The sequence below is a fragment of the Arctopsyche grandis genome, chromosome 11, assembly GCF_051622035.1.
Source record: "Arctopsyche grandis isolate Sample6627 chromosome 11, ASM5162203v2, whole genome shotgun sequence".
Lineage (NCBI taxonomy): Eukaryota > Metazoa > Arthropoda > Insecta > Trichoptera > Hydropsychidae > Arctopsyche > Arctopsyche grandis.
The window spans coordinates 18,147,292-18,435,649 of NC_135365.1; the positions used below are offsets into that span (position 1 = coordinate 18,147,292).

At 33.9% G+C, this 288,358-nt stretch overlaps 18 protein-coding genes across 40 annotated transcripts in view; 9 read left to right on the forward strand and 9 right to left on the reverse strand.

Annotated features, from left to right (window-relative positions):
- Nucleotides 1–20,837: 20,837 nt before the first annotated feature.
- LOC143918730 (transient receptor potential-gamma protein-like) lies at nt 20,838–82,733 on the forward strand. Of its 6 annotated transcripts, XM_077440750.1 has the most exons (24): nt 20,838–21,147; nt 31,191–31,345; nt 51,270–51,400; nt 69,073–69,310; nt 71,778–71,920; nt 73,411–73,600; nt 73,754–73,936; nt 74,004–74,238; nt 75,412–75,558; nt 75,630–75,885; nt 75,957–76,090; nt 76,172–76,319; nt 76,400–76,595; nt 76,681–76,872; nt 77,078–77,113; nt 77,193–77,376; nt 78,566–78,687; nt 79,601–79,776; nt 79,897–79,995; nt 80,207–80,391; nt 80,455–80,570; nt 80,661–80,766; nt 82,212–82,354; nt 82,423–82,733. In XM_077440750.1, the coding sequence occupies exons 2-24, from the start codon at nt 31,286–31,288 to the stop codon at nt 82,510–82,512; spliced, it is 3,510 nt and encodes a 1,169-aa protein (XP_077296876.1). In that variant the 5' UTR covers nt 20,838–21,147; nt 31,191–31,285; the 3' UTR covers nt 82,513–82,733. The 6 variants fall into 6 exon arrangements, with proteins under 6 accessions (XP_077296876.1, XP_077296877.1, XP_077296880.1 ...); XM_077440751.1 differs by lacking the exon at nt 79,897–79,995 and having other exon boundaries at nt 80,467–80,570; XM_077440754.1 differs by lacking the exons at nt 20,838–21,147; nt 31,191–31,345; nt 51,270–51,400 and adding an exon at nt 61,665–61,792 and having other exon boundaries at nt 77,072–77,113; nt 80,467–80,570.
- A 1,216-nt stretch (nt 82,734–83,949) lies between these two features.
- ATPsynC (ATP synthase, subunit C) lies at nt 83,950–89,258 on the reverse strand. 2 transcript variants are annotated; one of them, XM_077440778.1, is made up of 4 exons: nt 88,955–89,258; nt 88,456–88,544; nt 86,349–86,550; nt 83,950–86,181 (listed from the first exon to the last, which is right to left on the reverse strand). In XM_077440778.1, the coding sequence occupies exons 2-4, from the start codon at nt 88,498–88,500 to the stop codon at nt 86,018–86,020; spliced, it is 411 nt and encodes a 136-aa protein (XP_077296904.1). In that variant the 5' UTR covers nt 88,501–88,544; nt 88,955–89,258; the 3' UTR covers nt 83,950–86,017. The 2 variants fall into 2 exon arrangements, with proteins under 2 accessions (XP_077296904.1, XP_077296905.1); XM_077440779.1 differs by lacking the exons at nt 88,456–88,544; nt 88,955–89,258 and adding an exon at nt 87,447–87,903 and having other exon boundaries at nt 85,348–86,181; nt 86,349–87,247.
- A 4,831-nt stretch (nt 89,259–94,089) lies between these two features.
- Nucleotides 94,090–98,502, forward strand: LOC143918739 (uncharacterized). Its single transcript, XM_077440769.1, has 5 exons — nt 94,090–94,434; nt 94,543–94,725; nt 96,373–96,484; nt 96,567–96,710; nt 96,796–98,502. Exons 1-5 carry the CDS (start codon nt 94,335–94,337, stop codon nt 97,520–97,522), a joined length of 1,266 nt encoding a protein of 421 aa, XP_077296895.1. The 5' UTR covers nt 94,090–94,334; the 3' UTR covers nt 97,523–98,502.
- Nucleotides 98,503–105,666: 7,164 nt separating this feature from the next.
- RpL15 (ribosomal protein L15) lies at nt 105,667–109,431 on the forward strand. Of its 3 annotated transcripts, XM_077440776.1 has the most exons (10): nt 105,667–105,774; nt 105,954–106,140; nt 106,993–107,129; nt 107,208–107,318; nt 107,399–107,985; nt 108,172–108,225; nt 108,405–108,452; nt 108,642–108,688; nt 108,882–108,945; nt 109,187–109,431. In XM_077440776.1, exons 2-5 carry the CDS (start codon nt 105,969–105,971, stop codon nt 107,591–107,593), a joined length of 615 nt encoding a protein of 204 aa, XP_077296902.1. In that variant the 5' UTR covers nt 105,667–105,774; nt 105,954–105,968; the 3' UTR covers nt 107,594–107,985; nt 108,172–108,225; nt 108,405–108,452; nt 108,642–108,688; nt 108,882–108,945; nt 109,187–109,431. The 3 variants fall into 3 exon arrangements, with proteins under 3 accessions (XP_077296902.1, XP_077296901.1, XP_077296903.1); XM_077440775.1 differs by having other exon boundaries at nt 107,399–108,225; XM_077440777.1 differs by lacking the exon at nt 105,667–105,774 and having other exon boundaries at nt 105,951–106,140; nt 107,399–108,225.
- A 1,064-nt stretch (nt 109,432–110,495) lies between these two features.
- Nucleotides 110,496–138,699, reverse strand: Men (NADP-dependent malic enzyme). The gene is made up of 11 exons (XM_077440761.1): nt 138,533–138,699; nt 128,928–129,132; nt 113,200–113,358; nt 112,947–113,128; nt 112,704–112,864; nt 112,321–112,469; nt 112,063–112,245; nt 111,759–111,984; nt 111,375–111,688; nt 111,171–111,294; nt 110,496–111,093 (listed from the first exon to the last, which is right to left on the reverse strand). The coding sequence occupies exons 1-11, from the start codon at nt 138,574–138,576 to the stop codon at nt 110,978–110,980; spliced, it is 1,863 nt and encodes a 620-aa protein (XP_077296887.1). The 5' UTR covers nt 138,577–138,699; the 3' UTR covers nt 110,496–110,977.
- A 2,431-nt stretch (nt 138,700–141,130) lies between these two features.
- eIF2Balpha (eukaryotic translation initiation factor 2B subunit alpha) lies at nt 141,131–142,955 on the forward strand. The gene is made up of 7 exons (XM_077440771.1): nt 141,131–141,275; nt 141,366–141,467; nt 141,549–141,691; nt 141,773–141,889; nt 141,962–142,071; nt 142,139–142,283; nt 142,368–142,955. The coding sequence occupies exons 1-7, from the start codon at nt 141,263–141,265 to the stop codon at nt 142,641–142,643; spliced, it is 906 nt and encodes a 301-aa protein (XP_077296897.1). The 5' UTR covers nt 141,131–141,262; the 3' UTR covers nt 142,644–142,955.
- Nucleotides 142,684–207,519, reverse strand: FER (tyrosine-protein kinase Fer). Of its 2 annotated transcripts, XM_077440756.1 has the most exons (17): nt 207,326–207,519; nt 206,768–207,080; nt 204,444–204,634; nt 150,403–150,499; nt 150,126–150,324; nt 149,877–150,014; nt 148,725–149,015; nt 148,472–148,588; nt 147,656–147,869; nt 147,328–147,528; nt 144,891–145,085; nt 144,625–144,801; nt 144,338–144,551; nt 144,102–144,254; nt 143,903–144,025; nt 143,663–143,785; nt 142,684–143,580 (listed from the first exon to the last, which is right to left on the reverse strand). In XM_077440756.1, the coding sequence occupies exons 2-17, from the start codon at nt 206,961–206,963 to the stop codon at nt 143,438–143,440; spliced, it is 2,772 nt and encodes a 923-aa protein (XP_077296882.1). In that variant the 5' UTR covers nt 206,964–207,080; nt 207,326–207,519; the 3' UTR covers nt 142,684–143,437. The 2 variants fall into 2 exon arrangements, with proteins under 2 accessions (XP_077296882.1, XP_077296884.1); XM_077440758.1 differs by lacking the exons at nt 147,328–147,528; nt 148,472–148,588 and having other exon boundaries at nt 207,461–207,518.
- Nucleotides 207,520–210,612: 3,093 nt separating this feature from the next.
- Nucleotides 210,613–212,964, reverse strand: LOC143918593 (tyrosine-protein kinase Fer-like). The gene is made up of 7 exons (XM_077440532.1): nt 212,788–212,964; nt 212,022–212,198; nt 211,726–211,939; nt 211,482–211,634; nt 211,277–211,399; nt 210,763–210,863; nt 210,613–210,663 (listed from the first exon to the last, which is right to left on the reverse strand). The coding sequence occupies exons 2-7, from the start codon at nt 212,091–212,093 to the stop codon at nt 210,613–210,615; spliced, it is 714 nt and encodes a 237-aa protein (XP_077296658.1). The 5' UTR covers nt 212,094–212,198; nt 212,788–212,964.
- A 6,157-nt stretch (nt 212,965–219,121) lies between these two features.
- LOC143919259 (uncharacterized) lies at nt 219,122–227,436 on the forward strand. Of its 2 annotated transcripts, none has more exons than XM_077441472.1 (13): nt 219,122–219,316; nt 219,613–219,729; nt 222,950–223,131; nt 223,208–223,318; nt 223,400–223,479; nt 223,558–223,766; nt 223,843–224,293; nt 224,370–224,443; nt 224,761–225,076; nt 225,352–225,460; nt 225,534–225,576; nt 225,655–226,046; nt 226,134–227,436. In XM_077441472.1, the coding sequence occupies exons 1-13, from the start codon at nt 219,304–219,306 to the stop codon at nt 226,197–226,199; spliced, it is 2,163 nt and encodes a 720-aa protein (XP_077297598.1). In that variant the 5' UTR covers nt 219,122–219,303; the 3' UTR covers nt 226,200–227,436. The 2 variants fall into 2 exon arrangements, with proteins under 2 accessions (XP_077297598.1, XP_077297599.1); XM_077441473.1 differs by having other exon boundaries at nt 224,776–225,076.
- An 87-nt stretch (nt 227,437–227,523) lies between these two features.
- The window catches only part of LOC143919269 (uncharacterized), a 494,191-nt gene continuing 433,356 nt past the window's right edge, over nt 227,524–288,358 (reverse strand). The window contains exon 5 of the mRNA XM_077441494.1: nt 227,524–228,096. Within this exon, the coding sequence (XP_077297620.1) occupies nt 227,663–228,096 (434 nt within the window). The 3' untranslated portion in view covers nt 227,524–227,662. The remainder of the gene's footprint in view (nt 228,097–288,358) is intronic.
- Nucleotides 228,178–233,290, reverse strand: LOC143919273 (uncharacterized). 5 transcript variants are annotated; one of them, XM_077441503.1, is made up of 6 exons: nt 233,065–233,290; nt 231,033–231,189; nt 230,744–230,944; nt 230,476–230,662; nt 229,945–230,250; nt 228,178–228,582 (listed from the first exon to the last, which is right to left on the reverse strand). In XM_077441503.1, the coding sequence occupies exons 2-6, from the start codon at nt 231,126–231,128 to the stop codon at nt 228,521–228,523; spliced, it is 852 nt and encodes a 283-aa protein (XP_077297629.1). In that variant the 5' UTR covers nt 231,129–231,189; nt 233,065–233,290; the 3' UTR covers nt 228,178–228,520. The 5 variants fall into 5 exon arrangements, with proteins under 5 accessions (XP_077297629.1, XP_077297632.1, XP_077297633.1 ...); XM_077441506.1 differs by having other exon boundaries at nt 231,033–231,135; nt 233,179–233,289; XM_077441507.1 differs by having other exon boundaries at nt 231,033–231,135; nt 233,136–233,287.
- Nucleotides 231,052–240,506, reverse strand: LOC143919266 (juvenile hormone esterase-like). Of its 3 annotated transcripts, XM_077441482.1 has the most exons (6): nt 240,411–240,506; nt 240,248–240,327; nt 236,173–236,312; nt 234,820–236,093; nt 234,588–234,745; nt 231,052–231,146 (listed from the first exon to the last, which is right to left on the reverse strand). In XM_077441482.1, exons 2-5 carry the CDS (start codon nt 240,270–240,272, stop codon nt 234,601–234,603), a joined length of 1,584 nt encoding a protein of 527 aa, XP_077297608.1. In that variant the 5' UTR covers nt 240,273–240,327; nt 240,411–240,506; the 3' UTR covers nt 231,052–231,146; nt 234,588–234,600. The 3 variants fall into 3 exon arrangements, with proteins under 3 accessions (XP_077297608.1, XP_077297607.1, XP_077297609.1); XM_077441481.1 differs by having other exon boundaries at nt 231,053–231,146; nt 240,248–240,485; XM_077441483.1 differs by lacking the exons at nt 231,052–231,146; nt 240,248–240,327; nt 240,411–240,506 and adding an exon at nt 236,411–236,558.
- LOC143919267 (uncharacterized) lies at nt 242,085–249,569 on the reverse strand. 5 transcript variants are annotated; one of them, XM_077441484.1, is made up of 9 exons: nt 249,300–249,562; nt 248,992–249,223; nt 248,674–248,741; nt 247,699–248,104; nt 245,624–245,712; nt 244,809–245,126; nt 244,552–244,702; nt 243,641–244,470; nt 242,085–243,552 (listed from the first exon to the last, which is right to left on the reverse strand). In XM_077441484.1, exons 7-9 carry the CDS (start codon nt 244,694–244,696, stop codon nt 243,049–243,051), a joined length of 1,479 nt encoding a protein of 492 aa, XP_077297610.1. In that variant the 5' UTR covers nt 244,697–244,702; nt 244,809–245,126; nt 245,624–245,712; nt 247,699–248,104; nt 248,674–248,741; nt 248,992–249,223; nt 249,300–249,562; the 3' UTR covers nt 242,085–243,048. The 5 variants fall into 5 exon arrangements, with proteins under 5 accessions (XP_077297610.1, XP_077297611.1, XP_077297612.1 ...); XM_077441485.1 differs by lacking the exon at nt 248,674–248,741; XM_077441486.1 differs by lacking the exons at nt 247,699–248,104; nt 248,674–248,741 and having other exon boundaries at nt 249,300–249,569.
- Nucleotides 253,365–258,605, forward strand: LOC143919263 (nonsense-mediated mRNA decay factor SMG8). Its single transcript, XM_077441478.1, has 15 exons — nt 253,365–253,765; nt 254,363–254,679; nt 254,750–254,974; nt 255,088–255,349; nt 255,470–255,685; nt 255,764–255,924; nt 255,995–256,201; nt 256,634–256,839; nt 256,945–257,022; nt 257,107–257,251; nt 257,335–257,463; nt 257,537–257,647; nt 257,738–257,822; nt 257,902–258,117; nt 258,197–258,605. The coding sequence occupies exons 1-14, from the start codon at nt 253,628–253,630 to the stop codon at nt 258,097–258,099; spliced, it is 2,478 nt and encodes an 825-aa protein (XP_077297604.1). The 5' UTR covers nt 253,365–253,627; the 3' UTR covers nt 258,100–258,117; nt 258,197–258,605.
- On the forward strand, nt 272,185–274,193 carry orb (polyadenylation element binding protein orb). The gene is made up of 10 exons (XM_077441429.1): nt 272,185–272,271; nt 272,356–272,464; nt 272,544–272,594; nt 272,672–272,726; nt 272,838–272,994; nt 273,073–273,238; nt 273,312–273,477; nt 273,568–273,695; nt 273,766–273,857; nt 273,941–274,193. The coding sequence occupies exons 1-10, from the start codon at nt 272,219–272,221 to the stop codon at nt 274,191–274,193; spliced, it is 1,230 nt and encodes a 409-aa protein (XP_077297555.1). The 5' UTR covers nt 272,185–272,218.
- Cdc16 (cell division cycle protein 16) lies at nt 276,269–279,249 on the reverse strand. The gene is made up of 8 exons (XM_077441480.1): nt 278,977–279,249; nt 278,337–278,627; nt 278,100–278,262; nt 277,596–277,871; nt 277,378–277,530; nt 276,936–277,298; nt 276,571–276,867; nt 276,269–276,491 (listed from the first exon to the last, which is right to left on the reverse strand). The coding sequence occupies exons 1-8, from the start codon at nt 279,064–279,066 to the stop codon at nt 276,346–276,348; spliced, it is 1,779 nt and encodes a 592-aa protein (XP_077297606.1). The 5' UTR covers nt 279,067–279,249; the 3' UTR covers nt 276,269–276,345.
- On the forward strand, nt 280,865–287,307 carry Moca-cyp (nuclear cyclophilin protein Moca-cyp). Of its 2 annotated transcripts, none has more exons than XM_077441476.1 (20): nt 280,865–281,140; nt 281,704–281,901; nt 281,979–282,084; nt 282,158–282,245; nt 282,644–282,755; nt 282,841–282,980; nt 283,051–283,177; nt 283,307–283,552; nt 283,714–283,816; nt 283,910–284,005; nt 284,092–284,230; nt 284,383–284,505; nt 284,617–284,688; nt 284,767–285,010; nt 285,095–285,295; nt 285,867–286,085; nt 286,159–286,215; nt 286,291–286,555; nt 286,650–286,740; nt 286,818–287,307. In XM_077441476.1, exons 3-20 carry the CDS (start codon nt 282,067–282,069, stop codon nt 286,985–286,987), a joined length of 2,511 nt encoding a protein of 836 aa, XP_077297602.1. In that variant the 5' UTR covers nt 280,865–281,140; nt 281,704–281,901; nt 281,979–282,066; the 3' UTR covers nt 286,988–287,307. The 2 variants fall into 2 exon arrangements, with proteins under 2 accessions (XP_077297602.1, XP_077297601.1); XM_077441475.1 differs by having other exon boundaries at nt 282,726–282,755.
- LOC143919261 (uncharacterized) overlaps nt 287,930–288,358 on the forward strand; it is a 69,705-nt gene continuing 69,276 nt past the window's right edge. For both annotated transcript variants that reach the window (XR_013261205.1, XM_077441474.1), the window contains exon 1: nt 287,930–288,358. This exon is cut by the window's right edge and continues 2,575 nt beyond it. The gene's annotated coding sequence lies outside the window, so the exon portion shown is untranslated.

The following is a 288,358-nucleotide window of genomic DNA, read 5'->3' on the forward strand; positions in this document are numbered from 1 at the left end:
TCCTAATGATACACTGCATGATGCATAAGTATGCACGTGCCTTTCGTGAAAGTTCAACGTGCAATATTCATTTCAATAACAGTCCATATATGTATGTAGACATATAATAGATCACAAATCTGGAGAATGTGATATCGCAGGCGAGTTCGAAATTGGTATTCAACGGCAACGATGAGATGACAGTTTTCAAATACTTCAATGAGGAAATAATACAATGCGACTTTCAACTATGGCGAACAACTATTATATATACACACTTCTAACTGTATAACAGCTCAAAGTATTTCTGAGGAAACTTCCTCCAAGTTCGTCTACCTTTTTCAAGCTTCAAATAGAAACAAGTATGAATGGGGTACCATTTATCGGCTCGGAAAAATACCCCAAAATAGCCCTATTTCTCGATAAATTAGGTATTTATCATAACATAATATGCAAATGAAACATTTCTAAAACATTTCGCCCTGCAACTAAAATGAGTGCCTCTCTCTAAAATAGCTCGCACGACCCAATCGGGGTCCTCCCGGCAAATCAAACTGTTACTGGCGACAACCCTGTTACATCAAAGGTTATTTACATTTGATACATTTGACAGCTAATAAATGTATTATTATTTTAGCCTTCTAAAAAGACCACGCCTATATTTTTATAATAACGAAAGTATTAGCTCTAGTTACGAAGATGACAGATGATCCAAACTACATATGTAGTGTTTCAGCCTGGATAAATAAAAAGTGCAGATGATTCCAAAAATATAATTAATGGAGAAATTAAACTTTTCTAGATATAATCAATATCCTCCTTCTTTAATAAAAAGTATCAATAACCACAAAAGACAAAAAATTAAGTCATATAATATGTATGTAAATATTTACATATAATAGTATAACGTGGGAACATGAGAGAGAGAGAGAGTATCCACTGTCTAAGTGCATTCGTGGGTGAACAATAGAAACCCCGGATTAGGCTAATGGGACTTAGAAGTTAATACCCGAACAAAGGATATGCTGGAGTTCTCACAGAACCTGTACGTGGCTAGAAAATAAATACATAAATAGATTGGGGAAGCTGTGGTATGCAACTTGTCCTTTATGAGGAGGTACACATGCTAGATCAAATTATTCTGGAGTGAGCGATGGTTCCGTGTGGACCTCTGGGATCGTTGAATAAATACTAGGAAGCGATTTTGGCCTTTCATTTGGATCCTGAACCGACCCCTAGGCAACAATAAAAAAAAATTTGGGTGTGACCAACCCATGACTTTATCTATGTATTTGAAGAATATTAGAAGGTTACAAAACAAAATTCGATATTGAACTGATGACTATGATAGCGATACAAATTGAGCGCAAATGTATGGAAACTTGCACAAAACAAAAGTTCTACTTCCGGTTGTCAGATTTTGTTCAATTTTTTTTTATTACTAAAAATCACTACCAGTATTATACTCATTAAATATCAAGAAAATAAAAATAATTTTAAAGGTCAAAATAAAATAATGAAATATTGTTTTAAAAAAAAAATACTACTTTCGGTTTACAAATTCTGACCAAAACCCTACCAGCTCTAAGTTAGTACATAAAGGATAGAAATATAAATTTTCAGCTTAATACGTTCAGGGGTGTGGACAGAGTAGTGGGCACAACATTTTTGACCTTTCTAAGTGAAAAAAATCCCACTTCCGGTTTATAAAATTTAATATTTTTTTTTATTTCCATCACATTGCTACAAGAATTATACTTGAATTTTTTTGTGACGAACACACATGTTTAAGGGGTCGAAAAAAATAGTACAAGAGTAAACTGCCACTTCCAGTTGACAGATACTTACTAAATTTTATTTATAACTTGGTATTAAGCTTAAACTTCTAGATATGAAATTTCAGTTCAATAAACCAAAAAGTTTTTGAGAAAAACATAAAAAACCTCCATTCTCTAAAGTAAAAGTACTACTTCCGGTTCAGATAGAAATATTTAAAAAATATAAGGCTATAATAATTATTATTTCTATCATATTTAAAAAAAATCAGTCTGATTCAGTTAGTGGTTTGGGAGATAATTGAATTCAAAAACTTAAAAAAAAAGAGGACACCTATAAGGGGAGGTACCATTTCCCGTCAACTTAAAAATTTGAAAAAAAATTACGACGTGTCGATAAGAATTTCATTAACCGATACTAAGTTTCGGTTCGATAAGATGTTATTAAAAATATCTCCAAAATACACACACACACACACATTTTTTTCTAGATCATGAAAACGTGATCAGTGATCGATTCTGAGTTCGAATCAGTCAAAATCTCGAGTTCGAATTTTCGTATGATCACAAAACTTCATCTATTGTTACTACGTACATAGATAAAGTAAAAATCGGCATACAAAATCGGATGAAATTAATGAGTCAATCAAATAAATTACATCCGAAAGTATACCACGAGCAATTATCAATTGAAATATACATATAGATACTTTTAACATATTATTTGAAACGAATTGTGATTGTAAATGAATAAAATTTGAATATTGAGACAAATTCAATTCAATCCATTATATGCAAAGTTAGCCAGCTCTATCCTACGAAGTTACTTTAGTGTTGCACGATGTGACAACTGCACCCAACGGCGCATAATGAAATTGTCTGCACCTGTCCACGTGCACATGCAGGTTAATATAATACGTCGAACGTTTCGGACCGGCTTATTTGCGCAAACCGACCTCGACCATAAATTTACCAACATTAAAGCGTACACCATTAAAAGTTGTTAATGGATATATTTCAAATTACACGATCGTTAATCCCGCACACTCTACGTATCCCTAATTACGCCAAATTAAAATGCGTATTTGTCGAATGAAAAATAATTTCATATAAAATAATATACATACATACATACATATGTACATATACGATTCAATATAATTTTTTGTCGAACCATTTAACTTGAAAGTGCCTAATGGGCATATTGAAAACTTACAGCGGTTGTGCGTCAATGTTGAGCAAACTTTCGAATTGATTTATTTGACATGGAATCGGATTAAATTTGGCCAAACGCGTACAACTGCCGGCCTACAATCTGGCGACAAAGTTCTGGCAATCCCTTAACACTTTTGTCAAATTTCGCCATGTTGCGTTGGTGAGTCTAACACGACTTTCTTATGACAATATACATATGTACATACGTATATGTATGTATGTATGCATAAACTTAATATTAAACTTAACAAAGAAAACCTTTTTTTTCATATAGCATCTACACACATACATAGTTTGTATCTAAAAATACGATTAAAGACTCGTTTATACCAATACAGCTCACGGAAACAGCAGTTCAAAAAACATTCTATACGAACACGGCGCAAGCAATTTTGAGCCGTATCGTCGCGCTCTTTAATGTATATGAAAGCCGGTTTTGCCTTGCACTCTTCCAAAACAAGTATGTGTACAAAACAAGTACGTGCCAAAAACGGCCGGTGCTGTATAGTATGAATAGAAGTGGTCTTTTTCGTACGGTGCTATGCTGAGCCGTTGGCGTGCCTCGTTGGCTAAATACTATTAAATCAAAGGTGTAGAGTCGGTCCAAAATTACCGACTCCGACTTTATTTTATGATTCGACTCCGACTTCAACTTGAACCATTTTAGTAAAATCGACTTTTATTGCCAACGTTTAAAATTGTTAGTAATAAAAATACATAAAAAACGAAAGGAATTTAATAAAATCACTAAAAATCGATTTATTGAATTATTGGTAATAAAATAGGTATAAGTAAATTCATAGGGAATGTGTATGTATTTCATACACAAACAATTCAATTTACTAAAAAAAATGAGAAAAAATGTATAAGACGGAGAAAACAAACGGTTATTTGCCGTAACACATCAATATGGTTATTTGCCGTAACAATAGTGCAATTCAACGATTTTATTTATAATATCATTCAAATTCATGACATTTACGAAGAAATTGATAAATTTCAATTTGTTTTTGAATTTACTTCATTTAAATCACTTATGTTTTTATCTGAGACACAGTGTCTTTTTCTCATTTTTAACTAGCTAACAAGATCCGAAATACTAATAAAAGTGTTGGAAAATACATTCGAATGAGTCGAATCGAAGTTGTAAATTGCGGCAATTTTCTTTTTGCAAATTAATGTAAAACTTTATCCCAATACGTATTTAAGATTTCATGAAAATGGAAAACATGAAAAATCACAAAATTTCAAAATAAAAATAGTTTAATTAAAATTTTATCATTAACTTACTACCTACACATGTATATGTACATATATATACATGACTTATGTATGTTTATATACATATGGGTCACTCTGTACCTATTAGTAAGCCAGAAATATTTGAAAATTGGCCAAATTGGAAAAATTACGGCTGCTTTGATGTATCTGGAAATCGGAAAAAAATTTACACAAATAGAAACAAAAATGGGGAAAAAACCAATTTGACGTTTTTAAAAACTGAATCCAAGTAGAATTCGTTTTATTTACAGTATAAATGCGTAAAAATTTTAAAGGATTTTATTTTCAAAAATTGCAAATTTAGTTCCCTCTCGAATTACGCATTAAATTTCCACCCTCGCCACTTAATATACATACCTGCACCGTTGTCGTATATATTAATTTTAGTACGTTAAAAGGCAATTCAGAAGTAATTTAACCTTAAAGATGAGTTCATAATGGAGATAACGAAATTTTACCATTATAATATCAGTAAAAAGAAACTGTATTATTCATCGGGAATTAATACATTTTTGACATTACAAAAAGAAAACAAAACATTTTTATACGCAACATTTTCTCATCATATTAACAAGTATGCAATATAATTTTATAGCTGCACTTAATATATTACATAAGATTAAATCGAGGGAGCACGCGATATTATACGACACAGTATTATAATCTATGTAGATAAAATCCCGCCTTAATAAAGAATAATGAAAATATTAAATTTTGCATAAAAAATCCCATCACGTAAAAAATAATTTAAAAACGTCAGTCACGTGAAAATCTGTCGCGTATGCGAAATAAAATTAGCAAACGGCAGAACCGCGGCCGCAGTGTGTTAACGTCACGACCACGTTCTGATAAATAATTATGAAAAATTACACCGTGGGTGTACGCACTGGCCAAAATCTAATCGCGCCATTTGTCGCACGCTCTGATTAAGACAATCTTTAATGAAGACATATCTGCACCAGCGACGACGGCAATTACCATCCCCCGGGACTTCAGGGGGAGGATGTTCGCTAAGAGCCGACAGTCATTTGTTCGCAGCCTGTGAAAAATGATCCTGGAAGACGGGACCTCATCACGGACGTCGTCGGTCAAACCTCAAATTTCCTACGACTTTGCGCGTTTCCGACAAAATTGAACGCACAAAACAAACAATTTCGCGCGAAATATTCCACAAACGACAAATAAAATTGAAAATAACCTTAAAATTCGCTCTGCTACCATTTTTGCTGGGTTGTTTGTTTGTTTTTTTTTTTGCTTTTTTGGGTGTTTTGCGTGATAAACGAATTGTTCATGTTTAGCATTTATATTTCGCCAATTTGAAATATGAGACGCGCGTGCTTAGAATGAAAATTTGTATACAGCGGGAACGCGTCGAATCAAATGTTCGGACGCCATTTTACGACATGTCACAAAATGGCGACACATCGCTCAACGATACATATACAACATAAACAATTTACAATTTACTTTTTCACGATATTTAAATAAAGTATGACGTTCAGCATTGAGCAAACGAGGAATAGTAATAAGAAATAAAATGAAATATTCTAAAATTGTAAATTTCAGCATTTCAAATAATTACAACAATCAATCATCATAAGTTCCTCGTATAACATATAACCAGCAGCATGTGTAGTTCATCAGTTAGGGTGAAATGCTTTCAGCTTAGTGGTCACGAGCTCATTCCTTGGACCGGTACTGCTAGCCAGACCTTGGGTATTATTATTATTTTTTTTTTTTTAAATATATACCAGGAAAGCCTTACAGGTAACCCCAATGCGCCTTCCTCTTCAATTACAAACATTGCAGCATTTTTTCTTTTTATTATACAAATCGCTGAATTACGAGACACGGAAAAACTCGCAAATTAACGAGACATCTATGAATTGTACATAAATTTTATTGTACATTAATCAATCTCAAATAGTGGTGACATAGTAGGTAGAAAGGATATTTAGCCAATTTTACCGGGAACCGTTTCAACAATGAAATCAGAGAAAATTAGAAAACTGATAGGAAACGATCGACTTGGAGTCACAAATATCCAGGTCTGACCAGCAGCACTACAGATATACTGAAAAAAATTCTTTTCAATCGAGGTCAGCTCATGGGATCGAACCCGGCGCCTCTCGACTCTAAGCAGAAGCTTAACGACCGAGCTATGCTGCTGGCGGATATATAACTCCAAGTCGATCGCTTACTGTCAAAGTTTGCCAATTTATCTGATATTATTGTTCCAATAAATTGGCAATCTGTCCTATCTCCCACAAAAATTCGAGTTTATAGTATCTGGAATTCTAAAACAATAAGTGACTTACTATAATAGTAACTTAAGTCACTTTTTTTTCTTTCAATCATAGGCCATTGTGGCGCATTAGGTTCTTCCTGTAATGCCACAATGGTCCAAAACTATTAATAAATAATAAATAAATCATTAACAGCCATTCACCATCGACTGCTGGACAAAGGCCTCTCCAACACGTCTCAACTCGTTTCTGTTTTGCACAACTCTCATCCATCTCACCCCACACATTTTCTTAATTTCGTCTACCTATCTTCCCTGCGGTCTTCCTTTTTGCCTTTTGGAGTCTATCGAGTACCATTCTAGCACTTCTTTTTACACCTTTCCTCCATTATTTTATCCACTTGACCCGCCCGTTGTCAATTCAATCTCTTCATTCTATCTATTACATCCACTACCCTTGTCAGACTTCTCACCCACGTATTCTGCTTTCTGTCTTTCCTCGGTATGTCAAGTATTCAGTGTTCCATTGGACTTTGTGTAGCATCTTGGCGTTCAATGTCCAAGTTTCACATCCATATATCATCACTGGCAAAAAACAATAATTGGAGATCTTTTTATTCAGGCAAAATGGCATTTTTGATATAAAAACGGCATTCGTTTGGCCAAATAAACACCATCTTACTTGCATACGTCTACTACGTCTCTTATTTTTTCTAACAAACAATATATGTATATAAATTGGTTATTCCATCACAATGATTTTTATTTACATACAGACATTACACCAACAATGCTAATTTTAATTTAAGGGGGGGATAAAATTTCCAATAGCTATTTCGTGCAACTTGAGCGCATGCGCTTAGAGAGTTAGAGAGAAAACGCACGCACTCCTGTCCATTTGTGAATTCTCAAATCGGAGGAAATAATAAATTGTATACATTATTGAAATTTTCTATGGGAATAAAATTTTAAAAAAGGATAAATATTACGTATATAAAAAATGACGCTTTTAAAGTTTTTTAAAGAAATAAATTGTCTTGGGTCATATTATTGCAAAGAGAAAACAAACATTAAATAGATTTTCAGTCAACGATGTTGAACAAATGTGGATGGTTGATTGCATTCATTACGCAAACATGCATCATGTTGAATATTGAAATTAAAATTGAAAGCGAACATTGAAGACGAAAACGACGAAGTGGAGACATAGCTATATACATAATACCTGATACCTACTTAGATACAAATAAGCGAACTTTTTCCTCACTTATTTTGATTTATCATTATGGAATAATATTCCACTTCGAAATAGTTTTCTCTTCTAAAAAAATAATATTTACATATAAATACATAGGTGTAAGCGAATTTCACACAAAAGCTGTCATATATTGTATTTAAATTCATATATTTAAAAAAAAGTTGAATTGTTGAAATTCTATGCATTCAACAGGTATTTACGCATTTGCGTGAAAAGAGAGTTGCATACTACTGCAAAAAAATACAAATAAAAAATCCTCAATGAAATGAGTATTACATATAGGTAGATACATACATATATATGTTTAAAGTTGATTTTGAAAAATTAATGCATACCCCTCATCTGGGTCTACAAGATCGAAAATCGAAAGATCGAAAACCGTTTACTATGCACCCTTTTTTTTGATCTTTCGATTTAAGATCTTTGCCTTCCAATATTTGCGTTTTCGGTAATTTCACATTCCGGCCCGTCACGGAGACCGCCCTCATCTACATATTACATACATACATATGTACATGGGTACAGGTAGTACAAGCCATCTCGAATACAGTGCGAGAACGATGCTTATCCGCGCACGTGCTCGTCAAGCATTTTATTAGTATGTACGCGAGGTCCCTCTCGTCGGATTGGTCTCAATAGGACAAAGGCCAAAAATGCGCAAGGGAGAGAAAGTCTCGATGGTCGTCTGTGCCGAATTGCTTCGCAAGCACCCACCCCAACTGGCTCCGGTCAATTCGTATCGATAAATCTTCCGGGTGTAAGCGAAAGGTCAAATTGAAAGACAGTACGTGGGGGGGAGTGTTCCAAAGGACCCCCTCCCGATCCTCGACATATTTCGCCAAACCGAGACAAGAACAAGACCTCAAGATTGCCGGTCATCTTTGGTATTCGTGTGGCGGTCGGCAATAAACAGCGATCGTTAGACCTTTTCTCTGCCCTTACGATCGAACAAAACGCTTCGTCGTTTTATCCGATTCAAATAACATTGACTTGCACGACCCTATCCTCCCCTTCGAATCCAGCCCCGAACCATTTCTCTCGAATCGGAGCTCGTTCGTGCCGGGGAGAGATTTAAATATTCGGCGTAAATTTAAAAAAAATCCCCGTTAAGTTCGGGACACGGATTCGTCCTTGTTTAATTTCTTTTTCGCAAAGAGTGAACGTAAATAAGGAATCGAATTAACTTTGGGATGAGATGAAGAAGTCACTTTCACGGCACGAAAAAAACTGAGGTTTACGATTGAGTAATTTTTAATCTGGGATACTGCGAATTTTACAATCTTTGCATGGATCATTTTTTGAACAGAATTCAATGCATACAAAATCCAATTAAAAAACTTAACAAACTTATTTTAATTCATCATCACCTTTCGTCCACTCACTGTTGGATTAAAGCTTCTTCAATCCAACAGTGAATGAAACGACTTCAAAGAAAATATAATGAATGTCCTCAAAAGAGACTCTATTGAAGTCAGATTCTCACTTTCCACTATCCCTTTACACTTTTATCTGATCCCTAATCACGTTTCCGTGGTTTTTACAAAAATATATGTGTGTGTGTGTATGTATTTCGAAAATAATTCGAACACCATTAATCCTATCATACTGAAACTTTTTATTGGTTATTCAAATTTCAATCATTTCGTTGTAAATTTTTAAGTCAATCAGAAGTGATACCTCCCCTTATAACCTACGTAAAAAAAAATAATTGACCCATTAATAATTAGTAATAAGTCTTTTCTTTTTGTCTTTTAATCAATATCATTAACAGCTATTCACCATTGCTGGATAACGACTTCTCCAACACGCTGTATTGCAATTTCCTAATTTCTTCTACTCATATTTCTTGCGGCCTTCCTTTAACCCTTTTACATTCTCTGGGGTACGATTCTAGCACTTTTTTGTCCATCTTTCATCCATTCTTCGAGCTGCGTGACCCACATATTGCCATTTCAATCTCTTCGCTCTCTATACTACATACATATGTAGATCCACTACTCTTGCTACACTTCTCAACAACGTATTCCGCTTCCTATCTCTCCTTGCTATGCCGAGCATACATCGTGTCATACTTATTTGAGTCCATTGGACATTGTGTAACATTTTAGTGTTCAATATCCAAGTTTCACACCCATACGTCACCACCGGCAAAACATTTCTTTTCTCCAAGCAAAGTAGCCTTTTTTTACTTAAAAGCGGCGTTCATTCGCCCAAATGCATCTATCCTAATTCGATTAATCTTTTTACTACCAGATATTTCTATTAAATATTGTTTTTAAAGAATCACTGGATTTTAAGAACACGGTGTGAGACATACTTTTTTGTTTTTGGAGATAGGCGTTCAAGAGGATAATTACGGAGATATGAATTTTTTCGACACGTATTAAAAAATTCAAATAAAAAAGTGAATCAAGATTTTCAGATGACCTTTGACCCATGATGGGACCATCTCAGCCAAGTGTGTTTACCTTTAATGGAAATAATAATGTTGCGAAGGGGTGGATTCAGGATCCAAATGAAAGGCCAAAGACGCTTCACAGCATTTATTCAACGATTCCGGAGGTCCACATGAAACCACCGCTCACTCCAGAACAATGTGATCTACCGTGTGTACCTTCTTATAAAGAAAAAGTTGCATACCACAGCTTACCCAATCCATTTATGTATTTATTGTCTAGGCACGTACAGGTCTACCGTGGTGAGTCTATTGTTCAGTGAGAACTCCAGCGTAACCTTTGTTCGGGCACTAACTTATAAGTCCCATTAGCCTAATCCGGGGTTTCTACGAATGCACTCTCACATGTTCCCACATTACAATAATTTATCAAATTGATAAAACTGAAATGAAACGTGATTATCTGAATTTATGATAAATTTAAGAGAACAGGAGAAAAAAATGGGTCCACTTGAAAAAAAAATTGAGAAACACAGGTACGAATGATTCAATCGATGATTTTTATTTTATCGTGCTATGGAGGATATATGTTTTAATGTCTTATAATTATTTTTTGTGAAAAGGTGTGTAAAATATTTTATTTTCGAAATTTATTTTTAATTTTTGGAAAACAAATTCTGAGCTGACAAAACTCAAACTTGAAATAAATTGCGAGCGGAAAGGGTTAAATATGAAATGAAACAATCCTTAAATTCACTTATTATAGCGACCATTCGTCGAAACGGTTTCAACTCGGCCGGCACGTACCGTTCGCTCCATTATATTGTAACGTGAATCTCGCAAACGTTCTCTCGTATATAATTTTTCACAACGGCGGGGAAAAAATTTAACAGTCTTAAATTACTTTTATTTTATTCGCGTCGCGCGGCACGAATGCGAATACACACCACACCGCTACGCCAGCGAAAAGTTGAAATTCGCCTTTGCCGAAAGTAATGCCCGCCCAAAAAGAATTTTCCACCCGCCCGCTAATCTTCGAGAATTTCCATGCTACATTTAATGCTCGACAAATGATATTTCTCGCTAAAACGTGGAAAATTACGATAACAGTTTCCCCCGCGAGAGCGCTCGCACACCCGAACCGTTGAATATGGCCAACGGTGGAAAAAAATAAAAGGAGACATTATCTTTAGGAAGTAAAGTACGACTGCTAAAGGGAATTTAAATCACTCGGAAGATGTAATAGGGGGATGCATATAAAGTTACTCAATAGCTAACATAGTACCTATAAGAGTTTTCTTTCATAGAAAAATTCACAAACGATCCAACAGACAAAGAAGAATTCGTTTATCCGATCTGTGGATTTGAAACCAAACAAAAGAAAAAAGAAAAAGCTCAATGTGGATCACCCAATTCAACATATTTTTAGTTCCCTCGTATCGAACGAGCAATATCATGTCAATTTGTGATTTGTATGTTTGAACAACTACATATCATCAAAAGTAGATTCATCCACAGCGTCTGAAAATTCCTTGCAAATATTTATTTATTTAAAGCTTGAACCATTGTGGCATTACAGGAATATCTATTGCGCTACAATGGTCGAAAATATAATATAACAGAAAAAAAAACAAATTTATTTATAAATTGTACGGAAATAATATATGTATGTACATATTTATACAAATACATAAAAATCATTATCAGCAAAAGTTCAAACAATAATGGAAGCAGTCACAAAACATATAATAATAATAAGGCAATTAATTGGGCACGTCCTGCATTAACAGTTGATATATACAATATATGTAAGTATCAGCCATGAATACAAAACATTCCCGCGAGCGCCAAATTGAAGAAATAAGATCAAAATTCACTCACAGATCATACGCAATTATAAAAATAATGATGAGTGCAGGCTACCAGACAAATATGTAGGTTCAAATAATCTCTGATAACTTAATCACTCGGGTGGAAAATATCGCATTCAGGCACATCAGGAATGCTTTCATTGAAAAGGCGGATAGATCTTAGAATAAGAGCCATCCGATGAAGGACTATGCGGGCAGGACGTATAATACAACTATCAAATGATGATGTTTACCACGCACATTATTATTAGGAACATAGAGTACCAACTGATCCAGCAAGATGAGCAAGACGTATTACCACGAAGAAGCTGGAGAACAAAACGAATTAATGAGAAGTTTCTCCCAAATTCAAAATAACTATAGTAAAAGCGTGCCCGAAAGGAAAATATTAAATTAGAGTTGCGATTTTATATATGTATGTCTTGTACATATATTTGCATCGTCTTATACATATGTATATTTGCTTTGTGAACATCATCGCAATTAACAGCTTCATGTATTACACGTTATTTACAGTTCTTCATATATTTTAAGCATAACTTTGACGCAATATTGTAAACTGACGATATATCATCAAACCAACTAATTTTCACTGTAAGAAAGCATTTTTGTTCTATTTAATTATATTATATAAGTTATATTGATAGTGCGAAAAGCGATTGATAACTTGAAAAAAGACGTGTTTTCCTGTAGCAAATACCATTAATACTAATACGAACATTTCATAGTGTGACCCCAGAACCTTTCAATGGTATTTCGAATTCCTTTAATCCAAATCTTGAAGCCACGAGAGTTAAACCTATGTAGAATATCTACTATAACAAATATTTATACTAAGAATATCCAACAGCTTACAACCCAACACTGCAAACGAATCTACATATGTACATAAGTCATAAAAATCTTCAAATCCTCTACGAATTTTTTAATCTCGCTAAAGTCGCGACAAATTTGCACAGCTCTCCAAAGTTCAATTCGAGAAAGGCACGAGGGGAAAAATCCGTTCGTTCGTTGCACCGAAATGCATTCAGGTCAATGCGACGGCAGCGAAGACGACGACAACATGTCAAACATTTTCGAACGCGAAGGAAAATATCGCGACATTTTCCCGCGAAAAACGTGGATGCAGCCAGTATTTCCACGGCGACGGTCATGTTTTATTCATGTCTCTTGTTGCGAAATTTATACCGACAAACCTTGATTTACGTTCCGGCCGATAAGTTTAGATAAATCTCGCGCCGTGCAGTAGATATTTATTTCCCTTAATATTTACGGCCCGTTTTAACCCATTATTCAAATTATAAATCTTCGTTACTTCGACGGGTGTAATTTTATTTTTTTAATCAACACCTATTTAATACACACACACACACACACACACATTATATCCGCTACTTTTGATAATCCAAATGTATTATTCTAACGTTTTTATACACATAAAGATACATACTTACATACATATAAAACGGATGAATGGATCGGTTTCACCGTCCTTTACATTTGACTATAATAAATGAATTCAGAATGTAATCAGTAAAAAGAATCAAGGCAGGAATGAAATGGTGAATTTCATTAATCTATCTAGAATGATTAATTTGAAAAAGTCTTACTCGTCCGGGTCGTGATTGCTTCACCCTTCTCAACCAAAAGACCTTGCCTTGTACCGTCTCTGCAATATCAACTCATAATACCCTTAGCTTTTACTCGCTAAGTATTTCTAAGCCGTCCTAATGCAATGTCCTTTCCCTTTTGTTTTCATCGGAACATTATTTCACTCATCCACAGAACGCGTCACAACCAACTTAACCGATACATCTTAATGAAATGAATAAATAGCCATAGCAGCGATTATTATCATCCGTAATTATCTTTACATCTTGAAACTTTTCCACCTTCACATCCCCATTCGTGTAGACAATGCACGAAAAAGAAATGAATAAAGCGAACAGCGAACAAGCTCCTTCGCCATACAATTCAAATTCCAAAATTTCAATACAGACTCTGTCCCGCACATTCAACAAAAGAAATAAATAATGCATCAGCGGAGAAATGAAATGGGATTAGTGGTATTGAAGAGGGCCACTTTTTCCCGAGACAAAAAAGCCCCAGCGCTTAGAGCTTATGGTGTTGTTGGCATTCGAAGCACGAAGCGTCAGACGATCAACATAACATTTCGACAAGATTTATACGAAATTGGCCGCAGAGCCACTCGTCCCTCTCGTGCTCCGACGATGGATCCGGGAAGGCCATTTGTAGTACATAATTTACGACCTGATTCTGAAATCACCACCTACTATTCCCCTACGCTTCGTTCTCATGATTTATCTCCAGCCTAGGACGCATGTGAGCGATTAAATCGCTGTTTCGCGAAAAGAGGCTACTGCAATCAAATCGCCTGCATAGTTGATTTATTAATATTAAAATTTTCGGCTCACGATTCAATTCAAATGCATAGTAACTTGTAATTAGTCAGAACCACTATAATAGAATTACAGCGAAATAACTCACATCGTGCATCCTTAAAAATTTATACATGCATCCATTATATCTACATACATACATACATCATATGTTTTATTTAACAGTGGTGTCACCCTAATGGTTTCCATGGGTTTCCGGAAACCCGTTATTAAAAATCAAAAGTTTCCGGAAAACGGTTAGAAATCTAAAAATTCATATAATTTTATATACATATATATATATATATATATAAATTGAAAAAAATTGGAAACACGTTGTTCCAAAATTGGGGTAACACCACTGCATATGTACCATGACAGGAATATATGTACCAAGGCGACACATATGATTAGATTAATGTATTTACATAAGTACTAACAACTAGTAATAAACTTATTATTTACATAAGTACTAACAACTAATTTATTTACAGAAGTACTAAAATAAGTGAATTAGTTAGCTTAATATGAAATAATATGGTCCATCCCCAGGTTGGGATAGAGATAAACAGCATTTGACCAATCACCACTGCATCCACACACACGTGAAAAAAGCACGAATGAATACTATTAGCACATACATATGTATATATTAAATTTATTATAAAGAATAAATTGTAGATTTATTTTATAAAAAGGCAGTAATTTGATAATACCAATCGTATGCGATTATATAAAATCTAAAATTACATCATAAAAATGAAAACTCAGTTCAGCGTCACAATGTGACATCACGAATTTCAATACCCAAGTTCGAAGGCCACTGAAGGATCTATCGAATGTTTGTTTAATATAGTTTCGGATTGTTGCCTCTCCTCCACTTTCCCCGAGCAGAAAGAAAGCGATAATCCCATCGAATGGGGTTTGCAACCCACCGTCGAAAGTTTTCCCCCAATTTTCTACAAGATAGTTATTTTTCTCGCCGTCGAAAAAACACGTGTAATCTTACCGTGCGTAAAGAGCTCTCTCTCTCTCTTCGTAAAATCGATAACCTTCATGCGAGTGTCAGGTGATGTGAAAAATTGAAAAACATTTTTCGCGCACACCGTGACAAGTGTGCAAAAATAGTATTACATCAATATGTACATACGTACCATAGAGACGCTGCTTGTTTATTGTGTTTTAGTATCGGTATACAAAGCGGGGTATTAATGAAAGTGTAGATGGAAATGTTTGAAAACGTCTGTCAATGAAGATGAGCAAACAAAATCGCATTGTTTGAATTCTATGTAGTACATATTTGACCACAAGCCATGTATGCATGCATACATATACATACATACATGTGCAAAATATTTACAAGCAGCATCTCAATATTAAAACACAAAACTTATATTTACAGTTCAAATGCGTATTATTCTCTTTTATTATACAATACACTTATGGTAGTTTCAGACCACAAAGAAAATATACAGAGCTTAAGTTAAATACCTTACAGAATATCCTTCTACATACATACATATGTACGTATGTTTGTTGAGTATGTTGACCCAGGACCCTTTACAAGCATAAAATACAATATATAATACTTCTTATATTCTTATCTTAAACGTATATTTCAGTAGTTTTCAAAGCATATAACAAAAGTAGAAGACTTGTAGTTATAAAGCTTCAACGAGCTCACAACACATAACGTACATACATATACATATGTACATATGTATGTATGATCTTGAATTCGGTATTAAGTACACATAAAATATTTACATATTATATATAACATCGGCATTTTCGATAAGCTCTATACCTCTTGCTTACATAAAAATATAATATATACATTAAATATAATTTTTGAATCTACTTATATAAATATTTTACAAATCACAGTCGTAATTCGCATTTGAAACGAAATAAAACATACCACAATTTGACGTCGATTCAAATTTTATTAAACCTACATACATGCACACCCGTGAATAATATCTGTGCGAAATTAAGAAAGGTAAGGTATTCCGCCAACTCACATCTGGTAACAAATCATATATTGGTGAATCGTAATAGAAATATTTACAAAAAGATCCAAAAATATCGACCGCTCACGGTCGACGCTCGAACTTCAGTGCGATCGTATCCATACTACAGTGGCGTCCGGATAATTTCGAATAATATTATATATATCTCGGAAAAGATAAGAAAATGCCTATTTAGATTGCTAAATACGAAAATGCCTATTTAGCTTACTAAATATGAAAATGACGGTACGTTACACTAAAAACAAAATATTATTTATATTGTTTTTTACAAATATAAATTAGCGTATCCCACGGGCTACGTTAACACATTCTGTACCATTATTTTTAATATACATATTATATTACACATAAAGATCTACTCATACTATCCAACACTGCAAAGCAACAGCCCGGCACAGCAGTGTACGGAAAATACTACTTCTATTCATACTATACAGCAGCGCGCGTCCAGACAAGTTTTGTCCAAATGCAAGGCAAAATTGGCTTACATATTCATACAAATGTACATACATACATTACAGAGCGCGATGGTACGGTGCAATATAGCTTGCGTCATATCGTCGAGTCAATATTGTAATCAGCAGCGTGGACTAGTGGTTAGCATATTATGCTGTGAGCGGAGTGGTCACGGTTCGATTCCCACGAGTAGCTGTTGGCCAAACTTTGGTTTGTGACTCCAGGTCGATCGTTTCCTTTCAGAGTTTGCCAATTTTTCTGATTTTCTTTGAAACGGTTCCTGTAAATTGGCATCTCCTTTCCAATCTCTCTTGCAAGTCTCACGATATTCAACGTTTTGAGTTTCGTCAATTTCTATAATAAAATACTGCAAAAATTTCTCCATAGATGTCACTGTGGATGATGTTGTTATGAATTTGCATTGTATAAAATGCTTGTATTACTCTATCAGTACACTAATAGCTTTGGAGTGATTTGTAATGACATGTGTACATATAAAAATTAAATAAAATAAATATGACGTTTCCGAAAATATTCATATGCGAATGCGCGCTTTCGTTAGTACGCGTGTACTCGCTACTATGGAATGTGCGTGAGTATTTCCACAGTGACCAAAGAAAACCGGTTTTGCTTGATACGTTATGGTGACGGTGACCGGAAAATGCACTCAAAATAGTTGCACTCTCGAGAAATCGAAACTTTCAAAGATGTTCAAGGAGAACTAACGCAACAGAATTCCACAAAAAAGCGTCAAGGGGTATTTGTATGTTATCCGAGGTTGATAACCTTTTTTTGTGGAAGTCTATTGCGTAAGCTATTTTTGAGCGCCTTTGAAAATTAGGACTTCTCGAAACTGCACCACTATTCAGTGCAATTTAGTGCATTTTTCCGGGAACTTGTGGTGACATGTGCTCCTGTATAATATGAATAGATTTGTCGGTTACTGCTGTTACATTACGAATGTACCAAAGACTTTTCGTGCTGCTGTCTACTTGTAACCGGTGCGCGCTCCTTTGTATTTAAAGCTATGACTCGAATTTAATTTTGATTTCTTCACAGTGACATCTAAAAATATCCTGTGATACTAATGAAATTGAAAAAAGTCGATATTTTTCGTTGGTTTGTGATATATTCAAGAGATAGTGTCAAGGGTTGGCACTGAACACATATAATAAAATAATCGAACCAGTTTCTACAAACGCGAGGTGATTAAGTGGTTAAAAGTGTATAAAAATTAAAAAAAAAGTCAAAATTTCTGAAAAGCAACATGTCATCGTACTATTTTTAGTTGAACACATGACATTCCAGCTTTATTCAAATGTACACCGCTTAGCACAACCTTAACACGTGTGTTTGTTCAGTGTGCGGCTCGCCTGAGGCGATGAAAAAGGTGCCGTTTTAACCCTATACAAACACACCCCCAAGTCACTCCAGTTTTCGAGTTTAGTTTCCAAAAGTTTTCATAAAAAAAAATTAAAAAAAAATAACACCCCGCCCGGGGCACGGTCTGGATTATGTAAATATTCGCACAACGCCCCTTGGAACTGTCTCATTATTTCGGGGGAAAACAATTTGCGCTCTAAGAAGCCTCGCACCCCACTAGATGTGTACCCTTCGTTCGGCATTATTGATGATGGTGTTCCTCCTAGTCGAATTTCGGGTCCGAAACCCGTTAAATTTCAGATTTGCGATATAAACTATAGTTATCCGACGTTACATACATACATTATAAATTTACCACATATAAAATCTATACTTACGTACGTACGTACATAGGTGAGACTCGTATTACGTCGGTAATAAATATATCGCTAATCTAAAATGTATCATTCGATTTTCTCGTTACGGCAAATGTATTTAGATGGGTAATTCGATTGCATGCGATCGTAAAGTGAGCCATGGGCGTGTCGGCTAATAAAATTTTCGAGCACAAAGCGAATCCCATTCCACTACCCATTGATGTATGTAATTTTTGATACAAAATGCTCAAAGTAGCGTACAAATCAATAGAACGCAATCTGACACTCCTATATAATATTAAACATCAACTTCATTACCAAAAAGTCACTTTTCTTAAACAGAGCTCGCTTAGCCACTAGAAGATTTTTATGAATTTTCCATACAGCCAGCTAGAAAATTGTGATTCTTAGAAAATGTTTATTCTATTTTTTAATCCGTCATTATAGCTCACCATCTAATCGTATTATATGATATTGAATATAGATATAATATATGATATTGAACAAATCAAAGTTTCTAAAAAAAATGTCTATCGACTAAGTGATTACTATAATAGTTACACTGGGCAACAAAAAATCACGTTTTTCATCAAGTGTTATATAAATATTTTTTTTTAAAAAGTGAGTTTGGAAATATCTTTAACTCAAAGTGAAATATAAAACTGGCCCCTAATATCTCAAGAAAATAATGTGTAAAAAATATATATATTTTCGAATTTTAAAATTCGTTAGATAATTAATTACACGTAATTTAAAGCAATAAAAATTACAATATATATATATATATATATATATATATATATATATATATATATATATATATATATATATATATATATATATATATATATATACATATGTATATGTATGAACCGCATTCTAAATGCTCTCAAACTACAAAACAAAGCAGTGTGGCTCGGTGGTTGCGTTGATACTAAGAACCGAGAGGTTGCCGTGTTCAATCCCGTGAGCTGACCGCAATTGAAAGGAATTTATTCTCAGTATAATACTAAATGCTGCTGGTCAGACTTGGTATTATTTTCGAGTCTGTCAAATTCGAGTCTGTCTTTATATTGCTGGACAACCGTCTCGTTCTCCAACGAAAGGGTCTCCCAGGCTGTATTCGTTGTGGGAGGGTGGGTGGTGGCCTCATGTTGAGGGATTTGGGGGTCAAATTGTTTGACCTTTAAAGTGGCCTTTGAACTCCAGGTCTATCGTTTCCAATCAGACTTTCCCAATTTATCTGATTTCATTGTTGAAGCAGTTCCTGTATCAAATTGGCAAAAACTATAGGTAATATAGGAGGCGGCAAAGCCGATAGACCCAAGGAGTTTGATTTATACATACGTATATGTAAATTAAGTGATAAAAAAGTAAAATACAATCAAAATGACAATATTCAAATAAAAAATAGAGAGAAAAAAAGTAAATAAGAAGCAGAAACAAGATATTGGGAAAGAAGATATATGTCATCGCTATTTAAATATGATTTCAAAAAAACAATTTATTATCTATAATATAGACCTCTCGCTAATTCCTATACATATATAGTATTTTTGTATTATACTTATACAAACGTCAAACGAGTTGCCAGTAACAAGAATAAAATTTGACGTTTCAGTGAAATCATAACCAGTTACATTTTCCTATTAATTTAAGATTGGGTTGTTACGGTCGCTATTTATTTTTGATACTGGCAACCAATTTGACGTTTGATTTGCCGGGCGAAAACTGAATCTGTCGTGCGAGCTACATATTTTGGAGAGGAGCATTTCTTTAATTTACCAGACCGATAAATGGTACCCATTCTACATATAATGTCAGTGTGGCAAACGTGTAAATAAAATAAGTGCGTACAAATACGACAATAGCTATCGGTTTCTTTCAACCGATTCGATGAATTCTATATACATAACTAATCTGATATTGAATCGAATCAATTCACACTAGATGAGTCCACACGTTGAAACTAACCAGAGATCGGACACACCTCAAAGTGAATCATCCGACGATCCACGGTCAAACTGCAACATCGAACCGTCCAAAGCTACAATCATCACAGATTTCGCGTATAATATATGAGTATATATGTATATGTATATATATATTATATATATTATTGTAACACGTGTGCGCGCACGTCCATGACTCGTTTTAAATGGCGTCATGTGTTTTCCCGCTCCGACGCGGTCCAGTCGTACCGGATATTCGTCGAGTTGGCCGCGCTTGCCACACACCGTTTCCAGACAACATCCCAGTCTCTGGGCGAGATAACCACAAAACCATCCCCTGGCCCGTGCCATCGCCACCATCGTTCGTGGAAATGTGACTCTCCGTAATACGAACGTGACCTAAAGTAATGTCGTACGCGACGCCGATGCAATCGTAGAGTGACACGTGCAATTATAGACGAAGTGATCGAGGGAGAGAGAGGAGTGGTACTCGGTGGCTGACCACGTGGTGGAAAGCTCGAAGGAGCTCGTTCATTATAGCAAAGAATGGTTTGAGACTTTATTTTGTATTATTAAAACATTTCATATTTCATTTCATGACTCGTGCGATACTTAAATGTTGTTGTATATTTGCCTTTCTATTGTATGTAATCTCTATGTACATATGTATGTATATATATATATATATATATATATATATATATATATATATATATATATATATATATATATATCTAATCTATCGTTGGAGCTGAATGTTTAAATCAATTCCTAATGAATATATTGCATTTTCAGAGCGTTATGATGTTTATAATTGTTATTTGCGATTTAAAGTTTGCAATCAATCGGGAAAACTTACTATACATATGTAAAAAAAAACCTTTTATTTTCTACTATAATTTTCCCCCATTAACATTTCAACGTGTGATTTTGGAACGGAATTGATACTTGATTTAATATTATAGTTAAAACTTATTGCTTTTGCACATTATATCAGTGTTTCCCAACCTTTTCTGTAGCACGCCCACTTTGTGCAATGCCTTAAAAATTCCATGCTTTCATTTCAATTTCACCAGATTCTACACATAAATGAAAGCTGCTTTGAATAAAAATGCACAAAGTAGAAACTATATTTAATTTATTTTATTAATTATACTGTCTGTTATACATACATATGTGGTTGATTCATCCATTTGTATTGAGAAGTCGTGTTTCTACATATTTAGCCGTCTCATCTATTCTACTACTAGCAGTATTATTACTCATTGGCATTTCATATTTCCAGCCTTTTTTGAGAAAAACTGATATTAGTGATTCAAAGTAAATCCTTACTTTTAGTATGATTTTTAATCATTTTATTAACTGAATCAAATTGGTTCACAAACAAATAGTATAATATAACAGAAAAATCGAAGGAAAATAGCATGAATTTAACAAAACAATAAAAAACATATATTAAGGATTTTATCATTGCCTCAAAAAAACATCCAAATTGCCGAAAAGTTCTCCCAAATTGGGAAAAACTGCACTATATAATATACTAAATAGGAATGAAATTGCATTGAAATTATCACCATTGCGCTATACTAATAAAAATATCTATACATTCCAAAATATTATAAAATTAACTAGTTTCACTGAATCGCATATTAAATTTATTGATTTTACAATTAAAAGAATCAGTTCAAATTATTATGTAATTTAAAAGTTGATTAATTGCTCTTTCATATTGGTTAGTGATCTTTTAAATTGTATGTATATTAAATTGAAGTGTATTTGCCTATTTAATAACATATGTTTTCCTTATTTGAATATCATCCTAACTATTCAAATATATTACCGATAAATATATTAATATCAAAATTAATGTTCCACGCAAAACATCCATGTTTCTAATCAAAATTTAAACCCAACATAAATTAAAAGTGATTAAACATCTAAATTAAATTTTCAAATGAAATAAATTCAAATCTCTCACGGGATAGTAAAATTTTACTGCATAAAACCATCTCAAAACTTCAACTTGATTTGCAATCTGTAAACAATCAAAACTATAATCAAAACGTCTTGCTCTAATCATTCATTGCATATACAAATTTATTTATGTATGTACTATAGATATAATTTCATTACACAGTACATCATATTAACGGCGAAAACGATAATCGCGTCTGCCAACACAGAATCAATTGATCACATTACGAGCTTTTATAGCTGACATCAATTTAATAAGCTTCTCAACGTGCCAAATACCACTTAGCGTACGTACGTATGACTCAATCCGTATACGATATAAAGATTCATAATTCGACCATAGCGAATCGATTCGCTAAAAAATTAACGCGATGCAATCAGGAAAACTCGCAAAAGTTGCCGTCTCGCTGCGTTTCGGTTTTATTACCGATGAAAAAAGAGAACAAGCCGATTTTCCGGTGCGCTCGTGTTAATAATACTTTTGTATATACAGTTCAAATATGTCCGATACTAAAACAAACATTTTCAACAGCATTAGCACTCTACAAAATTTTGCAGATTCCAATCTGCAACAAACAATAAACGCTTAGCGTTTCCGTTACTTTAAGAATGAGTAATTTCACCACATTTTCATTGAATCAATATACATATAAATAACAGTACACTTTTAATATAAATGTGTCGATAAATTTACGTATTATAGGGTTAAAGCAAAAAAAAACCACGGTGAAACTTTTCCAATATATCTCCCTCAAACGAGGCATCCTCTTCGAATTTCAGAATATTGTCTGGAAACCCTCGGAAGAGGTATCGCTCCCTGAGGCTGTCTTCAGATACACGAAATTATTTCGCAGTCGGTTTTTCTCTCGACAATAAATCGTTCTGACAATAAAATAACACGTTTTACTGCGCTTTTCAATTTGCGCGAATCGCCAACGCGAATTTCAAAACATCTTCATGCCCTCCAAAAACGACCTCAAATCATACGAAGAGTATTTTGACCTTCTATGTATGTATGTATGTACATATATCCTAATACGTCCTATTTAAATTCATTCAATGTCAGGTATATAATACACGAACGATGAACTCATGCCGCATGTACCTAAAATGGCACACAGAAATCTTCTAAACTAAATATTTTTACGAATATGAAAAATAAATCAATAAAAGAACGAGTCTCATACGACGATATTTTCACTCGCTATTTAAAATCCTTCGGCTTTAAGTAAAGCTTTTTTTTTGTCAATACAGCATTTTATATGTTTATTCTGCAATGTAATAGAACACAAGCTTAAAAGACTAGCATTTTTTATATTTAATTATTTGAACATCATATACATATGTACATTCATAATGTACAATATAATTAATATAATTATATTTTACATTATGAATGATTTGAACATCATATACATATGTACATTCATAATGTACAATATAATTAATATAATTGCAATAGGTGCAATATTAATCAAATATATACAAGTGAATACATAATACAGAAATATTTACATACTTAAAATATAAATGGAAAACAATTCAATTTGAAAAACAAAATCACTTGCGGCGCAATTGATACATATGCTAAATACTTTCACGTCACAACGTTTTGCATAAATTAGTGCAGTAATTCGAACGATGACATTTGCATTTAATATAAAAGGACAGTTGCTGATATGGAATTAGTTACCGAGTACGCGTAAAATAAAAAAGTCAAATATAAAGCCGAGTGCTGATATACAGGGGGTGGATAAGTACGGGTCGTCTTTTAATCTAATCTGATGTTGGAGTACGTATTTAGCCGTCAATCTTCCCACTACCTTTTTAATATTTTTTATAGAACTGGAAAAGATTCGCTATTAATTGTATACATGCATGTATGTATGTAAATAGTAATATATACAAATACTAGAGATTTCAAAAACACCGAAATTTGTTACCGCTGTCTATCGACATATTCCACTATAACCGTGATAATATTAATATTAATTATAAGTATATTATATTAATATTAATACCGGTATCAATTACAATTATAATTTATTTCCAATAAAATAAAAATGTATTAATTGCAGGGTGATTTTCGGTTAAACATTGAATATTTTAATATTAATTACAAAATAATGTGTCCTACTACTCCGCGCGAATTTCCGATTAAAAGTATATACATTTTTATCTGCCCCTCGCTTTTGTGTGGAAGGGATGGTTTTAGCTATTAAATATTATATATGTATGTATTCAAATAATTTTCAATTGAAAAAATAGCTTTCCAAAAAAAATCGGAAGGTAACGATGTTGATTTTTGAGTCATTCTTTGACTTATCTATACAAACTAGAAACGTTTTCTTTTAAATTGAAAACAATTCAACTAACATAAAAGTGAAATTATTATATTACGGTACTAAGGGGAGTATATTTTATACTACCGGTATTATTGAAGATCGAATTTTGTCCAAAAACCGTAATCCATAATACTGGTAGTACCAGTATTCCGATGCCCAATTTATACATATGTACATACATATATGCATATGTACATATGTATATTGGATGCAAAAAAAATAGAATGAAATGCGAAAAAAATGCATCACACATTCTGCACCTAAAAATTTTAACATACATATGTACATATATATGTATGTACATATACATAATAAACATACATTTGTAGTACATATGTATACATGGCTCGTTTATTCACGAGTATTGCATGTAAATATTTAGCATTTGTTATTTTTAAAATTTACTCTCAATTTCAATTTTAAATAAACTGCAAACCACCGCTCTCCAGGAAAAACGCTTTTATTTTCCCAGTAGCGAACTCTAGTTTGCGCTAAAACGGCCTTTTCACTCGTTGCACTGCAGCAGCCGTCGTTTAAAACTTTATACAACTGAAAGAAACTCCACAGAAACTTCGCTGTTAACAGAACTGAAAACTTCGCAATATCTTTTTATAACCAAAAAAAAAATTTATTAACCCATTATACGATTTAAAAAATTGACTGAATAAAAATCCACCACGAGAACTGAACTTCCTGAAAATTGTTTACTTGACCGATTTCCGCATCTTCGATATCAAAGTATTAATTAAAAATCGTTATGATATATCGCGCATCGATGACGAAATGTTTTAACGAGCTGTATCCGCCGTAACGTGCACTTTCCCAGCATCCTGCTAAACACACCGACACTATAAATTTCCTCGGAAAATTTCAAAACGCTACCGACATTATATATTATATATATTATTCCTTCGCAAAATGGCACTCGATGAGCGATCGTCTCAAGTGTTCATCAATCAAATCATCTTGACGCAACACCCGAGATAAAATTAGCATGCACTTTTGCAAATCACGTTGCTTAGTGATACTTAAGAAAAAGACGACCCTCCCCGAAACACGAAAAAAAGTGACTCTTGTATTATAATAAATTGACCGTATAAATTCCATACGCCATTAAAAAACGTGATCGTGCATAAAAATAAACGTTGATCTTACTAGATGAAGACATTTTTAATTTTTCTTTTCTTCGAATTTAACCCTTTGCGGCGCTACATTGATATATTATTCCCATTGCAAATTATTTAATTCGACATGTCGTGCAAAACTTTATCACATTTCAACTTTCGGTTCACATATATTTTATTTAGAATAAATTTGAAGCTTATCAGCCACACCTCCAAACCGGATAATCCGATAGCTTTTCCCGACGCAGTTTTCATCGCGGCCTTTAATTGAAAACGTTACGTTTCCGGTCCGTATTTATCGTCGGTGCGTCCGTCCATCCGTGGATGAGCCATTTTACAAACCGCAAAACAAAAACTCGCATATCGCTTTTCAGACGTGTGCCAACCACTTGTGCAAAAGAGGCTTTGGCGCTTAGAATGAAAGGGTGCTTTAAACCCTTTTTTTATTTCTCATTTTCCGCGCCCCGATCCCTGAGATGGAATCTTTTTATGGGACGCCATAAAGGCATTGTTACTTTAATTATTTCACTTTAGCACACAAACACAAACGCAAACTCAAACCCAGATAGGTGTTCTATTGTCGAAATCTGTACACTGTACACTATTGTCGAAAGCTGTACACAGAAAAACTGTACACTATACACAAATAAATTTAACGTCCTTGATTATAATAATAATACTCATACATATTTGTTATCTTGGATTTACATAATTATATGTAACTAGTGTTTTTACCCGGCTTCGCTCGGTATTTGTAATATAAACAGCTTAAACATGGCAAAACAATCTACATAATAGTGAACATTCATTCGTTTTTTATTAAATTTATTATTTAATATTTAACGATTTTGATATCGTCGTCATATAAACTTTGAATTTTATTCGATGTTCGCAACAAACCTTACACACGTAGTTATATAGTAACGAAGTCTCTTTCGAAATTGTATATTAGATATATGAAATATACATTAAAAAAAGTAATGGAATTGAAGGGACTTTTAGATGAACTAGCATACATATGCACATATGTATGTATGTACATATGTATATGTATACATACCAAACATATAAATTATCGAAACGTTAGTTGAATATTACGCAACATTAAGAGAAAAAATCAAACATGGCTAATATGACGAATAGTTGAAGTAAAATGTGCTATTTAACCACCAACATTTTAAGCTCAGTGGTTAGCGTGTAATGCTTTCAACTAAGGGACTACGGGTTCAATCTCTGGCCCGGTGTTGCAGGCCAGACCTTGTATATATTTGACTCCAGGCAGATCGTTTCGTATCACAGTTTGTCAATTTATCTAATTTCATTGTTGAAATGATTCCACCAAAATTAGCAACTTATTCCCGTTCCTCACAAAATTTGAGTTTATAGAATCTCAGATCTGTTGATTTATTATACATATGTAAATATGCAACCCACCTACATACTCTATGTAGAAATGTATATATTTCCCGCAAAAAATGTATTTGTATTTGTAAAATATTTGGAATTGTATAAAAAAATGAATTTCCTGTAATAAAATAAAAGTAACTAGAAAAATGAATGGAAAATTGTCATTTGTAGATGTGCTATTTATATATCCAAAGAAATGAAACTAAAATTACATATTCAAACATATGTAAATATGTAAAAGGATGCAGAGGAAAAGACAAATATACACTATCAAAACTGGTCAGTTACCGTATACAAGAAAGAGACTAAGGAAACATTGGCTGGAGTAGCCATATTTAAAAAAATCGAAAACTTGAATAGAACATTTGAAATAAAAAAAATAAACATAAACATATTTTAAATTATATAAAAATATCGTTATTAAGTTAGCTTTCAAACAAGCTCTGCTGTAATTTTTTTTCTTTGATGATCTTAACAAGATCCTACACTTTTCTCATTTAAAGGTCTATTCGTTTTAACACAACAGCAAGTAGACAAAGTCTTCTTTGTTACATCCTATTAACAAGATTTGACGCTTAAACTGTAAAACATACATATGTATATCTACGTTTATTCAAAGATACATACATATGCACATACAAAGTATTTATTTTATTCGATTCGAATCGTTAGTTGGTCATGGGATATTATTCCATACATACATATTTGATCGTTATTCGCAAAATATTTTTATTCGGCCCGCAGAAATGGTTTTTGTATACATATTAAACGCTTTGTTTGCAAAATAACGTACAAACGGTCAACATGTGGCCTCAATCGTTACTTTTTTTGTTTACGTAAAGACTGTGGGAGATGAAAAGAAACAAAGAAAAGAAGAGTAAAAACGGGGAATAATACACGAATGAAGAAATTACTGAATTGATAGGTCATTGAATGAAAGATAATTAACCCAAAAAATTGTTCATTTCCGACGGCTACATATATTGTATAAAGATGTAAACAGTTTGAAAACAAGATTAAATTTTCCATTTGACATTATAATACAATCGTATAATTTTCTCGGTGTTTTTCTATTAATATTTACCATTATTTGACCGTACATACAAACATTTAATAAATGGAATCCATGTATTTGTTCGGATTCATTTTTCATTTATCTGTTTATAACATCTCAGTTACCTGGCTTCCGAATGAAGCCTTTATCATCTTCCTTCCTAAATATAAACTCCAATGTATATACATACATACATACATATATAGCTTACACATACATACTTTGCAAGTGGTTTGTGTGCATACGTACATACATACATACATACATATGTACTTTGTAATTTAGCTACGATTACGTCACGAAAACAACGTACGTCAAATCAAAACAATCCTTACACGTGAATAATAAATACACATTATAGAAACAAATGTTATGTTATCCGATCTCAGCGATACAAAAATAACACGAGTAATTCAAATCCAGATTAGTTTGAGCCCGTGTTGGTAAATGTGTAATAACTAGAGTACGGATAGCCAAGGTGCCGCTCATTGTTCAATTGTTGTAAATGCTTTATAAAAAAGGTTCGGCAAACCTTTAACAATGCATTTACAAATTTGAACAATGAACGGCACCTTGGTTATCCGGGCTTTAGTAATAACACAACACGTTTCACTGGCGCAAATGCTCGTCTTACTCTAACATTGTTTTGGGTGACCATATTTCTTTAATGTACTCAAAACGGGACGCTCCGCAAAAAAATTGTCCTCCTCTGTATAAAAAAAGTGTTGCAAGTCCAAAAAAATTATAATTTTTCCCCCAATTAATATTCTTAATTAATGTACAATTCTTGTGCACAAGGAAAATATGTAGAAACGAGATAAAAAAATTTAAATAATAAATGCTTCATGTTCATGCTTCGTATACTGGGTTTTTTTCTAAACGTGTAAAATTAACAAATAAAATAACTATAAATTTTCCAAAAAGATATTCTCGGTTCTTTTAATTGCAAAAATTATGTGAATTAAGAACTGAAATTTTTTTTTTTTAATTTTCACTTCTTATTTTGTTAAGTAATACAATTTTTACCAGAACGTACATTTATATAAAAGCAGAAAATGAAAAAAGATAAAAATTTAAATTAAATCTACGTAATATTGTATTTTCAAGTATAATAATAGCAAAAAGCGATATTTTTTTTCAGAAACGTGTAAAATGAATCAGGTCACATAATATTTAAACGCTACTTTAAAATGAATATATTGGGTGTAAATATATATTTATATAACAATATTTGTGTTTGGGAAGCAAATTAATTTGGAAAAATATGGAAATAAAAACAATATCGAAAAAAAATTTCAATTCTTCTGTACATCAGTGGACGGATAAAACGGGACAAATCGAACAATTTTACGAAAATGACGGGTTGAATACAAAGTGCGTAAAAATGGTACTGTTTCAGCCAAACAGAACGCACGGTCACCCTATATAGCGCCCATTGCCTTTGATGGAAGACTGATTTATCGTTTGAATTTCAATTAAAATTTTTATTGCGTAATAATTTATCTATGCTATAACTACATATATGTACATATAAGTGTATCTTAATATGTAATTATAGATATGTACATATGTACCCAATTTTCTGTGGCGATTTATTAATTTTCACATTATTAACGGAAATAAGACTGGATTAAATTGGATTAAATTTCGAACAAAACTAAAAATTCATCCGATTTTAACAAGCTTTTTTTCGATTACGATTATGTATAGTAGGTGTATGTTTGTATATCGATGGTTGAAAATAATGGAATAATCTACTGCAGGTATCGGCAACCTATGAGCCGCGGGTCACTAGTGACTCATTTGACAATTTCATGTGACCCACTTGGGTTAACTGGTATGACTAGAATTTCTTTTCGTATAATTAGTACCAATAATAATAAGAAAATTTATTTGCAGACATCTACGCAACAGCTTGAGGATGTAATGAAAAAAATAATTAAGATTGTAAACAAAATAGTGCTAAACAATAAAACAAGCGCTTCAAAGATATTTTGGAAGAAATTTAATTTAAATATGGCGATTTTCTGTTTCATTAATTAAAGTAAAAGTTGTTAATAGATTTGTAGAGTGCTTTAATGACAAATATTTCTTAACGATCTTGAACTCAATGATAAACTGATTGTTCTTAACAGACATAATGAACCATTATAATGATTTTAACGAATGACTCCAAGTAAATAACAACACAATTTTAAAATGTATTAGGAATTGAAGAGTTATTGTCTCCATAAAATTTGTCTTATTCACTAAAGACGTTTTTAAAATGAAAATTCCCACTGACTAGAAATATCATCTTAATTGTCAGAATTTAGTTGATTTTTACGCCTTATCTACCGTCTCCTAATTCTTGGTTTTATCTGAGAATATTTATCCCTTACAATATTTGGCAACACCAAATATATTACCCGACCATCACAATTACGTATGTATGTATGTACATATAATCCATTCCCAATACGTTCTGATATATTTTCGCTCCAGAAGCCATTGGTGATAAAAACCATTGCTAATACAACATGTCATAGAGTTAATACAAATACATATTGAAATCGAGCATTCCAACCATTTGAAATATAATAACTCGATTCTAGTACATACATACATACCTATAAATGAAACTGTTATTTGTGTGATATTTTTCTATGTACTTTTTATGTGACTAAAATTTGACGTTTGCGGTTTCAGAGAGCGCGGGGGAGGATGAAGAAGAAGCGACGTCGCTAGCTGGGGGCGACGGGGGCGCAGCCGGGGGGCGACGCCCCTCCACCTGTCGTCTCGACATGCCTCAACTCCTCAGCCACCACCCCAACGAGCACAGGCCCGACGACAAGAAGGTCAAGGTACGAATCTCGACCCCACTCATCGCCACTCATCACACACACACACACACACACACACACACACACACACACACACATCACTGATACGAAAAAACCTTAAATATTTGGTTCCAGGCAACTCGGTTTTATCGAGGAATACAAATATTTTCCCGCGATTCGATTTAACCGATACACAATTTCAAACCGAATATCGGTTTTTCTTTTAAACCCGTTCAAATTTTCAAAGCCATGCCGACTTTTATTCGACCAAAAAAGTCATATGTTTATACATACATATGAAGCGGTGAACTATCCCTAAATATCCATATGAGAATAGTGACATGCTATTCGGTACACCACTACAAAATATAAGCATTCTAAATGTGGATCTACAGGCGAATGCTACGTATAAATTGGACAGACAAAGTCGCAAATGAGTGTGTTTTATCTTGAATGAATAGCCAGCAATAAAACTCAGTGGTTAGCGAAACTGCCATCAACTGAGGGGTCATGGGTTCAATCCCTAGCCCGGTGCTTTTCGTCAGACCTTGGATATATGAGGCTTAAGGTCGATCGCTTCCAATTAGAGTTTGCAGATTTATCTGATTTCATTATTTAAACGGTTCAAATTGGCAACCTATCCTCATTTATCACCATTATTTTAATATAATTTGAAATTTATAATAAATTGTTATATATAGCTCGGACGTTAAGCTTCTGCTTACCGTCAAGAAGGTGCCGGGTTCTATCCCTGAATGAAAATGAATTTTTCAGAGTATGCTGTTGGTCAGACCTGGATTTGTGACTCCAGGTTGATCGTTTCCTATCAGAGTTTGCCAATTTTCTCTGATTTCATTGTTGAAACGGTTCCCGGAAAAAAAAATTGGCTAAAAATCCTTCCTACCTACTATGTCACCACTATTTGAAAAATTTGTACAATTCATAGATGTCTCGTTAATTTGCGAGTTTTTTCAGTGTCTCGCAATTCAACGACTTATAATAAAAATGCTGTATTTGTATTTGTAATTGGCCAGGAAGGCGCATTGGGATTTACCTGTAAGGCCTTCCTGGTATATATGTAAAATAAAATAAATACATTCAGACCGTAGGTGTCGCCTCGGGCCGAAGCCCATAAAGGCACCATGGTAAATATAATTTTTTTAAAAACCAAAAAAATTCCATCAAGATACGAGGAATCAAATAATTTGATACCGTAATGCGACACCCTGAAACATATCAACTCTTGCATCTCATTATCCAGGGGGAAATCTGAGAAAGAAAAAGCCCCGGAAGAACGTCCTGAACGAACACTTGCGTTGAAATGAATGACGTCAACGTCAGATGCGCTGCGCGGGAGAGTACACACGTACACACATCCACGAAGACACACATTCAGTTCAAGATCAATATGAGGACATACTTTCAGTTTAATACATCATAAACGATCATAATTTTGCCAATTCACATTCACTTGTGAAACCATTGTACTTTCAAATGTACAACTATAGGTTTCCTGTATTTTCAAATCTTTAGAATCTCATACTTAATGAATTGAATAAGGTCAATTTAACTTTAGAATAAAGAACAGGATATTTATAGATCATCGTTATTAATTCAGGGGCTCATTAATGATTTTAGTAATTTTCGAGAAAATAGTTTGGATGAAATTTTTGTAAAGGTTACACTGAACTTTGCACTAAATTGAATATAAACCCAAATCAAAATAAAAAAAAATCTTATTATAAAACGAGGTGAATTGGCCGAAAACGAATCACTAACTTAAAATTTAGTAAAAAACTCATTGTTAAAATATCATTGATACTATTAATATAATAAAGCAATTAAAAGAAAGATTTCAATGTATTCAACAAGTGGCAAAAGAATTTTAATTTTGCCAAGGGCGCCAAAAACATCGCTACAGCTTTTACTACATATATGTATTCACGGCTTATACTACATTTATATATAACATATAACTCTATTTTAATCCGTGTATCAACTCTTTTCCGAAGCCACCCGTTGAAATCAACAAGCACAACATTAGTAAAGAAATAAAAACAACAACATTAAAAAAATTGAGTCGAGTGTGGAAAAATGCACAAACTGTGCCCATAACTTTACCCCCATCCTGCATTTGTACATTTGCGACATTTCAACTAAGCATTCTATTATATGTGGATTAAACCCAATTCTCGTTTCACCACAACATGTTCCTCGGCAAATAGACATACATACACGTCTACATACACATGTACGTACATACATACTTTCATAAGTTCGAATTCTTGGATGATGTGCGCGACGTTTCACGTGTCACAACGACATGTCACACAAGTGAAGCATTATCGATAAGCTTCACTCCCGTGACAGCTCCACTTCGCATCGCCTAGTGATTAAAACTAAATCCTCGGAAACGCGTGTCACTACATACATACATACATCATTTGGCATACATTTTAATACACTCGTACGTATTTACATAATATTTATGACATTTTTACAGTCTATCCGAGTATTATATTCCTCGCCGATCTTTCTTTCTTCTTTTTTTTTCCTTGTGCTTTTTCGAGTGAGGTTAATCGAATCAAGCCCCATTTCGGCTTGGATATATTTGGAAAAATACGACGCGTATGGATAAAGCGGCGATTCTCAGATTGAACCACATTCTTCCAATTTTCCGAGGCCGCTTTACAACCCCTCGAGAGAAAATTAGATTTTTCCACCCCTTTCTTGCGACAAAGCCTCAGATTGTCTTCGCAAAACAGACGTCGGGTAAAGAGGTGTTCCAATATATTTTTGTTTTTCGCATGTTACTATCGGTGACTTACAACTCCCAAAGCTAACATATCCGATTCTTGGAAAAATAATTATATCTTTATAAAATTACTGTGACTTATGTGATGTCAATATCTAATACAATTTAATCATATTTTAAATCCATGTTGTGACGCTACATATGTTGACTCTTACCATAGACATTTACTATACTAAGATATCGTAACGTGCGGATTAGATGATCGGTACTTGCTGACCAATAGATGACCAGCACTAATCATCCAATCGGCGATCGGAACTCAACGGCCAATGAGCGAACTGCGCCCAACAACCAATGAGGTCTCGTGACTAATTGACCAATAGATCCCACTGTACATTTAGTATAAAAAATCGATTTATTAGAAGTTGTCAGTTTGAGATGTGAACAAAAAATTATTATGTATTAACTGTGTATTTCACTCGGATCTGGAAACATAACACACACAACAATAATATACATAATATGCAACAGTTTACAAAACAAACATTACCAACCAATTTATATACACACATACATATATATTTCAAATCTGCAAATCTTCTACCAATTTTTATAAGCATCATTCTTGCTCTATTCAACGATATATAATAGATAATCTCGGATTTCTACCGAGTTTAAGGCGACATATTTTCGTGTCGCTGCCACTAGAGATTGCAATCGCCAAAATTTCAGCATCGGTAAATACCTATAAATTTTTAATTTTACCGGTAATTACCGGAAACTATTGTATCACGAATTAATTGCACATATATAAAGGTATATAATTACATAATATGACAACAAAAATCGATGCAAATGGCTTAGGTTCCCTGGAATTTGTCTATTTTCAGTATTTATAAAGGTAGCTATTTCAAATTTATACATTCACTGGCAACACAGACCAACCAAATCGTATTAAATGTGATCAGACGGTTGTTTCAATTATGATCGCACTTTCAAATGGTTCAAACTTCAAATAAATATATATGATCGGTTACAAATAATAAAAAAAATGTATTTATAACACTAATTTACTTAAATGCAAATGTATGACATATTCACCTGAGATTCATTTTTTATTATTTGTGATTCAATCTAGAATAACATTTTTAGGACAAATAGCCACATAGAGATGTACACCTTATCCACGAAAAACTATTTTTTTTTATTTTTTTTTTTACTTACGGTATACCGGTATTAGGAAAAAGCATTTACCGTTTACCGGTTTATAAAATTTGATGGTAAAATGCGATCCCTAGCTGCTACCGCTATTATATTTGTATGTAAAATATGTAATATACGAATAGACGTAATTTTTATTTATTTTATTTTACATAGATACCGGGAAGGCCTACCAGATATATGTATGTATATATATACCAGAAAAGCCTAACAAGTAGACCGCCATTGGGCCTTCCTAGACAATCAATTACAAACATTACATAAATCGCTGTATTACGAGAGACTGAAGAACACGAAATTAATAATTAATTAATCTATAGAGACATCTGTAGATTAAGACTTGTACATACTTTTTTACATATTGAACATAAATCAAATTCAGATATTTGTGACAGCAGGTAGGACGATAGGATGATAGCCAATTTGTAGAGGAACCGTTTTTAGAATTAAATCAGATAAATAGGCAAACTCTGATAAGAAACGATCGATGGAGTCACAAATATTCAAGTATGACGAGCTGTATTAGAGATTAGCACAGAATCGAACCCGGTAGCATCTCGGCGCTAAACACAAACGCAATCCCCGAACCATACTGCTGTAATAATTCTATAAAAAAATTCTATTCGGTATGACAAATCGTTTCACCATCCAAGTCGACTCAAAAATCGGTGGGTATATTAACTGAAATAAACATAAAATTTAGCAATACTAATGAAAAACAAGTGGCATTGTGACACCATGTTCGCGCCACGTAGTCGCGATAACGCTCCAAAGCCTACAAAATAGCTCTATCCCGTTACACTCCAGCGGATCCATAACTGTCTTAACACTCTCAGTGCCGGGCTCACATTGTACGTCCCCTCTCTAATCTATTACCACCCCTAATTTCCCCCCGTTTATCTTCCGCAACGAAGCCACTTCGGGTCGACCAAATAAATTGGCCGGCGAAAGACACGCTTTCTGCAACATTATGCTACGTAACGTCTCAACTGGGTGTAATTAAATAGCCAAATTTCGATGCGCGTCGCTAATTTTCGGCCACATTAAGTCAACGCTAAAATTTTATACATTCGAAATTTAAACGTATCTTTCGGACAGAACGGCTTACTCCAAAAAAAAAAAATACGCTCACAACCGCAAAAAAAATAACTTTACCAACCAACACATCGCTTTTAAACCCATCAAAAAGTTTAATTATTCTCTAAAAAGTTGAATGTTTTAATTTAAAAGCACCCGGGCGTAATCTTCTTATTTAAATGTTTATTTTTCGAAGGAGAAAGACATTTTTCGAAAAGCTTTAACATTTACTTTAAAGCCTTTTTTAATCTATTTCAGTGGAGTTATTAATAGATTTTGTTTCGTAGACAAAAGCTTTTAATTTCTCTCATTTATGAAATGTTGTATTGTCTATTACGTACACACATGTAAATTCATATATTTTACATACATACTATATCCTCAAAATGGTTCACATCCGTTTAAAAAATCAAACATAATAAATATTTATAAATACATATAACAATTACGTGATACGGCAATAATTGCCTTTTATTTATTTATTTTATATTAACCATAGATCGATTTCATCAATGCTAAGCAACCAGAGGTCCCGAGTTGAAGCCTTGGTTTGATCTCGATTAAAAATAATATATTCAGAGTACTCTGTAATGCTGTTGATCAGACTTGATTATTTGTGTCTCCAAGTCTTGCGAATTTCTCTGATTTCAGTGTTGAAACGGTTCCCTCAACAAATTGGCAATGAACCTATTCACTATTTGTCACCACTATTTTAATATAATTTCAAATGTATAGATGTATGTATGTCCAATTTAAAAATCATAGGTGCCGCTTTGGGTAAAATACAAATTTAATATACATATGTTGCTTAAAATCATTGTGAAACTAGATTTTATTCATATATTTATTTAAATTATTTATTTTACAAAGACTTGTTGAAAAGAGTTAACAAATAGTGGCCTACATGGAGACGAGTTTTCAATTTTCGTTTTATTTATTTTCAAACAATTAATTCCCGAGTATGACCGCTTGTTTATGATGTAAGATTTATTTCATCAATTTTTATGTCAAATGAAACGGAACCGCCATAATTAAGCTTTTCTCGCAATGAGAGAGCTTTTGTCGCGTCGCAGACACCGAGATGAAGATTTTCATTTGAAACAAAAAATAAAGAAATGAAAATGTGAATTCGAATGCAAAAATCGTCTCGTTAAGCGTTAATTAAAAATGCTCTCTAATCAGCGGACAAAATACTAAGTTGAAATATTTCATTATGATTCTTTGGCGCGCGAGTAAAACTCAAGGAAAATTCATAATCAGTACCTAATAAATTATGAAGTCGTATTCTTTTCAAATAATAAAACAATTCCAATTCATTTAAAATATTCTTTTGAATGAAAAAAATGTCGCTCGTTTGCTTTGTTTTGACATTTATAATTTTATTTATTCATATACAAATTCTTCAAGGCGCGCTCGCAGCAGTTGGTCACGAAGAGCGTCTATTGTCTACTCAACGTCATGTTCGTATTTAATTACTCTAAATTAAATTCTATCATGAAAAATTACTACGGTACAAAATTTTCATATTAGGTATATACATATATACATATACTAAATGAAAACGAGTTTACATATGTACATACGTACGTGAATATTTAATCTATAATAATACATATGTAATTATGTACATATGTACATACATACATACTTACATACATTCCTACTGATTGATTGCTCCGTGTGACCAACCAATCACGAGCCCCACTGGCCATCCCTTATCCTCAATATATTTAGTTTTGAAACATCTGTAAATCACAAAGTTGTATTAGCAAAAGCAAACTAAAACTGGGTATATTATCCCATATATACATACATTCATACAATTATATACATATGTATTCAACATACATATACATATGTATTCATAAAAAAAAGGTTTTAAACACAACGTCCCTGCAAGACGCAAACAAACAAGACGGATGAAGGGGAACGACTTACACAATCGTATAAATTCTTATGCGTATGAAATTTAAATATTACACAACCCCATTATTACAAAAAAATACGAAATGAATTCGCCAGCCATTTTAAATGTTAAATGTAGGTAGAACAACGTTTAGAATTTTCCACGGAAATGAAAACATCAGTGTTGCTGTATCATCTTTTCAATAGTTTTGTTTAATTACGTAAACGGTAATTCTTCCAAAATTTCATACATTTATCTACATATATATATATATATATATATATATATATATATATATATATATATATATATATATATATATATATATGAGTTCGGTCTTTCGTGTCATGCGGGGAAGACGTGCTTCTTCCCGCTATTACTCGCTTAAACCCGGCTATTGCACGAAATTTAATCTAAAAACTTAACCATCTAATCACTTATTTTACTAATTGCATCCTAGTATAATTTAAGTGTAAAAATAAACAGCAAATCGGTCGTAAAAAGCGGTTTTATATCAGTTATTTCGAAAAATTTTGTGCTAATTTTTGTGTCAAATCTGAGCAAAAGAATATACGAACGAGATACATCTCCTTACCTGAATACAAAAAAAGGGTCCTTCAGTCCCACAGAAGCAATAAATCTTCCACATAATTGCTTCCAGCCAAAAATCTTTAACGAACTTTACTTAATAGAATAATAGCAAACAGAAACGGTGTTTCCCAACTGTCTATCAGTTCTTTTTCATATTTAAATTATATTAAAGTAATTCGTGTAATTTTATATTCTTTACTAAAGTTATTATTAAAATATTAAATTGCAAACCGCACTCACATATATAAATCCGTTGTCTCCAAAGAGGCGTCTCACGATAAAGATCTATAAAAAAGTAGTATAACAATTGCTAATCTATTATTATCATAACTAACTACTTTCACTTACAAAGTAACCCTGTTAAATGGCATGTAATAACTCATAAGTGATCCAAGTGATACCTAGGATGACTATCTGTCAAAGCTGACCACAGAGAAGAGTCTATGGCGGTAAGAACTCACTCCTTGAATGGAAATCTCTCTCAAGTACCGCCTTTTTCTCAACACATCTTGGATAAATGCGAGAAAAATAATATCCAAACCTCCAACAAGGTAAGAGTGACGATGGATGATAGCTTAGCTAATAGAAACCTGTATTTAGCCACGTACAATGTAAGAACGTTATCGAGTGAAGGAAGTGTGCTTGCATTAGAGAATGAATTAGAAAATATCAAATGGGATATAGTAGGACTTAGTGAAGTAAGACGAAAACAGCAAAACCAAATAATCCTAAAAAGTGGTAACTGTCTCTACTGGAGAGGGCTACCAAATGGTAGAATAGGAGGAGTAGGGTTTCTTATCAATAAGAGAATAGAAAGAAATATTATAGAAATAAGCGACATATCGGAACGTATATGCTATATAGTATTAAGAATCTCGAGCAGGTACACTTGTCAAATCTTCCAAGTGTACGCCCCCACATCTAGCCACCCAGACGAGGAAATAGAAGACTTCTACGAAAAAATACAGGACGCATACGATAATAGCCGTCACCACTTTAAAATAATCATGGGCGACTTTAACGCAAAAATAGGACAAAAGGCAAATACAGAATGAGCAGTAGGCAATTTTGGTACCGGCCAAAGAAACGACAGAGGCGATCGCCTCATAGAATTCGCAGAACACAACAGGCTCTTTATCACTAATTCATTTTTCAGGAAAAACACCAACAATAAGTGGACTTGGGAGAGTCCTAAAGGAGACAGAAACGAGATCGATTTCATCCTAACAAATGCCCTGCACTCCGTTAAAGACGTTAGTGTTTTAAGTAAAGTAGATATAGGTAGCGATCACAGATTAGTCCGTGCCAAGATGGCCATTAATATAAATTGCGAACGTAGGAAATTAATAAAAGGATGCAGTAACTCTCCAGATTTCGCTCAACTAAGGTCTAGGAAAAAGGAATTCGAACTCGAACTTGGAAATCGATACGGGAAATTAAACCCAGAAGCAGACATCGAGGAATTGAACACTGTAATTAGTTCGGTTCTAACCTCAACAGGTAAGAAATTAGGTGGATTCAGGAAACAGATTAAATTAAGCAAAATTTCAGCGGAAACAAAAAACCTAATTAAGCATAAAAGGAATTTAGATAGGGATAATAATAAGCAAGAATACAATCTAGTAAATAAGGAAATTAAAAAGAGAATAGTCAGGGATGTCAGGGATTTTAACAGCAAGCTAATAGAAAATACCATTAAGAATAACCGTAGCCTGAAAAAGTGCAAACAGGATCTTTTCTTAGGCAAAAACCAAATGATCGCAATCAGATCAGAGAGCGGAGTAATAATTAGGAATAGAGAAGAAATCATAGACAGAGTTTACACGTTCTATGCAAAACTATACGAGAACGACAACGGCCAATTCCCCGCTCTGGAATCGACACACGGCCAAAGGGTTCCTGCAGTATTGCCTAGCGAAGTAGAGGCCGCGCTAAAAACTGCAAAGAACGGTAAAACCCCAGGGGAAGATAATATTCCCATTGACTTACTAAAATGTGGCGGCCCCCCCCTAATTAATATCTTAGCTAGGCTTTTCAGCAAATGCATCCAGAACCAAGCTATACCAGAAGGATGGAATAACGCAACTATCATTTTAATACACAAAAAAGGCGACAAAAGCGATATCAAGAACTACCGACCCATTAGTCTACTTTCAGCGGTCTACAAGCTCTTCACGAAGGTTATTACAGAAAGGCTGAAAAATATCCTCGACGAGAACCAACCTATAGAGCAGGCAGGGTTTAGGGCAAATTTCAGCACAATGGACCACCTCCAAGTAGTTGGCGAACTAATCGAGCGCGCCAACGAATATCAACGGCCATTGTGCCTAGGTTTCGTCGATTATGAGAAAGCCTTCGATACAGTTAGTCATAATGCAGTACTTAACGCTCTAAAAACACAGGGAGTGCCGGAACCCTATGTGGGACTGTTAGCTGCAATATATAAGAATGCCACAGCTTCGGTTAAAATTTTTTCAGGTACAGATAGATTTAGCATAGGAAAAGGAGTAAGACAAGGAGATACAATCTCGCCCAAGTTATTCAATGCGGTGCTTGAGGGAGTTTTCAGGAAATTGGATTGGGATACAGCCGGAGTAAGCATCAATGGTCGCTTTTTGAGTCACCTTCGGTTCGCAGACGATATAGTTTTAGTAGCTCGTGATTCAGCTGACCTACTTATCAGACTAACACAGCTGGACAGGGAAAGTAGAAAAGTAGGATTAAAAATTAACGTAGACTAAACTAATGTTCAATAGTTATTGCATGCCTGATAGCATCCCCTTAGATGATAAACCAGTAGAAGTAGTAAATAATTATTTATATTTAGGTCAAATAATTGACATGTCTGGTAGTAAAAATGAAGAGATAAAGAGACGTATGAAATTAGGGTGGAGTGCATTTGGACGGATGAATGCTGTTTTTAAATCAAAAATGCCACTCTGCCTGAAGAAAAGGATCTTTGATCAATGCGTTTTGCCAGTGATGACGTATGGATGTGAAACTTGGACACTGAACGCCAAGATGCAAAATAAAATCCAATGCACTCAAAGAAGTATGGAACGCTGTATGCTTGGCATAACGAGGAAAGACAGGAAGCGGAACACGTGGGTGAGAAATATGACAAGAGTAGTGGACATAGTGGATAGAGTGAAGAGATTGAAATGGCAATGGGCGGGTCACGTAGCTAGGAGGATGGACGAAAGGTGGACAAAAGAAGTGTTTGAATGGTACCCGAGAGAAGGCAAAAGAGTAAAAGGAAGACCGCAAGGAAGATGGGTGAACGAAATTAGGAAAATGTGCGGAATGAGATGGATGAGTGTTGCGCAAAACAGAGACGAGTGGAAGCGTGTTGGAGAGGCCTTCATCCAGCAGTGGATGGCGAATGGCTGTAAATGATGATGATGATGATGATATATATATATATATATATATATATATATATATATATATATATATATATATATATATATAAATGAATGTCTGTGCGTGTGTCCTGAAAAGGCTCCTAAACCACTGAACCGATTACGATGGAACTTTCAGAATTTATTGTATGAATGTCCGGGAAGATAACTGTTAAAAAAAATCGCCCAAAAACGGGAACGGAAACTGGAAAAACGGGAATGAGTGTCATTGCAACGCAATAATTTCAAATGTCGCTGTCTGCGTTTTTCCGACAAATGGGAACGGGAACGTAATTTTCCGACAAACGGGAATTGCATGCGTTATTGTGGCATTACAACGCATGCTGAGTTCAGCTAGTTTTATATAAAAATTATTTTATTTTATCCATGTATAAATTTTGATTTATCCATATATAATAATTATAACCAATCACTGTAAATTTCCTATAATTAACCATTTAGCATTCAGTGAAAACATTAATTAAAAAGGTCACACCTTCAAACTCCAAAAAAGATAAATCTTAACAGATAATTTGATACTTCTGAGGATAGTAAGCCGGATCAATTAGTAACATCTATTAAACCAGTGGCGAAGCTAGAAATTTAAACTCGATGAATTCAATGGAACTTTGAAATTCTTTTTTTTATTTATTATAATTATTATTAATTCAGTTAGGTGATTCTTCCGGACACTGATTTTCCGAATACTGATTATATTTCCGAAAGAGAAATCATTATTAGGATTTTTTTAAATAAACATTTGAATTGTACATTTGATTCCCACGTTCGGAATATTTTATATGCAGAATAATCTGTTCTAATAAAAATCGGTGTACAAAGTCATTGTATCCGGAAAAATCAGTCCACAACATTCGTACGTGTACAAAATAGTTCCGTTCCACAAAAATCCGTTTACCAAGCCAAGTACATATCTACATACATACATATGTATGAACATGTATAAAATAAATAAATAAATTATACGCATAACTTTGACACAAAACTGCGATCTGTATTGCACATATACATATGTACATAATATGTGCCATGACAGGAATTCCCCTACACTATTTTTATACATACATAAGAACTAATAATTTTTCAAACATAACACAGTACAAAGAATACAGTAAAGACATCTATGGACAATCAAAAAAATTTTTGATACACAGCAAATTTGCGAGAAATAATTTATGTAAGTAGCATATTTATTCAACAAATTCGATATGCTAATAACTAGAATTTGCGAGAAACTGCCGGCAGGATACCGGTTTATTGGATCCGTCTCAACAATTAAGCTAGAAAATTCTAACAGGAAACAGTTGACTTGTGTTTTAATAACCATAAGATCTCACCAACAGCGTATTTGGCCGGGACTTGAACCCACGACCTCTCTACTGGTGTGCAATAGCTCTAACAGTGCACTACTCCGTTTTACACATATGTATGTAGGTAACTTTTGCTCTATTCACCGACATTGGTAATATAACCTAGATTTAGAACGACTGTTTTTTAATCCAATAAAAAATACCCTCACTGATAGATTCCACGTCAAAATCTACCCTTCAATGCGAAACACCCCACCCAACAGTACATACATCAACGTCGACAAAAAAATGAATACATCCAATTGAAAATTCTCAATCTCGAGACACTTCAAAGATTTGATCAACGACCGCAAACCACCCTGCCCGCAACTACCCCACCGATCTCCAAATTTTTTGCCACCGCACAGTGGGCCTCCACCGCTCCGGCAATAATCCGTTTAACAGGGAACGCCATAAGTTATGTAAACACACTTTAGCTAGGGGGCGTTATCATACCCCAGTACGGAATCGCCTTACAACCCCCAAGGGAGTTGTCGCCGTAAGCTCAACACACAGAGACCCGAACCCGATTTTTTTCCCCCGAACGACATATACATACATACATACACATATGTAGTTGTAGTAGCAGTAGTATACATAAGTACATACATACGTATACAAATATATATAGTACAAGCACTTTGTTCCCTACAAATCCGAAACGTTGAATATTCATAGAGACGCATTATTTTAATTGCACACATACAGACACGCTCACATTTGCCGTATTCATCCACATATATTTATTTCATACTTCGTAAATTAAATTTTAAGACGCGTAAAAGTCGTCCGATGGAGCTTTTGAATTTAATTAATTCTAAATCAATGGTTCGAATCACACAATGATTCAAAGTTTGCGGCGACTTTGTAACTTTATATATTGCATTATATTACATTTCGAATATTTTCACGTTGACATCGAGTGATATTACTTCGCACAAGTTAAACATTCGATTGTGTAATTAGCTCGTTTGCATTCGTCAAAGTGTGGAAATTATTGCGCAAACATGTCCCGATAACAAATCGGCGTTCACTTGACAAACAAGAAAATCTTGTGGAAAATTTTTAAATCCCCCGTTATAAAGGCGAACTTCAAGGAGAAGGACGAATCATATTTTTTATGTTTGCAATAACGATATGAGATCAAAAGAGGAAATTGCGAGTGAAAAGATACATATGTATGTATAGAAAGTGAACAAACAAGCGGTCGAGGATAAGACCAGTGCTCTTAAGACCAAAACCCACTCTTTATATAGATTATAAATTTGTAATCATATTCAAATCGTGGTAAGATAATGGGTAGCATCGTTTGATAAGGAAACGTTTAAACAATGAAATCAAATAAATTGGCAAATTTCGATAATAAAATATTGACTTGGAGTCACAAATATTCAAGTCAGACTAGCAATAATACAGATTTTTTTTTTTAATCGAGGTCGACCCAGGGCTTGAACCTGGGAGCCACTCGGTGGTTAGCATTATCGCTATCACAGACAAACATTTAATCAACATACATATATTATATCTGTTATTTATTTCTTTTTTTAATTTAGATTTTCCCATAATGCCATTACAGCATTACATGTTTCCCCAAAGTGACATTTATGGTATTAAACTTGTAAATATAAAAATTTATAGATTATAAATTTGAAATCATATTCAAATAGTGGTGACATAGTGAGTAGGATGGTTGTTGCCAATTTGATATAGGAACTGCTTCAACAGTGAAATCAGATATATTGAAAAACTCTGATAAAAACGATCGACTCGGAGTCACAAGAATCCTAGTCTGACCAGCAGTACTACAGAAATACGACAGAACAAATTCTTTTCAATGGAGGTCAACCCAGGGTTTGAGCCGGGAAAACTCTCAGTGGTTAGTATTAACGCAACCACCGAGCTATGTACATATACTGCTGGATTCAGTTGCTATACGTGAAGTTTGAAAAATATGTAGTAACATGGAGAAAAGTTCATGTTCAAGCACTTACATACATATATGTATATAAAATAGCTGAACTGAAATGTGCTATATTTACTGTATATCTCATATTGATACCACAATCCAAACTTACAATTACAAATCTCCGAATTGATCCGATTTTTTCCAACCCATAAAATGCCTAATATATTACGACGGTGCGTCGAGCGAAAATAATAAAAAAAAATATCGATGTAAACATGCAAATGTTCCCTGGAATGTCGGAAATTCAACGATTCGCGTCCCGGTCGAATTCGACATCCGGTCGACCGGTCATCGATTCCGGATTTTCATCGACTCGGCAGCCTCTCGAACCACAATACATAAATATTGAAGCCGAATGTGTGTGGATTCGAATGAAACGGCTCGCACCGAAGAACATGTATGTACATATGTATGTACATTTGCACATATGTAGGTGTGTATTCCGTCTATAATATCTCAAATACGTACATATTTACTATTGCCGCTACTGGTCGTCTATAAAAAGGCACAGATGGCGATAAAATACGGTCGAATCCGTCTGTCTGTCCGTCGTTAAACCTCAACTTGCATTAAACACCACGGCACGTTTACGACCGAAAGTCGCACATTTATTGTGATGGTTCGCGTAATGAGATATTCCTTTATATTTTCTGGTATTTTCAACGCCCTTTGTGTGCACCCGGCTCTGCCAGGGTTCATTCAGGAGTGGATAATAACTAGAGTACGGATAGCCAATGTGCCGCTTATTGTTCAATTGTTGTAAATGCTTTGTAAAAAAGGTTCGGCAAACCTTTAACAATGCATTTACAACATTTGAACAATAAACGGCACCTTGGTTATCCGGGCTCTAATAATAACACCCCCGACCGAATCATATTTTTGGTTAATTTTGAAGTGAACATAATTTCACTTTATCTTAACATACATACATCTATGTATGTATGAATCGAAATATTCATTAACAATTTGCATTGTGGGATATAGTTTTCCCAACTGCATCTATGAATGATTAGGTTGGCATGCGTGAGTTGAAGAATGGTTAAGTTGTCATCTTGTACATGTAACGTGGCGAACATTGTTTGCGTCCCTCCGTGAAATAAACAATGTTTAAACCGCCCAACTAGTCTCATATTACTCTATAGACTATATCTAACAATATAAATCAGTAATCATTTTCATGCCTTTTAAAAAATACCCCCCCTCTCTCTCAGGTCCTCCTTTACTTCACTTACATATATCTCATTTCCATGGTTTTCGCGATTAAAAGACTAATGGTAAGAACAGAAGTGCGGCACAGCACGCCTAGGTTGAACTTCCGCTGTGACAGGTGGGTCTTCATGTCACTATTAATTCATTCGACTCATAAATCATAGATACAAGTTTTTCATATATTTCCCCAAATATGGTAATCACCATTATCGATCTTGATTCCCATTGGTCGAAACATTTTCGCTGACCAATGAGAATCGAGTTCTTTTCTCCCTACTGCAAACAGCCATGAAATGAAATATTATCAAAAATTTTCTTTTTCCACTGTTTTCTACTATAAAATTGATGATTGGTGATCGCTGCTGAATTTATCTAACCAGAACCATGATGCATCATATGCACCTTGCGACCTGAACAACAACCGTTTAATATAATACAATTCTTTGTACAAACATATGTACATATGTCCTATACTCTTAATTCCATTACATGTTTTTACATGAAAAATCTTCCCCGATTGAAAAACCAAGCTATCGGCTTACGTCATGCTTAACTGCTTCCCGAGAATTTATTGCTTCTAACGAGAAAAACCCAAAAAAAAAACTATACGTACGTACATACGTTCGTAAGCACATCCATACACCAAGAAAACTTTACGGGGGAAAAACGAGAAAAAGTAGAGGCTTTCTCATTGTTCTCGCCGATAATTCGTAAGTTCTCTTACGGACTATGGGTGCGGTACGTCCCGACCAATAAAGATAACCGGCGAATTTTTGCGGTTAAACTTTTCGGCTCTGTTAACCGTTCACAAGCAAAACTCGCTCATACTATATATGTACATACGTATGTTTTTATGTTTATATACCGGAAAGTGCCGTATTCGCTATGAGCCTATAAAATTGTAATAGTTCCGTCTGAAACTTTCGGCAACAACACTTTAAAACCTTTTGCTGGAGTTCAACATGTAAATATAATATTAGAAGTTGCAATATCTAATACAGCCAATCCTTATTTTATTCATGATTTCGTCCTTTTATATTCATAAAAAAAATATTTACAGGTACATAGATTGTTGTATCAAAGAGTATTTTTAGAGCAGAAAATATTCCTATTGAGAAAAATTCTTCTGTGAAAAATCCCCGCCAAAACAAAAGACGATGCTTATAAAAATTTAACAAAGAGAAGTCTCATTTTACTTGCAGTCACAATGAAAAAATCGTCTTAATATAATATTTTCCTTGGAATTTTTAACAATTTTACATAAACAACTATATATTCTAATGAAACTTTTTTATCATGAAAATAAATACTCACAGCAACATCAAGCATCATATACATACATACATATGTATATAATATGCATATACATACATTCTTTCCTCAAATCTCAATCCCCTCCAATAGACAACCACAGAATACTATAATTATTTTACACGCACACCGATGCCTCAGTCGATATAGCAATTTGCCAGTGAACTGAACATCCGGGATTTATTTGAGATTTTCTCAATGATTACACCAGTATAAATTTTACACCAGTAAAAATATTTCAATGCAGCCAGGCATCTTCCGCTGAAATATTCGTCCTACCCGTCAAATCATCGTCTACGGTCCACTTGAATCAGCAGATTAGGAGTAAGTCACTTATAGAATATCCGATCTAAAATAGTTCATTGCAATACAAATGCTTTACTATTTTTCTATTTTTTTTTTATCTACTCATACAAAGCTCGCTAATTTTAATTATTAATTTGTACATTTTCTTAATTTAATACAAAGCTCTTGTACCCAACCCCACTTCTCTAAATATTAGCTATAATATATACATACATATACACATATGTATATATAAAAATCAATGTTTATCTGTCCGTTTGTCTCCCTATCTGTCTGTCACGTATGCGTTTCTATACCATTCAACCGATTGCGATAAAACTTACATGAGTTATTGTATGTATGCCCGCGATGGTTTCCGAAAAATTTCCCAAAACTGGGAACGGGAACGGGAAAACAGGAAGGAGTGGCATTGCAAAGCAATAATTTCAAATATTTCCGCGTCGCCACCTGCGTTTTTAGGGTAAAATAAACAAACAATTGCAAATGTGTTCGCCGCCTGCGTTTTGCCAAAAAATTATCATTACTGTAATTTTATTTGATTATTAAGTATTAATTTGAAACTGAAACATTCACTTATCGAAACACATCGAGAAAAGGGAACGGGAATTGCATGCGTTATTGTGGCATTGCAATGCATGCCGGGTTCAGCTAGTTATATAATAATGTAAATACTTAATAATAAAAAATAATCGTTTTGTCGAAACGACAACACGACAAAATCAAATTTATCCAAGACCTAAAGAACTTTTACCTTTTGATATTGACACCTACATATGTACATATATAGATAAAAGATTTCACAACAGAATTTATTAAAGTAGCTTTCCTTTCATTTTTTTATTTCAGACACTTTTATTACCTACGTATGTACATACGTATATACATACATAGGTACATTACCATGCATACTACATACTTATATTCGAAAACGAACACTTGTCCAAACTTTCAAACGCGTCGAATATATGGTTCACCTTCGGAAAGCAATTTTGAACATTTTTTTCCCCCGAGTTTCTTTTCAATTAGAATACGTAATCTAGCAAAGTGGCTTTCGACGTGTACCCACACACATTCCAGGTACATGTGAACGTGCGCGCGCGAACCCTGAAGAACACGGCAGCAATGAAGGGCTTTCGCATTCGCGGAAAATCCCGAAAAGTACACAACATCAATGGTTTCGTAAACAAGTTGAGCTCGTCTCGCGGGAGCGAAAGTACGTAACGATACGCGACAAAAACGCAAAAAAAATTACGTATTCACCGTTAGGAGCCGGTTCTTTTTACGACTCTTCCCTTATTTGTTTTCCCCCTCGATGATTGGTATGTTTTATATACCTCTATTTGTTCTACATAACCTCATATGTACATATGTACGTATGTACACGTAAACTCGAATCTGTAGTTCACTGTGAGCTTCGTGTTTGGACAAGGTGTGATGAAAAAAATCCGAGAATACACCAATCGATTAGATACTCTTCCCACTATCCATGTTTGGGTAAATAAAAGTAATATTAGTATATATGTACATATGTTACAGTCGAAGCGTATTTTCAGTTGTAATATATTTCAGCTAGCGTTTTAGGCCATTCATATTTGAATGCAATTCAACTAGTAAATTATATCTCTACAAGCGCAAATACACTATCAACAATGTGCGCCAGTTGTAATGTTGAGATTTGACAGCAAAAACAGTTGAGTTTTGACAGCTGAGATGTTTTTACGAATGCTTTAGAATTCAATAATGCGTTAATTAATGCTAGGTGTTACGAATAAAGGTAATGAGTACCGTATTACGATAACTCTAAGAATATGTTCAAAACAAAAATGTCACTTTACAGCTCAATTTACTAGTCGAGTAACGTTTTCACGAAAACCTTACCATCCAACTAACCTGGTGCCAGCTTATAGTTGAACTGTATTTTGAGTTTTAATATATTTTGACAAGTTGGAATAAAAAAGTTGTACTGACCAACAGTAACCCATCTAACACAAATTAAGTTCCTGTAATGATAAATTGGTCATATTTAAAAAAAAAAATTACAAACCATTTTTTCACAATGATCACTATCTACATATGTACATTTTTTCACATTTTTTCACTATCTACATATGTACATATACGTATACGTGGCAATAATAATGAATGGGGTAGGCCGATTTTTTATGAATGGCCTACCAAAGATAATCAACTTTAAATGACATCTTATATTTGCATCAATATCTGTCCAAAGAAGACAGTAATAAAGAATGTAAATAAAAATATCGGATCTAAATAAATAGGTATTAAGTTATCCTCGAATTTGCGAAACGAATATTGCGTTTCAAAAGATATTACCCACAGTTTTTGTTGTTGTTGTTTTTTTTTCCTTCGCTTTTGCGTAACGATATCTTCTTATACTTGGCGGGATTTATTCAAATGAAAACTCTTCGGCGCTCGAAGAATTTTCATCAAACGAAATTGAAAAGTAATTTCAGCCAGTTTTCGCGAAAAGCAAACCGACTGTAATCGCCAGATGATCCCGGAGATATTTACTTATTTTTCAACTTGATACTCCGCACGGGCCGACCTCGATCTAATTGACTTTCGAGGACTTCGCGTAAACCTCATCCGCAAACGGCTAACTTATTTAACAACTGAAAGTAACTCAAAGGCTGCCATAGTTGAAAGATGTATTGACCGTGCGCAGACGACTTCGATTATGTCCGCATTCGTCTAAGGACCACTACAGACGGTCAACAAGTACGAGCCCAACTATCATGTTTCTTCGATATCACTTCCTCGATATGAAATGCTTTATTAATACTAATGCTAATCTTACTATTAATTTCATTGCAGAGACATAGCATCCACGGCATGATGGAGGAGGAGAACGTTGTGAGACCGCATCAGGAGATGGCTCAACTCTCTTTGGATGAAAAGAAGTTCTTACTGGCCGTGGAAAGGGGAGACGTCGCCTCCACCAGACGGTCAGTTCTGAAATCATTTATTAATGTTTCCATAAAATTACATAAGATTTATTTAAAGTTTGGCGCCTAGTGAATTGTCGTTCACTGGCGACGAATGGCTAACGGCGTCTGCCTAAGAATAAAAGGCGTCTCCGTCGGTCATAAAATGCATAAAATAAAAAATAATTACTAGAATTTGCTCTCCAATCTATTGAGATTCATCTGAGAGCAGTTGACACTAACTCAAATCACCCTACATAAAAGTTATAAGTCCTTGACGCCAATAAATTCAACGATAAATTAAAAATTTCAAATGAATATCCAAATATACATATATACTCTTATATTTATTTAACGTTTTGGACCATTGTAGCATTACAGGAAGAACCTAATGCGCTACAATGGCCTACATAGTAAAATAAGAGAGGGAGAAAACCAAATTTAAAAAAATTAATAGATAGAACAAAAAGCAAAAGCAAAAAATTAAGATACAAAAAAAAAATTGAAAATAATACAGCATTTAACACAATCATAAAAAACTTTATAGTAATAATTAAAATTAAAATAAATGAAAATACAAATAAGGGAATGTCTTGCACCTGCAGCCTGTTCCGACAAATAAGAACAAGCTACAAATACAAAACATCCCTGCGAGGCCCAAATGGAAGAGAGTGGATTAAAATATATGTAGGTACTATGTTTTTCTATATGTCTGGACCTTAATATAAGAAGCCCCTATGACAAAATTTGACAATTCAAACTAAATTTTGGAAAGGGGCCCCTTGTGAAACATCAATTCTCGTTAAATGAACTCTTCGTTTCTATACTCGACTCTTTAGATTGGTACTAGGAGTAGGTATATGAAAGATGTTTAACTGATTGAAATGAATTAAATTCATGCAAACAAATACATGCAGCTGTAATAAACATAAAATTATTAATCTCATTCAAAATTGATGACTAATTATATTCACGTATAGAAACGAAGACTTGCATTCAACGATAATTGGTGAAACCAGGCCCACCGATTGGAAAGTACTTAAATTATATTTTTAGTGCCAGAAATTCCTTCAAAGTATAGGTATGTAAAACAAATTAGATATATGATCCAGGTCAATATAATAATGCGACATATTTTTCACCAATACAAGTGACAATATAACATGAGCACTTCTAGCATTAGGTCTAGATTAACATGTACGAGTACATACGTATATAATAATAAATATATTAAACTGGAAACCAACTTTGAATGTTTTTTTAATACATCATTTAGTTCGTTATTGACTCATTGTGGACCACCTGAATTTTCCGAATACTCTATGTGAGTCTGTTTATTTTTCGCGATAAAATAAGTAGATTTTTTAAATTAAACTAAATACCTTTCTATCAATTTAATTAAAAAAATTGTATTACAGATTCTTTACAAGTGTCTTCGACTGTATGAATTATCAGATCTCAAACTGCGGTTATTGCTGCATTCAATTTTGTATAAAATGAATATACATTTTAATGTAATTTCACACAATAAACGATATCTATCTTATACATAGATCATTTTTTTATGCATTTGAATGAAAGATTCAATTTAAGAAATATTTATACTTCGAAATTTCAAATTCAATGGGGATTCGAAATCTTTTCTGAATATTATTATTTTGAAATATTATCTATCGACTCCTTGGAAATAAAAGTCGGCTTTAAGCTATAGAAATATATATTTTTTAATTTGCTGATTTTGATATCCATGAACGGAAGTTTGAAGCTAAATCTTTTAAATTATGCTTTTTTTGTATGAAGCCTTTGAATGAATTAAAAAAAACAACGTATATATTTAAGGCCCATAGAGAGTTAAGATCATTACTAAAAGATTTCGTCTCATATGAAAAAAATCTTGAAGAAAAAATGGAGATATAATTGGACCAATGTGACCCAATTAACCGAATTCAGTGCGAAAACGTTTCCAATCCATAAATATTATAATTTTATACATAATTAAAATTATAATATAGATTATAATATAATTCGAATTATATTCTATCAAATTTATTTTTCAATTCCCTTAAAAGCAAACTTATTATTGTATATGTAATTAAATAAAAATGACAATTTTATATAAGTGCTATTTATCAGTGTTCTGAGAAAATTCAAACACACTATAAAATTACAAGCAACAAATAACTCCTTAATACATCATATAAATATGTAGGAATATTTTTATACTTTAAATAAATAACTCTAAATGAATAAACATATACATATATATGTATGTATATATGCAAACCTCTGTTTGGAGTAATATACGCTCTATCCAGATGTACTTTTATTGAGCTCATCGTTTACACAATCTCTGTCAAATTCGAAATTCTGAAATCAAGTGCACCTCGGCGTGAAGATTTCAGTATTTCGCCTAGAGAAAATCGTACAAATCAAAGATCGCTGAAGTGGCAAGATTTCTCGATATCTCTACCGATGCCTTCTTTCTCCCACTCCTTTTTTCCCATTTTTCTCGGTCGTCTGACGAAAATCGACATATTTCAAGGCAAACACATGCGCTAGTTTTCTTTGTCGGGTGCAAAAGCGAGGCGCAGCATCCTTAGAGTGAACGAACACTTGAATATTGTCTCGACTGCATTCAGATCACATTTTACTGCTTTATATAATGCACTTAGAGCGCACTCCATATACCGTCTTCGAACATAAAATTTATCGTTTGAAACAAGTGAAGAATTAATCATACTTTTATTTAAATTTTAATTGAATTTTGAATTGAATTCAGTCAATAAAAAATTTCGATAGCTAATACGTACATAAGTAACCATACAAAAGTTATTCGATTTAAGTATAAAAAAGTATAAAAAATTTAAGTATAAAAAAGGAAAGATCCTGCATTAGTTAGAGATGAAGCAAAAGGCTTGCAATGGCTTGTGGATGAAAATATTCTATTATTTCGATACTTTCATACTCATGTACATACATATATGTACATAGTTAGATACATATGAGCCGTTATAATATATGTAAGTCCACTTTTCTTCATCTCGAGAAATATCTCGCAAAACATTAAATATAATGTTTTGCGCTTTGCAATATTTAAAAATACTGGTGACCTGTTATACGTTTATTTTGCTTTCCGAGATTCTGGACATAAGTGATAACAATTTGTGAATTAAATCAAACAGAAATATGTAGTGTTTTTGCAACTCAAAATTGGACTTCCGCCACTTTCAAATACATCGGCTCATATGTTTAATCATAGACTATTGAACCAATACTTAACTATGTGGAAATGCTGCCATTCTCTTAAAGTTATATGCATATATGTACATATGTACATATATACATAAAAATCATATGACTGTCAATTTGATGTCTAAACTTTGGCATAATACTCATATTAACCAGCAGCATAGCTCGGTGGTAGTGTTAATGTTGACCACCGAGAGGTTTCAGGGTTCGAGCCCTGGGTTGACAGCGATTGAATAGAATTTATTCTGTATTTATATGCTTGTATGTATGTAAGTATGGTCAGACTTGGATATTTGCGACTCTAAGACGAACGTTTCCAATCAGAGTTTGCTAATTTATCTGATTTCATTGTTGTAACGGTTTCTCATCAAATGTATATATGTTCATATTCTTGATTTATAAATTGAAATACCTTAAAAATTAAATAAAATAAAATCGGCTGATATTAGTTTCCACAACATCCCAATTTGGCAGATTCTACTATCATCACTGATAACACAATGAAATGCATAATTCCAATTCCAATCCAAATATTAAAAGAAGTCGCCTTCTCATTATAAAGAATTTACGTACAAATCGTTAATTGAATTAAAACCCGTATCCTTCAGATTTGATTTTTAAAGCTTTTTACTATTCATATAAATATTCAAAATACATCTTAAATCAATTTTATCTATTTTATACATTTTTTTAATGTTAATGTTATACATATTTATAATATTTATAACACTAACATTAAAAAAAATTTAATGTAAGCGTTTAAGACATCATAAGAAAAAAATCTCAATACCCTAAAATTCTAATAAAAAAATTAAAATAAACGTAGTGTTTTTATCCGGCTTCGCTCGGTATTTGTAATAAAAACCGCTTAAACATGGCCAATCTAATAGTAAACATTTTATTAAATTTATTTGAATAGTTTTATTTTATTTAAATTTATTTGAATATTCATTTGTTTTTTTATTAAATTGAACGTCACGGATTCTACGAACCAAACAAACAAAGAAATATACGTACACAGTCTCTTTCGAAATTATACCTATATATTAGATGTTCACAATTCTATACATATTATATGTGTATGTATACTAAATTTTTAGCTAAAGATCGACAATCTAAATTAAATTATGCTTTATTAATGTGTGTAGATTTGTTAACCTGAAAGGTAGAGACATCAGACTCTTCACAAGTTTATTAGTGTGGTCACAAGTCTCCTGGTTAGTTTATTAGTAACTAACGGATAAATCCGTAAAATAAATTAGTTGAAGAGTATTGATTACCGCATCTCACCAAAAATAACCGTTTAATTGATACGAAAACGAAAGCGCAAAGTTTTCCAGTTGAATTTTCACCGTCGGAGAGTATTCATACTCAATGTTATATACTTGGATCATTTTTATAACAACCCACCATAATATTTAATGCGCGCATCCTCCGCGTGCTCTTGAATGGAGTATCGTATCATTACTTCAAATATTCACGGCTACATAAAAGTGCTTACATTGACTAGTTTTCGAAGTTGAAATTGCCTCTAAAACGTTTCAAACCACCTATCTTATCCGCGAGTGGAGTTACAGTAGTGCTCGACGCGTCTGTAACCCATCTAATTTTATTCAAAGCATTTAAAAAATATACAGAATGGGTATGATAGTGCTCACGTGTTAAATATTTAACCTTGTATATTATATGCATCTGGAAAAAATAATAACCGTGTCGGCTTTTCCACGCGGCTGTCGCCTTTAAGAGAAACTCGAGAGGAAGAAGCATTAATGATGTTGACGCAATTAAGCAAAATGTGACGAAGACGAAAGTGGCCTACCTTTTAGCGAAACAAACGCGCTGAATTCTGTAGAAAACGTTATTAAATTTTCAATTTAAGAAAAATGTTTATCCTCATAAGTGAATAAGTTGATTATTTGTGTTGACTTTATTTTAATTTTGCTTAATGCTGACATCATCAATGTGTATTAACCTAATATGTAACCATATACATATACATATGTACATATATTTCAACTCTGTATATGTCAGCCACAGCGTAATGCACTGGTAAAGCTGTTGCATACCATTACAGAGGTCGTGGGTTCAAGTCCCAGCCAAATACGATGCTGGAGAGATATTGTGGTTATTAAAATACAGATCGACAGTCTCCTGTTAGAAAATTCGGTATTTTCCCCTTCAGTTTCTCGCGAATTAGAGATATCGGCATCTCAAATTTTTTGAATCTTATAAAAATATGCTCCCTATATAATGTATTTCTTGCAAATTTTCTATGTATAAAAATGTTGGTGATTGTCCATATATGTCTCTATTGTATTTTATGTACTGTTATGTTTGAAAAATTGTTAATACTTATGTATGTATATTCAAAAATAGTCTTATCATGTGTCGTCTTGGAGTAATTCCTGTCATGGCACATATGAAGTAATACGAAATGATACAAAAAAGTAGATTGAAATCAGGTCATACAAATCAATAGAAGCTTCCAAATATACATACCCAAAGTAAATAGTGATTAGATAAAGTTTGATCAATAACAATGAGCAACAACAAATAAATTACAGAAGCGAAGACTGGTCAATATTAAATTTGACAATGATTTTTGTTGACTTGCTCTCTAAAAAAATTGGCAATTTATACAAATTTTTGGCTTTTGCAACCTTTAATTCAAAATCTAGCATTTCTGAGATACATATGTGTGTAACATGTGCGAAGAGTAAGTATTGGAATCAATAGTCAGAGATTTTTTGCTATTGATTGCGATTTTTTTATTGCTTTGTCTCTTATAAACGTAGTAAAGTGAAAAATTATAGAAAATTAATAAAGGAAAAAATGTGAAAACAATTTTTTTTACTTCGTTAGATGATTAATTATACGTATTTTAAATCAATGAAACCTAAAACTATAAAAAATAATGTAAAATAATAATAAACAATTTAAAAAATATTTTAATATTAATTCCAATACTCATTTTTGGTACAGCAATAATAGAATTTGAATTAAAGACTGCAAAAATCAAAAATCTGTAAAAATTGCACATACATATGTATATTTTTACTTACCTCTTATTAAACGCTCATATGTATCTCTTAAACAAAAGCAAGCCAACAAAAATTATTGAAATTTGAATTCAGTCGGTCAAATTTAGTAAAGACTAATTAGTCTCGCTCCTGTAAGTAAAAAACGTGATTTTTTGTTGCTCAGTGTAATTGAAGAACACTAACTGAATTTCCCCGTATCGTTCGTGCAGATGAAAATTGATAAAATAAATAAAAAAAAACTTTTAAAAAATGTTATAGTATTCGATCGTCATACATGAGTATTTTGAGACAGTATTCCAAATTGAAAACTGTAGATTTTCATAACGGACAAAAAATGTTTTTCTTACCTACCTACAAAAAGTGTATATATCTACATATATTTTATTTTGCTCAATTTAACATATTTATATATTATAAACTTTCATAAAATCCCACCGAACTTTCATATGTAGCAATTTATATTGGAATTCTCCACTGAAATATATCTTTTTACACACTTTTCTTCAGTAACAAAACTGTAAATTATCTCGCGTAAGTGTCTACAAAAGCGCGTAACTTTCCCCTGAAACAATGCGCCAGGACTAGCTTTTTCTGCCTTCCGGGCATGAAAACGATTTATCTTATTCGTCTCGTTTTTTTTCATTTCAATATCCGTCACAGACGGTTAAGGTTTTTCAACACCGCTGAAACTGACTATCATTTGTCATCTAATATTGATAATGGGCGGCAGCTCGAAACGGAAACATCCCAAAAATGTAACGTGACTCTAATCAATCATATCGGCGTTCTTATCTATATGTATGTATGTATGTGTAGGTATTTAATGTACATAAACACATCCATCAAATTACCTAATTCATTTCGCGTAAAAATTATATCGTTTCCGATAAATTTTATTTTCACTTCAACAGATAAAACGCGTTGACAATGTATCGGGAAAATGTACAGAAGACAGATCGAAAAGTTGGTGTTGCAAATTGAAAGAATAACCCAAGGCGAAATCTTATATTATAGGTGGCTTTGATGGATGGATATTGAAATTAAGCAGGTATTCAGCTTTCTCTACTGAATAAGCAATTGATTTTTTTTCCATATTATTGAATAATGATAAGACTCCATTAGGTTCATAAAGATGTATTGAATACATTTTCGCTACTTTACCTTGGAGGACGCCACTGAAGTTCTATCTATTACATCTAGTAAATGTATCTATTGAAAATATTATAAGAAAAAAAATTGTTAGAATCTAATGATGCCTTCTGAAGATTTGCTACCTTCTAAATGACCGGTTATTTTCCTAATATCACCTTGTTTAAACTATATTATTCAAAATCAATTACGCTTATTAGATCGTATACACAAAGGTTTATTTATATTAGCTTAGCACAGACCAATAACTTTACTTTAGTATATTCTATATGGACACATTCATATATTCCGTGATATGTACGTGGCGTGTCCGTAACCGACACAATCTATTCATATTATACAGCAGTTCATGTCACCGAAACGTATCAAGCAGAACCAGTTTTATTTAGCCAGTGGGGAAATATGCACGCATGGCGTGACGTCATAATGACTAGTGCAACCATTCTAACTAAAGTGCTATCATGCACTTTCGTTAGAATATTTTGGGAATTTTTCGGAAACCACGTATTCTGACAATGTTGACTCGACGACACGACGCAAGCAATATTGCACCATATTATCACGCTCTGTAATGTATAGTAATCCGATTTTGTCTTGCACTCGTTCAAAACAGTATGAACGTGTCAAAAACAGGCAGTGCTGTATAGTATAAATAGTAATGTTTTCCGTGCAGTGCTGTGCCAACCCGTTGACGTGCAGTGCTGGATAATATAAAATAGACCTTAAGGCGTATTTTATATCACGATTTGATCATATATTATATTTACATCTAATTACTAATACTATTCTATTGTACACGTAAAATCTGCTCAATAGAAATTTTAAAATACGACTTCTTGAAGTGAAACGACGTCATAAACGATCCCGCCGACTCAAAGATAAGAATAGTATTTGCTGTCACCAGATCGTGAATTTTGAAGGCGACCGAATATAACACAATGCTTCTTCTTCTTTCCCCTTTATTTAAAATTAAGCCAGGTTCTCAATAACTTAATGCCCCAATGTTATATACGGAATCCACTGAACCTCACTTAAGTACAATAATAAACTTAAAATCAGCACAGAAATCAAACGTAGCAACAGCATTGATCTCGCGAAGATTGTCATTCGATTGAAAGCAGATGTCCAGATATTGTAATCATATCTAGTAAACGGAGAATATTTCGAATCAGTAAACGAATCAGACACGACCTTGTTCCATGAGCATAAGAAGTAGATATTGAAGATATATTGCAAGTGGGAGTGAAAAAAAATAAAGCTGAATATACTAGTAAAGAGATATACCAAAATGTATTGCTAGCCAAAAATTATACAGACATTGAACTCACTTTTCACATCATCCATGGCTTAAAATTCAGTAGAAATGGTACCAAACCCCATGTTTTGAATGGCCGCCTGGTTTCATTATCCGTGGTTTCATCAACAAAACAATAAATTATTTTATCAACAAAACAATAAATTATATATTTTGTTTATTTTTTTATAGCCGTATAGTAAAATTAAAAAAAAATAATTGCATGCAATCTGTCGGCGAGTTTTCCCCACAATGAATGAAATGAAATATCCTAGAATCCTTTTACCTATAAATACTAAAGATACCTATGCAACAACCTTTTCTTCGGGCATTCCGAGTACATACCCCAGTGTATTCAATATATAAGATTAATGGGTCAATTTATAGGGAAATCCCTACATGTTCTGTATTTGGTAACAACTCATAACAATTATTTCAACCAGTATACATACATACATACATACATACATATGTACATATTCAATAAAAATATGTTCGATTAATTTGTTTTGCCAGTGATGGATGCAAAACTTGGGTATGAACGCCAGAATGCTTCATAAAGTCCAATTCACTGAAAGAAGTTTGAAACGCTGTATGCTTGACATAACGAGAAGAGATAGAAAACGGAAGGGTTATTGATATAGCGAAGATAGGGAATCCTAACCTAGCTAGAAGACTGGACAATAGATGGACGAAAAAAATTCTCAAACGGTACCTGAGAGAATATTAAAGTGTGCAAAGAAGGCTATTTATTTATTTATTTATACAGGTATACTCCCATTTTTATCAACACGACATACATATATGGTCAGCATTGTACCTTATAGGAGTACTATTCATGGCCAATTTCAAACATCGATCATGAAACATTGCTTCATAGAAACATCTATGGACAAATTTTTGCAGCATTTTTAAATATCAAAAAAAAATGAGGTGCTGTAAACTCAAATTTTATGAAAATTAGTACAGGATTGCCAATTTGTTGGAACCGTTTCTAAAATATAGATAACTTAGCAAACTCTAAAAGGAAACGATCGAACTTGGAGTCACATATTCAAAGTCTGGCCAGCAACAAATCCAGGGATAGAACCCGTGACCATACAATCAAAAGCATTATATGCTAACCACTTATCTACATATGTTGCTGTAGATGGTCGTATGGAATAGGAAAAATTTGTAGGATGAGATGGATGAGAGTTGATCAAAACAGAGACAAATGGAAGCGTTAGAGCGGTGTTCATCCATGAAAGGATAGCGAATGGCTGTAAATGATGCTGATGATACATATTCATATGCATGGCCGTAAAAAGTGCACACTTAAGTTCATTTCTTTTGATGTTGCACTACAAAAGCGAGAGAGCTGCACAGCTCATACCGCAGTCGTTTCCGTTTCCGTTCCAACGGGCTCTCCCCTTCTATTATTATTTACGCAATAGGCAAGATTTTTATTTGTGTGCAGAGTGCGTTGGCAAACGTACACTAGTACTAGGACCGGCCCCATTGACCAATCGGTCGCTGGTGTAATTCGAACATCTCCCACTCTCCCAGTCCATGCAATTTCGTTGATAAATTCGGACGTTCCAAACGATCCCACTCACGTGTCGCCATTTTGCCACCCCAGCCAGTGTTGCCAATGCGAAAGCGACGCGCGAAAAATGTCACGCACAAAACGCTACGGCTGTAAGTGCAATTTTACCCCTTTTTCATTTATTCATTTTTAACACACCCGCAACACAGTTTACTATTCATGACAATTTTTCTATTTACTCTTTTTTGCGGCGGCGGCGACCTATAAAAATATTCAAATTTTATCTCCCACTTTGCATGTTGACATGCAGCGAAAATTTCACGTGACGTTTAATTCTTTTCATTCCCCCCCTCCTTCCCAATTCCCATCTCGTTTCGATATAATCGAAAAATTTCGTACGCAATACTAATTTTGGTTGCGCTCTTGAATGGCATGTCATAACATTGTAATTTGTTGCCCGGCGCGTGTGACTTTATGACCAAAACGATCTCGGCGAAGTACAAACGCGTTTGTTTACGCGTTGCGGTCACTGCCAGATAAATATACACATAAAACGGTTTTAATTTTGAGAATTGGGCCTATTTCCATTGTTCACGATATTATTGTATATCCATTTCCTGTGATCACAGCTCATATAATATTATACTTCTCAATGCCTTAACTTAGATAAGTCCACTCAGCTGTATGTGTTTCCTACTATTTTTTTTATCTATTATAGCGGGCGCTCTACATATTAGTTTATTATATGTACTTATACAATCAACCCTCCTATAACACGCTGGATTGGTACAGCAAAAATATTTATTAATTTATTTATACTTGGGAAAGGCGCCATGACCGTTGGACTCAATTTTATATTTTCCCAAGATAGCGCTATCGGATTGCCCCTAAGTGCCATATATAGTACATATGTACATACACACATACATTCATATATACATTTTTATTTGTATTTTTTATATATGTACATATACACATACCAGGAATGCCTAGCAGATAAACCCCAATGCGCCTTCCTGGCCAATTACAAAAAATACAGCATTTTTTTATTACACAAGTCGCTGAATTACGAGACACTGAAAACTCGAAATTAACGAGACATCTATGAATTTTAACTTGTTCATAAATCTTATTGTACATTAATAATACTCAAATAGTAGGTTCGATGGTTTTTAGCCAATTTAATCGAGGAACCGTTTCAACAATGAAATATTGAGATAGGAAACGATCAACCTGGAGTCACAAATATTCAAGTCTGACCATTTAATTAATTTATTAATTTATTAATTTTTTATTGGTGTTTTACATTGTTTATATGTATGTAGGTAGGTAGGTAGTTTTTACCATGTTTAAACGATTAAATATAAATATTAAACTAAATATATTTAAAAGGTATTTGAAAAAAATACGACCGCGTGCGGATCATTTTATTTTTTTTTTTTTAATTAATAGCTTAATATGCCATAACCCATGCGATGATATTTCATCTGGCATAACAGTTCGCTTCAATTTGCCTCAATAACGAAAAGAATTGCAGAAGACAACATAAAATACAATTGAAATACATAAACAAATTAATGAATCATAGATAAACCTCAATATAAGATATTTTCATATTGATTAGAAATGGTCTACAATAATACAACAAATTCTTTTACTTAGATTGCTTGTCGAATTGCTTTTCGTAATTGGTTCAATTTTTTGGTAGCAACACTTTCAATCAATTCAATCATCTGTCCGTTTGAATATTTGTACCAATGGCGTGTCACGTACCTTACCCCATACTCTTTTCTTTAAAAAATTATACGTATATAAATAAATACCGCAAGCCATTCTAATTAAAATTTGAGCTTCTTATTTGAAATTGGAACACTTTAAATTACCAAAAACACACTTTCAAATTGAAAAATTAACATTCTCGTGGAATTTCAGATTACAACAGTACAGGGTAAGTATGTCGCCTTGATGCGCAAACTTTCCGAAACGTATTATATTTAATATAAGGAGTGAATATTAATTTTAATTCACATTCGCACTTGGAGCACTGAAGGGCTCACTCTCGAGATCCTTGCCTATCACTGGTACAGAAAAGTTAATTAATCAACGTCAAAATAATGAAATATACGTTTTGACGTCATTCTGAAAGTGAGCAAGCTTTGAATATACATACCTATACGTGTATATTTCTTTTTAATTTTTAATACAAAACCCGTCAAAAAATTCATGAAAATCAGCATCGCGTTTCTGTCCATAAATTCATTCGCATCTAATTCCACTGAGAGTCCGTTTACAATTTATGAATCCGAACTTAAGACACACTCGACTGTTAAAATTGAAAATGCTCCACTACATATAATATGTATTGTTGTTTTTGACAATCTCAACGATCATTCAGTTGTAAAATTAGTTTATAAATTCTGACTGCATAAGTATAATATATGCACAAAGTTGAGATGCGGTAAAGCAATGTCAAACTTTAGCTCGCGCCGAGTTCAAGATGAACTTTTGTTTGCACGCAAAGCTCTCTGACACGACCACCTTCAAAATTAAACGAAATTTTCATACCCAAGTTTGGAGATGTTTGACGTGTGTTAAACACCCATATATACGTACATACAAGCACACACTGATCTGGAACGAACGGGTTAATTATTATCGGCAATCGGTCCAAATCGCACTAATCGCCCCGATCCTCCAGCTTTTAATTAAGCCTTGACCACAATAAAGTGACAATTAACAACACGCATATGTATGTGTGGTGAGGGCGTGTGAGACCTCACGCAGTTGAGCCCTCCCGTAGGGCTTTAATGATTTATTAAGAGGACTCTTGGTCTCATCGGCGTTACGTGTGCCTGAAACCTTCCAGACCCGTAAGTAATTGCCGGACAAAACGTAGTACACATACTTCAAAGGGTCGGAAAATCGTTTAGGAAGCTCGCTCCAGAATTTACATAGATATAAAAGCAACTTCGACTAATACGCACATCATTAAGACAATCTACAATAAAACTTAATTAGAACCAATTTCATTATTATTGAACAATTATACATATACATACATATGTTACAGTTGAAGTGTGTTTGCTACAAATAGTTGCAAACCACGCGGCTGCATGCTCATTTCGATTGAATTTTGACTGTTTGAATTTCAGCATGTACAAAAGACGAGATATTCATGGGGTTGCGCAGATGACATTTCGATGTTCATTGATGATTGGCAATTCTTAAAATTGAGTTGTAAATCTTTCTGGCAAGTTTAAAATGGCAAAAGCCGAGACAATGGTATGAAATGAGCATGTAGCACATACTACATAGGTGGCCGAAATATAAAGGCGCCCGAGAGATTTGAAAAAGAACAAGACATTCCTACTTTTTAAAATGCATTTAGATCGTCTTGTTGTATACTTGTGGATTTCAAGTTACAACTACAAAACACCCGAACTATAATTCAGAGAAATAACGGGATAGCAGGTATAGATTCAGTCCGCATAGAGCTGGGTCTTTTATATTCTATTATATTTGCAACTGCCAGATGTATTTCTTCGAGTATGTTGAGTATTGGTTGGTCATCGGAAGAACAATGTCCTTAATGTGGGATTGGGGGTAAAAACAATATATTTTTTTATAAATAAATAAATATAAACTAATAATATTATTTTAAATTTTGACATTAAATTCAAATAATGGTCACAAATGGGGGTGGCGGCCAAATTGGTAGGAACATTTCAACAATTCAATCAGATAAATTGGCAAACTCTGATAGGAAACGATCGACCACAAAGTCACAAACCAAGGTCTGGCCAGCAGCAACCAGTGGAACTCGAACTAGTGACCACTATGTTCGAAAGCATTATATACTAACCACTAGTCCATGTTACTGGTTTTTTGCATTTACGATAGTAAAATATGTACATATATGCACGTACTATATATTTTTAATTTAAGTCTTTATAATTTATTCTGAATTTGAATACAATGTGTATTATATGGTTCGGTGATTACTGGTCACAAATTACTCGTCACAAAGTCACTAAAATCTCTATAACGGAGCCGAGAATTTATTTTATGAGAATTTGAGTGGCAAATATTGTGTATTTGCGATTTTCATGAGAAAAATTGTCTTTATGACCACACCAATGTGACGAATAGTCCAATTACCGTATTATATAATCATAATGGAGTGTTCTCTTTGGGTCGTATGATCAAGTGCACGCAGCAGCGCATTCTACTCCCAAGTACATTAGCTTTACAAAGACTTCACAGTCTGTAAGGGGGAAGGTTTTCAGCGAGAACCTCGTCGAGTCACGTCTAGTTTCAGCTTTATTTCGTCCTGAAAGCTCGGCCGCATAAAAGCTTACGTAGAAAAGCCCTTCCGCCACCGCTTGATTGATTGCCACTCGGAAAATGGCCTTTAAGTGGATCTTTAAAACAGGATTTAAACCTAACCGCACGCTAATAATACCTCAATTGAGAAAAGAACCGAATTTCCACATCATTGGCTCTTTAACTTTAGCGTTTTATTTCAATAGTTTGCGCTATAGAATTTTCCAACGGTCAATGAACTACATATGTACATACATTTGCTCCGCATCTGAAACCACTTCGGTATAATCTATTCGAAAATGCTTAAGCTTTTAACTGATTGTTTGCACGCTGCTTATTTTAGATATGAATATTGTTAAAATTCCACGTAAATTTTCTGAGTGTTCTTTCCGGAATAGTTTTGCTTTTATATACACAGCTCTACGCAGTTTATTCCACAAATGTGTTTACATTGTATTATGTTTTCTTAGGAATATTTTTATTATTAAGGAAGATTTGTACGAAATAACAGAAAATAATTTCACTTTGGCAATTTTAACGACTTCAATAAATTTTTAGCCGCCGCAAACGACTTTGATTATTACTTTTAATAGCAAACACGTGTATCTCTAAAATTGCTAATGGTTTCGCGGGAAAGCTCCAGAACGTAATGAGGCAATATATTTCACCAAAAATTATAGCATACATATTATCAGCGATACAATATGGCTTAAACCAAAATTAAATTTTAGATATGCATATGTATCTAAATGAGTTCGAATGTATTAGTCTAAAATTATGCAACTCTCTACTACGCGAGGTGTGCAATTTAATTTAAAACAAACATGCGATATTTATGGGTTAGACCACTTTTCCGCTGATTATCTCATAGCAAAAAATAAATGAAGAGACTCACCTGTAGTTTTTATTTACACAATACTAAACACATTATTATCGCTAGCTCGTTGTGCCTGATGTGAACAAGCTGTCGCAGTTTTCATTCGAAAACATTGTAATATAAATAAAGTTATCATAACATTTCTAATAGTTTGGATATATTTTCAGTTTGAATTTATTTTATTTGCATTCAAATTAATTTGGGGCGTGAAAACGTGAAAACTTTTATATAAACATGAATATTATACCTATTATACATAAATGCCAGACGAAACCGCGCGGGTGGGGAGGGGTTCAAAAAAAGGTCAGCGGGATTTTTTTTTATCTTCTCTCATTCCCATGATTTATGGCGCTACAAGAGGTATTAATGGTTAAAATTGTTTTTATGTCACACCCACCTTCATTTAATCCGCCAGATTTTCCGCCTCTGAGGGTTCGGAATAGCAAGCGTTTCACATTTCCATTCTGCGAACAATGAAAAATAAAATGCAGACATCAAAAAAAAAAATCTTCTATGGAGCTAGACTACTCAGTATGTAGTTCAAAGAATTGAAAACGTACATACAGCTCCAAATACTTAATTGGATTTTTTTTCTACAGATTTATCTATGTAGAATAGATTGAAAATACCACTTACATATGTATGTACATATATTATATGTATATCATACATATCTAGCTACAGCATAGTGCACTGTTAGAGATATTGCATAAAATTAGAGATGCCGTAGGTTCAATTCTCGGCCAAATTTGCTGCTGGCGGGATATTGTGGTTATTAAAACACAAATCTCCTGCTAGAATTTGCCGATTTAACTAACTTAATTAAAATCGGTATTCTCCCCTTTTTAATAGTACGGAGAAAAAATCCGTAAAAGAAATATATATTTTTTTGACTTTTAAAATTCGCTAGGAAATTAATTATAAGTATTGTTGCGTAGAGGTGGGTGGAGGATCCAATTAAAAGGCCAAAGTCGTGCCACAGCATTTATTGGTGATTAAGGAGATACACGCACTGCCAGTGCTCCGTCCAGAATGTCTTGATATGGTCTAAGTACCTCCTTATAAGGGACAGGTCGCTCAAGGCATCTTCGACGTCCGGTTACTTCCCTATTGTTTAGGCATGTACTCGGATATGTATTCCCACGACACTCAGTCCCACGCTATCGGTAACTTCTGAGAAGGGGCCAATAGCGGCCAATTCGGTGGCCATTGTTTAGCCTACTTGCACTTAGTCTAGAGATAATTTCTAAAACCATACTAGGTGGTGCTATTGTATTATATGACAATTGTATTATAATGTTTAGAATTGTTTAGTACTTATGTACAAAAAGAATTTGACTATAAGTTTTGCCTTGTCATGCCACCTATGTATGGTAGAAATGTATGTATTTACATATTTAGTCATCATGTAGTTATTTATGTATTTAGCCAGCAGTATCTCTCAGTGGTTGCGTTTATGTTTAGCACCGAGAGATTACTGGGTTTGATCCCGTGGTAATCTTTAATACTGCTGGTTAGACTTGGAAATTTGTGACTCCAAGTCGATCGTTTATTATCAGAGTTTGCCAATTTATCTGATTTTCAGTGTTGAAACGATTCCTCAAATTGGCAAAAATCATCATACCCACTGTCACAAATATCTGAATTTGATTTATGTACAATATGTACAAATTTTCGTACAAGTCTAAATCCATGGATGGCTCAATGGATTAATTAATTCATTCATTCATTTTTAATTGCGTGTTCTTCAGCCTCTCGAAATAGAGTGATTTATATAATAAAAATGCTGCAATGTATGTGATTGATTGTCTAGGAAGGTGCATTGGGTGTGTCAGGCATTCCTAGTATACGTATATAATATCTATGTGAAAAATAAAATATAAGGCAATGGTGACAGATGAAATAAATAAGCAACTGTAGTATTTTCATTTATGCAATAAATTATAAACTATAATTGGTCCGCTCTAGGAAGAGACTTACGAAAAACGTACTCACTATCTCCCTCGCTGTCTCTCGACCAATAGCATTTCGTGCAGACAATAGAACACTGCACGCGCGAAATGCCATTGGTCTAAATGGGGTGAAGGGGACAGCATATGCGTTTTACCTGAGTATCATCCTACACCTGATGGACAATGGATATTCATTACACAGCGGTCACATCTGCTTTGTATTTTTTTTTAATTTGATATCAAAAGTCTTAATAATATATCCTAACTTATAAAATTTCAGTATGATGCAAAGGGCCCAAGAGACGGAATACATCAATGTGAACTGTGTAGACCCTCTTGGCAGGAGTGCCTTACTGATGGCCATCGACAACGAGAACTTGGAGATGGTCGAGCTGCTGATCGAGCATCGAGTGCAAACCAGAGACGCCCTTCTCCACGCCATCTCCGAAGAGTTCGTCGAGGCCGTCGAAGCACTTCTGGACCACGAGGAGACCAGACACAAATTTGGCGAGCTTCACGTAAGCCGCACTATTTGTTTTCCATTGAGTTCACTATTTGCAAAGTGCACACAATGTTTGTGTAATAAGACGGTGTTCGCTTTTACGACTTTGCTTTGATTCTCCAAAGAAAACATTTACGCTTACGGCAAATCAACTGGAATACTATGTATCTGTTAACTTATATATGTACCTTTTCGATACACAATTACGCAAATATTGCCTATTCGAGCAATGATTTTCGCAGCTAAATATAAATTTGTTTATGTAATCTGTAGGTATACGGTTGAACTTTATTACGAGCGCCAAGGGATCAGTGAAAATTGCTTATAATAGCCATTAATCGTTATTGCCATTTTGTGTAATATAAATTTATTCTTAATAGCAATAATAATAATTAGTTGAACTAATCTAAATTTATACGCTTGCCGTAAACGTCAGAGTTTTTTTTATATAAACAAGATAAATTTTATTATTATTATAATAAAATTAAAAATCCAAAGGTACTGTAGCTCAATATAATCAACATTTTACAATCAATATAATTCCAATATACATAGTGTAAAATAATTCATTACTTTATTTAAGAATATTAACCTTACTATAATCATTAATATCATATATACATATGTATGTACATATGTCATGGTAAACGGACTATTTCGCATATTGCGATCGCGCACACGACAATCGTTGCCACGAAGATCGCGAATACGGATTATCTAGCTCTCGAGTTCACGTAAGTATGATTGTTCGCGTGTGTGACTCTCGATGGATAAAGTTTTCGGGTGCCAAATGTTCCAAGATCAAGATTTTGGTGACGTGCGTGAAATCGCTTTGTGCGGAAAAATCACCGAACCGTATGTCATATGTTGGGTTTAAAATGCAATTTAATCCTAAAAAAAACATTCATAATCTAAAAGTATGTATGTACATGTTACAGACCAAGTGTGTATTTCGTTCGTTCATGAACATATTAGTTTGTTCATACACGAACCAATCTGACCAGTTACAAATGAATTAGATGCATAGTTTGTTCATGCACAAATTACTAGACCTAAGTTTATGTACATATTCTCAATCGTTTGTGCCATCCCTTTATATATATACATATATGATTACCCCGAGTTGCAATATTTTAAAAATAGTTGAAACGGGAACTATAGTAACGTTCTAATGTGGTTTCCAAAGGATTTCCTTTTTAAAGACTTGGTGCTTTAACATCTGAAAACTTTGAAAACTCAAAAGTTTTGACAGCTAAGTGCTTCATGTGACACCTAGTGAATCTAAGTACATACATATATGAAGATACATAGCTTTTGACAAAAGCACTTAAACTAAAACCAATAAAAATAGTTTGTGTATGAACAAACTAGTATGTTGATAAACGAACCGGAGTTAACACGGACTGTAACATATACATACATACATACATACATGTAGATAATAAATATGTTTGCTTACAAATGCCGGAACTCATTTCTTTCCAAGCTTTTTATTAAAGAAAATTATATTGAAATATTATGCCACGGAGCGGATATAAAATTAGACATAATTTAAAAAAAAGTATAAAAAATGTGCCGGAACGCCGTTCCAGTACGTGATATTACAAAAAATCCCTGTGCATATAAATATTATTTACAGTGTATAATAAAAGTTGCCGAATTAATTTTAATTTTAAGAATATTTTTTGTTAAAGAATATCTTAACCTGTAAATGAAGGCTAGTAAAAAAAAGGAATGTGGACCAATTTTTACTAATTCTCAAAGTTTTTCAAAGAATCATTAATCACATTGATGAAGATTGTTTTTGTACCGGCTCCCTTTCCGGTATGAATTTCTAATATTATCCTGAAACATAATAATGTAGGTACTCAAAAAATTTGCAACTCAATCATCCGGAATAACTTGAGCGAAAGTGATCCCTTTTTAACTTATTGAAAAATACTCTACATTTGAAAATTTTACGACTCCTCCCTTTTGTGTAATGAAACGACATCACTTCAAAATTGAGCCTTTCACGCGCTTACTTTCCCCCGAATTCGCCTTTTAAGTCATAACACACACTGTGCTACAATTCATCGCCGAAAAAAAAAGACACTCAAAGGGAAACGAGGACAAAAGGACCAAGATATCTCCAGTAGTTTATTTGTGCCCGTTCAAGTTTCCAATTACTGTCTGCGTTCGGCGCAGACATTCGGACGCCATTTTCCCCACCGAGGAAATCTGTCTTTGAAAAATATCCCTCGGGATTTTTATATTCGGATAAACAATGGATAAATGGCACCCGGAATCTCCTCCCACCACTCAGGCCATTGTTTCGGATACCGAGGGATATTTTCCCAAAGTGAGCCGCGTCGGAAAATACCGGAAAGTATCGATAACTTAACTTCCCATTACCCTTTGTAAAATGGCCTCTTTTCACATACCTATGTATATTATGTGTCAAAATCACTGTGTTAATTTGACAATTATTTTGTGCTGTACAGAGTTGGGAAGCACTTCCACCAGATACAGCCACCTTTACGCCCGACATAACCCCCCTCATACTGGCAGCTCACAGGGACAACTATGAAATTATCAAGATACTTCTGGACCGTGGTGCAACATTACCTATGCCGCATGATGTGAGGTAATATCGAATCTATGTACATCATAAAATTTAATGTAATCTGGTTATACATATATACACTAGTAGCCTAGTGCACGCATTCGTTCTGGAGAGAAAAAATTGAGCACCGTCCAAATAACTGTAAGTTGACAGAATCCACGCACACGTATTGTTACTCTGATTTTGGTTTTTCTTTTTATATAAAAAGGTGAATTTACATACATCAGTATAATACAACTGAACAAGAAAAATTGAAAAATTAAACTGAAAAAATAAATATTACCCACTTGATAGTTTTTACAATGTACATAACGTTTGTGAAAGCGGAGACAAGTCTGGACCTGTTCAATTTGCGTGCATGCTCAGACAATAGACATGCAGGATCAACCTCAACGATCGCGAAAGCTGAGATCTGCTTTTTATCTTTAAAGTGACGTACAAACAGCAGATTTAAGATTCTCGATCTCTTGATTCAGATCAATAAATGCTGTAAAGTAACTTTGACCTTTTTTTGATCCTGAACCCAATCTTACGCAGCGATAGTTTTACAAATATAATATATTTAATACAAGCCATCAACATGTCCTGAAATAAGGAAGACAAAATAAAGAAACGACTGAAACTAAGATTAAGTGAATTTAATCGAATGAAAATGAAATAGATATTACAGCGTAGCTTACTAGTTAAGCCATTTTTTTACCAGTAGATAGTGTGAGAGTTCAAATCCCGGCCGGAATTGATTTATATATGTATGCTGGCAAGATCTAGATGGTTATTAATTTCAGATAGATCGCCTCCTGTTTGCCATTTTGTTTAGCTCAATTACCTAATCAATTACAAAATCAGCATCCTAACTATCCTCCCCTCCATTTCTCGTATATTCGTAGCAAGTTCAAATTTGTTGATTGTTAAATATGTATATCCTCATTGTAGAATGTGTTACAAATTTGGCCATATGAGTCACTTTGGGGCAACCTGTTATGGCACCTATAGTAAAAGGAAATATATTAAAAATTATAAAGATTCAAATAGTGATGGGTTAGGGTAATAGTCCAAGATAGTGTAAAATTATGCATGGAAAGTCATAAGTGAGATGAGTAAACGAAGTTAGGATAACTAGTGTTGCTCATAACAGATGCAATAAACAAGATATATTATATGTATAAAAAAAATTGGAACAGTTTTGAAAGAGTATCCACTATAAGTATATTCGTGGGTGAACAATAGAGACCCTGGATTAGGCGAACGAGACTCAGTAAGTGCCCGAACAAAGGACACGCTCAAGCTCTCACAGAACAATAGACTCACCACATACATAAATGGATCGGGGAAGCTGTGGTGAGCAACTTGTCCTTTTTAAGGAGGTACACACGGTAGATCAGATTATTATGGAGTGAGCGGTGGATGCATGTGGATCTCTTGAATCATTGAATAAATGATGTGAAGTAACTTTGGCCTTTCATTTGGATCCTGATATTGATGAAAATAATAACTTTTTGCACTTTTTTCAGGTGTGGATGTGACGAATGTGTCACCTCGCGTCAAGAAGACTCTCTCAGACATTCCCGCTCGAGGATAAATGCTTATCGAGCCCTAGCTAGTCCTAGTCTCATAGCTCTATCGTCTAAAGATCCCATATTAACGGCTTTCGAACTGTCATGGGAGTTGAGACGCCTGAGCTTCATGGAGCATGAATTCAAGGTAAGCTTCAGTATGCTCTCCAAGCATAGCAAATAAATGTGTTTATTTTTAAAAGTATTTCAGATACTCGAGATAATGTTTATTATTAAAAGTTTATCTTTGAAGTGCTTTATTTTATATTTGTCTTTACATTATATACCTACGTTTTTGCAGATAGAGTATCAGGAACTTAGAAAGCAATGTCAAGAATTCGCCACCGCTTTATTAGATCACACGCGAAGCTCGCACGAATTAGAAGTACTTCTCAACCACGACCCCACAGGACCGGCTTTCGAACATGGCGAGAGGATGCAGCTGAACAGACTGAAACTCGCCATCAAACTCAGACAAAAAAAGGTATCGCAGACTCGTCTGAAACTGTCTGAAATTGGTCAACTTTTGCAATTTTCATTTTGTTTTTCAGTTCGTGGCACACCCCAACGTCCAACAGCTGCTGGCGTCGATCTGGTACGAGGGTCTGCCCGGTTTCAGAAGGAAAAACATGGCACTGCAAGCACTGGAGATCGTCCGTATCGGCATGATGTTCCCATTGTTCTCGGCTTCTTATATCATAGCACCACATTCTGCACTCGGCAAGACGATGCGTAAACCATTCATCAAGTTCATCTGTCATTCGGCGAGTTACTTCACTTTTCTTTGTAAGTATCCATCATCATCCACTGCTGAATATCAATAAATCATGCCATGCTTTCACACACTGACGGATAGGGGGCAGCGATATTTTAAAAACAAACTAGTTATATTCAATATTTATTTAAATAAAATATGCTTACATTCTAAAGAAACATTACACTAATAAATAATAAAATTACTATAATCCATCCGCTGTAAATAAAGATAATTCATACTAAGTTAAATTAAATCGAGTCTTACTTAAATATGTAGCCTAATGGTAAGAACACACTCAAAAGTGCGGCACGGAACTCGCACGTGGACTTCAGCGGTGAGAGGTGCATATTCATGCCATTATCAATTCTTATCTTATTATTTCGACAAGTTTCTCCTACATTTCTTTAAGTATGAGAATCGCCGTTATCGATCACTTTATCAATATTTATTTATTTATTTTATTTTATTAGAAAAACCAACAGTCTTAAATCAAAACAGAACAAATAATAAAATACATTACAAAAGACCAATTATAGGATAAAATATCACTGAAAACACTCCAGGAGTGAGGCTTGTGAAGGAAAGCAGTGGTACAATTTTAACGTACCGTAGTATGTCTAGCATTTTTTATTTCTAAACTATATAAAAAACGATTATTTCGCACATTGCGATCGTGCACATAACAATCGTTGTCGCGAAAATCGCAAATACGGAATATCTGGCACTCGTGTTCTCGTTAGTATGATATTTCGCGTGTTTAACTCTCGACGGATAGAATTTTTGGGTACCAGATGTTCCGTGATCGAGATTTTAATGACGTGTGCGAGATCGCTTTGTGCGAAATAATCACCGAACCAAAAAAAAAAACACTTGCCGCGTGTGTCTTTACCCCAATCTTTCCATTGTTTACAAAAATATTTATCATGTCGTCAATATTTACATCAATATTCCTATGAGTATTTAATAATACTAAAACTGAGTTTTTTTTTTTGACTCATTCTATTCCTCAAATAAGTCTTCAGCCTTTTCCAATTTTAGAAACTTCTCTCCGCTGAAACTATACTTAGTCGTAATGTAAAATAAACGTATAGTAAAGTACAAATCCTACTATGGCGAGAGTGATTGCCCCCTCTGGATCCGTCAGTACTTCTATATACTCAAATCCCTCATTTTTTAATTGTTTTATTTCTAATGTGTTCCAGTTATGTTAATATTGGCATCACAACGCATAGAAACAGTCATAGGTGGTTGGCTGTGGGGAGACACAGGTCCTGAAAAAGAAGACATTCCAACCAAAAGAGGTTCACCACCGTCAATAGTAGAATGGTTCATTCTAGCATGGGTCAGCGGTGAGTAATTGAGTCGATGATTGGCATAGCAAGTGAAATATCCTACTTAACTATTTTTTAAACCTTCCAAGGGTTAATATGGAGCGAAGTGAAACAGTTGTGGGACGTGGGATTAGAAGAATATGTGAACGATATGTGGAATGTGATAGACTTTGTGACAAACTCTTTGTACGTAGCGACGATAGCTTTAAGAATTGTGGCCTATTATCAAGTTCAGAGGGAGGTGGCATTGGGTTGGAATACCGCTGAATCGCCAAGAGAACATTGGGATGCCTGGGATCCAATGCTGCTATCCGAAGGCCTCTTTTCTGCAGCCAACATATTTAGGTGATTAACTTTAAAACCATTCACAAAAAGACTATCGGAATCAAAATTAATGCTGATTTGTATTTTTTCAGTTCTCTCAAACTGGTATACATATTTTCCGTTAATCCACACTTAGGACCTTTACAAGTGTCACTATCCAGAATGGTTATGGATATTATGAAGTTCTTCTTTTTATATGTTTTGGTATTATTTGCTTTCTCATGCGGTGAGTTCACACCTACATATAATACATTTCGGTTTAATGTACATATTTCATTTTAAATAATATATATTGTATAAACTTTAGGTTTAAATCAACTTCTATGGTACTATGCGGATATGGAGAAGAAGAGATGTCCAAAGGAAAATACTTATGGTTCTAAAATGCATGATATTAACAGTACCAAACCAGAACCAGACACTAATGCTTGTGTAGTTTGGCGAAGATTTGCCAAGTAAATAAATTACATTTGCATTATTATTTCATATTATATTTAGAACTACATACATGACTTAAAAATGACATTCTTTACAGTTTGTTTGAAACCATACAAACTCTATTTTGGGCAGTTTTCGGTTTGGTTGATTTGGATTCGTTTGAATTGGATGGAATCAAGATTTTCACCAGGTTTTGGGGCATGCTTATGTTCGGAACATATTCTGTTATCAATATCGTCGTCCTTTTGAATTTACTCATTGCGATGATGAATCATTCTTATCAATTAATATCAGTAATATTGTTTTCATTACACATATGTATGTATGTATGTACTCAGTTTTAATAAACACTTTGTAATACTATGAAAAATTTTATAGGAAAGAGCAGATATTGAATGGAAGTTTGCACGTAGCAAATTGTGGATTAGTTATTTTGAAGAAGGTGGTACAGTTCCACCGCCTTTCAACATAATTCCAACACCCAAATCATTGTGGTATGCTTCTCAATGGATACAGAGGAAAATGTGCGGTCACTCTCGAGCCAAAAAGGAGCATATGAGAACAATACGGGTCAGTTACTGCAGTTCATCATAAATTACATGCCTTATACATGCTAGTGATACAATTAATGAAATAAACTAATGATAATGTTTCAATTAGTAAAACTTTAATAAAAGTCATTTCATAATATAATACTAGTATTGTTTGAGATGATTAATTATTACAAAAGTAGATAAATATGGAAAGTATATTTTAATTTTTGTTTAAGCGAAAGGTGAAACAAGCCAGTGAGCGAGATTTTCGATATCAGGTTTTAAATATTTGGAGTATATACATATGTAGATCTAGATGAAAATGATTTTTTTTTAATTATCGTCGATTATTTTCAGAGTATCATGAGGAATTTGGTAAGACGCTACGTGACGGTACAACAACGTAAAGCTGAATCGCAAGGAGTGACAGAAGACGATGTCAATGAGATCAAACAAGATATATCAGCTTTCCGGTGCGAGCTGGTTGAAATTTTGAAGAACAGCGGAATGAACACTTCCACTGCTAGCGGAGCTGGATCTGGTTAGTATTTCATTCTTAAATTATTTTCAAAAAATATACTTTATTCTTTAAACCTAATTCTTTTGTTTAATTTAATCTCAGTAAAAAAAAATTATTATTTCAATATTATTTAAACGACATTTTACAAAACAATACTATAATTTTTAATATGAAGCAATTATTTCAAATATGAAATAGGACAATAATATCCAACTAATAAGTTCATGAGTACAAATATGTATATTTGGGCCTGTATTTAAATGGTCAGTTACTTATTCCCCTTTTCGGTCAGTAAATTAAATAGTTTTTAATGTTATATCAAAATGGTCAGTTATAAATGGTATATGCATTAGTCAGTATGTTTGTGGTCAATTAATAAATTAAATGGTCTGTAAATAATTTAAATAATCAATTATTTATATAAAAGGGTTATTATTTCAATTAAATAGTCAGCGATTTAGAAGAAGGACACTCAAATGAACAGTTTCATGAATATTCGAAAAACATGCAAATCAAAACGATTTGAACATTCCTGTAAAAATAAATACATGAAATATTGTTAGAAAAGGGCTTCAAGCTAAAAAATAATTTGCAAATATCTAATAATTTGACAATATTTAAAAAAAATTGTCTTGTTCAAGTAGAACAGTAGGGTTTGCACCATACTGAGATATCAAAATCAGAGGATTCAGCCTATGCGGTGTCTCACAATGTAAATTATCGTTTTTACTGACCATTTAATGTTTTTTTACTGACCACCTTTATGGAGATTTACTGATTTTTTTGTATTTTGTAACTGACCAAAAAAATTGTTACCATATATTTGCATTCAAAAAAGATTTTAATCAAAAACAACAAAAAATATAGACCACAGTAAGTATTAAAAAAAAAATGAATTGAGATTTTTAAAATCCATTCAATTATCAACATAAAGAACGTTTCATTCATTAATTACAGAAGATTTATAGACTAGGTGAGAATTAAATCAATAATATAATATTGAAAATAGGATGGAGGAAATAAAGACTTTGGGATAGTTTGATAAGTTTCTCAAGCTTCATGAAAGTTGGACATCATTGCAATTCAAAGCGTTTCCACTATGTAGGATATACATAATAAGACTCGCACCTGATATATTATGCTATAGTTTTAAGGATACCCAATTTTAAATTCATTGATATAAATGTCGATACAGAACTTTCCTTTTCAGGTTCTGGCGGCAAGAAGAACAGACAGAAAGAAAGACGTCTAATGAAGGGCTTCAACATAGCACCTTCGAACAATGTTACCCTACCACCCGTCGCCGAATTCATAGCCTCCCTCCATCACCAGGTTTGTGAATACGAGCCACCACTGATATCCTGGCAATGAGTGTGACGCTTCCGCCGACACCAACTCAAAATTTCACCAGCTGCCACGACACAAGATTTGCTTCTAATATTATAAAAGAAACGCATTAATATTTTTTAATCGACATATATATATATATATTCTTTCAGCTGACACACTAATTGGATTTGCATCAATCACTGTTGTATTGAAATTTGCTATTTATTATTTTTAACGTGTAATAAAAAAAGTTATAGTTCATATAAATCGCTCTGACATTGATTTCTGCTTTCACTAATTAAACAAAAAAAAAGTATTCGCTTACTTTGTATAATTTAAATAGGACGTAAGTTGCTGTAGCATTTTATTTAACACAATGCTTAATGGTAATGTAAACTTTGCACATACTTCAAAAGTGCTTTTTAAATTAAACTCTATGATAATATTTTAAGTTAAAGGTCAGTACTCAATGATATATATTATATAGTACATATGTAGTTAAATGCCGCACAATGGCTTTGATACATTTTCCTTTAGACGAGGTCTGACCTTTAACTTTTTTATAACAAAATCCCCATAATACATAAAGGATCTTTAAATATGCCTATAATATCACAAAGTGCACTTTCATATTGTACTAATTCATTTGCACGCACACATTTTATAAGTGCAACTGCACATGTGTGTGTGTATGTGTGTTTGTATAAAATGCACCTAACTATCAACTTTTAACAAATATGACTAAATAGTTTAAGAAGTATGCAATGATTTTAATAAATATATACAATATATACATACGTATACAATCTTTAATAAAAGTTTATTAGTCGAATTCAAAAATTAGTATTCTTTCATTGATGTTTATTATTATTGTTGTTGAAGTCATTTTCTTTTAATTTTACTATTTGAAATGTAGCATTCAGAACAAGGGCATACCCACGGACACGAAGTGTTCGGATCTACCTTCTCTGGTATATTCGGAGGCGGTGGAAGTGTCCACAAAGCTCCGCACCACTCGTTGAGGACTTCGCAGAGCTCGCTGAGCAGCGAGGCCAATCCATATCACCGTGGACTGGCTCTAAACATGGCCAGGTCAGTACGGAGTGCAAATAAGTATAATTAAAAAAAAAAAAACAATCACAAATTCCCCACATTGATCAGTTTTGTGCTATTGCGAACGCAAATTTGACGTGCGTACAATGTTATTTTAAGATTTCACCCGAAACGATCATCATCACACAAACGCCGATGGGGAACGTTAATAGAAGCGGCGAAAGTGGGAAGAGTCAGTAAATTGATCGGTCGAAGCAGGTATAAAGCAATGAAAACAATTTCTTAAGACAAGCTTACAAAGTCTGTCCGTCCGTCCGCATGTCACATCTCGGCTCCCACTTAACGGATTCTATCATAATATATAAATGTTTAATACAATACAGATCATTCAACATTTTCGTATAAAGTAACTCGGTGAGCGTATCACAGTCACGTTTACTAATTCTCGTATTGTGTGTTTGATTTTCAGATCGGAAGACTCGGTGTGCAATTCGCACTGCAGGCAAAACTCGTCTCACAGCCACTCGAACAGTCCCCCGAGTGATAACACAGACTCGCCGAGCGATTCGAATCGAAGCTTAGAACGGAGTCAACCGCCCAAATCGAAATATGACACACAGACGACTCCATCGGAGCACCGATCACACTCTCACGGTAAAAATACCCTCACATAGCCGCCATAAGTCGTGATATGATAGTCAAAAATTTTATTTGTAGCTATATTTACAGGCATCAGTGCACTTGTAGCACTCAAGAAGAAAAGAAAGAAGTTTTCAGATTCGAGGAACGCAAGTCCTGATCCCCCACCACATCCCCCGCAACCTACCAAAAAAGTATATTATATAAAAAATAATTCTACACAGTCACATACATATATTATGAATTGAAAATTATACTTGAATGGTTGTGTTGTTGTGATACAGATTCTGAAACGAGCTTGTAGTGTTCCTATGAGAGTTGCAGATGTGGTGAATCCGCATCCGGCGACCGTACAGTGCGAAGATTCCACGGAAAATATAAGACCAATCGGTAAGATTTCGTCCGACACACCAAAATGGCATTAAATCATATCGAAATATTTGCAATAAGTCATGCATTTACTTGATTATAGATTTATTTTATTTCTTAAATTTTATATTTTTACCGTGATGCCATTTCAGGTTGCTCCAAAGCGAAACCTATGGTTTTAAATTTTGTAAATTCATTCTAATATATAATTTCGAAAGAGACTTTGTATGTAACTTTGTATGCATGTAACTATTGTTGGTTCGTAAATCTGTGACGTCATCGAACAACTGAATATTCAAATCAATTTAAATAAAATAAAACTATTCAAATAAATTGAATAAAATTTTTACTATTAGATTGAGCATGTTTAACCGGTTTATATTAAAACATAAAAACATGTAATATAAACCGCTTAAACATGGCCAATCTAATAGTAAACATTTTATTAATTTTATTTGAATAGTTTTATTTTATTTAAATTTATTTGAATATTCGTTTGTATTTTTATTACAGAACGTCACAGATTCTACGATCCAAACAAACAAACATACATACAAAGTCTCTTTCGAAATTATATATTAGATTCAAATAGCCAGCAGCATAGCTTAGTGGTTAAGTTAATGCTAACCACCGAGAGGTTGCGGGGTTGTCCTGGTTTGAATATAATTTATTCCGAGTATTATCTGTAGTGCTGCTGGCAGACTTAGATATTTGTGACTCCAATTCGATCTTTTCCTATCAGAATTTGTCTCATCAAAGCGTCAAAAACCATCCTACCCACTATGTCAACAGTATTTGAATATGTTTTCAAAATATATTTATAATATAAAAATGTATCAATGTATATGAGCCTATATTTGAAAGTATCAACATTTCAATTTTCAGTTCCAAAAAGATTATTTCGTGTGACGTGTAAAACCTGTGAGTTAGCTTTGTGCTACTTATTATTATGAAAAAACTAGTGTTGTACCCGATGACATATCATCGCATGGTTTTTGGTATATTAAGTTATTAAATAAAAAAAAAATTAAAATAAATGTGTCGTCGGTCATGTGTTCGATCCTCAAGCGGTCGAATTTTTTTTAAATACATTTTATGTATTTAATTTAATATTTATATTTAATTGTTTAATATGAAAGTAATGGTAAACCCTACCTACATATGTATAAATAAAATAAAACAGCGATAGAAAAATTAATTAATTAATTAAATAAATTTTCAATAGATGGCCGTAAATTTTCTGCCTAGCGGAAACATTAGTAGCTATCAGTATATATAGAAGGTTTTTCTTTTGTTATTGTATCCATATATACGTTTTGGCAGTGGTTTAACTATAACCTACATATGTATGTCGAATCGAAACGACTATTATAGTACGGCAAGCGTTATCTCAGATACACGCACACACACACACAGACAGACAGAATAGCGATATTATATATATGATATGTATTTGTGTTATTCAGATGAAACGGGTATGACACCTTCGACCACGGAAGAAAGTGTAGGTCGTAGCGGAACGTCCAGAAAGTCCAATAATGAAAACAAACCATCCGGTAGCTCTCTGGAGCCACTACTCACATCTTTAGACGAGTCATCACCACATAAAGTATACATCTTCTGTAGCTATATTAATGTGTAATACAAAAAATATATTATATTAATGTATCTTTGCAGACGCATAGGAATGTGAAGTCAGTTGTGCTGCCCCGATTGCCCGGAATCATCCCCCTAAGCGGTCACACACAACCCTCCGGATGGCTATAGCGAAATATACGATCCGTTAAGAAACAACTCGACTTCCTGTGAACGTCGTCAGACATTTTAAAAATTGTTTTTCTGTATGAATCTGCACCGATATAGTGTATAGTGAAAATGTTATTTCAGTGTGTTAGTAATTAATTATGAATAAAAAATGAAAAAAAATATAAATGAGAAACATTTGCTGTAAATGTTGAAAGAGCAGGGTGAAGCACAACGCCTAAATCAAAAAAAAAATCAAAAAAAATCAATGCGACCAACAAATTATCTGTAAAGAATAAAAATGAAACAAATAATATATAATTTTAATAATATACTCTAGTCAAAAGTATTTTGATAACAGCCATTTTCATTTCTTAGTCACGCTCATCGATCCTTCATCGTGATCAAATTACTTAAATAAAATTAATAAATAAAAAAAAATAGTTTCGTTTCAACCAGTGGACCAGAAGCAATATAATTAAATATGACTAAGATATATACTTACATATTATCAACGGAACCAAAATATTTTCAGTAGAACGACATTATATATTATACTTTAACATATTATACAATACATACGTGTAGCGTTTATTGAATACACCGCGTTAGAGTAACACAAGGTAACTTTCCGACACTGTTATAATAGATTGACCACACTTATAGGTTTTAAAAGTAATGTATATCAAATGAAAATAATAAAATATTTATATTATAAAAAGTACACGAGCTTTCAAACGAGATTAAATTAGCACACGGAATATGTACGTACGTTTATAAATTACACGCGAGTCGTTTTTGAGAAGCTTCGACCATTTATTTCAAAATTATATCGTATTATTTTTGTCACTTAGTAAAAAAAAAAACAACAATTTGACACGAACATCATGCTTCTGATCTAATCATCTAATCGGACAAAACAAACATTCATTACATGTACATGCATAGTCAGCGTACAAGACGTTCATCACTACGCTCATGTATTATTTTTCACGATCATTCTCTCGGTTAAGTTGATGTAATTCGATTATACGAGGCAATATTGTTCACTAAATATTATACCAATTTACACAATTGTTTAAAAAGTTGATTTGTATATATGTATATATATATATACATGATGTATGTATGTATATATATATACGACGATGAAATAAAAATATATTATTTACATGTAGTTCCTATTTGAAGTTTGATTTCCTTATCTAAAAAAAGATATGAAACCCAATAAACCAACAACCTGTAGTATTTTAAGTGAAGCCACTGGCAAATATGTATGCAGTTTAAAATCAAAAATATTCAACAGATATAATAACTCTTTCAAATCATACATATTAGGCATGAAATGTCATTTATCCAAAATTCTTACTATTTTATTACTAGTGTTTTTACCCGGCTTCGCTCGGTATTTGTAATATAAACTGCTTTAGCATGGCCAATCTAATAGTAAATATTTTATTAAATTTATTTGAATAGTTTTATTTTATTTAAATTTATTTGAATATTCATTTGATATTCTACGAACCAACAATAGTTGCATACAAAGTTTTGAAATTGTATATTAGATTGTACAGGGCGTGGTTTTGCCTAACAGACCTAAACATTTTTATTATAAGATTTGAAATTGAAATGAAATTGCGTGAAAAGATTCATATATTTTAGATTGTGCATGTATTTCGGCCAATCATTGCATTGATGACTTTGAATTGTGTATCTTTAACCCTTTGAATGCTGTCCAACGCCGATCAGCGTTTTGCCAACAAGTCCATGAGTCTAAAATACGCCAATAGGCGTTGTTTTTTCAGGATGTAAAAGATACACAAGAATACTACCCGCTAAGCCTTTCCAGGTAGCATTGAACATGGGTCGTGTAATCAGTGTCAATGTTTATAAAGACTGGTTTACACCGGAATTTATGAATTTATAACCATAGCAGAATTTCCCGATGGAAATCCCTAACTGTCGAGTATTTTAGATTATGGCTTGGCGTTTAGATTTGTGAGCATTACATTTTAACAACAATGTAGAAGATGGAACTAGTTTTGGAAAAATACATTCATTAATAGACTTCTTTTGTTTATTTTATATTATTGCAAGATATATTAGTCTAAACACACCTTTACAAAACTCGAAATCCTCAGCGGTAGTTATCTAGGGTTTGTTTGAATTAGCTACAATTTTTATACCTACTTCCTATTGGATTTCTAAATAATTCTAGTCGGAAATGTTGGCGAAATTTTCAGCATGGCAGGCTTTCAACAAAAAAGATGTCAGCACTCAAAGGGTTAACATTGTTATGTGAAGACTTGTAGATGTCATAAATGTGAAGAGAATATCATAGAAATGAAGTAAATGTAATCTGTAGCTATTGGTAGACAGGCTACATACTCGTATGTATTTATGTATATTATATATACAGGAAATATTGTTGAAAAAAAGAGCATAAATCAATATGGTAATTGAAGTCTGCATACATATGTATGTAAATACAAGATAATCAAAATTCATCATTCAAGCCAACAAAAAAATGTATACTGGAGATCTCCACTAAGAGTTGCATCTAACAAAGTCAAGATCGGTGTGTTCAAGTTTAGCAAGAATGTAATCAAGTCGAATTGAAGTACTGACAAGTGCATAATTGAAATAATGTGTGTATGTACTCGAATAAGATACCTCATTTCGAATGTGTGAGATCTGAAATATTGTCTTCTCATTCCAAATTATAGACATATCTTAGATTGCAAAATTATATAAGTGAATCCAGCCTGCATGCTGCGTTGTATTGATTTTGTGCAGCAGCCAAAAGTGTAATATGGATTTTTCTCCAAGTTGAAGTTTTGAGTAATTGAAAAAAATCATATATTCGTACTACAAATTGCAATATTAAATTTATTGTAACAACAAAACAAAAACAGGTACAAAAAGGTAAATAAATAACAACAGATTAGAATCGTCATTCAAAGAAAAAAATCTTTAAATGCGGTTTTTTATTTAATAGTCCTAACGCTGTACAATATGCAATATTGAAATCCTCCCAGTGAATCGTAACATTTATTATAACATAATAACATAGTGTGCCATTAAATACTCGACTTTCCGTAGGGCAAATCAAAAATCACTTAAAATCGACATTTTTCAGTCGACACTTTCAAAAAAAGAGACTTGCCATACGTAAATACAGCATATGTAAATGTAATGATGTCTTTTCTCTGTATTTGTTTAACAATGCATTAGACCCTATGAGACAACACGTTTGTTCACCTACTACAGTACAATTGTTACTTACGATATAGATAATAATAAAACACTCGGGACAGTGTTACCATGAAATAATAATATGCAAGCGGGAGGGCACTATCTCATTCTTCAAGATGGGGCAGGCGGCCTTTTATTCGTGTATTGTATCAAGTCGGTTTTAACTAAATTTAAAATAATTCAAAATTGCCCCATAATTTTTAACACTCGACACTCAGTTCTTGTTATTAGACATTCCATGGCCCCGCTACCCCAGACCACTTCGACGATGTTCTTAGAAAGCGAACAGAAGCAAAAAGGCCATCATAAGACAGAAAAGACCCATAGCCTCTGACAAGGCGAAACCCAAGATGGCATATGAGAAGAGCTGTTGTTTCAATGACGGGTTCCTGGCGTAGCCGATGATGAGGGAGCCGAATACTGTTCCGATTCCAGCTCCTAAAATGATCAATCACAAACACGTTAGACACTATATACACATATACAACAGATAAACTATATAATCAAGATCGTATTTTATCACGGAATGATCTCAAAGGTCAACCGTTAAAACTAATCAGTGCAAAAATGTTATACAACAGCATGTTAAAATGTAGGGTATGTACCTGATCCGGCTACTCCGACGGTGGCGGCTCCGGCTCCGATGAATTTGGCTGCGGAATCAATATCTCTATTGATGGCGGAGGTCTGGAGTGTACGTGTGTTGATCGGTGAGATGGTGAGCGAAGCCGGTTGTCGCTGCACGAGCGGAGATGACAAAGCTCCGCTCATCGGTCGAACGTACCCTGACACACATGTGTTCATGAGCTGTGGAGAGAACAAATCAATAATTACTTCGGAGCGGATTCGACACGAGAAAAATACTTAGTAGGATTTTATAATACTTTATATAATGTATGCAAGGATACGTTACATAAGAAACGAAATGAATTCCAATACAAATTGAACCTGAATTTAGACTATATATTAAATCGGACATTAGTATATTGTAATACAAGTTGTATTGTTTAACAATTTCATTAAGAAAAAAATAATTGATTTTTATTTCATTGAATTGGGAATCAATCGATGAATTTTTAACTTAAATTGATATTTGCCATTACTTTAATGGTCTCGAGTATAAAAAAAACGTTTCTGATTACATGTTACATAAACTTGCTTAATTAGTAATATATTTCAATATAAATCAAGTTCAAATAACAATTGGGTTACATTTTTTATTAAAAATCGATACATTAGCAAGATTTTTCACACTTAAGTGATTAATTAAGTTATGAATAGACATCAATGTTGCTAAACTATAAATTGATATTTACCATTGCTTTAATGATCTTGGCGTACAAAAAAAAAACGTTTCTGATTTTATGTTACATAAACTTGCTGTTAGAAATAAATTTCCATATAAATCAAATAACAGTTGGGTTACTTTCCTTGTTAAAAAAAAATCGATACATTTGCAAGATTTTTCAGAATGAAGTGATTAAATCATGAATAGACAGCAATTCTGCTAAAACTTTAATCAATATTTGCAATTGCTTTAATGATTTTGGAGTACAAAAAAAAAAATCCTGATTTTATGTTACATAAACTTGCTTGTTCGGAATAAATTTCTATATAAATCAAATAACAGATTATTTGTAGAAAAAATCGATACATTTGCAAGATTTTTCACAATGAAGTGATTAAATCATGAATAGACAGACATCAATTCTGCTAGAACTTTAATCAATATTTGCAATTGCTTCAATGATATTGGAGTACAAAAAAAAAAAAGTTCTTGATTTTATATTACATAAACTTGCTTGTTCGGAATAAATTTCTATATAAATCAAATAACAGATTATTTGTAGAAAAAATCGATACATTTGCAAGATTTTTCACAATGAAGTGATTAAATCATGAATAGACAGACATCAATTCTGCTAGAACTTAAATCAATATTTGCAATTGCTTTAATGATTTTGGAGTACAAAAAAAAAAAAAAAATCCTGATTTTATGTTACATAAACTTGCTTGTTCGGAATAAATTTCAATATAAATCAAATAACAGTTGGGTTACTTTCTTTGTAGAAAAAAATCGATACATTTGTAAGATTTCTCACACCGAAGTGATTCATTAGCGTCTATAATACATCATGTAAGATTTTTGAGGAAAAAAATCGACTTTTTTTATATTATTTTTATTGTATTCTTGTTAGATTCCATTTGATTAGTGCTCGATACAATTCCAATGAAAGTTTTTAATTAAAAATTATATATCAATAATATATATTCTATACTAACGAGTGCCCTATCGAGTTAGGTAATGATTAGCCAAAACCGATTCAAGCAAATTGTGCAAAATAAAGCACAAGCGTACCGTGGGCGTATACCAGCAGCTCGTTAGTAGAACAAAATTGATAAGACTCTGACAAAAGGTTACATAAGTTGAAACAAATCGCAGTATCAGACTGCAAATGCAAATCGATATACATATACAGTACAGTCAGTGGGAGATGCAATTTTTAATTCATACCCAAGCTACAGTAGCGTCGTTACATAACACATCAATGGAGTGACATTTGACTCTTCGAAGATCGTGAATGAAAATCAGAATCGATAGCAGGCAAAGGGAGAGTTACGCAATCGCCAAACTTCTGTGGTGCTTCGACGATAAGAAAATTGTAATTTGGTGCAGTGGGGGGTTTTGGGGATCGATCTCGTGACACTTACGGCATTTCTGACGACGGGGTTTACGAACTTGGCTGCGGCGAACATCTCGACTGATCTGGTCTTCGGCTACTCGACGTCTTCAGCAAAACCTGAAAGCAGACACAGACAGTTCAAGTCAAAGGCCGCTCCTCACCCCGCCGATGTTACGTAATTTCTATACGTAACGATCGATCCGGGGGGGAGGAGGGGTGGGAGGCGGGGGGGGGGGTTAAAGTCGCCGGCGCCTTTGCCTTAGCGGGCCGGGGGGCGGAGCCTCCGCTGGGGGCTCCGTTTGAGGGCGAGTCGCCGGCCCCCTCGTCGCTGTCGGCCCGCAGCAAAGATGGCTGCTGGGCGAACGAGACGAGCCGAGCCGGTTACAAGACCGGTCAAAAGACATGGCGAATGGGCCGCGAGCTGGTCGGCGGGTTGGGAAAGCGGTCGGGAGCGGGTGTTGGGGACGATGGACGTCGGATGGGGCGATGGATGAGAGATGAGATCGGATTGGATCGGATCGGCTTGCCTCTGTACAGCGACGACCGGCCTGCGGGACGAGCTGGGCGCGAGTGTGACCAAGTCCGATCGCGAGCCGCCAACACTGCACTCGGCCCCTGCACGCTACCACTTTCCAAATGTCAAATTCTCCGATTGTGCATTCGATTCCGAATGTTCGATTGCATTCCACTGGTTTCTCTTTATTATTCGGGTGTACTTTCATTCATGGTTTTGTTTCCAAATTTGTTTTTCACTGGGGTGGATAATTTTTTTTTTAATGTCACGTGACGGCTGATTTTACTTGTGCAATTCGAAGGCCCGCTCTTACAACTGTCGCGGACATAAACGGGTCTACCCATAGATATATAATACACATAGATGGACCCTGACTTGTGATTTTGGTCGGAGATCTTGTCGTCACTAACTGAGGAGTTTAACTAGCGGGGAAGTTGGGAAAAAAAAGGTTTTTTTCCCTATGACGCAGCAGTCGGCGTTGTTTTCACTTCCCCGCTAGTTAAACCCCCCGCAGTCCTCAGTTAGTGACGACAAGATCTCCGCATATCTATCGACCAGATCTCTGCAATCGACTTTTCCTACTTAGAACCTAACTACCTATTGAGAGATAGTGTGCATGCGCCATGTATTTTGCATGCGCCAAAAGGGAAACCAGTATAAAGCGTGAGGGCGGATCTATGTATTATACATCTATGGGTCTACCTCACGGGATCGAAAGTGAAACGCCCGAAAACGCAAAGATCTTAAGTCGAAAGATAACAAAAAGGTCTCTCCCCCCGTCATACATACTCACTTAATTTGTGCGCGCAGGATACAACAGGAACAAGAGGAACAGGCTTTTCCTCCCGTATTCTGCGCGTGCACATTAAACAAGGTTGTATGACAAAAAGAGATATAATTTCATCGCATGCCACTCATATATATTATATATACGTAGTACCGTTTACCATGCACCCTTTTTTTTTTGATCTTTCGATTTTCGATCTTTGCGTTTTTGGGCGTTTCACTTTCGGTCTCGTGAAAGAGACCGGATATAAACATATGGTAGACTGGACTCAACTATTAAACGATTACATATGTTACACCCGGTTCGGTGATTATTCTGCAAAAGGCGATCTCGCGCATGTCACTAAAATCTCAATCACCGAACATTTGACACCAAAAAACTCCATCATGCGAAATTTTGTACTAATGATAACTCTAGATATTCTGTATTCGCTTTTTTGTGGCAACGATTGTCGTTCGCAATTTGCGCAATAATCCGTTTACTGTTACATCCACGCTGGATGTTTAGTGCCGCTTAGCGACATAAGGAAGCATAGTTTTTATTGTACTAAGATTGTAAGCAAGCTAAATAATATCCCTCGATGATGCTCCCGTTTACTAATAACTAGTAGCATTTTATAAATAGTCCGTAAATTAGCATTAAAATATTTTGTTAATTCATGTATAATGTTTCCCTATAAGAGTTTCCCAAATTCACAATTTCCAAGGTGAATATTTTCATTCCGAAATCCCTTGGCTTTACTTCTATTAATTACTGATAAAGCTTAATTTAACATAAGGCTTTCATTTTGACTTTGAAAGATGAGAAGTGTCACTCTATCGCAAGGGTTTTGTGCAAATCTCAATTATTTTGTAAAAATACATGTATTTTTAGAACTTGGCTCAATAATTTAGTTTGTGAAATATTTATAATGAATACGCATAATTTAATAATAAAATTTAAATGCTTCCAAATATGAATTAATCCATTTTTATAATATTGACGTTTTTCGTTTTTCAAGAAAATAATAATACGTATATGTTGAAAATAATTAAGACAATCTATAGGTTAATACAATGTTATTCATAACTCATTTCATTCGAAACCAGATTATCTAACTAGGAGAATTTAATTAAAATGTATGACGTAACCGTAATTTTATGTTTTATAGCAAGAATGCATTCAAGATAAATTTTACATGTATCTTAAAATTCATGAAATAATAAATAGGATTCGTTGTCCTCAATAATATGATCATATTTAAAATTACATAATGACAAAAATTATACAATAGTGTTTTGACACGTTCTAAAATGCGGATAGTGCATACATATGTACATAGTTTTTCAGCACACATGTCAGAATGTAGGAATTCGATGTGGCAAATCATCGAGGATCTACTTTTTATAAAAAATATAGAGTATGAAAATGTGTAATGCCACGACAATGTATTCCATTCATTTTATAATATTATTTTCTATGTTGATGTACATATATAGCGAATTTAACTTCGTAGCAAATCTTATTGAGTTTTTTGAGTATTAGTTACTGTCGTAGAATATAAATTGAAACAATATTACTATATTTTTAGTGTAAATAAAAGGATACCACAAAATGTACTTCTTTCATTCGTAAAAAAATATTTAATACTCGTATATGTAAGTAAATTAGTGCATAATTGTACTAACGACGAAAAGTGACGTGTAAAATAAAATTATAACTAGGATAAATCAATAAATAGGATTAATATACTCAATCTTTTGATACATTTATAATTTCTCATTTATTAATTCCGCAGTAGTATTTTAATTTCAGGTCAATGATCAAAAAACTAGTACGTATGGTCATTTTGAAATCAAGTGGTACAAACCGCAAATATTGACAATATCACTTTCTTTCTTTTAAATTGACATAATTACCAATGAATTTAACCGTTCTTCACAGGTAATAATCCTTCAAAAATGTTTCAATCAATTTAAGTATCGAAAAGCTTCTTTCAGCTGTAGAACCTGTGACCAGTAATGTCAAAAACATTCCCAAGAGTTATAAATAAATTATGAAAGGAGTTTGAACAGTTGTTACAAGCCAAATGTTAAAAAACACGAATACATATTTATACGGTTCGGTGATTACATCCCGAATTTGAATCGCTACCAGGATAACCACCACTACGAAAATGGCTCGCACAGGAAAATTTATGTACAGAAAAGTGTCCAAATATTGGGCAGCAAATACTTTTTTTAGGAGATTTGGGCAATTTTGAGCAATATTTGGATAGTTTTCTGTGCGGAAATTGTCCTATGCGACGAATTTTCGTGTGACAGGAGATCCGCGCGAGCGATTTTCGTAGCGGCGGTTATTCTGGTAGCGATTCACATTTGGGATATAATCACTAAAGGTCGGATAGGAAGCGTGCCGTTCAATGTTAATTGTTCGCTGTGCTTTGTTAAATTTTATGAAGAACTTTTTTTGCACTCCAGCTTTGTAAATAGACCCAAAACGCCCTGATTCCTGGAAAAAGCACGCTTCCTATCCGCCCTTTAATAATCACCGAACCGTATAAATATGTATTCGTGTTTTTTAACATTCGGCTTCTAACAATTGTTCAAACCCCTTTCATAATTTATTTATAACCCCTTAGAATGTTTTAGACATTATCCGTCACCGTTTTCTACGACTGAAAGAAGTTTTTTAGATTGAGCGGTATTTACATTGAGTTTTCATTAAATCTTTACTCGAAGCGCGGAGCCTCCCTTGAGTGTGATGCTCTATACAAGTGAACCGATTGTGTATCGCGTATCGTGAAATGGGTTCGGTGATTACTAAGCAAATGTGAACCGGTCACAGGACAACCGGTCGCTCTAGATCGGTCATACGTGATCACCCGTCACACTAAAACCGGTCACAGTAGTGGCGGCTCGTCCATATGGGCTGCGGGGCTGCAGCCTCCTAGTGTAGTACATATGCATGCTATTTTTGTTTTCTTTTGATCACCGGTATGGTCAACGAGCTACCAGTAGCGGCTCGTGAGATGGGCTGCAGAGATTATTCAGGCTGTAGTAGCTCGTTGTGATCGAATGAAAAGAAAAATAGCTTGAATATGTACTATTCTGGGAGGTTTGCAGCCCCGCAGCCCATGTGGACGACAAAAATAGCATGCATTTGTACTGTACTGGGAGTACTACAAAAGTACTACAGCCTGATCAATCTCTGCATCCCCCCCCCCCCCCCCCCACTTTGAATTCTCACGAGCCGCTACTGGGTCACACCCTAAAATCGATCAACCAGTTTTCTCGTGACCGATTTTAGGGTGTGACCAGTTTTAGTGTGACGGGTGATCACGTGTGACCGATCTAGAGCGACCGGTTGTCCTGTGACTGGTTCCGGTTTCCGTGACGAGCCAGAATGTTAAATTACAGAAAACACAAATATCGGAAGGCAAAGATCGAAAATCTAAAGATCTTAAGTCGAAAGATCAAAAAAAAAGGGTGCATGGTAAACGGTACATACTCACTTAATTTGCGCGAGCAGGATACAACAGGAACAAGAGGAATAGGCTTTTCCTCCTCCCGTATTATTGAGCGCGCGCAGAATACGGAAGATAAAGCCTGTTCCTTTTGTAGAGATATAGCACGACTTGTGATATCACCTATTTCCCTCATCGAACTCAATCTGTACAAATGACATCATCGTGTCCTCTTCTCGTACACGAAAGTTAGCCGTGGCCGAAATACTTCGTCCAGCTTACCCATAAAGGCGATTCGACTCGCTCCAGATACGCAATCACGAGTACACGGGAAATCCCAAGGAGCTGCGCAACTACGCATCGAGCATCGAACACAAAGGAAGACCTCGACCCCGTCGGAATCTTCCAGAACGTGATCTCACCAGCCCAGCTACGCGTTGCTCAAGCAACACCCTTATAAACCAGTGCATCGTCCCCAGATACACTCGACCTAGCTCGTTCCAGTGAATCCTTTACCTACTTCGCTGTACATACAAATACACCTGTATTAATCGAGTAATAAAGATCCTCTTCAATATTCAACTGAATTTCCATAGGCTGGGAAATGGTCCAAAACCTTCAACCCCCCCTATACTTTTGTTCCTGTTGTACCCTGCTCGCGCTAATTAAGTGAGTATGTACCGTTTACCATGCACCCTTTTTTTTGTTGATCTTTCGACTTAAGATCTTTCGATTTTCGATCTTTGCCTTCCGATATTTGTGTTTTTTGTAATTTAACATTCTGGCTCGTCACGTAGACCCGACTGGTTCGCATATGACTAGTAGTCGTTTAGCCGTGAAACGACTGAAATGCGAAGTTGTTGTCGAGTTAGCAGGGGTTGGCACCAGTGCAAATGCGGCACGTGTGCGGGGTGTTGGCTATCGATTTGTGGGGAGCGGGGGGGGAGGGGGTGCGGGGAGCGAGGCCGCCGGGAGTGAGAACAGCCGGCCGGCCGTCGACAGGCGTAGGCGTAGGAGAAGCGCGCTCAGTCGGGTGTAGGCGGCGCGGCCGTGCGGTCGTGCCGCGTCTGCGCCCCACCTCGCCTCGCCCCGCCGGCCGGTATCCCCCCTCGTCCTCGCACTCGCACTCGCACTCCACTCGGCGCCCCACGCCCTCCAAACATGGCCGTCTTCATGATCAACGTGTGCAAATTCAACGGCTGCGGACGCACTTTTCCTAACCTGGGAGACCTCATTCACCACATCGAAGATACGCACATCGGTACACTATCACTACCACTACCACTTAACCTTGCTGTCACGTGTCCGATGTCTGATGTCTGGTGTCTGGTGTCTGGTGTCACTGACGGAAATCTCCTCGCTCTTTCAGATTACGATCCCCTGATCGTCGAGCAGAAGGAAGCCTCGCAGCCCTCTTGTCTGCCCCTCAGCTATGTGCTCCGATTTTTCACCGAGCCCTCGAGGAAGGACAGCCCTGCCATCAATTCGGACGTGCGAAGGAAACTCGCTTCGGTCGTGAGGCCCCCCTCTATCAGGAGTAACACGCCCACAGGTATATACCCCATAGCTCTTCCATGTTTTTCCTTTTCACTTTTCAGATGGACGTGGGCTATTTATGGATATGTCTGGTTGAAACTTATTAAATGATTCTGTGATGAGAACAACAAAAAAATGTTTATTGTTGGCTCGCACTTGATTGATTAGTCAAAAGGTATTTTTTTTTCCATACATACATAGGTAGTACTGACGATTGTAAAAATGTGTCTATGCTAATTGTCTTTCATTTTATTTACTTTAGTATGATGAATAAAAAATCTGTAAAGAATAGTTGCAGTGTCGACTTTGCTCCTGAACTTTGTATGGCGTGCAAAATGTTCCTCAGAAAAATTGTGTTTTTGCATCAAATGAGATCTCGAAAACTTTATTAGATTTATTCAGTACACTTGCAGAAAAGAAAATATGTCGATTTTTTTTTTTATTTACTCTGGAATCTATTCTACTGAAGATTGTTCAGAACTAGGACTGTGGAGTCTGATGAAAATTTACCTACTCCAACTTTATTTTGGGATTCGACTCCGACTACAACTCCAACTTGAACAATTTTACTAAGATTGACTTTTCTTGCCGACGTATAAAATGATCAGTAATAAAAATAATAGCAATTTTCAAAATATATAAAATTAAAGTAATGAAAAAGATCATTTGAAAGTTTCAAACCGATCAGAAGAATGTGGGAAACATTGTCAGACTAAAAGGCGAAGTGAAGCTAATAAAAGCCTTGTAAAAATTGACGTTTAATCCAATTTATTGGTAATGAAATACATTAAAAAAAGTAAGTACATTTATAGTATGTATATTTCATACACAAACAAATCAATTTAATAAAAAAACTGAGAATTTAAAAAAGTATCGGACTAAGCAGAACACATCAAAATATGTGCAATTCAACGATTTTATTTACAATGTAATTTAAATTCAAGATTTTTTGTAAATAAATTATTCGATTTCAATTTACTTCAATAAGATTAGAAACTCTAGTTGATGAATACCGTAATATTATTGTTGCGTAGGGGTGGATTCAGGATCCAAATGAAAGGCCAAAGTCGTTTTACAGCATTTATTCAACGATCCGAGAGGTCCACACGATACCACCGCTCATTCCAGAATACTTGATCTACTGTGTGTACCTCATAAATGATAAGTTGTCCAGCATAGCATCCCCGTTCCGTTAGCGTGTCTATTGTCTACCCACACTCGCCATGTTCTGTGAGAACCCCAACGTATCCTTTGTTCGGGCACTTGCTTAGCCATTTTAGCCTAATCCGGGGTATCTATGGTTCATCCACGAATGCACTTAGTGGATACGCTCTCCCATGTTTCCACATTACACTATTAATTGAAAGTTTCGTGAGACGAAAAAATCGAAAGCAAAGTAAGAAGAGGCTAGTAATAAAAAAATTGGTTGATTTTTTACAAGGCTCTTCTATATTTCACTTCGTTCTTTGGTCTGACGTCATATTTATATTATACCCTACATTCTTCCGATCTTTTTTTTTTTTGCGCGATTTGGTTAACAATTGATATTCAAATCACTGCGACTCCGCTTGAAATGATCTGACTCCACAGCTCTGTTTAGAACTGAAAATTTTGCTTTACAAACTGTTGTATCTAATACGGCTCGTTTTATTTCTCATTCTAGGAAGTGAATTTGACGAGGAAGAAATGCTCAGTGGTCAATCTGAAGATAGTAACGAATCGTGGACGGCTGCAGAAGAATTCAGTTCTGAATTTATATTGCGTTATGGCAGCCGGTATACACTTTAAATTTTTTTTTATGATTTAATACCAAGTAACGTTCTACTTAATTCAAAAGTATTACAATTTGAATTTCAGAATAAATGCAAGCTCTACAAACGGACAAAATAATGGCAGCGTTGAAAAGCCTTTCGCTTGTCCAGTACCCGGTTGTAAAAAGCGTTACAAGAACGTCAACGGCATCAAATACCATTCTAAAAATGGACACAAAAATCACGGAAAGTAAGCTTTGAAACATATCCTTACTTATAACACAATTTTACTGGATGTATTTGAAATTTTGAATGTTTTTTCTTTTTTTTTTCAGAGCGAAAAAAGGTTTTAAGTGCCACTGTGGTAAAAGTTACAAAACCCAACAAAGCCTCAAAAATCACTCCATGTCTCAGCATTATAGTCCAGAACAGCAAGTGCCAGTGGCTTCCGTGCAGCTACCGGCTCAAACTTTGAAACCTTTATCTATCCCCGTAATGAAAGCTCTCCAAGGTTATGTTGGATCGTCCCAAAACCACACATCAAACAATTACAACTCGGGTCATATCCGGTCTATAAGTCACGTCCTGGACACGCCTCAGCTCGATAACACCAAGACTATACGAGCGGTCCTCGAAAACGCTGGCAACAAGTTGTCCAAAGACAGTTTCCCGACGATCACCACTCTGACACTGCCGAGGCACGCTATCAACGGCATGCAAATAAGTGTTCCGAACATAATAACCACCACAAACATACCGCTGATACACCACACTCAGTTCGAGGGCGATGACACGAAACCGAGCCAAAAATTTTCTAGTCAATACCTAACCGATAGCAACGTTTCGCCTACGAATTCGTTGGGTATTCTAACACCTGCATCTTCGCCGGTTTCAAACACATGTGATAAATTAGTTAGGTTGTCGAAAGAAGATAAACATAATCAGCCCAAGTCTCATCACGTTCCAATGTCTCCCGTGATGAATGTACACATATTACCGCTCACTCCCAATAACGATACTCACGACAATTTCACCGTTCCGAGCAATATTTTAACTCACTAGTTTAACTCACTTTATCATTTGTTAAATAATCACTCATATTTATGTATTTATTTTACGATTGATCAGACGTATGTGACATGCTACTTCCTGGAGGAAATTGTTGATAGCGACACCCATGACCATTTTAGTTTAACAATACATTCAGTCGATGTATGAAGTGTTGCTAATCATCAAATAAAAAAGGATAATCGCGAATAAATTATTATCTTTATATTTTATTTTTGTTATAATGAGGATCTCTTATGATTTATGTTTATGAACTTGTTAATGTATGTAAGACCTCACCATTATTATTTACATATGACGGTCGATGTATTCAGATAAACAAACCGTTATTAAATATATTTTAATTGTACTTAATTACGGAATACGATCAGTGAGACGTTGTTTGCTTTTATTATAATGATCTTTCCAAAATCAATGTTTTCTAACATGACATAGTTGTTGACAAAGAAGTTTTTTTTTTTTTTGACATATTGTCTTCCAAAGATTCTTTCAACAAAATTTGAATGTGACTGCACACGTAAACTGCCGAAATGCATAAAAATATAATTATCTTTTGCTTTAAAATAAGTATTTATATATGTATTAATAATTGTTTGAATTTATATTATCACGAGTCTAAGAGGCTTATCCTATTATTTTTATGATTACCAAATATTTGAAACTGTAGTGCCAAAGATTTAAAAGCGAAAGTCAATAATACGCATGCTTTTGTACACATTTGTATTTTCAAACCTTGTGATAATGGCTTTGTAATTTTTTATTTTTTTTTAGCAATTCCGATAAACAAAAATTAACATCTAGAATGGAAATGTTTTCGAGTGGTGTTGAATTGGCTTTTATTATATGAAAATTGAAAAATTGTTAAGTCTGATATACATATATTATAAATGTTAAAATGTTATAGTTACTATGAAAAATCTGGGTATATATTTTAATAATTAAAACACCGGTGACGTGTTTTATCTATTAATTCGAAAAAAATTTAGACTTGAATGAACTACGTAGTGGATTGTTTTGTTTATTGAAGTTGATATTAATTTAAAGAGCGTAAAACTAAAAGTTGCTCGTTTTTTTTTTTATCGGTGAGGTTTTGTTTTGCGTATGATATACAAAAAAATATATACGTATATATATATATATATATATAAATAATTTAGTGAAGTTTTTTTTGTGTGTATAAAAGCGAAAAATATATTGAAAACATTGTTCGAAATAGAAAATATCAAATGCATGGAATGTTTTATATTTTTATATTTAAAAAAAATTAAACAAATCATCCATTAAAAAAGGTTACTACTGCGAACCGATATATATAACTGTGTTCATGCGAAAAAAAAGTGATTAGCCTAGTTGAAATTGTAATTGCGTTTTTATACACCAGTTTACTATACGCACACAACTTGTGAGTGAAAATTCTCATTATTTATTTTTGCTATAAGTCGTGCATGTGTATATTTATTGACAACGCATAATGTAAAGCTTTAATATTTGCATTAAGAATATAATATGTATACATTTGGTCGCTCGGAATCGAAACCACCCTAGCCGGAGACATTGTATAATTCATACTTGTCGTGACGAAAATTAACCAAACACGTGTCAAACTTGTCTATTTTCTGGTACATTATTTTAGAAATTTTTCATATAACACAATCAGCAGGTCTGATTTTGTAAAGTGACAAAAATATTATAATCTTAACGTGGCTCATTGATTGAAAACTCATGGCTTTTGCGCTGATTTACAAAATTTTGCTGTAATATATCGTTGCAATCCAAATGTTCTAAACATTACTGATATACCATTTACTTGTATGAATTCTTACATACATATATAAACTCTGATCAGGTTAGGAATTTCCAACGCTTTGAGTATAAAAAGTGTTTCATTAATTCGCACATTTATGTAAGCCGAATTAGATTATTTTTATGAAATACATTTTTATTTTTATCATGTTTTTAAACATTGAATTTTGTATTTGTTCAGTTTTTAATTTAGTTAGTTGTTTTTTTTTTTTTTTAGATAATATATATGTGCATTTTTCATTTAGTGTGCAAATTTGCTGTGATATGTAGGGTCGGGCTTGGTGCAAACGATCGACAAACGCCAGACAGACTGAACCACAGATTAACTGGATGGCTGCTTTAAAAGCAATTCTCCACTTCACGAATGATAGATTGCACATCAGATGCAATTATTAAAATTGAGTTGGATCTTTTTGGCGAGTTTAATAAGTCAAAATTCGGAACTAAAGTATCAGGAGCACAGAACGTATACAGGGTAGTTATGTAGGGTAGATTTCGCTTAGTGTAAGTGCGAGCAGTGCGCACGCATAAGGTACACGTGTCGTTAATCCGTTGTTCAGTCTGTCTGGCGTTTGTCGATCATTTGCACCGCATCGGTAGGGTCAATACACAAAACATAGATTTCGTTGATATTATAACACTTGCTGTTACAAAATGGATGTTTAAAATTAATTATAAATGAAGGCAATTATTGCCGACTATCAACTTAATTGTGAATGTTTCACTTGTAATGAAATAATTCTTATCTACTGTATTATGATTGCTTGTGAATATCGCATTATCGATTATTATTTGTAATCATTGTAATCAAACTATCCGTATTATATGTTGTGGCTTTTTTAAAGTTTTTATTTACAATGGAAGAAAGAGTCATGCATATATATTTTATGATATGAAACGCATAATCATTTGCTAGGCAAATTTTCTTTAATCATTTGCCATACGAAACTTAGCATATTTTGTGCATAGCAATGCGCGCATATACATAATTAGACTAAAAGTGTATATACAAAAACTTCAAGACTGTAAACGCCATTTTAATATTTTAATTTCGCTCGTTGTTGTCATTTCAATGGATTATAATAAATATATATGAATGTATTTAATTTTACACCATGAATGGTTTATATATATACATATATAAAACCTATTTTAAATAGTGTATGTATGTATGTGTAAAATTATCGGTTTTTTTTTTTGTTCTTTTTTTATTATAAATTTGTTTTCAAATACAAAGATAAGTAAGTGCTCAAGTGATTTTAATAGTTATAAGATAATTAAATCGCCTTCTAAGAAGGAAATAAAATGTGTTGGGTGCTTTCTTCACCTCGCAAAATGTGAATATATTTTTGTTGTTATTAACATTTTGTTAACTATCCCAGCTTCATTTGACTAAATGAATAAAATCCTTTTCAGTATACATTCTTTTTTACTTTTTATACTTAAATCTGGACTAAATCCTGTTTCCCATATTTAAAAACCTGTATTAACCATCATCAGCATTAACAGCCATTCACCGTCCGCTGCTGGATGAAGGCCTCTCCAACTTGTCTCTGTTTTGCACGACTCTCATCTATCTCACCCTACATATTTTCCTAGTTACCTCTACCTATCTTTATTTTACCCTTTTGCATTATCTCGAGTACCATTCTACATTCTAGCACTTCTTTTATCAACCTTTTGTCCATTCTTCTAGCTACGCGACCCGCCTGTTGCATTTTCACTCTCATCCATGTATTCCGCTTCCTATCTTTCCTCATGCCAAGCATACAGCGTCTAACGCACTCATACTTCTTTGGGTGCGATTTAAATGTACATCGAGAAAAATACTTTGTATCTTAAAAGCATTATTTTCGGTGCATTAAACAATCTCATATTGTGCATCGAATAAAATATTTTGGCATTATAAAGTGACCATTAAAAAATATGAAACGATCATTCGAAAAAAAAGATTTTAGCATTAGAATAGATACAAAAAGTGGCAACGTTGCAGTCAGCTGTCAAAAGTGTTTTCTTTTGTTTACGTATTACGTATGAATATGAATGATGATGTCAGGTCGTAAAGTCGAAGCCAAGATCGTACGTGTCGAAGGTCGCAAGCCGAAGAGTAAAAAATAAGGAATCCAGTAGAGAAGCGTTCGTCGTTGTCGGTTCGTATTTTGGTATTCGCGACGTTGCCGATACAGTTCATCCGTCATTTTAATGCACATATCATCCACTTTTTAAGTAACAAATATTTATTTTGTGGCAGCACCGGTCGCCATCGTTACGGCGTTGGAGCTCTCATTCGGCCATTCGGTCCTGACTCGTGGGGGAGGAACTACCCTGTTTCCCCGAGACCCACAATTTCAATGATCAAATCAAAGTTTCTAATGCAATCTGTATCCGTCATTTAGAAATGCGCGCAATTTTTTTGTTATGTACAGAAACTTTTTTTAACCACTTAATCGCTCGACTCGAAATTAATTTTGGTTTCTTCATCATACGAAACAACACACGTGTTTCGTTTATTGCTAACACGTGTTAACGATAATAGGTTGATTAGTTGTGATTATAACTACTAGTTTGTTTCGAGCTTTCTTCGTGACTTGTTGTATACATTTTTTATGGTGTCACGACAAATCACTCACGGACTTGACATTCAACTGCGTTACGCACACGAAATTTCACTCACGCGACAACTGGCTCACGGCCATTACACTCACAGATAAATCATTCACTGACATTATAATCACAGATAAATTACTCACGCGACATTTCACGGATTTGTTAATTAGTCACGATACGTTTAATTGAGTTTTGGAATAATTATTGTGTAAAAAAAATAACGTTTTTGTACGCTATTCCGTGTAATAATTCCGTGAGCGAAATGTCGCGTGAGTGATTTTTCCCGTGAGTGAATTATCTGTGATTGTAATCTCCGTGAGTGATTTTTCGGTAAATTTCGTGCGCTTAACGCCGTTGAGTGTAAAGTCCGTGAGTGATTTGTCGCGGAACCATTTTTATTGATCTATTGTGTGGCAGCCTTAGTGAAAAAAAGTGTTTTTCTGTGAAATTTTTTGTTGGATCGATTGCGGGTCACCAATTATCCAAGTTAAAAATATTAAAATAATTGAATTATTAGTAAAAATACATTTTTTTTTAAATAATTTAAAAAAATCAAATATTGTTGTTCGCCTCGCTTACACTGTTCGACACGAAAAATGGTTCAGAGACGAGATATGACTTTTCTTATAGATTATGCCCATCAAATACGAATCTGGTAATAAAAAAATGTTGATTGGCTCGAGATTCGGAGATATATATGTTTTTTTAAATCGCGCGATTTTTTTATATCTTGGAGTTGTTTGGTCGATGTCTCAAAATCTGTCAATTTTGTGTTCAAAATTAATATTGGAATCTATAACACTATTCGACAATTGACGACTTTTTTTTGGATTAGAGACGAGATATGATTTTTTTTATATATAGTCGATAAAATCGTAATTACAAATATTATTATTAAGAGGTTTTTTTTCACAGTAATCTTCCTGGACATTCATACAACAAAGCCTGAAAGTTCCATTGTAATCGGTTCAGTGATTTAGGAGCCTATTCAAGTCAGACAGACATTCGATTTTATTTACATAAATAAGATATTTTAATTTACAAAATTTTACGACACCCATCACATCGCGTCAAATTTTCGCTGAAAAAAAATAGATATAGTGGAATGGGGGGCGGCATCACAAAGAGTGCTCCCTCTTATACGATTTATTTCGAACATTTCAAATTTTCGCTTATTCAAAATTGAAGGCCTTTCGTTGTTATATTAATATTATATCTTAAAGGAATATACCTATTAACTGATGTAACTCAATAAATATAAATTATTGACAATTTAATTTTTCTTTCGATCTAATTGTTATCTGATATTACTTATTGAACGTATCATACATGTCAACGTGCATTACATTTCTGCCATCGCTGCTTTTTTCCACACTTTTGCACACGAAATACAGACTTGATGACGTTGCAATTTTATTTCAATTTTTGTTTTATTAAAAAAATTATATAAATTAAAAAAAATTATATATATATATATATATATATATATATATATATAATTTTTTTTCGTGGAGCCTGGCTTTAGGGCTTTGGCACCCGGGTGTTCTGCACCCACAAATCACCCCTTAGAGCGACTCTGACTCGTGTCATTATTTAATCTTCTTTACTACTGGACATGTTATTTGTCGTAAATATAATTTACTGTACTGACTAATTTTACAATTTTATCATCTAATGAAATGCTATCAGACATGCAATAACTATTGAACGTTAGTTTAAACATCGTAACATAATATTCACTTGACCAGGGTTTTCCAAACTATGTTCCACGAAACACTGGTAATGTGAATGTTTGCCAGGTTAATTTAAAATAACGGCTGTTGGCTAATGGATGTTCACTTGTGTAACGATTGGCTTGGTGATTAGCGAATAGAGTATTTGGAACTATGTATAGCGCTCTGACCCAGAGATTCAACAGAATCATAACTTTATTAAGTTTTTTTTTTATTTAATGGTAGTTTTATGTCAGCTCCATATATTGCCCATTGATGCCCAGACATCACATATTCTTGCTAAATTATAAACTCGTCTATGTATTATACTTTTTACTAAAATACATAGATCAGATGTAATGCTACACATCAATCATAGATTAATTATTTATTATTTATTTGATCTGTATGTGAAAATGATTTTAGTAAATTTTAGACTATAATATAGACTAATGGTTCGGTTATTATTGGGCACAAAACGCTCGCGCAAAAGTCACTAAAATCTCTATCACGGAACATCTGGCAGCCGAAAAGTTCATCATACTAACGAGAAAACGAGTGTCAAATACTCCGGAATCGCGATTTTAGTGACAAAGATTGTCTTTTGCGCGATCGCAACGTGCGCAATAATCCATTTACCGTTGGTAAAATATCAAAGCGATCGAAAAAGTGGAAGTGGTCCAAAATCAGCTCATAAATTCCCAACGTTCAGGAATTTCATGTAAGTGAAGCTAATGAAAAGTAATTAAAAATCAAATGACATCACGTGTATTTTTTGTGGCCCAATTCACTGATAGCAAAATATAATTTTATCGTATATTAGTGCTTATGTACAGTTAACCTCTCTATGGAGTGCTTAATCGGTTCAATAAGAAAATTAAAAAGTGAAATTGAAGGAGGACCTGTATTCTTTATCATGTTAATTTTATAATTGTTTCCCCCTTCAACTTTTTTCCTTATTATTTTTTTCCAATTATTTATTACTCTTCTTACTCTATTCCGCTTTTTTACTCAATAAATCTAACGCAATATAGAAGAGTTGAACAATTTTTTTAATGTTATTTTTATTTTATTATACATCAATTAATCAAGCATATTCGTCCAACAGATTTTTCCAAAGCGATAAGTGTGCTAAACAGATTAAGAATGGAAAAAAATACATGAAAATACAAGTAAAAATACATAAATGGAAGAAAAGAAATAGAGAAAAATAATAGCCAACTATTATAAGGTGACCATATTTTATTTTATTTAAAATCAATTTAAAAAATAATTTTTCTTTACACTTTCATTTTTAAATATGTTAATGAACATTAAATAATCATGGAAGCATATTAATGAAAATAAAAAAACGATTTCAATGTTTATGAACAGGCCCATCCCAATTAAGTTGGCTGTCCCCTCCCCCTTCCCACTCATATTAACTATTTTAATGTTTAATTACGGGGGAAAATAATTAAAATTTTACATATGACGGGTACTTAGTAGTTAGCAAACATTTTATAGTTTCAGTATTCAATTGCATTTTGCAAATTGAATACTAACAAAATGTTCATCAAAGAAAAAAAAATCCTTTGGCAGATGTATTCGTTCCCAGTAAACAGAATAAATATTCGTTACATCGTTTTTGCTGAAGGCTTTGAATATTTCAATCCATCTATAAGGGCGTATTAAACTAGTAAAATATTAATTTCCTTTATGATGAACGCTACATTTATAAAAAAAATCTTCAAACAGACTATACACGTATAAATTACGTGGTATGATGAAATGATAGTAATAATGACGCAAATCCGTATATTTCGATATCAAAGCATCAGTATTGGTGAGTGGAAAGGATACTAGTATAAAGTTTGCTTTATAGATCTACACTAGGATTATATTTATTTTATTATAATTATTAATTGTACGAAAAAGAAATGAAATAATTCTATACGCAATTAAAATATATAACTTCATATTTAAATATGTTTTTGAATAATAATTATAGGGAATTAAAAAAATATATAAAGTGGCGCATATGGTCGTATTCGTAGGTGTTACGTGGTGACGCGGAAGTGGGGCGGCAAGGCTGGGTAGCGTGCCATAGCCGGTTGGTCTCTTTCGCAGTGGGCCGTCGTACAGGTATGTCTCGATCCTCGCCATCGCTATCACCGTCACCCTCATCCACTCCGATCGGAGCCATCCGTGGCTTCCGTGGCTTCCGAGCTCGTTCCCCGTCCGAATGGCACTCTAGTCGCGGCCACGATCCGCCTCAGACCCATGACGCGACTTCAGATCACTTATGTTGGTTTCGTTGCCAGGTCTGAGCGGGCGAGATGGGCGCCTACCGCTACATCCAGGAGTTGTACCGCAAGAAGCAGAGCGATGTGCTGCGCTATTTGCTGCGCATCCGCGTCTGGCAGTACCGCCAGCTGACGCGCATGCACAGGGCTCCGCGCCCCTCTCGACCGGACAAGGCTCGCAGGCTGGGATATCGCGCCAAGCAAGGTACACTAACCTCCAAATTGACTTTCATTTGACACGTGTCACCTAACCTATAATTCCCAAAGTCGGTTGCTCTCTTCAACATAACCTTCAAAACCCGCATGGTTTCATGTTTATATGTCTCATTAAAATATGAATTATCTAGCCACGTGGAATTTTTTTAACCTATAAAACGCATGTTCAATATCACTGAATACAAGATTTTTTTCATATGAACCTTCGGTATTATTAACCCTTTTGCCCGCGGCAATAAATATAGCGAACAAGCCCTGAATGCGGCACCTTTTTTGCGAATTTGGCAATCGAGTTTTCGACCTTAAATACAGATTTTAATATTTACTCAAGTAACCAGGTATTTTAAACAATAAAACACATAATATATTTCGTAGTTTTGGCTTAATTGTCAAATAATCATTCTTCATACATTGAGACGTATCGTCGCCATTGTTCAACAGACGTGACGTCACATAAACGAGGTTTCAGTATGGTTCAACAAAAAACTAATTTTGACCGGTATATATTCATTTTAAGCAAATTGAATAGATGGCATTCAACTCTCAGTAATATATTGAACCAATTTTGAACCTTATAACAGTTGATGTAGGCGCATATAAGGCTCAAAATCTCGTGCAAAGTTCAGAAATTCTATGGAAGACACCCATTCAACAAACGTGTCGCTCAAAGCTTCCATAGAAGACGGCCGCAGGCAAACGGTTAATTAACGCCATGGTTGATTCTCCATTATCAATACAAAAAATAATAATTGGCAAAAGCTATTTGCATGTGAGGCATCGCCCCGAAATGAAGGACTCGAAAAGCTCCACGTTGTTTACTTATTGCTATTTTATTTTCTAGGTTACGTTATCTTCCGCATCCGTGTAAGGCGTGGTGGTCGTAAACGCCCAGTGCCCAAAGGTGCCACTTACGGCAAACCTAAAAGCCATGGTGTCAACCAACTTAAACCTACTCGCAACTTACAATCGATTGCCGAGGTAAGAAATCGCATTCAAATTCAGAAATTCACTTATAATAGCAATATAAGTATTAAATTCATTATTTTTTTTGTATAGGAACGTGTTGGAAGACGTTGCGGTGGATTGAGAGTGTTGAACTCATACTGGGTAGCCCAAGATTCGTCTTACAAATACTATGAAGTTATCTTGGTTGATCCCTCACACAATGTAAGGAAGTTTCATTCTACTGTATGTTTGGTCGGATTTAAGGTTTTTTGCTTTAACTCATATTTTCTCCCCGTTATCAGGCCATTCGACGTGATGCCAAGATCAATTGGATCGTAAAGGCCGTTCACAAGCATCGTGAATTGCGTGGTTTGACTTCGGCTGGTAAATCCTCGAGAGGTCTCGGTAAAGGCAGACGTTTCAGCCAGACTACCGGTGGTTCCCGCAGAGCATCCTGGATCAGACGCAACACCCTCCAGATGCGCAGAAAGCGATAAACATTGTAATTTTAAAGACGTTATTGATAATTCCATCGTTTCAATATATATTTACTGTATGGAGTAAGTTTTATACGGAGTACATTCGATACATCTTGCGATGTATCATTTTCGTGGATATGTTAATTATATTTTTAATTAATAAACATACCTTGAATTCTTATTGTTATTTATTTGTTGATATTCAACTATTCTATTATTATGTAAGTTAATATTAAACAATATAAAACTCAATTGATTTTTGGAAACAAATATACCCACTTGTCACTTTTAATTTTAACAACAGGTGTGTATATATATATATTGTATACTCAATTAATTGCTAAAATGTTCAATATGAATGCCTATTTACAGACATGTTAAATTCTTCACATACAATCACACAATTTAAGGTAAGAAAATTATTATATTTTACTTGTATGTATGATGAATAAATGATGAAAATCGTGTTCTCACTTATATGATAAAATCAATTTACATGATATTATAACTTCCGTGGATGTCTGAAGAATGTTTTAAATTTTATCTACAATTCAATGTAACTTGATTCAATAATTAATAAAGATTTTCAATTTCAGACTCCAATGTCCAGTCTTCTTCGGACTGCAGGATCCAACTTAAGCTTTATTTAGGTAATTATCACCATGAAATATTTAGACTAAGTGCATATACACATGATGATGTTTCAATAGTGTAATCAGATGAATCAAATGATTAGGAACATGTTATGTGTATCTGAATGCATTGTAGTGCTCATTAATGTCGACACATTTTGTCTGTATTTAATTAAATTCATTTTTTTTAATTCCAGATTGTGATGATCCAAACTCAACTATAGAATGGCGTTAGTTTCGAAATGGTGAGAATTTGACTTGTTAATTAATTTTATTGTATACTGCAAATGATGATACTTTACTCTTATTATTATGAGTAATTAAAAATATCAATGATTAATGAACTTCCGTGGATGTCTGAAGCTTTTTGTTTGAATATTATTTTAGAAACTTTCTAATGCAGGTTATTAATGAATGTTTTATTTTTTTTGTAGATTGGTGAAACTCTTCAATTGAAACTACAATTTTCGCTGTTATACAGGTAATTATCAATTTTAAAATTGTCTTTAATTTGTAATGATATTGGATAGTTAATGATGAAACATCATGCACCATACTGAAGCTATGTGTTGATAATTAAACCCTTTTGTACTGATGCTATCAAATAATATAAAATATATTTGTTTTATTTCATTGAAAACTTGTCTGATTTTGTATTTTTATTTTTTTTTTAGATTTGATGACCTTTATTCTGAAGCGAGAAAGGAATATCATTGGGCGATTTTTTGATTACTTCAGGTGATTATACATACATTTATACTTTATTCATATATTTTAGTATCTTCCAGAGACCTTTATTCCACGCTAAATAATTCAGTTTGGAAGTCTAAAGAAGTAGAACAAAAACCCGTCTAGGTGAGATATTAGGATCTATCAATGCCTAATCTCTCAATCCAGACCGGAACACTCTTTATCAATGATTATTGACGTTTTAAATTTCGTTAGTGCCAATACTAATTCGTCAATTCTTTTATTTCAGATTGAACTTTGAATCAAATGATGTCAAAATTTAGTCTTACCCTTGCTGATCAGCCGATTGTTGCTGGGGCTCAGGAGAGATCAATAACCAGGAACTAAATGTTATTAGTCTATTGGACTAGTATCAATACTCATTATTAGTTCGGTCTGTTATAAGCAGAAAGGCTTTTTGGCTTATTCATATTGTCTGTTTTGAATTTCCGACGAGATGAAAAATATCTAAATAATAAAGCGATTGAAAATATTTTTGTTTGTTTCCTTCAAAATCCTCCCTTTTTTTTACATACCTCTACGTTTCACTTACGATTACAATTCAGGAGAAAATTTGCCTCATCCAATCGTTTTCATACTTTGTCATATTGCTCATTTTGGTAATCAATAGTAAATGGATCCTCCGTCATTACGATGGTGCAAAAATATCGAAAGACGGAAGAAGTTTGAATTTCTGAAAAGTGACGACATCCAGTTTTTAGTTTTAAACAGATAGCGGCAGTAAAATAAAATTGGTTTTTTTATTCAAGATAATAATTATTTTATATTCAAATTATAGAAGAGGTATGTTTTTAAAAAACTTTTTTTATTCACATTTAATAAATTGTACACAGGCCAGATGATCAGCATACATTTGAATTTTAAGAAATAGGTAATTAAGGATTACAGTTGTAAATACATACATCTATAGCATTCATTCCATAAATATATTTTTAGGCTTAAAAATGCAGTATTCAAGCCTTACCCAGAAAGGCAATCGAATTTTGATTTACTCTGGTTTTGAATATGCCTATTTCCGAACTAGGAACGAAGTCTTGACCTGGAGGTGCAGAAAAAATCGCTCCATGAAATGTCACTCATATATGAAGACAAAGAATGAAAATGTTGTACAACAACCAACCATGCATTGCCACGATTTCGACCCTCAAAAAAAGAACGATAAGTTTATAAGATACCTCAAAAAATCAAACCCATAATTAATAGTGATCATCGTAATATAATCAGCAGTTGAACATGAGCTATGATAACTAGAGGTAGGATAGTCACAGTGCTATCCATTGTTCGGCAAACCTTTAACAATGCATTTACAACCTTTGAACAATACACGGCCCCCTCAGGCACCGGTGACTAATGATAACAACACATTGCATCAAATGTGGATATGAAACCAAATTCAGAAACATTCCTATTTTGTAGTCAAACCAATACAATAGTAAAAGTATTTTGTATATAAATGACGATTCCGTCTGCATATTAGACAAATTCGTTGTAAAATAGTTGGTGTGTTGTGTTGATGATTCTCAAATTAAAACAACAATTGCTCAACATTCTTTAATTATTATATTAAATATATATTACATAAAAAACTGTATATGCATATTCACAAACATTAATACATGCAATAATTCGATGCATAATTTGCACCAATGGACAAAAATTTTAAATTGGAATGAATAGCAAAAATAATTATACTTTATAAATTTTCCAAGGAATGTTTCGACATTTGTATACATTTATAAACGATAATAAATAACATTACAGAAAATATTTTTGGTGTGCTTTTTCTATAAATCAACATTGCTTTTTAAAAAGCAACTGATGTACATTCTTCACACACAGTTACGTTTTCAAAGAATAAATTATTTAACTTAAATTTATAATGGTTCATTTGATGATATTGACACTTGTAACGAGTAAAGGTCTCGATTGAAAATTTAAATAATACACAATATGCTTATGATTAAAATACGTTTTAACGAGAGCATTGCAATTTTTTCCGTTCGATAATCATGAATAAAAATTAGAATTCCGGCCATGAGTAAACTGGTGGTATGGCAGAAGTATAATTGTAATCGTACATCTGCGCTTTGATAAACGCCTCTTTGTCTTCCGGCTCCGGGAAAATGGATGCTTTTCCTGAAAACAAACGACTCGTTTTATACATCTGCTGTATTGAGTGCGTCATTTCTGCATACTATAATATAAATAATCACCTTTCATATAGGCGAGTTCGGCGATCCTGGCACCTATCTTCAGCGAGTGGGTTTGGATCGCCTCAATCGGAGGGTATAGTCCACCTTTTTTCAGATCATCGTCAGTCACCAACTTAGCCAGCGTCTGAAATATTAATTGACGTGTTTAAATAACATGTAAATTAACTTTCATACAAGAACACGGTGTGGATAATAAATACATACTTCGGCTGCCAACAACATGAAATCATCGGATATGTCGATGATGCCTGCACAGATAATACCGAGAGCCAAACCGGGGAAGATATAAGAGTTGTTGCCTTGACCAGGATAGAAAGTTTTCCCCTTGTAGGTGTATGGTGGGAAAGGAGATCCGGATGCGAATATAGCTTTGCCTTCAGTGTAAGTATACGCTTGCTCGGCTGTACATTCTGCTTTGCTCGTTGGATTTGACAGTGCAAAGATAACCGGCCTAGCGTTGTTTCGTCCCATCTCACACAATATCTCTTGAGTGAAAGCACCACCGATAGCAGCAGCACCTGATGCATCGACAGATTATTACTAAACATTCAACTACTTAAAACCTGGTGAAATATTGTAAAGACTGACCTATGAGTACTGAGGGCTTTACGATGCTGACAACCTCTTGTAAAGTTTTAATCGGCACGTGCGACTTGGCAAATTTAATCTTGTGCTCGTTCAATCCACCGTCTGGTCGATTTTTCACAATCAGTCCTTTAGAATCGACCATCCAAATCTTGGAACGGGCTTCCTCGTCGCTAGTACCCTCGGCTTTCATAGCTCGCACGCACAATTCAGCAATGCCGAGCGATGCCTGAAACAAAATAGAAGCCATTAAAATACTATTACATCATCATAACTATACAAATCATATGTAGAAGTCGTTAAATACCTCTCCAGCGCCTTGGAAGACGACGACGTTGTCGGACAGTTTCGTTTTTGTGATTCTCAACGATGCCAAAAGTCCGGCAACAGCTACAGCAGCAGTACCTTGGATGTCATCGTTAAATGTGCAATACTTTCCCCTGTATTTAGCCAACAAACGGAAAGCATTTGAATTTCCAAAATCTTCAAACTGAAATAAAGCACATCATGAATTACTACTCTGGAAATTAATCAAAATTTTTAATTTAATGCGACAAAACATTACTTGAATTAGACAATTTTGTCCGAAACGCTTCACGACAGCTTCCATAAATTCATCTAAAAATTCATCATATACATCGCCCTTAACACGTTTATGCCTAAGTCCAATATACAACGGGTCATCTAACAATGATTGAGTGTTTGTGCCGACATCTGAAGCAAAATCACAATTTGAAAGAATTAATATATACATATATAAAATAAATGAATAATTCATTACAAATACTATATTGTTTTGATTATATCTTCAAAGATCCAAAGCGATTTATACACATTAAAAGAGCTTTTATGACACATAATTACATTTATATAAAATTTTACAAACAAATTCATATGCAAGCATGTAGAAATCAGCAAAATTAGACTTAGTGCATATAATTAACATACCAAGGGTAATAGGTAAACATTGATGAGGTTTGATTCCAGCTAAAGCAGTGTACAATGCCAATTTTCCAACAGGAATTCCCATACCCTGAGCTCCGAGATCACCTAATCCTAGTATACGTTCTCCGTCTGTTACTACGATTGCACGCACATCACTCTCCGGCCTAAAAATCAACAAAAAACACACAAATGTAAAGGAACACACATCAACAGTGCACTTGACAAATGATAAATAAAATCCCATACCAATTTTTGAGAATCTCATATACATGTCCTTTATCATGAATGGTGATAAATAAGCCGCGTGGACGGCGATAGACTAAACCGAATTTCTGACAAGCCAATCCTACAGTGGGTGTGTAGACGATTGGCATCAAATCAGCTACATTCTCACCGATGAAACGATAGAACAAACGTTCATTTCGATCCTGCCGACGAAATCCAACAATGAAACCAACGATTTTATAATAAAAACACTAACGTTTCAAATGTTACTTACCAGGAGTCCCATTAAATATATATATTTGTTGAGATCATCGTCGTACCGATCGATGGAAAGTCGACACAGTTTCACTTGTTCTTCTTGGGTCTTCACTCGAGGGGGTAGCAGGCCATGGATACCTATAGTTTGACGCTCTTCTATGGTGAAGGCCATACCCTAAAATTTGGAACAATTGATTTTATTACAACACACACACACACACACTTCAATGCGGTTATACAATATTGCGATCCACATGCTCGCTATTTAAATACATTTACATAATAAAGTGTTGCCAAACATAGCTTGGGGTTATATTACACGAGCAAATGTAAATATTTGATCTGGTGATTTGAAAAACCCATTCGATCAGTTGAGGAGTATAATTAACAACTTTTTTTAATATGATTTTGTGTCATGTTCCTCACACGCATGCCCTTCTGAAGACAGCGGATCTATTTAATGAACTAGGTTAATGGTGATTCTGTAATATCTTGGGTCATTATCTAGGTATGTGGCAAGGTCTACCTGCATCGATTTTATAATATGAGGATAATTTATTAGACGCAACAGTGACCCATTACAAATGTATTCGTGCAGTTACAATAAATTTATGACTAATAGAAAAAAACCGGAAAGAAGTACGAGGATAAACCAATAAATAAGGCAAACTAGGCGTGTAAAACTAGCACCCTATTTCAGAACAAGCTCCAAGGTTATCATATTGTTAAATAAGTTTATATACACTTCCCCAGCTGCCCGTATTCAATTTCGATTTTATTAAAGCATTCGGGATTCAAAAACATCAGTTTCACTTTTTAGTTGCATCAACGTTTTGTTTATCAGAAGATGACTGAATTTAAATATTCCATTTTCATAGAAGAATATTAACAAAAAGTGAAAACTGAAGTTTTTTAGGCAAAAAAAGGTCACTGAAGAGCAGTGGCGTATCTACTATGACGCGGGGGTATGCGGTACATGCGGGTCATTGGGGTCGAAGGGGTTCCCTAGGAGAATCTCTAAATATTAATTGCCCACAAATTCTCATAAATAGTCACAGTTCCTAAGCGCCCGTTATATATTATGACAATATTTTGTTTATATCTCAAAATTCGAAAAGCAAAGCTGGGGCTCCGAGACCTTTTACTGTTACTTGTGATATGGATTGGTCTTTAGAAGAAATTCAATCGCTCAATTCAGACTTATTGAACTTGCAAAGTTTAACATGAAGAAGCTCAGAAACTGTCTTTAAAATATGTGATTGCATAATTGGAAAATTAAAAAACAAGGACATTTTCAATATGAAAGTCCATTTTTGCATGCGGGACTAATTTTTCCTAGTTGCGCCACTGCTGAAGAGGTCAATGTTTGAAAATCAACAGTGATGTTCTAACGTCCTGCGGGCCGAAGCAGTGCTTACTGAACATAAATTACTTATTGAACGATCGATATTCTTAGAGATATTAATAACCTGATATATTGACTATTTGTAATTTAGATGAAACACTACACAGTCGTTACCCATGCGATAGTCATTGGCCACTTGGTTTAAAATAATACATTTATGCTAATTGGCTATAAATTAATATTGTATTAATATTTTGCCAGTATATAGTTACAGTCACAAGGGCACAAAAGGTACTCAATAATGTCACAAAATTTTAAAACCCATATAGTCAATAACTATATAGGAATAATCAGAATTGTATACATACATATACGTACGTAGGAATCAAATTTTATTTCAGCTTAATTTTATTTTATATATTTTATTATTATAATAAATACATTAAAAATGGATAAAAAAAAATAATAACAAGTTAATGACCACTGTGACCTGACAAAAAAATTATCAATCGTTGATCTCATTCAAACAAACTCGTGTTAAATCTCATGAAACTGACCAATTCATCAACACGACAATCAAAAAGGTCCAAATGCTCTCCTATCACGTTAAGGGCGAAAACATACTGAGTGGTACGTGGCACATGTATTTTTTAAGATAATTTTAAACATGCAAAAAAACCAGTGGCGTAGCGTGAATTCCAGGTGCCCCCCCCCCCCCATATATTTGGGTGACCGTGAAAATATTCGTTTATCATGCATACATATGAAAAACGGTTAGTATATATATCAGTGGCGTGCGGTAAAACTCTCTCTCCCCCCGCCTCGTACATCCTCGATTAATTTGCGCGAGCAGGATACAACAGGAACAAGAGGAACAGGCTTTTCCTCCCGTATCTACGCGCGCACATTAAACAATGCTGTATGACAAAAAAAAGATAATTTCACCGCATGCCAATGGTATATATTATATATATGTATGTACATAGTACCGTTTACCATGCACCCTTTTTTTATCTTTCGACTTAAGATCTTTCGATTTTCGAACTTTGCCTTCCGATATTTGCTTTTTTGACCTTTTTCGGTCCCGTAAAATAAATTTCCAAATTAATAATTCAAACCTTTTTACGTACATATACCTATATATCGAAGTGCACAATATGTTTAAAGCAGGAGAATTTTCGCATGATCACAAAACTTCATCTATTGTTACTACGTAAATCGATAAAGTAAATATACAAGAATAAGAGAGAATTCTCAGAAAATAGTTTGAAAAAAGGAACAAATTAAAAAATCCGTAAAAAAGGCGCGCCGCTTTGTGGCGCCCCCCCGCATTGCGGGGTCTGCGGGCGCGGTAGGTACGCCACTGAAAAAAACGCATCACCCCTAGCTCATATACATGGTAAACGGCAGTAGCGGCTCGTCTATATGGGTTGCGGGGCTACAGCCCTCCCAGTATAGTACATATGCATGCTATTTTTGTCTGCATTTGATCACCGGTACTATAGCCCGATTAATCTCTGCAGCTCCCCCCCCCCCATGAATTCTCACAAGCCGCCATTGGTACACAATCCCAAAAATCACCCCCTGGAGTGTTTTTGGTGATATTTTATCCTTGCTTGACGGTGATCAATAACGGTGAATTCCATATTTGAAGAAATATAGGAGAAACTTGTCGGTTGCATATGGATATGCATACATGTGTGACCTCCCAAATACATATATGCACTCTGCACGTGCAACTACACCCCAATTCGGTTTGGGGAACACCCAATGTTTATGGTCACACGGGAAGCCGAGGACGTGACGTCCCATACCACTCAGTGTGTTTTCGCCCTAAGGTATCGGACAGCCTCTATAAGAGACGAGTTGCTAAAGCAGACAATAGATTGAAAAAGTCGACGATGACGCAAAGCTTTAAGAGATTCAGGAGCCCAAAATTTAAGCTCTGCTAAAATCGAAATGTTGTTAGTACTTCCCTTTAATAATAAATATTTGGAAATGGCAAATATCCTTCTCGAAGATAGTTAGTCAAAGCCTAAGATATATGTATGTATAATTATGATTAAAAACAAACCGATCCATCAATGGCTGCCAGACATTCAGGAATGCTGAAAAGGATCTTCCTGGGGGAAAACTCCCACCAATCGTGTCCAGGTTCCATCATATCTACCAAACTACATATACTGAGCAATTATACAAACAAAGCATTTACACCCTTTTCAGCAACGACATTTGCACTGAACGAACAAAGCGAACTAACTGCTGAAAGACTCCGTAGACACTGGTAGTTTCTGGCACACGCCTATTTATCAGTAACCATGGTTTCTCATGAAACTTTTATGGCATGTTGTATACGTATAGGTACATTGCAAAGTATACATGCAATTTGTGTCGCACCCGTGCACACAGTAGATATATCAGATACCCTAATTGCTTAAAACCACTTATAATGATGCTGACGTTTTTCAATTAGAACTTTCTAAGCTGGAAAAAAAGTACTCACGATCCCATTGCAACAACAATTGACGAAGGAAAATTGAAAGTGCATACAAGACAACCTTAACTAGCAATCGATATGCAAGTAGGTCTCAGCTTGGCGAATACGGGTCACACTGAATTAATAAATTGTTAGTGCGTTATTGGTACAATTTGGATTAAAATTTAGTCCTTGTTTGTACATATGTATTGGAGATGCTTCCTCTCTTCCCCTTTCTCGGTATACATACAAATGTATAGCTTTGACATTGATCAAACATTTTTATTTGCTTGCATTAGATGTGTTTTCGTATTGTACATATAATACTAAAATATAAGATCATATGTTGAAAACTAGCTTGCTCTAAAGCTTGTTAGCAAAATCTTACAGAATTAGCACGCTCGAGATTTCTCCCATCAATTAGTAAAAATTAGACTAAATCTTGCGCAAGATTCGAGCGTGCTTCAATATTTCTACTATTACGTTTTACAAAATTTCACTACATAAAACATTTGAGTCAGACATATTGCAATGCTATAAAATCTTTCAGGTCAACTTATTATACGCACAACATGTGAATAGTTTTATCCACATTGTAACTAATTATTGGTATCTACGTATGGATTTGTAGATCACGACCTTTATGTTACGTTTTTATTTGATCGTTTGACCCACGTACACACCCTTGAGTAATTAACCTAAGCGTATACGTAACCACTTATCGTCAAGTCAGAATAAAAACGCGTACGACTATACATATAAATACATTCTAACTTGTCATTAAAATTGATCAATAAATATTCCCAATTGGACTAAATTAAGTCTGAAACTTGAGGAGATCATATGAATGTACTAATTTGATGTTTTCGTCGCCTGTTGCTCGGGGCATCAACCTCATCAACCAGATTTCTGTTGACTTGGATTTGTTCAATCTAAATAATGCTGATCTGGTTGAGGAATTGTTTAATTTGAGATGGTAAACGTGTTCTAACATTTAATTGTTCATATTTCATTTTATTTTTTTATTTTTCTATTATGTTTGTTCTTTGATTTACATTATCTTCATGCTTTATTTTTGTCTACATCTTATTACATTTTGATATTTAAGTAATGTCACTATAGCTTAACTGTAATAAATAAATAAATAAATATAATTCTAATGATGTGTGAGGCAACGAAGACACACAGCGGCGTAGGCAGTCCGTCTAAAGTAATATGGTGCCAGAGCCGTAGCAATGTTTTTGTAGCCCTTGGCAAATATCTAATTTGTCAGCCCTTAAATTTGTAATGTATTAAATGAAAAGAAATAAAACTTTTAATTATTATTAATAATAAATACTACATTTATTATTATATAACCCATATTGCCAATGTCACAAATGTTTTGCGAAAATAAAAAAAATATACATATTAGATAGTATAAAGGTGTACATATTTTCTTTTTAATTTATTTATTAATTGTATAATGTAAGGAATAAAAGGCTTCGCAGGCGAAAAAGTGATAAACGTATAACGAAAGCCTCAAATTGATGATGAATTTCCATGAAAGATTTTAAAATGAAACTAAAATATTTTTCCTTATTCTATTAGAATATTATATGTACTTTACAGTTCCAAACGATTAGTCATCCATATTATGTTATCAAAATTTATATTATTCGCTAATTCATATTCTATTGTTAATATTCTTAAATTTTATGTCCGATCTTGACCGCTGGTCGATCTTAAATAGTTTTTGATAATTTCCCCGCATCCGGCGCCCTTGGCAACCGCCCCGTTGCCAATGCGTTTCTACGGCACTGTATAGTGCCTATGTAATAAATGACATACAGTGAAATTTTCATCAACAGCGATGATACAGTTTCAAACGTTATTCACTATTATTTATGTATTTTTTTCGGTGAGTGCGTTTTATCGTGCACTTATAAATTACGTATGCAGATTCACGATAATTCACAATAGACAAGTCCAAAGTGTGCTCGCACACGTACAAGCCAAATGTATTTCTTTTAAATCAATTTTTTTCTTTAATTATTCCACACTAATACGGTCTTAAAACACGCAATTAATACATGAAATTTTATTTTATCTGATATTGCAGAGCAACATGTGTTGACCCCCATCAACACAATTAAATATTAAAAAAAAAAATAAAGTAAAAACAACTGTAGTGTGTTCTTATATAAAGAAAATGTGGCACGAAATCTCGTCATTGGAATTGAATAAATGAAGAGAAGCAATTTATTTTCCATACGTTTTAGTAAAAAAAAAAAAACACAAAGAAAGAATATGCGCGTATGTATACATGTCTATTCATATTATTTGGTACATTCTATATGCGCATGTGTCTATATAGAATGTACCAAATAATACTTTTCGTACTTGCTGGTTACGTGCAGTTGCCAATCTGTGCTGTACTAACATGAATAGTCCTTAATATAATATGTACATACAAGTAGCTTCATTCAAATCAAATTAAGCCTCCTTCCCCCCTTTAATTAATTTAATTTTAATTTTAATTTGGTTAGTTTCATTTTTTATTGGTTCTCAAAAGTCAACCAAGTATGTATATTTTAATTTTTAATACTAAATTTAAAATCCTGGGACTCGTTTTCAAAATAAAACTGATAAACATACAAGAATTGTTTATTTAAAAACCATTCCAGAAAAATTCACGGTACTTGTTTAGTAGCGCGGCTTAGAGCCGGGCCGCACCGTGCAACTTTGTCGGCCGACTAGTTGCGCGACACGAAAAAATGTATGGAAATGTGTGCGACAAACAAGTTGACAGGTGTGGCATGTCCCATCTACCTGCATGCATTGGTCTGGTCGCCCTCAACCAAGTCACTCGCAAGTCGCACGGTGCGGTACTGCCGTTACGCTTCACGCTTAAAAACCAATTATTACAATTTTGCGACACTATTTCAACAGATGTATAAAAGTTAGTAATCGCACGCGTTTCTAAGGGCCGGGCCGCACCGTTCAACTTTGTCGGCCGACTTGTTGCGCGACACGAAAAAATGTATGGAAATGTGTGCGACAAACAAGTTGACGAGTGTGGCATGTTCCATCTACCTGCATGCATTGGTCTGGTCGCCCTCAACCAAGTGGTTCACGAGTTGAGCGGTGCGGCCCGGCCCTAAAGTTATACCTCTCGATACGTTCGTACGAATTTTACTTATTTAATAATAATGGCATCCACGAATCTAGAAAAAACCCAACAGGTGTGGTTTCCACTTATTTAGTCTTACATGGTCTCCACTTATTTGCCCAAAATGGGCAAATAAGTGGAGACGAGAAATGAAGTAATGAAGGAATGAGGAATGAAGTAAAAAGCCAGCAGCATGGCTCGGTGGTCGCGTTAATGCCAAGCCTCGGGAGGTCGCCGGGTTCGATCCCGTGAACTGACCTCGATTGAAAAGATTTTTTTGTATTTAATTTAATCTGTAGTGTTGCTGGTCAGATTTTGGATATTTGTGACTCCAAGTCAATCGTTTCCTATCAGAATTTGCCAATTAATCTGATAACGTTGTTGAAACGGGTCTTCATCAAATTGGCGAAAACCATTCTACCCACTATGTCACCACTATTGACCACTGATTTCAAAATTTATACATGTACAAGTTTAATACCATATACATAAGTCACTCAGAGGCAAAACCCGTAATTAATCACGGGGAAATATAAATTAAATATAAAAATCAGCAGCATGGCTCGGTGGTTGGGCTTTTGCCTAGCATCGAGAGGTCGCCGGGTTCAATCCCGTGAGTTGTCCTCGATTGAAAGGAATTTATTCTGAGTATATCATCTGTAGTGCTGCTAGTCAGACTTGTATATTTGTGACTCCAGGTCAATCGTTTCCTATCAGAGTTTGCCAATTTATCTGATTTCATTGTTGAAACGGTCCCTTCATTGAATTGGCTTAAAACCACCCCACCTACTATGTCACCACCGTTTGAGTATGTAGAATAAAATTTTATGTACATGTTTAAATTCATAGATGTCTCGTTAATTTCGAGTTATTCGTAATTCAGCGAATTGTGTAATAAAAAATACTGCATTGTCTGTAATTGTCCAGGAAGGTGCATTGGGGTTTACCTGTTAGGCCTTCCTGGTATATATGTATATAAAATATGTATATTTAATTAATAAAATTAAAAAAAGCGAAACGTAAGAGAGGGGAAGGGGGTATTTGCCCTCCCCTTCAGATTTAGTCAGATCAGAAACACGCATGTCATTTGATGAAGTACTATGAATCTTAATCAAAACGATTATACACTATTTAAAGGCTTAGGCTAACAGAAACTGCAACAAGTTCAGAATGTCGATCAAAAGGTTCTTCAAAAAAAAAAAATGTTTTATAAAAAAACAACCACAGATTGGCTAAATTTCGCCCCCACCCCCCCCCCTAGAAAACTGAAATTGCGTCTCTAAGCGTAGTATGTAATTGGTTTTTGAGGGCGAAGCGTAGAGCCGCACTACTAAACAAGTACCAAATTTGCAATACAATCCCGCATCAAAACCGACCAGTCATTCTCGTCATTTGGGGCTTCAACAGGACGGACAGACCAACAATTTTTCGACCAAATTGATACACAATAGCATTTAGTGCCCTTTATTAAACACCCAGTGACGTTAAATCATCCAAGTAGTACTAGTTCGATAAAAATATGCAGCGGTAATATTCTTATATGTATGTAATTACAGCAACAAACTTCGAAAGAAATAGAGATATGTATGTATATAAAACATATACATACATGAACGTGACCGCAGAAATGGTTGTCCGGAAGCGCGCACGATAAGGGTTATCACCCGTTAGCCGTGTGTGAATTGATTGACACAAGGTCAGTGTGCTTCGGTGTCATGATCAGCTGTTCACCAAGTATACATACATATATGCATGTTAATGTTTTTAATGATGCATCGACGCTGTGACGTCACACGTCGTTAAAAATACCCCCTTGAGAATTTTGATGGCTCCTCACCCTTTCCTATGTCCAGTGCCAATATTGGTCGCAATCGTTCAAGTTCGTTCGAATGACGCAACTGTGAACTTTTCTTCGCGTATTTTTTACATTACGTACATAGATTTGCATAGATTTAGATTGACAGTGATTGTTGCTTAACTGTGTAATTGAACATGGTCATGTTTTGGAGCGTGGACTGTTCGTGATCAAGATCCTTTCGTTTTAGTCGAAGACTTTTTTATGGTATTTTGAAAATTTTGGGTTTGTCTTTTGAGGCGAAGCTTTGAGATAGCCGTGAACTTGTGAGTTTTAACTTGCATACACATATCATCATCTACAGCCGTTCACAATCCACTGCTGGATGAAGGCCTCTCCAACACGCTTCCACTCGTCTCAGTTTTGCACAACTCTCATCCATCTCACCCCCACACATTTTCCGAATTTCGTCCACCCATCTACTCTGCGGTCTTCATTTTACCCTTCTGCATTCTCTTGGGTACCATTCTAGCACTTATTTTGTCCACCTTTCGTCCATTCTTCTAGCCACGTGGCCCGCCCATTGCCATTTCAATCTCTTTACTAAAGCCCGGACCCAGAAGGTGCCGCGTATTGTTCAAATATTGTAAATGCATTGTTAAAGGTTTGCCGAACCTTTTTTACAAAGGATTTACAACAATGGAACAATGAGCGTCCCCTTGGCTTTCCTACCTCTACTCTTTACCATAATGTCCACTACCCTTGTCATAATTCTCACCCACGTGTTCCGCTTCGCGTCTTGCCTCATTATGCCGAGCATACAGCGTTCCATACTTCTTTGAGTGAATTGGATTTTGTCTAGCATCTTTACGTTCAATGTACAAGTTTCACATCCATACGTCATCACTGGCAAAACGCATTAATCGATTATGTTTTTCTTCCGACAGTGTCATTTTTTTAACTTTTTTTATTTAAAAACAACATTCATTCGTCCAAATGCACTCCATCCTAATTTTATCCGTCTCTTTATCTCTTCAGAATATGTACATATATATACAAATAACAGAAACAGCAAGCATTGTATTAAGATAAAAAATAAAGCTCAGATAAAATTTCAAGTTCTACCATTATGTATTGAGAATCGATAGCTGTGACGTTTCAGAAATGAGAGATGTTTAATTCTGTTGGGTTGCATTTTTCTAGACTTAAGGCACAGATACACCTAATCGAACGGCACGGTATGCCTAGGTAGGTTCCAGCTGTGAATGGGCGTATATTTTTTAATTGTTAATTTGTACGACCTTATTATTTCGAAAAGATTCCCATACATTTATTCAAATGTATAAAAGGATAAAATAGCACCAAAAACTCTCCGAATTACGTCTGGCGTTTTTTACATGTGCAAAATTAATAAAAAACCTTTAAAAAAATGTCGCGTACCACTCTTTGTCTGCGCCACAATAGTATTATACACATAGATAAGTTCGCGGCACTTGTTTTTTTAGTTACCAAAATGTTTTTTTACATGCAAAAAAACACTGGACGCAATTCGGTACGCCAAATCTGCATATCTGTCCCTTCGTAGGCTTCGTGATATTTTATTCTTGTAGAAATCGACAATCGTAATTCCCATATTTGAAGGATAGTTGGAAAACATATCGAAGTAATAAGTTCGTGCGAATTAATAATGGCATGAAGGTACGCCTCTCGCCACTGGAGTCATCTTATGCGTCCCGTGCCACACTGTTGAGTGTATTATTACCAAATATCGGCGTTGGGACGATGCTTTTTGCACAAAAAAAGCTTCACTATTATCAATTGCTATTGTCAACCATGCTTTTTTAATGTCTTGCTTTGTTAACTAATGGAGAGGTCTATTGTTATTCAAAAAGCACCAAGCAAACGCCTAAGTCTAGTTATTACCATTAGGCTACCTACTAGAGGAAGAATCGACTCAATTTAAATTCGGTAAAAATTATCTTTAGTTCTAATTAGTAAAGTAATTTTATTGTTTACTAGTGGTGCTACCCGGCTTCGCTCGGTAAATAGAAATGAAATTAAAATCCTGGAAAAAATGTTCATTTGTTTTTTTATTAAATTTATTTGAATCGAAAAAAAAATTGAATGAACGACCGATTACAAACGTCTTTGAACAATCCAGCCAATCAGAAACGACTTTGACGACAGCCAATCAGAAACGACTTTGACGACAGCCAATCAGAAACGAATTAGAGACGCCGTTTCGGTTTTATATATAATATTATTTTATGGCTTATTTTAGAATGCAAGCTCATTTCATGTAAATAATATTGTATTTAATAACTGGGTTGATTTTAAAATATCGCCCCTCCCCTATCCGATGGAGTCTACGTACGTGACCCGTGCCACACTTTTGAATGTAAAAATAGACTTTTTCTAAACTAATAGCCTCTTTAGACTAATTTTACCATACATATAACAACTTTGGAAATTCAAATCAAGAGTGCAGGTTAAATAGATGAGATTTCTAAAGAGAAAGGTTTATGTGTGAGAAGAAAACATTGAAATATAAAAATATTTCGGGTTAGAATCGTTTAAGTTGACTAGGGAAAATTCTGCGGATGAATACAAGACAAAGAAAAGATTTGAAGAAAAGCCTTGATAGGAAGATTGCCCAATCGTGAATCTCAAGTTATGTATTTTAAAATTTATCCCAGAGACGAAAACTTGTCTATATGAATTCTGATATACATACATACATATACTCTAAAAAGTTTCACTATAATAATAAACCGTTCGATACGGTAGTGATTAGGCACGAGTAGTTTATTTTATACATGTCACAATATTATATTTCAATATAATATTGTGAGCTTGTAATAAATTCACGCTTAATTTGGAACAAATTGAAAATTAGCATTGCAATACACATATTATATGTATGTAGTAAAATCTGGAATAACATCGCTAACTGTTCAACCAGTTATCAAGTGACGATCATGATATTACACCACGATTTAATTGCAACAATCACGATCGATACTGATACATGATTAGAGATAAAAGAAAATTTTAAAAATATCGTAATATATAGGTATCGTCTATTGACATATCGCATTTGATTTTATCGATATTTTTTGAGGAAAATCAATAACATCTCTCTCACTTCACAGTTTTCCTCAAACGAGTGCAAATATGGAAACGAGACTTTGACACCGTACAGATATACATACATATGTACATATATACTTTTCCGGAAAACGTTTGACCTTTCAAAGATACTATTTGTCGGAAAAAGTATGACCCATCTGTCTTGTGAAGACGCAACAATGACACCAACTATTCTCGTATTGATGTTGAAAAAAAAAAACCAAAATAGACATCAAACGAACTCTTTATCTGCATTCAACACGTAAGTATACATCATATATCATAGAAGATAATGAAAGATAAAGGTGCAATAACAAAATTAAAAATAATAAACGATTAAGATGTGAGATAAGATATATAATATTTACGTTTAACCGATTGATTTTTGTCAAATAAAGCGCAATCCATACTAAATCGAAAGATCAATAATATATTAAGTACTTCAAATTTTTTTCAATTGATAAATTGTATGTTTCCGAAATCATTGAGTAATTGAACATGACACAATCTCACATTTGCTATTTTGGGCCAATTAATCAAGCACTATTACAAAAATTTACATTGTAGAACATGGCATTGAACGAGACCTTCACAATGACTTCAATACGTATACATATGTACATATGAATAGGAACGATAATACGGTTTTGGGAAAGCATGAGTGTCAACTCTAAATCGAATACATAATTGACAATTCGACAAATCCAAACTGGCATAGCATTGACGTATATTTGAATAATATATCAATTCCAATTTCAAAAAACACTCAATTTACATAAATATATGAAGTGTTAATGAAAAGATTAAAAAATATGTAAATTATGACATATAATAGCAAACAAATTATAAATCATGAATTAAACAGCTGTCAAGTTTGATTATTATAATTCGGTTTAGAAACAACGACAAGACTAATTTGACCTACAAAGCGGCGATAGAGTGAGTAGATATGATGAATATTTAAACCGTCCTTGGGATAGGAAAGGTAGCTTTCGCCGTGTGACTTTTGCAGAATGACTAGTATCGAAATTGTTACATATAAATGCGCAGTTCAGAACTAGACCCGACTAAAAATAAAACCGAGCCGCCACTGCATTATTGCACATGCAATTATTGTGCAATCGGTGCATGTCTAGCCGCATGACACGTGGAGGAACTATTGAATTTCAAAATTGACAGTTGTATTGCACTAAGAAGACAACCTAATTATCTGTCATTATTATGCGAAAGTAGTACGTAAAAAAGGCAAATGATGATATCGTTTACAATGTGTTCATTTTTTATCTAGTGTGGGAATTTGGACATGGTAACACAGGTAAATTGTTCAGTCGCGGTTTTTCTGTTTTAGTTTTTTTTTTTGCAGTCGAAAGGTCGTTTTAGATTCGGGTGAAATTTAATGTTAAATTTGCCACAAGTATTTTTAGATTCTTATTACATTCTGTGACAATTCACATAAAATATTAAACATTAAAAATATTTTGTACGAGGCAAATTTAAAATATAAATAATATAATAATTATGTCGAAAGATTTTCCTTTTAAGCCTCTAAATAATAGATAAGGAGAGGTATACATATAAGTATATGTACATACATAAATTATACTTTATTACAAACCTAGATTATTATCGTTCATTATTCACACGTCGTTAAAATATAATAATTTAACGATTTATTAAATTTCAATGTGAAATCACCCAACTTATTCAATAAGATGGATAAAAAAAAACTACTAAAGCAAACAAAAATCACGATTTTCACGAACTTCAATTGGCTGACGGCAGTGAATTTTTTATTTTAATCTTATTTTTTCACGGTTTCCCTATGGTATTGAACGTCGTTTCCAACGTTGGCTGTTTCCAAATTCTACAATTCTTATTTTTCGATGTACTTTAATATACGTATGTACATGGAAAAAATTATTAATCTGGTTTATGTAAAGTATAGTCGCTCAGGAAAAACGACTGAAGGTCTAACCGTCGACTGCACGTAACCAGCAAGTACGAAAAGCATTCTTTGGTACATTTTATATGGTAAATTTTACATAGATAAAATATGGTACATTTTACATAGATAAAATACCCGACTATAGATTCCAATATTCATTTTGAAAAGGAAATTGACAGATTTTGAGACATCGACCGAACAACAACAAGATATAAAAAATCGCGCGATTTAAAAAACATATATGTATATCTCCGAATATCGAGTCAATCAACATTTTTTATTACCAGATTCGTGTTCACTGGGCATATATCTACAAGAAAAGTCATATCTCGTCTCTGAACCAAAAAAAAAGTCGTCATTTGTCGAACAGTGTAATTAATCATTTTTCCAACTTCAATGCCAATTACTTCGACTATTCAACAATTACTACAATGCAGCTATATACGAAATGAAGTTCACAATATAAAGCCTTGATATTGGCAATCGTTTAAATTTAAAACTGAAAAAAAAAAACTATTTTTATTCGAAGAAAAAACAATGCAATGTAATATGTATAGAAATACATATAAACTAGGGGTTCAAAATTCGAATATTCGAATACTTTTTATACGAATTTATTTTTATTTTCAATCTAAAGCACATTTAGTTATATTTGAAGTACCGGTACGTATTCTAAAATAATATTAATCATTTTTAATATTTCAATAATAATAAAATAATATTAAATTCTAAAACTTCATCTAAATAATTTAAAGATATTCAATATTTCAATATATGTATGTACATATTCGGATATTTGGAATCCCTAATACAAACACGTTTCCAATAAGAAAAGAAAATTATCTTATATTTTATTGGAAAATTTTCTTTCTAACGAAACAAATATAGAGCAACAAATCAAAACAACCAATTAATCCACGTTTCCAATTAGAAAAGAAAATTATCTTATATTTTATTGGAAAATTATCTTATATTTAATTTGAAAATTATCTTATATTTTATTGCAAAATTTTCTTCAATTTTCTTTCCAACGAAAAATATATAGAGCAACAAATCAAAACAACCAATTAATCCACGTTTCCAATAAGAAAAGAAAATCATCTTATATCTTATTGGAAAATTTTCTTCAATTTTCTTTCTAACGAAACAAATATAGAGCAACAAATCAAAACAACCAATTAATCCACGTTTCCAATAAGAAAAGAAAATCATCTTATATCTTATTGGAAAATTTTATTAAAATTTCTTTCTAACTACACAAATATAGAGCAACAAATCAAAATAAACCAATTAATCCGCGTTTCCAATAAGAAAAGAAATTTATCTCATATCTTATTGGAAAAATTTCTTCAAAACGAAACAAATATAGAGCAAAAAATCAAAACAACCAATCAAAATTGTATTGTAGGTATGTATGTAGAAGATGAAAATGAAACCCCTCAAGTGCAAAGGCGATAGATAGGCGTTAACAAGAATCTGAAATGATTCTGACCGCTGATTAAATTGCACAACATCATCGTAAACAGCACTCAAAAATACCCAAGAGACAAAAAACATATAGATAAGCTGACATTTTGAACGACACACACAATAGTATCTATGTATTTCGCGCCGCAATCAAACTTTCAAAGTAACCGAAAGAAAATCCGCGTAAACGAAAACAAATCGTAACCGCTCGAAAATTTGAAATTCTAAAAGGCGCGACTCATTTGTTTTCAGCGAGCGAGCCGGGAAAATCAGTGACGAGTGCGCGATTTATCGAGCGGTGAAAAAGAGCCCCCGTAGGTAATGTGGAGTGAGGTAATCGCGCGATTGCGTCATGAGCGTGTTTTACAGCGTTCTGTCGTTGGGGATGGAGATGGGGAGTGGGAGTGGGAGTGGGAGTGGGAGGGAATGGGCAAACCTTGTTGAGCGAAGGGTCCTTGAGGTGGTCGAGGCCCGTCTTGGTGGTGGCACCACTGACGCCATCTCCCGCGCCCCACGCTCCTAGTCGGTCTCTCTGCATGGTGGCCGAGGCGACACTAGCCGCGCCCTCGCCGTCTCCGCTCCTTATGTACTGCGGCCCCGCTCCTCCCGCCGCGCACTTCGCACCCCCTGCACAGCCTCCCCTGTAACAGACCAGCGTACCAACGTTACGGTTCATTGCGAATACGCCTTCCCCTTTTACACGGGGCTTTTTTTTCTTTTCGGTTTCAGGTTGAGTCGTGTCGACTTTCTGAAATTTGACGCATTGGAACTAGAGATCCCAATCTAATATTCGAATTATTCGTCTGATTTTTCAGCCATTCATATTTGATGAAATATTCGTGTATATATTTTTTTATAAAATAAATACACAAAATCAGTATGAAAAGAGTGATGACGAAGAAGCCGACGATTACGAAGGAAATGAAATGTGTAATGGGGATAATTTTGATGAAAATGAAGATAGTGAATTGTCTACATGTGAAGAAATGGATTTTTATTCATTATGTACAGAAATGTTTGAAAGAAATCACTTTTCGATCGATAATAATCTCTAAGAAATTTTAGGAAAATAATACGAATTTTTTAAGAAGTCACCGGCGAAATATACATTTTTAGAAGAAACCATAATGAAAAAAGAAAAAAAAAATGAAATTATTAATGGATGTAAAAACGAGGTGGAATTCAATGGCAACAATAATATATGATAAGACGATTTATTTAAGTTTTCGAAAGTGTAAGCATAGCACTAAAAGAACATAATTTCAATGCTGTTTCTAAGAATGAAATTGATATTTTGAAATTTTTAATTGATGTTCTTACTCAGGTTGAAACCGCAATCAAAGAATTAAGCCAAAATAGTGCATATTTAATAACAGCAGGAGTTTATAAATGTTTATCTTATATTTTTTGTGTGTATTTCATATGTTTTTTTTTAATTTTCTTAAAATTATGTTTTATTTACTGTAATATATTACATATATAAATAAAATGTAATTTATGCTCAGTACATATGTAATTACCTTTTTTTTAAAATTTTCGAATATATTCGATTATTCGAGTAGCTCTCGAATAGTTGAAGTCGACGAATATTGGGATACCCAATTGAAACTGACTGTGTACTATAAATACTGTTTTTAGATGGTCATACATATTATTTATTTATTATTATCAAATAGCAAATTGCTAATGAATTATTTACAATTAACAATTTTAAAATTAAACTAACAACTATAATATAACGTAGTTATTAACAAAATTAACAAAACTATAACCAGTAACCTTAAATAATATAATATAATTCCAAACATAGCATTTTATTAAAGTTACATATATATTTACGTCATCTTCCACAGAGGTATCCATTAACATGCCTCAAGAAAGCACCAATGTTACTAGCACCTCTAATGCTCTCAGGAAGGGAATTGTATATTTGAACACCCCTGTGGAAAACACCTCCTGCAGTTTTTGCTTTCTAGTTTTATACTTATGTATATCTCTATTCTTAACTATATGATTATTAAAATATTTGGGTAATAGATTCTTATCTAGCTTATATACAAATTTTAAAGTGCTTAATTTAAGACTATTTATAATATCCAACCATTTCAATTCATTTAACATACTTCTAATATTCTTACGTTACCTCACATTCAAAATTGCACGCATTGCTCTATTCTGCACTTTCTGTAGTTTATCGATACACAATCCATATTAGCATAAGGATGAAAAATTAGCATAAATAGTACATATGTATGTCGATCAATGGTGCTATTTCCTTGATCGAAGGTAGTGACACCGCATCAGGGTCCAAAGCCCTGGGGGTAAAAATAGTGCACAACTGTAATGGAGTCAATTTTTTTTACGTCAAATAAAGTCAATTGCATCATTTCATATGCGATTCATGAGTAAGGATAGGCGGTCGGTTTCTATTTGGACAAAAAATTGGGTTCATCATTGTCAATTTCTATTGTGAACTTTTTTTTTACTAACCTCTTCTTAGCTCGAAAACGATTTTGTCGTGTGACGAAGTTTTTTGCTCTCTAGCTTTTTAGGACAATAGAAATTGACAATAGTCTTTCCTGAAAAATAGAAACCGAGCGCCTATCCTTATTCATGAGCGTTAGAATTGCGTAGTTCTAGGACTGTTGAAAATCAACGGGCGCATAATTTGAACATTGAGGATAGTATAAGAAAATTCACAGATCCATTTCTTTGTATTGGTTACTTTTGCTTAATGAGTGCTTACTACACTTTATATTACACTGTTTTGTGAAAAATAACGCTTCTCTATTAGTAGCATTTTCCTAATGGTGAAATAAAAGGAAATCCACTAGCAAATACAATAATTTTCTTATTTTTTAATAATTAATGAGATAAAATTAAAATTAAATTTTTTTTATTGTGAAAATGTGAGGAGACCCACATTTTTGGGCTGTTGATGATACGCCAATGATGTCGATAAAAGTAAAATAATATGTAACATGCATACATTGCATGCCTGATAGCATTACAAAAGATAATAAAACAGTAAAAGTAGCTAATTTATGTAATATTTCTATTATTAACATATCCGTAAGTAAGGAAGAGGAAATAAAAAAAATGTCGTGCCAATTATATGTACATATATGTATATTTAAAAGTTTCAGCTCAATCAATTTAAATAAACAAATTCAAAGAATAATCTAATAGTGAATTAAAAATGAAATATGAGAAAGTATAAAAGCCTGTCATATTAAGTTTATACGAGATGAGAGGGAAAAAATAGCCTTTACCATTGATTAATTGATTTGGTTAATTGAAAAAAGTTGGTAGAAAGTCGAGAATGGATAGCTAACTGCCATCGCTTCGATCTGACACAAAATTTAGATCTAAATTTTAATGAGTTCGTTAATGTTACATTACATCAATGTTACATTAACGAAGAGTAGAAATAGTTCAAAATCAGATCATAATTTTTGACGGGCGGGAATTACTGAACTAATAATAAAAAGAGGAGACCTTTAAGGGGAGGATTCGGTGGACTTAAAAATTAAAAAAAATAACACAACCATAAATATTTCAAGGACTGACACTTGGTTTCAGTTTGATAGGATTATCGAATTAACACAGATACAAAAATCTCATGATCGAATTTTCTTTATTGCGATCATTTTCAAAGTTCGATATTTTATGCCGAAATATATTTATATTACATTTACATTGTATTTGTAAACGAGATAATTATATATAGGTACATATAGTAGGTAATATGTAAGTGCAACAAAAACATTATTTTATGATATATTTTGCATTTACCCTAAAATTGTTGTAGCTTTGTAAATTTTGTTCAATGAAGAATTTTGGTCCGAGTCTGAAATTCAAATATTTTTGTAGGTATCAACAAATTTCGATAGCTTTTTGGATTATTTCCATTACACAAAACTCATCTACATAGTTGCCGTAAAACAAATGAGTATCATTTTTTCAAAATTAGGAAAATGAAATTGTTTTCCTTGAAAACTTTCGTATGTATAAATTTTATGTTATTGTAAATATGTACATATGTATACTTCACTGTTCCAGACTAAGTTATGATATAAACATAACTATTCAATTTGCAAAAAATTCAACAATGCATAATAATGATAATATGCATTAGCTGAAATCGTGATATTTTTTTACTCAGCATAATATAATACAAAACAAAATTAGTATTTAAATCATAAAAATATAAGAACACGTGAAACACTGAAAATACAAAGACAAATCAAACAATTTTATCAAATCTAATAAATTCATTTCGTCACCGCATATTATGCAAATGTGAATTTTATAATAGATATCAATCATAAAATAAAAATTTGAATGCAATTTGTCGCAATCAACGTCTCTTTCTTTGTATTTGAAAAGTTCAAAAATGTGCCGCTAATTCCTATGTGGATTATTTTTTTTTATCATCTAATGCAATATAAACCATATTATCAGAATCACTTCATTATACACTTAAAACATATCGGATTATATATGCCTAATTAAATTGTTACTAGCAAACTTGTAACACGTCATAATTAATTCTATGCAATAAAATTTATTATAATGTTCCCTATTATTACAGCGTCATAAAGTAAGGATACGCCTAATCGTATTTATTAATGCTGTATGTAAATCAATAATAATTTCCAATGATATTTGTAAAAGTCGGTCAATCGGAAGTCATAATTTCATTTGATATCAAAGGTGAAATAAGACATTATGAAATCTAATATCATTATAATTAGGATGTGATATCACCACTTACCGGCCCTAGCCCGATCGCGTCATTATTAGTTGAATTTTGGAAATTACACCATTAAATCAAAGGTTTATATTGAATTTTTAAAATATTAATATACATACATATGTACGTATATAAATACATATTTTTACATATCACAAAAATTTAATCGCATAATATAACTTGTGGTTTTATTTGTTGTTGATGTGAAGTTGTTTTGTCGTAAAGTTTATTTTCCAAAGGAAACCACAAATAAAGTTCGTCGATCTTCCTTTTCTTCCATACAATCTGCGGTCGTATCCGTCGAAAATATGATAAAAACAGAAAAACAACAAATATTTATCTTGTTATTAACTAACCCATATTCCTGTATTCCATTTTCGGTGCGCTTTTTGTTTTCCCCCAAAATTGTCTTCATGTTCGAGCCGGCTATTTTATACATCTGTATGTATATGTATGTACATATGTATGTACATATGTATGTATGTATGTACTATTGCGGAACAAATTTTCGCACTGTCTCTACATATGTTTCAACACTACTGATCTTGAAAATAATCAAGCAATGCACCAAGAAACGTGCTTCGATGCCCTATCAATATGCATACATTTGCCTTTTTGCATTTTACAGACACGTGATTTGAAGCAACAGATGTCTCGTTAACAATGATTACATTACAAATGACGGTACTTAAAAACCTATTGAATGCTAGTAAAAGAGTGAAAAATCATATTGAATCACATTTTGGATAGGCCTTTGTTATATTGTGATCCATTTTTATTCATCTGTGAATACATTTTTACAAGGTTTACATTAGTTTCACTTTGCGATTGATCTGGAGAAACCTTCTATGTAAAACTCTTCCGATCGCTTTGAAACTTTGCCATTTTGCAAGGTTTGGCCCACGATAGAGATTTTAAGAGGGCTGGATACCCGAAACGTTAATTTTTTTGCCGTTCCTTTCTTTGATATATATATTGAGTGAATGCGACAGTTGCGCCTCGACCAGATAATATCTATTTTAAATCGACAAAATCGAGGTTTCGTATTCTCCAGTTTTCTCCTCCGAAACTAGACCAATTTAAAAAAAAGTTCATCATCGGTATGAGAAAGATATTTTCTATGTTTATGTGGTCGTATTTTTTTAAAAATCAACCGTTAAATAAACACGCTGGACTCTTTTCGTGGGTGTAAAAAAGAGGCGATTTTATAGATGTTTGGCGGCTCCTAACTCATATAAAAAATAACTAATCAAAAAAATAAAACCATAGAAACATGCCTATGGTGGATATCCATAGCATATTAAAAAATAATTTCTCTAGTGCCATTATTGAGGAAGCGATAATTGTAATACGTTTGTATGGACAAGGCGCTGGTGTACAGCTCTCGTAATTGTGTCCTCTAGTGAAATATAATCGTAATACACGTTTAGAAATTCATAAAATCTCGATACGATGACAGCTCTCGTTATTTAAAATATTATTTGATGTCTTTAATGCTATTGCTATTTAACAAACGACAGTAAAAATATGCATTCATGAAAAATTCACGCAAATTTTGTATCGTAATTAGCAGTTTTTATTCCTACTTGTAAAAATCCATCCATTATAAACACATTTTAATATGGAAAAAAATTTTCTTTTGTTTTTTAAAATAAACTCCATAAAAATAATAAGAAGTTCCACTACTAAATATGAGGCCTTTCAAAGTACTATTTGCAGCGTAATAATACCTATTTCGTTTTATGATTCCGTTATAAAAATTGTTTTATTTAAACGTAGATACGTTTTTATGAACACATTGAAATTCTCGTTTCAATAATAATATATAATATGGTGAGCATAGTCACGTAATTAGTAATTATGCACGTATAAAAGTAAAGTCGAACGTCATTGACATATCGACATTGGTCTAAGTCAATTCAGCAAAATTATTCTAAAACGAATATGATTTTCACAGCTTTATCGATCGATCGATTTAACCACGAACATGCGAGATCAAGTTTAAATTGAATTCGTGGAAAAAAATAAGCATGTTTCTAATTATGCAACAAAATCACGTTACACGTATTTTAACGTAAGCGCACAAATATGTACATTGCAATGAAAAATCGTGAAGTTATTAAGATCGTAAGTGATTCTTTTTGAAAATTATCTAGGACAATGACAAATGTACGTAGCCTAGGGATATATTCGTTTTCTCGACAACCTGAACTATAAATAGAGGTCACAAATAGGTATACACATTCACGCTTGTGTGCATAAATCTTTATATTTAAAAAATTACGCCTTGCAAAGATTCTATAGAAACCCCGACCGGAGAGTATGACTGATATAATTATATAATTTATTACCAGCTAAGAAAAAACTAATTTGTTGCAATATGTATTAGTGGTGTTATTAATACACTTTAAGTGCGTTTCCTCCGTTTGAAGGGCACATGTTTACCTTAAGCTAAATACTAAATTGATCACATAGCAAATCTTTGACGGTGCACATTTATATCCATTTAGATTGCTATGTACTAAAATTCTCAATATGAACAGAAAAAAAGTTTCTCGGATAGTTTTGCATGTGCTAAAAAGCACTGTTAGGCCAAATATGTGCCGTCGCGTCCCTTCACAAAACTGGAGTAATTTCAGTGATGTTTTACCCTTGTATTTTTTTTTAATTTATACCAGTAAGGCCTAACAGGTAAACCCAATGCGCTTTCCTGGCCAAAAACATTGTACATTTGATACAAATATTATTAGTACTGTACCTATACAAAGTACATAAATACATATCAATTAATATCCACACAGACATCTAAGGTCAAATTTGTAAATTTGCGACATTTTAGACAATTAACCAGCAGCGTGGTCTAGTGGTGAATGTTGAATTATTTCGTACTTGATGTTACGAGTTCGATTCCCGCTAAGTCTCGCTGTTGGCCAGACCTTGGTTTGTCGAGGTCGATCGTTTCTTATCAGAATTTGCCAATTTTTCTGATTTTCATTGAAACGATTCCTGTAAAATTGGCGTTTCCTTCCCAATTTTCTGTTGCGAACATTTAGTTATTGTTATATCTTAGGTTTCGCCATATTGCTCACCATAGATGTCTCTGTGGTTGTTTATCAAATTTAAAATTCGTATTGTTACATGGAAGTTATTCATCGTTATTTATCGTATTAATACGATGTTTGTAATATCTGACCATAGATGTCAGATATTGTTTAGATTTACATGTATCTATGTAATAATTATGTGGACCAGGAAGGCGCATTTGGGGTTTACCTGTTAAGCCTTCCTGGTATATTTGTATATATATGTATGTATGTAATACAACGACATTCGGTAAATTCAAATTTGTAAATTTGCAGCATTTTATACAATTCAGCGAAATTCAAGATTTTGCGAGAAAATGGGTAAGGTTGCCAATTTGCCGGAACCGTTTCAATTAAAATCAAATAAATTGACAAACTCTGATAGGAAACGATCAACCTGGACTCACAAATCCAAGGTCTGGCCAGCAGAAACCAATGGGATTTGAACCTGTGACCACTCTGTTCAAAGCATTATATGCTAACCAGTAGCGGCTCGTGAAAATTCATTGTGGTGGGGCTGCAGAGATAAATCAGGCTGTAGTAGCTCGTTAACCAAACCGGTGATCAAATGAAAACAAAAATTGCATGCATATGTATTATACTGGGAGGTCTGCAGCCCGCAGCCTATGTAAACGACAAAAATAGCATGTATTTGTACTGTACTGGGGGGCTGCAGCCCATATGGACGAGCCGCCACTGATGCTAACCACTAGTCTATTCTGCTGGTTTGATATTTACATGGCTTTGACAGTGATCGATAATGTTGATTCCCATATTTGAATAAACGTAGGAGAAACTTGTCGAAATAGTAAGATCGTACCAATTAATAATGACATGAAGATACGTGTCTCACAGCTGGAGTCTACTGACGCGTCCCGTGCCGCACTTTTGAGTGTGTTCTCGTTTGAAAACTAGGTCTTTCTTAGCACCAATTTTTCATTGCCTATTGAACCGAAATTGTGAAGAGCCAGTGCTATGAAGAACTCTTGCCATTTTACACTTTTGAAATGTTACTACGTAAAATAAATCATTAATTATCTATTTTCAATTAGTACTGGTGTAGTTCGGACGTTAATACAATTGAAAATTCGCCGGATATTACAAATTAGAACTTCGTTACAGGTTATTTCAACACCTTCGTGGAACGCTTTCAATAGTTAATTGAAAGTAAAAAAATATATACATATACCTATAGGAAGTTTTGTGCTATTTTACTTAACCTTTTCCACTCGGATTTTTTTCCCAAAACCAACCAGCAGCTCTGGTTAAATATTTAAACGTATTAAACATGTTTTCGCATGAAATTTTCTATGACTTTAAGAGAAAAACTTTATACTTTTTAAATAATAGATTTTTTATCGAAAATGTGTATGCGTAATTGCCACTTAAAAGCAGTTAATCGTCATCAAACCATGACAGTGGATTTCACTTATATTCGTATGTTACGCAATCGTAAACAAGCGTAACTTTTCTCGGCGGGAAAATTTCCATAAAGAAAACATCTTATTTAAGCGATTTATACGGCATTTATTAAGAGCTATGGTGTTTAATTGACACTTACTTATGTAATGGTAAAAGAATAACAATCGCTACACTTAAAGTGCATAGAGTTGTAAAATAGTAAAACCATATTATTCAATACTTGATTGCAATCTTGTAAAGGAAGTATGTAAGTAAAAAAATGATTAAATACTTTTTATAAAGTTTTATTTTCAATTTATTGTAATCGACCTTCTATGGTGTGATCCTTGATGTTTTGCATTCAACCGTTTAATATCCGCTGAGAGATTCGATTTTTTACCATGATTTTACTAGATAATTGCAAAAACGTGTGTCAATCGTAATTATGTGAAGTTGACGATTCGTTGAACATTTAGGAGGGAAATTGTCTCCTAATGGGCATAAATTACACAATAAAGCCTCAAAATGGGGACATGTTTTCTATGCAGATATGCTGAAATGATTACGTATATACATAATATAATAGAACATTTACTCAAAATTAATATTTTCACCAATTGAATAAAAATAAAAATTAATTAGTTATAAACTACCCACAGAAATACACTGATAGATAGCATTATTAATAAACATGCAATATTTAAGTTGAATAAATAAATATATTCAATGTTTATATGTAGTAAATGAACCAATATGCAATATAATCTGAAACAGTTTAAAATAAATAAAAAAAGCACATACTTATCTGCATGATTTTTCAAAGTCATCGATGCGCTGTTTCCCATTTCGCAAACAAGATTTAATACTTAAAATATTTATTATTAACCGAAAATTTCACTCGAATTATTTTCAAAACTTATAAATCGTCCATTAATCTTGTTATTGTAAGCATTTGAACTGTATTTTTTAATAATATAATGATTTGAATGATTAATTTTATTGTACAGGTGAGTCGACCGGTGTTCTTTTGCCAATTGGCGGCATAGCACTGTTAAAGAATAGTGGTTGCCACTAAAGTGGAACAAGTGAGAGTGAAACCATCACCACTAAACCATTGAAACCAATCATCATCATTCACTAATTCAATTTCAAGGGTGCTTTAAAAACGTCATACGAAATTTCTTTCACTCTCTTCACAACAATCCCCTGAAAATATTTCGAGTTTCATTGCAATGCGATGTTTATTAACTGTTTTATTTATATAGTGAATAAAATTGAATTTTACTTGTACCAAAATCGAGACACATTTTATTTTACGAGCCAACACGCGATGAATTGTTCCAAAGGAAGTGACTGAACTAATTTACAGTTCTATGTAGTCGTATATCGATCGGTATGTCAATAACCTAACAATGAAACATATCGCAACTATTGTATCATAAATATTTCTAAACGTATATTCACCTATTGATAAATAGGCACAGTTATTGAATTTGATTTATTTTATGATCCAATTAATAAATCAAATATGCAAATATCTAAAACACATGGAATGCAATAATTTTTTTTTAGTTTTTAGTTCAAAATTAACATTATTATATAAATAACATAATTTATCGAGTAAAAAATTTATCACTCTACATATGTATATATATTTTATATTTATATTCAGCATATTTCATTTCATCATCATCATAATCTACGGCCATTCGCCACCCACCCATGGATGAAGGCCTCTCCAACACGCTTTCACTCGTCTCTGTTTGGTGCAACTCGCTTCCATCTCACTCCACACATTTTTCTAATTTCGTCTACCCATCTTCCCTGCGGTCTTCCTTTTACCCTTTTGCATTCTCTCAGGTACCATTCTAGCATTTCTTTTGTCCAACTTTCGTCCATTCTTCTAGCCACGTGGCCCGCCCATTGCCATTTCAATCTCTTCACTCTTTCCATTATATCCACAACCTTTGTCATACTACTCACGCACACAGTGCAGGCCTTACACCCGATGGCGCCCCCGGGCAATTTTTTCTAAACACCCTTAGAAAAAACTTTCGCCTTTGGCGCTCTAATCTAAAATTTTGAATGGCTTTTGGCGCTCTAATTTTAAATTTTAAAGTGCCTTTGGCACATCGTGCGGCGCCCTAACTTATTTGGTGCCCTCGGGCCCTGCCCGACCCAGCCCCCCCAAAAACCGGCACTGCACGAACGTATTCCATTTCCCGTCTTTCCTCGTTATGCCAAGCATACAACGTTCTATACGTCTTTGAGTCCATTGGAATTTGTGTAACAACTTGGCGTCCAATGTCCAAGTTTCACATCCAAACGTCATCACTGACAAAACACGTTGATCGAAGATTTTTTTCTTCAGGCATTTTCCATTTATCTAAGTACATAGATATAGTGGTGGTTCTATATTTATAATGGTTCTTTAAATATAACATAACATAACACTTCATAAACTAGCGTTGAAATCACACGATTTCATATATTTTATGTCCATTATCATATTACGTCTCAAAATCTTAAATCCGCTAACTTACGACACTTTTTTAACTACCACCTCATAACCATAAAAAAACACCGTGATTGTGATTGCGATAGATTTCAGTTTGGTGCTTTTCATTTACAAATAACTTTGTATTATCACATTATGTCAAATCGCCTTCCTCCCTTTATTGTTTAATGTTATTTATAGACGACCACTTATTATTACTATGTACATATATATGTACATGAAAGCTCAACGTTTTATAATAGGTTGTGGCTATTTGCAGGTACTATATCTACGAATTTTTGGCTATTTGCAGGTACTATATCTGCGACAGGCGCAAAGCCTTCTGCGCATGCGCGTGAACTTATAATCCGATTATAATTTCTCACATTTAATGTATGCTAGACTTGTCTAATCAATCGTTCATTATACATGAGGCAAATAAATTTCGCACTTTATTATAATAGATTTATATCATTTAGCTAGTTCGCGGCTTGTACTTGTATATACATAGGTATTATACGTTGTATATGATAATAATTTTCTAACAATTAATAATATTAACTAATTTGGATTATATTTTTTACTCTACGTCACTTTACGAGTTCGAAGTAAATTTTAAGAGGTTTAAAACAAAATTTTAACAGTAAACACGCTGACAGTGACAGTTCACACGCATGCGCAGAAGGTTTTGCGCCTCTCGCAGATATAGTACCTGCAAATAGCCAATAATTTGCAGATATAGTACCTGCAAATAGCCGCAACCTTTATAATATTTAACTTTTGTTATTTGAATGCATGTATGTTATGTTATGAAAAAACATACATTTTATTTAGGTTAATAAGATATTTATTTAATGAAATATTCGATCACAGTAAATGCAATCAGTTTTATTTCGAAATTTGCTTTTACGATTATTATGGCCAAAAATGGCCACACTGTCGCCGAGCTGTCACTGTCAGATTTAGTTACTCATTTTGTTCTCGTGTTTGAAGTTTATATTCTATTTATATTTATTTAAAAAGAGGATCCTAAAATGGATAAAGAAGGTTATTTCTATTTTTACAAATATAAAATTGTTTTCTGATGCTGGGCAAAATCCATAACCTCAATATGTGTGACATATGTTTTTATTGCAGCCATACGAAAGTATTTTCAGGGTGTACTGAAACAAAATGAAGATCTCTCAGTTGCTGTCGCCGCCATAATGACATTATTGGAGGTTTTAAAGAAACACAACGGTAAATATTTATAGAAATACAGGAGCCTTCATAAATTGTACTGTTACAGTGTCAAATTAACAAATTAACTTTATATTTCAGCGACAACCGTTCAAGAATTAGATTCTGCTTTTGGAGAAGCAATACTGATCATGAAAAATTGTGATCAACCTATCACTGCCATATCTTCGGCATGTAATCTCTTTCAACGGTTCATCACTCTCGGACAACTGGACAATATAGGAGTACACACTAATTTTTTGCTCAATTTTTAATGATGTAATCTGCATACATTTTTTCATTATCATTTCGTATTCATTTTTCAGAATGACAAAGATTTCAAAAAAACAATGGAAACGAGAGGTCATTATTTCTTACAGCGACTCACAAAAGCAAGGGGAATCATCGTAGAACAAGCGTGTAGTTTTGTTGCAGATGGCTGTGTTCGTATTTTATTATATAAGTCAAATTTTTAAACTTTTTATCGTATTATTAAAATTTTCATTTTATTTCAGCGGATATTAACTCATTCAAAATCCAGAGTTGTTTTGCAAACACTTATTGAAGCAGCTAAAACTAAACGCTTTCAAGTATTCGTCACAATGTCATCGCCTGATAATTCTGGGTATAATTATATTTTCGTAAAATTTGTTATATTGCCTTCGGAGCTTTAATCTAATTTATTTTTACAGGGAAAATATGTATAGAAGACTGGTAGAAAATGGCATCGACTGCAAACTAATTTTAGATTCATCTATAGGATATATGATGGAACAGGTAGATATTGTAATGCTGGGTGCTGAAGGTGTAGTGGAGAGTGGCGGTATTATAAACAAGGTTATTTATACATTTATATGCACTTTAAAAATATTTCAAATGTTTACAGTGAAGTATTTTATATATTGGTTTGTTTACTTACAGATCGGTACATATACCTTAGCGATGTGTGCAAAAGAACTGAAGAAACCTGTTTACATTCTGACAGAATGTATTAAATTCACGAGAACATATCCTTTAAATCAGAGAGATCTTCCGAACGAATTTAAATTCTTATCTAGTAAATTAAAAAACGATTTGTCTAAAGAACATCCTTTAGTTGATTATACTCCACCATCGTACATAACTTTATTATTCACTGATATTGGCATATTCACACCGTCGGCTGTGAGTGATGAGCTCATAAAATTGTATTTATAATACTTTTGTATTATCAAATTTTATAATAAAACGATATAACATATGACAAGATATATTTATTTGTTTAAACTATAAATTCTCACTTGACAGATTAAAATACAGTATATACAGAAGTAAAAAATTGCGTAAAATATGTATTGTTTTTTTATAACAGAAGCAACAACCATTGCTTAAATGTACATATATTATATACAATATTATTTGGATATAACACAAACACATTCTAAATATTTACACTTAAAGCTATTTGAATATCAATAATTATGTTAAATTGTTAAAATAATTGCATTCATAATTAAAGTCGTTCAAATTAAAATAGTATAAAATTATTAACTGGTAAACATAACGCATGCAAACTACAAAAATAGTTCATATGTAAAATGAAAGAGAACATAATTCTTAAACAAGATTAAAGGCACATAAATGACTAATAAAATAGAATGTTAAATTACATTTTATTAAATATTTTTTATATATCTAAATTTGTAACAAAAATTTTACGAAAAATTGGCACAAATTACGTCGCTAAAATTGATATACATACACAATTGGATCAAAAGGGTTGGAAAAATAAAACGAGGTTAAAGGAAATTACCATAAACTATGTAAACGAATTATTTAGCACTACACGCATTACATACATATTATTATTATTATAATACATACTTAATATTGTAATTTCATTATGATGAACAAATTTCGTTTTTATAAAAACATCATTACAAATTTAACAATCACATGTCAATTTATCACATTGTTTGAATTATTAAGTAGGTACATATATTCCCATAAAATTATCTCATATCAGAAAATATGCCATCTACAGTAGTATAAATCTGTTGGAAGTGTGGTCTTACTTCCGGATCATACTCCCAACATTTCAGCATTAATTGGTACATTTCTTCGGGACACTGCTCTGGCGAGGGCATACGATAGCCTAAAATAATATAATGTATATTAGAGAAATATTTAGATAATATGTTTATATAAAACGAAAATTTTGAATGATCGATATTTACCAGTGTCAATTTTTTCTCTTGCTTTTGAATTGCTAAATCCAGAATATGGAGTATCTCCTTTGGCAAATATTTCCCACATTAAAATACCATAACTCCAGACGTCACACAATGAAGTATATTTTCCTAAAAATAAATATTTTAAATTATAAATTTTCCACATGAAAAAGTTATTGTTTATGCTAATACAGACTATCAAAATGTTTATGTAATGTAATATAATAATAGTTCTACAATATGTACCAAAATTAAGTGCTTCTGGTGCTGTCCATTTAATTGGAATTTGTTTCATTCCACCAGAAACAATGTATTCCTCCTCTTCACGTGACATTCCAAAGTCGGAAATTTTTACTATATGATCTTTTCCTATAAAATATACACATGACAGATATTAAAACACGTATGAAAACATACATAATGTTTCAATATAGGAAATACTTGCCTACTAAACAATTTCTTGCTGCTAGATCTCTATGTATACAATTTTTACTCTCTAAATATCGCATACCAGCCGCTGCATCGAGACACATACCTAACAATTGCTTTAGAGTCAATGAGGAAGCGCGATTTCTTAAAAACGTCAGTAAAGAACCACCTGATAATCAACACAAAATTAAACCAATTTAAAAGATCATTCCAATAGAATAGAACCACAATGGAATATAAAAATTTACAAACCGGTCACTAATTCCATGACTATCATGATCGGTTGTTTCTGTACACATATTCCTATAAGTCTGACTATGTTTGGATGGTCGTATTGTTTGAGAATACGCCCTTCTTGCAGGAACGTCTTCTTCTGCTCATCAGGCAACGTCATCCTACATGTTTTAACGGCTACTTCTTGTTTTGAACTTTTCAATTGTGCTTTGTAAACATCGCCAAAATTTCCCTAATAAAATAAATTGAAATTAAGTACATAAAAGCTAATATGTATTTCAAACAGACAAAATTTATTAACTCACTCTTCCAATTTTTTCCATAAGAACAACATCATCATTGTTTAATTCCCATCGTTCTCTCGGTACTGGTCGCCTGAGTATAGCACCGGAGCGACCCGTCACCGCCAATCCGCTATTTTGCTGATGTAAAATCAATTCCCTTACAGATGGAAAAGCCGGACCTTCAAATCTATAGTGACCCTAATAAAATATAAATCATTTTTTGAATAATTTAATATTTTATATATACTAAGTCAATTGTAAGCATTATAAAGGAAATATGTAAAAACCTCTGGTGTTGTTTGGACAATAAAATGTTTGTGACCTCCCCAACAAACCGAAAGAACAGTTTGACATTCGTCGTTCCTCGTTGTCTCTCGTACAAGGAAGTCTCCATCGACCCTCAATAGTCTAACAACTTCCTCTCTTGGGAGTACTCCATGGAACCATTCTTCGTCCACTAGAGGTCTAGTCAACGGTTGTGTCTGTTCAAATTAACATGAATTGATTTTATATTAATAATAATCTCTAAACAGTCATGCAAGTGAGATTAGATGGACGGCAAGCAATTCGTACAATCAAACAATTCTACATCAGATACGTACATTCACTTCATAATAGATATCTTTGAATTTCTTTTTCTTTCGCGGTATTATAATAGGCGGCGACGAGCTATTGCCGTACAACGGCTCTTCCATGCCAAGGAGAGTATGTAAATATGATTATTTAGAACGGCGACATCGTGACACCAAAGTCTTCGACATTATTACCACCGATGCTGAAAGCTACTGAAATATTTGGTAAAGTCGAGCGACGTTAAACATTTACTAAAACGTGGGTATCTCTGGAAGCAGTTTTGGCAGTTGCAAGCGGACGTCGGGCCGACGTCTTGGATTCCAATACGGCGTAAAAGCCGACTCTCCAGGTGCGCGATTTTCGCTTGTGAGCTGTGGGACCATTGCCAAAATAGCTCTGCTACACGGGCTCAGCGTGGTCCACTCTTACCGGGCACTGCCGTCAAAAATAGATCCCGATAAACACGCTACTTGTATCCGTTACGTGGACTCTAAACAAGCTAAGTACTATTCTGGAACGTTCATTGACAGTTTTGCGTTGTAATTTCACTAAACGATCAATGTCCGAGTGTATTTCAGCTCTAAGAGTACAACAATTCTTCTGCACGGTTCATTAGTTACATTCGTTCAATATATGTACTCCACAGTGTGAATATCTCAATATATGCATAAACCACTATTTTTTTCTCTAAATATGTAAAACTACTTTTATTGGAATGGCATACTGTAGTTTGTGAAGAACAAGTTTTATGCATCCAGTAACTCTTATCATGAGTTATCAACAGGGCCGGCTCAAAGGTGCAGCAGACTAGGCACTTGCCTATGGGACCATAGACAAGGGGCGCTGCGTGGCGCCCCATTTTAATTTTTTTATTATTAAATGGAAAAAATAAAAATAAATAATTTGGCTTTCTTTGAACTTATAAAACATTCTATGTATATTCAATTTCATTTTTCTACTTGAAATAATAATACTGATTGTAAAATATTATAATTTACGAGGAACGCAGGAAGTTGACTGTCTAATAACAACGACTCACGAATTAAACTTGTAAAACAGCATGTAAAATATTATAATTTACGAGGAACGCAGGAAGTTGACTGTCTAATAACAACGACTCACGAATTAAACTTGTAAAACAGCAAACTGTCGTCGGTACAAATGGTAATTTGGAATCGTATTTTATATAAAATACTGCTAAAGCATATGTATGAATATATATAAATATATATTAGGGATGGATCTGCTTCACGAAATTAAATATCTTAACCAATCATATTCGAAAGAAGAAATGTCACTATAAAATTCTTCAATTCATTGTTGGATATAAATTAATGTCTTCATTACCGAATTTATACATAGTTATCCGTATTTTATTTTATTTTATACATTTTTATATATAAAACGTGCTTATTTTGAATAAAAATTTTTCGTTTTTGTCTTAATATATTTTTCTTCAATAAAATAATTCAAGAACTTTCATGAAATTTACTGTTTAAAAATTTAAGGGGGGGGGGGGAGAGCTGAAATCAATCTGCCTAGGGGCGCCATATACCCTCGGGCCGGGCCTGGTTATCAATCAATTTCAAAAATCAATTTAAATTTGTAAATAAAATTCTACCAAACAATAAGTACTCATCTTCTCCTTAATAGTTACTAAGTAACAATACAATAATGTATTCTGTTGTTTGCATATTATTGAATTGTACAAAAAAGATCCATAAAATTGCATATGTCAACAAATTACTTGTGTGATCCAAACGAGTCTCACATATGATTAAAACAGTCAAAAATATTAAAACCATGCAAATAAAAATAATCAAATAAGCATTAAACACATCAAAAGAAAATCACCATGCAGGTTGTTTAAAAATATTGCAATAAATATGTGCGGAGAAAGAAAGTGTGATTGCTATCGTCGTAAGTGCTGGTCATGCTATTACTATTTGCCACACTCACCACACTGTAATTTGGATCTCCATAGTCGCAACTGTTAACGGACAAGCTATCAACACCGTCGTCTGTTATTTCACAATCTCTCGGGTTAAAAACACCAACTATGTTACTTTTTACTTTACACACACGGCGAAAGTTAGATTTGTACGTCGTATGAAACCTTCGCTTCATAATAACGCGCTTAGTTGGCTTTACCGCGAGATCTGTAAGACTGGAGGGACCCTCACTGCCACCCCTGTGTGTGCGCAATCGGATCGAAGGTACGGGACTGCATGGAGCCGACTTGCGACGGAAAGGTTTTCCGAGCGCTCTGAAAATTTTTCTTTGCGGCAGAACCGACGCTAAATGTCTTCTGAGAGCTAAAGTAGCTGCTGATGCTAGTGAATTACCTTCACCCTAGGAATAAGCATCCTCATACCATAAGTAAACATCCCGCCGAACAATGATAACGGTCAAAATGAACATAATTTATTTAGGATATGATACTGTGACAAACGTATTAGTGTAATATTCTTCATTATACCTGGTGATCTTCGTTTGCTGGTATGCTCTGAGGTGACGAAGGTGGTGGGGTGGCAGGATCCGGACATCCGGAAGGTGCTTCCTCACATCCCAATTCACTCAACGCTGTTCTGAGTAAATCAGCTTGCTTCGTCCATTGTACTTCGTTACACTTCAATTCGATCAATTCACGACTTTCACTGTTAATACTTGCTGTGTCGAGAGTTGGTGAGTTTCTGAAAATAGGAAAAAATACATGAGGATTGGTGCATACAAAAATATTCCTGTTGACTATATCAAAAGCAAGTTATTAACAAAAAAATTCTTAACACAAAATATGTATATAACACATAGATTTTTTACCCAGTGTTAGTCATATTGTCTGGTACAAGGCGAAATATTTTCAAATTTCACTGTGGATAAATTATCCCGGTCACATTTTAATTTTGAAGACCAATACACATTATTATATATTACAGTTATAATGAAATCAACCAATCATTATTAAATTTCAATCAATATGTCTTGGTCTTCACAACTAATATTCACTATTTCTGTAAATTTGTTAATATCAATTGATAAAATAATAAAATCCTTTCTTACGAAATATTGACCATCATATGTATGTCTCATGTGTACATTTATTAGAGGATTTTATTATAAAATAAAAACCAAACTTTATAATAAAACAAAACAAAAAATCAAGCTTCCCTTCCACCAAAAACAAAATAAATTAAATCACTTTCCATAAAAAAAGAAACAAAATAAAATCACGCCCAGTTTTATTATAATGTTATAATATTATATATCACTTAGTAAAAATAACCGTATGACATGCCTTTTAAAAATAAACGACAAAGATAAAATATATTGATTCCGGTTTAATTTTGATTCTTCACTCTTGCTAATATTACTTTTATTGTGTAATACGTGAATATCATGAGCAGTTGCTATTCTGCAAAATAATACAATTTTACTAAACTTTCCTTTGTCTTTTAACAATTCTTTTAACGTGTATGAAAACTTTTATTCTGAAATGCATTTAAAAAATTATTGTTTTAAATTTTGGAGACATAAAGAATAAATTTCACCTATTATTTAATATTTCTGGACTGCATCCATTAATCCTAGTTCCATTAGTTGTCGGACTTCCTCCATTACTACTTTTATTTATTCCATTTACTGTAATAATTTCAGCACTTTGAAAGCTAGATTGTTTTTCTTTGTTCTCTTGTAAATTTGTTTCCAAGTCCGTTAGTTTGTTTTTCAACCACTCAACAGTAAGGTTATCTACAGTCAGTTGATTTACTTTTAAATTCCCAGACGTATCTTCAACTAGGCTGGGTTCGAAAGAAAATGTTATCACATCACAGGGTGAATTTCTAGAAAAAAAATCAATCGAATTATACATAGGAATATGATTTAATAATTTAATTCAGGACGTGAACTCAGATTTAAATTTACCGACTCCGGCTTTATTGTATGATTCGACTCTGACTCCGATTCCAACTTGAACGATTTAAAAAGATCGCCTTTTCTTGCCAAAGTATAATATTGTTCGTAATAAAAATAATAGCGATTTTCAAATTACAAAAAATTATAAGGATCTTAAAAAAATCATTAAAAATTGACATGTACCAAAATTTATTGAATTATTGGTAATGAAATATGTAGGTATAAATGAAAAGTAAATACACTTATAGTGTATGTGTACGAATTAAATACACAAATAAATCAATGTGAAAAATGAAAAAAAAAAAATAGAGGAAACAATCAGTTTTGGCTACCTAATATCTAAATACCTGCAATTCAACGATTTTATTTATAATTTTATTTAAAATCATCATTTTTATATAGGAATTATTGAATTTCAATATATTAGTGGATTTACTTTAATAAAATGGAGACTCTAGTTGACACGGTAAACGGATTATTACACGGCAATCGTTTCCACAAAATCGCCAATACTTGTATCGGAATATCTGGCACTCGAGTTCTCATTAGTACAATATTTCGCGTGGGTAGCTTTCGATTGATAGAGTTTTTGGGTGCCAGATGTTCCGTGATCGAGATTTTAGTGACGTGCGCGAGACCGCCTTTGCGGAATAATCACCGAACCAGTTGACCCAAACCGTAATACTATTAATTAAAGAAAATAATAAAAATAAGTCAGATTCGGTTGACTTTGCTCGAAATGCGCGGACTTCGACTACACAGCCCTGATTTAATTATAATGTACATACTTATATTTTTCATTCAAGTCTTTATATTCATCTTCAGGTTTGATATTTTGTATTGTTGCTTCAGTATTCTTTTGACTTTCGACACATTCATCAGTTGTGCCATCAAAACTCTGAACAACATCTAACAGTACACCTCTCCTAAAAAATATACGCAGAATTAGTATTTGTACATTTTTTAAAAGATGCAATGAAATATTTAGGTACACCTTCGTAATTTCATATCTAAACATTTCATGTCAAAATACTCACCATGCTATTACAAAAGCATCTTGAGCAGCTCTTTGTCTAGCTAAAACTGCTGGTAATTGTACACATCTAAGATCTTTTTCACATTCTGTAGCAGCTGCTAGTAAAAGCACATACTCATTGTGGGTTAAATGAAGTTTCCTACATGCTTTCTGGTATTTATCTCTAAGTTCTTCTAATTTTTTTCCACCTCGCGCAGGAACTGGAAATCAACATGTAATGATTATAGTTTATTTAAATTAACATCAACAAATTACATAAAACAAATTAGTATTCTTACATTTTATATACTGTTCTTCAAATTTAGTTCTCATTTGTTTATAGAGTTCTAAATATTTTTGATATTCGGCCTGTTTTTTGGTGACTTCGTCCGAAAGCTAAAATATAAAAAAAACTTTTATTAAAATAAAATCTACATACCAAATTATTGACATTAATTTGTATCTCTGATTTTTAAATATTATTAAAAATATCAGATAATTTAAAGAGTAGTTGATTGAATATAATAACAAAAAATCCTGGTAGAAAGTTATTCATACAATGAGAAGATATTTTTCATCAGATAAATATATGTACATTCTTTAAGATTAAACATCTATTTTAACAAAAACAAATGCTTTTTTAATATCACCTTAAATCGTATAGCAATGTCGGTTTATTATTTCAATAAAATTCACAATTTGTAGATATGTGGTTGAAAAAAAACATCACTATCTTCATTGTGTGAAAATTTCTGAGAAAACTAAAATTCAAGCCTTTGTTTCGGATTCGACGGAAGGAATTGATTTTTTGCTCGACACATTCATTGCAAGCATCGAATATCGCGAACGTATGAATATGTATGTAAAGTGACATTTTTTCTATTGAGACCAGATGAAATATGCATTGAAAGAGGAAAAAGGTTAAAGACAGCTTAAAGAAAATGGTTCTTGGAACCGCGAATACGAGATAAGCTACATACATAGTTAAGTCCACGTACGAAATTGGTTATTGCGGTCAGCTCGATGGGGGATAATTGCCGTGATGTTTCCGATAAGAGGCGGCATCTCGGACAAAAGTCCACCAATCATCCACGTGGTTATGCAGCTGATGCACTTTTGCCTCAAGCTAGTAACCATTAAAGGAAAGTTTACCCACTTAGCCCCATTGAAAAAAATGATTCAAACAAGCAAAATTCTACATCCTACTTTTAATTTAATCTGAATTTTAAGTGAAACAATGTTGTACATATGTTAGTATAATTCAATCTATTCTGTACGTACAGAAATCAACAAAAACCTATACGTGTGACTTTGTGTTATTATTGGTACGTACTAGCCACACTGGAATTTGCGCGCAAACATTAATTTGCATTCAAATGTGACGTAAAAACGACTTTCGGATGAATCTTTTCCATTTTTGTTGTTTCAAGGAAAATGTTGTGCAATCTCCACCTAACGACGATTTATTTACAAAGGAATGAATTATCTATGGCTTTAAATTTCACTATGTTGACGCTAAATATCAAAAAAATCTAACCTACAAACCCGCCATAGTATTGTAAAAAATCGTTTCACTTTCTATGATATCTACGGATCATGTTTTGTATTATGAAAAATACATTCTTGTTGCGTCTATACATCTATGAGAAAAGAATTTGATTGTTGTGTGACCCTCATTAATCACAATTCAAATGCATATCAATGCACCATTCAAATGGTAATATGGTATAGGAATTCATTGTGAATTTTGTCGGAGTCCACACACTTCATATGAAAAATTCTGGGCGCATCAAAATTATTTTTCAATGAAAAATAAACTGACAGCAGTAAATTTATGTTAACAGTAGGTATTGTTATAATATGTCAAAAAGTCTGTGTGAAACTTTAAAAAACCTAATCTCGATGTGAATATTTTAAACTGCAGATACTTAGACTTTAGATGTTGAAACCCATTATGGATAAACGGAATATCTTCATATTTATATATACATATATAATATCACTATTCTGTGAGTCTGTGTAAGATAACGCTCGCCGTTCTAAACTAGCAGCTTCGATTCGACATACATATTACGTCACAGTTAAAGCACTGCCAACAAAATGCACGAATATAATATGAACATAATAACAGATCAAAAAAACACTTATATATACATAATATACTGTTTGCTATCATCTAGGCAAATTAGTCTCTGAGCATTTAGCACCTTCCATTGAAAATTTATTTAACCCTTTGAATGCTGACCAACGCCGATCGGCGTTTTGCTGACAAGTCCACAGGCTTGCAAAACGCCGATAGGCGTTGTAAATTTTGCATGTACAAAGTAAACGAGAATACTACCTGCAAAGCCTTTAAAGGTAGCATTGAAAATAGGTCGTGTGATTCGTGTCATTCATGTTAGAGCGTTTATAAAGACTCGCTTACACCGGATTTTCTGAATTTATAACCATAGCAGAATTACCCGATGGACATTCCCTTACTGCTGAGTATTTTAGATTGTGACTTGGAATTAAGATTGTAAGCATTACATTTTAACAAAAATGAAGTAGATGGAACTACAATAGTTTTGGAAAAATACATTTATAAATAGACTTCTTTTGTTTATTTTATATTGCTGCAAGACAGTGACGTGCGGTAAAATTCTCCCTCTTTTTGTCGTACAGCCTTACTTAACGTGCACGAGCAGGATACAAGAGGAACAGGCTGTTCCCCTTATATCCTGCTCGCACACATTAAGTAAAGTTCTACGACAAAAAGAAGAGAATTTAACTGCACGCCACTGCTGCAAGATATATGTATTAGAGAGTCTAAACACACCTTAATAAAACTCGAAATCCTCGGCTGTAGTTATCTAGGGTTTGTTTGGATTTGCTACAATTTGTATACCTGCTTTCTATTGGATTTCTAAATAATTCTAGTTGGAAATGTTGGCGAAATTTTCAACGTGGTGGGATTTCAACAGAAAAGACGTTAGCACTCGATTAACCCTTTGTTAAAGACGTTAGCACTCAATTAATTAGTTAATTATTTTTTCTATTGGTGTTTTATATTATTATTTATATGAAGGTAGTTATGTAGGTAGTTTTAACTTTTTTTTTTTATAATATACAATTAAATATATTTAAAAGGTATTTGGAAAAGATAAGAACGCGGGCGGATCGAACACAAAACGCACACATTTCTTTTATTTATTTTTTAATTAATAGCTTAATATGCCATAAACCATGCGATGATATTCCATCGGGCACAACACTAGTGTAGGAATAATTTCGCTGACAAAATAAAATGAAAAATAAAGAAAAGAACAGAAAACACACAGGTGGCAGACAGGCGAAACCGCAAAATGTCGACCACCTCATAGGTGGGTAATACTGACAGTTGCGCAAAGTGACAAGATCCATAAATCATCATTTACGAGAAACACACGTTATTTACCTTTCAATTTATAAATTCAACTAGCATAGATCGTTGGATCACGATCAAATGCTTTCCACCAAGCTCATGCATTATGAATGGCGAGCGAGCGGAGTTTGTAGTTATGTACTAGTATTGTTCATTTGAGATATGTATGTATGTATGTACGAGCTTTCAGATCAACTAATTTGATACATATCTATGTACATACTACGCACGTCTCATTTATTGTATGTGTAAAAAAAGAGAAGGAGACTTTTGAAGAGAATTGTGGTTCATTGACTCGATTGCGCGAATGAGGGTAATGGTGATCGAGGATCTTACTCGTTTCATCGTTCATTTTATAACAGTCGACGTTAAACTTTTGCACTTTAATTCACAATAAAAAGGTTTTGTTTAAAACGAAGGACTAAATAATGGATGTCGAGTAGGTGAAAGTGAATACATATTGGCTAGGCTTTTGGATTCTGATTGCATGCACTTTGCTGATTGAAATTCGAAGTGCAGTGTTGAGAAGTGCAGCTTAGCGGTTAAAGGTAGCTCTCGTCCGACCGTAAAATGACGTGACGCATATGACGCGTGCACCGAGTCGACAACCTGGACGTGTACCACCTGAAGATCTTCCACGTCGATGGAAATGCAAGCAAAGTGCATCCAAATTGGACCAAAATGAGTTTCGAACCGGATTGCCCAAGTTTGATTGATTGCAAAAGCACGCGAGGCGAACGTTCCCAATAGAAAGTAGTCGCAGCTTTTTTATTATCTACAAAACGGTCGATACCACTGAATTTGTAGGACTCCGATGTTGAGTGTTCAGAAAATCTCCGTCAACCAAGATTTTCAGATTTTATTAATTTATACCATGAAAACCTAACAGGTAATCCCAATGAGCCTTCCTGGCCAGAAACATTTGATACAAATATTATTAGTATTTTACATCTATGAATGGTCTAATTTGTAAATTTGCAGCATTTTATACAAATGAGCGAAATTCGAGATTGCTGAAAACTCGAGATTTTGCGAGAAAATGGGTAAGGTTGCCAATTTGTTGGAACCGTTTCAATGAAAATCAGATAAATTGGCAAACCCTGATAGGAAACGATAGACCTGGAGTCACAAAAGTCTGTGGGCTTTGAACCCGTGACCACCATTAAAGCATTATATGCTTACCACTAGTCTATTCTACTGGTCGAAGATGAAGTTTTTGTAATATTTGCCCAATTATTATTTGTTTGTTGTCTACAGTTACTGTATGGAGCAATTGCAGCCTCTCTGGCAACCTTTCCTTAGGTATTTTGAGGTTAAACTAACGCTCTAACCAGTTCAACTGAGACCTCTCAGATATTAGAAACTCATTCATGAGAAGTGTTAACATTGAATGGAGTGAGTATACGGCGAATATAAGATATCATTGGAAGATTATCTGGTCTTAATGATTAATAATCATTGTTACCGCTTTCACGTATCTTATAAGAATATAAAGATCCACTGTTATAATTTTTGAAAAAATATTGTATTAAATATATATAATATTTATATTTACATCTGGAAGAATACTGAATTCTGATACAAATGCAGAACATCAGGCTGTTCCTTTTTAATAAAGTAAAATAAATATATATATATATATATATATATATATATATATATATATATATATATATATATATATATATATATATATATATATATATATATATATATATATAAAGAATGAATAGAAAGTAAATAGATAAGTAACAAGAATATATTACTACTTTATTTCCAATTTGTACAACCAAACTGTCCCTATTGATATCATAAATCAACATATCCTGTTTTCTATTTCCCAATATGGCGATTGATAGAAAACAGATTTTTCCGGGAAAACTAAGTAAATATTATATAAAACACATAAGCATTTGCTCTGCTTGTGCCGGACAACACGCAGGATGTTTAAAGTTCTTAGATTAAATCAATGTTTATTTTTTTTTTTTAAATCAGACGAATTAGGTGATACGAATTGATTATTTTTCAATTTATGAGCATACAATTCAGTCGAGATGAATTTATGTTGTGACGTTGACGAGAAAGTAGGTAGTATATGCGTGTATACTCAATTGTATTCGTACTGTTTTATCCACTGAACTGGTCTCGATGCACTCGTAAAACTTAAAAAACTATCAATCGTAAAACCAGTTCTCTCACGTACAAGCGAAAGATTGATGATAATAATAATAATAAAAAAATAACGAAATACGAGCTGAAGCACAAAATAGTACAAATAGAACGGCGAGTAAGTACGAGGAAAATTCAATGAATAAACCAGCAAGTACATACATAGAAGATGCACCGAAGAACAGGTTGTTGTCGCGAATAGCAGCCATACCCGAGTGCATATTACGAAAGAACAGGTGAGCGAGGGCAAGCCGTGAAGATTCACTGCCAAGTTATTCAGGTCAACGTGTACCGACGACTGGTTGATTACTTTCCTATCGACCGAAATGGTCATTATTACTTCCGCAGCAGCAACGATGCTTCCACGTTAAAAATTCACCACGAAAGAAAATCATTTTCATACGAGACTCGTACGACCTATTTCTATGAAAACTGCATATGAATGTACATATGTACAGTAGCTGAATTAGTACCGTGGAGAAGTCAATGCGTCTCATGTCAAGCTCATCATCAGCAATTAAATTTGACACGACTCATGGCATTGTAATGCCGAGATGCAAGCAAAAAGACAGGAAGAAGAAGACACTATATAATCAATCTTCAGAAAGTTGTGGATCAATTCTCACAATTGTTTGACATTATCGCATGACAAATGAAGGCTATTCGCGTGCAATCAGCCAACGATCGTATAGAGAAATGTAAGCTTTCATATATTACCTAAAAAATGTATAAAAATCGGGGCTGTGGAGTCGAATCAAGATTTATCGACTCCGACTTCAACTTTAACTCCAACTATAAAAATGTGTCTATGCTGATTATCTTTCATTTTATTTACTTTAGCATAATAAATTAAAAATGTATAAAGAATAGTTGCAGTGTCGACTTTGATCCAGAACTTTGTATGGCATGCAAAATGTTCCACATAAAATTAATATTTTTTTATTAAATAAGATCTTGAAAACTTTATTAACTTATTCGGTAAACTTTCAGAAATGAATATATCGATTTTTTTTATTTATTTCAAAATCTATTTTACTAAAAATTGTTAAGAACCAGGGCTGTCCTGAGAGTCCTGGTTCAAAATTTACTTACTCCAACTCCAGATTTATTTTATTGAATGATTTTAGTAAGATTGAATTTTCTTACTAACGTATAAAATTATTAGTAATGAAAATAACGGCGATATTCGAAATATAAAAAAAATACAGGAATTAAAAAAAATTACTAAAAATTGACATATTACCCAGTTTATTGAATTATTGGTGATGAAATAGATATAAATAAAAATTAAGTACATTCATAGTGTATGTGTATAAATTTCATACACAAAAAAATCAAAAATGTAAAAAAGAGTAAAAATGAAAAAGTATATAAATACAATAATACAATAAAATAAACTCTTCAAAATTCAATTCAACGATTTTATTTATAATGTAATTGAAATTCATGATTTTTATAAAGAAATTATTAAATTTCAATGTATTAAGTGGATTTATTTCAATATAATTGGGACTATAGTTGATACATACATACTGTAATAAAGAAAGTAATAATTAGCGAAGTGAAGTATAGAAGAGGAGTCCTATTTTTTAAACGATTCCGACTCCGTTTGAAATGCTCTGACTCCACGATTCAGACTCCACATCCTTGATATATGTAAATACAGTTATCCCTCACTACGTTCCCAAGAATGAGAAAACGCAAAACAGTTTAATTTTCAAATCAAATCATTTTCAATTTCAGATGAAGAACATTTTTTCTATTGTCTTCGGGATGAGATAAAACTAAGGGACAAATAAATTTCTTGGCTGATTGTTAAATATAAAAATGTTAAGTTAGTTAAAAACTATAAGAGAAAATCGAGCAAGCTTTGAAACTGGCACATCTTGATCATAAACATGACGCTCTACCAGTTGAGCTGTCATCAATCGAATAAGATTAATATTAATGCAAACCCGACCGTGAACCTAAAAATCAACGAATAGTGAAAGATTACTGTAGAAAGAAGTTTTAATTCGTTCGATCATAATAATAAATAAGCAAACGCATTCGAATTATTTTTATATTCTACGGAAACTTTCATCGCAAAAGAAAGTAAAGGTCAAAGCGTAATTATTGATCAAAGTATGCGAAATCGTGAGACTGAAGTTGAATAATAAATGTAACTGTGTGTGTATTAACATTATTTAAAAGACAATACAAAGTCAAAGAAGGACTCGTTGTTGCGGACCTTTTGTGCCGTGAATAATTAGCGTGAAGCAAACGGTGCAAGACAGTAACTAAAATAAGAAAAATAGTTGTTTTGAACTGTGGGGTCTAATTGAGATTGAGGAATGCTGCCGGCGTGCAAGGATCAGCTCGTGGTCGACTAAATTATAGGCTCTGGAAGGAGCTATACGCCCCTTCAAATTTTGCACTGAACGCCTCGGGTCGGATCCTGACGCGAAATTAAGGGTTAAATATCCTTGCGATGGGTCTACATTATGAAATACACCAAGAATAAAAAGGAGAAGCAGAACCCACGCTAAAAAGCAGATCCTTCATTAAATATTGCACTATCCTGATAATGGAATAAACTAACAAAAAAAAAACAGATAGGACAAAAACTGAATAATTTTTGGTAGGCGATCAAAACATATGAATCTTTCGAATTTTACAAATGCAGAATATTCAAATTATAATATCAAAATGTATGAACTTCGGCGTTCTATTTTTATATGGGAATAAGAATGTAAGATGTAAATCAGTCATTAGATTGTCAATATATGAGTATTTTTGGTCCCTCCTCCTTACATCTCCTTTTTCTAAATACGATTGTTCTGTATTTGTACAATTCGAAATGTTGGTATATATTATATTTCCATACGCACCCATAAATTTTGTCATTTAATCGGGTTGAATTTATATGAATTATGTATAAATGTACATCAGAATACATCGAAAACAGAGAATTTGGAAACACCTCTAGTTGGAAAAGATGTTCTTTATAATGGGGAATCCGTATAAAAAAATAAAAATAGATTATTTGCACTGCATCCAGCCCATTCTGTATACATATGCATACATATCTAATGATTCCATTAATCATTATCAATCTTACTAACTAGGTATTATGTATGATCCAATGTGTTACATGATACGTATAGCCATATATATGTATGTACATATGTACGTCACTTAGATTTATTTCTTGCTGAAATCATTAAATATTTGTTTTTATATTTAGTTTAAAACATATTAACATATTTTTACTTGTTATTCTTTTGTTTAAGCATGTATACTATATATTTCATTGTCATAGCTAAGAATTTGAATTTTCAGAATTCAAAATCTAAAAACCAATATATTTAGTGCAAAATCAACGCTAGAATAATACAGAAAAGTGAATTTAAAATAATAGATATGATAATTAAATTTGTAAAATGCGTAGAAAATTATTAAATTGTCTGGACAAGTACATAAATATGTGAGAGTAATATAGAAAACTCGTTTGAAAATCTCATCACGCATTTCCAAATGCTTAAAATATTGTCTCATATCAATTACCCAAAGATAATGATAAAAATCTGCATAACACTATTTCGAAAGTTCAGGTGTGGTTCAGGTTGGTAATGAAACTTCAAAGGTCACGCCTAGAGAGCGATTTGAATGCCTATACAGCAACATTCGAGAATTGCACATGATACTTTCACTGAATTTTCAATTATATTATATTAAAGGATTTTTGATTTCTTTGATGAATGTACATACATATGTAGACTAAATACCCAAACTGATTAGCATACATATTTCTAATAATAGCCCATCTGAGGAATTTGCGGTTTCAACTTTGAATGGCATAGACATTTTACATTCCAATTGGACATAATCGTGGAACAAAGGGCATTGGTTCAAATGCATCCAAAGCACGATTTTATCATAATAAAATACCAAAAACGTTTAAAAATTATTATTTACCTACATAAATACAAATAAATACATACATACAAACATACATACGTCCCTTTATCTTCCGCAACATTCACACCGCAACAAAAATCAACGCATCCAAAAAAATATGTCTATTGCAATTAACATAATATCTGCTCTCTCACTATGACTACGCATGAAAAAAATATATTTATCTTTTACACAAGTAAATATTTGACAGAAATACGGCTGGCGTGCAATCGAAATAAAATGACGTAAAATTACACTGCACCTTTATCACAGGCTTATAAAATATAATATAGCGTCCTATTTTTTGCGATAAGTTATCATTACTCAAAATATCTTACGGTACAACGGAAATAATTTACAGAATGCATGTATATGTAAATATGCGAGAAACATTGACTAGGTGAAAATCTATTCACTTGAAAAAACCAATAGTGCCCGTATACATACCATTATTACATACATACATACATATGTATACAGTGTATTTTTGCAAAATCACACTGTCTGTTCCATATTTGCAAATCACTCATTTAAAATGCCTTATAGATACATACATACATATGTATACAGTGTATTTTTGCAAAATTACACTGTCTGTTCCATATTTGCAAATCACTCATTTAAAATGCCTTATAGATACTTTATTGATATAATACATATTCATTATGAGATGTACATAAGTATAATAATAAAATAAAGTGGTATACAAAGTTTTTTTTTTATTTTTGATAAAACAACTTTTCAACTGCATTTTTCAACTTTGAAACTTCTATTACATTAAAGTGAATGTTGTTCATTAAAAATGCCAGCCACAGAGATTATTATTAAAATAAAATAAGCTTTGAAATATTACGTCATATAAAATTCAATCAGATTCAAGATTTTAAATTCAATTTTTTAAAATTGAGAAATATTTTTCTCAATATTTAACAGGAATAAATAAGGACAAGATTATTTAGGATTTAACTTTATCGAATTTATATAATTACTAAGCTAAATAATTTCGATATCAGATTTTTACACATACATAAATTTTTACACACTCAGGAGATGGGGGGGGGAGACGGTACAAATGCCCAAATACTTTTAAGGGCCTGGTCCGAAACGATAAGCGAAGCCTGCAAATCCCCGTCTGCCCAGCGGTGACGAATTCTTCGACAAAATTCGCCATTCAAAAACAGTCAAGAACTTATATGTAATCATCAGTGAGCGTAGGTTATCGGGGATTATGTTAACCTATTTGTCTGGTATCCTCTGCTCATCATTATTTTCATAATTAGATGTGATGTATTAGCAGAATTTTAATCTTCTCTATTCCATTTGGGTATCGCAGGGATGTTTTGTATTTGCGGCTGGTTCTTATTGTATATTGGAGCTGGCTGTAGATGCAAGACATCTTCTACTTTGTATTTTGATATTTTTACTTTTTCTGCTATTATAAAAATACAATTGATTTTTATTATTATGTATAAATGTATTTTTGTCTGTATATGTATATATTATTTTTTTCATATTATATGTATATATTATTTGTTTCCTCGTCTCACTGTATTTTTTCGACCATAGGGACTCCTGTAATGCCACAATGGTCCAAACTTAAATAAATAAATGCATGAATGTATGTACATATGTACAATTATGTTTTATATATATACATTTTTTTTTTTGCAAACTAAATTAAAAATAAAAACTTGAAAAAAGTTCCGATAATATGATAATAAGATAAGATTATGTAATAATACTATTAATAAGATAACAAGTTAAGATTATGTGATCAATAAATTTTACTACTATATTTAAATCAGTGGATCAAATACAAATCAAAACATACAGACATACATTTGTACCTAAATTGCTACCCGGATATAATCAAAAAAATAATTTCCGAGCAATTTTAGGATTCTATTTTGATTGTTTTTGCTGTTGCCCAAATTATAAATAAAACTGAACACGAATCAAAACCACATGCACCATTTACATCAACCAGACCGCTATTTGCATTCAAGTACACGATATAGGTCAAGTAAACAGCAGTTACAATCTGATAAATCGAGAGCAGCATAGACTATATGGAGGAGGGTCACAAAGAAAATGTCATAGTAATCGAACGACCTGAACCCATTGAGAAGCAGTAGCGTGAAACAGTTTACTTTCAGAGTGGCTCTATAACCTGGTAATGGATTGTGGAGAAACCACGGAAAAACTTGACCAGATCACACACATACACACGCGTTACGAGGTCTCGAACGATTCCGTAAATAGTGTGTCGTTATAACGGATTTCGCTAAATACTACACACGATGTGTCTATTCTGGCGCCATACGGCTTGCGAAAAAAGCGGCTCCTTACTTCTTTTTTTTTCACACTTCCTCAAATTACCCACTTAAAACAGATGGTTAAAGTGTGATATCGAGCGCCGAATTTAATAACGCGAAAATTTGATAACGTTGCGTTTTATAACGCCTCGTTAGCGTCGTAAACGAGTGAAACTCGGATCGATTCACACACGTCATTTCCGATAGATCTCGATATTTGCGCATGTACCCATCTATCGTCACTGCTATTTCTTTGCATTGCGGTTAGTCGAGCCGGATCTATTTGTAAGAAAGATCCGAAGAATAGTCACTATTTTTAAACGGTTCCTATTTGATGTTTTCAGCCCCAGTGGTAAACAACCGTTGACCCACGGGTCATTTCGTTACACGATCGTGATAACAATATCGATGACAACCGACCACTGGAAAAACTTATTTTAAATAATAAAAGGAACTCTTAATGTTTGTCGTGATTTCCATATACCGGCCTTGTAAATGAGCTTACTTTTGTTTCTACATATACGAAACTCATCGATTTATAGACAAAAACAAACACATTTATTTAATTAATTTTTAGTTTTTATATCTTCGTCTTGTTTTTCGTTTTTTTAATAATGAATCGTCTTTAAATTAATTTATATCAAACTAATATATTTTATGGCCCATGAGATTTATCAATACATACGTATAATATTTTTGTATATAAAGAAAATTACAAAACAATGCAAAATGCAATATCATTCAATAAAAAACGATTACTGAATTATTCATATGCATACGTTGTCAATTTTTTTGTAGTTAAAACTTCGAGATTGTTTGATTCCAATTGGAAAATTGAAAGAACGTGCAATTGAAAATTTCCCAACTAATAACTATTAGTGGGATTTTCCCTATAAAAACATGAAAATGCATCATACTATGGAGAAATCCTGCTTTTTTAGAGGTTTGTTTTTCGAATTGGCAACACTTTTTTAACTAATTTCAGTTGATTTGTGCTCAGTTTGATTTGCCATTTCACTGTGTATAGACTTACACCAAAACAATGCTTGCAAATTATTTCGAAAATCGTGGTTCAGTTCCCGAAACTCTTCAGGTTCAGGCCTCTTGTGAATTGGCCTCAAAGATCGTGTGATTTAACACCTTTGGATTATTTTCTGTGAGGATATGTGTAGTCGTTAGTCTACGCCGATATACGCCGAAACGATGGACGACTTGGAAGCCTTCGCCGCGTTATTGCCGATATACGGCCCCAGTTGCTCGAAAAAATAGTAGAAAATTGGACTTCCAGATTGCGCTTTAATCGAACCTGCCCATATGCTCGATATCATATTCAAAAACTATTGGCATAACATTATCGTCCAATAAAGCTAACAACCAGGCCATTACCACGTGTGTTTTATTTCATTATAAAGTTCTGTACATCTAAAAGAAACTCGATTTTTCATTTTATTTAATAGGCAAGTTAATTATTTTGAATTCTTAAAATAATCATTTCAAAATAGCCACACCGCACCTTCGTATCTTATTAATAGTTTTTAAATATTATGATTAAAAATAATAAATTGTCACATTTTTATAATGATACAATAATACGTATGACTCTAATCGGCCACCAACGGCAAACAAACTTTGACCAAGATTAAAATCGCACAGTTTATCGTTAAGTATACATAAAATAAAGTACGTACGTACATAGGTACTTTCAACACATAATTTAACTTAATTCTAATGACGCGTGTTTGATTTTTGATAAAAATATATGCAGCTGTCTCCATCGATACAAATGCTTATTTCGCATCGAACCGAACGATACAATATTAGCAAAGCGATAAAATAACCGAATTTCGACATTTCTTTATAGAAGCCGGAATATTATTATTGCATACATGAAATACCTATTTATGTCTTATTATACGGATTCCTCCACGTGGGTCTCGACACAAAAATAAACCCAATTCCCCGCAGCAGCCGACAGCGTTAATTTGTAGATACAACAAAGCTGGAAAATGAACGTCTCTCATATTAGTATATTTAAGTTTTCGCTTTTCCCGTTTTAAACGAGACCCATTTGTTGGTTGCGACATTGCGTTTTAACGAGTAAATAAATAATGTACTTACGTACGTGTGTGCATTGCTTTAGAACCGTTCCTAATTAACCCGGCACGCGTATCTCGTATTTCCCGTTTCGGTTTTCCGAGTGTTTGACATTTATCATATTGACATATACATAAATATGTATGTATGTATGTACATACCTAGATATAGACGGAAAAGCTGCCAAACAATATTAACGAAAGACATTTAGGCAATTGTTGTGACTTTTCTTATGTGGAAAGCACATTGCGGACCATCTCGTGAACTGTTTACATTTCAGATACATATGTACATACTAAACTGACACTAGCTTTGAAAATTGTTGTGTTGAATTGATCCCAACACTGGCAATGCACTTTTATTTTAAGTACATCCACTGAAAAGTACTTTTTCTCGATTGAGCAGCAGATTGAACAGAGCGGAAGTGTTAAGGGAAGCAAGTATTTTCTCTATTTCCAATTGCGAATTATTAGTTTGATTTATATAGGTAAATATGTTACAGTAAATCTGTATTCCCCAGTGAAATTATAATTTAATTAGTAGAAGTATACTTTCGCCTATTCATTCGGTGAAAATGAGGACAAAACCAGCAACAAAGATCAGCGTTATTCTGTAACGTTCGTGTAATTCTTTCGATTGTGCGGTCACGGGTTCTATCCCTGGTTTTGTTGCTGGCTAGAACTTGGATATGTGACTCCAAGTATCATTTCTTTTCAGAGTATACCAATTTATCTGATTTTATTGGGAACAGTTCCAACAAATTGGAAAACCTGTCCCATTTATGGCAAAATTTGAGTTTACAGCGTCTCATAATTTGTTGATTTTTTAAAAATACTACAATTTTTTTTCCATAAATGTTTCTATGATGATTGTAATGTTTGATGATCGATGTTTGTAATTATCTTTGAATAATACTTAGATACAATATTGAGAACAGATGTCGTGTTAATATAAATGGATAACCTGTATAAAATATAAAAATAAATAAATCAAGGCATTGAAACATGCTGTCAACTTGGATGATAGATCATAACAGCACCAATTAGAAGAAAGGACTGACTGTCCAATTTATGAAAAACAGGTCATTCCATTCAGGAATAAAACGAACCACACGTGAAGCTGTACAAACTGTAAAAGTGGGTACTGTAAAAGCTGTACAAACTGTAAAAAAACACTAAAACATTTACATATATACTAAAAAAGTAAACTTTTGTTGGATGTAGAAGAAGAAGGCACAGCATTAATATAAGTATCATATGTAAATGCAAGGTATTCGTAATATGAATTCTTTAAAATAGATTTATTGTCGAAATGAAGCAGTTTCAAAGATTCATTAACTTCATGCAACACTATGGATCGACTGTAAGTTACCAGGTCACATTGAATTATGGGCATATTGAGTGCCATACTTACAACTTGACGTATTAGTAGTAAATTCCATGATTCAGAACACTTCAGCAAACCCAATGAATGCCTACATTTCTGGGTCTTCACAACCGACACTTCACACCGGAACACTTATCGTTCTAGCAGTGAGCAATCGCCCAGCAGTGAACTATATCCCTTCAAAATTAACAGTTGGATAGATGCACGGACAGTTTCTAGTCGACACTTTACTATGTGTCCATTGTAAACAAAGAAAGTAAACACGTTTGAGTACATTCAACCCACCTACGAAAACAGTAGAACAGTGTGCGCCAGTAGAGTCCACCCACTCAAACTTAAAAGTAGTATTATTCAATTAAAAACAAACGTATGACAATGATCACTCATAAGAATTTTATCACACGCTAAAATAGCTCGCATTACATCAGAGCTAATGCCTACATTATTTACAAGTCCTGCCTATTACATATTTTCCTTGAACGCCTACAAAATAAACTCTACATAGTACATACATATGTTCATACTTCTCAAAGATCCAATAGGAAACCATTGTTTTAAAAAAACATATTACAACAACAACGCCGAGTAAATACAATTAAAAGTCTAAAAAAAACATAATCGATGTACGATTATGTGAAATATATGTATATTTATAGGAATGATCACGTTCATATTATACATTACCTACCATAAAAATAAATGAAAACGTCTGGTATTATTATTATTTCAAATCAAAAAACATCCCGAAGAATTCATCATCAGATTAGATCCAAAGTTAATGTATATATATATACCTACACAAAAAAATTGTACCACTTGTACGACGAGCAAATGTGGTATTTCCGTGACATATGGTCTTTCGTAACGAAAACGTACGTGGATAAAAATAAATACTATGCGGAAAAAAATATTTTGCGATAAAATCGAAAAAGTAGACTTTACATTTTCATAACATGTGAAAAATATATATAATTCGTCAGTGAACTGAAATAAATTTAATCTTCATCATTCGCGGGGTATATACGCTTCATGCTGAAGCTCTAAATCTAAATATGTACATATGTAGATTGTACACGATTAGAAATCAGTCCAATGTTTTCATACAAATTGTACTTAAATTACAAATGAGGAAATGAGTTTCAGTCGTGAGGAAACTTTTAGTGTAATAATATTGTCTATATAGTACTTCTAGATGAAATCCATCAGAAAACCGTGTACAATAAATTCGTTAAGACAAATAGCTTGAACAAAGTGGCGCGTGCACGCTGTATAAACATGTCAGAAAAAAAGTGATAAGTTATACGACAATTTGAACGTTAAAGTAATGGGTCTTTTCTTGTGTCAACTGAAAAGTATGTGTTTATCGCACTTTTCGTTTTTATTCTTCGCGTGTGCATATAAAATATGATATGAAAGATATTCGAATCGACGAAACGAGTGTGAAAGTGTTCGATTTTATGGGAATATAAAATGTTTCGAGGCGATTTTTTTTCTTCTTTTTGTTCCGTTTTTGATTCGGTAAACTTCGGGTCTGGCCCACAATAGAATTTCAAAAAGACACATACACAAAAAAGTGGTCTAACAAAATAGGAAAAAAGTAAATAAACGACGGAGGCGGCGCTTTGCCCGACAATAAGTTTCCCAAACTATTTATAAATGATAAATACAATAGGTACATATATACATATGTAATTCCCGTTAATTCACTGTATGCGTACATACATATGAATGTACGTAGCATAGACTTGTATACACTTTGCATAACATCACGCAATTTAATCATTTAATCCGTGGGATTGCTTTCATGCGTCAAACCGTACTTATTTTTACTTTATGAGAAATAACTAAATTTAATATTTATGAGAAACAACTAAATTTAAACAAAAAATTGTAATTCTTAGTAAAAATTCATAGATATTTTATTTAATTACATAAATGTATTTCAATCATAGGGAATTATCCCAAGGCGAAACATTTTGTACATAGTAATTAATAAATTTTCAAACATAACAGGATATGGAATACAATACAGACATCAATACACAATCAATACGTTTTTTTGATACACAGCAAATTTTCGAGAAATATATTATGCAGGTAGTATTTTATAATATTAAACAGATTCGAGATACTAGAAACTTGAATTTGCGAGAAACTAGGCGAGAGGATACCGATTTATTGTTACACAACAATTAAGCTAGACAAATCGGAAAATTCTATCCGGAGACGGTCGAACTGTGTATTTAATAACACAGATCTCGTCAGCAGCGTATTTTGGCCGGGACTTGAACCCACGACCTCTCTCCTAGTAAACAATAGCTCTAACAGGCACATACGCTATGGCTTATATGTATTTTTATTTCAAACCATTCATTTAAATTTAGAAAGACGCTATAACTGCCGATACAAATTCCAACATAATCTAACAATCTAGCCACAATTTAAGATAAATCAACAACATGTCCTGAAATAAGGAAGATAAAATAAACAAACGAATGAAATTAAGATGAAGTGCATTTAATCGAAAATGAAATAAATACTACAGCATAGCACGATTGTTAAGTCATTTCTTACCAGTAGAGAGGTCGAGTGTTCAAATCCGATTTATATACGCTGCTGGCAAGATCTGGATGGTTATTAAATCCAGACCGACCATCCCAAATTTTGTTAAAATTTTATTCAATTTAATTGTTGTGACGGATCCAAAAAATCGGCGCCCCCCCCCCCTCTCCCTATCCCTCTGTTTCTCGCAAATTTGTCGTAAATTTGAATTTATTAATAATTAAATATACCTACATACATTGTAGAAGGTATTTAGTAAGTATTATATGTACAAATTTTACGAGCGTAAAATGGTCACAAATCTACCCTTGTTGAGGACAATAAATTGACCGTCCCAAAAGATTACCGTACTAAGTACCAAATCTAATCGTAATACCAAACCTCAGTCTCAATCCTGGTAGTTTACGACCAAGCCACCTCATACCATATACACATCTAATATTTCCACTGATCAATGCAAATATTCTGATGTCGAAGCGCATTCGGTTAAATTTTATCAACACCCACTTGATGCGTGAGCTCTGGATAACATCGTGTTGGTACACATGATCAAATATATTACAGGCGAGCTAAAACATAGACTTCACTCAACACTAAACGCCCTCGATTTGCACCTGTATTCATTTCACAAAAAGTTTGGGAAGCATTCATTCACGGGAAGAATCTAAACAAAAGATCACGCCGAGAGCGCAGCGGCGTGAACTGACGCACAAAAAACCCTCTCTAGTCCCATTTCAATAGATTATTGATGAATGGTTATACAGGTAGATCTACCATCTTCCAGACAGGGCACACGGGATAAGAGACTGTTTTACGATCATGCAATTAACACTGAGAACTCTTTATTATTTATCGGGTAACACAAGCGCGTTTAGTGCCCTTTCGGCGACTTGAAAACTTCCCACAAAGCAACGGAGACGACTTTTGCCTGTTTTTTGAACCGATTTTCTGAGTGCAAAACACAAAGGGCGACCAACGGTTAACCGTACACTTACCTGGAGGGCAAACATATCGTAAACAACTAAACAATAAAAATTTAAGACATGTTCAAGTCCTTCAAAATTAGCAAAAGATGAAAGAAACGGGACTCACTATAGGTGCTACGTCTACTTATTATTAAAATTATAATGAAAACCAATTTTTATGTGGTTGACACTATAAGCCATAAGGTATATTCAAACTAGCACGTAGCCAGCAGTACGAATAATATTCTTTGCTAAATTTTGTATGGATATATAATATTTATGTTTAACGTGGCGTAGACGTAACAGGAGTAGCCGACAAAATCTATTCATACATACTATACAGCAGTACATGTTACCGTAACGTATCAAGCAAAACCGACTTTCTTTGACCACTGTAGAAATATTCACGCGCAACGTGACGTCATAGTGGTGAATGCACAGGTACTAACGAAGGTGTGCATTCGCATATGAATATTTTCGGAAACGTCATATTGTGACAATATTGACTCGAAGATACGGCGCAAGCAATATTACCCTGTATCATCGCGCTCTAAGACGTATATGTAGCCAGCAGCATGGCTCGGTGGTTGCGTTTTATACTAGGCACCGGGAGGTTGCCGAGTTCGATCCCGTGAGCTGACCTCGATTGAAAATAGTTTATTCTGAGTATAATATTTAATGCTGCTGGTCAGACTTAGATATTTGTGACTCTCAGTCGATCGTTTCCTATCAGAGTTTGTTAATTTATCTCTTTTCATTGTTGAAGCGGTTCCTCCATCAAATTGACAAAAAACCATCCTACCCATTATGTCACCACTATTTGAATATGATTTATGTACAAGTTTAAATCCATAGATGTCTGGGTAATTTCGAGTTTTTCAGCATCTCGAAATTCGACGATTTATGTTATAAAAAAAATACTGCAATGCTTTTAACTGGCCAGGATGACAAATTGAGATTTACCTGTTAGGCCTTCCTGTATGTATGAAAAATAAAATAAAAGAAAATAAATATGAGCCGATTTTGCCTTGCACTCGGCCAAAACAAAACTTGAACGTGCCGGAACCGTGAGGTGTTGGATAGCATGAATATAAACTGTCGTTTACATGAGCTGCTGTGCTGTGCTAGTATGAATAGACATACAAGTGTCGTTTAGAAAAATTAAAATATAATTTTAAATAAAATAACGTACGCACAATGGTGTTATAAATAATTTTAATGAGAAATTTTGGTCCACCTTGTACCAAAAAAAGGTGAAGAAGGTAACAAGACGGACGTGAGATGTTCTTTAATCTACAGAATAATAATGGGGAGGCAGCCGAAAGCGAAAGCCTTTATATCGGTACAAAAAAAAGTAAGGATCTCACAAATTAAAGGTAAGCTCGCATATGCATATCAGAGTTCAACAACATTTTATTACACGAGGTGAAAACGCATTAGCGAAATGCCGTTTTATAAACATCGCGTTAAGAAACTACTAACTGCGGCTTGGGAAATTAGACGTTCAACTATGTAATAATAATTGACGATGACTTGCAACGGAAGCCTGCGGTTAACATTGTAGATGAGTTTTGTAATAAAGCTTTTCACCGGACAATTAGAAATAAATTAAAATGCTCCACAACGCTACTATGCGATGAAAAGCATTCGCTTCGGGACCGGTAATGATAATGAATTGTCGTGTGAAAAGCGAACAGCTGTGAGATTTTTCACCCGAGCTGAAAACGGTTGGCGGCAACTGCACTGACACAAGTCTAACGAGATTTCATAACCGAACGAACATCTATTTCGGACGCCACTGTAAATTCGATCCTGTTGCAAGCATCAGTACAAGATTTGTACAGTGCGTCACAAAACTTTAGTAATAACGAAAATTTAGACTAAGTCAGTCATATGTACATATATTATGGTAAACGGATTATTGCGCTAATTGCGATCGCGCGCACAAAAATCTGCAGCATGCAGCAATAGCCAGCAGCATGGCTCGCTGGTTGGGCTTTTGCCTAGCACCGAGAGGCGCCGGGTTCGATCCCGCGTATTGACCTCGATTGAAAAGATTTTATTAAGATATTAAGATTTTAATACAATGTGCAATGTGCAAGATAAAATTCATAGATGTCTCGTTAATTTCGAGTTTTCGGTGTCTCGTAATTCAGCGACTTATGTAATAAAAACGGTGCATTGTTTGTAATTGGCCAGGTATTGGAGTTTACCTGTTAGGTCTTCCTGGTATATGTATATATATATATAATAAAAAAATAAAATAAAAAATCTGACACTCAAGTTCTCGTTTATACAATATTTCACGTGTGAAGCTTTCGATTGATGGAGTTTTTGGGTGCTAGATGTTCCGTTATCGAGATTTTAGTAACGTGCGCGAGATCGCTTTTTGCGGAATATTCACCGAACCGTATATTATATACTGAACAAAATTATTTTTATGCCATTTTTCGCCGATATTGATAATGTGCATTATGAAATTCTGGTAAACACGCGGCAGATAACGATTGCACTTATTGTCTATCAACAACATTATCAATACTTAGAATTCCGTCTCACTTTGTCCACATATTTATTTATTTATTTAACGTTTTGGACCATTGTGGCATTACAGGAAGAACCTAATGCGCCACAATGTCCTACATAATAAAATAGGGAGAAATAAGAAAAAATAAAAAAAAATAATAGATAGAACAAAAAGCAAAAGCAAAAAATTACAAAAAAAAAAGAAAAGTAAAAAATAATACAGCATTTAACACAATCATATACATATGTGCTATTATATTTAAATACATATAGCATATTTTTGAACGTACTGTATTTTTTGTATCACGGGCGATGTACAAACTTAATGATCACGGGAGGGTAAATTGAAAAATTCCTGGAATTTCAAGCTAGAACAAAAACTAGGTGTAAACAACTTCATTCATCGGGTTTGTCAGAAACGTGTAACCCATTACACTTCGTATAATATACTCTGAGATAATATACACATTTGCATATTGTAATTGATAAATTCCTTCAATTTTGGTACAATAGTATATTGTAGCGTTGCATAGGGAGACGCCCCGTGGACCGGTGACGTCATGGTGACGCCGACCAATGGTGGAGTCGGGCGTTGTGGCCAATGGCTACACCCGACTCCTTGACCAATGACTGTACTTGTTGACGTGTCATAAACGTGTATGCGCTGAGCGCTCTATGATATAAGAACGGTACGCTCTCGATCGGTGGCATTCGGATCCTGACCTCCACCGGACGAGCAGCAATAAAGAACTGGAACCTGCCTGCGTGTTTTCTTGTACCTCGACCTGACTCCACTTACCTTTGAATACTCTTCACTGGTGTCAGAAGTGGGATCTACATGGTTGAGACAAGGAGCCACAAAGGTGCGGATTCGGGGTCTTCATCGCTGCCGGAAGAAATGGAGCCGAATCGAGAACAAAGCCCTGGGGAGCCGAGCAACGGAGGACGGAGACGGGAGGAGCAGAGGAGCCGGGTGTCGAGGAGCCGGGTGCCAAGGACACCGGAACCGAGCTACAAGGAGCTAAGCCAGGGAATGGCGAGCTGCCAAGAGCAGGTCCAGTCCCTGCAAAACACCTTCGCCACGTTTTTGCAGTCCTGGGAGAAGTCTGCGACACCAACGCAGCCGAAAGCCGACGTACATCCAGAACCACCGAGGAGATCAGAGGTATGTTACGAGGACAGGCGGACCACACAGCGAGACACGTACGGGGTGCGGCAACATTCCCACCGGTACGAATACACCACGTTCGACGGTACTGAACGGTGGAAGGACTTCCTCAACCACTTCGAGTTTGCTGCACGGCTGAACAAGGAGACGACGAACCTGGAGGACCGACTGTGCTGCCAACTCCGAGGTGCGGCCGCCATTTTCGCCAGTCAGCTGCCATCGACGCTGAGCTACGACGAATTGACGGAAGAGCTGGCACAACGTTTCAGAAGACAGGGCACACCGATTGCATGCCATGCGGCAGCGGAACAGAGAAGATGGAGTGCGGAAGAACCAGCCGCGGACCACGTAGACGCGATACGAGCCCTCTGCGAAGACATGCTGGAGGGCGTCCACACGAACGCCGAAGCAGTCGAACGCATGACCGTGTGCATAGCGGCGAACTCCTTCACGTACCCCAGTCTACGGGCCAAACTTGGCGCGCTCCGGATCACCCCGACTACAGCGGACGTGATAACCAGAGCCGACGCAACACGACAAGCCGTCATCTTCGAAGCGAAGGAACAACGGTCGGCACAACCAACGTCGAGAACAGTACGTCCCGACGCGGGAGCGTTCAGACCATCTCGACCGGCCGTGCGACCCCCACGATGGGTGTCATCGGACCAGACAGCGCGACCAGCCACTACCACTCCAACGTGTTGGAACTGCGGACAAACGGGACACATTAGCCGGTTGTGCCGCAAGAAGAGGGTCCGGAAGCTAGAGCCAACGAACGACGAGGATGAAGACGACGAGGAGGAGGCGGCTTCGGGAAACGAGCAGTGATCGGCCTGTTACGGGTCAGACCGATCACCGGTGCACGCAAAACACCCGGAGTGAAAAAACTGGACGGCAGCGGCACGGCCGGCTCGTTTGTCGTGAAAGGAGAGATTGGAGGCGTGCCGTGTCGAATGGTGGGGGACACCGGGGCGTGCATCACGGTGATCAACCCGGAACTGTTCGCGAAGATCTCTCCTAAAGATTACACCGTCGTGAAGGGCCATTACAGCAGAGCGCGGCAAGCGGCGGGCCAAACCATCAAGATCCACCGATGGATACGGGTGACCCTTAATCTGCAGGGCGAAAAGTTTCCGTGGAACGTAGCGGTGGCGGATATCCAGGATCCCATATTGTTGGGACTGGACGCACTGAGACATGTCCGAGCTACGTTCGAGTTGGGCGGAGAGGAGAAGTGTATCATCAGGGGCGTGCAACGCGAGAAAGGCAAGAAAAACGCACCTGCTGTCAAGAGCATCCGCGGGGAAGTACCCCACCCGAAGATCACGGCGTTACTCGAGAGGGCCGATATTCTGCCAGAAGAGAAACGGCGCCTCGAGACCATGATTCGGGAAAATCGGAAAGCGTTCGCCCGGGACGAGAAGGACCAAGGAAGGACCACCAAGGCGGTCCACACCATCGACGTGGGAGACGCGAAGCCGATGAAACAGCCGCCGAGAAGGATACCGCTAGCACGGAAAGAGGAAGTACGCGCTATGATCGACGACTTACTGAAGCAGGGCGCGATAGAACCGGGGCACGGGCCGTGGGCGTCACCGGTAGTTCCGGTCGCCAAAAAGGACGGGTCGCTAAAGATGTGCGTGGACTACCGGAAACTGAACACCGTCACCAAAATAGACTCACACCCCATCCCGAGGATCGACGACACTTTCGACCAGTTGAACGGAGCGAGCTACTTCAGCACACTGGATCTGCAGAGCGGATTCTGGCAGGTACCGGTCGCCCCGGAAGACCGCGAGAAGACAGCGTTCGTCACAGAGTTCGGTCTGTTTCAGTTCAAAGTGATGCCATTCGGGTTGTGTAACGCGCCAGCGACGTTCGTACGGTTAATGACAAAAGTGGTCGGTGACATAAGCAATGTCCTCGTGTATCTAGACGACATTATCGTGCACAGCAAAACTTACGACGAACACTTGGTGCATTTAAACAATGTGTTCGAACGGATACAGGCAGCCGGCCTTAAATTGAATGCAGACAAGTGTCGATTGTGCTGCCGCGAGGTCGAATTTCTGGGACACCGAGTGTCAGCCGAAGGAATTTCGACAGATCCGAAGAAAGTCCAAACCGTGCGGGACTGGACGACTCCGAAAACACAAACCCAAATGCGCAGCTTCCTGGGACTGGCCACGTACTACCGAAAATTTGTGCGCAATTTCGCCGAGATCGCGAAACCACTCCATCAGCTAACGGAAAAAGGGCGCGAGTTCAAGTGGACACCGACGTGCGAACAAGCGTTCGAAAAGTTGAAAGAAGCGCTGACTACCACGCCAATTATGTCGTATCCCCAGCCGGGAGAGCGATATGTGTTGGACACCGACGCCAGTCAACATAGCATCGGTGCAGTTTTGTCTCAAGTTCAAGGGGGGGTGGAGAAAGTGATCGGGTATTTCAGCCGGACAATGAACAAACCCGAACAAAACTATTGCGTGACCCGAAAAGAACTATTGGCGGCAATTAAAGCCATTCAACACTTCCACCACTACCTATCGGGCTCGAAGTTCACGTTACGAACCGACCACTCAGCGTTAACGTGGCTGAAGAACTTCAAAAGACCGGAGGGCCAGTTGGCGAGGTGGCTGGAAATTCTGGGCCAGTACAACGTGACCATCATTCATCGACCGGGGATAAAGCACGGGAACGCGGACGCACTATCGCGAAGGCCGTGTACGGAAGAGTGTCCCAAATGCTCACGCGCAGAGACAACCGATCAAGAAAACGACTCGGCCCGAACGGAACCAGTAGAACCCGCAGAACCGGAAGCACGAGTAGCCCTCGTAGGGATCTTGCCCAACGAGATGACAAACTCGACGATCGACAAAATCGTCGAGTGGAAGAACGCCGGAACGAGACCACCGTGGGAAACAGTATCTGCTGAGGAGCAGGAACTGAAAATACTGTGGACCCAATGGGACGCATTGGAGGTGGAAGGCGGTAAGCTGTACCGGAGATGGGAGAACACCGCGGGAACACGTCACACAAAGCAGCTGGTGGTGCCGACTGAGAAGATACCCGAAATCATGTGGGAGATGCACAACGCGCCCACGGGGGGCCACTTCGGTATCAATAAAACGTACCGAAACGTGCGCCAAAAATATTACTGGCCGACGTGTCGAATCGACGTCACCCAGTGGTGCGAACGATGCGCACAGTGCGGGGCCCACAACGGACCACACCGAAGGAATCGCGGGGCACTTCAACCGTACCTTTCGGGGACGCCACTACAACGAATGGCAGTCGACATTCTGGGTCCACTCCCGGCCACCGAACGAGGAAACCGATACATACTGGTGGCCATGGACTACTTCACGAAGTGGCCGGAAGCGATTCCACTACCGAACCAGGAGGCAGAGACCGTAGCAGACGCCCTGGTAGAACAAGTGTTCACGCGGCTAGGCGTCCCGAACGAGCTGCACTCTGACCAGGGACGAAACTTCGAGTCGAAGTTGTTCCGTCAGGCACTGGACCGGCTGGGCGTACACAAAACGAGAACAACACCATACCGACCTCAGTCCGATGGAATGGTCGAGCGACTCAATCGAACCATGCGGGCGCACTTGACGAAGTTCGTCAACGACGAGCAGGACGACTGGGACACGCTGGTTCCGCACTTCCTCATGGCATATAGAGCGGCCCAACACGATGCGACAGGAGCATCACCAGCAGCCATGATGTACGGACGAGAACTGCGCATGCCGGCGGACCTACTATATGGGGGCCCTCCACCAGACAGCGAACCTCAAGATCCACACCGATATACCACGAAGTTGACCGAAGGCATGGCCAAGGTACATCGGTTCGCCAGAGCCCACCTCCGGATGCAGAATAGCCGTATGAAGACGCGATACGACGTCCGCAGAACCGAACCGGCGTACGAAACAGGTGACCGAGTATGGCTGTACAACCCTGCCAAGACTCCAGGGCTTTCACCAAAGCTGCAATCGTTGTGGGAAGGACCGTACACCATAGTGACTAAACTTAGTGACGTAGTATATAGGATACGCAAGGAATTCGACGGCTCAAACCGATTAATGGTGGTGCACCTGGATAGACTCGCAAGGTATAAGGCCGTCGAATATTGACTGTAATTGTATGTAGCTGTTTTGTAATTGTAAATTAATGTGTAAATTAATGTGTAAATTAATGTGTAAATTAAGGTGTAAATTGGTGGGTCGATCGGGACGATCTCTCTTAAGAGGGGGGTTGTGTAGCGTTGCATAGGGAGACGCCCCGTGGACCGGTGACGTCATGGTGACGCCGACCAATGGTGGAGTCGGGCGTTGTGGCCAATGGCTACACCCGACTCCTTGACCAATGACTGTACTTGTTGACGTGTCATAAACGTGTATGCGCTGAGCGCTCTATGATATAAGAACGGTACGCTCTCGATCGGTGGCATTCGGATCCTGACCTCCACCGGACGAGCAGCAATAAAGAACTGGAACCTGCCTGCGTGTTTTCTTGTACCTCGACCTGACTCCACTTACCTTTGAATACTCTTCAATATGATTAATACAAAGTTGATTACATACATATTTGCCAAGACACAGCTATTATTAGTCTATCGAGCTGAAGGTCAAGCATTATAGTTCGTTCTTGGTTGTGACGGTATTTGATCGTAATTAAATGACGGATTGGCATTCATCTGTATTACAGGTGTCATTTTCCTGGTAAAACTTCGGGAGACAGGTACACCCAAACTTTCTAGGAAACTTTGAGGACACAGAGCATTCAGAAGACAATGAATGGCAGCGCCACAGACACAGAAAAAGATTTAAAAAAAAAAGTAAAAAGAAGAAGACAAAAGTTTTCGGTTCAGGTTTCGAGTCTTGTTTGTGTGTCAGACCGACGCTGGCTTCGTAAATAAAGGAGACTCGACTATACAACGTCGAAATAAAATAATAAAAAAAGAGAATTACATACAAGAAGAAGACGAAGAAGAGGATGCAAGAAGCAGCGGCGTGCATTATTTAACGATTCTAGGAACCGCAGCTTCGTCCGAGAGGAACCTGTTAGAAACTAAATGGTACATACATATATAACATATAACTATAGTACGAGAAGCTCTCAGATAAAATATCGCGGCACCCAGCTTTTTCTATATCAGTTTTTTTGCTTGCTTTTTACTGCCATTCTGATTTCTTAATGCACACACACGGTGCGTGCCCAGGACAGAATAAGCTGCAGCTTTTTCCTGTTGAGTGTAAGAGTATGTAATCCAAAGAATCAGTATCAAATTCATCAGCGAGCATTTTATTTGGTCACTCATTTTGCATAGTCTTTATCTGCTAATAAAAAGTAATTTATCTTGACATACATATGTATATACCACCGTAACATTTCCTCGTCCCTCACCTTATTTACTGGTTAAGTAAGCAGCCTCCCCGAGAAAACATTCCTTTTATTTAAATTTAAGCTATGTACTAATCAAGTTCATTTCATAATCAGATGCATTGCAATCTGTCACAATTACTATGAAATGAAATTACAAGATTTTATCATATACTAGCTGAACCCGGCATGCGTTGCAATGTCACAATAACGCATGCAATTCCCGTTCTCTTTCGTGTTCCCATTTGTCGGAAAAACGCAGGCGGCGAACTAGACTTGACTTGACTAAAAAAAACAATAGAAGGCGGCGAGCACTTTTTCAATTATTCAATTGTTTGTTTATTTTACCCAAACAACATAGGTTGCGAACTGATTTGAAATTATTTGCCATGCAATGCCACTCGTTCCCGTTTCCGTTTCCGTTCCCGTTTTTGGGGGATTTTTTTTACATAAACCATCGCGGACATGCACACAATAACTCTTGTAAGTTTCATCGCAATCGGTTGAATGGTATAAGAACGCATACGTGACAGACAAACAGACAAACATTGATTTTTTATATAATCAGACTAGACTAGTGGTTTTACTCGGCTTCGCTCGGTATTTGTAGTACAAACCGCTTAAACATGACTGATCTAATAGTAAACATTTTATTAAATTTATTTGAATAGTTTTATTTTATATAAATTTATTTGAATAGTTTTATTTTATATAAATTTATTTGAATAGTTTTATTTTATATATATTTATTTGAATAGTTTTATTTAATATACATTTATTTATTTGAATATTCATTTGTTTTTTTTTATTAAATTGACTGTCACGAACAAACAAAGATATATACTAAGTCTTTTTCGAAATTATATGTATACCAGAATTTGGCGGCCTTCGCCCCCGCGGCCTTCACCTCCGACGACTTCGCCCTGGGGACCTTCGCCTCCTGGGACTTCACCCCGGGGCCTTCGCCCTCGGGAACTTCGCCCCCGGGGCCTTCAAATCCTTTGAATCGAAAAAAAAAGAATCGGCGCCTATGAATCGAAAACAAAATAAATGGAATTTGTTTGTATTTAAAGTTCCCATTCAACTATAGTTACAATTGTTACAAACATACAAAGTCTCTTTCGAAATTATATATTAGATATAACAGAAGGAGCTTTCATTCTTACAATACCACAACCAAACGCTACAAATTACGATATCTCCAAGTTGTTTACGACCTGCACTCGACTTATTTATTACTACGCATACCCAAGATCACTTAAGAACGGTATTCGAGATAAGCACGTGACACATCGGCTGCAGAGCGGATGCAAAATTAAACCATTGCGGAACAATACACATAGAGAAATTTCGATCTTCGCACCAAGCATGCGTAAATTATGCACATACATATTATTCGACCATTACGTAGATTTCGTAACGCAAAATGGCGCTAAACGTCACGAAGCAGACGTCGCGCTTCTTCGTTACGAAGACCATATACTCGACGAGATGAGATTACGGATATAAATTACACGTGAGAAATGGTGGAGAGCGTGGGATTGCAAGTGCTATCGTCGAATTAGCGAGAGCCGTGTTTATATTATAAATCTATCCAAATTTGAGCTCGGTCTCGATGGCTGTTTTCCGTGGTCGGAAAACGAATCTGTAACATTCTTGAGTGAAAGTATTTCTCCATCTCGCCCCAAGCGAGACAAGGGTCAGAATATTGTATTCGAACTTGACACGTGTGAAAATTCGAGAGAGTCGGCAGTCTCGCCCGGTTTTGCTCTCTATTTTTCTCCCAAAGATTTTCGTCTAAAATTGCAGGATAAAGCAAAAAATATAATTAGACTTCTAAATGCGTCAAAGTTACGAGGAAGCCTGTGTGTTCATAACCCGTATGGAGTTTTGTCTCGGCTAAAATAAAAAAAATTAAAATATTCATCTCAAAACACTAACATTGCTCTTGTTACTGGAAATCAGCTCAAATTTACAAAAATGGAACCTTTCAAGATCCATTACGGCCTTTAAAATTAGGACAAGCATGTGTATCTATAGAGAAGGCGTACTACTCCAAATGCGGAAAAAACGTATTCTGGTAAAGAATTTGGCATCAGAATAATAATAAAAAAAACATTACTTACTTCAAAATCTCGGTTTCCAAAACATTTTCATTCTACGTCACTACTTCAATATATGTACATTATTTTGGAACAAGTCAGGCGAATTCTATATAGATTTTGAATAGAAAATCTAATCCTACAACTCTATTATAGCGAGCAGATAAATAGATTAGGAAACTTGCAATGCTAACCTCTTCCTATGAAAATATACCTTGAAGATGACAATTATAAGTTTAGTTGTACAGACAGCAAGAGCAAATCTCGCAGTTTTGGAAACACGATTTCTTTGATTCAGTACATTTTCTATTATTCAACTATTTATGTATACCGAATATTATCAACATAATTTACAACCACTTCTCCAACACATTTCCACTCGTCTCTATTTTGCGCAACTTTCATCCATATCACCCCACACAATTTCCTAATTTCGTTACCCATCTTCCTTGCAATTTTCCTTTTACCATTTTACGTTATTTCTGGTATCCTTTTAGCACTTCTTTTGAGCACCTTTCGTCATTTTAGCACTTCTTCTAGCTACGAGTCCCGGCCATTGCGATCTCAATCTCTTCGCTCTCTCCACTATATCCACTACCCTTGTCATACTTCTCATCCACGTATTCCGCTTCCTATATTCTTTCGTTATACCGAGCATGCAGCGTTCCATACTTCTTTGAGTGCATTGCAATCTTGATTTAAAAATTGCGTTCATACGCTCCATCCTAATATCTTTACTACCGGACATGTCTATTATTTGTCCTAATTACCGAATATAGATCAAGTAAACTCTTCATAGTCTACAAAGCCAAGAGCCAGTAGATAAAATGGAATGCAGTATGGCCTACCTACGCTCGCTTTGTATAAGTAGACACAATGTCAGACATCAACACTTTAAAAACACTTTCTATTTTAAATTGATTAAATTATGCTAAGCGCGACTAAAATCCCACTGGTTTTCGATCATCGGCGATCGGACGGTTTCTCATTATAGCGATTTTTAAGGTAGTGGGTCAGTCTACCAAAATGGTACCTGTCGGCAAAGAAACCACCGCCCACCGCGAAGCATTCTTCCGCACGTTTCGATTTCTGGTCGAGATCTGCAGGTGGGCCTATCTCAACGGTGTCTGGGCCACACGCGAACCCACCGATAATTTCTGTTTTGCTGGACCACAAATTGTTCAGGTGTCGAACGAGGGGTGACCTTCCGCGAATTCGGAACAGGAGACAACATCAGACACTGCTATATGTGTCGGCGACTTCTGAAGACATCGCGCAAAGAAAGAGAACCACTTTGCGGTCGTTTGATCTCGATCGGTTCCGCAGCTTAATGTGCCACCACAAATACCTCCTCTACCAGACCTATCAATTTAGGTAGTGCAAACAGCAACAAGTAACCGATTAGGCCTCAACCGACATACTCAATTTTATGGTGAAGATGACGGTTAGTTTACCTAAAGCTCGTTAACATGAAAATTAACTCGGCGGTCAGATTTCAGCCAGCCTTGATTTTGTGAGCACGTGTCGCGAGCTTCAGATATAAATTTAGATTTTGAGCTCTTGAACCTAAATTTTATATGAAACATTCAAATTATATCACCTGTTGCAATCAATTTCATATTTTTCATATCCTGTTACTGTTGTAATGATGTGGCATCAAACACTTTTAAGTTCATATGTTATTTTTCTATTCAAAATTCTTGGTTGCTATGTTACGTTACTTCAGTTGAAAATTTTCGTTTCTACAGCGTACTGGTTGAGCTATTGCATACCAGTTACGACATCCAATCCCGGAATCCCGGCGTTTTCCGGTACCGTGAATCCCGGTGCTGAAACTAGTCTCAATACCGGGATTACGATGCTGGCAGAAATTTATTTAAAAATATTAATTTTACAAAATTATATTAGGTCATCCGCTCTAAAATGTTGTTTTTATACGGATTTTTGAGAATCAGTTGTGTCTCAACCATTGGTCTGAACACGTGTTCTGGACGCATGCACTCTTAGTCGTCAACATCAACATTATTTTGCTAACGAAAATAGTTTTATTTTTCATTTTCATAAAAAATATTATGAATGATTTTGTGCCGAACAAATATTGTAGAATATGTGTATACGGAAATACGGAAAAGAAATTCAATTAAAAATTGACGTCAAAACTCGATGGAACAGCATGTTTTTCATGTTTCTATTTTAAATTAATTGATTGATGTGGATTCACTCGTTTCAAGGATCCAATAAATCGGCATCCTCCCTCTCAGTTTTTCGCAAATCAGCATCTTGAATTTGTTGAATCTCATAAAGTCCTACCTATGTATGTACATATATATATATATATATATATATATATATATATATATATATATATATATATATATATATATATATATATATAGTGTATTTCTCGCAAATTTTCTGTGCACCAAAAAAAACGTTGATTATTCATTGATGTCTATTGTATTCCATGTCCTGTTATTTCTGTACAAAGATGTATAACCATACGTCTAACTCAATAAGTCTATATAATTGCGATTCCTACCAGCAAAAAATAAAAACATGTAGAGAATCACTGATTGAATCGTTTTTCGATTTCACTGCTGGATATAAATAAATACATATGGCGATTGTTGTTTCCCAGTTAAATGTAACTCGATTGAAATAGATAAGTGGCAAATTTTCCGTGTCCGAAAAAAATAATCAAAGCTTTCCTTATATCATATTATAATGACACGATTTAATGTGAAAAACGCACATTTCACATGCTACATTAGTCATTTGGGAGCGAATCCTGCCCAAGTTTAAAATAAACTGTGACTGCTGTTATGTAGCTTACAATGAAATATCTCAATCATAATTTACCCGGAAAATCTCTAGTTTAATTTGAGCCAGAGCGTTAATTTCACACGATATCAAAAGCTAGAGAAATAACCACACGATTAATTAGTCGCTCGAATGGTCATAATACATAGTCTTGGCTGTCTGGGTGACATTTGTTGTTACGACACAATTTATGCGAAATAGATTCATATTCTAGGAAGATGCCCAGTCGTTTCGCTAAAAGCCTATAAATAAATTGAGTAAATCAAACAAATTTGTACACTTCGAGATATGAAATGCACTAAAAATAAAATTACACGTTGAATTGTAAAAGCCGATGAAAGATTTTTGTTCGTCAAAACATAGCTTAGAAGCTAAAAGTGAACGACAACGATGAATAAACGAAGTTCATGTCTGCTTACTACACAATTCTACGTTGATTTAGCCAAGATCAAACAGAAGAGACGGAATTCAAATGTCAATATTTCATTCTTAAATATTATGAAAGCTATATATCTACATATATGCACACAAGTCAAAATATGCATTCATCAAAAAATATACCGGTCTCCGTGACGGGCCGGAATGTGAAATTACCGAAAACGCAAATATCGGAAGGCAAAGATCGAAAATCGAAAGATCTTAAGTCAAAAGATCAAAAAAAAAGGGTGCATGGTAAACGGTACATACTCACTTAATTTGCGCGAGTAGGATACAACAGGAACAAGAGGAACAGGCTTTACCTCCCGTATCCTGCGCGCGCACATTTATACGGGAGGAAAAGCCTGTGCCGCTTGTTCCTGTTGTATCCTGCTCGCTCAAATTAAGTGAGTATGTACCGTTTACCATTCCCCCCCTTTTTTTATCTTTCGACTTAAGATCTTTCGATTTTCGATATTTGCCTTCCGATATTTGCGTTTTCGGTAATTTCACATTCCGGCCCGTGAGGTAGACCCAAAATATACACATTCATATTTATCTTTTTTTTTTTCAATATATGTACATTTATAGCGTGATCTAATCTGAAAAGTATTTTCACGCATAGTGAAGCACGGGTCGTCGTAAAAGTAGCAAGGCCGACTAGTATCTTTGACAATTAAAAAAAAGTATAATAGGTATGAACGCGTAATATTCAAGATAAACTTATAAACAATGCATTAATATTCCAGATAATAAATAAATTTCAAGAATTTCTGATATAGAAAACCGTGTTTATTTATCTTCGATCTTCGAAGTGACAAAAATCAATCTATACATAATTATAATTTGCACATACATATGCATGAACATATGTACGTTAACTAATCGGACGCACGCTGACAAGGACGACGAGTCGGATTAAATATGAATTCTGACAAACCTGCCAGAATTATTTAATATACATCAGCTTCCTTATAAGTGAACTCTAAAATGATTAAACAAAAAAGATAGTGTCAAACACAGCAAGTGCTATTGGCAAAAATATCTGTAAACCTGTACATACGTATAGATCATATCTTGCACAATACGTACATGAAAATTTCAAGAAATACAGAAATAAAACCAGCTTATCAATACAGTTTGATAAAGAACTCAACGAGTACATCCTTTCATATTTACGCGCGTTAACTTGTATATTTATGTATTTGTATTCTATAGAAACTGCAAATGAAAAATCAACACGCAATAGTATACCACCACATTTTTTCAGCAAATTTCACATTTACATACTTTTTTTTATATTGAGCACATAAATATTTTTAGACGAAGTAATAATAATAATAATCTAAATAGTTGTATAATCTTCAGTTGATTCAGAAAAATAATTTCAACCACGGCGCACTCTTCTCGTTTACAATGGTAAATTACCAAATCTAAATATATGTGCGTGCGGTGAAAATCTCCCTGTTTTTTCACACAACTTTACTTACGTGTGCGACCAGGATACACGGGGAATTAGGTGATGTCATATCGAGTCCCCTTTGTATCCTGCTCGCGCATATGTGGTTTAGGCTATGCGACAAAAACAGGGAGATTTTCACCACACGCCACTGGTACACATGTGTGTATGTATGAACATTTTAAAAGTTGTAAAAAAAATCCTAAATTATTATATTATAAAAAAAATCGAATACACACTGATACATTTCTAAAATATAGATAAAGTCAAAATCGATAATAGTCTATTGTTTACATTCAAAATTTTATATGTAATGACTCAATGAATGAGAGTACATGTATGTCCATATGTTGCATAACAGAATACGTATGCGCTCGCAGAGCATATTTCGCGTGGTAAACGGACAATATCGCACGTGGCGATCACGCACACTACAATAATTGTTGCCACGAAATTCCACCCGCCGAGAGTCGTCCATGCGGACTATCACGCTAACGATAATTCGAGTGCCAAATATACCGTGTTCGAGATTTTCGTGAAGTGTGCGAAATCGCGATGTGCGAAATTGTCACCGAACCATCTCGCGTGAATGCAAGCCCAAGATATATGTACATACATATGTATGTATGTATGGACACAATAGCACCAAACGTTCGTGTAAATTTAGTTAAAAGTACATCGTCAGGAATTCTAACATACCTACAAAAGAATCACGTTTCTAAGTTCTAAATTTCATAGCTACATATGTACATAACGATTCGACTGGTATTTTGATTGGTATTAGAGATAGTTCAAATGATAGTTCTTCTGTTGTAGATATTAGTCAATACACATAAAATCAAAGTGTATAATTTAACCAAAGAGTCTCAATGAATTCTGCGAGCAGTATTGCACAAAAGGGGCTTCGCCCAATCTACGACAATTGACCTTTCAATTGACACCCGCCGTTGACTGCAAAGTGAAAGAACATTGTTCGAGAAACGGCGACAAAAAGAGCGACAAAAAATCAGCATATCAAGCAAAAAACAAATATATACCTTTGTCTTCGGGGCTCAGCTTACGTATGATGTAATTTACCACAAATGATTTCATTCACTTTCAATTAGCAGTATTGACAGATTCGACCGACCTCTAAATCCAAACTATAATTTAAAATGTAACTATGAATCTTTGAATACCGTCGATCTTCAATTTGTCGAAGTAAACAAATGAAACATCATAATAGAAAAAAATCTAAATTAAAATGCATACGTGGGTAATTTTAACGACTTGAATGTCTTGCAGAATTTTAATTCAAGAAAATTAGGAATAGATTTCACACGGTAACGTATACGCGTTGATTGATAATAGCAATTTGAAAAATAATTCTGTTTTTCTCGAAAAGTATATATGTATGTATGTTACAGTCGAAGTGTATTTTCAGTTGTAATATATTCCAACTGGTGTTTTACGTCATTCATATTCAAATATACACTTTCAACAATGTGCCCCAACAATTTGACAGTTCTGATATTTTTAAGAATGCCTTAGAATTCAATAATGCGTTAATATTTCCTAGATATTATGAGTAAAGGTAATGAGTGCCGTATTAAGATAACTAAAAAATGTGACTTTCCAACACAATTCACTAGTCGAGTGACCCTTTCACATAAACAAAACCTCTCGCAAAAGTCGCAATACCGAATGGTCTAATTTATATTTCAATTAGTTGGAAGATAGATATTTGTCGACAGATCTACAGGGCAATAACAGATAATTCGAACGCCCAAAATTTTTTTAAACAAATTATACATTCAAACCAAGATCCTTTGATTTATTACCATCGCATGATGATGATCCTTTTAAAAAAAAAAGAGTAATGACGGACGTGCCACGAAAACAACACGTGGGCGAAGAAGAAGACACAAAGGATTTCGGCGAGGAATGTCTGCAATTTTGATTGATTATTCAGACGGAGCGAGCGCGTGTGAACTGAAACGGTCCTGACTCTTCCAAAACACAGGTAAGCTAATTGCACAGTGGACCCTATAGGGAGCACCATAATTGCTCTCAAACATGCAGTCCGCGAAATGCAAAACTTTACCTCAGACACGAATGTGTTGGACGAAGAATTTTAAATGCCGGATGAAACCTACTATCTCACGGACCATTAACTGGTAATTCGATAAACGATCCGCTTAAAAGTTTACTACTTAACTTACGTAAATTACACTCTCGATGAGCATCTAATATCATATAAATAATAACAGCAAACGCCATATGAGTCTCCGAGTGCAAATAACACGCTCCATTGTTACCAAAGTGACGCGATTACGGCGCCAATTAATTACAGATCAAAAGAGAAAATTCTCTTAACCCAGAGGAGAGTCAGTCGACATCTCGAGACAATGTGTCAGAACTTCGAACAATGTGATGCCATTAGAAAATGCCTCGTAGACAGCCTCCATCAAACAATCTCTCTCAAATTATCACGTTAAAAAATTACCTGTAACTAAATCCATACACCGTGTTTGGATTTTCGCGAAAAACATTTACAACAGATTGTTCAATTAGATATGCGTTAAGTGTCGTTTTATGGCGAAAAAGTCAAATAAAACTCTTAATGGCCGATTGAATTTTACCGAATGTCTTTTTTTGATGCTAACAACTTGTAGTTTGTCTAGTTTTTATTTTATTTTTATTATTTAAAGTCAAAGCATTAAAACTATTATATAAAATGAGATATCACACTGCAACAGAACAACAAGCGATTATTATTGTTACAGAAAATAGATAAATTAGGGAATCACTTCTAAATTGTACATATTCATTAGATTTATAAAAAACAAGTGGAAAAGTTTATACAGCTGTTTCTATAAATATTCATAAATAAACACATTTATGCAAACACAATATGTATGTATACCAAACGTTTAATTGCGATATCATAATGTGAAAAGTTAAATACTAACGCATAGAATTCGACAAATTACGATAATTAAAGATAAAAAAATGAAGCTTTAATATAAATGAAGTCTTACAATATAAAAACTTTCATATACCTATTGATAACTATAGCAGAAATGCATATGTACATATACGCACATATTAGGACGAAATGAAAGACGTGAATTTTGGTAGGTTTTTTTCATATAGGTATGAGCCGTTATATTTGAAAGTGGCATAAATCCACTTTTCTACAACATTAAATATAATGTTTTGCGTTTAACAATATTTAAAAATACTGGTGGCCTGTAATACGTTTATTCTGCTTTTCCGAGATTCGAATTCGAATGTTCGAATGAACATTCGATAAATCGGATGGTTGAAAGGTACAGGACATTGTTTAAATTCGATGACATTTAATTATTAATTTTAATTCCCTTGACATGAGGCAAGTTTTCCACATGGTCCATCGATGAAAACACAAAATTCGCGTTTTTAGCTCTGGCCGAAAAACGCGAATTTTAGATTTTCATCGATGTACCGAGTGGATAACTTACGTCATATCAAGAGAACATTAAACAATAAAAAAAATCATTGATTTGAAGCAATGTCCTGTGCCTCCAACCAATCGATTTATCTCGTCAAATTTTTCAAAAATGTCTCTTTTTCAAGAGTTTTTTTGACTTTTTTACTATTTTTAAATGAAATAAATGCTCAGCATTCACCTATTGAAGTTTATTTCGGTCGACTGTGATAAGTTTTGACTGATTAACGAGAATTCAACGTCGCGATTTCGCTCGATAGTCCCCATAGAAATCGCGTCGCTTTCGGAATGGGTGTTGTATGGGGGAATCGTTTTTTTCATGTTCCCGTGATCATTTTAAAAATAAAAATCGCTGAAAGCTTCTTTGATTGCACATCTTTCATTTCAACAAAACAAATATCCAAAAAATTACGAATTTTATGAAATATAATTACATCGAAGCTTAAGTAAGTTAATTATATTAACATAATAATAATTAACTTACGCATAATATTTATACAATGGCAATTATAATATATTCCCTGTGTGTAGTTAAGTATAAATGGGACAGATTTTATTCGGCCAACTTCTGAAATCAGCGATGAGCAACCATTTGATACAAATTACGAGACGTCTAGGTCGCGCCCAGATATTGGATCATCATCGTGTGTGCAATTTTAAAGTGTTAATTCATCGACGGAACAGCGTTTGGCACGTATTTCAAAAATTCGAGCCACACATACAGGCGCGCATACTCCGTAATTAATCGATACGAAAATAAATACCCACATTTCTTAATGGCTGAAAGCGTAAGGAAAATTCGCATACGTCAGAGAAAATTTTCAGAGAAAATAATTTGAACAAAAAAGAAAAAGTAATATATTTGTGGCGTGCAAGTGCGTAAAGCGAAGCCGTATTGTTGCACAGAAAAATACAATATGCAATTGAAATTGACATTGCAATGGCGCGATAATCGTGAGAGAAAGACCAGAGAAATAGAAAATGCATAATAAATGCACTTGAGAATTAATATTCATCACATTGCATTGTATACTAAAAAGTATTTTTTTTTAATTCAAAATTATTTTTTCTATAGGCACAATTGTAAAATAAACCTAATGTAATAATGAGCGTTAAGGGTATGCAATCGACTTTTCAGAAAATTGTATTGGAAAACATATCGGTCCAGTAACTATACGGTAAGACCTTCAATACAGGGCCGGGACTAGACATTTTGTCACCTGAGGCAAATTATAGGCGATTAAACAATTAAAGTCTGGCAAAACAATAGGGTGACAGAAAGACAGACAAATACGGCATTATTAGACGTCAAGATCCTTACCATTAGACGTCAAGATTGTCAAAATTGTAGCATTTTTAAACTTGTATATTACGATTATTTTTTACCATCGAACTATCAGAAATCAAAGATTTAAATATCCATCGTTGACAAAAGCGCACAAAATGGCAAAGTTTAAAAAACGATCGGAAGTTTATAGGACAAAATACTGAATTGTTAGCGAAGTGAAAGATATGTAGACGAGGCTTGTAAAAAAAGGAAAAATTTGCGCCCCTATAAAGTTGTTTTTTTTTTTTTCAAGAAGTATAATATTAAGCAAAAATAAAATATTACATATAAAATACTTAAGGGAGAGCCTAATCTTTATTTAATGAGGGGGTGATAGATGAATTATACTTAAAAAAAAATTATATAAATCTAGTGGCCTGTGTGCACATAATTATTAACAAAACTAATAATTAATTTATATTAATCAATTTTTTTGAAAATAAAATTCTTTTGTTTTTGTCGACTGAGTGAGTACTTCGTAAACACTCACAGCTCCGTCTCTTTCCACGATATGCGATTCCAAGGGGAGAAAGAGAGACGGGGCGTATTAGAGAACATCAATACGCAATTTACACGCACGCACGCACGCATTAGGCAATTATTATATACGATATGAGTGAACATATTTTTATGATTAGAATATCAGAAATAAAATATCATATTTATTCAATATACTTAGTAAAAAACGTATGCGGCACAGGTAAAAAAGGTTTTCAGATGTTTGAGAAAGCCTGGTGTAGAATATGAGGTCAATGGGCCACTGTTCGAAGAAGAGTATCTTCAAAAGTCATCACTAGAGGTAGGATAGTCACAGTGCTATCCATTGTTCGGCAAACCTTTAACAATGCATTTACAACCTTTGAACAATACACGGCCCCCTCAGGCTCCGGTGACTAGTCATCACATGTACACGTACATATGTATTAAAAATATGTGACATATTATTATTGTTTGATGAGACAGGGTTTTTCAAATTAATCATTAGTGATTTATTTGAACACTTACAAATTGCAAATGTCCTTTTATCCATTAAATTTTTAAATTTTTAAAGTCAATACTTTACCAATTCGGCTATATGTACCAATTCGGCGCCCTCTCCATCATTCTGTTACAATTTACATGTTTACAACTGAGTAAGTAACTACTATTTTTATAAGCTTTTTATTAGTTTCACTGACGGTGTGTCCGTGGCGCAATATTTGTGAGCTGATTTTAAATCACTTCCACTCTGATTTGATCGCTTTCATATTTTACCGACATACGGGAGTTAGCCATCATAGAAGTAAGCAAATGTCTCCTATATCAAGGTAGAAGAATCCAATCATTAAAAAGTACATAGGAATCGGCTGTCAAATCGACGTGATGACAGCCACCCCTATATATCCCATAACTTCACAGGTTATACAGTTGAACAATTATAACGGTTACTTTTTTACAGTTATCTCATATAAACATTATATTACAAGCTTTCACACTTTCTCATATACATTTTTAATTCAACAATACATTCTATAAATAAAAATTGGAATTAAACTTCACAATTAATTACCATAGTTTCATCCATTGCTTCATCTTATATAAAATATACATATGTATTTTATGAAAATGAAATATTATACTCACTATCACACGACTATTTTTACATTTGAAAGTTGATGTAATACAAAAAATAATAATAAAAAACCCCCCAGCTCGACATTTGACGGTCGCCATTGAAAAATCGACGCGCGCGAACTATCGAAGAAGTGCACACGCGAACTCAGTACGAACAATGCGATCCTCCAACAGTGGGGCGCGATCTGGCGATAAACGATCATGAACTTGAGGAGCCGTGGGAATTTTCATTACCACATCGGTCTACATTGAGCACGTACATACATAATTTGAACGAAAATTTAAACTCTGCAAGTAAATAATAATGGCATGCATTTTATCCGGAAAATCCAGTTTTGCCACCGGCTCCGCTTGAAATTACTGTTTTACATAACTGTGTATTTCCTATTGCCAACGAGCCTCTCTGTCTGGATGGTCAGTTATTTACATATATTCCATGATAAATCACGTCGAATTGACGGTTCGATTCCTTCGACGGTATGAGAAAAACGAATTCGACCTATCTACGCATCTTCCGGGGTAATCGACAGATTAGTTGTACCATTATAATGGTATCACATCAGATAATTGTTTTTCACGTCGAAGTACATATATATTATGACACGTTACGTTGATTCACGTGTAATTTACGTATCACTTCTAATCACTAAAAGCGCGCGTCTGGAATGGAATATGCATGTACGTGAGAATAAACCGATGATGTTTCAACGGCAAATTGAAAGTATGTACGTATATGAAAGTGAAATAAGCGTCAATAAAAGCAAATGAGTCACAACAATGATAAGTACTTGTTCAACCACGGGTGAGACCGCAAAACGAGCGAAATGATGAAGGCTTCATTATTGGCACGTAAGTATGTGACAGAAATTTTCGTCGGTTTTCCTCTTCCGTTTAAACAGAACAATACTTCCATACCGTATATTGGCACTAAAAGAACATACCGCTGATTTGTCTGTCTATGTAAATAAAACACAAATGACAAATTAACTAGTATGTTCATGCACAAACTATTAAGCATAAGTTTAAGTACTTATTCTCAATCGTTCGTCCTATCCTCAATGTATGTACATATGTATGTACTTATGTACATTCGGTTTTGGCAGCTCAAAAGATTTGGGAGCTAAAAGTTTTATGCGACACCTGGTGAGTCTATTTGAAGATAGCTTTTGATAGCACTCAAACCAAAACCATTAGTTCATGTATGAACAAACTAGTATGTAATAAACATGAACGCACCGGAGTGACAACTTCAACTGTAACATACTTACATATAAATATGTAAATGGATTAAAGTTTGATTTAATCCATTTGAAAAAAATAACATGTATGCTATTGGACTGTGACGTGGCAGGAATAATTTATGAAAAGGGGATTCATAAAGCGGGGGTGATTTTTTGTAAATAAAAATGATTATTATATAATCAATCCTAGCTCGAAATGGACCATAGCAAAACTAAGTATGTTCGCTACTATATAAACACACGATATTTTAAATTAAAGAAAAATGTCATAAAAGTCTGTTTGTCGACTATTAAAATGAAAAATAAATCTAATAAAAATAAAATAAATACCCGCAGGAACATAGGAAGTGCCTATGTAAAATTTGTTCCCAAATATTCAGTGTTGAAATTAGTATATGTAGTATAATACAAAATATAAAAAAAAAACTGTCTGACATTCACTTTTATGTATGTACATATACATGCATCTATATAAATTTATACGTTTAAGTACGAGCATGTTTCGTTGACTTTGACTTTTGCTGACAAACATTAGTTCTTACGTCAAGAATGATATTTCAATGAAACAAAAATAATATGAATTAAATTTCATCATTATTAAAAAGCAATTTGTGCACACAAACACTGATACATTAAATCATCGTAAAAATTTCACTGCACGCGAACGTTCCAATCGTAAAACACTGCACGTGCACGTATGTACATATATTGACGCACAGGAAACATTTACCTATAAAATAGTCGCTCCTCAAATTTATTCTACAGTAATGAAGTATAATACATATGTACATATATAGGTAACTAATTGTTTTACCCGGCTTCGCTCAGTCTTTGTAATATAAATAGCTTAAAAATGGCGAATCCAATAGTAATTATTCATTTGTTTTTTTATTAAATTTATTTGAATTGAAAAAAAAAATCGAATCGTCGCCATACAAACCAACCAACATTACATTCTCACATACTCACATACAAAGTCTCTTTCGAAATTATATATTAGATAAATAACCAAGTATAATATAAAGCCTTCGATAAAATGACATCATGATTATTGCGAGAACGGGAGAAGGGTGGAAAGCGTGCGAAATCCATTCGTCACAAAACGCAGTTGCATAGGAGATAAAAATGTACCGCATAATAAAATAATAAAAAGTGCACCGATTCGAATCCATCGAAATGCATCGGCCATGGAGAAAAATAGTGAAAGACGTAAAAGACCATTTGAGAAGCGGTGGTAAGAGCACGAAGTCAATGCCATGCAAGTGGCTGTTAATCCTGTCGCCGTAGTCCAACAATCGACAAGACAACTCCTCGGGTAGGCAAATGATAATGGCACACCTCGCAGGTGAGTGGGGGACCACTCTACCTGGCCACCAGAGGTGATCAATCACAAATAAACAAACAATTCGCCGAAGGACAGAACACATCGCGTGTTTACTGAATACAATATTATTGAAAATTTGTACAACACAAAATTCTGCGAGCGGAATTAGAGTTTATTTTCGAGCGAGACCACCGTCAGGCACACAGACCAGATTGCCAGGCATCAATCAAAAAACGTTCTTCAATCGACTGAAGTCAATTGTACTAATATATTGTTGTTATAATGAAAATTTACAGCTTCAAACATTCGCCAGATGAAATAAATAACGTTACCTTCCACCCCAGTCATTGATAAAACACAACCGACATTATTTTTATCAGCTATAATATTATATGTTATGATTACACTAAGCAACAAAAAAATCACGTTTTTGAGTTACCAGAGCGGAGACTAACCGCTAATTAATTTACATCCGTAAAAATATATATATTTTTGACTTTTAAAATTCGCTAGACAATTAATTATAAATATTTTAAAGCAATAAATATCACAATCAATAGGAAAAAGATATGACTATTGATTCCAATACTCACTTTGAGCACAGCAATACTAGATTTTGAGTTAAAGACCGCAAAAGCCAAAAAACTGTAAAAATCGCGCATTTTTTTAAACGCTCATATATCGTAAACGATCACTAACCAACAAAAATCATTATCATATTCGAATTTAGTGGGTCAAACTTAGTAAAGATTGGTTATTCTCCGCTCTGGTAATTTTTTTTTTGTTGCTCAGTGTTATCAATGTACCTATACGGAGAAATAAGTTTAAAAATATAATATACCAGTGGTTTTACCCGGCTTCGCTCGATATTTGTAATATAAACGTTTAGATTAAACATGGCAAAACAATTTAATAGTAAACATTCATTTGTTTTTTTATTAAATTTATTTGAATCGAAAAAATATAATAGTCGTCGTCATAGAAACATTATTTTTTTTTTTTATGCTCCCAACACACTGTTAAACCTTACATATTTACATACACACATATGAAGTCTCTTTCGAAATTATATATTAGAAAATGATAATTTGATATATTCGAATAATTACTGGATCACTGAAAAACTGTAGTTGATAACAAAAAGGTTTGTTATTCCTTTGGTATTACTAAAAATTAAAAAAAAAAAATGTAAATATACAATTAAGACCCACGGGAAAATTTCGCCTTCCCGGTGGTTCATACCACAGTTACATATATTTTACAGTAGTGAAAAATATTGAGGTTAGGTCTAAACAGAAATATTGATTTTTCGTTTATTAATATTTTATATTATACAAATCATACATAAATATAAATTCATATTTATATATTCGTTTATATCTCATGTACAAATAAATAAACAAATTTTCCATTTCATATGATGTTTTAGCTAATGAAACTAGTTTTAGTCAATGGAACCAATCCTTATGATTATTTTGTAATGTAAAAGTAGATATCAATATCAGTAATATCATTGTTTGTTGTTTTTAAATTTATTTATTTAAGAATACTTCAGAAGTTTTTTATTACATTAAGCTATATAATACAAGAATATATGTACATATACAAATAAGATTAAAAAAATCAAAAACAAAAAAAAACGAAAGAAATATAAAAAACTCAAAGCAGAGGAAAAAATAAACAATAAAAAGAGAAGAGCAAATTCAAAAGATAATATGGTAAAAGGAAAAATTACAAAACCCATTTATTTTAAGAAAATCGTCCTAAGTTTATTTTTAAAAAGGTTTAGTTAGAAGTTACTAACTCATTGGATAGATTATTCCAAATTTTAACCACTTTATTTGAAAAGAAGGATTCTCTAATTATTTTGAAATAAATATCTATTTGGAGTCTGAGAATATGAGTGTTATTGGTAAATATAAATTATGTTATTTTTAAATGTTATAATTGTTACAACTTTTTTAATGGAGTTGTGCATATGATCAAAATCCAATTGTATGGTTTGATTCAGGTAGAACTACACATGTAAGTACATATATAGAGAATTGATAAAAATATATCCATTAAATAATATTGAAAAACAATCTAAAACTAAATTTATATTACAATATACATATATATCTAAATAAATTAAACGATGTATTGCATGTATGTATTTACATATGTATATTAGTAGACAGAATTACGCACGTAAAGCACACGCTATACATAGAATCAATCAATTATTTATTAGCAGAAAAATATACATATTCAAAATCTTGGGGTCAAGTTAGCATTAGATTAGCAACCGAAAAGATAATTTCAATAATGAAGAATCTCAAACGCCTCATTAAACACGGATATTTTATAAATAGAATATTACGTGCGCTTCTAAGCACGGGCGACACGGTTTTGCAAATGGGACAAAATCTATAAAAACAAATCGAATGCATTCGTATGTGCATATAATTTGAATGTCATTTGGTTGTCGACTCCTGGCTAAGGCTAACGGTACACGTGGAGCCGTTCATTCGCCTCATTGCCTTCTTCGAGACTGAGCTGCCATACTTAGTTTTGCCAACCGGTCTGTTCTGTCTGCGTACGGGCGATCGCTTATACAGAATTAAACTGCCTGCACACACATACACAATCACGAACATATTATTATGTGGTGTGTAGGTCCACAGGTAAGCATACGAACGTGCATATGTGTGCCTATCTACCTGTCGGAACCGGCTGCGGATCAAGATTCTGCGCAATTGATGCAAAATATTGAAAGGCCCGAAGATACGATGTATGTAAATAAAGTCAAAATCTGCGATAAGACTGAACACGTTTTTGAACGAGGTATACTTTTTGGATTTACATACAGTGCGTCTTTGAAACGACTTTTATTTTCAAACACCCTATTGCGGGCGCGGTGCGCTTTTGTATGGGCGGCAACTTTGAATTCTCGTTTATCAGCCAAAACTTATCATAATTCACCCAATTGAACTTCAATAGGTGAATATTCAGTGTTAATTTTATTAAAAATAGTAAAAAAAATCTAAACTATTCTCGAAAAAGAGATATGAAAAAAATCTAGTTCATTGAAATTTTTGTCGAGATTAATCAATTGGTTGGAGGCACGGGACATTTTTTTTTAATCTATAATTTTTACAAGCCTATTCTATGTTTCACTTCGCTAACGATTCAGTATTCAGTATTCAGTATTACAGTTAGCGAAGTGAAACATAGAATAGGCTTGTAAAAATCATAGATTTAAAAAAAGTGTCCTGTGCATCCAGCCAACAGTCTTCCGATCGTTTTGAAACTTAGCCATTTTTCGCGTTTTGGTCAACGATGGAAATTTATTTGTATTTATCGTTCTCTTGATACGTCGAAAGTTTTCCACTCGGTTTATTGATGAAAATCCAAAATTCACATTTTTGGCTCCGGCCTAATACAAATGTATACGCATACGAGGGTAGTCAAAAACATATAAAAATGTATTTAATTGTATTTATATAGCATAAAATGTCGGAAAAACCTACTATTTTCATACAACATTAAACAGTAATCGACTCATTTGAATATCTTAAAATATTACTATCTACATACATACACATTTGGCAACCATTTATTCTCATACCAAAAAAGTACAAAAATTAACAAAATTTTGTTTCGTGATTTAAGATCGAATTTATAACATTTTGTAGAAATCTTATTTTAAAGCACTTAGTATTTCAAAATTGACGTACATATAGTGGCATATGGAAATAAATTTTGTAATCAAAAATTTGCCCAAAAGCCAAACAAGATAGATACGCAGAAATAATATATACTTTATTCAATAGAGTTAATTCTATTTTATGTACGTACATATATCAAATTAAATACAAAGAGCAAACTCCTATTTCTGGCTAGGTCAAATCAAAGAATTGATAAATAGGTGTACAAAAGTTGAAGTTAATTCGCGTAGTTTTTTCCGCATATTCGCAATTTTTCGTAAATCAACATTAAATTCGTTAAATTGTATCCATCAAAAAGCAAAGAAAGACAAGTTGCATTGACGAAATTAAAAGAAAAGTTTCACCGTTAAGTCTCGACGTTCGACGCCAATCAAAATCGGAGCGCTCCAACATTTTGCGAAATCGACCTTAGACATTGTTGAAATTACGAAACGAATTGATAAATTGTGTACTAACAACACTGGTTATACTTGTCACGTGACACAGAGCTTCACATAATACGTAGATAAAAAAAATAGTATGATAATATAATACTTAAGTAAGACATGCGCCATTTTTCCGACCCGTCGATATCTACCGTTACAGAATGTTCGCGACTTCCCACACTTTTGAGACCAATATTCAAAACGAAAGAGAGATGCGATTTTTCAAAATAAACACGCGCCCATTGTGTGCTAAACCCGGCAGGCAGGTAGGCAGTTCCAATTTTCATTATGTGAGATCGCGCGTTTAACGGCCATAAACGTTGAACGTTTATTCTAGGCGGTGAGCGCGCCCACCGTTCGTTCGAAAATTCAAATTACATTATTATTGTGGTAGCCGATAGAAATGGTCGTAGAAAAATGATTTTGCGACCTAGTTAGCACTACGTAGGACGCGGAATGTCGGCATTTCCGCTTTGGGAACAGCGCAGCCAACTGCTTCCGACAATCGACAAATAATACAATTAAACACCTTGTAAGCGCATTAAAAAGTTGAACGCTTGTTAAAACGACAAAAAACTACACCTAGATGTCAAACTTTCCCCTCTTTGAAAATTTGACGTTTGAATCCGAGTTTCGGAAGTTTTATATGATGTTTTTAAAATTACCTTGTATTGTACCTATATTTCACCGGTAGATACGACTTTAAGATGGTTACAGTTACACGAATAATTGAAAATTGTAATTCAAAAACTGTATTCGTTGGGGGGGAGGGGGGTGGCCTCATGTAGAGGGCTTTATTGATCGACTTCATTGACCTTTAAAGTGGGCTTATACAGTGGTGTCACCCCAATTTTGGAACAACGGGTTTCCAAATCTTTTTGCAAAAAAAATATTTTGAAAATATATATACATGTATACATATATATGTATGTATATACATTTTTTTTCGACCAAGGCACTAACTATTACATGAAAGTTCATTCAATTTTTAAGATTTATATAATTTTAGACAAAATTATAAGAATTTTTAGATTAAATAACGGGTTTATGGAATTATTTTTATTTTTAGCAACGGGTTTCCGGAAACCCATGAAAACCATTAGGACGACACCACTGGGCTTGTATTAAACGTCAGGAATTTGGTAAAAGTTCCTAGATAAAAATGCATAACTCTGTTCGAATCCAACAAGATAGTGCCAAGAACGCCGACACCAGGAAACTTTTCGCATTGAGTAGAACTATGGTAGATATTTAGTATAAAAACCAGTGGCGTATCAACCTCATAGCAAGTCATGCAAAGCATGAGGGCCCAGTTTGAGGGAGGTCCAAAATTATATGCATATAGATACACTCATTATAATAACTTAAAACTATGGAAAGTAATAAAAATGACTCAAATCATAAAAAAGGACCGGCGGACAAGATGCTCGACGGCTAAAAAAAATGGATCACTATTGTCAACCATTTTTTTTGCTCTCCTACTGTCTCGGACAATGGAGAGGTCTATTGTTATTTTAAGGCGGCTACTCGACCGCCGATTCTAGTCAAAACACTCGTACATATAAAATGTTATTTCGCTTCTCCTTTATTTTATGAAATGTGTTACTTTATTTTTCAAAAGTATGGATAGGTCACAAGCAACTATTTGGACTTATGTATGTATGTACATCGTTACAGACCATAAAAAACTATTATATTTGGGTTCGAGTGGAATAATTAATCACGTAACGCCTTTTTTTAAAAAAAGCTTTATTGGAAATATATACATATTTTATACAAGACTCATCACAAAATTTTGCAAGCCTTAAATCGAGAAAGACGAATTTTTAAAATCGGTGAGCTAAATTAAATATATATGTATGTATATTTTTTGTAGAATTATTATTAATTATGTGTAAATAGGTTTTTATCATCTAACTATTTGTATTATTTCATCTCATATTTTTAAAAATCACGTAAGGGGGTGGGTGGGGTGGGGCCTTGGATAAATTTTGCATGAGGGCCCAAAATTCCTAGCTACGCTACTGATAAAAACACACATTTCGTTTGATTAAATCAAAACGTGAGAATAGGATCGTGAGCAGAGTCACGCGGATTAAACTTGCCCAACGCAGGAAGACGACTTAATAGTGATAATTACGATAAAAACGATTTTCAATATCGATACATATTCCGAAAAGTGGGTCGGCGTCAAAATTTCCACAACTGATCGAGACACCGGAAATCCGTTGTCTCGGGGGGGGAGGAGGGAGGCGATCGTCACGAAATCGCAGACAAATAGGAAGAAGAAAGGAAATGATCCAACAGAGACTGACTGCACATCGTTTGCATAATCTAAACAACATTGACCGGACAAGAAGCACACCGTGTGCGCCAAAACACGTTTTTTTCGACCAACGCAAACTAATTAGTAACACGTCAGAGCTCATTCAAGGTGAAAATTGGTCATATCCTCAGCTGTGTACAATGTGTACTTTAGCTACATATACAAATAGTCTGGGCGTTAAAACAATAATATAAATAAAAAGAAGTGTTTAAACAAGTCTTCAAATTATGGTATTAAGATCACATTAGCGATGATTACACAACGAGCACACGAAAAGCGAACTCAAACACGGCAATCGATAAAATGAAATTTTCCTTATTGTCCCACTTTTGCACGCGGGATTCGAGCGTACGACGTTTAAAACATCACGCAAAATCGAACGAAAATTTTTTGTATAAAGTGGCCGCCCCAAGGATAACCGGATACGTATAACATCGCGGAAATGGCAAAGGTTTTTCACCTTAATCATTGATTAATGCTATGTGCGATCTTTAATTAAACATGACTCCATTGATGGCCAATAATGATAATTTATTTGCAGTAATCAAATCATATTACGTATTTTGCATTGGAAATAAGACCCACCAGTCGAGCAGAGGTGTGCAGAGATCGGGTTCAACATAATATGATCAAATGATTTTAAAAATATCACAAGATTGGGTATGTATGTATTTTTGTTTCTGAAAAGTACTTATTATGCTAAAAAAATTCGAAAAATATTTGAGTGGGATACGTCGAAGGAGAAGAGTCGGTTAAGTGACACGAGCTGGTTCAACTCATATATGCAAATCGAGGTCGAAGCTTTCGTTATCGTCAAAGGCAAAAACTCCTTCGCGAAAAGAAAGTGATAGGCTAGCGGCCAATTGACCGTTATTCGCTGACAACTCAAAAATAATCCCAAAAGCAAACACTAAACTCAAATTTTACCGATACTACCTATGTTTGTATGTGACAAATTGTCGTTTGGAATTATGTACATACATATGTATGTATATTATAGGAGTACCCTTATCTCTATCGTAACTCATTTTGGACCCAACGTACATTATACATACGTACATATATGCAGGGCTGACAAGAGGGGGGGAGGGGAGTTGGGGTAAAATTCCAGGGCCCGGACTACTCGAGGGGCCCCGTGTCGGCACGTCCGACTGGCGGATATTGATATTTTATATTATTCTACACAAAAATATTTTATTTATTTTAGTGCCAAATATTTATAATTTTCGATCCACGAATTATTTGTGTCCGTGTAAAATCGTACCTTTTATATGTATCTTACTTTTTTAATCAATTATTTTAAAAAATAACAATCAACATATAGGTATTTTTCTAATAGTTTTGATAGATTTTTCGCATACTAAAAAAAAGCGGCCCTGCATATAAACACACAAAAATTCTGACTGCGTACTTTCAATATTAACATGAAGGAATTCAAAAAAATTTCTATATATATATATATATATATATATATATATATATATATATATATATATATATATATATATATATATATATATATATATATATATATATATATATATATATATATATATATATATATATGTATATACAGGACCACCGAGAGGAATCCCGAGCCCTGGTAAAAAATATTCCGGGCCCTATGATAAACCAAAAAAAAAATCTTATAAATATATTATTTTAATATGCAAAAAATCTATCAGAGCTATTAGAAAAATACCTATATGTTGGTTGCTATTTTTTAAAATAATTGAATGATAAAGTATGATATAACAGGCATGGTTTCCGACACGGGACCCCTCGAGTCGTCCGGGCCCTGGAACTTTACCCCGGTTCCCCCCCCTCCTCTCGGCGGCCCTGTATACATATACATACATACATGTACAAATGTATTAAAGGCGATTTAAAAAAAATGCTTGGCAATACCTGAATGCAGTTCAATTCTGAAACACAGAAATGTGTTGTGAAGGCCCAAAAACGGTTGTGTATATATTGAAAACAATGAAGAGGAACATCTGTATTAACACAACAGCAACATTGAACAAATTACATACATATGTACATATGTATGTATGTATACTGGGTCTCTTTTTCTTAATGTGCACCGCTAAACAAATATTTTGCGTGGGCATTCATGATTTTTTTGCTTAATTAGGTGTTTTTCTCTCGTTTTTGGTATTGGTTCATGCTCTAGCACCGAATTAATAATATAAATCTGATAATTGAAATATTGATTGTCTAATATGATCTAAAGGTATAATACGTATTGACATCGGTGGCGAACTATAAAAATTACCAAAGAGCCCCCCCATTTTATTTTCAATGAAATAAATAAACTTGTACATTTTAAATTTTCTTCCTAGCCTATATGTAAATTTGCAAATTCTGCAATCACATACATATTTTAAAGAAATTTTTTTGAATTCCTTCATGTTAATATTGAAAGTACGCAGTCAGAATTTTTTATATATACATACTTTTAACTTTTTTCAGTAAGTGTAAATTGATTTTCCCGTATTTTTATTCATAATTTTATTTTTTTAATATACACATGTATGTACAATGTGTTAATATTTGGAAGTTCTCCCAAAGGCCCTTCCGACCCTAAGGGCTCTCATGCACCGCATACCCCCGCGTCATAGTAGTTACGGCACTGACTTACATGTATGTATACCTATACATTGTTTAATTAAGAATTTCGTAAAATAAATTTGAAAACTCCTTTTAACACCAATTCAACGCCCCGAGTCCCTGTTAAAGATTCGGAAGCTATTGCACAAGAAGAAGCTGTTTATTTCTAGACGTATATAGATATCTCATTAGCTAATTAAGCCCGTTCTGTTTTTACCCTTTAAAATCCTAAATTAACACTAGCCTAATTTAATAATTATTACTAACTAATATTACTAATAATAATTATTATTAACTAATATTACTAATAATAATTATTACTAACTAATATTACTAATAATGATTATTACTAACTAATATTACTAATAATTATTATTACTAATCTGTAAGCAATTTAAGTAAAACAGTTTCTTACATATCGTCTTATCGATGGATTTCCATTAAAAAAAATTTACTAAAAGACAGTCTGTGTTATCATCAGAGATAGGCGCGAAAATGCGCTGAAACGGGATCCTGTTGTTAATTTCTATTGTTAACCTTATTTTTGCTCTCTAGAGAGCAAAAAAAAAGGTTAACAATAGAAATTAGCAAAAGAAACCAATTTATTTCGAGCTGGCGCATCCTAGCGCCGCTCACTGGTCATCAGTCCTGCACTAAATGCAATTCAGTGACTGTCATCATTAGAAGGAGGATATAACTAGACTCCGGACCCAAAGCGCGCCGTTCGTTGTTCAATTGTTGTAAATGCTTTGTTAAAGGTTCGCTGAATGTTATTTTTTTGCACTCTAGCTTTGTAAATAGAGCCAAACCGCTCCGATTCTTGGAAAAAACACGCTCTCTATCCGTAGTCTAGATATAACAGTGAGCTTTTGGTAATAAATCAAGAAGGGGGACTGTTTTTTTAGATATATGCAGACTAAGGTGACCATTCGTGCTGGTTTTACCAGTACAGTACTAGTTTTTTGGGTCCTGGCAGAATCCTTGAGATGTGCCTGTATATATGTAAATATTGAAATTGATTTATTTTATTTTCATAAATATGCATCATTTTCTAATGTTCATAAACTTTTTTAATAATAATTCAAGTATCTTTTGAAAAGATGTTCTGGTTTTGTCACGTAATCTAAAAACATGTAAAATGGTCAGCCCAGATAATTAATCAGTGTAGATATTATAATGAATTTAATTATCATTCAACATATTTCAATTTGGAATATATTGAGATGAAAAGAACTAGCTCACTTTATTCTTCAAACGCAAAAATTTACTCCTCGCTATTTTATAACATGTAGCATAAGTGTAGTGCTATAACTTTTTGAACACTTTATTTTAGGCTACATTTAATCGCTAAAGATGAATGTACTTATGTAATGGTTCCATTTATAAAGACCCACCCCCACTCCATGGAAAAGTTGCGCACTTACGAATCGTGTACTGACTGTTGCTTATGCGCATCTTTTCTGAGGAGTGGGAGTGGGCATAAATTGACATAAATTAAATGACATCTACTTGCTACGATTTAATTTTAACTTTTGGATATGAATGATATCTCATGTGTGTTTTAGATTAATTATGCACCTGGGTGAAGTGTTGGGTGGTGCGTTGATGCTCGTCCTGCAGCATTTTGCGGGCGCGTCGGCGCTCCGCCCCCATGGCAACGAGACGCTCGAGCGCGCGCCCCTCTAGGGCTTCGGCCCCACGACGAAGGCGACGCGCCCGAGCCTCCCACTGGGCGCACAAACTGCGCCAAGCCGTCGCCACACAACTCTCTGCAAAACAAAAAGATCAATTCAGTAAATGTGAACCAAATCATATACATATGTACATAGATGAACATGTACTCTAATCCAATTTTTGACTGACAAATACTATTGCTTTTAAAGTCCTGATTAAAGTTACTAAGTTGAAAAACAATAACCTTATAAAAAATCAACAAGGAAAAGAAACAAAAGAGCGAATTTTCATTTGAATGAAAAGTCGGAAAAAAAGGTTTAACATTTGAACCTTTTCAGAGTCTTTGGTTAAGAGCTTTTTCTATGATCCCTACCAAAAACTATCCACAATCTATGTAACGAGATAGTACACCAAATTTGGTGGGTCTAAATTGAAAACTGTAATTCGCATAGCATAAAAATAAACATAAATCTATTGTTTCTCTTGCTTCCTTTGGCGAGCAAAGCTCGGTCCTCCAGTTATATATTTTAATATTATATGAACAATTTTTCGTACGTGTAGGTTCAATGACGTTTTTAAATACGGAAAACTATATACATATGTATGTATGTATGTTTGTATTCATTCATGTAGTTCATGTAGAATAAATTTGGTATTAAAAATGAATTATAAAATTTTGATACTTTGAAAATCTAATATATAATTTTGTATGTAAGTACCTTTGGTTGGGAACTTCGTAAACATAACAAAGTTTCTATGACGAAAATTCAATTGATTGAATATTATATTTTTTTCGATTCCAATAAATTTAATAAAAAAGCAAAATGAATATTTACTATGAAATTCGCCATGTTTACGCTGTTTATATTACAAATACTGAGCGAAGCCGGGTAAAACAACTAGTATAATATAAACACAATAATTAGTAAAAGACTTTTGACTGTCGGTAAATCATGACAGTTCTCATTAGTGAACTTGAAAAATAACAATGTTCCAACAAAAAACATGTACATATGTACATATGTGTTCAATATAGCACCATGATTAAACAAAACTAGTATTGTACCCGATGAAATATCATCGCATGGGTGTTGGCATATTGTTATTAAATTAAAAAAAAATTAAAAGAAATATGTCGGTCCTGTGTTCGATCCGCAAGCCGTCGGAATTTTTTCAAATACTTTTTAAATATATTTAATTGTTTAATATGAAAAAAAATTGTAAAAACTACCTACCTACATAGAAACAAAATAAAACACCAATAGAAACATTAATTAAATAAATTTTCAATAGATGGCGCTAAGTGCTCAGAAACTTGGCGCTGTCTATAAGCCTAGATGAAACATTGGTAGCAAACAGTATTTATAGAAGTTTTTTTTTTCGTAATTATATTAGTACATTTTGTTGGCAGTGTTTGTGACGTACATATGTATGTATGTCGAATCGAAACGACTATTAAAGTACGGCAAGCGTTATCTCAGATACACAGACACACAGAATAGCGATATTATACATATATGATACAGGTGAAATCCTAATTTATCTGATAAACTACCGCTTTTTTTATTATTTAAATATGGCCGATATATTTCGACCAAATAGTCAATGGCCCACGCGAGTATTTGAAATAACGTAAAAATGTAAAAGCAAATTATAACATTTCAAATTTGTTAACAATCTTAACCTACTATATAGACAATCTGAAAGAAGTAACCTATATACATACATACATATTTTTGGATTTTGTTTTCCTTTAAAATCAACAATCGCCGATTAAACAACAAAGATTTCAAAGTCCACAATCCGATCTATCATTGATAAAAACATAAGTTTTTTTACTAGTATATTGTACAAATATATATAAATCATAAAACAACAAGTGATAATATGTATGTATCATACATACATAATAAAATAATTTTCACCATCGCCATATCCCATCAATTTAATTTTTACAATCAATGACATAACAGGACTACAAAAGGAATCATTTCAGGTCTCTCCAACATGAGGTAGTATAAAAAAAATCCGTATTAAAAAAAATACCAATTGCAAAACAATAACATAATTTAATATAATATATTAGTATTGTAATTTGGATTCAAAATTTCGATATTTGTTATGTAAAAAGAGATTGGAGTGTGCCCAAAAAGTAAAGTGATTTGAGATCTTCGTGGGGCATTCCAATTTCTTCTTCTTTCGTAGATCATTTGTGTTTTATCAATTACCTGAAAGTTCTTCACATTTGTCTAGCTTCTGCCCCTGAGTAGCCACAGCGGACAGAGCTACAGCATACTCCTTATCGCATTTCGCCTTATTTGTCAAACATCTTTTGATGTTTTCTATGAGTCTCATTTCAGCTTCTTGACGAAGCAGCAGCGCCTCATGGGCTGTCTTTCCCAGCAATACTGACGTAAACCCCATCTTTGTACAAAGATCCGATCAAGACATCACACAACACAAAACTGGTTACACTGATCACGTATCACTTTATTTTCACCGTAAAATATATTACATGTTTTATTTTAGAGCGATTTCATCCTAAAACGAGACATATATTAAGACATGAACGCGGATTTATGTATGTATGTATGTGCTTCTCACGTTTGACGGCAATGATATTACTGTTATATTAAGGGGTAAAAACTATATTTGCCAAGTTAAAGCACGTTTTTTGAAAGTAAAAATGTAAATTGTATGCAAGGAATTAGAAGTATTCGAAAGACAACAAAGGTGACGGGCTTCAATTTGGCACAACTAATAAATATGTTGCGAGTTTATCTTACAAAGCAAATTTGGTTATTTTGAGCTATTAGCTCATTCGATTGTCGGAATTGATTTTGTAAAACCACTGTGTGCCAGATGTGATGGCAAATATAATTCAAACTTTGAACTAAAATCGAAATATCAAAGATGCGGACGAAAAGTAAATAAGAGCCAGCAGCACGAACGAACCGAACCAAGGCAACTGACAGACTGAACCGGTCTCCTAATATTGTACGACACTGGGAGCGAAAAGCAGGTGCTTCCAAGTACACTATCTTTTCGACAATCTCGTTTTTGATTATTATTATTTCATTATTAAGTAGGAATACATGTGTTCCGGCCAATGTGATAATTCGTTTCGGTGGTTTTTGTGGACAGGAATATTCCGTACACAGATTTTTCCGGAAAAGAAAATTTTTTAATATATATTTTTTTCGCAGCAAACTTCAGTTTAAAAGTCAAATTTATTCTCATCAGTGCGTAGCATTAGCAGTGTTGGTGTAAAGTTGTGAATTTCCATCTTAAATAACTTAAAAGTTTTAGCTCACATCTGAACTTTCATCAATCATCATTATATTACGGACCCAAAGCGCGCCGCTCATTGTTCAATTGTTGTAAATGCTTTGTAAAAAAGGTTCGGCAATGCATTTACAACATTTGAACAATGCATTTACAACATTTGATCAACGAACGGCACCCTGGTTATCCTGGCTTTAATCATCATATCTAATATATATTATTGTGAAAGAGACTTTGTATATATGTAACTTTCGTTGGGTTGCATATATTAAAGATTCCATGACGACATGGGAAAGGGGGACGAGCCTTCGCCCCCGGGGTGGCGGGGCGAAGACCCGGGGGACGCCAGGGGCGAAGGTCCGGGGAGTGCCGGGGGCGAAGGCCCAGTGGGGCCGCCGGATTCTGGTATAATTTAATATATAATTTGGAAAGAGACTTTGTATTTATGTAACCTTCGTTCGTTGGTTCGTAAATCCGTGACGTCATCGAACAAATAATTAAATATTTTTCGATTCAAAGGATTTGAAGACCCCGAGGGCAAAGGTGCCAAGGGTGAAGCCGCCTTCGCGCCGGGAGCGAAGCCCGAGGGGGCGCAGCCGTGAGGGCGCAGGCGCCGGATTCTGGTATACATATACATAATTTCGTATACATATAATTTTTTATAATAAACTTACTACATATGTTTGTTTGTTCGTGAGAGTCAATTTAATAAAAAAAAAACAAATGAGTATTCAAATAAATTTATATAAAATAAAACTATTCAAATAAATTTAATAAAATGTTTACTATTAGATTAGTCATGTTTAAGCGGTTTATATTACAAATACCGAGCGAAGCCGGGTAAAACCACTAGTCTAATATATAATTTTTTGTATGTATGTAACTATCATTGGTTCGTAAAATCCATGACGTTAAACCCCAATGTGCCTTCCTAGACAATTAATTATAAACAATGCAGCATTTTTATTGCATAAATCGCTGTATTTCGAGAGGCTGAAGAACACGAAATTAACAATTAATCAATTAATCCATAAAGACATCTATGGATTTAGAATTGTGCATAGATTTTAACATATTGTACATAAATCAAATTCAGATATTTGTGACATTGCGGGTAGGATGATTTTGCCAATTTGATGGAAGAACCGTTTCAACAATGAAATTAGATAAATTGGCAAATTCTAATTGGAAACGATCGACTTGGAGTCACAAATATCGTTATAAAAAATAAATTTTTCAAAAACAGCCCAACAACTCATTGAAAAAATTATAGATACTTTGAATGATGCCGAAATCGAATCATCAGAACTGTATATTATTATATTGCAAAAAATAATAACTTACTCAGACCATTTTGATTGGCTTTTCAAGTTAATTAGCATTTGATTTTTTTATAAATATTTGTGCTACTAATATTAGGATACATATGGGGGTCGTAAAAATTAAACACCGCCCTGGTACTTCTTTTTTTTACACTACACCACTGGTAGTAACAAACATTAAACTAGTGCTTTTACCCGACTTCGCTCGGTATTTGTAATATAAACCGCTTAAACATGGCTAGTCTAATAGTAAACATTCATTTGTTTTTTATTAAATTTATTTGACTCGAAAAAAAAAATAACGACAGCCAATCATAAATGAATTACACACACAACGAATGGATTTTTTAATATATGAGGGAATGGGAACTGAAATTAGAACAGAAATCGGAACTGAAAAAGAAATCCGGAACCGGAATTGAAAAAGGAATCCTGATCCGGAACTGAAAAAGATATCCGAAACCGGAACTGAAACGGGAATCTAAAACCATGAATGAAAAAGGAATCCGGAACCAAAAATAAAAAAGGAATCCTGATACGGAACTGAATAAAGAATCCGGAACCGGAACTGAAAATGGAATCCGGAATCGGAACTGAAATCGGAATCGAAATTGAAATCGGAATCGAAATTGAAATCGGAATCGAAATCTGAATCGAAAACGGAATCAAAGTCGATATCGATATCGTTATCATAGAAAATTAAATTTTTTCGATAACGTCACAGATTCTACGAACCAAACCATAAATTAAACCTTAAATACAGTCTTTTTCGAAATTATATATTAAGATTGATACTCATACAAAAGTAAGATTCAAACAACACAACAAATTAAAAAAATAAAATAAAGATTTATTCAAATTACATATTGTACTTATAAAATGTCTATAGTTTAATACATAGTACATATTTATTGGTATGTACATTCTGTTTGGTAATATTTTTATACCACCGTATTGTCACATTATTATATGATATACATAATTATTAATTAATGACAAAAACATATCAAGTTTACTATATATGTACATATTCATTATATGTGTATGAGTACATCTAAAAAAAATTAAGTTAAAATTAGTTAATATTGAGGGTTTGAAATAATTAATATTCAAATTAATTAGTATTTACAATATTAAATTAATATTTAATATCATAAATAATAAATTAAAATTAATAATTTAAGTTTATTTAATACCTCTATGTTTAGAACTATGCTAATTCTCAAGTACATAAATATAATTTTGTATACAAAATTCCTAAGACTTATAAATTCTATACGAATGCTATTATAAATAAAACTAAATAAATTTATATAAATTTTCATTGATGAAATCATTGGTTGAAATTTGAAGATTAAAAATCTACTTATTGTACTATGCCAATTTGGAAACGTAAGCATCCAAAAAATCACAAATTTTCTGAAATGTTGGCCTTTCTTTTGCAGTGTGTGACCAGCAAAGCTTCATTAATTCGTATATTTCACTGGGACATTGTTTCGGTGATTCCATGCGATAACCTGAAATAATTTTTAGTCAAATTATATTACAAAATTATAATACATATTAATTTAAAACAAAATAAACTATTCATTGCCATTTTCAATTATTTCTCTAACTGTCTTATTGGTTTTATTGGGATAAGGAGTGTCTCCAAATGAAAAAATTTCCCATAGAAGAATACCATAACTCCAAACATCGCTTAGTGTTGTATATTTACCTGAAAATAATTATTTTTCAAATAAAGTAAAATACATGTGTCTTACTGGAATATCAATAAAATCAACTTTCTCCTATAAAATAGTATAATTCACTCATTAATTATACTATTTTTCCTTTATTCATTTCAATTTTATGTATTAGGTATTTTCAGGCAATTTTACTGGCGATTTATATAATCATTTAAAAATTACTTATATCTAACAATTTAAGGTGTAAGGTGGCCTAAAGAACCTTTCTAACACTGGCTAGTAGATTAGATATAGTAAGCCAACCATGACTAATAATTTTGGTTGGTTATAAAACATACATATTTGACTACAGTTTTCGTTCTTTTTTATTTAAATTTCATTTTTGTATCTACATTATCTGTATCCTTCCTAAATTATTTTATAATTGTGATGAAATATGTACCATAATGGAGTGCTTCTGGTGCTGTCCACTTGATCGGAATTGGAAAAGAATTATCGGAAGCAGTATAAATTTCTTCATCACGGGACATGCCAAAATCAGAAATTTTGACTATACGATCTTTTCCTAAAATGTAAGAAGTTCCAAAAAATTGATGCAAACATTGATGAATATTAAATACAAATATATAACTGCACTGTATACTAGCCTACTAAGCAATTCCGTGCTGCTAGATCTCGGTGTATACAACTATTACTCTCCAAATATCGCATACCGTTTGAAATATCACGACACATTTCCAGCAAATGTTCAATAGTCAAGAACTTTTGATTGCCTTTTAAAAATGATAGCAATGAACCGCCTGAATTTCAAAATTTGTTTTATAAATATTTATTTAGATAATTAAAATTTGATGTATTTTAAGTAGTATATAGGTAGTAAATTCGTTTAACCTGTCACTAACTCCATAACTATCATGATTGGATTCTTCTGAACGCATATACCTATAATTTTTACTATATTAGGATGTTCATATTGTTTAAGTAATCGTGCTTCGTCTAAGAATGTCTTCTTTTGTTCTTCAGATAATGTTGTCTGACACGTTTTAACAGCCACCTCACATTTTGAACCTTTCAACTGCCCTTTATAAACGATACCAAATTGTCCCTAAAAATAAATTTTAATCCAAACTAATTATCTTCATTTAATATGTATGTAAGATCTAGAATAATTTATGTTGCATACTAACACTTCCAATTTCTTCCATTATAACAATATCATCATTGTTTAATTGGCAATTTTCATTTGAAATAGGTTGCATAAGCTTTACATCAGATTCAGTAGCAAAAGAACATCCACTGTTTTCAAAATATTGAATTAATTCTTTTACTGTTGGAAAACTCACATTGCATAATCTGTATTTACCCTAATAAAATATAATGAATATTTTAAATAAATTTGTAAGACCAATATCATATATTATATCTACATAGATTAAATAGTACATTTAGAGGTTAATAAATGAGCAAGAAATAGAGTGAAAAGGGGGATCCAATCAGTTTTGAATTTAAAGTAAAAATAAACCCGTAATACCTTTATATTAAATAATAATGTTTTAGAATATGAAAACTTCTCTAATAATATTTTAGGAGCACATATGGACATATAGCACATATATTTATAACTTTCAAATATATTTTTCTAAAATTTATAATTTTACTTTTGCCCAATGGAACTAGCCCTATGTGAGTATACATATATTATTTTTACATCTACCACTTAACTTTCAAGAGTACAATATGAAAAACAAACTCAAAGGCTTAATAATAGTAAACAACAGTATGTATTTAACAACAACCATACATTAGGCAAAACTATGACTAATTACATATTACACTATAGTATGTAATGTTATAACTGAAATTTTTAATATTAAAGTCTATAACATTGCATATTTACCAGAATGATTCAATTTATCAGCCCCTGAAGTACCATTTAATTGAAAAGAAACAAACCTGTGGTGTCTTATGAATAATATAATGTTTATGAACTTTCCAATAAACTGAAAGAACAACTTGAGACTTGCCATTCTTTTTTGATTCTCGAAGAAGGAAGTCTCCATCATTTTTCAACAGTTTAACAACCTTTTTTCTCGGTAGGTTACCATGGAACCATACCTGTTTCTCTAAAGTTTCAGACTGTATAAAAAAAACCAGATGCCAACTTCATAAGTCATATAATAATATTTTATTTTATCATCAATTCCAAACAATAGCAAAAAAGAAAATATGTAGTTCCATCAATGGAGTTGTAAATGAATTTAATATTATATATTAGATTATTAAAAGATTAATTGTAAGTACCTCACAGTTTTCATAAACTTCTAAATGGTCATCAGGTTGATGACTTCCATTAGGATTATTTTCGAAATCTACATGGCCCAGAATTACATTAAGTAAATCAGCTTGCTTTTTCCAGTGCAATTCGTTGGACTTCAATTCAGTTAATTCAAGATTTTTACTACGTTTACTATTCGTGTCAAGTGATGTTGAGTTTTCGAAAACAAGAAAATCATAAATTTTAAAAATTGTCTACCCACCACAACTTTTTTTTCTCCAATACAAAAATATTTATGTACAATAGTTCTTAATGATATCATCATCAAAGCACAAATCAATCAATATATGTATGTAACTATCACTTTACTTTTATAAGAAACTTTATCATTCCAAATACCACATTATTATATTACATATACATGCATACATATGTATATGCAGACCAGGTTATTTTATAAAGTCTATATAATAACATGGTCTTGGTAGCCCTATATGTTGAATTAATTGAAGAAAAAATGAATGTACAATTTTATACACTTAGTAATATTGAAAGCGAAATTCGTTATCTGTAATACTAACTCACCTAACAAGAAGTTATTTAAGTTGCAACTATACAATAAAGGTTTTTCTTACTATAATTGAAAATATACCAACTGTAGCAAATTCAATTTGAGAACAGGCATTTTCTAACTAATCTTAAAACAATAAATGTACTATTCAGCTATATATATTAGGGTGACACCACTGTCTACATATTAATATATCGTCAGTATTTTGATTTAAAAAACTCCACAGAACGTCAAAACTTTTCAAAAAGTTTTCTTTCGAATTTTTAAATAAAAAATTACCTCTTGTTATACCAGTCTGAATTATAATACTCTCCTTGATTTGCATTTCCATCATTACAATTTTGATTTGTACATTGTTTTTCTTTATTTTCTTGCAAACTGTCTTTCAATGTTGCTAATTTTTTGTCCAACCAATCATTAGTATGGTAGTTCAAAATTAACTGATCTGTTGGTGTAGTCTCTTCAGTATCTTGAATAAAGTTGGGTTCAAATAAACATGTTACTGCATCATCAAATGAATTCCTAGAGAAGCAAACAATACCATTATTACTAAATGAAATATTGATTCGTCAATAGTTCAAATTGAAATTTACCTGTATTTTTCAATTAAATCAGCGTTTTCTTCGTCTTGTTTAATTTTTTCTACTATATGTTCAAAATTATTTTGATATTCTATAAATTCATCTTTCGTCCAGTCACAATTTTTTATAATATCTAACATTATAGTTTTCCTAGAAATTACAGACAAAATTACTTCAGCAAATATATTTCACTATGCATTTTAAAAAATCAATTAATTTACCACTCCGTTACAAAACCATCTTGAGCATTTTTTTGCTTTAGAAACATGGCTGGTAGTTGAATACATCTTAGATATTTTTCCCGTTCGGAAGCACCTGCTACTAATAACACATATTCGTTGTGAGTCTGGTAATATTTATTGCACACCTTCTCGAATTTTTCTTTTTGTTCTTGCAATTTATCATGTTGTTCTTTATCTATGATGATATATTTTCATATTTTTAATTATATTTCTCCATATAAAAAGTATTAATGTAATTAAATAAATACATTTTTTTGAAAACTCATCATCTTTGTCCTTTGCCTTTTTGTAAAAATCAAAACATTTTTGATATTCAGCCTGTTTTTTTGTAACTTCTTCTGAAATCTTAAACAATGTCTTATATATATCAAGTTTATTATTCATATATACATAATTAGTTTATGGCATTTTTAATGATTCATAGGTTGAGATAACAATTGAAAGTCACCCAGATACACAATTACACCAAATATCACCAACAAATTTCATTAAAAAAACATTTTTTCTTTATATTTACATGTACATGTCTTTTGAGGTCTGACATTTATGATAAATTTAAATTATATCGTAAACCGCACGAAAGTTTATCTCAAGAATTTTCGGTTTATTACTAATTTATAATGACATTTTATTTAGTGATGGAGAAATTGTAAAGAGCATTTCTTTGTTTCCTATACAGAAAATAGTATAGGTATTACCCATTTCTACTATACTCCTTTCCTTTTGAGCATGCTTGGGTATAATTCCCTTGAACTTCAAAGAAACTTCTTATTAATTAGTTTTGTTTTCCAGCTTCTAGTCGTTGCTGAAACAGTTGGGACTTTATGTCCCTAATAATTATGTGCGTGGTAGACAACATCATTTGATGTTTATGCCTCCTGCCCACACAGCACTTGGCTGACTCGGATGGCTCCTATTCAAAAAGCTATCCGACTTCTTAATGAAATCGTTGCTACCGTGCCTGAATATGATATTTTCTGACTGAAACATAGTATCGGTTACAGAAATGCTTATAGATTAAACTACGTAAATGTTTAGGTTGACCGGAAATGATACCTTCCTTTATTCCTATTTTCCTCTTTTTTTAGTGTTTGGATTCAACTATCTACTAAACTGCTTAAGAGTGCTGGCCCCAGCGTCTTGTCCATACAAAGGTATTAGACTTCTCCCTTCCTCAATTATGGCACTAGAGCAATTATTTTTTAATATACTATGGGTATTCACCATAGGCATGTTTCTATTTTTTTTTTGATTAATTGATTTTTGATTTATTGCTTTTGATTAATCAAAAGAATAAAAAAAATAGAAGCATGCCTATGGTGGTTATAAATAACATATTAAAAAATAATTTCTCTAGTGCCATAATTGAGGAAGGGAGAAGTCTAATACGTTTGTATGGACAAGGCACTGGGGTCCGGCAGGCAAAGATTGGTCAAATTGAAAAATTTTCAATAAATCTTGTTTATATCGGAATAAAAATGGAAAATATTTTTTGCATACACCTTATTGAGTTTTAAAATATGAAAAATATAAGCTTATTTTTGAAAAAATATTATGTAAAAAGCGAAAAAAGCGCCGCAGGCGAAAATTTTATTCCCAAAAATCGACCATCAAACTGAGTACATTTTTACACTGAAATAGTTAAAAAGTTATGTAATTTTACTGAGGGCCCATATTTTCTAACAGATAGTGGGGCCCACATACCATTGGGCATGTTCGATTGTATGGCCAGTCCGCCACTGTATGTATATATGAACATACATAGATACATACAGCGACGGTTTATCATACATTGAAAATAAGCGCGCGCTTGGGGCGCCAGAATCTTGGGGCCTCGAAATAGGCCTTTGCTACCAAAATTGATAACTTACAAATTATTATCATTGTCCACAATACGTTCGTAAGCCAAGAATAAATAAAATTAATACCAATTTTACATAGTATTTTTAGAAAATACCTATTTTATTCCAAAAACTGTTAGTGTTTCAAGTAAATATAGAGAAAAAATAAAAATAAATATGGTTTTGTAAAATCCTAATGAAAAACCATATACTGAAAAGAATGGTAAAAAACGATGATAGCATTTTTTCACTGAAGTGGGGGGACTTAAATTTTAACTGCGCCTGAGGCCCCACCATTTACTTGATGCACCACTGCATACATACAGTGCCGGTCTTACACCCGATGGCGCCCTCGGGAAATTTTTCTAAACACCCTTAGAAAGAACTTTCGCCTTTGGAGCTCTAATCTAAAAATTTGAATGGCTTTTGGCTCTAATTTTAAATTTTAAAGCGCCTTTGGCACATCGTTTGGCGCCCTAACTTATTTGGCGCCCTCGGGCGCTGCCCGACCCAGCCGCCCCCCTAAAACTGGCACTGCATACATATAACTATACCTGAGAGAATTGACGAATAAGATGTTGATGATCTTCTTTTAGCATTAAGCGGGCTTGTCGACGTTCAATTGACATATGACATAAACGGTTAAAAAGGGAACTTTCTAATATTCCAGACTTTTGTCGTATGCATTTTGCTCGATCTTCCCAATGGGTGCACAAATTATGCCACGAATCGGCTATACAACTTTCTATAATATATAAAATATCAAATGAATAAAGAATAAGAATAATTTTTCAAATAATAAATCAAGTTTAAATAATTTGAACATTTTTTTGAAAATCAATATTAGACCGATAATTTTTACTTACGTGAAAGTTCTTCAATTTTTTCCATCTTTTTTCCCTGAGTTGCGACTATGGATAGGGCATTTGCATACTCTTTATCGCATTTTGTTTTATATTTTAAACAGTTTTTGATAACTTCGATAAGTCTTATTTCCGATTCTTGGCGAATTACCAATATCTCCTGTAGCTTGTTGTTCATTTTATAGATGAATTAATAAATTCTCGAGATCGATGGATAAATATCTCTGAATTTTTATTGTAATTGTAATAATATAGATAAAGATATCTAATATATAAAATAAAACCAAGACGAACTAATAAAAACCTTGTAAAAATGAACACAATCTAATAACACGAACGAATTCCACCGCAGCAATCGACAGACTGAGTCAGTTTTTTAATGTCACGCGAAGAGTTTTGCAAATTTTCAAACACGGAAAATGTACGCGCAGAAAATATTTTTAAATAGCAGCAAGAAATGAAGTATACAAAAAAATATATATGTGATATTTTCATAGTTCATGGTATAAAAGGATTCGATTAAACAGTTTTGAAAAAATATTTTTTTTTTTCGATGATTAAATCCTAATGCTTTTTAGAAAATCTGACAACGTAAACGGGCCGGACAACCGTTTCGTTATCCGACGAAAGATTCATTCAAACTGTATTCGACAGTTGAGAGTTTTATTGGTCGATCTTAAGAGGGCTGGACACCAGCGCCTTGTCCATACAAACGTATCACCCTTCCTCAATTATGGCACTAGAGAAACTATTTTTTAATATGCTATGGATATCCACCATTGGGTTGCATCTATCGGTTTATTTTCTTGATTAGTTATTTTTTATAGGAGCTAGAAGCCGCCAAACATCAATAAAATCGCCTCTTTTTACACCCACGAAAAGAATCCAGCGTGCTTATTTAACGGTCGATTTTGTAAGATTGCCAATTTAGTAGTCGGCGGTCATCAGTGTAAGACAGGTAGTGCTGGCTATTGCGAAGTTGCGACGTTCGTTGAGGGGGTCACCAGTGTAAGACAGGTGAGGGGGTCACCAGTGTAAGACAGGGAAGGTATGTTGACCGTATCCCGGTCTAACGAAACACGTGTTGTGTAGTTTGAAAGAGGATCGTTTATTTGCGTTCAATTGGTACAATGGTTATTGTATGTACGAAGAGGTTTCTTCGGAGATGTGATCTAGTTGAATTCTAGAGGCTCACTCTGCCGGTGGAGGTTGCTGCGTTGCTTTATAAACGTTTTGGGTTGAAGTGTGTCGTGTGCACATCTTTTGTTCTTGGTACTCGCGAGCGTGGTTTTATGGGTTCATACGCCTGGACGTAGTTCGTGGTTTTTATGGGTTCAGTGAGTTCTTCCTTTGTTTCCAAGACACGTGTATAGAAACACGCGTCGACCTTTTGACGAGGCGAGCGTGTGCCATGCGTTAATGACTTTCCTGGATATGTGTCGCAGTGACCTGATGAGATCATTTCAGTAGTACTATATGCCTACAATTTAAAAAAAAAAATACGCGCATAGTTGCACAGAAAAAATCTTTCTAATACCGATGATGAGAATTTTTTAAAAATTGGTCCAGTTTCGGAGGAGAAAATAGGAGAATACGAAAATTCGATTTCGTCAATTTAAAATACGTAACTGTCGCATTCACTCAATATACATATATATATATATATATAGATATATATTGTCGCATTCACTCAATATATGTATATCGAAGAAAGGAACGGGAACAAAATTAAGGTTTCGGGTATACAGCCCTCTTAAAAACGATTCGATATTTTTTCAAGACACGTTTCGGAGAGCGACGAATTTTATTTTTCAATTTGAAAATTTCGAACGCGATAGCTTTTCATATGCACGGAATATTTTAAAATTCGCAAGCTCTGCAAGAAACACAAACGTTTAACCGCTTATCGAGAGTAAATCGCCAGAATAAAGGAATCGATCGAGGCGGGGCATGCACGCGTCTCGGCGTGTTGGGTCTGGTTGTGCGCACATGGCCGTGATGACCGGATGCGGTTGCGGATTGCAGGTCGCGGGTGAAGGCGGGCGGGCGGCGGCCGTCAGTTGGCAGCAGTGCGCGCCCGACCGGGACCGATTACCATGGCGGCCACAGGTAACACCCGCTCCGTTCTCTCTCTGTTCCCTTCCACTCTATTCCGCTCGCTTCCACTCCCTTCCCACTTCCTTTCCCCGGCCGCGTCCGGGAATCCGCCCTCGGAGGGGCGACAGCGCCCTCCCCCCCGCCTCCGCGCGCGCCGGCTGTTCGGCCGCGTGGCCACCCCGCCCCCCCCCCCTCCCCCCTCCGCCCCGCGAGCGCGCGCCTCGCAGTGCGGCGTCCCCCCCCCGCCCCGCCCCGCACTACCCCACCCCTCGCCCACAATGCTGACGTCACGTGACCTTGTTCCACAGGTAAGAAGTCGAAGCGCATCAAAGGCAAGACCCTCGGCATCGGCGACTTCCTCGGAGACGCCCCCATCGCGCTCAGCATCCAGACTAAGACCTGGACGGAGGAAGAAGACGAGTTCGGTGAGTCTGCTTTATTTTGTTCTTCCCCCCCTTCATCTGTGGCGTGGTGCAATCCACCCCACCCCACCCCACTTACACCCCACTTACACCACGTGGAAATGCACTCATTGCAAGTTTCAAAAACGAAGGCTTGACCCTAAGCAAAGTTACATAAACTACCACGCTACTAGACGCTAGATGCTAGACGAGTTCTTGACGATGCTCGCTAGAAGACATCGTCATCGGAATTACCATGTGGTGCTGTGCCGTTGTTGGCTATCGTCTTGGCTTTTCAATCTCGCAAGGTCGACTATGAGCGACAGTGTGGTTTGCATAGTCGCAGCACTCTTATCTGCATCTTTGCGTCGATTGTGAAATTATTTCTAGCCATTTCGATAAATTCACTCGTCTCTAACATGCACTGGACTGAAATTTTTCTCACTCATATATATGGATCCTAGTCTGGGCTCATTGTTGTAAGTGAAAATCGCCTACTATCTTTTATAGCTGAATCATTGTATATCATAAAGAAGTTCCCTTTCGTGCTCTCACTAGTGTGAATTCCTCAATTTTTTAATCTTTATATAACTATTCGAGCATCGCTTCGAGGTACTTTTAGCCACTTAATCGCCGAGTGCGCGCTTTTTCGCTTTTAAGACTATGATTCGAAATCAATTTTGGTTTATTCACAATGACATCTAAAAATATCCTGTGATACTAATGGAATTGAAATAAAATCGATATTTTTCCTTAGTTTGTTACATATTCAAGAGGTCAAGTGTCAAGGGTTGACACTAAACACAAACATAAAATGGTCGAATCAGTGTCTAAAAACGCATGGCGATTATAAGTGGTTAAAAATAATGTCTGGAAGTATAGAAGAGGAAATGAAGAGACGTACGAAAATGATGAAACAATGATTGGTCGCTGGTTTTTTTAAATTAAAAATGCCACTTTGCCCAAAAGAAAAAGATTTTTGATTGTTTTGAAAAAGTACTTATGATGACTAGGTTCGGCGGACAAAATGCTCAGCAACCAAAAAAAAAAATAGTTCAATATTGTCAACCACTTTTTTTACAGGGTTTTTCTATGGTTCACTTCGCTGACGATTCACTATCTATTCCTAGTCTTCCAATCGTTTTGATTCCGCCATTTTACGAGGTTTGGTCAACGATGGAAATTTAAATCGATTTTGATAGTTTGATGTTGAAAAATAATCGTAATGAACATATCTAAATTTCCGTACTTTTTGAAGACGGTGACGTTTGATAGCTAGAAGTCTTATATGTTTGACTTTCCACCACCTTCTCGTTTTATCAGATTTTAATTGTTTCTTTGCTCTCCTACTTTCTGGCAGCAACTTGACCGCCGATCTCTAGTCATGACCAGAGTTAGGACGAAAACACACCGAGTGGTACGGAACGTCACGTCCTTTGGCTCACCACTGTGACCGTTTCATAGTGGGGCTCCCCAAACCGAATTCGGGTAAAGTTGCACTTACAGAGTGCATATGTTTGGAAGCTCGCACATGTATACACATCCATGTGCATCTGATCAGACAGTTTCTCCTACATTTCTTCAAATATGAGATTCACCGTTATCGATCGCTGTCAGGCAAAGATAAAATATTACTTAAAACACTCGAGGGGGTGATTTTTGGGACTGTGCCATGTACATATATGGGATAAAAGTGCTGCGTTTTTTTCGCATGATTTAAGTATTTAAAAAAAAACATGTACCACATCCCACTCAGTGTTTTCGCAAAAAAAAAAGGTTCATCCTCAATTTCCTTTTATTCAATATAACTATTAATTTAAAATGACTATAAAAAATATATTTAACTATAATAATTACATACCCCCCCCCCCCGCCTTACGATTATTTTTTTTTGTATTCAATATAACGTCAATCATTGGTTGTGTACTGTTACTTTACTAAAACTGCTTGCGACACCTGGAGGCCATTCATATAATTACTGTGTATTTGTATGTCCTAGTGTAAAAGTGTGTATACTCGATGCTCGGATGTGTCCGAATAAATGATAAGTACCCAATATTGAAATGGCAATAGCGAATTGCTTAGCTAGAAAGGTGGACAATGGAAGTTCTGGAAAGGAAGACCACAAAAAATGGGTGGACGCAATTAAAAAAACGTGTGGGTTAAAATATAAGCGTGCTGGAGATTTCTTCATCCAGCTTTGGTTGAAGGCATCCACCGATCACCAGAAAATATTGGTGATCGATAGAAAAATATTAATATTTTATTACTCACGTAGTATAGACTGATTTTTTTATTATTTCATGCAATATCAATTTCACAGATAAAATGCGTCCAAACGTTTATCGACATTTTAAGCCCCATAATACAAACTGAACTCATCATTTATTATATTTATACTGAAAATGCGTACTTTTTACTGAGTCATTACACAGTCAGAGATCACATGTTCAATGCGGTTCGAATATAACAGATGATCTGTTAAATTTTATTATACGTACGGTTATTTACCTTTATGGTCCAATCACAGTCAGCCTATTTAATGAAATTCAGTCCAAAGGTTTATCGTACATCATTATATAAAATTAAATTAAATAATGAAGCAAATTTTATAATGCACAATACTAAGATCCAATGCGTCCATATGCTGTGACGTTGTAAAATGTCAACAGTAATAACACTATTTGCATTTGTGGCAAAGTGCAATCTAGCTGCTTCCATTGTTTACCAAATATGTAACATATATGTATTGGCAAATCTGTCAATTAAAATATTGCAAGAGTAACTACCCAATGATGATATTATCGTTGCACAGGCCAGGGTAAATCTCGCACTTGGGGCTCACGCACCGGTACCTGTTACCGCTTTTTAGTCCCGGGAAGGTCTGAGGAATGGCCAAAGTGCGTTGTTTGCACATTATCACACTCTAGCTGGGTGCCTCTGTAATTGGAGGGTGGGGGGACCAGAAATTCCGATGTGGTTGCTTCGCCCGAGACGTCTCCGGTTACGGTGGCGGAGGCTGCGACCGTCCATCGTTGAAACCTACCCACGGTCAGCAATTTTAGTCTAATATGCGAGTTGATCTAATCTCGGATTAAAACTCAATTCAGACTAGTCTTACTCTGGCCGCCTTTCATCGGTTACGTGCAACGATTCTGAGGGTACATTCGTTTTGGTTTGCGTTCGAAATCTTGTATCGGGCTAGTAGTGATTGACATTCATCCTTGTGATCTGCCCCTTTCAGATGTGGGACAGTCGAGCCGTCCTCGTGCACCCGTAGTACTGCCGTCAGCGTCTCGCGCTTCTCGCGGCGGCACCTACGATGATGAAAACGTACCCAAGCATCCACCGTACATGGCGTTCATTTCCAATCTACCTTACGAGGTTGAAGACAGCACCATTGAAGATTTGTTTGTTAATCTGAAGGTGTGTATGAGTTTCAAAAAATTATCCTCGAATTTATATCAAACTTGAGAGTGGTGCTAAATGTATTTGTTCACAGGTTTCAAATTTGCGTCTGCCTCGCGAATTGGACGGCAGATTGAGAGGCTTTGGATATGTCGACTTTGAAGATCGGGAGAGTCTGGTCGCTGCTATAAACATTGCAGATTTGGTTAGTGCATTTTTTTTTTTTTTATTAATTTAAATGTACTCTTACACTGTATCTAATGTATGTTTTATCGTTTTATTTCAGAATGTATGCGGTAGACGGATACGTATTGATGTGTCGAATTCTGAAGATCGTAGAACAGGACGAAGAAGTGATCGTGATAGGTTTGTATTTCATAAAATTTCCTCTTGTTGAGTTATATGGTTTTCGTATCATTACTGATTGTATTATTTAAATTTCAGAGATCGTGAATATGATCCAGAACGTACTTTAGGAGACTGGCGCTCCGGTACACGCACTGAAAAAGAAGGTGGTGGTGGCGGCGGCGGCGGAGGTGGTAGTGGTGGTGATAGGGATAGAGATAGGGATAGGGGCGACAGAGACAGGGGAGAAGGTGGACGAGGTGGGGGTGACTGGGGCAGTTCGTATTCTCGTCGAGAAGATAGAGATGGTAATTTTTTTATTGATGGTAAAGTTTATTTGCACCATGAAAATGTACGTAAATAACCTATAAAATATTTTATCAGTTGATACAGGACCTGGAGGGTGGCGCGATGCACGTCCAAAAGAAGACCCGCCTCCGAATAGTTCTTACGGTGGTAGGGATTCTGGAGACAAAGGACCTCCGAGGGATGGAGGAGATAGAGGGTTTTCTAGAGATGGTGATCGAGGATTTTCCCGAGAAGGTGGTGGAGCAGGAGGAGGAGGAGGAGGATTTTCAAGAGATGGTGACAGAGGATTTTCAAGAGAAGGCGGCGGTGGTGGTGGTTTCTCGAGAGAGGGAGATAGAGGCTTTGGACGTGATGGTGAAAGGAGCTTTGGTCGAGATAGCGAAAGAAGCTATGGCCGAGATGGCGATAGGGGTTATGGACGAGATGGTGACAGGGATAGAGGATTTGGAGGATTCGGAAGAGATGGCGAGAGAGATAGGGATAGGGGATTTGGAAGAGACGGTGAACGAGATGGTGGTTTTCGACGGTAATACATATTTTATAGGCTTTTCAGATTTTAACAGTTCAGTCATCTTGTAATGTTGTTTGTTTTTATTTTACAGGGAAGGATTTGGCCGAAGCTTTGGTGGCGGCTATGGAGATAGAGATAGAGAGAGAGATAGGGATGGAGACAGAGGTGACATTTTTTTTTCTTTTTTTTTTGCGTACAATTGTTAATGCTGTGGTGCCCAAACCTTGTTTCACACAGGTTATTTTTATACTCTCATTTTCCTTACAACTTTGTAATGTGAATTAATAACAAAAAAAAAACGGCCAAATAAGTTTGAACATTTCAAGTTTCAACGGTGAGATCTCGTCAATGAGAATAAGGTGTTTGGCTGGCTGATACATTTGTTGAAATATGCGCACATTGAAATCGATTTTTTCTTTAATATTACAAATGTTTTAATACAAAATGGACTTCCTTCCACGTTCGTCTTCTGGCATTTCAAGATGCGGAAGTTTCAGGTGAACCGAGAACTCGACCGAAGCTTCAACTGTTGCCGAGAACTGTTCCATTGAACCCAACGCCCTCTGCCGATGATGACAAGTCGAAATCTGCGAAACAAGATAATGGAAATGAAAGCTCAGACAGTTCTGATAGGAGATCCGAATCTGCTGGTGGATCACACGGAGATAGAAACGAACAAGTTGTATCCCCTTCACTGGGAGATGACAAAAAGCCTGCTGAAGAAAAGAGGCCATATAAACCACCTGTTCCAGCGGCTAGCATATTTGGTGCTGCCAGACCTGTCGACACTACTGCTCGGTTAGTATTTAATTTATATTTTATGTTTTTGCACAAAAATTAATTCAGTTTTGTTATAATTTTTAACTTAACTATTGAATTGTGCATATAAAAAAGTTGTACTTCTGACACCACTTACATTGGTATGTAATCTGGTCGTATAGTATGCACAAAATTAATTTTGTAATCCATAAAATGGACCTCTTTGTAGTTTATCATAATTAAAAAAAATAAAATTAAGCATTCTTTTCATACAAATTAATGAATCATTGTTTTTTTTTTAAATTTAATTATAGAGAACGAGAAATCGAAGAACGCCTTATGAAAAAAGCTGAGGAAATGAGATTACGTGATGGACATAGCCGAGAACAAGAGGAGAAGAAAATGTGGAGTAGAGACAAGAAGGTATTTAAGTTCGCAGTGATTTTTTTTAAAACAAAGCTGGTCACAATCTAATTAAATAAATTTTTCGATTCAGGTCGACGATTTTGATGACAAAAGAGGTCCTCCTAGGAGAATTGGTAATTTGAACAATTTATTATTTAAATAATATGTAATAGTCGAGTTTAAATTACAGAAATATTTATCGTCAATTTCAGATGATAGACGTCGTGACGATCGTGGTCGGGATGAAAATCGTGAGGAGCGTAGTAGAGATGATCGTAGTCGGGACGATTATCCTCGTGATGAAGGTGGCAATCGTTTGCCTTACAGAGGAACCGGCAGCTCCAGAGAGTACAGAGGCTCGAGAGATGGTGATTCTAAGGATTACGATTCAAAAGAATCTAAAGATTATCGCAACACACAAGACGCGAGAGAAGGACGAGAATCCAGAGATGGTGGTAGATCATCAAGGAGCTCAAACAGTGATAGAGCAGTTAGTGGAAACCGCGACACAAAAGAAACTACCGAGAAAGACAACAAAGAAGTTCGAAAAGAGCGCAATGTCGAAGAACGACCCATGCCTAAGGCTAAAGATCATGAACCACCAGTAAGTATTCGTTGTGAAACATTGAAAGTCTTAATTTTTTTTTTTCATAACTAGAATTTTAACTATTGGGTTTTTTTTGATTTTCAGAACTTCATAGCACAAAATAAATTTAGTTACTTGGAGAATGCAGACGACGACGACGCATCGGAATAAACAGAATTTGTCAAACGTGATAGATTTGCCTAAACATTCAGATTACATTTTACTTGCTTGTCGGAATACTGAAATGTCATATATTTTTGCACGCAATTAAATTAACTTTGACGGTGATGACAAATAATTAGCCGTGTGTGGCAGTGCTCTTCATTCAGCGTAATGTTACAAATCGCATAGTGTGAACTACTGGGTGGTCTTTGAAGTGAAAAAAAAGTGTTGATTGTTTCATAGCATCATTCAGACGAGTGTAATATTGAGACTAAAATAAATGTTTGTGTATGCGGGATCAACTAAGAGACTGGTAACAATTAAGATTGAAAGATTAATTTGTATTCAATGAACTTTTACATTTTTGTACTGGATCGTGCATTATTACGAATTCGCCCCAGTTCTTTGATTGTTCGTATGAATTTCGGAGAACTGGGGCCGCAGTTGAATTGTTAGTGTTTTCTACTATTTTTAAATATCATCCTCGATGACAAATTATGTTGAATTTATTCCTAATTGATATTTATTATGTATACACTTTTATACATGTATTTATAGTAATCATGATTTATGGTTGTAGCATATATATATATAAATAATTAACTTTTATTTTGCAAATTGCTTCTATTTTTTAAATATGATTCACATTATTTTTACCACTGTCTAATTTATGTTCTGTGGCTCTTGTAAATTTTTTTTTTTTTATCAATTATATGGTATCAAATATGGAAATTGGATGCAATAAAAATTTGTGACAATCTTTCAATTTTGTTTGTCTTTATGTATATATAAATATATATATGTATGAGTTTAGGATTTTTAATTTGTCACAATTACGATTGTCATGTATTGTTTCTTGTGTACATGTACATTCAACTAGTATTTTATATGAATATTTATCCATATGCTGTATTGTATGGTTGCACTTTATATAAATAAATAAAATGGTTTTTATTTTACATTAGTGCCATTACCACAACGCATCTCTCCCATTTGATCTAATAATGCCATCATTGCATAAAATTATTTGTACAAAGACTTGACGTTCAAGCAACATTTTCTCTTTTACAAAACATAGTGGACATACATGTGTATATTTGATGAAATCATCACAGTAACGTATTGTAACTTACTTTCTGTATTTATCACACTTGTACATTTGGTTTTGGTGTATGCTATTCCAACAATACTATCAATCAAATAAAATAACCAATTGCAGACGGAAATCCAATAAACTAAATATTCTAAAAATCGAATGTCTTTTATTTCTCGTCACGGCAACACCTCATGTTCGAAGACTACGTTTTGTGTCAATTACAAATAAAACAATATTCATGTACGTTTTATATTTCAAGTTAAGTGCTATACAAGAACGTGCTAATAATAGCTAAACCTAACATACTACAAATGCCCGGAGGATTGTTAAAATTGGAACTAGGTAGTATGAACACAAAACTTGAGAAATTATGGTCTTATTTGCAGTGTCGCACGTCTCTGATTTCGCTGTTTTTCATTTTCATCATGGTCTGCAGCTCTTGATGACTTTTTGAAGGATTACTAAGTTTGATGTGTTTTCTAATGCGTTCAATTTTCATTTCCAATCTCTCGAGATTAATTTTCAAACTCGTTTGTTTTATTTCCAAAGTCGTAGCGTGATTGCCCATTTCTAATTGCTTCAGTTTTCTTCTATATCGGCTTTGTCTACTTGCTTCATTGTTCTTTGTTCGCTTTACTGCAGTTTTTCGCCATTTATAGTCTTCGTCGATCACAAGTGAATGTGAGCTGCGTGTACCCGACGATTCTTCAGATATGCTGCAACTTTTATTAAAATTATTTGGATTCATCGCACATATTTGGCTGCTGCCTTCGAGAGAATCCCTCTCCGAGTATTTTGCCTTGAATGCACCTAATTAAAATAAAAGTGTATTAATAGAACATTTTTTAAATATATTATCGGAGACTGCAGGACAATGGTAATCAAAAACTTATACATATTAATGATTTATTCAAAGTCTTGGAAAATATATATTTTTGTGTACAATTACATACATAAATATAAGGTGTGGAAAATATAATATTATACATAGAGTGAGAATACTTAACAAAAATAAAACGATAATATTATTTAGGAAGAATTCGTGTGGTTTTATTAAATTTTACATTGTGGAAGCATTTAAATTCAAATTTTGCTTAAATTAAATCACTAGCGAGTATTTATTTGTTGCTCGCATTAAAATTTAAAGAATTACAGCAATTTTAAGCCATTTCTTTATTAGTTTATACATAATGTTACAGATATATAAAAACACGTCTGACATGCAAAAAAATAACTAACAAGCTGCTTTTGGAAAGGTTTCAGATGTACCATTTTCATCATTTCTGCAAGTACAATCTGAAAAATATATACGTAAGAAATTTAAATACTGTTTATGATTATAAAATAACTTACGAATGTTTTGAAATGATGATTGAGCCATGAAAAGTAGTTTAACAAACTTTCCATTTTTTTATAATTTAACATATGTGCAAGTTTTGGTTTTGTTGGGAACCAATGATGAATGAAGCACCAGAACTGGTCCAGTGATGAATGTTTAATCGATGAATAAGCTATTATAAAAGGTTCCCGGAAGAATGCACTGTGAATCCTCATTTTCAAAGGTGCTCCACAAAAAAGGATTAGCACCAATAGCGGCTCGTGAAAATTCATAGTGGTTGGGCTGCAGAGATAAATCAGGCTGTAATAGCTCGTTAACCAAACCGGTGATCGAATGAAAACAAAAATAGCATGCATATGTACTATATTGGGAGGTCTGCAGGCCGCAGACTATGTAAAAAACAAAAATAGCATGCATTTGTATTGTGCTGGAGGGGACTGCAGCCCCGCAGCCCATATGGACGAGCCGCTGATTAGCACCCTCGGATAACATACAAATACCCCTTGACGCTTTTTGGTTCAATTCTATTGCGTTAGGTCCAGTGGCGGCTCGTCCATATGGGCTGCGGGGCTGCAGACCCCAGCACAGTACAAATGCATGCTATTTTTGTCGTTTACATAGGCTGCGGGTTGCAGACCTCCCAGTATAGTACATATGCATACTATTTTTGGGTAAAAGTGAGAACGCTCGACAGGAAAAGCGGGGCTAGATGTTGGTTGCCATTATGCTGGCGCCAGACATGTGATCAAATAAGTGTTCACATGTGTGACACGGGCATTTGATACTATTGTCACATATTTGATCACTTAAGTGCGCTTTGCCGTTCCGTGTCGGTTTTTTAGCGCACATCAAAGTCCAATGTTTGTGTGCCTGCCACACTGCGCGAAGCCCAGTTGCGCGAGCCTAGTTGATCAAATCTTTGAACACATATCTGGCAGATACAACAATATGTGAGCAAAGTCTTCAAAGAAGTGATCACTTCTTTGAACTCATGTCTGGCACCGGCATAATGAATGGCAACCAACATCTAGCCCCGCTTTTCCTGTCGAGCGTTTTCACTTTTACCTATTTTTGTTTTCATTCGATCACCGGTTTGGTTAACGAGCTACTAACGAGCCTGATTTATCTCTGCAGCTCCACCACTATGAATTTTCACGAGCCGCTACTGGTTAGGTCTTCTTGAGCATCTTTGAAAGTTTGGATGTCTCTCTTTGGATTTGAGAGTGCGGCTCTCTTGAGTGCATTTATCCGATCGCCACTATAAAAAGTGCGAATGCTTGTTGCATGACATGACTGACATGGATAATATAGAAAATTACCAAAGTCGTCGGTGTTACAACAGTTTGGTTCATTACTGTAGTCTTCGCACTCCCATCCCGGTGGAAGAAATGAATTTTTATAAATCGTATTATCATCGAACGCAGCGGTTGATTTTCTGTATTCAGATTTCGGGACCCACGGCAAGGCTTTTTTGGGTACAGCTAAATTAGGGCAATAAGTGATTTTGTGTACGGTGGATGTTTCCATTTTCTGACTAGGCGCTTTGTAAAAAGAACGCGGAGCGTATGATCTAGTTAAAGGTACTCCGCCGGGCGCTTGGTATGATCCCTTATATACAGTTGTACCTGTGGGAACCATAAAAATATACATTCGAACAAATAAGATTACAAATCAATAATAATAAAAGAATAATATACATATTTTACGATTAAAAGTATGAAAACCAAATTGTGAAAACTTGTGATATTCAAACCATGTATGGAAATGATTTTTTTTTCATTTGCTTTCAAGTTTTATATCAAAGTTTTGACAAGGTCAAGAATAGCAGTTGAAATTATACGAAAAATCACCATCTATAGCTTTTGTAGACAGGCCTAAATTGATATTTGGTTTAATAGCACTTGTTAAGGTAAACGGTTTCGGCACATAGTCATGTTTGTGCGTGGTCAAATCTTGCATTGGTCCCTTTCCTGACAGGTCGTTATTGCGTGGAATAAATGGCTTCAGCATTTTTGCAGGATTTGGCAAATACGACAACTAGAAATATATAGCACATGCTTCAGATTATCCAGTTAAATAAAATATGTATGTATAATGAGTCAAAAAATGTTGATTTACTTTGTGAACGGTATCCGTCGTCATTTTTGCCGAAGATAGGATTAAATTACCGTATTGAACGATCGGCTTACATCGCACGTCAACACCAGGGATACATTTGTAAGATAGATTGTAAATAGTCGAATCCACAAATGCGTCGGAAGGTTTTTTATATGAACGTTTCGGAGCAAACGATTCGGGAACTGGCGGTTGACAATATCGCTGGAATTTAGATTTAAATTTAATTCGTTTCTTATTCCTCGTTGATTTACATATTTTGTAGGATGAAGTATTGCGATGTGTTTCTCACGATTGTTTTCTTTTTCTTTGGACATGTTGCACATGGGCACGGTAATTTTTTTTTCTTTTCCAAAATTGAAGTTGGTTGTTTGGTGCACCCAGTCATTTTACAGCTGTAATGGTTCTTCAAAATAATTTAAATCCAACCAATAATATGAAATAAAAATCTTTCAATTTAGTGATATCGCTTTTTACTTAATAAAATACGTTTCGTAAATTAAATAATGAACGAAGAAACAAATGAAATTTGGAAAGAAATGTTCAAACATTTAAATTGAAGTTATGATTGAATCATTTTTAAGATTGTCAAAATTTAAATCTAGTATTGCAAAATGGCATTATAATCATTCATTACGGATATTCTGACCATTCGTGCTCTATTTAAGAGGACAGTTCTTTATTTCACTGCTCTATTCTTAAGGTTTATTTATATATTCTAAAATTGCCATTTTGTCCTTTATTTTGTAATATCGTTCATAAATTTTATCAAACCTACTATATTGATTAAACAGCAACAAAAATAAACTACTGGAGCAGAGACTAATCAAACTTTACTGAGTTTGACCCACTAAATTCCAATATGACAATAATTTTTATCTGGTTTCTTTTTGTTTATATTTGTGAGACATGAGCGTTTTAAAAAATGCACTTTTTTCCGTGATGTAATGAGCTTATGAATTTCGCAAATTTTTAACTTTACCACATCTATAAAGATTGGTTTTCTACCTCAATATTTTTTTTAAATCTAAACATAAGTATTTGAGTAGTAAACGTCTTTCAAATTTCAATAATGTGTAATAAATATAATTCTTTTAAATTCAAAATTTCAAAAAAAGGGGAGGAACCAGAGAATTTCAATAGCTGAGGATTTGAAATCTTCTGGATAGTATTATTTTTTAATATTATCGATTAATTCCATGGAAAAAAATCAAGCTTAAAAACATATATATATATATATATATATATATATATATATATATATATATATATATATATATATATATATATATATATATATATATATATATATATATATATATATATATATATATATATATATATATATATATATATATATATATATATATATATATATATATATATATATATATATATATATATATATATATATATATATATAATATATATATATATATATATATATATCTATATATATATATATATATATATATATATATATATATATATATATATATATATATATATATATATTTTTTAATTTCTTTATCGATATTTTGGACAAAGACATTCTAGTATGATATCTACATATAAACGAAAGTTTGAAACTAAATCTTTTAAATAAAACTTTTTTTGTATGAAGTTTGGAGGATTTAAAAACAGGCAGTGTTGACGGCCTTTGAATGAATTTTTATTAAAAACACATGTGTTTCCTACCGAAAAAAACTTATTTTAATTCTTATGTGGATTATGGTTTCAATACAACAAAAGTCATTTAAAAACAATCATAATTATTGTTTGTTTCATTATTGTATATCCCAAATAACAAAAAAGCACTTAACAGAAAGTCTTTCTAACCCATTTGGGTTAATTTCGTATTCTTTCTTAATTCCCTGAAACATTATTTGAAAAATATTTTGCAACATTATCAATTTTTCCAGCCATATTCCCAAAGCATCCCAAAGTTATTTATTCATCTTGTATCTTTACATGGTATTTACTTACTTTTTTCGTTATTATCGAAATTTTAAACTTTCATGCATCACTAGGCTGTTTATGTATAAAAATCACTTCTTTTGGAGAAACAAAATTTTTTGATCCACATAAAATATTGAAAATATGTTAATTATAAGATTCATGCACAAGTACCGATCTGCTATGGACTCGACATAGTTAGATTGTAACTTTAATAATGTAATGTTACATCATATTATATACAGTTTTTTTTTTTAATTATTAATTAGTACTACAAAATTTAGTATTATTTATACGTATTAGAACAACGTAATTCGGTTAATTGATCGAGAATTTCGCACACTATTCTCAAGGTTATGTCGCAACACGCGAAGGTTATGTTAAATATAATACTATCAGATTATAGCAAATATACATAAGAGAGAAAGTAATTAGTTACATTAATAAAATACGATTAAGATATCAAAAATAGACTGATGTACGTGATACTACGGTATCCGTTAATTTAGAACACATCCTTAGTTTTATTTTCACATTGTAAGAACGTAGGTCTCGTTCAACAACCGCGCTTTAAGACATTTATCGATCAGGGCTGCCAGTTGCGAAAATTATATTCATCTTGAATACTGAGACAATAAAGAGTTTTTTCTCGTTACAAGTCACATTATGATCTATTCATATGTAGTTTCGGACCTTAATGCCTCGCAAAAACCTTCCAAACTGACCAAGCTTTTCAAAAGGTGAGGAAAATGGCGCAGTCGTTGGCCATTTGAAATTTATAGGTAAATAACATGGAAGTAGAATGCATGGAATGGTCATTGTTAACAAAAGTATCGTCTGAAAGCGAGCCATCTTAGAGATTGACAAGAGAGAGAGAGAGAGACGGAATGTCAGAAGAGAGACAAGAGAGAGAGAGACGAAGTTTAGCAAACAATGAACAAACTGCCGCGCAGAGTTTTTGTAACAACATTTTTGGAGGTTGAGAACAATTCTATGCATTCTACTTCGGTTCGGTGATTACTAGTCAAATGTGAACCGGTCACAGGACAACCGGTCGCTCTAGATCGGTCACACGTGATTACCCGTCACCCTAAAACTGGTCACGAAAAAACTGGTCACACCCGAAAATTGGTCACGAAAAAACTGGTCACACCCAAAAATTAAAAATTGGTCGAAATTTTGGGTGTGACCAGTTTTTTCGTGACCAATTTTCGGGTGTGACCAGTTTTAGGGTGACGGGTCATCACGTGTGACCGATCTAGAGCGACCGGTTCACATTTGACTAGTAATCACCGAACCGAAGTAGAATGCATAGAATCGCTCTCAGCCTCCAAAAATGTTGCTACAAAAACTCTGCGCGGCAGAGTTTGTTCATTGTTTGCTAAACTTCGTCTCTCTCTCTTTGCTTTTAGGCGATACTTTTGTTAACAATGACCATTCTATGCATTCTACTTTTATGCTTGTATATGAATAAAACAAATTTCATGCAATTAGCTTATACAATACCTATATTTGTTAGTTTCAATACACTTTAAAACACATCATTCAAATAAATTTTGATTTGAACTAATGTCTTATCGTGTAAGTAGTTTTTATTTATTTTTTTTACTTTCTATCCAAATGGCCAATTATTGTAGTGTTTCCCCTAAGCAGGCAGACAGTTAGTTAGGTATGTGTATGTGCAGAAGATATATGTAATGTAGATGTTAGGATAGAATTTCCTAACATACATTAAAAGACTTATTTTTAATAGTGTAAAAATGCAATTATAATAAATAAATTTGGATACATGTATATATGTATATATATATATATATTTTTTTTTTTAGACAAAATATACATTATTTTTCAATCAATAAGTATGTCGTTTTTTTTAAAGCGATCTTCTAACCCAATCATTTTTTTCACTTTTCCCAGTAACTCATTCTTTCTGACAATGGATTGCAAATCATCTCTAAGTTTTGAGTTATTTCCAAGCAATCGATTACTTTCTCACTTGTAGGCTTCCAAATTGTATCAATTATTTCATCAACATGTGGAGTAGGATTTCTGAAATTGGGAAAAAACTTTGTGTTATTTATGTTAATTTTCTGGAATATTTTGATACGTAACAAATAGCTTACCCAAATTTTGCAAAATTTGTCCACATTGTCGTAAGCCTTTTTCTTACAATCTTATCAGATTCAGTTAGTTGAAGATCGTCCTTTTCCCTTTTGAAAAAATAATTATTTTCTTCACCGTGTGCTGTTCCAACATTAAAATCCATTAATCTATGTAATGGCATGTTAAGTAGTCCCCTATAATTTAATAAATAGAAAAATACTGATTTGTTGTGTTTTCGCAATAGTTTCACTGACTGGAATTCAAATTTTGTAAAACAAAAATCCGAAATGAAGTCAACAACACCTTTCGTTAAATTATTACTGTCTCCAAAATAAAATTGATGGAATCTTTCGACTTCCTCTGTCAATATATTTGGATTGTGGTTTCTTTGCAATAATACTTTCAACTCTTCAACACTTATTGGACATTTGCCATTAGAAATAGTTGTTAGAGTGTCGTTATCCATAAAATTTAATCCCTCATGAGAAACAAAACCTTTGATACATGGTACAATTGCATAATTTCCAGATTTCATCAATTCTATTGGAGATTCAGTGATAAACGATTCGCAATCGTGATAACTCCTTTCTATGACACTGGAAAATACACCTTCCGACTTATAAGTAAATTCAGCACGTGACGCTTCAACCAAGTCTTCAGCCGAAACCGAACGCAAAAAGTTCAAAGCCTCAACTTTGTCTGACGTGTCGAGTCCCAGATTTTTTGCCAAATCAAATACATTCTTCTCTGGTTCATTTTGTATACCCCAGGAGTTTAAACACGTGCCAGATTGCATGATGGCTTTCGAGAAGAGACCGCGAGACATAGGGGACATTAAATGGTAATGGACAGAAACGGCACCAGCACTTGCTCCTATTAATGTCACATTCTGAGGGTCTCCACCAAACGTATGAATATTCTTCTGGACCCATCTCAAGGCGAGCACTTGATCTTTTAATCCAGCGTTTCCAGGAACTTCAGAATTGTGAAGACAGAGAAAGCCAAACACACTCAAACGGTAGTTTATAGTGACATAAACTATTTCCTTTTGGATAAAGAAATCTGGGCGAAACCTTTCGAAATTTCCACTACCTACATAAAAACCACCCCCATGTATATATACCATTACAGGCAACTTAGAAGTATTTGGGGTGGAACTTGGGGTGAAAACATTCAAGAACAAGCTGTTTTCATCACCAACAATTTGTCTTTTCCGTAAATCAAACTGAGGAATGATACTGCGTTGAGTTACAGCATCTCGAACATCATCCCATTTCTTTGGAGGTTGGGGATCCTGCAAAAAAAATTTTTAATTAAAATCTTTCTATATTTAACACAATTATATCATAAAAAATTGAAGAAAAAAAACATACACTGAATCGTAAATTTCCTACAGGTGGATTAGCATACGGTATTCCTAAGAAATAATCATATTGAACACCATCGATAGTTTTACATGAACCACCTTGTAATTTACCCTCGGAAACAGTTACTATTGGCTGCGGCATTTTAACTAAAACAATATAAATTAATGTGTGAAAATATACAAAAGCAAAATTTGAACGAAGATTTTTTTTAAATGAGAAAGAAAGTAGATTCATTTATAATTACAAAAAGTTCCTTAATCAAGTCAAGAGACAGAAGAGACCTTTCGAATGAGGTTTTTGTTAGGAATGTGTATTTATAAACACTACAATTAACACTTAATTATGATGAAACACTTATCATAATCGCTGCAATCATGTTTGTACTTGAGTATGTCGTAAATTTGATAAAAAACGAACAATAGAATCACCTATGCATGCAGGGCTAATGCACTGTGTTTTTATTGTGTGTGAAATAAAAGTTTTGGGCTTTTATAAAAAAAAAAAAGATAGATTGCGAATTAAACGAACAAGAGCGTATAGAAACCACTGTACAATACAGTATGATTGGAGACACGTATTTTGGACATCTATTTTTGTCAATTTTAGCATTTTCATTTTACATTTTAGCGTTTTAGGGCATTAAAAATGTTCAATTTTAGCATCCATTTTTATGAAGTTTAATTTTAAATGATAAAAAATTTCTATATTTTAATAAAATTTATATACATATATACAATTTAAAGACAACACAATAATTAAAAAATAATAGAAAAATTCAAAAATGTTTTGGAATTAAAATTACAACGAAAAAAACATGAATATAAAAATACAAAGACAAAAAATATATGTAATACCAATTAAAGTTATTAAAACTCAACATGGAGCATATTTCTACAGATTCTTTTTTGAGATTCGTGTGACGATCGGTAACAATATTGTATTGTATTTACTAAAATACCTTTCAGCATCCACATTATTGATGGGACACCAAATAGATTTTAGAGCTGCACAAACAAACTCTTCATATTTAATTTTTGTTACCATCAATAATAGCAATATATCCGGCGTGGATTGACTTTTTACATACCTCCTTTACGTTTCACTTATTATATTCTCTATTAATTGTCTAAAAAAGTGCTGATATCCTTCCAAACATTGAGCTTCTGTTAATAAAAAACAACACTTTCTTTATTTAACATTAATATTAGATTTTGTACCTGCCACAGATGGGTCGAATAGGTTACTCAATGTTTTTCGGAATAGATTTGTCTTAATTTGTCTTGAGTGCTAGTCTAGTTTTAAGACGCTTTTTCAAGCAGCCATTTGGATACACAGCTTCAACTGTCTTCTTTTGTTTACAGTACATAGTAGACAAAAGCAGTTGCTTGGTTTCGACAGGAAAAACACCGTCTATGGTAAACTGCAAGCTCTGTTTTATCTCCTCAATTTCTTCACATAATAAATGGGCAAAGCGATAGGAAGACCCTTCTAAATTGTCTATTAATTTTATAAATTAAATGCAAATTTCACTTTTGTTTGTTATTTTTTTTCTATTCGCATATTTTACGAATTTAGCATCTATTAGAATCTATTCCGAATTTTAGCATCAGTTAAGCATTAATAGCAAAATGCCCAAAATACGTGTCTCTAAGTATGATTTTACATATTTATACAATTTTGAGTTATTTTTTCCAAGTAACTAATGATACACAGTGAGAATAAAAATAAAAGACTGGTCATGAACAAATATAAGTTGATTTTTGATGTCTTCAATGGTAAGCTTACAAGAGTTAGAAAATAATTAATATGCTGATTAAAAAATCAGTATATTAAAAAAATTGGTGTATTGACGTATTTAAACATTAAAGATATTAAAAATATTCATATATGATTATGCCATAAAATAAAATTGAATTATAACTTGAAATTGGGTAACTCAAATATTTTAAAGTTTATTTGAAAACAAAATGCGTTAAAAATATTATCTTGTTAACAAATCTACATATGTGCGGAATAATCTGTGTTCTGAAAAATTGGAGTACATAATGATCACTGCTTTTTATCTTCCTATTGGGAATAATCTGTCTGCAAAAAAATAATCAAAATTCTTAAAAGTTCTTCAAAATCGTCAAATGTTGGGAAAAGTGAACAAACGACTGTGAAAAAATTATTTCCAAAATTTATATCATAGTTTTTGAGATTTTCAATTTGAATTTAAAGCATTTATAATCGAGTAGTTATATTTTACTTGTTTTATTTTAAACGTTTAATTGAGTAAACTTTTTATTAAATTTTATACAGTTTAGCAAATTTAACTCACCTTTGTGAAAGATAAGGTAAAATACATACATATACCTTATCTGTCTTATCACATTAGTGTGTTTTCAAAAGCTGCATATCGTTTTATGAAAATTAATTAAGTCATGTTTTTAAATATTGTATTTACATATGCACATACTAGGGTTTCTGATTTCAATTCCTGGTACACGGGACGGAGTCCGGGATCGTTCCTGGGATTCCCGGGATCCCGGGACACATGTTAAAAAAACTTTTTTTTTCAATTTAATATATTTTTTATCAATAAAAAAATATTTATTTATTTACAAAACAATGCGTGATATATCTATTAACTTGAAAAAGTGTAATTATAAAAATAAACTTATTTTAAGTAGCTTATTAAGAATACTAAAATATTTAAATGAGAATCCGAAAGTCTAATTCTAGATTTAACAAAAATTCTAGATTTGTACAAAAATTTCCAGCAATGGAAAAAACTCTTTCAGTTTCAGTCGAAGTTAATTTTATTGTTAAAAGGGACGAAAACAATTTTTTTAAATTAGTTGTATGTTTAAAAGATTTTTTTAAATCCAATTCCCGGGATTCAAGATAAAAATTCCCAGGACACGGGACAACAAAAATTCCGTGAATTCCCGGGAATGTCTATCTCGAGTCGACCCGGGTCAGAAACCCTAATAAATACATACATATGTATATATGGTATTGTTATTGTTATTATCGTTGTGTGCTCAAACTCCAAATATATGCCCTTATGGTAGTATACATAAATACAAAGGTGAAGAAAATGGCTAATTTTGGACATTCGTACTTTTCGCATTGCACTGACTATAATACATTATAAATTTTCAATAAAAATTTGGGACCACAATAAATTTTAAAATGAGGCCTGACATTCTCACTACAGTAAAATATATTACTATGTATTAGGCCAATCAAGAATTTTTCCAAATGTTAAGAGGAAGCCACAACAGAAAAACTTTTCCATGTTATACATGACAGACAGTGAAAATATTTGATATGGTGAAAGAGTGTAAATGTATACCTATTATTTATTTATTATTGTGATATAAAATATGAAATACTACCATAACTTAAAATTTGAAATAAAAAGCTTATAATAAACTTGGATATATGTTAAATGTCCTGGTTTTCAATTTGAAAAACATGCTCACTTTAAACAAACAAAGAATGAATTTTCTTTATGCTCTTATAAAATTCTACACAGAACTGGTTAAAATTATTAGTATCGATTAGCAAACATTTTGAGGTTTAAACATTCAATATTGTGTTTTATCACTGGACCACATATTGTTCATCGAAGAAAAAATTCCTTCGGCAGATGCAATGTTCCTGATAAACAAAGACAATATTTGACTAATTTGCCAATATTTTTGTAGGAGACATCATTTTCGCTGAAGGTTTTGTATATGTAAATTCATCTATTAGATAAAAAAAAGTGTACTGGTTTTATCTCACGACTTACCAGGACAGATACTAAAAATCCAGTAAAAACAGTACGAATGGCCACCTTAATATATGTATGTCTTTGGTCCTGTATTTATTATAATTGCCGGTAGCTTTAGTGTTATGATAATCAAGGGATATATGACTTTCAAAAACAATTAATCGTTTAATTAGCAGTTTCTCATTTTTTTTTTATTTGACTGAAATTATATATTGTTTCTGTAAATGTTAGATCCAATACAAATACATATACTCACTTTAATGTTATATGAAACATAAAAATATATAATATATCAAAATAAAAATGAAACTCTCTTACGGTTTGACATGTTTTTTGTAGACATTCCGATACGTCGATAAACTGTAAACGTCCTGATTAATTTCAGGCAATAGTTGTTTCTAAAAGCGGACATAAAATAACGAAATAAAGAATATATATGTAGATAATATTTCTTCAAATCGGACAATTCGCTAAAACTAACGTAAGATCGATTTAAATTTAACGTTATGCCCGCAATATTTTGACAGTTCCACTATGAAGCGCTCGTAATATAACTAATATCGACCATAATCACATTGATAAAAAAAATGATTAATATATGGATTTTCCTGAATTTTTAATGGTCTGTTCAAAAAACTAAGCTAGTTTTAAATTTCTCTGCCAAAATAATTAAAGAGATTTATTATGAGAAGTAGTTGTTACTATTTAATAAACATTTTTTTTAACTACCCAATGAAATAAATTGTATTTGCAAGAAAAACATTTTTATTTATTCTAAATCCTTAGTTTAAATTTGAAGGATACAATTTGTAGCACCAAAATTTTGCATGTCATATTTAAATGCACCCCTTTTTAAAATATTTACTGTGAAATTAAATAAAAAAAACGTTTTGGGTGTGTATCCTTGCTTATTTAACTGCTTTCCCCAACACAAATTATTAAATGACGACCGAATTTGATTTGGAACAATATAGACGTTCACCATTAGATTTGTTTCTAAAACATTACATGTCTGTTCCCAAATTACGTGCTTGTTTATAAATATTCAACTAAAATGTCATGTCATCCAAATGCAAGTAGATTTTTAATAAATTTCTATCGTTGACCAAACCGCACAAAATGTCAAAGTTTCAAAACGATTGGAAGAATATAGGAATAGTGTCAGACTAGTGTTCCTTCTCGAGAATTTCTCGAAAAAAATGCCAAATTGAGAATTCCCATTTCTCGAGAAATTTTATAAAACATTTTGTATTATACAAAAAAATTTTTTTTTTTATATTTTCAAATAGTTTACAACTACTGCACTTACAGTATTTTAAATTATTTATTTATATAACAATTTGGGGTGGTCCACTTGTAATATAAGTACAGATAGATAATTACAAGGTATTTGTGGCCACCATTGGCTCTTGACAATAACTACTGTATACAAATACCCAACACTCTATGAAACAAAGTCCATCACAGAAATTCAATTGAATTGGAATAACTTTAGTTGGAGTAGTGCTGCATACCGATGCGGTGCAAACGATCGAAAAGCGCCAGACAGACTGAACCACAGATTAACGACACGTGTACCTTATGCGTGCGCACTGCTCGCACTTACTCTAAGCGAAATCTACCCGAAGTCCTGACATACCTACCCTGTATACGTTCTGTGCTTCCGATACTTTAGTTCCGAATTTTGCCTTATTAAACATGCCAGAAAGATCCAATTTAATTTTAATAATTGCATCTGTGCACATCGAAAGGTTACTCGTCATCTGATGTGCAATCTATCATTCCTGAAGTCGAGAATTGCGTTTAAAGGAGCCATCCGCTTAATCTGTGGTTCAGTCTGTCGGGCGCTTGTCGATCGTTTGCACCAAACCCGAAAATTCGACTTCGAGATTATGACTGATTTGAACTCAGAATCGATCACTTATCACGTTTTCGTGGTCTAGAAAAAAATGTGTATGTGTATGTATGTGTGGCTGTGTAATTTGGAGATTTTTTGAATACTAGTCCTATCGAACTGAAACTTGGTATCATTTAGGAAGTAGAACTTGAGTGAGTGATTCCTGTATTAGCGCTCAAATAGTATCGAAAATGTTCACATAGCCAGAATAATAGATGTGTGTCATTGTTGACTTGTTTTTTTATAATTTCTTTTATTCCTCAAATACATTACATAAGTTGTGGGTTGTTCACAATTTTTTTGTAGCTGTTCCATTCGGTGTCTTAACTTATCATCCAGCACAAAAAATATCAAACGCAATACAAAATTAATATCTCATCGCCCATCAAATATTAAATCTTGTTGCATGGTTAAATGAATATAAAATATTCAACAGAAATAAAATAAAAACAATTTTTTGTATTTACTAAAATACTTTTATTAATGAATATAACAATATCTTTTAACTAATTGAAACAATGTTCCATAACTAAGTGCGTAAAAAAATGATATATTAAAAAAAATCACTGATAATAAAGCTTCCCCGATACCATTATGCTTAATTTCAAAAAAGCTAAAGATTAATAACATTACAATTTATTTTCACTTACATAATAGGAAACTATTTAAGATATAATATTATCCGGTAATTGGATTATTAGTCACATTGCGGTGGTCAAAGACAATTTTACACTCAATATTTGGCACTCAAGTTCTCGTTAGTATGATGGACTTTTCAGCTGCCAGATGTTCCGTTATAGAGATTTTTGTAACTTTGTGACCAGTAATCACCGAACCTATTATCTTATACAAAACATTAAATCTTACACTTCTTAACATTTAAAGTCAACTCATATGATACAACTCAATGACAATACATTCATATAACCACTACTAGAAAATCGATGCGCAAACATAATTTATTACTTCATAGTATAAAGACAATTGTGTATAATCTTTATCCACGTATGGGTGCATCATAGCAACGAAAGATAAATGTAAAATTTCGTATTGGCATAAATATAATAAGTAGAACTAAAAAATAAAAATCATCATTATTATAAAATCAAAATACATCATTTGTATTGTAATGATATATTTTGTTTTCAAATAACACAGTATTTGTTTTCAGAAAACACTAGACCTCCATTTCAAAATCATTAAACATATGGTTCAAACTTTTTCAAGTTTGAACCATATGATCAAAAAGTAATTTTCGTAACCTAACAGTTTTGCTCTCTAATTTTACTAGATCTATTCTGAGTTTGTTGTTTCGCTCTTCAAGATCATTGGCAAAATTAGCCATGTTCATATCTTTTAATTTTCTGTTGTACCGTGAACGTCTGGAAGCTTCGTTATTTCTTTGCCTCTTCAGTGTCTCCATATCATCTGGAGAGGCTATACTATTATCATCGGTCGTAAATGATGACAAACTACAGTTATCATCCATTTTTTTCGATGTTCGACCCATTCTTGCGGTTTTGCAGCAAGTAGATTCAATTTTATTGGATTTTTTCTTTGAAGGCGGTACATACGAAATGTCCTCATCCTCACTATCCCTTTTTCTTTTTGAACTTATGGTTTTCGGGGTGTCAGGTGGAGTTAAAGTGCAAGAATAATCATAGTCGACGTTTTTGGATGTCATGGCAATATTTCTCGATATGGGTCGATTTGTAGGCTTAGTAACCTAAAAAAAAATCAATATTTACAAATTTCTATAAAAAGAGCAATACATATCTAATAAATATCTTAAGTACGAAAAAAATTAAACTTACACAATCAGAAACATGGGACGAGCTGAAGTCCGTGTCAGTTTCCAATAGCTCGATTGTTTTAAAAAGATCAGGTGTGGTCACATCATTATTCACATCCCAAATTCCAGAATCGTTATTAGGATTTTTACAAATAATTTTCAAATTTGACTCTTTTGTATCACCATTACTTTTAATTTCATCAGTATTTAAATCATAATTCCCATTGATTATTATGTCATTTATCACCTTGTCATTATTGTTTTTAATATCAGTTAATAAAAAGGAGGTTTGCACACTCTCCGTGATAATTCTATCATAATTCATAGTTGTTTGACTCCTATCATATGACTCTTCATTATCAAAAAATATGTTCGTTATCTTAGTTCTTGGATCTACACATATTGTTGTCGAGTTAATCATATTGTTATTTTTACTATCACTATCGAAAGCAGAAACAGAATCATTTGTCACGAAACTGTTTGTTGTGGAACTAAGTTCTATGTCATCCGTGTAAGCATTCTCATAATTGTTAGATGAAAGACCATTTTCATAAAAAACTCCATTTTCGGGAGAGTTCACATACGACTGGTTATCAATTTCTACTTCATCTTCATACTCGGGTAATGTACTTTGAACGCTTGACACACCAGAGTACAAATAGTTATTATACACCTCTGGTAAACTTTCATCAACAATTGTGGTGTTCTTAACTGCATCGGTAATGACATCTGGGTTTGGTTTGTACTGAGAACATCCTGTAATTGTACTCATATTTTTTGAGATTCCCTCCGAGTCAATTGTTTTAGGAGAATTAGCCATGTCAACAAAATTGAAGAATCCAAATTCATCGTCTGAAAATATAACAGCTACTGGTGAATACTGCTAGTCTCCAATTATTACTAATGATTAATAAGTTTAAAAAATCAAATCACCAATGATAGGAGTTTGTAACGGGGAGATATCGCTTGGGTTGCACCATTCTCTTAGGTCTCGAAATCCTTCGGAATCCATTTGAGATAAATTTGCAGTCACGTTTAGATGTTGAACCGTAATTTCTTCCCAATCGTTCATAAACATTGATTCCTGCAGGAAAAAAAGCAAAAATTAATTCGATGACCACAATGCAGTTGTCCTGAATTCAAAATTGGCATATATTGCAGATGCTGATGTGGCGCAGAGTTGCTCTCACCTGGGAAGACAGAACACCTAGCTCTAAATCGAATATCGGACGATTCAATTGCTCTGCCAGCTGTGGCGAAAGGTCGGACAATATGCTGGATGGAACGTCGGAGAGTGGATCGGATGTCGGGAGCTGTTGGGAGTTGGGAATAGGATTCCAAGCAACGAGCAGTGTTTCTGGATTGGGCGTAGAGTTTTGTTTTAACGATTCCCCAATCGTTAATATTGATTTCGACGTGTTTGTATCTTCCTTCGTATTTCCTTGATTTTTTATCTTCACGCTTAATGAGCGAAACTTGGCGGCGTTGCGCAACCATTTTGAACGGGACTGCTCGGACAAAATTAAAAATATGTAAACGCAACACAAGTAGATTACAAACATATCCGAAACATTTTCAATGAAACAAAACATTTCCAAAAAAATAAATCATTACGCTGTCTTTCATATTCGCAACAATCCACATCATCACAGATCTATTGAATAAATCCATTCGTCAGTAATATAAAAAATAATCTGAAGTCACACACACAAGTTATTTAAACACACAAAGCGCACTTTTGAATCAGTAGAAATAAAATCTCGTTTCAAATTTCAGCACATACATATACACTTGCAAGATTTAAAAAAATTAATTCAACTAAACTGCCTTCATAGACCACATGTCTTTCAAAATACAAACTGAAAAAACTCCAGACTTTAATAAATTGTTTCACAATTAAATATATTATCAGCTTATAAAAAAAGTATAATATCAAATTATTTATTTTATATATATATGTATATATTATTAGCCAAATAAAAAATATAAAAAAACAGTAACTTACATGCAAAGATTCTCCGTGTAAATTCAAGGGAATGTTGACGCCTTTAAGCGACCTGCCAAGAGACAAGCAAATGCTTTGTGTCCCTCAACCTGTGAACAAAAAAGTAAAAAAAAAAAAAAAAATTAGTATTAAATTATAGATACAATGATAAAATATTGTAAAAGTAAAGAAAACAATTTCAAGTCAACCACCTAGAGGAGGTCAGACTATGAAGTCAAGGTATAACATGTTGATTTGCCAAACCAAGTATGGAGTGACGCATCGCAACATGTTCAGACTTGTATAATAGCCGCTAGAGAAAAGAAAAATATTAATTTTTTTAAAAGTTTTCAATATAAAACAAACTGTAGATTATTGAAACATATACAACTCTACTAAAAGAGGCATATAACTAACTACATACGTTTATGTACAATTTAATTGTTTAACAATGAAACTCGAAAATGTTGGTATCCAAGCTGAAAATTTAAAAAAAACAAGATATCGAATTCAATTCCATGTCATGGAATTTGAACTCAATTCATTCGATTATCATATCAAAGCATTGATATCATTAGATAAGTAAAAGAGGTGAAAAAGTTGCAGTCGTCAATAGAGATAAGTTTGCATTCGATAAATTGAAAACGAGTAAAAGTGAATAGCCACGTCAAACAATTTCGTTTTGGAATTACCAGCGTACGAGGAAAAGCTTGGAAGCACTTTGAAACAGGTTTATACCATAGAATAAGCATTTGAATCGACAATTCGTCGATTGTGTAGAAAGGTACTATATATAGAGAGAACTTTCGAGTAAACGGAGAGAGAGAGAGAGTGGGCGAGGAAATCGATTTTCTCTTCGCGGGAAATGCCAAGGACGCGGGCCTCTTTCAAACGCTACGCACAAACATAGGAAATACCAAACAAAACAAACTATTTCAAAATACGTAGTAAAAACGTATCAAAGAGAAAACTAATGGCAACGAACGCAATTCATACGACATTACAAACATATCGAACAATAGAGATAATGAGAGTGACTCGACAATTTGTCAGTGGGCAGCGTTTGTGTTCTGGTCGAATAAAAAAAACATTCATTTATAATGAAAAATAATTTTCCAATTTGGAAAATTGTCAACTTTTTGATTTTTTTTTATAAATAATGTAGTAAAAATACTGAAATGAGGCCCTGGGAAAGAACACGAGTAATGTAAAATAATTGTTTTGAATCTTTCAAAAGGCAAACTTAGTTTTTTGCATTTTTAGTACTGGAGTCCAAAGTACATACCACATATTTATTTAATACATTAAGAAAGTCGATGGATGATTATATATATAATATATATATATATTCATACATATGTATATGTATATATACAATCCCATACAAATGCGTAACGCAAATCGACGAAGTTCTAGAACTTTTCACGAATTTCGTCGACTTGGTGACGGTAATTATTAATTCTAAGGCTGCAGCACATATAAATGACACAACTGCAACGTGAATGATTACCATTTCTTAATATACTTAGAACCCGAGGTAGCCTAGATATATTATTTACCTCAGCGTAATTGTTCAATCGTACAAAAATAAAGTAAAAATCATTAGCGTTGCAGGTGCGTCGTTCAAATGGTAGTTGCCTAAATTAGGAACTCAATTTAAACAGCATTAATACAGACGGATAATATTTAGTAATATTATCGATCATAATTAAAATAAATAACTGTAAAAAAATGAATTCTATAGAAAACATTTAAACGAAAACCGCTTTTCAGTGAAAGTCGTCATGAAATATTATGAACGTGGACGAGTCATAATAGATCACAAGTAAAATGCGCGAAAACAAACGGAAAAGTCGACGCCACGATGCGACACGGGCACGAGCGCAAACTAACCGGAAAGCTGAAAATTTTCCGGAAAATAACCACAAGAAAAGTTAACGAGAGCGAGTTTAGAAGAAACAAAACAAAAGTATAACAGCAGGCATATATCAAATAGTAATACAAAGTAGATCCACACGTACATACATACACACATCCACATCCGGTGTGGAAGTATGGTGCAATAGTAAAACTCGAGTGAGATGCGTCGAACTTACCGGAAACCTGGTTGGGGAGGTCTAGGACGCTGTCCTGACGAACCGAGGTCTCGAATTCACCAACTGAGAGGTCCAATTCCTGGACCGAACGAGGATCTGCACTTGTGATTATTCCGGCTAGCCGAGAGGCGCGAGCGTACGCGGCGAAAAGACTAAGGAAAATGCCGGCAAATGGCGACGACGGGTGTATTTATATGTTCGGTATCCATGCCCCTTCTCCGATCGTGACGTCATCGACATTCCGACCAATCGGAGGACGCGTCGGTGACGACACCATTGACTAATCGTCACGAGCCTTCGAGGACTACTTTCTGGAAGGGCGACGTGGCCCGCGAAAAACATTTTCTCCGCTGCGTTTTCAGCATTTTCAGCAGTGGTCGTCCACCGTTTTATCTGAACGCCGTTTCTAAAGCAAAACGCAAACATGTACAATATAAACAGTTGTAAATTTATATATTCTACATGAATAACATTGTCGAGTATGTATCAACACAATCATACTCAAACACACTGTAGCTATTGGATCACGTATCGTTCTTATTACGCTACTGCGAATAAATTTACATAAGTTCACTCACACCATCATCAGCACGTGCCTGATATAACATGCCACAATTTATTCTTAGAATTAATTAAACTTACTATATATAATCATTTTTTTTTTTTTGTTTTTTTTTTTTGTGTTATATTCCAATGTATGAGTGTTCCATAAATATACATACATATATAAAAAATAAACAAAAACAAGCCATATTTATTTAAATTCATTCTTTAGACATTTAAGATCTAAATACGTGTCCCAAATTTTTCTCGATTCAACAAGTTTATACTTGAATTCAAAAGAACAACGTTCTCATGTTTAGTTCAATTCGCTAAGCAAATATTTGAATGTGTGTTTTTAAACACACGCAGATTTCTGCGAATTGATAACCAGTTATACAAATACAATTTGCACTTATCATGTAGCATACTTACTTAACGTATGCTAAATATATTCATATTTCGAGATTTTCACCGGCGACAAGATGGCGGCATTCTGCCGACTTTGTTACAAGGAAAAATTCGATATTATATTTATTATCTTTTATAACATAAAATCAATGCCATATACATATAATAATTAAGAGATTGAAAGAAAGTCAACAAAATTTGTATTAAATTTTTATACTGAATTCTGTATATACTTAGATATATACATACAAATATATATATATCTACTGCATATAAGCTTGAACTTAAAATAATTATATTTATATACAAGTAATTTAAAAAATGCTTAAATATGCTACTTACATGTTTTTATTTGTTGTAAAACCCTTGATAATGCAAAAATTTAAGTCACAGCAGCCACACATAAAAGTGTAATGATTTCTGTCGATCTTTGACGTATAAATATGACCCTGTCTATTATAATGTCGTCCTCGAATATTAATCTGATTGTTATTATTTTGATAATCACAATCGATCTTATATATCATGTTACTTATTTGAAGAATTGCTGCCACCAGCTCACTGCACCAAGTGTCTATTATTATTATATAGCAATTAGTCTTCACGTATATATTAACGCGCGTGACGGCACAATATATTCAAGTATGCACCTGTGAAACTCCACAAATATCCTAAAAGGTTTAAAGGGCGAGTTATTTGCCAAATTGAGGCAAACTCAGTTGAAACAGTCGATTTCGATAAGCGAAACTAACAACAACAAATCACGAGATGTGCGAGATAAATCAGCATCCATAAATATGCCCTTCAAATTTCAATATTTTCAAAGTTTGAAGAAGAAATGCGTAGTAGATCTCAATCTAAGCGAAGCACACGATATTTGAACGAACTCTTCTGTAGAACACCGTAGAATGTCGTTCTACGGGAAATGGAAGCCGGTATTGCATCAGAAAACAGCTAGTATGGTGTGTGCCAAAAATCGTGTCTTGGAAAATGTTTTACTTTATTATTGTAACGTTTTAGACTTTTAGTATTCCAATATACACTTTGGAGTATTTACATTTACATGGGAGCCGAACCTGAACCGAACCGAAAACCGAAATCCGGAAAAACCGCTATTTGTTCCGGAACGAAAACCGGTTGCGGTTAGTTTTTTCGATTCAGTAAAATTAATATATACACTATGGGAATGATAGAATTAACGGAAAAAACATACAGGAATGCATATTAAAAATATGTTTTTGAAACTTACAATCTACTCTGTTACAACAATCTACTCTGTAACAACAATCTACTCTGTTACACCAATCTACTCCGTTACAACAATCTACTCTGTTACAACAATCTACTCTGTAACAACAATCTATTCTGTTACAACAATCTACTCTGTTACAACAATCTACTCTGTTAAAACAACTTGGTGCTCGACGTATGTCCGATAAAAACGTCTCTGTTTGTTTATATTACTCGCAAGATGGGCAAGTGCATCCTTAAAAATTGCACAATGCATTCAAAAACACATAATAAACAACATGGGATACATTGGGAAGTAAATTGATCATTTAAGTAACATATTATTCAATTAACATGTTAGCTTGACAGTTTTTATAAGTGTCATGGCGATCGCCCGCATTCTACATAAAATTTCAGTGGTGACACCAGAGAAATGTAAAAATTATTTTTCAATAAATGTAAAAACATTTTTCTTGGTGGTGTCGAATACTCAGTTATATTCATAACTAATTATTTAATTTTAATTAATATAAACATCGTACATTTTATATTATACATAGTTTTGTTGATACTATACATTACACGTTAATTTAAGAGTTCCCAATGATAGAAAAATACAAAAAAAGTGAATAAAAGTAATCCGTCAATTGAGAATAGAAACCACCACCATATACCCAAATTGTAAATAAATCGGCCCGATGAAAAGTTGGTGAGCCTAGAGAAAGTCAAATATGTAAATAAATAACAAAATAATAAATAAAAAAAATGTATTTTGTCTGCATTTTAGTTGCATCGGAATCCACCCTCTATTTCGCAGTGCATTAGCGGCAAGCTCCACATTCTAGGAAATATTCTCCTTTGACATTTTCATTATGTACCTACACATGATCACAATAAGTTATATCGAAAAGCCGTATAAAGATAGGTATAAACGGTGTGGGTGTATTTACATTAAATTGTTAATATTCAAATACAAGAGAACAAAAACGTAAAACCGAAAACCGGAACTGAACCGATATATATATTTTTATCGAATTGGAATGAAAAAAATAACGGTTCGGGTCCCTGGTTTACATACGGTTCGGTGACTATTTCGTACACGTCACTAAAATCTCGATCACGGTATATCTGGAACCCACCGACAGTCATCTACGCGAATTATCACGCTAACGAGAATTCAAGTGCCATATATTCCGTATTTGCGTGACAACGATCGCAATGTGCGAAACTGTCCGTTAACCTTTTCTATAAATATGTATGGTTCGGTGATTATTCCGCAAAGAGCGATCTCGCGCACGTCATTAAAATCTCGGTCACGTAACATCTGGCACCCAAACCTCCATCAATCGAAAGCTACCCAGGCGAAATATTGTACTAACGAGAACTCGAGTGTTCGATATTCCGTATTTGCGATTTTTGTGGGCAACGATTGTCATGCGCGCGATCGCAGTGTGCGAAATAGTCCGTTTAACAAATATGTACATATACATATGTGTATCTTCCAGTTGTAATATATTTTGATTAGATGGAATCAATATTCTCTCAGACGAGGATATCACTGTGCGGAAAATTAAAAGGCAAAATCAATCAATCAAAATCAAGCAGGCGAAATCAACAAACGTGCGGGATTTTTTTTTTCAAAAATAACCCGAAAAATCCCTTGCATATTGATGTGTAATATATGTTAAATTTGTTTTTTTTTTTGTTTTGTTTTGCTAATTTCCCAAATACGTAATGGAAAATACAGTCTACTCCATTTTATTGATCTTTTTGGTATTTCGAACAGTATTTATTAATTGGTTTATTATATTATTTTAATTGCTCTGTGGAATAATCTATCAAAATATTCTTTTTATTATTTTCAAAATGACTTATTCATGTGAAAATTACTGTGTTGGAAAATCTTGTAAATACGCAACTACACTATTTGATTTTCCCAACATTAAAAAAGCTCCATCGGTCCATTTCTTGCAAATTAATGTAATTTTCGACATAGTGAGAAAGCTATATATTTTATCGATTTAGTAATTCTGAAGAATCTTGTTTAATTACATAATTCATACATATTTTTTATTTTCCCATAGAAATATCCATATTTTTATCAACTATTAAGCAATGAAATGAAGATATTTTATGTATCTTCGAGCATAATCTCTTTATGTAAAACTCTTTTGGTACATTCGACAAATTCGAAGGCTTAATTTTTGCGAGGCTATGAATCTAGAATTTTAACATACATATTTGCTAATATGATCGTATATATTTTGTACGGAGAGCATCGATAAATTGATAAGATAACATTATCTATCAATATTGATTTTGGGAATGCGCGCTAGACGCTAGATCTGTGCGCGGGGGGGGGGGTTTGAAACTACTGCGTGGCCGCCCACGCGTGCAGCTTAGAGGGAGCATTGGTTGGAATATATTCTATCCAACCTGATATCAACTATCGTGACAACTGAATATACACTTCGGCTGCAACATGTACATTATGCACTTACATATAATACATAAATATATTTAAACAATGAAATTAATCAATAATGAGAACAATTTAATCATTGGACTTAAAATAATTATTTAATTAATTAACAATAGATGTATTACATGGTTCGGTGATTACATTCAAAAATCTTGTAAAAAAAAGCATACGCTGTGCAACATTTGGGCAGTTTTCTGTACCGAAATTTTCTTGTGTGATGAATCTTCCTGCGACAGGAGATCCACTCGTGCGATTTTTGTAGCGGTGGTTATCCTGGTGGCGATTCGCATTTGGGATGTAGCCCGTTTACCATATTATATATGTAGCTTTATGTCAATTTAACAAAGCTATCCATCATTCATCATTCTTTAAATTATCGTATGGTATTTCGCGGTCTCCGTGACGAGACCGCGAAATACCGAAATATTAATGTACGCGCGCAGAATACGGGAGGGAAAGCATGTTCCTCTTGTTCCTGTTGTATCCTGCTCGCGCAAATTAAGTGAGTATGTACCGTTTACCATGCACCATTTTTTTTATCTTTCGACTTAAGATCTTTCGATTTTCAACTTTGCCTTCCGATATTTGTGTTTTCTGTAATTTAACATTCTGTCTCGTCACGTAGACCCGGTATTTCGGCATAGCCTCATAATAAATTGACTAGAAATGAGACCCTCTATGATAATGATAAATAGAACACCCGACTTCGTGGTTTTATTGTTGTGGTTTTATTAGTAACTAGTGGTTTTACCCGGCTTCGCTCGGTATTTGTAATATAAACCGCTTAAACATGGCTTAGCCATGTTTAAGCGGTTTATATAAATCTAATAGTAAACATTTGATTAACTTTATTTGAATATTCTTTTGTTTTTTTTTTTATTAAATTGAATGTCACGGATTCTACCAAACAAATATACAAAGTCTTTTTCGAAATTATATATTAGAGATGAAAATGTGAAGACTCATTTTTTGGGTACTCTGTACGTTAATACGCATGCGCAATGCGTATGATAGTAAGATTTCTTTGTCATAAAACTTTATAACACGACCATTAGCATATTTCACGTAGTTAGCTTTTTTCATAAATATTAATAAAACAGATAAGTAATGCGATTCTATTTATTGTTATTTAAGTCCGTAAAATTCTGTTTTACTATTAAGTGTAAGCAGTTGTCCAAGTAGAAGAGCGGCGTAAGGTTGTGTAAGACGATGTGTTAAGGCCAAACGGTCGTGATGTGTCAACCGCGCTGACAGGTGAGGAGCGCGATGAACACCTTCCCGTTGACAGATCTTCAAGAATTTTCCACGTACAATCGCATTATCGTGGTCGGAATCGTCGGCAAATCGCCATATAACTGCGGCATCAAAGCGAAACCCTTGAATTGCCCGTTTGCCGGTGATAAGGTTATATTATTACATGTTGTCTACACTAAGCCATCAAAACTCTTTTACTCCCGCCAAAATCCATCATCGCATTTTTTTAATAACTCACAAGTCAAATTGTTGGTATGGTGACTCGACGAAAGTCCAAAAGTGGTAGATATGTTAAATATTTTGTTCTTCGATAATCCTTCATTATCAACTTAATTTGATTAAAATTGGAATTATCTTTTTTGATAGATTAAAAATGTCATAAATATGATGTATTTTATCCGTGATCTATTATATATATCTATAAATAATTATAAGACTTAAAATTAGTTTTATAACCAAACTTATGTATATGTTGAAGACGAAATTTGATTATCAATAGTACCACATTTTGAATTTCTGGGGTTGAGATTACAAAAAAATTACATGATTTTCCTGGAGATCTTCATGAAATATACCTATTTAGAAATAAACCCACATTTTATGTTTTTTCTATTATTCTTAATTACATACTACTTATATTATTAAAAGTATAAAATCATAATTCAAAGTCTGCATGCGATTTTTTTTAAGAAATAATTAAATTTTTTTGTAATTTTTAATACTTATTAAATATTTTTTTTATTCTAGTGTCAAATTGAATGTTCATGGAGCGAAAGTCAAAAGGTGCTATATTTGCACTTATCGAGTTGGTTCGATACACAAAACCTTTTAGAATTTGTAAATAATCTTGGGGTTGAAAACATCACATTATGTGAAGGCTCTGATGGCGTAAAGGCAGCTAGAAAAGCAGGCGATTTTTTAATTGCAGCTGGGGATATGACTACCGAAGTTGCCAAGTCGTTATTGTTAATATTCCATTTATGCCATGTCGTTATATTGTCATCGCCGACTCCTGTTTTCGATTTATCGTATATCAATTTGTTCAAATCTGTTGATGCCTTGAGGTATTCATTATACATCAAATTTATTAATTGGTTTTCTTTATTAGCCATTACATTGATTTGTTTTTTATAGGTTGAAAATTAAGCCAAAAATTAGTGAACTTTTACAAGATACTTCTGTCAGTGCAGATTGGATAAATCAAGGTAGGCCGTGCTGTCCTAGAGTTTTGTTTTATTTTGACACGTGTCCTAGACAATTATGCAAAGCAGAAACATCAAAAATTAAAGTATTTGAACATAATTTGGAAGATCAAATATACAATATCTTAAGAAAAGCAAGAATTATTACAAATATAAGGTATGTAATTGAATTTTTGCTTTTTGTGTATAAAGTAGTCTTTTTTTTGTTTTTGTTTTTATGTACATACATAAATGGTTCATAACTAATCTTTATTAAAAATTTACTTATAGTTCCAAATCATTAATGGCCATCCCTCAAAACGAGGAGTTTGTATATGTGAATAATGGTAATATTTCACCGGGGAATGAGCTATGTTTTATGGTGAAATCGCTGATTAAGGCTTGTGAAACGCCTGTAGAAGTTTCAGAATGGCACAAAGATTTAAATAAAAGGGATTCGTTAAAGCAATTCTTGCAAACACATTTAGATTTAGCTTTCACTAACGGATTCGATGATAATGTGGGAAAATTTGCCGCCTTTTCTGTATTTGAAGTAAGAATTCTAACACGTTCCAATTTTGATTATAAAAAATAGTTCAATGTGTTCATCGATGCACAAAATTACAAAACTACCTCTTTGTTTGTACTAGTTCCTATTTATTTTTTGCCATAGGTACCGAGCGCCGCAACCTGGTCGAAAGTTGCCAAATCCCTGACTGATTTTTTGCTGGCACCTAAATCTGATAAACTATTTACACCCCTTTGGGACAATTTGTCGATCGATACACAATTTTCTCAAGGTAGATGCGAAAAAGTACTACCTTTGGCACAAGCATCTTATTCAGAAAATTTACCATCACATTATTCTACACAACATCATCAGCAAAGGGTTTGTTCTATTTTACATTCAGAATTTTGTTTTAAAATTATTTCTTGTTTATTATTAATGATGTTTTAATGCAATCAGGTTGCGGTTGCCCTTAGTGTATTTACATCTGTAGCTCGAGGTCCTTTGGCGGATTGGTACCGTGGACAACTTGAAGAGAATTGTAATCAAGTATGGGAATCCAGAAGGCTTTGTGAAAAATCTAGTCTTACTGGCAATCCATGCATTAAGCCAAAGCACGGGTAGGTATCATGGCATTTAATTAATTTTTCATTATTATTCATGTTTTATGAAAGTAAATTTGTATTGCAGGACTGATTCAGAAGATGTGCATTCAAGTGGCGTTCGGTATATTGCGGCGTGTAATTGTGGACGTACAAAAGGTTCTCGTGATGATCCATACACGATTCGTGTAGCAAATTGTGAATTTTATACTAACTTGGGGAAAGACTGTCAGTGCGGCACAACATCTGAAATTATATCATTTCCAATTTTCCAACCATCAATCAATGATTTTAGGTAAATATTGTATTTACAAATTAATTTATATATTATTGCGTAGGGGTTGGTGGAGGATCCGAATGAAATACCAAAGTCCTAAATCATATTGAATGATTAAGGAGGTCCACGCATAGTCAGTATTCGCTCCAGATTGATTTGATATGGCCTAAGTACCTCCTTAAAAAGGAAAGGTCGCTCACTACAGCTTCTCCGATCTGTTTGTTTCTCCATTATCTAGGCACGTACAGTTTAAAGTGAGTCTCACATTCTCGCGTTCTCACACTCTCAGGGTTCTAGGAATTCTACCGATCACTTAAGAGCCCCGCTAGGCCAATTCGGGGGTCTCCATTTGCTAGCCCCCGAATGCACTTTAGGCGGTAATGCACTAATCCCCATAGCGTTCCCACGTTACAATATTGTAAAGAGATTTAATATTTCATTGTTTTACAGGGCTGCTTCAGTCAAATCTGGTGCAGGAGTTTCTGCAGTTATTACAACCAGTAATGGAAACTCTCCAGATTTATCACAATCATCTCAAGGAGAAGCTTTGTCCGATGTTGCTTTGTCAGACACTAATGCAGAACGATCTGCCAATAATGAGTTTAGCTCTGCAGATAATTTCACTTTAATCGCCTTAAATGAACCCCAATATAAAGGTTTCGATTTGTTTGTTTTATATTTTTATTAATTTGATATTTTACTATTCAACCATATTTTATTATTTATTTGTATCGACAAATATAGAAGGTAAATTATATTAGTTACAGACAAAGGATTAGTGAGACAACCATCAACAACGGAATATTTACCTGGAATGCTTCATACTGAAAGTCCACCAGGTGAAAATATTTTCAATATTTTTTTTGTTAGTATTTCAACGTAGAATAACATTTTATTAACATATAAACATCTTAAATTTTTAGGTTTACTACCAACATTTTCCAGTTGGTCACTGGTTTGCCTCGGATTTTCATCACTTTATTCACATAATATCGGTTTACCAGAACATCTTCATCCGGGTTTTTTACAACATTTAAATTTTTTGGTCCCTTGGGATTGTTCAGTTAGGTAATTAAATTTAAAAAATAATAATAGATTTTATTACGATTGACAATTAAATGGTCAGTTCATTCGAAATTGCATATTTTCAGTCGATTAGATCATTCTTCATGGAGACCGGCGGGACAGCAAAGAGGTGGAATTAGAGGAAAACCGTTTTCTCCGTTAATTACTGTCAAAATATTTTTTGGTTTTGAATATGAATGTCCTCGGGGCCATAGGTAAAAACATAACACTAATATGATATTTATCTTTAAAATAAGCTTTAAACATTCTTCATAATTATTTCTATAGGTTTATGATGTCTTCTCCGGATGAAATTGTTAATGGAAATGTTGTTCAAAAAGATACGGGTGCGAAACTCGCCACTACGGATATGCCTATTTACTATCATTGTCCTTGTCGGTAATTATTTATTTTTATTCTATTATCGGATTATCGTATATAAATATATAATTTGTCAAGTGAATTAATTCTTTGTTATTCGATTTTCAGGGGAGGTAAACCAATGATAGCGCAGTTAACCAGAGTGCATATTGTATCTCCAAAAGCACCCGTTAATATCACTTTAAATCCAAAGGTGACAAGATTATTCAATTTGTATGTGCGTATATATAATTTATGAACAATATTGAATGAAAATTATATATTAATTATAGGTTCAACCGATAATCGGTGGTCCAATTTTCATTCCTGGAGGAGAATGCCCTTTAAAACTTACTGGAGCAGCATATTGGGTGTTACGTTTACCATACATCTATTCAACAGAGCGAGGCTCTTTGCCTAGACCTACGGTGCTACTCGCTCCAACTGCCAGAGGACGAATTCTTCAAGGAATGATCGGTGTGACTGATTGAACCATTAAATAGCATTTGGTAATTTTATTTATAGTTGCGATTATTATTTATTATACATACATTTTGCTTTTTCTAACATTATTCTGACTTATTTTAGCTGGTTTTACAATCAAACTGAAACTACGAGGAGGATAAATTACTTGAGTATGAAGTAATCCAGTGGTTTCTAAAGCACTACACTGCATGAAAGTGGCAGTCAATGCTGATTAAATGGTCACATATTTTGTGATTAAATGAATTCAATGACATATCACATGAAACTTATTAGCAATGACCATAGCAATCATCTAAATATGATAAAGAAATCATAACTAGACCATCTTATTGATTTCATTTCTTCGTTGTATTCGAGTGTAACTTTTACGTGAATATTCAATAAATTTTCAATTCATACATTTAATTTGTTTCATTATTTTTCAATACAAAATAATTATGACACGCTACTGGGGTCTATATATATATGTTGATTGATAGAGATCGTAGATGTTGATAAACTGCATTAGTTTAAAGAATAAATGTAATTTTTTTAACCTAAACCTAATCCAAATCCACAATAGGCGATTCCTTAAACTAATTGTTGACACAAGTGCAGGAGTAATCTGCAAATTTATCGAAGAAAAGTGAGTCTGACTATAAAGGTACATATGTAAGTACTTTCAAACTGTTGCGTTTTTGTCAGTTCATCGATTTATCATTTTTACTACCTACATATACATTTTAATTATCCTATGTACTGCATTGGATCTGTAATTATCCATTTCCTGTTATTTGAATTTCACGATGCGCACTTTTATGGTGAAATAATTTTCTTGTTGCTATGGACTGTAGGAAGATAGAAACGTGTTTAATATGAATTATTACAATTTATATATGTACATGTATATACACATGTACAATATAATTATACTTGGCATTTTAAACGTTTTGGATTACAATAAGCGAATTTTATTTCAATATGAACTAAATTGTAATAATTTAAATATGCACATGTTTTTCAAGTACATTATAGACCTTGTAAATTTGCCATTAATTCAAACATTGCAGATACTTCATTGGTCTTATATGTAGTTTAATGAAAAGCAAAAAAAATTACCAACACGATAGAATGGTTGTTAGTAACTTTAATCTGAGTTACTTTAGTATCATTGTTATCCTTAGCAACTTTAAAAAGATCAAGACGATAACATTTTGCGTTAGTTTCAATGATAAAACAATTATTTGGTCAGTAGTTTGAATCAATGTTGTCAAAAATTTAAATAACATTTGGCTGTTGTTCGTTTTCAATAAATATTAAACTTACCATATTTTTCAAATTGAAAACCAGGACATTTTATCAAAAAAAAATTTTTTTTTTAATACTTCCATTATTAAAAAGTAAGAATTAATTTTATTCAATGCTCCTATAAAATTCTACACAGAACTGGTTAAAATTATTCTTATCGATTAGCAAACATTTTAATATTGCGTTTTATCACTGGACCACATATTGTTTATCGAAAAAAAAAAGTCAATCGACAGATGCATACATTCCTGGTAAACAAAGTCAATATTTGACTAATTTGTCAAAATTTTGTAGGAGACATCATTTTCGCTGAAGGCTTTGTATATTTAAATTCATCTATTACATAAAAAAGTGTACTAGTTTTATCTCACGACTTACCAGAACCGATACCCAAAAAACTGGTAAAAACAGTACGAATGGTCACCTTAATACATATGTATGTACTTTTATTTTATTAAAAATACAAGATTTTTTCACGGATAATCCACACCCGAATAATCGAATAAAATAATATAATATTACATTAACCAGCAGAATAGACTAGTGATTAGCATATGTATAATGCTTTGAACAAAGTGGTCACTGGTTTTGGCGAGCAGGACGTTGGATTTTTGACAACAGGTCGATCGCTTCCTATCAGAGTTTGCCAATTTATCTGATTTTCATTGAAACGGTTCCAACTAATTGGCAAACCTTACTCATTTTCTCGCAAATATCGAGTTTTCAGCAATCTCGAATTTCGCTGAATTGTACAAAATGCTGCAAATGTACGAATCTGACCATATATGTCTCTGTGTATGTTAATTAATATGTATTTACTTTCGGTCTCCCTCACGGGACCAAAAGTGAAACGCCCGAAAACGCAAATATCGGAAGGCAAAGATCGAAAATCGAAAGATCTTAAGTCGAAAGATCAAAAAAAAAGGGTGCATGGTAAACGGTACTATGTATATATAATATATATGAGTGGCATGCAGTGAAATTATCTCTCTTTTTGTCATACAGCCTTGTTTAATGTGCGCGCGCAGAATACGGGAGGAAAAGCCTGTTCCTCTTGTTCCTGTTATATCCTAAGTCAGTATGTACGACGGGGGGAGAGACCCTATTTTTTATCTTTCGACTTAAGATCTTTCGATTTTCGATCTTTGCCTTCCAATATTTGCGTTTTCGGGCGTTTCACTTTCGGTCCCGTGAGGTAGACCCATTTACTTTGTATAATAACAATTTCTGGCCAGGCAGGCGCATTGGGGCTACCTGTTACCTGGTTTAAATTAAAAAAATAAAATAAAATCAGTAAACTTGAAGCATTCTGGGCTCGCGAACGCCATTTGAAAAGTTGAAAAAACTCTATGAAAATATATACATACATCAGCATATATGAAGGCACAATATATATGTTGTTATCAACTTTTAACTTAAACTGTAATTCTTCTTCTTCTAATGCCGAATCCATATTCGGACGTAGGCGACTACCATGGGCAGACATCGTTTATAGCCCGTGCGAATTCTTCCCTATCATGGGCAAGCCGAAATAACTTTTCGAGACCGAGTCCCATCCATGACCCGATGTTCCGGAGCCAAAAGAGCTTCTTTCTCCCAAGCCACCGTTTGCCTTCTATGATTGTTTGTAGAAGACGATATTTAGGGCCGCGAATAATGTGGCCAAAGTATTCTTCCATCTTACGGCGCTTCACCATGTCAAGAAGCTCTCTTTTTATGAAGAATCTGGAGGACTGTTTCGTTTCTTACATGCTTCTTCCACGAGATCTTTAGCATCCTCCGGTAACACCACATTTCAAAGAACTCTATCCTGTTCATAGATGCCACTAACAGCGTCCACGTTTCGCATCCGTACAGCAAAACTGACCAAACATAGGAGTGCAGGCTCTTAAGCGCAATTTCAAAGACATCCTTCGACAACACAACACATTTTTCATGCTGCCGAAGGCATTTCTTGCTATTTCCATCCTTCTTCTTATCTCCATTACGGAACTGACGTACGTATTGATCATTGCTCCTATCATTTGTCCGCGTACACTCGGGTTTAATGGATCCATTTTTACTTTACATATGACCATTGATTTTGTCTTGTTGATATTATAATAATTGTAATTAAAATTGCAAATATAATAATTAGCAGTGCGTGAAAGAAGGCGTGTTCGCGAGCGAATACGTGCGCGTTTGCGTTTTCGAACGGGCGCGGGAAATTCAGCAACCCCAGTACACATATGTATCTACGTAACATTGTAGAGTGTGCAGTGAGTAGGGTTGATGCGAGCAATTAATTGGCTCAGTCGCTGCCGGGCTCGCGTCCAAGTAGCACCTCTGCACACTGCTGTCGGCAAACTCTAGAAAGGGAGAGGGTTGCGAAATCAAAGTATCCACTCTCACCAAAGTATTCACTTCACATCCACTACGTCTGCAGTCGCGATCACAAGCACAACCATAGACGTCCTTCTCGTTCGCAGCTGTCGCACTGCAACTCCTCCCGAGGCAGCGACAGCCATGCCAGTACTTCAACAGGTTTTTTCCTTTAAAACTTTTCACCAACTTTTCTCCAGCCACTTTTCCATACGCCCCACATCAGCCCCAGTGTCTACGATACACCTCGTATCGTCTACGTCGACTTTTCCCCATTCATTGCAATTGTATCATTTCTTTTCCGGTGACTTTTTTTTTCTTTTCAAATACACGCGGAGATAATTCACACTTTTCTAATAATATAAACCTACCTACTTCTTCAGACATTTTCTTCCCCATCTCTACTTTATTCGATTTAGCCATGTCTGCCGATTGCTTATTGTGTGATGAATCTATCGTGACTTTGTACCATTTTTTTTTTAATAATTTTTTTTAAAGATAGTTATTTCATATTGAAAGTTTAGTTTTGTCACATGGTAATTTCTTTGTAAGATTTTTTTAATTAAAATTTTCAAAAATCAAGGTATTGCATATGAAAAGTTTTGCTATAATTTTAGCATCACTTTAAATTTGTTTTTTATTGCGTAAAATTTGTATCGATTGTGAAACTATTATTTGTTACCATCTTGAAACTTTGATCGTGAAAATCCATTTCCTAAAATATTTATTTTTGATTTATGGTTTGTAATTTGTGCAAAATTGCTTTAAAAAATGATTTATTCATTAAAAATAAAATTTATCACGAGTTTTAAGGAACGGTATAAGATTCTGTACGCACTTGCGATTTTTTGATCGCATGATCGTTTTCTTGCGCGACAAACAATAGAAAATGGCGGATTATTTGGTCGCATATGCGCGCAGTCGTACTTTGATTTTTAAATCCTTTTTATTATTACTAAATTGTGTTTACAATACATCTTTTATCTATTTTAATATCTACTGATCATTTTCTATTTTACAAATTTTATTTAATTTTCTTAGTAATAGCATTATATTATTCTAATGTTAAAGTACAGCATTATAGGAAAAAGGGCTCAAAATCCTATTTACAATTAACAGTCGTACTTAAAACTGTAGATATGTTCTACCTTTGCGACTGAAACGATCGCGCCACAGAAAATCGCAATTATGTACGTACAAGGCCTAAGTGCCAATTTAGTTTATTTAACTATAGATGGATTGATAAATATTAAATTAGCATTAACGAAAGATTTAAAAGTCGAGTTTAAAAATCGAACAAAATACGATTTACATCATTTTTATATTCATTATTGCATCATTAATAGTGTTCCAAAATAAATTGTCTTTCTATTTTTTACTGCGTACGTACATATGTAGATATATAAAGATAATAAAAAGACAAGGAAATATGTGATGTTGGCTGTTCTTGCGAAGTAAAATGCGTTCGCACTTCGCAAATGTTTCGTATAAAATTAGTCACGATGCAAATCCGATGAAAAATGGGTAAATGTAATAACAAGGATAATATGTTAAACACCATCCTTCCCCTTTCTCTTAAAATATGATGCGAATATTCACCTCTTAAATATGTATGTATGTACATATACTACGTATGTATATTTTTTATGTACGTACATATGTCCATTTTTAACATCATCCCCCTCCCTTCCCCCTACTATAATTTACATACATACGATCATACGATGTAGTAGCTGCAAATATGCTATCAATATTTGTCATATTGTACGTGTGCCTATCAACGAAAATTCAGAAAATATATTGTTCTTTTGAAATGTGTATGTTGCAATTTTTCAATTCATTTACATGTGACTGTCTATAATGCTACAAACCGAAAAGCGTCGGCCTTTAATTAAATTTATCATTATTCGTTTTCTTTATTGGGTAGTGAACGCATTTCTCAACCTATGTACATATGTACGCATCTCAAGATGAGCATGATTTTCTTTCCATTCATCCACTGATTTATCCTCGTCCTCCCAAGAAATTATATTAAAATGTCTTTAATTGGTACGAAATTCATTTTTTTTGTCGTAACTAATAAAAGTATTTCGTGCTGTGAAATAGGTACATAGATACACATTTATTATAATTTATTCGCGTACATCCGGTATGATGAAATAGTCTGTCGAAAGGAAAGGGTAAATCTGTGTATGTACCTACTAGATATTCAACACTAATACTACCTATGAATTAGTCGTAATATTTTTTACTTTTATTTCATAGGAGGAGTATTTAACATCTGATACCCCAACCATCGAAATTCTGCAAAGAAGATCCATCAACTCGCTTTTGGGGCTGCCAAATTCTAGTATGGAGTCTTTACCCGAACCCTTGGATAACACCGATAAGTCTATTTCGTCTGGTGAAATGTTTTGTTTCGATCAACAGTCAAATTACATCGGAAATGCGCAGAAGAACTATTGCATCCCCGTCGGAAGAGTACCGCTTATGGTAAGTGCAGATTATATTTTTTAAACGTTTATAATTTGAACTGACCGTTCTATTATTTGAAATTTATATTTGGCATTGTTCAGAAAAATAAATTTTAGTTTTCCAAACAAGCATTTACGATTATAAATTTTAAAAATACATTTTCGATGCTGTTGAATTGATTGAATGATTTCGCCCTTTTCATTATATCTTTTGATTATTTGGAGGAAAATAGACAAACCCTTTTCATCTTCTTCGACTAAAGAATTATCTCAATTTAAACGGTATTGGTACTTCTACAACGCAGAATTATTCTGGAAAATTTTGCCAAATCATTCAACTGCGCACATAATAAAAAATCAATTTTAACTGATTTCCATCAATTTTTGATATAATAGTATATCGCTACACTGTGCACATGTATCTTCAATCTGTTTTTTTTTTATTTGGTCTTATTTGGAATCTATCTATTTCATTTTAAAGCACATATGTAACAACATGCATATTAAATTTTTAATTTTTTATTGCTTTTTATTCATAAATTATGTTTAAAATCTACAAAATATATTTTTTTTTTAGTATAGGTACATACTATATAGAATTCTTATTTGAATGTTACCGCACAGCGTTAATTAAACTCAAAACCCCTTTTTTACAATTCTTATAAACAATCTAAAGCAGATTTTTTTTAGGCAATCTATGTTCATACCTGAAGGCACGGCCCCCACCTAAATTAAAAATAATATACTATAATTATTAAAATTAACTCGGCTTATTAATGTTTCATTCGTTTCTAAATATCTAATACTAGTGGTTTTACCCGGCTTCGCTCGGTGTTTGTAATACAAACCGCTTAAACATGGCCAATCTAATAAATCGTAAACATTTTATTAATTTAAATTGAATAGTTTTATTATTTTATTTAAATTTATTTGAATATATATATTTTTTTTTATTAAATTGAACGTCACGGATTACGAACCAAACACACATACATACATACAAAGTCTCTTTCGAAATTATATTTTGGATTAAATGCTTTGGTACTTTTTGAACTAAAAGGAGTCGTGCAAAATGTAAAGAATTTTTGATACATTTTATTGTTTTCGTTTTTTAACTCTTTGAAGCAATAGAGGTATCAAAAATGGCCCATCTTTTTTATCTTTTGCTGCATGGTGGGATGTAATTTATATCATTTCGAAAAATTTTTAAACTATTTGAAGCACAAAGGTTTATATTATGTCCCACTAACTAACTAAAAAAATATTTTTTTTCTGTGCAACACGTGACTTTTTTTTTATTTCAAATCTCGTGCCGCAAAGAGTTAAATCCCAAAGGAAACAAGTCTTTCAACGGTAATTTTCGTAAATATCATATATGAATGCTGCGAATTTTGATGATCTTTTGTCAAACAATTAATCTAAATAGACTTGCTCTCGTCTAACATACATACATATATGCGTATGTAGGAATTTTCAACGTGATGTGAAAATTTCTAATGACCATTTTGAATCTCGTGCTTGACGTCTTCGGTTGATTTTTTAAGTAATTAATATATACATATATATATTAGAATTAAAAAAAAATTCAACGTATTTTCCAAACGAAAAAAATCTCACAAAAATTTCCGTTTTTTTTTATTACTCCTTGGATGCAGGGGGAAGGGTGTCTGTTTTTCAGTCCCCCTCCCCAATAAAAAAAATCCTAGCTACGGCCGTGTCTGATGAGTTGTCACCGGACCCAGAAGGTGCCGCGTATTGTTCAAAGGTTGTAAATGCATTGTTTTGCCGAACCTTTTTTACAAAGGATTTACAGCAATGGAACAATGGATAGCACCGTGACTATCCTACCTCTACTGATGAGTCTACCCATCTTATTGTAATCACTGAGACTCGTTGACAAATGTACTAGTACTAGACTTATCAATGATTCTTGTCACAAAATTCATATGGAAATATTAAAAACGTCTTGAATTTCTTATTTCTAGCACATATTTTTCGCGTTTATATAAGCGTTATTTTTCTCAAAATGTTCAAACAGATGCACTTATAAGTTTTCCGCGGAAAAAAAGAGCCACAAACAAATGTGAAATTTTAATTGCCTTCTTTCATTTATTTCTTATATAAAAACAACCCTTTTTGAATTCGTCCACGTGACGTCAGTTCAACGCGTCAATCGCTTGGGAAGTCCAACAAAGTACTTACAACTTTTTTCTTCCTTTGATATTTTAATTTAAATGTGTTGTATAAGGTAACGACGTATATCACGATCAATATTCTGCTGTTTTTTTCATTACGAAAACATATTTATTTCAAACGCTTATATAAATATCAAACCTTTAGCTCCGGGGATTCATTTCTAAACTATAACGGCCGATTACTATTACATGTGCATAGCTAGTTTATCCAAGCAAATACTATTACTCGTAATTTTAATGAAAAAACTGCTTAGAGATTCTCGAGACTGCATATTGAGACCGAGTACCATTTTAAGTATGATACATTGAATTTTTAATCGCATATGCATATGTATACTATGTGATGCACATATGGGTGTTTGAATTGCACTCGAGCGAACTATGACAAGTGGTTGTCGTTGCAATTGTTCCGGTCTGCTCTCTGCTTGCCCATTTTGACCAATTTCTGGCAGGCTCGAGACGCCATTAAACCGCGTAAAGTGTTTCGCGGAATATTTGCGAATGCAATAAAAATTACAAAAAAAGCCACACATTTCCCCGGCTAGCTCGCGTATGAAAATTGGCAGACTTTGGCAGAATTTTCTCTATTGAATGCTTGGACGACCAGATACTTTTAGAGGCCTTTAGCGGAGGTCTCTCGCCAGTTCTACACCCACCCCGCCCAACCAACCGACACACCCCAAACTCTCCCAATTCTCGATGTATACGACGATTATTTCCATCTTCTCGAGGGGAGGAGAGGGTGTGTTGTATGAGAGAAATACAATATGAGAGTTGCGTCGGCGAAACTTTTCATCCAGCAAAATGCGCGCGTTCACTTTTTTTTTAACTGGCCTGTACCTTCAAGCCCCGACTGCTTTCTTTTCATATTTCTATATTCCACTTAAGCCGTTGGTGATTTTTTTGCGAATTTGATCAAATCTTTCATAACCGTTGATATTATGAATCCTCCATAGTATTATATGTACATACTGTCCATAATATTATACATACAAATCTTTCGATTTGTATTTAAAACCGAATAATATATGACGTCAAAAATTATTATTCAGTTTTTCAGTTTCATCTAATATACATACATATAATTTCGGAAGACACTTTGTATGTTTGTTTGGTTCGTAGAAAAAAACAAATGAATATTCAAATGTATTATAAAATAAAACTATTCAAATAAATTTAGTGAAATGTTTACTATTAGATTGGCCATTTGAGCGGTTTATATTACAAATACCGAGCGAAGAAAAACACTAGTCTAATTTAATATATAATTTCGAAAGAGACTTTGTAACTATGTTTGTATGTATTACGTATGTAAGGTTGGTTGGTAACATCAAAAACAAATAAGTTATATGACGACGATTCGATATGGTTTCGATTCGATATCTTTTTTGTTTCGATTCAAATAAATTTAATAAAACGACAAATGAATATATTTACTCTTTAAGATTCGCCATGCTTAAACAAATACTGAGCGAAGCCGGGTAAAAGAACTAGTAATACATAATTTCGAAACAGACTTTGTATGTATGTATGTATGTAATTTTTGGTTTTTAGAATCCGTGACTTAAACAAATACTGAGCGAAGCCGGGTAAAACAACTATTCTAATATATAATTTCTAAAGAGACTTTGTATGTATGTAAGTTTTGGTTCGTAGAATTCGTGACGTTAAATTTAATAAAAAACAAATGAATATTTAAATGTATATAAAACAAATCTATTCAAATAAATGTTTCCTATTAGATTAGAGATGTTTAACCCTTTGGCTGCTACGAGGTTTTTCAATGTCCAAGCGAAAAATGCTAACATTTGTAATTACTTTATAAAAAAATAAATATAATATATTTTTTTACATACTTGCTTCGCCGAACGCGCGTAATTTTTGAAATACTTTACATGCATTTTTAAGAAGCAGCTGTGGACTCGCGCTCTCTCTTTCTGTCTTGCTTTTAAATGCGTGCGTACGAAAGAGATACCTACATACATATATACACTAAATAAGTTTTGACGATTGTTTTCCCGACGCATTATTTTTTTCAATAATCTATTTTTAGACATCGATGTCTTTTTACAACATGCAATACATACGAAACAGGTAGCGGTCTTTTTCTCTTTCTTTCTTGGTTTTAATTGTTTACGTGTGAGCGAGACACACAAGGATGCGAAGTTTCAAATAATCAAATAATTTTTCAACATGTATCATAAACATTTTGTATGCATTTCAGTTGCATTTGATTGATTGCACGAATTCGTGACGTCTCGTGACCTATATAATTGAAAGCGGATTTCTATTGTTTTTTGTTACTATTCCATTTATTTTAACTCTGCAAAATGATAACGGACAGTGAAAGTGACGAAAGCGAAATAAGTAATAACTCCTTATATGACAACGAACCCGAAATTGACATTGATTATGAACCCGAAATTGACTCTGATGATGAACCCGAAATTGAAGAAGCATTTGCCGAAGTATTTTTGGATCAAGATTTATCCGATAATCCTCAACTACCACCATTTGTAGAAATCCCGGGCCCGAAATATCCACCACCAACTGATGCGTTGCCAATTTCGTACTTCAATTTATTTTTTACCGAAGAATTATGGCAGATTATTGTTATGGAAAGTAATCGATATGCCCAACAATATATCGATTCTAACACTTTGTCTCTTCATTCAAGAGTGAAAAAATGGCATCCGACAACAGTGGGAGAAATGAAAGCTTTTTTTGCTATAATCATGGAAATGGGTCTTACTGTAAGACCAAATATATTATCATACTGGTCCACAAATTCTAGATGCATTCCGTGGTTCGGAAAAATGATGGCAAGGGACAGATTTATACTTTTGCTAAAATTTTTACATTTTACGAATAATGAAAATTTTTATCCTTCAAATAATCAAGAATATGACCCATGTAGCAAATTTCAACCTCTAGTCGATCATGCGAATACTTTATTTCAACATCATTACGTACCCCATCAATATATTTCTATCGATGAATCACTAGTTGGAACGAAAAATCATACACAACTTTTACAATACATGCCAAATAAAAAACACCATAAATGGGGTATCAAGTTTTGGATGCTCTCTGATTCAGTTTCAAATTATTGTATGGCATTCTTCTGCTATAGGGGAGCAAAAAGTGCTGAAGATCGACAAGCCATAAAAAAATTGGGACTTGCGCATGTCGCAGTAAAAAAATTACTCAAAATGTGTGGTTGTATCCGAAAAAGCTACCATCTAATCACCGACAATTTTTTTACTAGCATTCCTCTGGCGCGATATCTTTTCAAATTCGGAACTTATATAACGGGAACATTAAGAAAGAATAGATTGGGGATCCCAGTCGAAGTTAAAAGATTAATGCCTGTGAAGACTGCTAAACATTACAGAAGTAATGAAATTTTAATAACGGGGTATCGTGATAAACCATCTCATAGAAAACCTGTATTATTATTGTCGACATATGAAAAGGCACAAAATACCACAATAACGAAATCCATCCACGGTCAAGTCCAGACTATAACGAAGCCATCTTCAATAATTACTTACAATAAATACATGGGTGGTGTAGACACGTCAGACATGATGAATTGTGTATATATGGATGAGAGAAGGACAGTTAAATATTGGAAAAAAGTCGTTTTTAGCATCATTTCTAGAATGATTGTAAATTCATATATAATATATAAAAATAATAAAAATGAACCAATTCTGTCAAGATATCTATTCATATCTCAAATCATAGAGACCATTGAAAAAAATTGGATGATTGAAAAACAAAATTCATCTTATACACCTGAGATAAATAGTGGTGGAATTAGAAAACTACCTGAGCGCAAAGAAAAAGTTTGTGTTGTTTGCAGTAGAAAGAATGGTGGTCCCGTTAAAAGATCACGCACTATATGCATTATATGTCAAAAAGGACTTCATGGTAGTTGCTTATCAGAACATTTAAAATATTGCAAATGATTATTTTCACTAATTTTATTTTACTTATTACTAAATTTTGGGGCAATTTTGTAAGGCTGGTCGTTATTTACATTTTTGTGGGCTGGCCACCCCTTAAAGTCTTCCCCTACCCAACATCGACAGAGAACTCTGCCTCTATTCTGGATCGAACGTGAAGATGTACATGTCATACTTGTTTTTTAATTGTAATTTAATGTAATTTATTTAAAGTTTTTTATTATTGAGCAAGTAATAAAATAAAGTTTTTGGAATTTATAAACCTGTAGTCATTTTATTTTATATAATAATTAATTAAAATAAATATAAATGCGTGTATAAAAAAAATGTTTCGTGCCACTGATGCGCTGTCGGCTCACAGAAAGTATTGAAATACGACAATTAATGACGTCAACAACGATCGTCGTAGCAATCTTCGCCGATTTCAAAACAACGATTTATCGTTGTTGTAGCAGTCAAAGGGTTAAGCGGTTTATATATTACAAATACCGAGCGAAGCCGGGTGAAATCACTAGTGTTTTATATGTTATGATTTGAAAATAAGCATTAAATAGAAAGAATACGTAAATGTTGTTGAATTTCAGCGATCGACTTTTCGCAATCGACAAGGGGGTGAGTTTTACAAACCCCATGAAAATTATCTTAAGTTGGTGACTATAATAGCGAAGGAAAGATACTAAACGCCCCATATATTATTTTAAGTTTTTTATTGTGTTTGCTGTTTTTCAACTTTCGTTCAGTAACTTTGAATAGTCAATGATTAAGTTAGTTTATTACATGTTGCGTTTAAAATTACCAATCCTGCTTACTGCCTATTTTACATAATAGTATAATATTTTAATACATTAAATATTATATGTTAAAAATAGCTACGTGTGTTGCCCTTTTTTTGTTTTCCTTTTATGGCCGGAAGTGAATGCACACATACGCAATTTATAATGTGAGAATTTTCACAGCAGCCTTCCCTTCGTTGGCAACGTTCTCACTCCTCGCCGACTTCAGAATACATTAATTTTTTTTCGGTAATATAGAGCCTCCCACATGTCGTTGATAGTAGTTTTAATATGTGGAAAATGCGTCAACTGCTCAAAATTTGATTTTATTGTGCTTTGAACATTGTAATTGCCAGTGCACTCGTAACTAGCATAACAAGTCTATAGCAACCTTACTTGATAAAAAATATTGTTTTTTTTTTTTATTTATTCACATTAATAATTTAATTAAATTATTTTCTTACACATACCTAAAATTTGTTAATTATCTAAAGAGCAAATAATTTTTTCATATTATTATCGTTTTCGTATTGCGTTTTTGACATATTAGAGTTAATATTGTGTAGTATAATTTAATATTTGCAATTAGGGCTGCCATTGCCATACCTAAAATTCGTTTATTATATAAAGATAAATCATTTTTATCTTTTTATAATCAAAAATTTTTAAACATCGATGCAGTGTTCGACTTTCATATTGCGTTTTTGACAATATTGGCAGAGAGTTAACATTGTGTAACATAATTTAATATTATTTGCAATCGGGGCTGCCAGACAGTTGCATCCATGAAGCTTCAACTACCACCACCCTCCATTCCACCCCAACCTCCCATGCAAAGCCCTCATTCCACACACCACGGACATAACTTCTTACCAAGTCTTTTCACCCTTTCCCATTTCTTGCCAGCGACTAAAGATATTATAGTAATAAAATTTATTTCTAACAACAGACGATCATGTGGTTTCCAAGAATTTGTTTCAATTGAACTACGTATTAATTAACCCGTTCTTTCCAATTTTCACAGGACGAATTCCCGAATAGCCCAGAGGGAGGGCAAATTCCGATGTTCATTAACTCGCCATTCTATGACAAAAATGATAGTTTCGATAAATTCAGGTGAAAAAATCCGTCTCAAATGAAACAAATTAGATGTATTATAATAATATATTTACAAATGAACAACATTGATTGTTTTTTTAGCGAATATGATAACGAAAGGGGAATACATCACCCTGATAGTCCTGATTCCAATGCGTTGTCGTCGTCGTCAACTTGCTCTAATATCGACGGGTCCATATCTGAAATGATGGTATGCTTTTGTTGATTCACGCTTTTTACTTAATAAAAACTTCCCGCATATATTATAAAAATTGTATCGATTTTTCCAGAATGGCCTAAACATTAACATGCCGCCATTACAGACCGATTTCAAACAGCAGGTAATACAATCGGCGAAATTTAAAATGTTTTTATTACATTTTGCACTCGTTTTAATTAATACACAATATTTTTTTAGATACAAAGGTCATTAAACAACACTTCGTACATGAATAAACTGAGTGCTCAAGATGGTAAACTACCTTTAAATAAATACGTATTGTATAAAAATAGAAAAAAAGTATCTAGCCCATGTAATTATATGGATATGTACGCGTATCTTTAATATCTACAATATGTTTCAGACACTAATGAAGCTACTTGTACATGGCGTGGAAATTTGCCATATAGGATGCGTTTTCCCAGCAACAGCTTTTCGCCCAAAATATTCCTTGGTGGTTTGCCATGGGACGTGGATGAAAAAACGCTAGTGCAGACCTTCAAGCGATTTGGACCAATTAAGTAACAATTAATTTTGAGTATTATTATTGATAATAGATACAATTGCTTCGCAATAAAAATGTCAAATCGTCATTTTAGGGTCGACTGGCCGGGAAAAGAGAACAACGCTCCGCAACCAAAGGGTTTTGTCTACATCATTTTTCCGTCCGATGTGCAAGTACACTACTTGCTGACAGTTTCTACTTACGACAACTCCGGAAATTGGTTTTTCACAATCTCTACCAAAAAAATGCGAGCCAAACAGGTAACATCATTTTGAAATCAAACGGCGCTGATTTTTTTTATCTCTAGATAATTTATATCAATTTAATTTTCAGGTCCAAATCATTCCGTGGGATACTCGGGATTCGAGCATTGTGAGAAATAGATATTCAAGATTGGATCCTTCGAAGACTGTATTCGTTGGAGCTTTGCACGGCATGCTGACTGCCGAAGGATTGGCAAAGATAATGGACGACCTCTTCGGAGGTGTAATGTTTGCTGGTATATTAAATATAGATCTGTTTATTATGAAACTGTATATATTATGCATTTGCATTTAATCAAATTTGCGTGTTTGCTCTAAATTTAAAGGAATCGATACCGATAAATATAAATACCCAATTGGATCAGGACGAGTGACTTTTGACAACTCTCATTCATTTATGCGTGCTGTAAACTCGGCATTCATCAATATTAAAACTGAAAAGTTTTATAAAAAGGTATTTAATTCAAAACCACACATGCTTAATTAATAATGAATGTGATTTAACTTCTGCTGAAATATTTTAGATTCAAGTAGATCCTTATTTAGAGGATACTGTCTGCTCAGTTTGCAATGTTCAACAAGGACCCTATTTTTGTCGAACCTATACTTGTTTCAGGTAAAAAAAATATATTGGTCACAATTTACGAACTAAACGTGTTTATTTTTATGTATTGTTCTAATGCAAATTTTATGTTTCAGATATTTTTGTAGATCTTGCTGGCAATGGAAGCATTCTAGGGAGTGCCATAAACCATTAACGCGCACAAAAGCATCGACTGCGAATAATATGAGCCATATTCAAAAGCTAAAGAACCAACAGCAATATCTCCAGACATCTACATTGGACTCACCACAATGCAACAACAACATCGGCGAATCGCTGATGTTTTCTCACAGTCCATCTCCTAATTGCTTGAAATTTAAGCCTTTCACCCAATTTAATATAAACTGAATATATTTTTTCGATTGTTAGCAGCCACAAAACATTTATTTAATAATATAGGCAGTTTCATTTTTGTTAATGGATGGAGCAGTTTAATTTTTGTCAGTTATTATTTTTAAATGTTTATAAAATATTTTTTATTAATTGTTCATCATATTATGTCGAGTCTCAATGTTATTATATTAAGTATTCATTTTTGTTAATGGATGGAGCAGTTTAATTTTTGTCAGTTATTATTTTTAAATGTTTATAAAATATTTGTATTAATTGTTAATCATATTATATGTCGAGTCTCAATGTTATATATTAGGTATATGAATGGAGATGGAAAAAATGCAAAGCAGGCATCATCCTCATCAGAAATTTTGACTTTATTTTATTTTCTGGCGCTGTATGTAGCCATAAATATCAATTATAGAATTTATTCTCGAGAAAACTCACTTAAAATTTCAAAATTTTAATTGATGAAATTTTATATATTAAGGATTACGTTTTTCTAAACCATTTCGGACAATTAAAACTAGACATAACGATAAAAAGTGAGACTGATGCTTGTGTGGGAATATAAGCATTTTAACTAGTCTATAAGTATCACATTTGAGTAATTTTTATTATAGTTTCTCGATATAAACAAAACATTAAAAAAATGTATTAGTTAAGTCATATTACTACCTAATTATGTACGTGTGTGTAATGTGGAAATTTTTGTCTTTTTATAACCTAAACATTTTAAAGAGAATATTTTTTTCTATGTGACAAACTGCCTAAATTTTAATCACATTTTAAAATTTTAAACCGAGCTTTGCAAAAAATAAATTATTAATGTTAGTGAAGGGAAACTCATTAAAAAGCATTCCGATTGATTGTATATCTGGAACAGAATGTTATACACTTTAAACTGTACTTTTTAAAGAAAAAGGTTTTAAAATGTTTAGGTTTTTAGAATATTCGGTTTCTAAGTGTTGTGATATGTGTATAAAAAGTGAAATATTATCTTTATTTATTATTTATTTATTTACATTTTTTGTTTGAATCACCACGATGGTTAATTATGTTTCAGTTTATTAAGGAAATATTTAACATATTTTTTTTTTGTAATGTTGTTCGTTTTGTAATTTTTTATTATGGATTTTTGATTTATTTCTTTACATTTTGCGTTCTCAATATTTCCTGACTTATGTGAATCTTGATTTTTTTTTGTTAATAAATAAAGAACTATTTTTAAAAACCCCAAACAAGTGTTTCATTATATATAAACCTATAGATGATTTTTTAAAAATCATCTATATTTCGATTGGATAAATCAAACTTATTTTCAAAAACAAGTTTTTTTATTAATTTTTTCATTTGTACTCAATCTCATAATTCGATACATCTTTGACATACCTATGATATCTATGATACCTATCTCATATGATATTATCTAGATTAGACCTATGATCATTAGAGGTAAGATAGCCAAGGTGCCGCTCATTGTTCAATTGTTGTAAATCCTTTGTAAAAAAGGTTCGGCAAACCTTTAACAATGCATTTACAACATTTGAATTATACGGTACCTTGGCTATCCTACCTCTAATGATCATATCTATCTATACCTATGATACCTATGTATCTCATCAGATGTATAAGTGACGTTAAATTCTGAATAATCTTGTGTCTGATAGGTCAACCCGTCAATATAAAGATTTTGCTTTTATAACAAAGGCGATTTTTTAAAAACACTTCTATGTAAAGCAAGCCTTAAATTCCGTTTGTGCCGATCTTATAATTCGACAAACTACTAAAGCAAAAGTATAAAATAGGAGGAGGAAAAAATATAAGTGTATGAAATTTATTATTTCAATGATCAAGTTCAGTTCGATAGGACTAATGGTGTTCAAAAAGTCTCCAAATTACACAGACACACATATGTACTTGCATGCCAACACACACGCGTTTTTCCTAGACCATGAAAACGTGATTAGTCAAAATCTGGAAGTCGAATTTTCGCATGATCACAAGCCATCTATTGTTGCGTATGTACATAAAGTAAAAATTTTCATTGGATAAATTTAGGAAAGGATAGATACAGTAAAAACTTATTTTCAAAAACCAGTTTTTTTTATTGTTATACATATACATATACATCCATAAGTAACTTTGCGCACATAATTTGAATAACCTATTCATCAAAACTCATACTCATATCAGATGTGCAAGTGATGTTAAATTCTGACTTTTCTCTGTCGTGTCCGACTGTTGGTTTTGAAACTGAAGGTATGTTGAAACTTAAAGACTTTGGGAATGGAAACTCCGGAATATCATCATCTAAAATAGTAATATTTTTAAACATTACCTACAAATATAAAGATTCATTTCATTTGAGAGCCATATAAAAACAACATACCAATAATTGCTTGCTCAGCTAACTGATCAACTAAATACGTCAGCATCGTCGTAGCAAAGGTATCGTCTGGTTTTTTAGATAACGACGAGTGAAAAGCATCCATGGCTCTTTCAATTTCACCAATCAATGCCAGACACAGTCCGAGAGCCGAGTATGTCGCTCCACATCCCGGTACAATTGTAAGTGCTTGTTCATGAAAATCAATAGCTTCCAAATATTTCTTGTTCTTTCGGCAAACATGGCCCAAATTATTCAATAAAGGTTGCCAACGATCATTCACCATATTTCCTTTTGTAACTGAACAATATAATAATTAGTAATAATTGGTAATGCATAATAGTATTTAACGGGAAATAAATTTATACTTGAATTAACTTCAGATAGAGCCCTTCTCCACATTTTTTCTGCTTCTTCATACTGTTGATTTTGGAAAGCGATCACGCCCATTTCATGGGTTACATGTGGATCATTGGGTGCAAGTATTAAAGCTTGTTGAAAAAATTTATCAGCCATTTTCGGATTATTGGTCAGTCCACACTCCAATCCAATGTAAAGAAGAGGCAAATGGCAACCACTCATCAACTGACTGGCTTTGAAATATGCTGCCATTGCCTGATCATGCTCATTGTCTGCGGCAAACGAATGACCATACGCCAGCCATGCAGATCCCATACCTCTGTCAAGAGTTGTAGCTTTTGAAAGGTATCGCCTGGCAAATTCACTTTTACCTATACATACACATGGTTTAAAATTATATAAGTCTTTTTGCAATATAAAAATAAATAAATCAATATTAATTAATCACACCTATAATATAATAATAGCATCCTACGGCAAACCACGATGTGGCTGATTGAGGATATTTATCGACGAGTCTATGAGCTAAGGAGAATAAAGCTGGAGGTCTTTTGAGTTCTGCTAAGCAAGCAGTTCTTAGCTCAGAAGCCCTCTCACTGTCACCTATAAATAATATTATACAAACATCAAAAACATAACAATCAAATTCTATTTCGGGTATTTATTACCTTCAGCAGGAGCCAATATCTGTAAGCACATTTCAAATTCCCCTTTTCGTAACAACTGCCTCGCACGGCCTTCAATTGCATCAGTGCTGCATTCAACTAATCGTTGAATAGCTTCATCAGAGGGATCGGATAGAGACAACGATGCCAACGATAACTTGGGTTCTTTATCATCACTGCCATATTTATTTAACTCATTGAAATATAACATTTTTATCAACGGTATTTCTGATTTATTGCACTGATCTTCAAAGGGTAAACTATTCAGTAGTTCAATTTCTGCAATTAAAAAAAATCATTCATGATTGGAACTTAGGCCAATACAACTTTTTGCCATATTTTTTGTACAATGTAATAACAAATTTCAATATATTGTTATTGTATTTTATGATAATTTTATAATAGTCCTGAAATATTTGTATAATAAAAGTACAATTCCCTTTTATTTTTAGTTATTATTGCTATGATTTCATTGTATAATATAATTAATTATACTAAAAAATTCACCTTCTTGAGGTGTAAGCATGTGATGTCGAGTTATATAATCTAATGCTTCATAACAATAAACATCTTTATGAAGAGCTTGTAAGAAACTATTGCCAGCACCAGATCGTCTTTCCATAGCTCCTAAAGCGCGTCCTTTTACGACAGCAATAGCTCCTAGAACTCTCTAAGGCCAAAAATAAATTATTAGTACATACTTATATAATTTCATATAATGCAATAATAAAATAAATCAATCACATTTCTCGGTGGGTCGTCGTTGGTGTGCATGAGATTTTCGGGATCAACTTCGTCTAATAATTGAAGAGTGTCCTGATATTCTTTGGCTTCTATGAGTGCCCGAGCAGCTACATAATAGCTCATCAAATGTAATTTATGTAAACCACGAGACGTTAACGTATACGCTGCTCGATGAAATTCACCTCGTCTCAACATACTAGCAGCCACAGTGCAAGCCGTGTAAGGTTCTCCAGATCCTCCGCCTAAAGCGTGAGCTTTATCAGCCCAAAACAGAGCTGCTGACCACATACCCTGCAATAGATAATTTGAAATTTCAATTAACAGTATAGTAGATATTAAACGATACGTATCGGTAAAATAGAATTACATATTTTTATTGACGTACGATATACATATATGGGGCAAATAATATAAATATTTACATTTCTCAAGTGTCAACTGTAAATTTGTTTGTATATTTACAATAATGTAGCATTGATTGCTCTGATAACGATAGCATATTGAGTATCAAGTTTGAATTTAATATTTTTCAATTTTAGATAAAATATTAATGACACATAGCGAACCTAATTATATCAAAACTAGGAAAGGTCAGAATTTCATTTATCTTTCTAAAATATTTATAAGTATAATTGTTTACCAAATCTGTATATTGATTCACTAAAGACTTCAGAGATTCGTGTGCCATCTGCTCACCACTAAATTCACTGTCTGCTACGCTATCGCACATCTTATTTTAATTTAAAAATATTTGTAAAAAAATCTATAAGCGGCGAAACGTCACACCCAAAGAACGATCGTCGGCCGCCGAACCACCCTCAACGAACTTGACAGCTGAAATTCAAGAGATTTGGCCTTAACATCATAAACATTCACCACTGAACTATTTTTTATTATTTATTTATATATTATCAAATTAAGCCATGGTCACGATAAGCACCTTTAATAAAATAAAAAAAAGTTTTTAAAAATACTAAGTGTCATCCTTAGATGAAGCCCAAAAACCCACCTATTCTAAAAATTTGACGCAAATGATTTTTTTTCATAATTATAATATTGTTGCGTAGGGGTGGATTCAGGATCCAAATGAGAGGCCAAAGTCGCTTCACAGCATTTATTGAATAATTCACGAGATCCACACGTGACCAACGCTCACTACAGAATAAAACTCATATGGCATATGTACCTCCTTATAAAGGACAAGTTGCTCACCACAGCTTCCCCGATCCATGTATGTATCTATTATCTAGGCGCGTACAGTCTTAAGTGAGTCTCACGCTCTCAGCTGGCTTCTAAGAATTCTGGTGGGCACTTACTGAGTTCCGAGTTCCGTTAGGTCAATTCGGGGGTCCCCATTGTTCACCCCCGAAACACATAGACAGCGTATACTCTCTTTCGTATTCCCACGTTACAATATCATAGATAGATAGATCTTAGATTTATTCCGAAACACAAATATCTCGAAAGGTATTTGAAATACATACATATTTTAAATATTGTCCGGTGCACGATATTTCGTGCTCGTAAAAAATACAAACCCGTTATGAATTTATAGATTTATTTCGCTTTTGCATAGTTTTAAACACTAAACGCGTGTCATGTCTCGCGCCATCTCACTCGCTTTGCCGATTGACTGTGAAGACTGTGATTGATCGATTGAAGATTGATTGTGATGATTAATTGATTGTGAAGACTGTGATTGATTGATTGAAGACTGTGGCAGCCTCGGTGTGCTGACTGTAAAACCATCGGTTGGCCAGTTGTTTGCCGGTTGGCATTTATTTTTTCCCCGGCTGCCGAAATAAACAGTTGTACACTACCAGCACAGTCGTCTCACTCGCTCTACCTCCATAAGACAAAACTGGACGAAATGGATTATCTATGTACGTAGTAACAATATATGAAGTTTTGTGATCATGTGAAAATTTGGTTCGGTGATTACTAGTCAAATGTGAACCGGTCACAGGACAACCGGTCGCTCTAGATCGGTCACACGTGATCACCCGTCACACTAAAACTGGTCACACCCTAAAACTGGTCACGAGAAAACCAGTTTTCTCGTGACCGATCACGTGTGACCGATTTCAATAATAATTTTTTTTTTAATTTTTATTTTACTTACTATTTTTCTATTAAATTATTATATTTTTTAAAATAATTATTGAAATTATAAAAAAAAATGTTGTAGTAGTCCATTTACCGAAAATTTGACTTCAAGATTGATTACTTCACAAAAGCAATATTTTGCTTCGCAAGAAGAACTATAGAGTGACATGTTTCACGCAATCGTAACGAAAATGGAACTCATGGCTGTTGAATATCATCTGTGTGCTTTGAGAACTCTATTGAACGTCAACAGTCGACGGTTAGCTGAACGCGGAACTCCTGACCGTCGTCTGCCTGCGTGTGCTCTATGAGTTCACTCAACACTGCGTTCAGTTCTTCTTATTCGATAGCCGTGCGTTCAGTCAAAACTTGTATTGGTATGTGCTTTAGTTGAATGTTTGTTCTGGCGAACAGTGTATGACACAGGGTGAGCGATTGTTATTTGCGAAGTGTGAGTGTTGGCGAGCGTGGTGTTGCGCCGGTGGCGAAGTGGTACTTGCTGGTGGTGACACCGCGTGCCCTCTCGTTTGCTTCTGGCTGTCGCTGATAGCCGTTCGCTGTTAGCTGTTCGCTGTTCGCTCGTTGCCATTTGTCGTCTGCAATATTCGCCATAACCACAATCAGCCGCCGTGGAGCAGAGCTGAAGCGTGCGCCCTCGGATCAAAGCTGAAGCCCCGCACGTGCAAACGCCCCCACTCGTGAGCCTTCAACTTCTCATCCTCGTCACTCGTCACTCCTCACTCCTCACTCCTCACTCCTCTCTCATTTGCCCGGCTTCATTTCCGACTCTGCACTCATATTTCATTTCGTGCTTCGATGCTATTTTCAGTGCGGCCTTCGTATCGAATATTTCACATTATCTTATTGCGATAGTATCCGTCCCTTCCGTATTATCTTCATTGGTTTGTCTGTTCCGTTTGCATATACAACTTTCACAATATATACAATTATACCCAACAACACATTTAATGCCTTCATATATTTACAAGATGGCAGTATCTGGAGTAAAGATTTTTTAATTCCACGACAGAAATAGATCTCTCTGGGGTCCAGAATGTTTCTATTGGATTGCTATATAACTCTAATCGTGAATTCAAACACAATACATTTACTCACCAGCAGTGGACACAGTATATTCATTGCTTATATGCATTATATGCTTTAAGCATCAAAAGTTTCACAAATTTCCCTAATCGAGGCTTTCGTTGTCTTCTTATATGTTTTCATTATTGTACAATATTTTGATTAAATTTTCTTTCAGGAAATGACGGTCGAAACAGGGGAGAAGTTGCCACGAGAGCGTGTATTTATGGATATATCGCTTGGTGGACTCCCTTCCGGGCGAATCATTTTTGAACTGTACAATGACATTGTCCCTAAAACGGCTGAAAATTTCCGGGCGCTTTGCACCGGAGATATGGGCCCAGGAGCCACAACAGGAAAACCATTAGCTTACAAAGTATGCACATCTTAAGCACTTAAATGTATAAACAATCTACTTTGATTGTACATCTATGTATATATATAATTTTCCAGGGGATGATTTTTCATCGAGTGGTAAAAGATTTTATGATACAAGGTGGAGATTTCACAAAAGCTAACGGCACCGGTGGAGAATCCATTTATGGAGGTACTTTCGATGGTAAGACATATTCTTTATGTATTTATTTGTTATATATTTCAGCTGAAGAATACAATTTTATTTGTATTTGTAGACGAAAGCTTCGAGGTACAGCATGATCGTCCATTTTTATTATCAATGGCAAATCGTGGAAAAAATACAAACGGTTCCCAATTCTTCATGTGAGTATAAATCAACAATTGACTTCTAGGTTCTTTCACACTTTGAAAATAAATTTTCTTCATTTTTTATTGTTATATCTAATATTTGTGCAAGTGTTAAATGTATCGAGAATTTTCCAGTTTCAGTTGATATGTGTCGTCATAATTGTCTTTTATGTTGATTTTCATTTGTTATACAATATATTGAAATGTATGAAGTGTGATCAAAGTTGAGTCTTTGTTTGAATTGCATTTGCAGATAGTCTTCAAGGTATTTTATAAAATATCTTTAAAAATTTGTCTCAAAATTGCATTTTTAGGATCAAACCCGTCTCCAAAACTCTTTGATCACACCTTGTACATTAGTGTGGTACAATATTTTTAAAGTGTATAATAATAACGATCTTGTGTGCGTACAGTGCGGGCTGCGCTGGTGCCTATCTGTCGCACACTGACAGACAACATTCCTCACTCAATATGTCTCCTATGTATTTGTTGTAGTACAACTCAACCTGCACCTCACCTCGACAAGTAAGTTAATGACTTTTATAATTCACACCTTACAAAAGATTTATGTAATGATTTTTTTATTTTTATTGTTTTACTCTTTTTCTAGTGTTCATGTGGTTTTTGGACATGTTGTTTCTGGCCAACCACTGGTTAAACAACTCGAATCACTTCCAGTGGATCGAAATTCTCGTCCATTACAAGATGCTCAGGTTTCTAATTGTGGTCAGTTAGTCAAACTAAATAAAGGTACAGTTATATCTGAATTATTATAACATATATTATAAAATGTTATACTTATAACAATTTTTTACCATAGTGAAAAAAGCGAAAAAAACCAAAACGGATGAATTGTCACATGAAAGCAAGTCTAGCGACAGTGAAGACGAGAAAAAAAGTGAAAAGTCCAAAAAGAAAAAGAACAAGAACAAAAAAGCCAAAAAACCGTAAAAACCTTCATAATTTTTTTCAAACAAATAAAAATATAGCTTATTTTTATTGTAATACATTTTTAACTACATACATATAAATATATATATATACATTTGACTACTATAAATATTCAATCAATACAGGAAAAAAGATAAAGGAAGCTCTGATGAATCTGAAAATTCAGATAATGAAGAAAAGTCTTCCAAGGAGTCTGAAGACGAACTTCAACATCCTCTTGTTCAAGTGTCAAGAATAGATCCAAAAGAGATTCCAGATGTCCCGAGTAATAAGTTTCTTATGAGAGGATCGAATACTAAAAATGAAGGTGAAAAGGAAGGTAGGCGAGACAGAGACAGAGACAGGGAAAAGGAGAGGAGCAGCAAGCAAAGGTTTGTAAAAAAGTTGCATATTCGTTTTCGAATTTATCACACAAATTATATATGTACATATTATATTATATATATTTGCTTTTTCAGTATTTCAAATGTAAGTGATGTGTTGTTCTTGAATATTCTCTTTGCATATTATTTTCTTATTTTTCTTTTCTTAGACGACCCCTCGGATGGGAAAGAGATGATCGAGATACACGAAGACCGCGAGAAAGGCCAAAATTCACTCGCAGTGGACGAACAATTAAAGGAAGAGGTGTATTTGTAAGTTTTATACATATACTATGTATTATATTCATATATTGTAAGTGCATATAATTCAAATCAATTTGTTTATCCATAATGTGTATTCTTCAGCGTTACCAAACCCCATCAAGAAGTCGTTCGCGTAGTATTACCCCACCTCATTGGAAGCAAGCACAATCTCGTATCATAAAATTATCAGAATTTGAGGTAAATTATAAAAAAAGTGTATCGAAGAATATGTAGCTAATAATAATGAATGAATGGCTTGTAATATTCATATTTTTATTATTTAGAAAATTGAAGAAGCTCGTATGAAACACGAAGAAGAAGTTAAAAGGCGTGAGATAGAACGTAAAAAACGACACGCATTGAGAGAACAAGAAGAGAAATCCAATAATTCTGAAGGATTTGATGATAGAATTGACAAAAAAGGTATATAAATAAATAATTAAGTATTGCAAAAAAATAAATAGAAATTCATATATATATATGTTTGATTTCTATACATGCACATTTGTGTTTCTATCTTATATTAATTTCTATGATAAAGAATTAATACTTTATTAATATCCCATCGATTTTAGATGATAATAAGATGACTAAAGATAAACTACCAAACCCTTTTAAAAACAATGGTAATACAGATAAAGAAGAGGGAGAATGTGATACAACTCAAGAAGTTTCCGATAGATCGATTGCACAAAAAGGTTTTTATTTTTTTAATTTCCAAAATATTCTGATGAGTCGATGACATACATACATATGAACATAATTTTTATTATTAACTTTTGTGACTATGTATTTTTTTTATTTTGTAGAAGTGTCCTCAAATATTTTGGATTATAATGCACTTGACTATGAAGACCAAGCGTCTGATCATGAAGGAAAAGGTGAGCTTAATAATGTTTTTAATAATTTTCTTTACATATTAATAAAAATACTTAAAAAACTTATTTATCCTAACATAGAACCTGATTCTACATCCAAAGATAGAAAACACACCTCTAAAGGAAGAGAAATTTATGAAAACAAAAAAAGAACTCACAGTGAAAGTTCCAAATTTAAACGAGACCATGAAAAGAAGAAAATAGAAGAATTTGAAAAATCACCACAAATGGAAGAGCATGAACCAAAGATTAAGAAGCCTATGCAAAAATCTGAATATATGGCTATGGCCCTCGGTGTTGAGCCAAAAAGTATTGAATATTCCAAGTAAATACTCACATTTTCATATTTAAGTATCTCATGTTCTCCTTTTGACACATAAAAATCGTTTTCCTTTACACATATTTTTAGATCGGGGCCAGAAAAATTTAAGATCGATGACCTAAAGAGTCATGCTAAACATCAAAAACTCGAGAATGAAAATGAAAATTTCACTGATAAATACCGAAAACGGGATGTTGATGATCACAAAAAATATCAAGAAAAGATTTCGGAAAAGGAAGACAGGGCTTCTGAAAAGGAAGACAAAAAACACAGCGATGATCCTGATAAGTAAGAAAATTATTTTAATATGAGCTATGAATGTTATAATTCGTTTTCACCCATTTAACCTTTGGGAGGACGGTGTCCATTTTTGAAACGTAAAAGATAAAGCTAAGATCCAAATATTTAATATCGTATAATATTGTATTAAATATAATTAGGTTCACAGCATTTATTTTAACGAATATTTAATAAAAAAAAGATGTTTTTCCAAGCTTTGGATTCTTAACGAAATATTTTCCCGTTTGATTATATGAATTTAATAACAATAAAATAATTCTAATATCTCCATTAAAATAAAAGTAATCAATATAAAATATGTTTCATTAATCTGCAAAGTGAATCCATTATCTCGTAGAACGAAAAAAATCTTTTCCTCATATAATTGAATAAAATATATTATGAATATATTGATATGTACTTTTATAAAATTTGAAAAAAATGGACTACCCGAAAGAAGAATATTAAGAAAAATTTATTTACGAGTGGGTATCATTTAAAAATATCAGAAGTTAATGATCATCCATGTGCATTTTTTTCAACTGTATACATATATAAAAGGTATTGTTTTGAATCATAGATATAAAAGAAGTGATATAAAAGATAAACCCAAATCTGATGAAAAACGAATGCCTATAAAATATGATGAAAAGAAAGACACCCCTAAACCTTCTCGTTATTCTGCTGGTTTCGATAAAAGAGAAATAAAAAACGTAGACAGAGATAGGAGGGGTAACTTGGATAACAGGTACAGGAGGGATAGACGATCCAGAAGTCATTCTCGAGACCGAAGACCAAGGTATACTCTAATAATTTTTATTCTACTTGTTTTACAATGTCAGGTTTTATTATCATTTAACTTAACTCTAAAGGCGGTCTAGATCACATTCTAGAGGACGAAAACCTTTTGGTTCCCGGGATAGATCTAGGTATTTATTTTAATTAATTGTTTTTAATTTTGATAAAGATAACAAATGTATAACCGTTGAAGATTTGCTTTATAGATATGATAAAAGAGAAAAATCACCAAGAAGAAGAAAATCACGCAGTAGTTCCCGTGATCGTAAACTTCCTTATTCATCTCATTCAAAAAAACGTGAAAATAGAAGATCAAAGAGTTCTTCCGCATCATCAAATGATGGTCGCAAAATTGTTAAAAATAAAGATGTTTCTGACATAGAAAAAAAACAAAAGAGGGCAGAGCAAATATTAGTTTTGAAAAAGAAAATGATCGATGATAAGACTGTTGAAAATCGTAATATAGAAGTTGTAAGTGTTTTCCATAACCACGTATCAACGTACTAATCGAGTGTGACTGATTCACTTTATTCGGATATTGTCATTCATTAAATTAATTTTACAGGCACCCGCAATGGACACAGAACCCAAAACGCATCCTGACAATTTTGACATAGCTCCTATACAAAACATGGACCAACCTAATGTCAAAGATGGTACGTATGTTTTTTAAATCAGTTTAATTTCGAAACTATATCAATGTAAGTGCATTCTATAATTTTGTTCATTTTAGAAGCAAAGAAAAAAACTGGATCGAAACGAAGATCAAAATCAAATTCAGGTAATGATGATTCTAAAAAAAAGAGAGCCAGCAGTAGCAGTTCAGACTCTAGCAGCTCTGATGAAAAAAATAAATATAAGAGATCAACAAGTAAAAGAAACAAGTCTTATTCATCAGATTAAATATTTTATCATCTCCTTCACCATTTAAATACAAGTAATCGTTTGAATAGCCTATAAGATATTTAGTCCCGATACACATTTGAGAAATTAAATGTTCATGTTCATATAATATAAAATGTTAGGTGTTGTAATGTTTTTATAGTATGAATATACATACATTTTACAATTATTTCTTTATGATCGTATCTTTGAATTTGCATGATTTTGTAAGTAGCGAAGTGGTTTTTTATATAATATTTTGAAAAACTTTTTTCTGTAACTTGTAAAATACTAATAATAAAGCAATAATGAAATGCATTTTTCATTCTTCTTTTTATGTCACCTGTGCGTTTGATAAATTTTATATCGGAAAGTCGCTAAAGCGGCATGGATAATAATAATAGTAGCATATAGAAAAAACGATAGATGAATAACGTATCGGTGAGACGTTACTACGAGCAAAAGCCACCGCATTCCTCAGGAACACCCGAGTATCACAGAAGTATCATACCTGGAGTGTACTGTTATGGTGGAATTCAACGCTAGCGACAAATCGCTTCGTCTCTTTCGCGGCCAAACGTCGCAAACCGCAAAGAGGGAGATCGAACGTGTGATGTCGATTGCGCACCACACCACGCCAATAGTGAAAAAGTGATCCTTGCGTTTAGAATGAGATGAAGTACCCATCAGGTATCCTTAACCATCGCCGAATCACCTACACTGTGTAGAATTGTACAAATGCGGCGCGTCGAAAGTTCAACTTTAGCGTGTGAAAAAAAGCGCAAGTCTATAACGGCGTGTCAGATCCGGTTGTAAGGTATTTATCGGGACGTGGAATTTGTCGCGGAATGCTGGGACTTCCGCCTCGTGAAAGGGTAGCCTGTGCCGACATTTTCTTTACATTGCCCGTTCAATTTGTAGCTAACGTTTCGAATGATTTGTTTTTTTTTTTTTTTGCGGATTTCAAGGACACGACGATGTGTCGGTAAACAAGAGTGAAATGGTTTTTGACGACTGGCCTGTATAGGCGTCCCTCTCTGATAAATGAGCGTAATGCGCGCGAGCTTTGTCGACGTATTACGTCATGTTCTAGTAATTGAAAGTGCGTAAATCCATACACTTTCAATATTTCAAACGAAAATATCAACGACTTAATAGCTTTCTATAATGGACGATTTATATGATTTTACGATTATGGGTTGTGTCGACGCTGTTCGATCAAATGTTGTATTTTGCACAGATTACACACGATTCACACGCATTCAATAGTTTAGTCGAGTAAACGAGTAAGCCTATAATCATTTGGAGATCGGGCTAAAAGGTATCGACTAGTATTTATTTAATACGCCACGAGTGTTTCAAACGTTACCATAATATTAGTATGGGAAAGAT

Coding starts and splice junctions, on each gene's coding strand:
- LOC143918730 (XM_077440750.1), top strand. CDS start 31,286: ATGCCTCAACTCCTCAGCCACCACCCCAACGAGCACAGGCCCGACGAC. Junction 73,937..74,003: donor TCAAACTCAGACAAAAAAAG/GTATCGCAGACT, acceptor TTTGTTTTTCAG/TTCGTGGCACACCCCAACGT. Junction 74,239..75,411: donor GAGTTACTTCACTTTTCTTT/GTAAGTATCCAT, acceptor AATGTGTTCCAG/TTATGTTAATATTGGCATCA.
- ATPsynC (XM_077440778.1), bottom strand. CDS start 88,500: ATGTTCGCCGCAGCCAAGTTCGTAAACCCCGTCGTCAGAAATGCC. Junction 86,551..88,455: donor ACCCCGTCGTCAGAAATGCC/GTAAGTGTCACG, acceptor TTCTCTCCACAG/CTCATGAACACATGTGTGTC. Junction 86,182..86,348: donor CGTCGGAGTAGCCGGATCAG/GTACATACCCTA, acceptor TGATCATTTTAG/GAGCTGGAATCGGAACAGTA.
- LOC143918739 (XM_077440769.1), top strand. CDS start 94,335: ATGGCCGTCTTCATGATCAACGTGTGCAAATTCAACGGCTGCGGACGC. Junction 94,435..94,542: donor CATCGAAGATACGCACATCG/GTACACTATCAC, acceptor TCGCTCTTTCAG/ATTACGATCCCCTGATCGTC. Junction 94,726..96,372: donor CAGGAGTAACACGCCCACAG/GTATATACCCCA, acceptor TTCTCATTCTAG/GAAGTGAATTTGACGAGGAA.
- RpL15 (XM_077440775.1), top strand. CDS start 105,969: ATGGGCGCCTACCGCTACATCCAGGAGTTGTACCGCAAGAAGCAGAGC. Junction 107,130..107,207: donor ACTTACAATCGATTGCCGAG/GTAAGAAATCGC, acceptor TTTTTTGTATAG/GAACGTGTTGGAAGACGTTG. Junction 107,319..107,398: donor TGGTTGATCCCTCACACAAT/GTAAGGAAGTTT, acceptor CCCCGTTATCAG/GCCATTCGACGTGATGCCAA.
- Men (XM_077440761.1), bottom strand. CDS start 138,576: ATGGGAAACAGCGCATCGATGACTTTGAAAAATCATGCAGATAA. Junction 111,985..112,062: donor TCTTCCAAGGCGCTGGAGAG/GTATTTAACGAC, acceptor ATTTTGTTTCAG/GCATCGCTCGGCATTGCTGA. Junction 111,094..111,170: donor CGAACTCGCCTATATGAAAG/GTGATTATTTAT, acceptor GTTTGTTTTCAG/GAAAAGCATCCATTTTCCCG.
- eIF2Balpha (XM_077440771.1), top strand. Junction 141,890..141,961: donor GTTTTGTTGCAGATGGCTGT/GTTCGTATTTTA, acceptor ATTTTATTTCAG/CGGATATTAACTCATTCAAA. Junction 142,284..142,367: donor GTGGCGGTATTATAAACAAG/GTTATTTATACA, acceptor GTTTACTTACAG/ATCGGTACATATACCTTAGC.
- FER (XM_077440756.1), bottom strand. CDS start 206,963: ATGGGGTTTACGTCAGTATTGCTGGGAAAGACAGCCCATGAGGCGCTG. Junction 149,016..149,876: donor GACTTGAATGAAAAATATAA/GTATGTACATTA, acceptor TTTTTTTTCTAG/AAATTCACCCTGTGATGTGA. Junction 148,589..148,724: donor CCAGAAATATTAAATAATAG/GTGAAATTTATT, acceptor ATTATTTTGCAG/AATAGCAACTGCTCATGATA.
- LOC143918593 (XM_077440532.1), bottom strand. CDS start 212,093: ATGCAACCTATTTCAAATGAAAATTGCCAATTAAACAATGATGATATT. Junction 211,635..211,725: donor AGTTATGGAGTTAGTGACAG/GTTAAACGAATT, acceptor TTTGAAATTCAG/GCGGTTCATTGCTATCATTT. Junction 210,664..210,762: donor CCAATAAAACCAATAAGACA/GTTAGAGAAATA, acceptor AAATTATTTCAG/GTTATCGCATGGAATCACCG.
- LOC143919259 (XM_077441472.1), top strand. Junction 223,480..223,557: donor CGAAGAAGTGATCGTGATAG/GTTTGTATTTCA, acceptor TTTAAATTTCAG/AGATCGTGAATATGATCCAG. Junction 226,047..226,133: donor CTAAAGATCATGAACCACCA/GTAAGTATTCGT, acceptor TTTGATTTTCAG/AACTTCATAGCACAAAATAA.
- LOC143919273 (XM_077441503.1), bottom strand. CDS start 231,128: ATGACTGGGTGCACCAAACAACCAACTTCAATTTTGGAAAAGAAAAAA. Junction 230,251..230,475: donor GTCTACAAAAGCTATAGATG/GTGATTTTTCGT, acceptor TGGTTCCCACAG/GTACAACTGTATATAAGGGA. Junction 228,583..229,944: donor TTGTAACACCGACGACTTTG/GTAATTTTCTAT, acceptor TATATTTTTCAG/ATTGTACTTGCAGAAATGAT.
- LOC143919266 (XM_077441481.1), bottom strand. CDS start 240,341: ATGTCCGCTTTTAGAAACAACTATTGCCTGAAATTAATCAGGACGTTT. Junction 236,313..240,247: donor TACAAAAAACATGTCAAACC/GTAAGAGAGTTT, acceptor ATATTGTTTTAG/TTAAAATGCCGCAGCCAATA. Junction 236,094..236,172: donor TAGGAAATTTACGATTCAGT/GTATGTTTTTTT, acceptor TTTTTTTTGCAG/GATCCCCAACCTCCAAAGAA.
- LOC143919267 (XM_077441486.1), bottom strand. CDS start 244,696: ATGTTTATGAACGATTGGGAAGAAATTACGGTTCAACATCTAAACGTG. Junction 244,471..244,551: donor GTTACAAACTCCTATCATTG/GTGATTTGATTT, acceptor TTATATTTTCAG/ACGATGAATTTGGATTCTTC. Junction 243,553..243,640: donor CGTCCCATGTTTCTGATTGT/GTAAGTTTAATT, acceptor ATTTTTTTTTAG/GTTACTAAGCCTACAAATCG.
- LOC143919263 (XM_077441478.1), top strand. CDS start 253,628: ATGAACACCTTCCCGTTGACAGATCTTCAAGAATTTTCCACGTACAAT. Junction 254,680..254,749: donor AAATCTGTTGATGCCTTGAG/GTATTCATTATA, acceptor TGTTTTTTATAG/GTTGAAAATTAAGCCAAAAA. Junction 257,648..257,737: donor TACTATCATTGTCCTTGTCG/GTAATTATTTAT, acceptor TTCGATTTTCAG/GGGAGGTAAACCAATGATAG.
- orb (XM_077441429.1), top strand. CDS start 272,219: ATGTTCATTAACTCGCCATTCTATGACAAAAATGATAGTTTCGATAAA. Junction 272,465..272,543: donor GGTCCATATCTGAAATGATG/GTATGCTTTTGT, acceptor CGATTTTTCCAG/AATGGCCTAAACATTAACAT. Junction 272,727..272,837: donor TAAACTGAGTGCTCAAGATG/GTAAACTACCTT, acceptor AATATGTTTCAG/ACACTAATGAAGCTACTTGT.
- Cdc16 (XM_077441480.1), bottom strand. CDS start 279,066: ATGTGCGATAGCGTAGCAGACAGTGAATTTAGTGGTGAGCAGATGGCA. Junction 278,628..278,976: donor TGAATCAATATACAGATTTG/GTAAACAATTAT, acceptor TATCTATTGCAG/GGTATGTGGTCAGCAGCTCT. Junction 277,872..278,099: donor CATGCTTACACCTCAAGAAG/GTGAATTTTTTA, acceptor TTTTAATTGCAG/AAATTGAACTACTGAATAGT.
- Moca-cyp (XM_077441475.1), top strand. CDS start 281,707: ATGACGGTCGAAACAGGGGAGAAGTTGCCACGAGAGCGTGTATTTATG. Junction 282,246..282,725: donor AACGGTTCCCAATTCTTCAT/GTGAGTATAAAT, acceptor TATTTGTTGTAG/TACAACTCAACCTGCACCTC. Junction 283,553..283,713: donor GAGAGGAGCAGCAAGCAAAG/GTTTGTAAAAAA, acceptor TTCTTTTCTTAG/ACGACCCCTCGGATGGGAAA.